The sequence below is a fragment of the Osmia lignaria genome, unplaced genomic scaffold (genome assembly GCF_051020975.1).
Source record: "Osmia lignaria lignaria isolate PbOS001 unplaced genomic scaffold, iyOsmLign1 scaffold0003, whole genome shotgun sequence".
Classification (NCBI taxonomy): domain Eukaryota; kingdom Metazoa; phylum Arthropoda; class Insecta; order Hymenoptera; family Megachilidae; genus Osmia; species Osmia lignaria.
Genome location: NW_027478160.1, coordinates 6,128,761 through 6,417,118, shown reverse-complemented (window position 1 = coordinate 6,417,118; position 288,358 = coordinate 6,128,761).

Here is a 288,358-nt window from a genome sequence, read left to right as displayed (position 1 = left end):
TATTTCGAGATATTTCTTCTTCTTGTTGTTCTTCTTCTGCACAGCTAAACTGGAAGTGGCATTTCCAGCTCGCAATAGTACAGAGTTATCTCAAAGAAAGGGGCCACGGTGTTTCTGTATCTCTATTATGTTGGTGCGGCTTCGGAACTTTTAAATATCTTGATATATCTCGAGAACTACGCATCCGATCAAAAAATATCATAGAACATAAAAAGTAGGAAACTTAATTCTCTACAAAAAAGGTCTCTTAACATTTTGCCATAGCTCTCTTCGTTTCCGAGATATTTGCAGATTTATCTCAAGGGAAGGGGCCTGACGGACACATTTCGAGATATTTCTTCTTCTTGTTGTTCTTCTTCTGCACAGCTAAGCTGGAAGTGGCATTTGCAGCTCGCATTAGTGCAGAGTTATCTCAAAGAAAGGGGCCACGGTGTTTCTGTATCTCTATTATGTTGGTGCGGCTTCTTAACTTTTAAATATCTTGATATATCTCGAGAACTACGCATCCGATCAAAAAATATCATAGAACATAAAAAGTAGGAAACTTAATTCTCTACAAAAAAGGTCTCTTAACATTTTGCCATAGCTCTCTTCGTTTCCGAGATATTTGCAGATTTATCTCAAGGGAAGGGGCCTGACGGACACATTTCGAGATATTTCTTCTTCTTGTTGTTCTTCTTCTGCACAGCTAAGCTGGAAGTGGCATTTGCAGCTCGCATTAGTGCAGAGTTATCTCAAAGAAAGGGGCCACGGTGTTTCTGTATCTCTATTATGTTGGTGCGGCTTCTTAACTTTTAAATATCTTGATATATCTCGAGAACTACGCATCTGATCAAAAAATATCATAGAACATAAAAAGTAGGAAACTTAATTCTCTACAAAAAAGGTCTCTTAACATTTTGCCATAGCTCGCTTCGTTTCCGAGATACTTGCCGATTTATCTCAAGGGAAGGGGCCTAACGGACTTATTTCGAGATATTTCTTCTTCTTGTTGTTCTTCTTCTGCACAGCTAAACTGGAAGTGGCATTTCCAGGTCGCAATAGTGCAGAGTTATCTAAAAGAAAGGAGCCACGGTGTTTCAGTATCTCTATTATGTTGGTGCGGCTTCGGAACTTTTAAATATCTTGATATATCTCGAGAACTACGCGTCTGATCAAAAAATATCATAGAACATAAAAAGTAGGAAACTCAATTCTCTACAAAAAAGGTCTCTTAACATTTTGCAATAGCTCGCTTCTTTTCCGAGATATTTGCAGATTTATCTCAAGGGAAGGGGCGTGACGGACATATTTCGAGATATTTCTTCTTCTTGTTGTTCTTCTTCTGCACAGCTAAACTGGAAGTGGCATTTCCAGCTCGCAATAGTGCAGAGTTATCTCAAAGAGAGGGGCCACGGTGTTTCTGTATCTCTATTATGTTGGTGCTGCTTCGGAACTTTTAAATATCTCGATATATCTCGAAAACGACGCTTCTGATCAAAAAATATCATAGAACATAAATTGTAGGAAACATAATTCTCTACAAAAAACGTCTCTTAACATTTTGCCATAGCTCGCTTCGTTTCCGAGATATTTGCAGATTTATCTCAAGGGAAGGGGCCTAACGGACATATTTCGAGATATTTCTTCTTCTTGTTGTTCTTCTTCTGCACAGCTAAACTGGAAGTGGCATTTCCAGCTCGCAATAGTACAGAGTTATCTCAAAGCAAGGGGCCACGGTGTTTCTGTATCTCTATTATGTTGGTGCGGCTTCTTAACTTTTAAATATCTTGATATATCTCGAGAACTACGCATCTGATCAAAAAATATCATAGAACATAAAAAGTAGGAAACTCAATTCTCTACAAAAAAGGTCTCCTAACATTTTGCAATAGCTCGCTTCGTTTCCGAGATATTTGCAGATTTATCGCAAGGGAAGGGGCCTGACGGACATATTTCGAGATATTTCTTCTTCTTGTTGTTCTTCTTCTGCACAGCTAAGCTGGAAGTGGCATTTGCAGCTCGCAATTGTGCAGAGTTATCTCAAAGAGAGGGGCCACGGTGTTTCTGTATCTCTATTATGTTGGTGCGGCTTCGGAACTTTTAAATATCTTGATATATCTCGAGAACTACGCATCTGATCAAAAAATATCATAGAACATAAAAAGTAGGAAACTTAATTCGCTACAAAAAAGGTCTCTTAACATTTTGCCATAGCTCGCTTCGTTTCCGAGATATTTGCAGATTTATCTCAAGGGAAGGGGCCTAACGGACATATTTCGAGATATTTCTTCTTCTTGTTGTTCTTCTTCTGCACAGCTAAACTGGAAGTGGCATTTCCAGCTCGCAATAGTACAGAGTTATCTCAAAGAAAGGGGCCACGGTGTTTCTGTATCTCTATTATGTTGGTGCGGCTTCGGAACTTTTAAATATCTTGATATATCTCGAGAACTACGCATCCGATCAAAAAATATCATAGAACATAGAAAGTAGGAAACTTAATTCTCTACAAAAAAGGTCTCTTAACATTTTGCCATAGCTCTCTTCGTTTCCGAGATATTCGCAGATTTATCTCAAGGGAAGGGGCCTGACGGACACATTTCGAGATATTTCTTCTTCTTGTTGTTCTTCTTCTGCACAGCTAAGCTGGAAGTGGCATTTGCAGCTCGCATTAGTGCAGAGTTATCTCAAAGAAAGGGGCCACGGTGTTTCTGTATCTCTATTATGTTGGTGCGGCTTCGGAACTTTTAAATATCTTGATATATCTCGAGAACTACGCGTCTGATCAAAAAATATCATAGAACATAAAAAGTAGGAAACATAATTCCATACAAAAAAGGTCTCTTAACATTTTGCCATAGCTCGCTTCGTTTCCGAGATATTTGCAGATTTATCTCAAGGGAAGGGGCCTGACGGACATATTTCGAGATATTTCTTCTTCTTGTTGTTCTTCTTCTGCACAGCTAAGCTGGAAGTGGCATTTGCAGCTCGCAATAGTGCAGAGTTATCTCAAAGAAAGGGGCCACGGTGTTTCTGTATCTCTATTATGTTGGTGCGGCTTCGGAACTTTTAAATATCTTGATATATCTCGAGAATTACGAATCTGATCAGAAAATATCATAGAAGATAAAAAGTAGGAAACTTAATTCTCTACAAAAAAGGTCTCTTAACATTTTGCCATAGCTCGCTTCGTTTCCGAGATATTTGCAGATTTATCTCAAGGGAAGGGGCCTGACGGACATATTTCGAGATATTTCTTCTTCTTGTTGTTCTTCTTCTGCACAGCTAAGCTGGAAGTGGCATTTGCAGCTCGCAATAGTGCAGAGTTATCTCAAAGAAAGGGGCCACGGTGTTTCTGTATCTCTATTATGTTGGTGCGGCTTCGGAACTTTTAAATATCTTGATATATCTCGAGAACTACGCATCTGATCAAAAAATATCATAGAACGTAAATTGTAGGAAACATTATTCTCTACAAAAAAGGTCTCTTAACATTTTGCCATAGCTCGCTTCGTTTCCGAGATATTTGCAGATTCATCTCAAGGGAAGGGGTCTGACGGACATATTTCGAGATATTTCTTCTTCTTGTTGTTCTTCTTCTGCACAGCTAAACTGGAAGTGGCATTTCCAGCTCGCAATAGTACAGAGTTATCTCAAAGAAAGGGGCCACGGTGTTTCTGTATCTCTATTATGTTGGTGCGGCTTCGGAACTTTTAAATATCTTGATATATCTCGAGAACTACGCATCCGATCAAAAAATATCATAGAACATAGAAAGTAGGAAACTTAATTCTCTACAAAAAAGGTCTCTTAACATTTTGCCATAGCTCTCTTCGTTTCCGAGATATTCGCAGATTTATCTCAAGGGAAGGGGTCTGACGGACATATTTCGAGATATTTCTTCTTCTTGTTGTTCTTCTTCTGCACAGCTAAGCTCGAAGTGGCATTTGCAGCTCGCAATAGTGCAGAGTTATCTCAAAGAAAGGGGCAACGGTGTTTCTGTACCTCTATTATGTTGGTGCAGCTTCGGAACTTTTAAATATCTTGATATATCTCGAGAACTACGCATCTGATCAAAAAATATCATCGAACATAAAAAGTAGGAAACTTAATTCTCTACAAAAAAGGTCTCTTAACATTTTGCCATAGCTCGCTTCGTTTCCGAGATATTTGCAGATTTATCTCAAGGGAAGGGTCCTGATGGACATATTTCGAGATATTTCTTCTTCTTGTTGTTCTTCTTCTGCACAGCTAAACTGGAAGTGGCATTTGCAGCTCGCAATCGTGCAGAGTTATCTCAAAGAAAGGGGCCACGGTGTTTCTGTATCTCTATTATGTTGGTGCGGCTTCGGAACTTTTAAATATCTTGATATATCTCGAGAACTACGCCTCTGATCGAAAAATATCATAGAACATAAATTGTAGGAAACATAATTCTCTACAAAAAAGGTCTCTTAACATTTTGCCATAGCTCGTTTCGTTTCCGAGATATTTGCAGATATATCTCAAGGGAAGGGGCCTGACGGACATATTTCGAGATATTTCCTCTTCTTGTTGTTCTTCTTCTGCACAGCTAAACTGGAAGTGGCATTTCCAGCTCGCAATAGCGCAGAGTTATCTCAAAGAAAGGGGCCACCGTGTTTCTGTATCTCTATTATGTTGGTGCGGCTTCGGAACTTTTAAATATCTTGATATATCTCGAGAACTACGCATCTGATCAAAAAATATCATAGAACATAAAAAGTAGAAAACTTAATTCTCTACAAAAAAGGTCTCTCAACATTTTGCCATAGCTCGCTTCGTTTCCGAGATATATGCAGATTTATCTCAAGGGAAGGGGCCTGACGGACATATTTCGAGATATTTCTTCTTCTTGTTGTTCTTCTTCTGCACAGCTAAACTGGAAGTGGCATTTCCAGCTCGCAATAGTGCAGTGTTATCTGAAAGAAAGGGGCCACGGTGTTTCTGTATCTCTATTATGTTGGTGCGGCTTCGGAACTTTTAAATATCTTGATATATCTCGAAAACTACGCTTCTGATCAAAAAATATCATAGAACATAAATTGTAGGAAACATAATTCTCTACCAAAAAGGTCTCTTAACATTTTGCCATAGCTCGCTTCGCTTCCGAGATATATGCAGATTTATCTCAAGGGAAGGGGCCTGACGGACATATTTCGAGATATTTCTTCTTCTTGTTGTTCTTCTTCTGCACAGCTAAGCTGGAAGTGGCATTTGCAGCTCGCAATAGTGCAGAGTTATCTCAAAGAAAGGGGCCACGGTGTTTCTGTATCTCTATTATGTTGGTGCGGCTTCGGAACTTTTAAATATCTTGATATATCTCGAGAACTACGCATCTGATCAAATAATATCATACAACATAAAAAGTAGGAAACTTAATTCTCCACAAATAAGGTCTCTTAACATTTTGCCAGAGCTCGCTTCGTTTCCGAGATATTTGCAGATTTATCTCAAGGGAAGGGTCCTGATGGACATATTTCGAGATATTTCTTCTTCTTGTTGTTCTTCTTCTGCACAGCTAAACTGGAAGTGGCATTTCCAGCTCGCAATCGTGCAGAGTTATCTCAAAGAAAGGGGCCACGGTGTTTCTGTATCTCTATTATGTTGGTGCGGCTTCGGAACTTTTAAATATCTTGATATGTCTCGAGAACTACGCATCTGATCAAAAAATATCATAGAACATGAAAAGTAGGAAACTTAATTCTCTACAAAAAAGGTCTCTTAACATTTTGCCATAGCTCGCTTCGTTTCCGAGATATTTGCAGATTCAACTCAAAGGAACTGGCCTGACGGACATATTCCGAGATATTTCTTCTTCTTGTTGTTCTTCCTCTGCACAGCTAAGCTGGAAGTGGCATTTGCAGCTCGCAATAGTGCAGAGTTATCTCAAAGAAAGGGGCCACGGTGTTTCTGTATCTCTATTATGTTGGTGCGGCTTCGGAACTTTTAAATATCTTGATATATCTCGAGAACTACGCATCTGATCAAAAACTATCATAGAACATAAAAAGTAGGAAACTTAATTCTCTACAAAAAAGGTCTCTTAACATCTTGCCATAGCTCGCTTCGTTTCCGATATATTTGCAGATTTATCTCAAGGGAAGGGACCTGACGGACATATTTCGAGATATTTCTTCTTCTTGTTGTTCTTCTTCTGCACAGCTAAGCTGGAAGTGGCATTTGCAGCTCGCAATAGTGCGGAGTTATCTCAAAGAAAGGGGCCACGGTGTTTCTGTATCTCTATTATGTTGGTGCGGCTTCGGAACTTTTAAATATCTCGATATATCTCGAGAACTACGCATCTGATCAAAAAATATCATAGAACATAAAAAGTAGGAAACTTAATTCTCTACAAATAAGGTCTCTTAACATTTTGCCATAGCTCGCTTCGTTTCCGAGATATTTGCAGATTTATCTCAAGGGAAGGGGCCTGACGGACATATTTCGAGATATTTCTTCTTCTTGTTGTTCTTCTTCTGCACAGCTAAGCTGGAAGTGGCATTTGCAGCTCGCAATAGTGCAGAGTTATCTCAAAGAAAGGGGCCACGTGTTTCCGTATCTCTATTATGTTGGTGCGGCTTCGGAACTTTTAAATATCTCGATATATCTCGAAAACTACGCTTCTGATCAAAAAATACCATAGAACATAGCTTGTAGGAAACATAATTCTCTACAAAAAAGGTCTCTTAACATTTTGCCATAGCTCGCTTCGTTTCCGAGATAGTTGCAGATTTATCTCAAGGGAAGGGGCCTGACGGACATATTTCGAGATATTTCTTCTTCTTGTTGTTCTTCTTCTGCACAGCTAAGCTGGAAGTGGCATTTGCAGCTCGCAATAGTGCAGAGTTATCTCAAAGAAAGGGGCCACGGTGTTTCTGTATCTCTATTATGTTGGTGCGGCTTCGGAACTTTTGAATATCTCGATATATCTCGAGAACTACGCACCTGATCAAAAAATATCATAGAACATAAAAAGTAGGAAACTTAATTGTCTACAAATAAGGTCTCTTAACATTTTGCCATAGCTCGCTTCGTTTCCGAGATATTTGCAGATATATCTCAAGGGAAGGGGCCTGACGGACATATTTCGAGATATTTCTTCTTCTTGTTGTTCTTCTTCTGCACAGCTAAGCTGGAAGTGGCATTTACAGCTCGCAATAGTGCAGAGTTATCTCAAAGAAAGGGGCAACGGTGTTTCTGTATCTCTATTATGTTGGTGCGGCTTCGGAACTTTTAAATATCTTGATATATCTCGAGAACTACGCATCTGATCAAAAAATATCATAGAACATAAATAGTAGGAAACTTAATTTGCTACAAAAAAGATCTCTTACTATTTTGCCATAGCTCGCATTGTTTCCGAGATATTTGCAGATTTAGCTCAAGGGAAGGGGCCTGACGGACATATTTCGAGATATTTCTTCTTCTTGTTGTTCTTCTTCTGCACAGCTAAGCTGGAAGTGGCATTTACAGCTCGCAATAGTGCAGAGTTATCTCAAAGAAAGGGGCCACGGTGTTTCTGTATCTCTATTATGTTGGTGCGGCTTCGGAACTTTTAAATATCTCGATATATCTCGAGAACTACGCATCTGATCAAAAAATATCATAGAACATAAAAAGTAGGAACCTTAATTCTCTACAAATAAGGTCTCTTAACATTTTGCCATAGCTCGCTTCGTTTCCGAGATATTTGCAGATTTATCTCAAGGGAAGGGGCCTGACGGACATATTTCGAGATATTTCTTCTTCTTGTTGTTCTTCTTCTGCACAGCTAAGCTGGAAGTGGCATTTGCAGCTCGCAATAGTGCAGAGTTATCGCAAAGAAAGGGGCCACGGTGTTTCTGTATCTCTATTATGTTTGTGCGGCTTCGGAACTTTTAAATATCTTGATATATCTCGAGAACTACGCATCTGATCAAAAAATATCATAGAACATAAAAAGTAGGAAACCTAATTTTCTACAAAAAAGGTCTCTTAACATTTTGCCGTAGCTCGCTTCGTTTCCGAGATATTTGCAGATTTATCTCAAGGGAAGGGGCCTGACGGACATATTTCGAAATATTTCTTATTCTTGTTGTTCTTCTTCTGCACAGCTAAGCTGGAAGTGGCATTTGCAGCTCGCAATAGTGCAGAGTTATCGCAAAGAAAGGGGCCACGGTGTTTCTGTATCTCTATTATGTTGGTGCGGCTTCGGAACTTTTAAATATCTTGATATATCTCGAGAACTACGCATCTGATCAAAAAATATCATAGAACATAAAAAGTAGGAAACTTAATTCTCTACAAAAAAGGTCTCTTAACATTTTGCCATAGCTCGCTTCGTTTCCGAGATATTTGCAGATTTATCTCAAGGGAAGGGGCCTGACGGACATATTTCGAGATATTTCTTCTTCTTGTTGTTCTTCTTCTGCACAGCTAAGCTGGAAGTGGCATTTGCAGCTCGCAATAGTGCAGAGTTATCTCAAAGAAAGGGGCCACGGTGTTTCTGTATCTCTATTATGGTGGTGCGGCTTCGGAACTTTTAAATATCTTGATATATCTCGAGAACTACGCATCTGATCAAAAAATATCATAGAACATAAAAAGTAGGAAACTTAATTCTCTACAAAAAAGGTCTCTTAACATTTTGCCATAGCTCGCTTCGTTTCCGAGATATTTGCAGATTTATCTCAAGGGAAGGGGCCTGACGGACATATTTCGAGATATTTCTTCTTCTTGTTGTTCTTCTTCTGCACAGCTAAGCTGGAAGTGGCATTTACAGCTCGCAATAGTGCAGAGTTATCTCAAAGAAAGGGGCAACGGTGTTTCTGTATCTCTATTATGTTGGTGCGGCTTCGGAACTTTTAAATATCTTGATATATCTCGAGAACTACGCATCTGATCAAAAAATATCATAGAACATAAATAGTAGGAAACTTAATTTGCTACAAAAAAGATCTCTTACTATTTTGCCATAGCTCGCATTGTTTCCGAGATATTTGCAGATTTAGCTCAAGGGAAGGGGCCTGACGGACATATTTCGAGATATTTCTTCTTCTTGTTGTTCTTCTTCTGCACAGCTAAGCTGGAAGTGGCATTTACAGCTCGCAATAGTGCAGAGTTATCTCAAAGAAAGGGGCCACGGTGTTTCTGTATCTCTATTATGTTGGTGCGGCTTCGGAACTTTTAAATATCTCGATATATCTCGAGAACTACGCATCTGATCAAAAAATATCATAGAACATAAAAAGTAGGAAACTTAATTCTCTACAAATAAGGTCTCTTAACATTTTGCCATAGCTCGCTTCGTTTCCGAGATATTTGCAGATTTATCTCAAGGGAAGGGGCCTGACGGACATATTTCGAGATATTTCTTCTTCTTGTTGTTCTTCTTCTGCACAGCTAAGCTGGAAGTGGCATTTGCAGCTCGCAATAGTGCAGAGTTATCGCAAAGAAAGGGGCCACGGTGTTTCTGTATCTCTATTATGTTTGTGCGGCTTCGGAACTTTTAAATATCTTGATATATCTCGAGAACTACGCATCTGATCAAAAAATATCATAGAACATAAAAAGTAGGAAACCTAATTTTCTACAAAAAAGGTCTCTTAACATTTTGCCGTAGCTCGCTTCGTTTCCGAGATATTTGCAGATTTATCTCAAGGGAAGGGGCCTGACGGACATATTTCGAAATATTTCTTATTCTTGTTGTTCTTCTTCTGCACAGCTAAGCTGGAAGTGGCATTTGCAGCTCGCAATAGTGCAGAGTTATCGCAAAGAAAGGGGCCACGGTGTTTCTGTATCTCTATTATGTTGGTGCGGCTTCGGAACTTTTAAATATCTTGATATATCTCGAGAACTACGCATCTGATCAAAAAATATCATAGAACATAAAAAGTAGGAAACTTAATTCTCTACAAAAAAGGTCTCTTAACATTTTGCCATAGCTCGCTTCGTTTCCGAGATATTTGCAGATTTATCTCAAGGGAAGGGGCCTGACGGACATATTTCGAGATATTTCTTCTTCTTGTTGTTCTTCTTCTGCACAGCTAAGCTGGAAGTGGCATTTGCAGCTCGCAATAGTGCAGAGTTATCTCAAAGAAAGGGGCCACGGTGTTTCTGTATCTCTATTATGGTGGTGCGGCTTCGGAACTTTTAAATATCTTGATATATCTCGAGAACTACGCATCTGATCAAAAAATATCATAGAACATAAAAAGTAGGAAACTTAATTCTCTACAAAAAAGGTCTCTTAACATTTTGCCATAGCTCGCTTCGTTTCCGAGATATTTGCAGATTTATCTCAAGGGAAGGGGCCTGACGGACATATTTCGAGATATTTCTTCTTCTTGTTGTTCTTCTTCTGCACAGCTAAGCTGGAAGTGGCATTTACAGCTCGCAATAGTGCAGAGTTATCTCAAAGAAAGGGGCAACGGTGTTTCTGTATCTCTATTATGTTGGTGCGGCTTCGGAACTTTTAAATATCTTGATATATCTCGAGAACTACGCATCTGATCAAAAAATATCATAGAACATAAATAGTAGGAAACTTAATTTGCTACAAAAAAGATCTCTTACTATTTTGCCATAGCTCGCATTGTTTCCGAGATATTTGCAGATTTAGCTCAAGGGAAGGGGCCTGACGGACATATTTCGAGATATTTCTTCTTCTTGTTGTTCTTCTTCTGCACAGCTAAGCTGGAAGTGGCATTTACAGCTCGCAATAGTGCAGAGTTATCTCAAAGAAAGGGGCCACGGTGTTTCTGTATCTCTATTATGTTGGTGCGGCTTCGGAACTTTTAAATATCTCGATATATCTCGAGAACTACGCATCTGATCAAAAAATATCATAGAACATAAAAAGTAGGAAACTTAATTCTCTACAAAAAAGGTCTCTTAACATTTTGCCATAGCTCGCTTCGTTTCCGAGATATTTGCAGATTTATCTCAAGGGAAGGGGCCTGACGGACATATTTCGAGATATTTCTTCTTCTTGTTGTTCTTCTTCTGCACAGCTAAGCTGGAAGTGGCATTTGCAGCTCGCAATAGTGCAGAGTTATCTCAAAGAAAGGGGCCACGGTGTTTCTGTATCTCTATTATGGTGGTGCGGCTTCGGAACTTTTAAATATCTTGATATATCTCGAGAACTACGCATCTGATCAAAAAATATCATAGAACATAAAAAGTAGGAAACTTAATTCTCTACAAAAAAGGTCTCTTAACATTTTGCCATAGCTCGCTTCGTTTCCGAGATATTTGCAGATTTATCTCAAGGGAAGGGGCCTGACGGACATATTTCGAGATATTTCTTCTTCTTGTTGTTCTTCTTGTGCACAGCTAAGCTGGAAGAGGCATTTGCGGCTCGCACTAGTGCACAGTTATCTCAAAGAAAGGGGCCACGGTGTTTCTGTATCTCTATTATGTTGGTGCGTCTTCGGAACTATTAAATATCTCGATATATCTCGAAAACTACGCTTCTGATCAAAAAATATCATAGAACATAAATTGTAGGAAACATAATTCTCTACAAAAAAGGTCTCTTAACATTTTGCGATAGCTCGCTTCGTTTCCGAGATATTTGCAGATTTATCTCAAGGGAAGGGGCCTGACGGACATATTTCGAGATATTTCTTCTTCTTGTTGTTCTTCTTCTGCACAGCTAAGCTGGATGTGGCATTTGCGGCTCGCACTAGTGCAGAGTTATCTCAAAGAAAGGGGCCACGGTGTTTCTGTATCTCTATTATGTTGGTGCGGCTTCGGAACTTTTAAATATCTTGATATATCTCGAAAACTACGCTTCTGATCAAAAAATATCATAGAACATAACTTGTAGGAAACATAATTCTCTACAAAAAAGGTCTCTTAACATTTTGCCATAGCTCGCTTCGTTTCCGAGATAGTTGCAGATTTATCTCAAGGGAAGGGGCCTGACGGACATATTTCGAGATATTTCTTCTTCTTGTTGTTCTTCTTCTGCACAGCTAAGCTGGAAGTGGCATTTGCAGCTCGCAATAGTGCAGAGTTATCTCAAAGAAAGGGGCCACGGTGTTTCTGTATCTCTATTATGTTGGTGCGGCTTCGGAACTTTTGAATATCTCGATATATCTCGAGAACTACGCACCTGATCAAAAAATATCATAGAACATAAAAAGTAGGAAACTTAATTGTCTACAAATAAGGTCTCTTAACATTTTGCCATAGCTCGCTTCGTTTCCGAGATATTTGCAGATATATCTCAAGGGAAGGGGCCTGACGGACATATTTCGAGATATTTCTTCTTCTTGTTGTTCTTCTTCTGCACAGCTAAGCTGGAAGTGGCATTTGCAGCTCGCAATAGTGCAGAGTTATCGCAAAGAAAGGGGCCACGGTGTTTCTGTACCTCTATTATCTTGGTGCAGCTTCGGAGCTTTTAAATATCTTGATATATCTCGAGAACTACGCATCTGATCAAAAAATATCATAGAACATAAAAAGTAGGAAACCTAATTTTCTACAAAAAAGGTCTCTTAACATTTTGCCGTAGCTCGCTTCGTTTCCGAGATATTTGCAGATTTATCTCAAGGGAAGGGGCCTGACGGACATATTTCGAAATATTTCTTATTCTTGTTGTTCTTCTTCTGCACAGCTAAGCTGGAAGTGGCATTTGCAGCTCGCAATAGTGCAGAGTTATCTCAAAGAAAGGGGCCACGGTGTTTCTGTACCTCTATTATGTTGGTGCAGCTTCGGAGCTTTTAAATATCTTGATATATCTCGAGAACTACGCATCTGATCAAAAAATATCATAGACCATAAAAAGTAGGAAACTTAATTCTCTACAAAAAACGTCTCTTAACATTTTGCCATAGCTCGCTTCGTTTCCGAGATATTTGCAGATTTATCTCAAGGGAAGGGGCCTGACGGACATATTTCGTGATATTTCTTCTTCTTGTTGTTCTTCTTCTGCACAGCTAAGCTGGAAGTGGCATTTACAGCTCGCAATAGTGCAGAGTTATCTCAAAGAAAGGGGCCACGGTGTTTCTGTATCTCTATTATGTTGGTGCGGCTTCGGAACTTTTAAATATCTTGATATATCTCGAGAACTACGCATCTGATCAAAAAATATCATAGAACATAAATAGTAGGAAACTTAATTTCCTACAAAAAAGATCTCTTACTATTTTGCCATAGCTCGCATTGTTTCCGAGATATTTGCAGATTTAGCTCAAGGGAAGGGGCCTGACGGACATATTTCGAGATATTTCTTCTTCTTGTTGTTCTTCTTCTGCACAGCTAAGCTGGAAGTGGCATTTGCAGCTCGCAATAGTGCAGAGTTATCTCAAAGAAAGGGGCCACGTGTTTCTGTATCTCTATTATGTTGGTGCGGCTTCGGAACTTTTAAATATCTCGATATATCTCGAAAACTACGCTTCTGATCAAAAAATACCATAGAACATAGCTTGTAGGAAACATAATTCTCTACAAAAAAGGTCTCTTAACATTTTGCCATAGCTCGCTTCGTTTCCGAGATAGTTGCAGATTTATCTCAAGGGAAGGGGCCTGACGGACATATTTCGAGATATTTCTTCTTCTTGTTGTTCTTCTTCTGCACAGCTAAGCTGGAAGTGGCATTTGCAGCTCGCAATAGTGCAGAGTTATCTCAAAGAAAGGGGCCACGGTGTTTCTGTATCTTTATTATGTTGGTGCGGCTTCGGAACTTTTAAATATCTCGATATATCTCGAGAACTACGCATCTGATCAAAAAATATCATAGAACATAAAAAGTAGGAAACTTAATTCTCTACAAATAAGGTCTCTTAACATTTTGCCATAGCTCGCGTCGTTTCCGAGATATTTGCAGATTTATCTCAAGGGAAGGGGCCTGACGGACATATTTCGAGATATTTCTTCTTCTTGTTGTTCTTCTTCTGCACAGCTAAGCTGGAAGTGGCATTTGCAGCTCGCAATAGTGCAGAGTTATCGCAAAGAAAGGGGCCACGGTGTTTCTGTATCTCTATTATGTTTGTGCGGCTTCGGAACTTTTAAATATCTTGATATATCTCGAGAACTACGCATCTGATCAAAAAATATCATAGAACATAAAAAGTAGGAAACCTAATTTTCTACAAAAAAGGTCTCTTAACATTTTGCCGTAGCTCGCTTCGTTTCCGAGATATTTGCAGATTTATCTCAAGGGAAGGGGCCTGACGGACATATTTCGAGATATTTCTTCTTCTTGTTGTTCTTCTTCTGCACAGCTAAGCTGGAAGTGGCATTTGCAGCTCGCAATAGTGCAGAGTTATCTCAAAGAAAGGGGCCACGGTGTTTCTGTATCTCTATTATGTTGGTGCGGCTTCGGAACTTTTAAATATCTCGATATATCTCGAGAACTACGCATCTGATCAAAAAATATCATAGAACATAAAAAGTAGGAAACTTAATTCTCTAGAAATAAGGTCTCTTAACATTTTGCCATAGCTCGCTTAGTTTCCGAGATATTTGCAGATTTATCTCAAGGGAAGGGGCCTGACGGACATATTTCGAGATATTTCTTCTTCTTGTTGTTCTTCTTCTGCACAGCTAAGCTGGAAGTGGCATTTGCAGCTCGCAATAGTGCAGAGTTATCGCAAAGAAAGGGGCCACGGTGTTTCTGTATCTCTATTATGTTTGTGCGGCTTCGGAACTTTTAAATATCTTGATATATCTCGAGAACTACGCATCTGATCAAAAAATATCATAGAACATAAAAAGTAGGAAACCTAATTTTCTACAAAAAAGGTCTCTTAACATTTTGCCGTAGCTCGCTTCGTTTCCGAGATATTTGCAGATTTATCTCAAGGGAAGGGGCCTGACGGACATATTTCGAAATATTTCTTATTCTTGTTGTTCTTCTTCTGCACAGCTAAGCTGGAAGTGGCATTTGCAGCTCGCAATAGTGCAGAGTTATCTCAAAGAAAGGGGCCACGGTGTTTCTGTACCTCTATTATGTTGGTGCAGCTTCGGAGCTTTTAAATATCTTGATATATCTCGAGAACTACGCATCTGATCAAAAAATATCATAGAACATAAAAAGTAGGAAACTTAATTCTCTACAAAAAAGGTCTCTTAACATTTTGCCATAGCTCGCTTCGTTTCCGAGATATTTGCAGATTTATCTCAAGGGAAGGGGCCTGACGGACATATTTCGTGATATTTCTTCTTCTTGTTGTTCTTCTTCTGCACAGCTAAGCTGGAAGTGGCATTTACAGCTCGCAATAGTGCAGAGTTATCTCAAAGAAAGGGGCCACGGTGTTTCTGTATCTCTATTATGTTGGTGCGGCTTCGGAACTTTTAAATATCTTGATATATCTCGAGAACTACGCATCTGATCAAAAAATATCATAGAACGTAAAAAGTAGGAAACCTAATTTTCTACAAAAAAGGTCTCTTAACATTTTGCCGTAGCTCGCTTCGTTTCCGAGATATTTGCAGATTTATCTCAAGGGATGGGGCCTGACGGACATATTTCGAAATATTTCTTATTCTTGTTGTTCTTCTTCTGCACAGCTAAGCTGGAAGTGGCATTTGCAGCTCGCAATAGTGCAGAGTTATCCCAAAGAAAGGGGCCACGGTGTTTCTGTATCTCTATTATGTTGGTGCGGCTTCGCAACTTTTAAATATCTCGATATATCTCGAAAACTACGCTTCTGATCAAAAAATATCATAGAACATAAATTGTAGGAAACATAATTCTCTACAAAAAATGTCTCTTAACATTTTGCCATAGCTCGCTTCGTTTCCGAGATATTTGCAGATTTATCTCAAGGGAAGGGTCCTGATGGACATATTTCAAGATATTTCTTCTTCTTGTTGTTCTTCTTCTGCACAGCTAAACTGGAAGTGGCATTTCCAGCTCGCAATCGTGCAGAGTTATCTCCAAGAAAGGGGCCACGGTGTTTCTGTATCTCTATTATGTTGGTGCGGCTTCGGAACTTTTAAATATCTTGATATATCTCGAGAACTGCGCATCTGATCAAAAAATATCATAGAACATAAAAAGTAGGAAACTTAATTCTCTACAAAAAAGGTCTCTTAACATTTTGCCATAGCTCGCTTCGTTTCCGAGATATTTGCAGATTTATCTCAAGGGAAGGGGCCTTACGGACATATTTAGAGATATTTCTTCTTCTTGTTGTTCTTCTTCTGCACAGCTAAGCTGGAAGTGGCATTTGCAGCTCGCAATAGTGCAGAGTTATCTCAAAGAAAGGGGCCACGGTGTTTCTGTACCTCTATTATGTTGGTGCAGCTTCGAAGCTTTTAAATATCTTGATATATCTCGAGAACTACGCATCTGATCAAAAAATATCATAGAACATAAAAAGTAGGAAACTTAATTCTCTACAAATAAGGTCTCTTAACATTTTGCCATAGCTCGCTTCGTTTCCGAGATATTTGCAGATTTATCTCAAGGGAAGGGGCCTGACGGACATATTTCGAAATATTTCTTCTTCTTGTTGTTCTTCTTCTGCACAGCTAAGCTGGAAGTGGCATTTGCAGCTCGCAATAGTGCAGAGTTATCTCAAAGAAAGGGGCCACGGTGTTTCTGTACCTCTATTATGTTCGTGCAGCTTCGAAGCTTTTAAATATCTTGATATATCTCGAGAACTACGCATCTGATCAAAAAATATCATAGAACATAAATTGTAGGAAACATAATTCTCTACAAAAAAGGTCTCTTAACATTTTGCCATAGCTCGCTTCGTTTCCGAGATATTTGCAGATTTATCTCAAGGGAAGGGTCCTGACGGACATATTTCGAGATATTTCTTCTTCTTGTTGTTCTTCTTCTGCACAGCTAAGCTGGAAGTGGCATTTACAGCTCGCAATAGTGGAAAGTTATCTCAAAGAAAGGGGCCACGGTGTTTCTGTATCTCTATTATGTTGGTGCGGCTTCGGAACTTTTAAATATCTTGATATATCTCGAGAACTGCGCATCTGATCAAAAAATATCATAGAACATAAAAAGTAGGAAACTTAATTCTCTACAAAAAAGGTCTCTTAACATTTTGCCATAGCTCTCTTCGTTTCCGAGATATTTGCAGATTTATCTCAAGGGAAGGGGCCTGACGGACATATTTCGAGATATTTCTTCTTCTTGTTGTTCTTCTTCTGCACAGCTGAGCTGGAAGTGGCAGTTGCAGCTCGCAATAGTGCAGAGTTATCTCAAAGAAAGTGGCCACGGTGTTTCTGTATCTCTATTATGTTGCTGCGGCTTCGGAACTTTTAAATATCTTGATATATCTCGAGAACTGCGCATCTGATCAAAAAATATCATAGAACATAAAATGTAGGAAACTTAATTCTCTACAAAAAAGGTCTCTAAACATTTTGCCATAGCTCGCTTCGTTTCCGAGATATTTGCAGATTTATCTCAAGGGAAGGGGCCTGACGGACATATTTCGAGATATTTCTTCTTCTTGTTGTTCTTCCTCTGCACAGCTAAGCTGGAAGTGGCATTTGCAGCTCGCAATAGTGCAGAGTTATCTCAAAGAAAGGGGCCACGGTGTTTCTGTATCTCTATTATGTTGGCGCGGCTTCGGAACTTTTAAATATCTTGATATATCTCGAGAACTACGCATCTGATCAAATAATATCATAGAACATAAAAAGTAGGAAACTTAATTCTCTACAAAAAAGGTCTCTTAACATTTTGCCATAGCTCGCTTCGTTTCCGAGATATTTGCAGATTTATCTCAAGGGAAGGGGCCTGACGGACATATTTCGAGATATTTCTTCTTCTTGTTGTTCTTCTTCTGCACAGCTAAGCTGGAAGTGGCATTTGCAGCTCACAATAGTGCAGAGTTATCTCAAAGAAAGGGGCCACGGTGTTTCTGTATCTCTATTATGTTGGTGCGGCTTCGGAACTTTTAAATATCTTGATATATCTCGAGAACTACGCATCTGATCAAAAAATATCATAGAACATAAATTGTAGGAAACATAATTCTCTACAAAAAAGGTCTCTTAACGTTTTGCCGTAGCTCGCTTCGTTTCCGAGATATTTGCAGATTTATCTCAAGGGAAGGGTCCTGACGGACATATTTCGAGATATTTCTTCTTCTTGTTGTTCTTCTTCTGCACAGCTAAACTGGAAGTGGCATTTCCAGCTCGCAATAGTGCAGAGTTATCCCAAAGAAAGGGGCCACGGTGTTTCTGTATCTCTATTATGTTGGTGCGGCTTCGCAACTTTTAAATATCTCGATATATCTCGAAAACTACGCTTCTGATCAAAAAATATCATAGAACATAAATTGTAGGAAACATAATTCTCTACAAATAAGGTCTCTTAACATTTTGCCATAGCTCGCTTCGTTTCCGAGATATTTGCAGATTTATCTCAAGGGAAGGGGCCTGACGGACATATTTAGAGATATTTCTTCTTCTTGTTGTTCTTCTTCTGCACAGCTAAGCTGGAAGTGGCATTTGCAGCTCGCAATAGTGCAGAGTTATCTCAAAGAAAGGGGCCACGGTGTTTCTGTACCTCTATTATGTTGGTGCAGCTTCGAAGCTTTTAAATATCTTGATATATCTCGAGAACTACGCATCTGATCAAAAAATATCATAGAACATAAAAAGTAGGAAACTTAATTCTCTACAAATAAGGTCTCTTAACGTTTTGCCATAGCTCGCTTCGTTTCCGAGATATTTGCAGATTTATCTCAAGGGAAGGGGCCTGACGGACATATTTCGAAATATTTCTTCTTCTTGTTGTTCTTCTTCTGCACAGCTAAGCTGGAAGTGGCATTTGCAGCTCGCAATAGTGCAGAGTTATCTCAAAGAAACGGGCCACGGTGTTTCTGTACCTCTATTATGTTCGTGCAGCTTCGAAGCTTTTAAATATCTTGATATATCTCGAGAACTACGCATCTGATCAAAAAATATCATAGAACATAAATTGTAGGAAACATAATTCTCTACAAAAAAGGTCTCTTAACGTTTTGCCATAGCTCGCTTCGTTTCCGAGATATTTGCAGATTTATCTCAAGGGAAGGGTCCTGATGGACATATTTCGAGATATTTCTTCTTCTTGTTGTTCTTCTTCTGCACAGCTAAACTGGAAGTGGCATTTCCAGCTCGCAATCGTGCAGAGTTATCTCCAAGAAAGGGGCCACGGTGTTTCTGTATCTCTATTATGTTGGTGCGGCTTCGGAACTTTTAAATATCTTGATATATCTCGAGAACTGCGCATCTGATCAAAAAATATCATAGAACATAAAAAGTAGGAAACTTAATTCTCTACAAAAAAGGTCTCTCAACATTTTGCCATAGCTCGCTTCGTTTCCGAGATATTTGCAGATTTATCTCAAGGGAAGGGGCCTTACGGACATATTTAGAGATATTTCTTCTTCTTGTTGTTCTTCTTCTGCACAGCTAAGCTGGAAGTGGCATTTGCAGCTCGCAATAGTGCAGAGTTATCTCAAAGAAAGGGGCCACGGTGTTTCTGTACCTCTATTATGTTGGTGCAGCTTCGAAGCTTTTAAATATCTTGATATATCTCGAGAACTACGCATCTGATCAAAAAATATCATAGAACATAAAAAGTAGGAAACTTAATTCTCTACAAATAAGGTCTCTTAACATTTTGCCATAGCTCGCTTCGTTTCCGAGATATTTGCAGATTTATCTCAAGGGAAGGGGCCTGACGGACATATTTCGAAATATTTCTTCTTCTTGTTGTTCTTCTTCTGCACAGCTAAGCTGGAAGTGGCATTTGCAGCTCGCAATAGTGCAGAGTTATCTCAAAGAAAGGGGCCACGGTGTTTCTGTACCTCTATTATGTTCGTGCAGCGTCGAAGCTTTTAAATATCTTGATATATCTCGAGAACTACGCATCTGATCAAAAAATATCATAGAACATAAATTGTAGGAAACATAATTCTCTACAAAAAAGGTCTCTTAACATTTTGCCATAGCTCGCTTCGTTTCCGAGATATTTGCAGATTTATCTCAAGGGAAGGGTCCTGACGGACATATTTCGAGATATTTCTTCTTCTTGTTGTTCTTCTTCTGCACAGCTAAGCTGGAAGTGGCATTTACAGCTCGCAATAGTGGAAAGTTATCTCAAAGAAAGGGGCCACGGTGTTTCTGTATCTCTATTATGTTGGTGCGGCTTCGGAACTTTTAAATATCTTGATATATCTCGAGAACTGCGCATCTGATCAAAAAATATCATAGAACATAAAAAGTAGGAAACTTAATTCTCTACAAAAAAGGTCTCTTAACATTTTGCCATAGCTCTCTTCGTTTCCGAGATATTTGCAGATTTATCTCAAGGGAAGGGGCCTGACGGACATATTTCGAGATATTTCTTCTTCTTGTTGTTCTTCATCTGCACAGCTGAGCTGGAAGTGGCATTTGCAGCTCGCAATAGTGCAGAGTTATCTCAAAGAAAGTGGCCACGGTGTTTCTGTATCTCTATTATGTTGCTGCGGCTTCGGAACTTTTAAATATCTTGATATATCTCGAGAACTGCGCATCTGATCAAAAAATATCATAGAACATAAAAAGTAGGAAACTTAATTCTCTACAAAAAAGGTTTCTAAACATTTTGCCATAGCTCGCTTCGTTTCCGAGATATTTGCAGATTTATCTCAAGGGAAGGGGCCTGACGGACATATTTCGAGATATTTCTTCTTCTTGTTGTTCTTCCTCTGCACAGCTAAGCTGGAAGTGGCATTTGCAGCTCGCAATAGTGCAGAGTTATCTCAAAGAAAGGGGCCACGGTGTTTCTGTATCTCTATTATGTTGGCGCGGCTTCGGAACTTTTAAATATCTTGATATATCTCGAGAACTACGCATCTGATCAAATAATATCATAGAACATAAAAAGTAGGAAACTTAATTCTCTACAAAAAAGGTCTCTTAACATTTTGCCATAGCTCGCTTCGTTTCCGAGATATTTGCAGATTTATCTCAAGGGAAGGGGCCTGACGGACATATTTCGAGATATTTCTTCTTCTTGTTGTTCTTCTTCTGCACAGCTAAGCTGGAAGTGGCATTTGCAGCTCACAATAGTGCAGAGTTATCTCAAAGAAAGGGGCCACGGTGTTTCTGTATCTCTATTATGTTGGTGCGGCTTCGGAACTTTTAAATATCTTGATATATCTCGAGAACTACGCATCTGATCAAAAAATATCATAGAACATAAATTGTAGGAAACATAATTCTCTACAAAAAAGGTCTCTTAACCTTTTGCCATAGCTCGCTTCGTTTCCGAGATATTTGCAGATTTATCTCAAGGGAAGGGTCCTGATGGACATATTTCGAGATATTTCTTCTTCTTGTTCTTCTTCTGCACAGCTAAACTGGAAGTGGCATTTCCAGCTCGCAATCGTGCAGAGTTATCTCAAAGAAAGGGGCCACGGTGTTTCTGTATCTCTATTATGTTGGTGCAGCTTCGAAGCTTTTAAATATCTTGATATATCTCGAGAACTACGCATCTGATCAAAAAATATCATAGAACATAAAAAGTAGGAAACTTAATTCTCTACAAATAAGGTCTCTTAACATTTTGCCATAGCTCGCTTCGTTTCCGAGATATTTGCAGATTTATCTCAAGGGAAGGGGCCTGACGGACATATTTAGAGATATTTCTTCTTCTTGTTGTTCTTCTTCTGCACAGCTAAGCTGGAAGTGGCATTTGCAGCTCGCAATAGTGCAGAGTTATCTCAAAGAAAGGGGCCACGGTGTTTCTGTACCTCGATTATGTTGGTGCAGCTTCGAAGCTTTTAAATATCTTGATATATCTCGAGAACTACGCATCTGATCAAAAAATATGATAGAACATAAAAAGTAGGAAACTTAATTCTCTACAAATAAGGTCTCTTAACGTTTTGCCATAGCTCGCTTCGTTTCCGAGATATTTGCAGATTTATCTCAAGGGAAGGGGCCTGACGGACATATTTCGAAATATTTCTTCTTCTTGTTGTTCTTCTTCTGCACAGCTAAGCTGGAAGTGGCATTTGCAGCTCGCAATAGTGCAGAGTTATCTCAAAGAAACGGGCCACGGTGTTTCTGTACCTCTATTATGTTGGTGCAGCTTCGAAGCTTTTAAATATCTTGATATATCTCGAGAACTACGCATCTGATCAAAAAATATCATAGAACATAAAAAGTAGGAAACTTAATTCTCTACAAATAAGGTCTCTTAACATTTTGCCATAGCTCGCTTCGTTTCCGAGATATTTGCAGATTTATCTCAAGGGAAGGGGCCTGACGGACATATTTAGAGATATTTCTTCTTCTTGTTGTTCTTCTTCTGCACAGCTAAGCTGGAAGTGGCATTTGCAGCTCGCAATAGTGCAGAGTTATCTCAAAGAAAGGGGCCACGGTGTTTCTGTACCTCTATTATGTTGGTGCAGCTTCGAAGCTTTTAAATATCTTGATATATCTCGAGAACTACGCATCTGATCAAAAAATATCATAGAACATAAAAAGTAGGAAACTTAATTCTCTACAAATAAGGTCTCTTAACGTTTTGCCATAGCTCGCTTCGTTTCCGAGATATTTGCAGATTTATCTCAAGGGAAGGGGCCTGACGGACATATTTCGAAATATTTCTTCTTCTTGTTGTTCTTCTTCTGCACAGCTAAGCTGGAAGTGGCATTTGCAGCTCGCAATAGTGCAGAGTTATCTCAAAGAAACGGGCCACGGTGTTTCTGTACCTCTATTATGTTCGTGCAGCTTCGAAGCTTTTAAATATCTTGATATATCTCGAGAACTACGCATCTGATCAAAAAATATCATAGAACATAAATTGTAGGAAACATAATCCTCTACAAAAAAGGTCTCTTAACGTTTTGCCATAGCTCGCTTCGTTTCCGAGATATTTGCAGATTTATCTCAAGGGAAGGGTCCTGACGGACATATTTCGAGATATTTCTTCTTCTTGTTGTTCTTCTTCTGCACAGCTAAACTGGAAGTGGCATTTGCAGCTCGCAATAGTGCAGAGTTATCTCAAAGAAAGGGGCCACGGTGTTTCTGTACCTCTATTATGTTCGTGCAGCTTCGAAGCTTTTAAATATCTTGATATATCTCGAGAACTACGCATCTGATCAAAAAATATCATAGAACATAAATTGTAGGAAACATAATTCTCTACAAAAAAGGTCTCTTAACGTCTTGCCATAGCTCGCTTCGTTTCCGAGATATTTGCAGATTTATCTCAAGGGAAGGGGCCTGACGGACATATTTCGAGATATTTCTTCTTCTTGTTGTTCTTCCTCTGCACAGCTAAGCTGGAAGTGGCATTTGCAGCTCGCAACAGTGCAGAGTTATCTCAAAGAGAGGGGCCACGGTGTTTCTGTATCTCTATTATGTTAGTGCGGCTTCGGAACTTTTAAATATCTTGATATATCTCGAGAACTACGCATCTGATCAAAAAATATCATACAACATAAAAAGTAGGAAACTTAATTCTCTACAAAAAAGGTCTCTTAACATTTTGCCATAGCTCGCTTCGTTTCCGAGATATTTGCAGATTTATCTCAAGGGAAGGGGCCTGACGGACATATTTCGAGATATTTCTTCTTCTTGTTGTTCTTCCTCTGCACAGCTAAGCTGGAAGTGGCATTTGCAGCTCGCAATAGTGCAGAGTTATCTCAAAGAAAGGGGCCACGGTGTTTCTCTATCTCTATTATGTTGGTGCGGCTTCGGAACTTTTAAATATCTTGATATATCTCGAGAACTACGCATCTGATCAAAAAATATCATGGAACATAAATTGTAGGAAACATAATTCTCTACAAAAAAGGTCTCTTAACGTTTTGCCGTAGCTCGCTTCGTTTCCGAGATATTTGCAGATTTATCTCAAGGGAAGGGTCCTGACGGACATATTTCGAGATATTTCTTCTTCTTGTTGTTCTTCTTCTGCACAGCTAAGCTGGAAGTGGCATTTGCAGCTCACAATAGTGCAGAGTTATCTCAAAGAAAGGGGCCACGGTGTTTCTGTATCTCTATTATGTTGGTGCGGCTTCGGAACTTTTAAATATCTTGATATATCTCGAGAACTACGCATCTGATCAAAAAATATCATAGAACATAAATTGTAGGAAACATAATTCTCTACAAAAAAGGTCTCTTAACGTTTTGCCGTAGCTCGCTTCGTTTCCGAGATATTTGCAGATTTATCTCAAGGGAAGGGTCCTGACGGACATATTTCGAGATATTTCTTCTTCTTGTTGTTCTTCTTCTGCACAGCTAAACTGGAAGTGGCATTTCCAGCTCGCAATAGTGCAGAGTTATCCCAAAGAAAGGGGCCACGGTGTTTCTGTATCTCTGTTATGTTGGTGCGGCTTCGCAACTTTTAAATATCTCGATATATCTCGAAAACTACGCGTCTGATCAAAAAATATCATAGAACATAAATTGTAGGAAACATAATTCTCTACAAAAAAGGTATCTTAACATTTTGCCATAGCTCGCTTCGTTTCCGAGATATTTGCAGATTTATCTCAAGGGAAGGGTCCTGATGGACATATTTCGAGATATTTCTTCTTCTTGTTGTTCTTCTTCTGCACAGCTAAACTGGAAGTGGCATTTCCAGCTCGCAATCGTGCAGAGTTATCTCAAAGAAAGGGGCCACGGTGTTTCTGTATCTCTATTATGTTGGTGCAGCTTCGAAGCTTTTAAATATCTTGATATATCTCGAGAACTACGCATCTGATCAAAAAATATCATAGAACATAAAAAGTAGGAAACTTAATTCTCTACAAATAAGGTCTCTTAACATTTTGCCATAGCTCGCTTCGTTTCCGAGATATTTGCAGATTTATCTCAAGGGAAGGGGCCTGACGGACATATTTAGAGATATTTCTTCTTCTTGTTGTTCTTCTTCTGCACAGCTAAGCTGGAAGTGGCATTTGCAGCTCGCAATAGTGCAGAGTTATCTCAAAGAAAGGGGCCACGGTGTTTCTGTACCTCTATTATGTTGGTGCAGCTTCGAAGCTTTTAAATATCTTGATATATCTCGAGAACTACGCATCTGATCAAAAAATATCATAGAACATAAAAAGTAGGAAACTTAATTCTCTACAAATAAGGTCCCTTAACGTTTTGCCATAGCTCGCTTCGTTTCCGAGATATTTGCAGATTTATCTCAAGGGAAGGGGCCTGACGGACATATTTCGAAATATTTCTTCTTCTTGTTGTTCTTCTTCTGCACAGCTAAGCTGGAAGTGGCATTTGCAGCTCGCAATAGTGCAGAGTTATCTCAAAGAAACGGGCCACGGTGTTTCTGTACCTCTATTATGTTCGTGCAGCTTCGAAGCTTTTAAATATCTTGATATATCTCGAGAACTACGCATCTGATCAAAAAATATCATAGAACATAAATTGTAGGAAACATAATCCTCTACAAAAAAGGTCTCTTAACGTTTTGCCATAGCTCGCTTCGTTTCCGAGATATTTGCAGATTTATCTCAAGGGAAGGGTCCTGACGGACATATTTCGAGATATTTCTTCTTCTTGTTGTTCTTCTTCTGCACAGCTAAACTGGAAGTGGCATTTGCAGCTCGCAATAGCGCAGAGTTATCTCAAAGAAAGGGGCCACGGTGTTTCTGTACCTCTATTATGTTCGTGCAGCTTCGAAGCTTTTAAATATCTTGATATATCTCGAGAACTACGCATCTGATCAAAAAATATCATAGAACATAAATTGTAGGAAACATAATTCTCTACAAAAAAGGTCTCTTAACGTTTTGCCATAGCTCGCTTCGTTTCCGAGATATTTGCAGATTTATCTCAAGGGAAGGGGCCTGACGGACATATTTCGAGATATTTCTTCTTCTTGTTGTTCTTCCTCTGCACAGCTAAGCTGGAAGTGGCATTTGCAGCTCGCAATAGTGCAGAGTTATCTCAAAGAGAGGGGCCACGGTGTTTCTGTATCTCTATTATGTTAGTGCGGCTTCGGAACTTTTAAATATCTTGATATATCTCGAGAACTACGCATCTGATCAAAAAATATCATACAACATAAAAAGTAGGAAACTTAATTCTCTACAAAAAAGGTCTCTTAACATTTTGCCATAGCTCGCTTGGTTTCCGAGATATTTGCAGATTTATCTCAAGGGAAGGGGCCTGACGGACATATTTCGAGATATTTCTTCTTCTTGTTGTTCTTCCTCTGCACAGCTAAGCTGGAAGTGGCATTTGCAGCTCGCAATAGTGCAGAGTTATCTCAAAGAAAGGGGCCACGGTGTTTCTGTATCTCTATTATGTTGGTGCGGCTTCGGAACTTTTAAATATCTTGATATATCTCGAGAACTGCGCATCTGATCAAAAAATATCATAGAACATAAAAAGTAGGAAACTTAATTCTCTACAAAAAAGGTCTCTTAACATTTTGCCATAGCTCGCTTCGTTTCCGAGATATTTGCAGATTTATCTCAAGGGAAGGGGCCTAACGGACATATTTCGAGATGTTTCTTCTTCTTGTTGTTCTTCTTCTGCACAGCTAAGCTGGAAGTGGCATTTGCAGCTCGCAATAGTGCAGAGTTATCTCAAAGAAAGGGGCCACGGTGTTTCTGTATCTCTATTATGTTGGTGCGGCTTCGGAACTTTTAAATATCTTGATATATCTCGAGAACTGCGCATCTGATCAAAAAATATCATAGAACATAAAAAGTAGGAAACTTAATTCTCTACAAAAAAGGTCTCTTAACATTTTGCCATAGCTCTCTTCGTTTCCGAGATATTTGCAGATTTATCTCAAGGGAAGGGTCCTGACGGACATATTTCGAGATATTTCTTCTTCTTGTTGTTCTTCTTCTGCACAGCTAAACTGGAAGTGGCATTTCTAGCTCGCAATAGTGCAGAGTTATCCCAAAGAAAGGGGCCACGGTGTTTTTGTATCTCTATTATGTTGGTGCGGCTTCGCAACTTTTAAATATCTCGATATATCTCGAAATCTACGCTTCTGATCAAAAAATATCATAGAACATAAATTGTAGGAAACATAATTCTCTACAAAAAAGGTCTCTTAACATTTTGCCATAGCTCGCTTCGTTTCCGAGATATTTGCAGATTTATCTCAAGGGAAGGGGCCTGACGGACATATTTCGAGATATTTCTTCTTCTTGTTGTTCTTCCTCTGCACAGCTAAGCTGGAAGTGGCATTTGCAGCTCGCAATAGTGCAGAGTTATCTCAAAGAAAGGGGCCACGGTGTTTCTGTATCTCTATTATGTTGGTGCGGCTTCGGAACTTTTAAATATCTTGATATATCTCGAGAACTGCGCATCTGATCAAAAAATATCATAGAACATAAAAAGTAGGAAACTTAATTCTCTACAAAAAAGGTCTCTTAACATTTTGCCATAGCTCGCTTCGTTTCCGAGATATTTGCAGATTTATCTCAAGGGAAGGGGCCTAACGGACATATTTCGAGATGTTTCTTCTTCTTGTTGTTCTTCTTCTGCACAGCTAAGCTGGAAGTGGCATTTGCAGCTCGCAATAGTGCAGAGTTATCTCAAAGAAAGGGGCCACGGTGTTTCTGTATCTCTATTATGTTGGTGCGGCTTCGGAACTTTTAAATATCTTGATATATCTCGAGAACTGCGCATCTGATCAAAAAATATCATAGAACATAAAAAGTAGGAAACTTAATTCTCTACAAAAAAGGTCTCTTAACATTTTGCCATAGCTCTCTTCGTTTCCGAGATATTTGCAGATTTATCTCAAGGGAAGGGTCCTGACGGACATATTTCGAGATATTTCTTCTTCTTGTTGTTCTTCTTCTGCACAGCTAAACTGGAAGTGGCATTTCTAGCTCGCAATAGTGCAGAGTTATCCCAAAGAAAGGGGCCACGGTGTTTTTGTATCTCTATTATGTTGGTGCGGCTTCGCAACTTTTAAATATCTCGATATATCTCGAAATCTACGCTTCTGATCAAAAAATATCATAGAACATAAATTGTAGGAAACATAATTCTCTACAAAAAAGGTCTCTTAACATTTTGCCATAGCTCGCTTCGTTTCCGAGATATTTGCAGATTTATCTCAAGGGAAGGGTCCTGATGGACATATTTCGCGATATTTCTTCTTCTTGTTGTTCTTCTTCTGCACAGCTAAGCTGGAAGTGGCATTTGCAGCTCGCAATAGTGCAGAGTTATCTCAAAGAAAGGGGCCACGGTGTTTCTGTATCTCTATTATGTTGGTGCAGCTTCGAAGCTTTTAAATATCTTGATATATCTCGAGAACTACGCATCTGATCAAAAAATATCATAGAACATAAAAAGTAGGAAACTTAATTCTCTACAAATAAGGTCTCTTAACATTTTGCCATAGCTCGCTTCGTTTCCGAGATATTTGCAGATTTATCTCAAGGGAAGGGGCCTGACGGACATATTTAGAGATATTTCTTCTTCTTGTTGTTCTTCTTCTGCACAGCTAAGCTGGAAGTGGCATTTGCAGCTCGCAATAGTGCAGAGTTATCTCAAAGAAAGGGGCCACGGTGTTTCTGTACCTCTATTATGTTGGTGCAGCTTCGAAGCTTTTAAATATCTTGATATATCTCGAGAACTACGCATCTGATCAAAAAATATCATAGAACATAAAAAGTAGGAAACTTAATTCTCTACAAATAAGGTCCCTTAACGTTTTGCCATAGCTCGCTTCGTTTCCGAGATATTTGCAGATTTATCTCAAGGGAAGGGGCCTGACGGACATATTTCGAAATATTTCTTCTTCTTGTTGTTCTTCTTCTGCACAGCTAAGCTGGAAGTGGCATTTGCAGCTCGCAATAGTGCAGAGTTATCTCAAAGAAACGGGCCACCGTGTTTCTGTACCTCTATTATGTTCGTGCAGCTTCGAAGCTTTTAAATATCTTGATATATCTCGAGAACTACGCATCTGATCAAAAAATATCATAGAACATAAATTGTAGGAAACATTATCCTCTACAAAAAAGGTCTCTTAACGTTTTGCCATAGCTCGCTTCGTTTCCGAGATATTTGCAGATTTATCTCAAGGGAAGGGTCCTGACGGACATATTTCGAGATATTTCTTCTTCTTGTTGTTCTTCTTCTGCACAGCTAAACTGGAAGTGGCATTTGCAGCTCGCAATAGTGCAGAGTTATCTCAAAGAAAGGGGCCACGGTGTTTCTGTACCTCTATTATGTTCGTGCAGCTTCGAAGCTTTTAAATATCTTGATATATCTCGAGAACTACGCATCTGATCAAAAAATATCATAGAACATAAATTGTAGGAAACATAATTCTCTACAAAAAAGGTCTCTTAACATTTTGCCATAGCTCGCTTCGTTTCCGAGATATTTGCAGATTTATCTCAAGGGAAGGGTCCTGATGGACATATTTCGCGATATTTCTTCTTCTTGTTGTTCTTCTTCTGCACAGCTAAGCTGGAAGTGGCATTTGCAGCTCGCAATAGTGCAGAGTTATCTCAAAGAAAGGGGCCACGGTGTTTCTGTATCTCTATTATGTTGGTGCAGCTTCGAAGCTTTTAAATATCTTGATATATCTCGAGAACTACGCATCTGATCAAAAAATATCATAGAACATAAAAAGTAGGAAACTTAATTCTCTACAAATAAGGTCTCTTAACATTTTGCCATAGCTCGCTTCGTTTCCGAGATATTTGCAGATTTATCTCAAGGGAAGGGGCCTGACGGACATATTTAGAGATATTTCTTCTTCTTGTTGTTCTTCTTCTGCACAGCTAAGCTGGAAGTGGCATTTGCAGCTCGCAATAGTGCAGAGTTATCTCAAAGAAAGGGGCCACGGTGTTTCTGTACCTCTATTATGTTGGTGCAGCTTCGAAGCTTTTAAATATCTTGATATATCTCGAGAACTACGCATCTGATCAAAAAATATCATAGAACATAAAAAGTAGGAAACTTAATTGTCTACAAAAAAGGTCTCTTAACATTTTGCCATAGCTCTCTTCGTTTCCGAGATATTTGCAGATTTATCTCAAGGGAAGGGTCCTGACGGACATATTTCGAGATATTTCTTCTTCTTGTTGTTCTTCTTCTGCACAGCTAAACTGGAAGTGGCATTTCTAGCTCGCAATAGTGCAGAGTTATCCCAAAGAAAGGGGCCACGGTGTTTCTGTATCTCTATTATGTTGGTGCGGCTTCGCAACTTTTAAATATCTCGATATATCTCGAAATCTACGCTTCTGATCAAAAAATATCATAGAACATAAATTGTAGGAAACATAATTCTCTACAAAAAAGGTCTCTTAACATTTTGCCATAGCTCGCTTCGTTTCCGAGATATTTGCAGATTTATCTCAAGGGAAGGGTCCTGATGGACATATTTCGCGATATTTCTTCTTCTTGTTGTTCTTCTTCTGCACAGCTAAGCTGGAAGTGGCATTTGCAGCTCGCAATAGTGCAGAGTTATCTCAAAGAAAGGGGCCACGGTGTTTCTGTATCTCTATTATGTTGGTGCAGCTTCGAAGCTTTTAAATATCTTGATATATCTCGAGAACTACGCATCTGATCAAAAAATATCATAGAACATAAAAAGTAGGAAACTTAATTCTCTACAAATAAGGTCTCTTAACATTTTGCCATAGCTCGCTTCGTTTCCGAGATATTTGCAGATTTATCTCAAGGGAAGGGGCCTGACGGACATATTTAGAGATATTTCTTCTTCTTGTTGTTCTTCTTCTGCACAGCTAAGCTGGAAGTGGCATTTGCAGCTCGCAATAGTGCAGAGTTATCTCAAAGAAAGGGGCCACGGTGTTTCTGTACCTCTATTATGTTGGTGCAGCTTCGAAGCTTTTAAATATCTTGATATATCTCGAGAACTACGCATCTGATCAAAAAATATCATAGAACATAAAAAGTAGGAAACTTAATTCTCTACAAATAAGGTCCCTTAACGTTTTGCCATAGCTCGCTTCGTTTCCGAGATATTTGCAGATTTATCTCAAGGGAAGGGGCCTGACGGACATATTTCGAAATATTTCTTCTTCTTGTTGTTCTTCTTCTGCACAGCTAAGCTGGAAGTGGCATTTGCAGCTCGCAATAGTGCAGAGTTATCTCAAAGAAACGGGCCACCGTGTTTCTGTACCTCTATTATGTTCGTGCAGCTTCGAAGCTTTTAAATATCTTGATATATCTCGAGAACTACGCATCTGATCAAAAAATATCATAGAACATAAATTGTAGGAAACATTATCCTCTACAAAAAAGGTCTCTTAACGTTTTGCCATAGCTCGCTTCGTTTCCGAGATATTTGCAGATTTATCTCAAGGGAAGGGTCCTGACGGACATATTTCGAGATATTTCTTCTTCTTGTTGTTCTTCTTCTGCACAGCTAAACTGGAAGTGGCATTTGCAGCTCGCAATAGTGCAGAGTTATCTCAAAGAAAGGGGCCACGGTGTTTCTGTACCTCTATTATGTTCGTGCAGCTTCGAAGCTTTTAAATATCTTGATATATCTCGAGAACTACGCATCTGATCAAAAAATATCATAGAACATAAATTGTAGGAAACATAATTCTCTACAAAAAAGGTCTCTTAACATTTTGCCATAGCTCGCTTCGTTTCCGAGATATTTGCAGATTTATCTCAAGGGAAGGGTCCTGATGGACATATTTCGCGATATTTCTTCTTCTTGTTGTTCTTCTTCTGCACAGCTAAGCTGGAAGTGGCATTTGCAGCTCGCAATAGTGCAGAGTTATCTCAAAGAAAGGGGCCACGGTGTTTCTGTATCTCTATTATGTTGGTGCAGCTTCGAAGCTTTTAAATATCTTGATATATCTCGAGAACTACGCATCTGATCAAAAAATATCATAGAACATAAAAAGTAGGAAACTTAATTCTCTACAAATAAGGTCTCTTAACATTTTGCCATAGCTCGCTTCGTTTCCGAGATATTTGCAGATTTATCTCAAGGGAAGGGGCCTGACGGACATATTTAGAGATATTTCTTCTTCTTGTTGTTCTTCTTCTGCACAGCTAAGCTGGAAGTGGCATTTGCAGCTCGCAATAGTGCAGAGTTATCTCAAAGAAAGGGGCCACGGTGTTTCTGTACCTCTATTATGTTGGTGCAGCTTCGAAGCTTTTAAATATCTTGATATATCTCGAGAACTACGCATCTGATCAAAAAATATCATAGAACATAAAAAGTAGGAAACTTAATTCTCTACAAATAAGGTCCCTTAACGTTTTGCCATAGCTCGCTTCGTTTCCGAGATATTTGCAGATTTATCTCAGGGGAAGGGGCCTGACGGACATATTTCGAAATATTTCTTCTTCTTGTTGTTCTTCTTCTGCACAGCTAAGCTGGAAGTGGCATTTGCAGCTCGCAATAGTGCAGAGTTATCTCAATGAAACGGGCCACGGTGTTTCTGTACCTCTATTATGTTCGTGCAGCTTCGAAGCTTTTAAATATCTTGATATATCTCGAGAACTACGCATCTGATCAAAAAATATCATAGAACATAAATTGTAGGAAACATTATCCTCTACAAAAAAGGTCTCTTAACGTTTTGCCATAGCTCGCTTCGTTTCCGAGATATTTGCAGATTTATCTCAAGGGAAGGGTCCTGACGGACATATTTCGAGATATTTCTTCTTCTTGTTGTTCTTCTTCTGCACAGCTAAACTGGAAGTGGCATTTGCAGCTCGCAATAGTGCAGAGTTATCTCAAAGAAAGGGGCCACGGTGTTTCTGTACCTCTATTATGTTCGTGCAGCTTCGAAGCTTTTAAATATCTTGATATATCTCGAGAACTACGCATCTGATCAAAAAATATCATAGAACATAAATTGTAGGAAACATAATTCTCTACAAAAAAGGTCTCTGAACGTTTTGCCATAGCTCGCTTCGTTTCCGAGATATTTGCAGATTTATCTCAAGGGAAGGGGCCTGACGGACATATTTCGAGATATTTCTTCTTCTTGTTGTTCTTCCTCTGCACAGCTAAGCTGGAAGTGGCATTTGCAGCTCGCAATAGTGCAGAGTTATCTCAAAGAGAGGGGCTACGGTGTTTCTGTATCTCTATTATGTTAGTGCGGCTTCGGAACTTTTAAATATCTTGATATATCTCGAGAACTACGCATCTGATCAAAAAATATCATACAACATAAAAAGTAGGAAACTTAATTCTCTACAAAAAAGGTCTCTTAACATTTTGCCATAGCTCGCTTCGTTTCCGAGATATTTGCAGATTTATCTCAAGGGAAGGGGCCTGACGGACATATTTCGAGATATTTCTTCTTCTTGTTGTTCTTCCTCTGCACAGCTAAGCTGGAAGTGGCATTTGCAGCTCGCAATAGTGCAGAGTTATCTCAAAGAAAGGGGCCACGGTGTTTCTGTATCTCTATTATGTTGGTGCGCCTTCGGAACTTTTAAATATCTTGATATATCTCGAGAACTGCGCATCTGATCAAAAAATATCATAGAACATAAAAAGTAGGAAACTTAATTCTCTACAAAAAAGGTCTCTTAACATTTTGCCATAGCTCGCTTCGTTTCCGAGATATTTGCAGATTTATCTCAAGGGAAGGGGCCTAACGGACATATTTCGAGATATTTCTTCTTCTTGTTGTTCTTCTTCTGCACAGCTAAGCTGGAAGTGGCATTTGCAGCTCGCAATAGTGCAGAGTTATCTCAAAGAAAGGGGCCACGGTGTTTCTGTATCTCTATTATGTTGGTGCGGCTTCGGAACTTTTAAATATCTTGATATATCTCGAGAACTGCGCATCTGATCAAAAAATATCATAGAACATAAAAAGTAGGAAACTTAATTCTCTACAAAAAAGGTCTCTTAACATTTTGCCATAGCTCTCTTCGTTTCCGAGATATTTGCAGATTTATCTCAAGGGAAGGGTCCTGACGGACATATTTCGAGATATTTCTTCTTCTTGTTGTTCTTCCTCTGCACAGCTAAACTGGAAGTGGCATTTCTAGCTCGCAATAGTGCAGAGTTATCCCAAAGAAAGGGGCCACGGTGTTTCTGTATCTCTATTATGTTGGTGCGGCTTCGCAACTTTTAAATATCTCGATATATGTCGAAATCTACGCTTCTGATCAAAAAATATCATAGAACATAAATTGTAGGAAACATAATTCTCTACAAAAAAGGTCTCTTAACATTTTGCCATAGCTCGCTTCGTTTCCGAGATATTTGCAGATTTATCTCAAGGGAAGGGTCCTGATGGACATATTTCGCGATATTTCTTCTTCTTGTTGTTCTTCTTCTGCACAGCTAAGCTGGAAGTGGCATTTGCAGCTCGCAATAGTGCAGAGTTATCTCAAAGAAAGGGGCCACGGTGTTTCTCTATCTCTATTATGTTGGTGCGGCTTCGGAACTTTTAAATATCTTGATATATCTCGAGAACTACGCATCTGATCAAAAAATATCATAGAACATAAATTGTAGGAAACATAATCCTCTACAAAAAAGGTCTCTTAACGTTTTGCGATAGCTCGCTTCGTTTCCGAGATATTTGCAGATATATCTCAAGGGAAGGGTCCTGACGGACATATTTCGAGATATTTCTTCTTCTTGTTGTTCTTCTTCTGCACAGCTAAGCTGGAAGTGGCATTTGCAGCTCGCAATAGTGCAGAGTTATCTCAAAGAAAGGGGCCACGGTGTTTCTGTACCTCTATTATGTTGGTGCAGCTTCGAAGCTTTTAAATATCTTGATATATCTCGAGAACTACGCATCTGATCAAAAAATATCATAGAACATAAAAAGTAGGAAACTTAATTCTCTACAAAAAAGGTCTCTTAACATTTTGCCATAGCTCTCTTCGTTTCCGAGATATTTGCAGATTTATCTCAAGGGAAGGGTCCTGACGGACATATTTCGAGATATTTCTTCTTCTTGTTGTTCTTCTTCTGCACAGCTAAACTGGAAGTGGCATTTCTAGCTCGCAATAGTGCAGAGTTATCCCAAAGAAAGGGGCCACGGTGTTTCTGTATCTCTATTATGTTGGTGCGGCTTCGCAACTTTTAAATATCTCGATATATCTCGAAATCTACGCTTCTGATCAAAAAATATCATAGAACATAAATTGTAGGAAACATAATTCTCTACAAAAAAGGTCTCTTAACATTTTGCCATAGCTCGCTTCGTTTCCGAGATATTTGCAGATTTATCTCAAGGGAAGGGTCCTGATGGACATATTTCGCGATATTTCTTCTTCTTGTTGTTCTTCTTCTGCACAGCTAAGCTGGAAGTGGCATTTGCAGCTCGCAATAGTGCAGAGTTATCTCAAAGAAAGGGGCCACGGTGTTTCTGTATCTCTATTATGTTGGTGCAGCTTCGAAGCTTTTAAATATCTTGATATATCTCGAGAACTACGCATCTGATCAAAAAATATCATAGAACATAAAAAGTAGCAAACTTAATTCTCTACAAATAAGGTATCTTAACATTTTGCCATAGCTCGCTTCGTTTCCGAGATATTTGCAGATTTATCTCAAGGGAAGGGGCCTGACGGACATATTTAGAGATATTTCTTCTTCTTGTTGTTCTTCTTCTGCACAGCTAAGCTGGAAGTGGCATTTGCAGCTCGCAATAGTGCAGAGTTATCTCAAAGAAAGGGGCCACGGTGTTTCTGTACCTCTATTATGTTGGTGCAGCTTCGAAGCTTTTAAATATCTTGATATATCTCGAGAACTACGCATCTGATCAAAAAATATCATAGAACATAAAAAGTAGGAAACTTAATTCTCTACAAATAAGGTCCCTTAACGTTTTGCCATAGCTCGCTTCGTTTCCGAGATATTTGCAGATTTATCTCAAGGGAAGGGGCCTGACGGACATATTTCGAAATATTTCTTCTTCTTGTTGTTCTTCTTCTGCACAGCTAAGCTGGAAGTGGCATTTGCAGCTCGCAATAGTGCAGAGTTATCTCAAAGAAACGGGCCACCGTGTTTCTGTACCTCTATTATGTTCGTGCAGCTTCGAAGCTTTTAAATATCTTGATATATCTCGAGAACTACGCATCTGATCAAAAAATATCATAGAACATAAATTGTAGGAAACATTATCCTCTACAAAAAAGGTCTCTTAACGTTTTGCCATAGCTCGCTTCGTTTCCGAGATATTTGCAGATTTATCTCAAGGGAAGGGTCCTGACGGACATATTTCGAGATATTTCTTCTTCTTGTTGTTCTTCTTCTGCACAGCTAAACTGGAAGTGGCATTTGCAGCTCGCAATAGTGCAGAGTTATCTCAAAGAAAGGGGCCACGGTGTTTCTGTACCTCTATTATGTTCGTGCAGCTTCGAAGCTTTTAAATATCTTGATATATCTCGAGAACTACGCATCTGATCAAAAAATATCATAGAACATAAATTGTAGGAAACATAATTCTCTACAAAAAAGGTCTCTTAACATTTTGCCATAGCTCGCTTCGTTTCCGAGATATTTGCAGATTTATCTCAAGGGAAGGGTCCTGATGGACATATTTCGCGATATTTCTTCTTCTTGTTGTTCTTCTTCTGCACAGCTAAGCTGGAAGTGGCATTTGCAGCTCGCAATAGTGCAGAGTTATCTCAAAGAAAGGGGCCGCGGTGTTTCTGTATCTCTATTATGTTGGTGCAGCTTCGAAGCTTTTAAATATCTTGATATATCTCGAGAACTACGCATCTGATCAAAAAATATCATAGAACATAAAAAGTAGGAAACTTAATTCTCTACAAATAAGGTCTCTTAACATTTTGCCATAGCTCGCTTCGTTTCCGAGATATTTGCAGATTTATCTCAAGGGAAGGGGCCTGACGGACATATTTAGAGATATTTCTTCTTCTTGTTGTTCTTCTTCTGCACAGCTAAGCTGGAAGTGGCATTTGCAGCTCGCAATAGTGCAGAGTTATCTCAAAGAAAGGGGCCACGGTGTTTCTGTACCTCTATTATGTTGGTGCAGCTTCGAAGCTTTTAAATATCTTGATATATCTCGAGAACTACGCATCTGATCAAAAAATATCATAGAACATAAAAAGTAGGAAACTTAATTCTCTACAAATAAGGTCCCTTAACGTTTTGCCATAGCTCGCTTCGTTTCCGAGATATTTGCAGATTTATCTCAGGGGAAGGGGCCTGACGGACATATTTCGAAATATTTCTTCTTCTTGTTGTTCTTCTTCTGCACAGCTAAGCTGGAAGTGGCATTTGCAGCTCGCAATAGTGCAGAGTTATCTCAAAGAAACGGGCCACGGTGTTTCTGTACCTCTATTATGTTCGTGCAGCTTCGAAGCTTTTAAATATCTTGATATATCTCGGGAACTACGCATCTGATCAAAAAATATCATAGAACATACATTGTAGGAAACATTATCCTCTACAAAAAAGGTCTCTTAACGTTTTGCCATAGCTCGCTTCGTTTCCGAGATATTTGCAGATTTATCTCAAGGGAAGGGTCCTGACGGACATATTTCGAGATATTTCTTCTTCTTGTTGTTCTTCTTCTGCACAGCTAAACTGGAAGTGGCATTTGCAGCTCGCAATAGTGCAGAGTTATCTCAAAGAAAGGGGCCACGGTGTTTCTGTACCTCTATTATGTTCGTGCAGCTTCGAAGCTTTTAAATATCTTGATATATCTCGAGAACTACGCATCTGATCAAAAAATATCATAGAACATAAATTGTAGGAAACATAATTCTCTACAAAAAAGGTCTCTGAACGTTTTGCCATAGCTCGCTTCGTTTCCGAGATATTTGCAGATTTATCTCAAGGGAAGGGGCCTGACGGACATATTTCGAGATATTTCTTCTTCTTGTTGTTCTTCCTCTGCACAGCTAAGCTGGAAGTGGCATTTGCAGCTCGCAATAGTGCAGAGTTATCTCAAAGAGAGGGGCCACGGTGTTTCTGTATCTCTATTATGTTAGTGCGGCTTCGGAACTTTTAAATATCTTGATATATCTCGAGAACTACGCATCTGATCAAAAAATATCATACAACATAAAAAGTAGGAAACTTAATTCTCTACAAAAAAGGTCTCTTAACATTTTGCCATAGCTCGCTTCGTTTCCGAGATATTTGCAGATTTATCTCAAGGGAAGGGGCCTGACGGACATATTTCGAGATATTTCTTCTTCTTGTTGTTCTTCCTCTGCACAGCTAAGCTGGAAGTGGCATTTGCAGCTCGCAATAGTGCAGAGTTATCTCAAAGAAAGGGGCCACGGTGTTTCTGTATCTCTATTATGTTGGTGCGCCTTCGGAACTTTTAAATATCTTGATATATCTCGAGAACTGCGCATCTGATCAAAAAATATCATAGAACATAAAAAGTAGGAAACTTAATTCTCTACAAAAAAGGTCTCTTAACATTTTGCCATAGCTCGCTTCGTTTCCGAGATATTTGCAGATTTATCTCAAGGGAAGGGGCCTAACGGACATATTTCGAGATATTTCTTCTTCTTGTTGTTCTTCTTCTGCACAGCTAAGCTGGAAGTGGCATTTGCAGCTCGCAATAGTGCAGAGTTATCTCAAAGAAAGGGGCCACGGTGTTTCTGTATCTCTATTATGTTGGTGCGGCTTCGGAACTTTTAAATATCTTGATATATCTCGAGAACTGCGCATCTGATCAAAAAATATCATAGAACATAAAAAGTAGGAAACTTAATTCTCTACAAAAAAGGTCTCTTAACATTTTGCCATAGCTCTCTTCGTTTCCGAGATATTTGCAGATTTATCTCAAGGGAAGGGTCCTGACGGACATATTTCGAGATATTTCTTCTTCTTGTTGTTCTTCCTCTGCACAGCTAAACTGGAAGTGGCATTTCTAGCTCGCAATAGTGCAGAGTTATCCCAAAGAAAGGGGCCACGGTGTTTCTCTATCTCTATTATGTTGGTGCGGCTTCGGAACTTTTAAATATCTTGATATATCTCGAGAACTACGCATCTGATCAAAAAATATCATAGAACATAAATTGTAGGAAACATAATCCTCTACAAAAAAGGTCTCTTAACGTTTTGCGATAGCTCGCTTCGTTTCCGAGATATTTGCAGATATATCTCAAGGGAAGGGTCCTGACGGACATATTTCGAGATATTTCTTCTTCTTGTTGTTCTTCTTCTGCACAGCTAAACTGGAAGTGGCATTTGCAGCTCGCAATAGTGCAGAGTTATCTCAAAGAAAGGGGCCACGGTGTTTCTGTACCTCTATTATGTTCGTGCAGCTTCGAAGCTTTTAAATATCTTGATATATCTCGAGAACTACGCATCTGATCAAAAAATATCATAGAACATAAATTGTAGGAAACATAATTCTCTACAAAAAAGGTCTCTGAACGTTTTGCCATAGCTCGCTTCGTTTCCGAGATATTTGCAGATTTATCTCAAGGGAAGGGGCCTGACGGACATATTTCGAGATATTTCTTCTTCTTGTTGATCTTCCTCTGCACAGCTAAGCTGGAAGTGGCATTTGCAAATCGCAATAGTGCAGAGTTATCTCAAAGAAAGGGGCCACGGTGTTTCTGTATCTCTATTATGTTGGTGCGGCTTCGGAACTTTTAAATATCTTGATATATCTCGAGAACTGCGCATCTGATCAAAAAATATCATAGAACATAAAAAGTAGGAAACTTAATTCTCTACAAAAAAGGTCTCTTAACATTTTGCCATAGCTCGCTTCGTTTCCGAGATATTTGCAGATTTATCTCAAGGGAAGGGGTCTAACGGACATATTTCGAGATATTTCTTCTTCTTGTTGTTCTTCTTCTGCACAGCTAAGCTGGAAGTGGCATTTGCAGCTCGCAATAGTGCAGAGTTATCTCAAAGAAAGGGGCCACGGTGTTTCTGTATCTCTATTATGTTGGTGCGGCTTCGGAACTTTTAAATATCTTGATATATCTCGAGAACTGCGCATCTGATCAAAAAATATCATAGAACATAAAAAGTAGGAAACTTAATTCTCTACAAAAAAGGTCTCTTAACATTTTGCCATAGCTCTCTTCGTTTCCGAGATATTTGCAAATTTATCTCAAGGGAAGGGTCCTGACGGACATATTTCGAGATATTTCTTCTTCTTGTTGTTCTTCTTCTGCACAGCTAAACTGGAAGTGGCATTTCTAGCTCGCAATAGTGCAGAGTTATCCCAAAGAAAGGGGCCACGGTGTTTCTGTATCTCTATTATGTTGGTGCGGCTTCGCAACTTTTAAATATCTCGATATATCTCGAAATCTACGCTTCTGATCAAAAAATATCATAGAACATAAATTGTAGGAAACATAATTCTCTACAAAAAAGGTCTCTTAACATTTTGCCATAGCTCGCTTCGTTTCCGAGATATTTGCAGATTTATCTCAAGGGAAGGGGCCTGACGGACATATTTCGAGATATTTCTTCTTCTTGTTGTTCTTCCTCTGCACAGCTAAGCTGGAAGTGGCATTTGCGGCTCGCACTAGTGCAGAGTTATCTCAAAGAAAGGGGCCACGGTGTTTCTGTATCCCTATTATGTTGGTGCGGCTTCGGAACTTTTAAATATCTCGATATATCTCGAAAACTACGCTTCTGATCAAAAAATATCATAGAACATAAATTGTAGGAAACATAATTCTCTACAAAAAACGTCTCTTAACATTTTGCCATAGCTCGCTTCGTTTCCGAGATATTTGCAGATTCAGCTCAAAGGAACTGGCCTGACGGACATATTTCGAGATATTTCTTCTTCTTGTTGTTCTTCTTCTGCACAGCTAAGCTGGAAGTGGCATTTACAGCTCGCAATAGTGCAGAGTTATCACAAAGAAAGGGGCCACGGTGTTTCTGTATCTCTATTATGTTGGTGCGGCTTCGGAACTTTTAAATATCTTGATATATCTCGAGAACTACGCATCTGATCAAAAAATATCATAGAACATAAAAAGTAGGAAACCTAATTTTCTACAAAAAAGGTCTCTTAACATTTTGCCATAGCTCGCTTCGTTTCCGAGATATTTGCAGATTTATCTCAAGGGAAGGTGCCCGACGGACATATTTCGAGATATTTCTTCTTCTTGTTGTTCTTCTTCTGCACAGCTAAGCTGCAAGTGGCATTTGCGGCTCGCACTAGTGCAGAGTTATGTCAAAGAAAGGGGCCACGGTGTTTCTGTATCCCTATTATGTTGGTGCGGCTTCGGAACTTTTAAATATCTCGATATATCTCGAAAACTACGCTTCTGATCAAAAAATATCATAGAACATAAATTGTAGGAAACATAATTCTCTACAAAAAACGTCTCTTAACATTTTGCCATAGCTCGCTTCGTTTCCGAGATATTTGCAGATTCAGCTCAAAGGAACTGGCCTGACGGACATATTTCGAGATATTTCTTCTTCTTGTTGTTCTTCTTCTGCACAGCTAAACTGGAAGTGGCATTTCCAGCTCGCAATCGTGCAGAGTTATCTCAAAGAAAGGGGCCACGGTGTTTCTGTATCTCTATTATGTTGGTGCGGCTTCGGAACTTTTAAATATCTTGATATATCTCGAGAACTACGCCTCTGATCGAAAAATATCATAGAACATAAAAAGTAGGAAACTTAATTCTCTACAAAATACGTCTCTTAACATTTTGCCATAGCTCGCTTCGTTTCCGAGATATTTGCAGATTCAGCTCAAAGGAACGGGCCTGACGGACATATTTCGAGATACTTCTTCTTCTTGTTGTTCTTCCTCTGCACAGCTAAGCTGGAAGTGGCATTTGCAGCGCGCAATAGTGCAGAGTTATCTCAAAGAAAGGGGCCACGGTGTTTCTGTATCTCTATTATGTTGGTGCGGCTTCGGAACTTTTAAATATCTTGATATATCTCGAGAACTACGCATCTGATCAAAAAATATCATAGAACATAAAAAGTAGGAAGCTTAATTCTCTACAAAAAAGGTCTCTTAACATTTTGCCATAGCTCGCTTCGTTTCCGAGATATTTGCAGATTTATCTCAAGGGAAGGGGCCTGACGGACATATTTCGAGATATTTCTTCTTCGTGTTGTTCTTCTTCTGCACAGCTGAGCTGGAAGTGGCATTTGCAGGTCGCAATAGTGCAGAGTTATCTCAAAGAAAGGGGCCACGGTGTTTCTGTATCTCTATTATGTTGGTGCGGCTTCGGAGCTTTTAAATATCTTGATATATCTCGAGAACTACGCTTCTGATCAAAAAATATCATAGAACATAAATTGTAGGAAACATAATTCTCTACAAAAAACGTCTCTTAACATTTTGCCATAGCTCGCTTCGTTTCCGAGATATTTGCAGATTCAGCTCAAAGGAACGGGCCTGACGGACATATTTCGAGATACTTCATCTTCTTGTTGTTCTTCCTCTGCACAGCTAAGCTGGAAGTGGCATTTGTGGCTCGCACTAGTGCAGAGTTATCTCAAAGAAAGGGGCCACGGTGTTTCTGTATCCCTATTATGTTGGTGCGGCTTCGGAACTTTTAAATATCTCGATATACCTCGAAAACTACGCTTCTGATCAAAAAATATCATAGAACATAAATTGTAGGAAACATAATTCTCTACAAAAAACGTCTCTCAACATTTTGCCATAGCTCGCTTCGTTTCCGAGATATTTGCAGATTCAGCTCAAAGGAACTGGCCTGACGGACATATTTCGAGATATTTCTTCTTCTTGTTGTTCTTCTTCTGCACAGCTAAGCTGGAAGTGGCATTTACAGCTCGCAATAGTGCAGAGTTATCTCAAAGAAAGGGGCCACGGTGTTTCTGTATCTCTATTATGTTGGTGCGGCTTCGGAACTTTTAAATATCTTGATATATCTCGAGAACTACTCATCTGATCAAAAAATATCATAGAACATAAAAAGTAGGAAACCTAATTTTCTACAAAAAAGGTCTCTTAACATTTTGCCATAGCTCGCTTCGTTTCCGAGATATTTGCAGATTTATCTCAAGGGAAGGCGCCTGACGGACATATTTCGAGATATTTCTTCTTCTTGTTGTTCTTCTACTGCACAGCTAAGCTGGAAGTGGCATTTGCGGCACGCACTAGTGCAGAGTTATCTCAAAGAAAGGGGCCACGGTGTTTCTGTATCCCTATTATGTTGGTGCGGCTTCGGAACTTTTAAATATCTCGATATATCTCGAAAACTACGCTTCTGATCAAAAAATATCATAGAACATAAATTGTAGGAAACATAATTCTCTACAAAAAACGTCTCTTAACATTTTGCCATAGCTCGCTTCGTTTCCGAGATATTTGCAGATTCAGCTCAAAGGAACTGGCCTGACGGACATATTTCGAGATATTTCTTCTTCTTGTTGTTCTTCTTCTGCACAGCTAAACTGGAAGTGGCATTTCCAGCTCGCAATCGTGCAGAGTTATCTCAAAGAAAGGGGCCACGGTGTTTCTGTATCTCTATTATGTTGGTGCGGCTTCGGAACTTTTAAATATCTTGATATATCTCGAGAACTACGCCTCTGATCAAAAAATATCATAGAACATAAAAAGTAGGAAACATAATTCTGTACAAAAAAGGTCTCTTAACATTTTGCCATAGCTCGCTTCGTTTCGGAGATATTTGCATATTTATCTCAAGGGAAGGGGCCTGACGGACATATTTCGAGATATTTCTTCTTCTTGTTGTTCTTCTTCTGTACAACTAAGCTGGAAGTGGCATTTGCGGCTCGCACTAGTGCAGAGTTATCTCAAAGAAAGGGGCCACGGTGTTTCTGTATCCCTATTATGTTGGTGCGGCTTCGGAACTTTTAAATATCTCGATATATCTCGAAAACTACGCTTCTGATCAAAAAATATCATAGAACATAAATTGTAGGAAACATAATTCTCTACAAAAAACGTCTCTTAACATTTTGCCATAGCTCGCTTCGTTTCCGAGATATTTGCAGATTCAGCTCAAAGGAACTGGCCTGACGGACATATTTCGAGATATTTCTTCTTCTTGTTGTTCTTCTTCTGCACAGCTAAGCTGGAAGTGGCATTTACAGCTCGCAATAGTGCAGAGTTATCTCAAAGAAAGGGGCCACGGTGTTTCTGTATCTCTATTATGTTGGTGCGGCTTCGGAACTTTTAAATATCTTGATATATCTCGAGAACTACTCATCTGATCAAAAAATATGATAGAACATAAAAAGTAGGAAACCTAATTTTCTACAAAAAAGGTCTCTTAACATTTTGCCATAGCTCGCTTCGTTTCCGAGATATTTGCAGATTTATCTCAAGGGAAGGGGCCTGACGGACATATTTCGAGATATTTCTTCTTCTTGTTGTTCTTCTTCTGCACAGCTGAGCTGGAAGTGGCATTTGCAGGTCGCAATAGTGCAGAGTTATCTCAAAGAAAGGGGCCACGGTGTTTCTGTATCTCTATTATGTTGGTGCGGCTTCGGAACTTTTAAATATCTCGATATATCTCGAAAACTACGCTTCTGATCAAAAAATATCATAGAACATAAATTGTAGGAAACATAATTCTCTACAAAAAACGTCTCTTAACATTTTGCCATAGCTCGCTTCGTTTCCGAGATATTTGCAGATTCAGCTCAAAGGAACTGGCCTGACGGACATATTTCGAGATATTTCTTCTTCTTGTTGTTCTTCCTCTGCACAGCTAAGCTGGAAGTGGCATTTGCAGCTCGCAATAGTGCAGAGTTATCTCAAAGAAAGGGGCCACGGTGTTTCTGTATCTCTATTATGTTGGTGCGGCTTCGGAACTTTTAAATATCTTGATATATCTCGAGAACTACGCATCTGATCAAAAAATATCATAGAACATAAATTGTAGGAAACATAATTCTCTACAAAAAAGGTATCTTAACATTTTGCCATAGCTCGCTTCGTTTCCGAGATATTTGCAGATATATCTCAAGGGAAGGGGCCTGCCGGACATATTTCGAGATACTTCTTCTTCTTGTTGTTCTTCTTCTGCACAGCTAAGCTGGAAGTGGCATTTACAGCTCGCAATAGTGCAGAGTTATCTCAAAGAAAGGGGCCACGGTGTTTCTGTATCTCTATTATGTTGGTGCTGCTTCGGAACTTTTAAATATCTTGATATATCTCGAGAACTACGCATCTGATCAAAAAATATCGTAGAACATGAAAAGTAGGAAACTTAATTCTCTACAAAAAAGGTCTCTTAACATTTTGCCATAGCTCGCCTCGTTTCCGAGATATTTGCAGATTTATCTCAAGGGAAGGGTCCTGATGGACATATTTCGAGATATTTCTTCTTCTTGTTGTTCTTCGTCTGCACAGCTAAACTGGAAGTGGCATTTCCAGCTCGCAATCGTGCAGAGTTATCTCAAAGAAAGGGGCCACGGTGTTTCTGTATCTCTATTATGTTGGTGCGGCTTCGGAACTTTTAAATATCTTGATATATCTCGAGAACTACGCCTCTGATCGAAAAATATCATAGAACATAAAAAGTAGGAAACTTAATTCTCTACAAAAAAGGTCTCTTAACATTTTGCCATAGCTCGCTTCGTTTCCGAGATATTTGCAGATTTATCTCAAGGGAAGGGGCCTGACGGACATATTTCGAGATATTTCTTCTTCTTGTTGTTCTTCTTCTGTACAGCTAAGCTGGAAGTGGCATTTGCCGCTCGCACTAGTGCAGAGTTATCTCAAAGAAAGGGGCCACGGTGTTTCTGTATCTCTATTATGTTGGTGCGGCTTCGGAACCTTTAAATATCTTAATATATCTCGAGAACTACGCATCTGATCAAAAAATATCATAGAACATAAAATGTAGGAAACTTAATTCTCTACAAAAAAGGTCTCTTAACATTTTGCCATAGCTCACTTCGTTTCCGAGATATTTGCAGATTTATCTCAAGGGAAGGGGCCTAACGGACATATTTCGAGATATTTCTTCTTCTTGTTGTTCTTCTTCTGCACAGCTAAGCTGGAAGCGGCATTTGCGGCTCGCACTAGTGCAGAGTTATCTCAAAGAAAGGGGCCACGGTGTTTCTGTATCTCTGTTATGTTGGTGCGGTTTCGGAACTTTTAAATATCTTGATATATCTCGAGAACTACGCATCTGATCAAAAAATATCATAGAACATAAATTGTAGGAAACATCATTCTCTACAAAAAAGGTCTCTTAACATTTTGCCATAGCTCGCTTCGTTTCCGAGATATTTGCAGATATATCTCAAGGGCAGGGGCCTGACGGACATATTTCGAGATATTTCTTCTTCTTGTTGTTCTTCTTCTGCACAGCTAAGCTGGAGGTGGCATTTACAGCTCGCAATAGTGCAGAGTTATCTCAAAGAAAGGGGCCACGGTGTTTCTGTATCTCTATTATGTTGGTGCGGCTTCGGAACTTTTAAATATCTTAATATATCTCGAGAACTACGCATCTGATCAAAAAATATCATAGAACATAAAAAGTAGGAAACATAATTCTGTACAAAAAAGGTCTCTTAACATTTTGCCATAGCTCGCTTCGTTTCCGAGATATTTGCATATTTATCTCAAGGGAAGGGGCCTGTCGGACATATTTCGAGATATTTCTTCTTCTTGTTGTTCTTCTTCTGTACAGCTAAGCTGGAAGTGGCATTTGCGGCTCGCACTAGTGCAGAGTTATCTCAAAGAAAGGGGCCACGGTGTTTCTGTATCTCTATTATGTTGGTGCGGCTTCGGAACTTTTAAATATCTTGATATATCTCGAGAACTACGCATCTGATCAAAAAATATCATAGAACATAAAAAGTAGGAAACCTAATTTTCTACAAAAAAGGTCTCGTAACATTTTGCCATAGCTCGCTTCGTTTCCGAGATATTTGCAGATTTATCTCAAGGGAAGGCGCCTGACGGACATATTTCGAGATATTTCTTCTTCTTGTTGTTCTTCTTCTGCACAGCTAAGCTGGAAGTGGCATTTACAGCTCGCAATAGTGCAGAGTTATCTCAAAGAAAGGGGCCACGGTGTTTCTGTATCTCTATTATGTTGGTGCGGCTTCGGAACTTTTAAATATCTTGATATATCTCGAGAACTACGCATCTGATCAAAAAATATCATAGAACATAAAAAGTAGGAAACCTAATTTTCTACAAAAAAGGTCTCTTAACATTTTGCCATAGCTCGCTTCGTTTCCGAGATATTTGCAGATTTATCTCAAGGGAAGGGGCCTGACGGACATATTTCGAGATATTTCTTCTTCTTGTTGTTCTTCTTCTGTACAGCTAAGCTGGAAGTGGCATTTGCCGCTCGCACTAGTGCAGAGTTATCTCAAAGAAAGGGGCCACGGTGTTTCTGTATCTCTATTATGTTGGTGCGGCTTCGGAACCTTTAAATATCTTAATATATCTCGAGAACTACGCATCTGATCAAAAAATATCATAGAACATAAAATGTAGGAAACTTAATTCTCTACAAAAAAGGTCTCTTAACATTTTGCCATAGCTCACTTCGTTTCCGAGATATTTGCAGATTTATCTCAAGGGAAGGGGCCTAACGGACATATTTCGAGATATTTCTTCTTCTTGTTGTTCTTCTTCTGCACAGCTAAGCTGGAAGCGGCATTTGCGGCTCGCACTAGTGCAGAGTTATCTCAAAGAAAGGGGCCACGGTGTTTCTGTATCTCTGTTATGTTGGTGCGGTTTCGGAACTTTTAAATATCTTGATATATCTCGAGAACTACGCATCTGATCAAAAAATATCATAGAACATAAATTGTAGGAAACATCATTCTCTACAAAAAAGGTCTCTTAACATTTTGCCATAGCTCGCTTCGTTTCCGAGATATTTGCAGATATATCTCAAGGGCAGGGGCCTGACGGACATATTTCGAGATATTTCTTCTTCTTGTTGTTCTTCTTCTGCACAGCTAAGCTGGAGGTGGCATTTACAGCTCGCAATAGTGCAGAGTTATCTCAAAGAAAGGGGCCACGGTGTTTCTGTATCTCTATTATGTTGGTGCGGCTTCGGAACTTTTAAATATCTTAATATATCTCGAGAACTACGCATCTGATCAAAAAATATCATAGAACATAAAAAGTAGGAAACATAATTCTGTACAAAAAAGGTCTCTTAACATTTTGCCATAGCTCGCTTCGTTTCCGAGATATTTGCATATTTATCTCAAGGGAAGGGGCCTGTCGGACATATTTCGAGATATTTCTTCTTCTTGTTGTTCTTCTTCTGTACAGCTAAGCTGGAAGTGGCATTTGCGGCTCGCACTAGTGCAGAGTTATCTCAAAGAAAGGGGCCACGGTGTTTCTGTATCTCTATTATGTTGGTGCGGCTTCGGAACTTTTAAATATCTTGATATATCTCGAGAACTACGCATCTGATCAAAAAATATCATAGAACATAAAAAGTAGGAAACCTAATTTTCTACAAAAAAGGTCTCGTAACATTTTGCCATAGCTCGCTTCGTTTCCGAGATATTTGCAGATTTATCTCAAGGGAAGGCGCCTGACGGACATATTTCGAGATATTTCTTCTTCTTGTTGTTCTTCTTCTGCACAGCTAAGCTGGAAGTGGCATTTACAGCTCGCAATAGTGCAGAGTTATCTCAAAGAAAGGGGCCACGGTGTTTCTGTATCTCTATTATGTTGGTGCGGCTTCGGAACTTTTAAATATCTTGATATATCTCGAGAACTACGCATCTGATCAAAAAATATCATAGAACATAAAAAGTAGGAAACCTAATTTTCTACAAAAAAGGTCTCTTAACATTTTGCCATAGCTCGCTTCGTTTCCGAGATATTTGCAGATTTATCTCAAGGGAAGGCGCCTGACGGACATATTTCGAGATATTTCTTCTTCTTGTTGTTCTTGTTCTGCACAGCTAAGCTGGAAGTGGCATTTGCGGCTCGCACTAGTGCAGAGTTATCTCAAAGAAAGGGGCCACGGTGTTTCTGTATCTCTATTATGTTGGTGCGGCTTCGGAACTTTTAAATATCTTGATATATCTCGAGAACTACGCATCTGATCAAAAAATATCATAGAACATAAAAAGTAGGAAACCTAATTTTCTACAAAAAAGGTCTCTTAACATTTTGCCATAGCTCGCTTCGTTTCCGAGATATTTGCAGATTTATCTCAAGGGAAGGGGCCTGACGGACATATTTCGAGATATTTCTTCTTCTTGTTGTTCTTCTTCTGCACAGCTAAGCTGGAAGTGGCATTTGCGGCTCGCACTAGTGCAGAGTTATCTCAAAGAAAGGGGCCACGGTGTTTCTGTATCTCTGTTATGTTGGTGCGGTTTCGGAACTTTTAAATATCTTGATATATCTCGAGAACTACGCATCTGGTCAAAAAATATCATAGAACATAAATTGTAGGAAACATAATTCTCTACAAAAAAGGTCTCTTAACATTTTGCCATAGCTCGCTTCGTTTCCGACATATTTGCAGATATATCTCAAGGGCAGGGGCCTGACGGACATATTTCGAGATATTTCTTCTTCTTGTTGTTCTTCTTCTGCACAGCTAAGCTGGAGGTGGCATTTACAGCTCGCAATAGTGCAGAGTTATCTCAAAGAAAGGGGCCACGGTGTTTCTGTATCTCTATTATGTTGGTGCGGCTTCGGAACTTTTAAATATCTTAATATATCTCGAGAACTACGCATCTGATCAAAAAATATCATAGAACATAAAAAGTAGGAAACATAATTCTGTACAAAAAAGGTCTCTTAACATTTTGCCATAGCTCGCTTCGTTTCCGAGATATTTGCATATTTATCTCAAGGGAAGGGGCCTGACGGACATATTTCGAGATATTTCTTCTTCTTGTTGTTCTTCTTCTGTACAGCTAAGCTGGAAGTGGCATTTGCGGCTCGCACTAGTGCAGAGTTATCTCAAAGAAAGGGGCCACGGTGTTTCTGTATCTCTATTATGTTGGTGCGGCTTCGGAACTTTTAAATATCTTGATATATCTCGAGAACTACGCATCTGATCAAAAAATATCATAGAACATAAAAAGTAGGAAACTTAATTCTCTACAAAAAAGGTCTCTTAACATTTTGCCATAGCTCGCCTCGTTTCCGAGATATTTGCAGATTTATCTCAAGGGAAGGGTCCTGATGGACATATTTCGAGATATTTCTTCTTCTTGTTGTTCTTCTTCTGCACAGCTAAACTGGAAGTGGCATTTCCAGCTCGCAATCGTGCAGAGTTATCTCAAAGAAAGGGGCCACGGTGTTTCTGTATCTCTATTATGTTGGTGCGGCTTCGGAACTTTTAAATATCTTGATATATCTCGAGAACTACGCATCTGATCAAAAAATATCATAGAACATAAAAAGTAGGAAACCTAATTTTCTACAAAAAAGGTCTCTTAACATTTTGCCATAGCTCGCTTCGTTTCCGAGATATTTGCAGATTTATCTCAAGGGAAGGCGCCTGACGGACATATTTCGAGATATTTCTTCTTCTTGTTGTTCTTGTTCTGCACAGCTAAGCTGGAAGTGGCATTTGCGGCTCGCACTAGTGCAGAGTTATCTCAAAGAAAGGGGCCACGGTGTTTCTGTATCTCTATTATGTTGGTGCGGCTTCGGAACTTTTAAATATCTTGATATATCTCGAGAACTACGCATCTGATCAAAAAATATCATAGAACATAAAAAGTAGGAAACCTAATTTTCTACAAAAAAGGTCTCTTAACATTTTGCCATAGCTCGCTTCGTTTCCGAGATATTTGCAGATTTATCTCAAGGGAAGGCGCCTGACGGACATATTTCGAAATATTTCTTCTTCTTGTTGTTCTTCTTCTGCACAGCTAAGCTGGAAGTGGCATTTGCGGCTCGCACTAGTGCAGAGTTATCTCAAAGAAAGGGGCCACGGTGTTTCTGTATCCCTATTATGTTGGTGCGGCTTCGGAACTTTTAAATATCTCGATATATCTCGAAAACTACGCTTCTGATCAAAAAATATCATAGAACATAAATTGTAGGAAACATAATTCTCTACAAAAAACGTCTCTTAACATTTTGCCATAGCTCGCTTCGTTTCCGAGATATTTGCAGATTCAGCTCAAAGGAACTGGCCTGACGGACATATTTCGAGATATTTCTTCTTCTTGTTGTTCTTCTTCTGCACAGCTAAGCTGGAAGTGGCATTTACAGCTCGCAATAGTGCAGAGTTATCTCAAAGAAAGGGGCCACGGTGTTTCTGTATCTCTATTATGTTGGTGCGGCTTCGGAACTTTTAAATATCTTGATATATCTCGAGAACTACGCATCTGATCAAAAAATATCATAGAACATAAAAAGTAGGAAACCTAATTTTCTACAAAAAAGGTCTCTTAACATTTTGCCATAGCTCGCTTCGTTTCCGAGATATTTGCAGATTTATCTCAAGGGAAGGGGCCTGACGGACATATTTCGAGATATTTCTTCTTCTTGTTGTTCTTCTTCTGCACAGCTAAGCTGGAAGTGGCATTTGCGGCTCGCACTAGTGCAGAGTTATCTCAAAGAAAGGGGCCACGGTGTTTCTGTATCTCTGTTATGTTGGTGCGGTTTCGGAACTTTTAAATATCTTGATATATCTCGAGAACTACGCATCTGGTCAAAAAATATCATAGAACATAAATTGTAGGAAACATAATTCTCTACAAAAAAGGTCTCTTAACATTTTGCCATAGCTCGCTTCGTTTCCGAGATATTTGCAGATATATCTCAAGGGCAGGGGCCTGACGGACATATTTCGAGATATTTCTTCTTCTTGTTGTTCTTCTTCTGCACAGCTAAGCTGGAGGTGGCATTTACAGCTCGCAATAGTGCAGAGTTATCTCAAAGAAAGGGGCCACGGTGTTTCTGTATCTCTATTATGTTGGTGCGGCTTCGGAACTTTTAAATATCTTAATATATCTCGAGAACTACGCATCTGATCAAAAAATATCATAGAACATAAAAAGTAGGAAACATAATTCTGTACAAAAAAGGTCTCTTAACATTTTGCCATAGCTCGCTTCGTTTCCGAGATATTTGCATATTTATCTCAAGGGAAGGGGCCTGACGGACATATTTCGAGATATTTCTTCTTCTTGTTGTTCTTCTTCTGTACAGCTAAGCTGGAAGTGGCATTTGCGGCTCGCACTAGTGCAGAGTTATCTCAAAGAAAGGGGCCACGGTGTTTCTGTATCTCTATTATGTTGGTGCGGCTTCGGAACTTTTAAATATCTTGATATATCTCGAGAACTACGCATCTGATCAAAAAATATCATAGAACATAAAAAGTAGGAAACTTAATTCTCTACAAAAAAGGTCTCTTAACATTTTGCCATAGCTCGCCTCGTTTCCGAGATATTTGCAGATTTATCTCAAGGGAAGGGTCCTGATGGACATATTTCGAGATATTTCTTCTTCTTGTTGTTCTTCTTCTGCACAGCTAAACTGGAAGTGGCATTTCCAGCTCGCAATCGTGCAGAGTTATCTCAAAGAAAGGGGCCACGGTGTTTCTGTATCTCTATTATGTTGGTGCGGCTTCGGAACTTTTAAATATCTTGATATATCTCGAGAACTACGCCTCTGATCGAAAAATATCATAGAACATAAAAAGTAGGAAACTTAATTCTCTACAAAAAAGGTCTCTTAACATTTTGCCATAGCTCGCTTCGTTTCCGAGATATTTGCAGATTTATCTCAAGGGAAGGGGCCTGACGGACATATTTCGAGATATTTCTTCTTCTTGTTGTTCTTCTTCTGCACAGCTAAGCTGGAAGTGGCATTTGCGGCTCGCACTAGTGCAGAGTTATCTCAAAGAAAGGAGCCACGGTGTTTCTGTATCTCTATTATGTTGGTGCGGCTTCGGAACTTTTAAATATCTCGATATATCTCGAAAACTACGCTTCTGATCAAAAAATATCATAGAACATAAATTGTAGGAAACATAATTCACTACAAAAAACGTCTCTTAACATTTTGCCATCGCTCGCTTCGTTTCCGAGATATTTGCAGATTCAGCTCAAAGGAACGGGCCTGACGGACATATTTCGAGATACTTCTTCTTCCTGTTGTTCTTCCTCTGCACAGCTAAGCTGGAAGTGGCATTTGCAGCTCGCAATAGTGCAGAGTTATCTCAAAGAAAGGGGCCACGGTGTTTCTGTATCTCTATTACGTTGGTGCGGCTTCGGAACCTTTAAATATCTTAATATATCTCGAGAACTACGCATCTGATCAAAAAATATCATAGAACATAAAATGTAGGAAACTTAATTCTCTACAAAAAAGGTCTCTTAACATTTTGCCATAGCTCACTTCGTTTCCGAGATATTTGCAGATTTATCTCAAGGGAAGGGGCCTAACGGACATATTTCGAGATATTTCTTCTTCTTGTTGTTCTTCTTCTGCACAGCTAAGCTGGAAGCGGCATTTGCGGCTCGCACTAGTGCAGAGTTATCTCAAAGAAAGGGGCCACGGTGTTTCTGTATCTCTGTTATGTTGGTGCGGTTTCGGAACTTTTAAATATCTTGATATATCTCGAGAACTACGCATCTGATCAAAAAATATCAAAGAACATAAATTGTAGGAAACATAATTCTCTACAAAAAAGGTCTCTTAACATTTTGCCATAGCTCGCTTCGTTTCCGAGATATTTGCAGATATATCTCAAGGGCAGGGGCCTGACGGACATATTTCGAGATATTTCTTCTTCTTGTTGTTCTTCTTCTGCACAGCTAAGCTGGAGGTGGCATTTACAGCTCGCAATAGTGCAGAGTTATCTCAAAGAAAGGGGCCACGGTGTTTCTGTATCTCTATTATGTTGGTGCGGCTTCGGAACTTTTAAATATCTTGATATATCTCGAGAACTACGCATCTGATCAAAAAATATCGTAGAACATGAAAAGTAGGAAACTTAATTCTCTACAAAAAAGGTCTCTTAACATTTTGCCATAGCTCTCTTCCTTTCCGAGATATTTGCAGATTTATCTCAAGGGAAGGGGCCTGACGGACATATTTCGAGATATTTCTTCTTCTTGTTGTTCTTCTTCTGCACAGCTAAGCTGGAAGTGGCATTTGCAGCTCGCAATAGTGCAGAGTTATCTCAAAGAAAGGGGCCACGGTGTTTCTGTATCTCTATTATGTTGGTGCGGCTTCGGAACTTTTAAATATCTTGATATATCTCGAGAACTACGCATCTGATCAAAAAATATCATAGAACATAAAAAGTAGGAAACCTAATTTTCTACAAAAAAGGTCTCTTAACATTTTGCCATAGCTCGCTTCGTTTCCGAGATATTTGCAGATTTATCTCAAGGGAAGGCGCCTGACGGACATATTTCGAGATATTTCTTCTTCTTGTTGTTCTTCTTCTGCACAGCTAAGCTGGAAGTGGCATTTGCAGCTCGCAATAGTGCAGAGTTATCTCAAAGAAAGGGGCCACGGTGTTTCTGTATCTCTATTATGTTGGTGCGGCTTCGGAACTTTTAAATATCTTGATATATCTCGAGAACTACGCATCTGATCAAAAAATATCATAGAACATAAAAAGTAGGAAACATAATTCTCTACAAAAAAGGTCTCTTAACATTTTGCCATAGCTCGCTTCGTTTCCGAGATATTTGCAGATATATCTCAAGGGCAGGGGCCTGACGGACATATTTCGAGATATTTCTTCTTCTTGTTGTTCTTCTTCTGCACAGCTAAGCTGGAGGTGGCATTTACAGCTCGCAATAGTGCAGAGTTATCTCAAAGAAAGGGGCCACGGTGTTTCTGTATCTCTATTATGTTGGTGCGGCTTCGGAACTTTTAAATATCTTGATATATCTCGAGAACTACGCATCTGATCAAAAAATATCGTAGAACATGAAAAGTAGGAAACTTAATTCTCTACAAAAAAGGTCTCTTAACATTTTGCCATAGCTCTCTTCCTTTCCGAGATATTTGCAGATTTATCTCAAGGGAAGGGGCCTGACGGACATATTTCGAGATATTTCTTCTTCTTGTTGTTCTTCTTCTGCACAGCTAAGCTGGAAGTGGCATTTGCAGCTCGCAATAGTGCAGAGTTATCTCAAAGAAAGGGGCCACGGTGTTTCTGTATCTCTATTATGTTGGTGCGGCTTCGGAACTTTTAAATATCTTGATATATCTCGAGAACTACGCATCTGATCAAAAAATATCATAGAACATAAAAAGTAGGAAACCTAATTTTCTACAAAAAAGGTCTCTTAACATTTTGCCATAGCTCGCTTCGTTTCCGAGATATTTGCAGATTTATCTCAAGGGAAGGCGCCTGACGGACATATTTCGAGATATTTCTTCTTCTTGTTGTTCTTCTTCTGCACAGCTAAGCTGGAAGTGGCATTTGCAGCTCGCAATAGTGCAGAGTTATCTCAAAGAAAGGGGCCACGGTGTTTCTGTATCTCTATTATGTTGGTGCGGCTTCGGAACTTTTAAATATCTTGATATATCTCGAGAACTACGCATCTGATCAAAAAATATCATAGAACATAAAAAGTAGGAAACCTAATTTTCTACAAAAAAGGTCTCTTAACATTTTGCCATAGCTCGCTTCGTTTCCGAGATATTTGCAGATTTATCTCAAGAGAAGGCGCCTGACGGACATATTTCGAGATATTTCTTCTTCTTGTTGTTCTTCTTCTGCACAGCTAAGCTGGAAGTCTCATTTACAGCTCGCAATAGTGCAGAGTTATCTCAAAGAAAGGGGCCACGGTGTTTCTGTATCTCTATTATGTTGGTGCGGCTTCGGAACTTTTAAATATCTTGATATATCTCGAAAACTACGCATCTGATCAAAAAATATCATAGAACATAAAAAGTAGGAAACTTAATTCTCTACAAAAAAGGTCTCTTAACGTTTTGCCATAGCTCGCTTCGTTCCCGAGATATTTGCAGATTTATCTCAAGGGAAGGGGCCTGACGGACATATTTCGAGATATTTCTTCTTCTTGTTGTTCTTCTTCTGCACAGCTAAGCTGGAAGTGGCATTTGCGGCTCGCACTAGTGCAGAGTTATCTCAAAGAAAGGGGCCACGGTGTTTCTGTATCTCTATTATGTTGGTGCGGCTTCGGAACTTTTAAATATCTCGATATATCTCGAGAACTACGCGTCTGATCGAAAAATATCATAGAACATAAAAAGTAGGAAACTTAATTCTCTACAAAAGAGGTCTCTTAACATTTTGCCATAGCTCGCTTCGTTTCCGAGATATTTGCAGATTCAGCTCAAAGGAACGGGCCTGACGGACATATTTCGAGATACTTCTTCTTCTTGTTGTTCTTCCTCTGCACAGCTAAGCTGGAAGTGGCATTTGCAGCTCGCAATAGTGCAGAGTTATCTCAAAGGAAGGGGCCACGGTGTTTCTGTATCTCTATTATGTTGGTGCGGCTTCGGAACTTTTAAATATCTTGATATATCTCGAAAACTACGCATCTGATCAAAAAATATCATAGAACATAAAAAGTAGGAAACTTAATTCTCTACAAAAAAGGTCTCTTAACATTTTGCCATAGCTCGCTTCGTTTCCGAGATATTTGCAGATATATCTCAAGGGAAGGGGCCTGACGGACATATTTCGAGATATTTCTTCTTCTTGTTGTTCTTCTTCTGCACAGCTGAGCTGGAAGTGGCATTTGCGGCTCGCACTAGTGCGGAGTTATCTCAAAGAAAGGGGCCACGGTGTTTCTGTATCTCTATTATGTTGGTGCGGCTTCGGAACTTTTAAATATCTCGATATATCTCGAAAACTACGCTTCTGATCAAAAAATATCATAGAACATAAATTGTAGGAAACATAATTCTCTACAAAAAACGTCTCTTAAGATTCTGCCATAGCTCGCTTCGTTTCCGAGATATTTGCAGATTTATCTCAAGGGAAGGGGCCTGACGGACATATTTCGAGATATTTCTTCTTCTTGTTGTTCTTCTTCTGCACAGCTAAGCTGGAAGTGGCATTTGCGGCTCGCACTAGTGCAGAGTTATCTCAAAGAAAGGGGCCACGGTGTTTCTGTATCCCTATTATGTTGGTGCGGCTTCGGAACTTTCAAATATTTCGATATATCTCGAGAACTACGCTTCTGATCAAAAAATATCATAGAACATAAATTGTAGGAAACATAATTATCTACAAAAAAGGTCTCTTAACATTTTGCCATAGCTCGCTTCGTTTCCGAGATATTTGCAGGTATATCTCAAGGGAAGGGGCCTGACGGACATATTTCGAGATATTTCTTCTTCTTGTTGTTCTTCTTCTGCACAGCTAAGCTGGAAGTGGCATTTACAGCTCGGAATAGTGCAGAGTTATCTCAAAGAAAGGGGCCACGGTGTTTCTGTATCTCTATTATGTTGGTGCGGCTTCGGAACTTTTAAATATCTTGATATATCTCGAGAACTACGCATCTGATCAAAAAATATCATAGAACATAAAAAGTAGGAAACTTAATTCTCTACAAAAAAGGTCTCTTAACATTTTGCCATAGCTCGCTTCGTTTCCGAGATATTTGCAGATTTATCTCAAGGAAAGGGGCCTGACGGACATATTTCGAGATATTTCTTCTTCTTGTTGTTCTTCTTCTGCACAGCTAAGCTGGAAGTGGCATTTGCGGCTCGCACTAGTGCAGACTTATCTCAAAGAAAGGGGCCACGGTGTTTCTGTATCTCTATTATGTTGGTGCGGCTTCGGAACTTTTAAATATCTTGATATATCTCGAGAACTACGCATCTGATCAAAAAATATCATAGAACATAAAAAGTAGGAAACCTAATTTTCTACAAAAAAGGTCTCTTAACATTTTGCCATAGCTCGCTTCGTTTCCGAGATATTTGCAGATTTATCTCAAGGGAAGGCGCCTGACGGACATATTTCGAGATATTTCTTCTTCTTGTTGTTCTTCTTCTGCACAGCTAAGCTGGAAGTGGCATTTGCAGCTCGCAATAGTGCAGAGTTATCTCAAAGAAAGGGGCCACGGTGTTTCTGTATCTCTATTATGTTGGTGCGGCTTCGGAACTTTTAAATATCTTGATATATCTCGAGAACTACGCATCTGATCAAAAAATATCATAGAACATAAAAAGTAGGAAACCTAATTTTCTACAAAAAAGGTCTCTTAACATTTTGCCATAGCTCGCTTCGTTTCCGAGATATTTGCAGATTTATCTCAAGAGAAGGCGCCTGACGGACATATTTCGAGATATTTCTTCTTCTTGTTGTTCTTCTTCTGCACAGCTAAGCTGGAAGTCTCATTTACAGCTCGCAATAGTGCAGAGTTATCTCAAAGAAAGGGGCCACGGTGTTTCTGTATCTCTATTATGTTGGTGCGGCTTCGGAACTTTTAAATATCTTGATATATCTCGAAAACTACGCATCTGATCAAAAAATATCATAGAACATAAAAAGTAGGAAACTTAATTCTCTACAAAAAAGGTCTCTTAACGTTTTGCCATAGCTCGCTTCGTTCCCGAGATATTTGCAGATTTATCTCAAGGGAAGGGGCCTGACGGACATATTTCGAGATATTTCTTCTTCTTGTTGTTCTTCTTCTGCACAGCTAAGCTGGAAGTGGCATTTGCGGCTCGCACTAGTGCAGAGTTATCTCAAAGAAAGGGGCCACGGTGTTTCTGTATCTCTATTATGTTGGTGCGGCTTCGGAACTTTTAAATATCTCGATATATCTCGAGAACTACGCGTCTGATCGAAAAATATCATAGAACATAAAAAGTAGGAAACTTAATTCTCTACAAAAGAGGTCTCTTAACATTTTGCCATAGCTCGCTTCGTTTCCGAGATATTTGCAGATTCAGCTCAAAGGAACGGGCCTGACGGACATATTTCGAGATACTTCTTCTTCTTGTTGTTCTTCCTCTGCACAGCTAAGCTGGAAGTGGCATTTGCAGCTCGCAATAGTGCAGAGTTATCTCAAAGGAAGGGGCCACGGTGTTTCTGTATCTCTATTATGTTGGTGCGGCTTCGGAACTTTTAAATATCTTGATATATCTCGAAAACTACGCATCTGATCAAAAAATATCATAGAACATAAAAAGTAGGAAACTTAATTCTCTACAAAAAAGGTCTCTTAACATTTTGCCATAGCTCGCTTCGTTTCCGAGATATTTGCAGATATATCTCAAGGGAAGGGGCCTGACGGACATATTTCGAGATATTTCTTCTTCTTGTTGTTCTTCTTCTGCACAGCTGAGCTGGAAGTGGCATTTGCGGCTCGCACTAGTGCAGAGTTATCTCAAAGAAAGGGGCCACGGTGTTTCTGTATCTCTATTATGTTGGTGCGGCTTCGGAACTTTTAAATATCTCGATATATCTCGAAAACTACGCTTCTGATCAAAAAATATCATAGAACATAAATTGTAGGAAACATAATTCTCTACAAAAAACGTCTCTTAAGATTCTGCCATAGCTCGCTTCGTTTCCGAGATATTTGCAGATTTATCTCAAGGGAAGGGGCCTGACGGACATATTTCGAGATATTTCTTCTTCTTGTTGTTCTTCTTCTGCACAGCTAAGCTGGAAGTGGCATTTGCGGCTCGCACTAGTGCAGAGTTATCTCAAAGAAAGGGGCCACGGTGTTTCTGTATCCCTATTATGTTGGTGCGGCTTCGGAACTTTCAAATATTTCGATATATCTCGAGAACTACGCTTCTGATCAAAAAATATCATAGAACATAAATTGTAGGAAACATAATTATCTACAAAAAAGGTCTCTTAACATTTTGCCATAGCTCGCTTCGTTTCCGAGATATTTGCAGGTATATCTCAAGGGAAGGGGCCTGACGGACATATTTCGAGATATTTCTTCTTCTTGTTGTTCTTCTTCTGCACAGCTAAGCTGGAAGTGGCATTTACAGCTCGGAATAGTGCAGAGTTATCTCAAAGAAAGGGGCCACGGTGTTTCTGTATCTCTATTATGTTGGTGCGGCTTCGGAACTTTTAAATATCTTGATATATCTCGAGAACTACGCATCTGATCAAAAAATATCATAGAACATAAAAAGTAGGAAACTTAATTCTCTACAAAAAAGGTCTCTTAACATTTTGCCATAGCTCGCTTCGTTTCCGAGATATTTGCAGATTTATCTCAAGGAAAGGGGCCTGACGGACATATTTCGAGATATTTCTTCTTCTTGTTGTTCTTCTTCTGCACAGCTAAGCTGGAAGTGGCATTTGCGGCTCGCACTAGTGCAGACTTATCTCAAAGAAAGGGGCCACGGTGTTTCTGTATCTCTATTATGTTGGTGCGGCTTCGGAACTTTTAAATATCTTGATATATCTCGAGAACTACGTATCTGATCAAAAAATATCATAGAACATGAAAAGTAGGAAACTTAATTCTCTACGAAAGAGGTCTCTTAACATTTTGCCATAGCTCGCTTCGTTTCCGAGATATTTGCAGATATATCTCAAGGGAAGGGGCCTGACGGACATATTTCGAGATATTTCTTCTTCTTGTTGTTCTTCTTCTGCACAGCTAAGGTGGAAGTGGCATTTGCGGCTCGCACTAGTGCACAGTTATCTCAAAGAAAGGGGCCACGGTGTTTCTGTATCTCTATTATGTTGGTGCGTCTTCGGAACTTTTAAATATCTCGATATATCTCGAAAACTACGCTTCTGATCAAAAAATATCATAGAACATAAATTGTAGGAAACATAATTCTCTACAAAAAACGTCTCTTAACATTTTGCCATAGCTCGCTTCGTTTCCGAGATATTTGCAGATTCAGCTCAAAGGAACTGGCCTGACGGACATATTTCGAGATATTTCTTCTTCTTGTTGTTCTTCCTCTGCACAGCTAAGCTGGAAGTGGCATTTGCAGCTCGCAATAGTGCAGAGTTATCTGAAAGAAAGGGGCCACGGTGTTTCTGTATCTCTATTATGTTGGTGCGGCTTCGGAACTTTTAAATATCTTGATATATCTCGAGAACTACGCCTCTGATCGAAAAATATCATAGAACATAAAAAGTAGGAAACTTAATTCTCTACAAAAAAGGTCTCTTAACATTTTGCCATAGCTCGCTTCGTTTCCGAGATATTTGCAGATTTATCTCAAGGGAAGGGGCCTGACGGACATATTTCGAGATATTTCTTCTTCTTGTTGTTCTTCTTCTGCACAGCTAAGCTGGAAGTGGCATTTGCAGCGCGCAATAGTGCAGAGTTATCTCAAAGAAAGGGGCCACGGTGTTTCTGTATCTCTATTATGTTGGTGCGGCTTCGGAACTTTTAAATATCTTGATATATCTCGAGAACTACGCATCTGATCAAAAAATATCATAGAACATGAAAAGTAGGAAACTTAATTCTCTACAAGAAAGGTCTCTAAAGATTTTGCCATAGCTCGCTTCGTTTCCGAGATATTTGCAGATTTATCTCAAGGGAAGGGGCCTGACGGACATATTTCGAGATATTTCTTCTTCTTGTTGTTCTTCTTCTGCACAGCTAAGCTGGAAGTGGCATTTGCAGCTCGCAATAGTGCAGAGTTATCTCAAAGAGAGGGGCCACGGTGTTTCTGTATCTCTATTATGTTGGTGCGGCTTCGGAACTTTTAAATATCTTGATATATCTCGAGAACTACGCATCTGATCAAAAAATATCATAGAACATAAAAAGTAGGAAACTTAATTCTCTACAAAAAAGGTCTCTTAAGATTTTGCCATAGCTCGCTTCGTTTCCGAGATATTTGCAGATTTATCTCAAGGGAAGGGGCCTGTCGGACATATTTCGAGATATTTCTTCTTCTTGTTGTTCTTCTTCTGCACAGCTAAGCTGGAAGTGGCATTTGCGGCTCGCACTAGTGCAGAGTTATCTCAAAGAAAGGGGCCACGGTGTTTCTGTATCTCTATTATGTTGTTGCGGCTTCGGAACTTTTAAATATCTCGATATATCTCGAAAACTACGCTTCTGATCAAAAAATATCATAGAACATAAATTGTAGGAAACATAATTCTCTACAAAAAAGGTCTCTTAACATTTTGCCATAGCTCGCTTCGTTTCCGAGATATTTGCAGATATATCTCAAGGGAAGGGGCCTGACGGACATATTTCGAGATATTTCTTCTTCTTGTTGTTCTTCTTCTGCACAGCTAAGCTGGAAGTGGCATTTGCGGCTCGCACTAGTGCAGAGTTATCTCAAAGAAAGGGGCCACGGTGTTTCTGTATCCCTATTATGTTGGTGCGGCTTCGGAACTTTTAAATATCTCGATATATCTCGAGAACTACGCTTCTGATCAAAAAATATCATAAAACATAAATTGTAGGAAACATAATTCTCTACAAAAAAGGTCTCTTAACATTTTGCCATAGCTCGCTTCGTTTCCGAGATATTTGCAGATATATCTCAAGGGAAGGGGCCTGACGGACATATTTCGAGATATTTCTTCTTCTTGTTGTCCTTCTTCTGCACAGCTAAGCTGGAAGTGGCATTTACTGCTCGGAATAGTGCAGAGTTATCTCAAAGAGAGGGGCCACGGTGTTTCTGTATCTCTATTATGTTGGTGCGGCTTCGGAACTTTTAAATATCTTGATATATCTCGAGAACTACGCATCTGATCAAAAAATATCATAGAACATGAAAAGTAGGAAACTTAATTCTCTACAAAAAAGGTCTCTTAACATTTTGCCATAGCACTCTTCGTTTCCGAGATATTTGCAGATTTATCTCAAGGGAAGGGGCCTGACGGACATATTTCGAGATATTTCTTCTTCTTGTTGTTCTTCTTCTGCACAGCTAAGCTGGAAGTGGCATTTGCGGCTCGCACTAGTGCAGAGTTATCTCAAAGAAAGGGGCCACGGTGTTTCTGTATCCCTATTATGTTGGTGCGGCTTCGGAACCTTTAAATATCTCGATATATCTCGAGAACTACGCTTCTGATCAAAAAATATCATAGAACATAAATTGTAGGAAACATAATTCTCTACAAAAAACGTCTCTTAAGATTCTGCCATAGCTCGCTTCGTTTCCGAGATATTTGCAGATTTATCTCAAGGGAAGGGGCCTGACGGACATATTTCGAGATATTTCTTCTTCTTGTTGTTCTTCTTCTGCACAGCTAAGCTGGAAGTGGCATTTGCGGCTCGCACTAGTGCAGAGTTATCTCAAAGAAAGGGGCCACGGTGTTTCTGTATCCCTATTATGTTGGTGCGGCTTCGGAACTTTCAAATATTTCGATATATCTCGAGAACTACGCTTCTGATCAAAAAATATCATAGAACATAAATTGTAGGAAACATAATTATCTACAAAAAAGGTCTCTTAACATTTTGCCATAGCTCGCTTCGTTTCCGAGATATTTGCAGGTATATCTCAAGGGAAGGGGCCTGACGGACATATTTCGAGATATTTCTTCTTCTTGTTGTTCTTCTTCTGCACAGCTAAGCTGGAAGTGGCATTTACAGCTCGGAATAGTGCAGAGTTATCTCAAAGAAAGGGGCCACGGTGTTTCTGTATCTCTATTATGTTGGTGCGGCTTCGGAACTTTTAAATATCTTGATATATCTCGAGAACTACGCATCTGATCAAAAAATATCATAGAACATGAAAAGTAGGAAACTTAATTCTCTACAAAAAAGGTCTCTTAACATTTTGCCATAGCACTCTTCGTTTCCGAGATATTTGCAGATTTATCTCAAGGGAAGGGGCCTGACGGACATATTTCGAGATATTTCTTCTTCTTGTTGTTCTTCTTCTGCACAGCTAAGCTGGAAGTGGCATTTGCGGCTCGCACTAGTGCAGAGTTATCTCAAAGAAAGGGGCCACGGTGTTTCTGTATCCCTATTATGTTGGTGCGGCTTCGGAACCTTTAAATATCTCGATATATCTCGAGAACTACGCTTCTGATCAAAAAATATCATAGAACATAAATTGTAGGAAACATAATTCTCTACAAAAAACGTCTCTTAAGATTCTGCCATAGCTCGCTTCGTTTCCGAGATATTTGCAGATTTATCTCAAGGGAAGGGGCCTGACGGACATATTTCGAGATATTTCTTCTTCTTGTTGTTCTTCTTCTGCACAGCTAAGCTGGAAGTGGCATTTGCGGCTCGCACTAGTGCAGACTTATCTCAAAGAAAGGGGCCACGGTGTTTCTGTATCTCTATTATGTTGGTGCGGCTTCGGAACTTTTAAATATCTTGATATATCTCGAGAACTACGCATCTGATCAAAAAATATCATAGAACATGAAAAGTAGGAAACTTAATTCTCTACGAAAGAGGTCTCTTAACATTTTGCCATAGCTCGCTTCGTTTCCGAGATATTTGCAGATATATCTCAAGGGAAGGGGCCTGACGGACTTATTTCGAGATATTTCTTCTTCTTGTTGTTCTTCTTCTGCACAGCTAAGGTGGAAGTGGCATTTGCGGCTCGCACTAGTGCACAGTTATCTCAAAGAAAGGGGCCACGGTGTTTCTGTATCTCTATTATGTTGGTGCGTCTTCGGAACTTTTAAATATCTCGATATATCTCGAAAACTACGCTTCTGATCAAAAAATATCATAGAACATAAATTGTAGGAAACATAATTCTCTACAAAAAACGTCTCTTAACATTTTGCCATAGCTCGCTTCGTTTCCGAGATATTTGCAGATTCAGCTCAAAGGAACTGGCCTGACGGACATATTTCGAGATATTTCTTCTTCTTGTTGTTCTTCCTCTGCACAGCTAAGCTGGAAGTGGCATTTGCAGCTCGCAATAGTGCAGAGTTATCTGAAAGAAAGGGGCCACGGTGTTTCTGTATCTCTATTATGTTGGTGCGGCTTCGGAACTTTTAAATATCTTGATATATCTCGAGAACTACGCCTCTGATCGAAAAATATCATAGAACATAAAAAGTAGGAAACTTAATTCTCTACAAAAAAGGTCTCTTAACATTTTGCCATAGCTCGCTTCGTTTCCGAGATATTTGCAGATTTATCTCAAGGGAAGGGGCCTGACGGACATATTTCGAGATATTTCTTCTTCTTGTTGTTCTTCTTCTGCACAGCTAAGCTGGAAGTGGCATTTGCAGCGCGCAATAGTGCAGAGTTATCTCAAAGAAAGGGGCCACGGTGTTTCTGTATCTCTATTATGTTGGTGCGGCTTCGGAACTTTTAAATATCTTGATATATCTCGAGAACTACGCATCTGATCAAAAAATATCATAGAACATGAAAAGTAGGAAACTTAATTCTCTACAAAAAAGGTCTCTTAACATTTTGCCATAGCTCGCTTCGTTTCCGAGATATTTGCAGATTTATCTCAAGGGAAGGGGCCTGACGGACATATTTAGAGATATTTCTTCTTCTTGTTGTTCTTCTTCTGCACAGCTAAGCTGGAAGTGGCATTTGCAGCTCGCAATAGTGCAGAGTTATCTCAAAGAGAGGGGCCACGCTGTTTCTGTATCTCTATTATGTTGGTGCGGCTTCGGAACTTTTAAATATCTTGATATATCTCGAGAACTACGCATCTGATCAAAAAATATCATAGAACATAAAAAGTAGGAAACTTAATTCTCTACAAAAAAGGTCTCTTAACATTTTGCCATAGCTCGCTTCGTTTCCGAGATATTTGCAGATTTATCTCAAGGGAAGGGGCCTGTCGGACATATTTCGAGATATTTCTTCTTCTTGTTGTTCTTCTTCTGCACAGCTAAGCTGGAAGTGGCATTTGCGGCTCGCACTAGTGCAGAGTTATCTCAAAGAAAGGGGCCACGGTGTTTCTGTATCTCTATTATGTTGTTGCGGCTTCGGAACTTTTAAATATCTCGATATATCTCGAAAACTACGCTTCTGATCAAAAAATATCATAGAACATAAATTGTAGGAAACATAATTCTCTACAAAAAAGGTCTCTTAACATTTTGCCATAGCTCGCTTCGTTTCCGAGATATTTGCAGATATATCTCAAGGGAAGGGGCCTGACGGACATATTTCGAGATATTTCTTCTTCTTGTTGTTCTTCTTCTGCACAGCTAAGCTGGAAGTGGCATTTGCGGCTCGCACTAGTGCAGAGTTATCTCAAAGAAAGGGGCCACGGTGTTTCTGTATCCCTATTATGTTGGTGCGGCTTCGGAACTTTTAAATATCTCGATATATCTCGAAAACTACGCTTCTGATCAGAAAATATCATAGAACATAAATTGTAGGAAACTTAATTCTCTACAAAAAAGGTCTCTTAACATTTTGCCATAGCTCTCTTCGTTTCCGAGATATTTGCAGATTTATCTCAAGGGAAGGGGCCTGACGGACATATTTCGAGATATTTCTTCTTCTTGTTGTTCTTCTTCTGCACAGCTAAGCTGGAAGTGGCATTTGCAGCTCGCAATAGTGCAGAGTTATCTCAAAGAAAGGGGCCACTGTGTTTCTGTATCTCTATTATGTTGGTGCGGCTTCGGAACTTTTAAATATCTTGATATATCTCGAGCACTACGCATCTGATCAAAAAATATCATAGAACATAAAAAGTAGGAAACTTAATTCTCTACAAAAAAGGTCTCTTAACATTTTGCCATAGCTCGCTTCGTTTCCGAGATATTTGCAGATTTATCTCAAGGGAAGGGGCCTGACGGACATATTTCGAGATATTTCTTCTTCTTGTTGTTCTTCTTCTGCACAGCTAAGCTGGAAGTGGCATTTGCGGCTCGCACTAGTGCAGAGTTATCTCAAAGAAAGGGGCCACGGTGTTTCTGTATCTCTATTATGTTGGTGCGGCTTCGGAACTTTTAAATATCTCGATATATCTCGAAAACTACGCTTCTGATCAAAAAATATCATAGAACATAAATTGTAGGAAACATAATTCTCTACAAAAAAGGTCTCTTAACATTTTGCCATAGCTCGCTTCGTTTCCGAGATATTTGCAGATTTATCTCAAGGGAAGGGGCCTGACGGACATATTTCGAGATATTTCTTCTTCTTGTTGTTCTTCTTCTGCACAGCTAAGCTGGAAGTGGCATTTGCGGCTCGCACTAGTGCAGAGTTATCTCAAAGAAAGGGGCCACGGTGTTTCTGTATCCCTATTATGTTGGTGCGGCTTCGGAACCTTTAAATATCTCGATATATCTCGAGAACTACGCTTCTGATCAAAAAATATCATAGAACATAAATTGTAGGAAACATAATTCTCTACAAAAAACGTCTCTTAACATTCTGCCATAGCTCGCTTCGTTTCCGAGATATTTGCAGATTTATCTCAAGGGAAGGGGCCTGACGGACATATTTCGAGATATTTCTTCTTCTTGTTGTTCTTCTTCTGCACAGCTAAGCTGGAAGTGGCATTTGCGGCTCGCACTAGTGCAGAGTTATCTCAAAGAAAGGGGCCACGGTGTTTCTGTATCCCTATTATGTTGGTGCGGCTTCGGAACTTTCAAATATCTCGATATATCTCGAGAACTACGCTTCTGATCAAAAAATATCATAGAACATAAATTGTAGGAAACATAATTATCTACAAAAAAGGTCTCTTAACATTTTGCCATAGCTCGCTTCGTTTCCGAGATATTTGCAGATATATCTCAAGGGAAGGGGCCTGACGGACATATTTCGAGATATTTCTTCTTCTTGTTGTTCTTCTTCTGCACAGCTAAGCTAGAAGTGGCATTTACAGCTCGGAATAGTGCAGAGTTATCTCAAAGAAAGGGGCCACGGTGTTTCTGTATCTCTATTATGTTGGTGCGGCTTCGGAACTTTTAAATATCTTGATATATCTCGAGAACTACGCATCTGATTAAAAAATATCATAGAACATAAAAAGTAGGAAACTTAATTCTCTACAAAAAAGGTCTCTTAACATTTTGCCATAGCTCGCTTCGTTTCCGAGATATTTTCAGATTTATCTCAAGGAAAGGGGCCTGACGGACATATTTCGAGATATTTCTTCTTCTTGTTGTTCTTCTTCTGCACAGCTAAGCTGGAAGTGGCATTTGCGGCTCGCACTAGTGCAGACTTATCTCAAAGAAAGGGGCCACGGTGTTTCTGTATCTCTATTATGTTGGTGCGGCTTCGGAACTTTTAAATATCTTGATATATCTCGAGAACTACGCATCTGATCAAAAAATATCATAGAACATGAAAAGTAGGAAACTTAATTCTCTACGAAAGAGGTCTCTTAACATTTTGCCATAGCTCGCTTCGTTTCCGAGATATTTGCAGATATATCTCAAGGGAAGGGGCCTGACGGACATATTTCGAGATATTTCTTCTTCTTGTTGTTCTTCTTCTGCACAGCTAAGGTGGAAGTGGCATTTGCGGCTCGCACTAGTGCACAGTTATCTCAAAGAAAGGGGCCACGGTGTTTCTGTATCTCTATTATGTTGGTGCGTCTTCGGAACTTTTAAATATCTCGATATATCTCGAAAACTACGCTTCTGATCAAAAAATATCATAGAACATAAATTGTAGGAAACATAATTCTCTACAAAAAACGTCTCTTAACATTTTGCCATAGCTCGCTTCGTTTCCGAGATATTTGCAGATTCAGCTCAAAGGAACTGGCCTGACGGACATATTTCGAGATATTTCTTCTTCTTGTTGTTCTTCCTCTGCACAGCTAAGCTGGAAGTGGCATTTGCAGCTCGCAATAGTGCAGAGTTATCTGAAAGAAAGGGGCCACGGTGTTTCTGTATCTCTATTATGTTGGTGCGGCTTCGGAACTTTTAAATATCTCGATATATCTCGAAAACTACGCTTCTGATCAAAAAATATCATAGAACGTAAATTGTAGGAAACATTATTCTCTACAAAAAAGGTCTCTTAACATTTTGCCATAGCTCGCTTCGTTTCCGAGATATTTGCAGATTTATCTCAAGGGAAGGGGCCTGACGGACATATTTCGAGATATTTCTTCTTCTTGTTGTTCTTCTTCTGCACAGCTAAGCTGGAAGTGGCATTTGCAGCGCGCAATAGTGCAGAGTTATCTCAAAGAAAGGGGCCACGGTGTTTCTGTATCTCTATTATGTTGGTGCGGCTTCGGAACTTTTAAATATCTTGATATATCTCGAGAACTACGCATCTGATCAAAAAATATCGTACTACATAAAAAGTAGGAAACTTAATTCTCTACAAGAAAGGTCTCTAAAGATTTTGCCATAGCTCGCTTCGTTTCCGAGATATTTGCAGATTTATCTCAAGGGAAGGGGCCTGACGGACATATTTAGAGATATTTCTTCTTCTTGTTGTTCTTCTTCTGCACAGCTAAGCTGGAAGTGGCATTTGCAGCTCGCAATAGTGCAGAGTTATCTCAAAGAGAGGGGCCACGGTGTTTCTGTATCTCTATTATGTTGGTGCGGCTTCGGAACTTTTAAATATCTTGATATATCTCGAGAACTACGCATCTGATCAAAAAATATCATAGAACATAAAAAGTAGGAAACTTAATTCTCTACAAAAAAGGTCTCTTAACATTTTGCCATAGCTCGCTTCGTTTCCGAGATATTTGCAGATTTATCTCAAGGGAAGGGGCCTGTCGGACATATTTCGAGATATTTCTTCTTCTTGTTGTTCTTCTTCTGCACAGCTAAGCTGGAAGTGGCATTTGCGGCTCGCACTAGTGCAGAGTTATCTCAAAGAAAGGGGCCACGGTGTTTCTGTATCTCTATTATGTTGTTGCGGCTTCGGAACTTTTAAATATCTCGATATATCTCGAAAACTACGCTTCTGATCAAAAAATATCATAGAACATAAATTGTAGGAAACATAATTCTCTACAAAAAAGGTCTCTTAACATTTTGCCATAGCTCGCTTCGTTTCCGAGATATTTGCAGATATATCTCAAGGGAAGGGGCCTGACGGACATATTTCGAGATATTTCTTCTTCTTGTTGTTCTTCTTCTGCACAGCTAAGCTGGAAGTGGCATTTGCGGCTCGCACTAGTGCAGAGTTATCTCAAAGAAAGGGGCCACGGTGTTTCTGTATCCCTATTATGTTGGTGCGGCTTCGGAACTTTTAAATATCTCGATATATCTCGAAAACTACGCTTCTGATCAAAAAATATCATAGAACATAAATTGTAGGAAACTTAATTCTCTACAAAAAAGGTCTCTTAACATTTTGCCATAGCTCTCTTCGTTTCCGAGATATTTGCAGATTTATCTCAAGGGAAGGGGCCTGACGGACATATTTCGAGATATTTCTTCTTCTTGTTGTTCTTCTTCTGCACAGCTAAGCTGGAAGTGGCATTTGCAGCTCGCAATAGTGCAGAGTTATCTCAAAGAAAGGGGCCACTGTGTTTCTGTATCTCTATTATGTTGGTGCGGCTTCGGAACTTTTAAATATCTTGATATATCTCGAGAACTACGCATCTGATCAAAAAATATCATAGAACATAAAAAGTAGGAAACTTAATTCTCTACAAAAAAGGTCTCTTAACATTTTGCCATAGCTCGCTTCGTTTCCGAGATATTTGCAGATTTATCTCAAGGGAAGGGGCCTGACGGACATATTTCGAGATATTTCTTCTTCTTGTTGTTCTTCTTCTGCACAGCTAAGCTGGAAGTGGCATTTGCGGCTTGCACTAGTGCAGAGTTATCTCAAAGAAAGGGGCCACGGTGTTTCTGTATCCCTATTATGTTGGTGCGGCTTCGGAACTTTTAAATATCTCGATATATCTCGAAAACTACGCTTCTGATCAAAAAATATCATAGAACATAAATTGTAGGAAACATAATTCTCTATAAAAAACGTCTCTTAACATTTTGCCATAGCTCGCTTCCTTTCCGAGATATTTGCAGATATATCTCAAGGGAAGGGGCCTGACGGACATATTTCGAGATATTTCTTCTTCTTGTTGTTCTTCTTCTGCACAGCTAAACTGGAAGTGGCATTTCCAGCTCGCAATCGTGCAGAGTTATCTCAAAGAAAGGGGCCACGGTGTTTCTGTATCTCTATTATGTTGGTGCGGCTTCGGAACTTTTAAATATCTCGATATATCTCGAAAACTACGCTTCTGATCAAAAAATATCATAGAACATAAATTGTAGGAAACATAATTCTCTACGAAAAAGGTCTCTTAACGTTTTGCCATAGCTCGCTTCGTTTCCGAGATATTTGCAGATATATCTCAAGGGAAGGGGCCTGACGGACATATTTCGAGATATTTCTTCTTCTTGTTGTTCTTCTTCTGCACAGCTAAGCTGGAAGTGGCATTTACAGCTCGCAACAGTGCAGAGTTATCTCAAAGAAAGGGGCCACGGTGTTTCTGTATCTCTATTATGTTGGTGCGGCTTCGGAACTTTTAAATATCTTGATATATCTCGAGAACTACGCATCTGATCAAAAAATATCATAGAACATAAAAAGTAGGAAACTTAATTCTCTACAAAAAAGGTCTCCTAACATTTTGCCATAGCTCGCTTCGTTTCCGTGATATTTGCAGATTTATCTCAAGGGAAGGGGCCTAACGGACATATTTCGAGATATTTCTTCTTCTTGTTGTGCTTCTTCTGCACAGCTAAACTGGAAGTGGCATTTCCAGCTCGCAATAGTGCAGAGTTATCTCAAAGAGAGGGGCCACGGTGTTTCTGTATCTCTATTATGTTGGTGCGGCTTCGGAACTTTTAAATATCTTGATATATCTCGAGAACTACGCATCTGATCAAAAAATATCATAGAAGATAAAAAGTAGGAAACTTAATTCTCTACAAAAAAGGTCTCTTAACATTTTGCCATAGCTCGCTTCGTTTCCGAGATATTTGCAGATTTATCTCAAGGGAAGGGGCCTGACGGACATATTTCGAGATATTTCTTCTTCTTGTTGTTCTTCTTCTGCACAGCTAAGCTGGAAGTGGCATTTGCGGCTCGCACTAGTGCAGAGTTATCTCAAAGAAAGGGGCCACGGTGTTTCTGTATCCCTATTATGTTGGTGCGGCTTCGGAACTTTTAAATATCTCGATATATCTCGAAAACTACGCTTCGGATCAAAAAATATCATAGAACATAAATTGTAGGAAACATAATTCTCTACAAAAAACGTCTCTTAACATTTTGCCATAGCTCGCTTCGTTTCCGAGATATTTGCAGATTCAGCTCAAAGGAACTGGCCTGACGGACATATTTCGAGATATTTCTTCTTCTTGTTGTTCTTCCTCTGCACAGCTAAGCTGGAAGTGGCATTTGCAGCTCGCAATAGTGCAGAGTTATCTCAAAGAAAGGGGCCACGGTGTTTCTGTATCTCTATTATGTTGGTGCGGCTTCGGAACTTTTAAATATCTTGATATATCTCGAGAACTACGCATCTGATCAAAAAATATCATAGAACATAAAAAGTAGGAAACATAATTCTCTACAAAAAAGGTCTCTTAACATTTTGCCATAGCTCGCTTCGTTTCCGAGATATTTGCAGATTTATCTCAAGGGAAGGGGCCTGACGGACATATTTCGAGATATTTCTTGTTCTTGTTGTTCTTCTTCTGCACAGCTAAGCTGGAAGTGGCATTTGCAGCTCGCAATAGTGCAGAGTTATCTCAAAGAAAGGGGCCACGGTGTTTCAGTATCTCTATTATGTTGGTGCGGCTTCGGAACTTTTAAATATCTTGATATATTTCGAGAACTACGCATCTGATCAAAAAATATCATAGAACATAAAAAGTAGGAAACTTAATTCTCTACAAAAAAGGTCTCTTAACATTTTGCCATAGCTCGCTTCGTTTCCGAGATATTTGCAGATTTATCTCAAGGGAAGGGGCCTGTCGGACATATTTCGAGATATTTCTTCTTCTTGTTGTTCTTCTTCTGCACAGCTAAGCTGGAAGTGGCATTTGCGGCTCGCACTAGTGCAGAGTTATCTCAAAGAAAGGGGCCACGGTGTTTCTGTATCTCTATTATGTTGTTGCGGCTTCGGAACTTTTAAATATCTCGATATATCTCGAAAACTACGCTTCTGATCAAAAAATATCATAGAACATAAATTGTAGGAAACATAATTCTCTACAAAAAAGGTCTCTTAACATTTTGCCATAGCTCGCTTCGTTTCCGAGATATTTGCAGATATATCTCAAGGGAAGGGGCCTGACGGACATATTTCGAGATATTTCTTCTTCTTGTTGTTCTTCTTCTGCACAGCTAAGCTGGAAGTGGCATTTGCGGCTCGCACTAGTGCAGAGTTATCTCAAAGAAAGGGGCCACGGTGTTTCTGTATCCCTATTATGTTGGTGCGGCTTCGGAACTTTTAAATATCTCGATATATCTCGAAAACTACGCTTCTGATCAAAAAATATCATAGAACATAAATTGTAGGAAACTTAATTCTCTACAAAAAAGGTCTCTTAACATTTTGCCATAGCTCTCTTCGTTTCCGAGATATTTGCAGATTTATCTCAAGGGAAGGGGCCTGACGGACATATTTCGAGATATTTCTTCTTCTTGTTGTTCTTCTTCTGCACAGCTAAACTGGAAGTGGCATTTCCAGCTCGCAATCGTGCAGAGTTATCTCAAAGAAAGGGGCCACGGTGTTTCTGTATCTCTATTATGTTGGTGCGGCTTCGGAACTTTTAAATATCTCGATATATCTCGAAAACTACGCTTCTGATCAAAAAATATCATAGAACATAAAAAGTAGGAAACTTAATTCTCTACAAAAAAGGTCTCTTAACATTTTGCCATAGCTCGCTTCGTTTCCGAGATATTTGCAGATTTATCTCAAGGGAAGGGGCCTGACGGACATATTTCGAGATATTTCTTCTTCTTGTTGTTCTTCTTCTGCACAGCTAAGCTGGAAGTGGCATTTGCGGCTCGCACTAGTGCAGAGTTATCTCAAAGAAAGGGGCCACGGTGTTTCTGTATCTCTATTATGTTGGTGCGGCTTCGGAACTTTTAAATATCTCGATATATCTCGAAAACTACGCTTCTGATCAAAAAATATCGTAGAACATAAATTGTAGGAAACTTAATTCTCTACAAAAAAGGTCTCTTAACATTTTGCCATAGCTCGCTTCGTTTCCGAGATATTTGCAGATTTATCTCAAGGGAAGGGGCCTGACGGACATATTTCGAGATATTTCTTCTTCTTGTTGTTCTTCTTCTGCACAGCTAAGCTGGAAGTGGCATTTGCGGCTCGCACTAGTGCAGAGTTATCTCAAAGAAAGGGGCCACGGTGTTTCTGTATCTCTATTATGTTGGTGCGGCTTCGGAACTTTTAAATATCTTGATATATCTCGAAAACTACGCTTCTGATCAAAAAATATCATAGAACATAAATTGTAGGAAACATAATTCTCTATAAAAAACGTCTCTTAACATTTTGCCATAGCTCGCTTCGTTTCCGAGATATTTGCAGATATATCTCAAGGGAAGGGGCCTGACGGACATATTTCGAGATATTTCTTCTTCTTGTTGTTCTTCTTCTGCACAGCTAAACTGGAAGTGGCATTTCCAGCTCGCAATCGTGCAGAGTTATCTCAAAGAAAGGGGCCACGGTGTTTCTGTATCTCTATTATGTTGGTGCGGCTTCGGAACTTTTAAATATCTCGATATATCTCGAAAACTACGCTTCTGATCAAAAAATATCATAGAACATAAATTGTAGGAAACATAATTCTCTATAAACAACGTCTCTTAACATTTTGCCATAGCTCGCTTCGTTTCCGAGATATTTGCAGATTCAGCTCAAAGGAACTGGCCTGACGGACATATTTCGAGATATTTCTTCTTCTTGTTGTTCTTCCTCTGCACAGCTAAGCTGGAAGTGGCATTTGCAGCTCGCAATAGTGCAGAGTTATCTCAAAGAAAGGGGCCACGGTGTTTCTGTATCTCTATTATGTTGGTGCGGGTTCGGAACTTTTAAATATCTTGATATATCTCGAGAACTACGCATCTGATTAAAAAATATCATAGAACATAAAAAGTAGGAAACTTAATTCTCTACAAAAAAGGTCTCTTAACATTTTGCCATAGCTCGCTTCGTTTCCGAGATATTTGCAGATATATCTCAAGGGAAGGGGCCTGACGGACATATTTCGAGATATTTCTTCTTCTTGTTGTTCTTCTTCTGCACAGCTAAGCTGGAAGTGGCATTTGCGGCTCGCACTAGTGCAGAGTTATCTCAAAGAAAGGGGCCACGGTGTTTCTGTATCCCTATTATGTTGGTGCGGCTTCGGAACTTTTAAATATCTCGATATATCTCGAAAACTACGCTTCTGATCAAAAAATATCATAGAACATAAATTGTAGGAAACATAATTCTCTACGAAAAAGGTCTCTTAACGTTTTGCCATAGCTCGCTTCGTTTCCGAGATATTTGCAGATATATCTCAAGGGAAGGGGCCTGACGGACATATTTCGAGATATTTCTTCTTCTTGTTGTTCTTCTTCTGCACAGCTAAGCTGGAAGTGGCATTTACAGCTCGCAACAGTGCAGAGTTATCTCAAAGAAAGGGGCCACGGTGTTTCTGTATCTCTATTATGTTGGTGCGGCTTCGGAACTTTTAAATATCTTGATATATCTCGAGAACTACGCATCTGATCAAAAAATATCATAGAACATAAAAAGTAGGAAACTTAATTCTCTACAAAAAAGGTCTCCTAACATTTTGCCATAGCTCGCTTCGTTTCCGAGATATTTGCAGATTTATCTCAAGGGAAGGGGCCTGACGGACATATTTCGAGATATTTCTTCTTCTTGTTGTTCTTCTTCTGCACAGCTAAGCTGGAAGTGGCATTTGCGGCTCGCACTAGTGCAGAGTTATCTCAAAGAAAGGGGCCACGGTGTTTCTGTATCCCTATTATGTTGGTGCGGCTTCGGAACTTTTAAATATCTCGATATATCTCGAAAACTACGCTTCGGATCAAAAAATATCATAGAACATAAATTGTAGGAAACATAATTCTCTACAAAAAACGTCTCTTAACATTTTGCCATAGCTCGCTTCGTTTCCGAGATATTTGCAGATTCAGCTCAAAGGAACTGGCCTGACGGACATATTTCGAGATATTTCTTCTTCTTGTTGTTCTTCCTCTGCACAGCTAAGCTGGAAGTGGCATTTGCAGCTCGCAATAGTGCAGAGTTATCTCAAAGAAAGGGGCCACGGTGTTTCTGTATCTCTATTATGTTGGTGCGGCTTCGGAACTTTTAAATATCTTGATATATCTCGAGAACTACGCATCTGATCAAAAAATATCATAGAACATAAAAAGTAGGAAACATAATTCTCTACAAAAAAGGTCTCTTAACATTTTGCCATAGCTCGCTTCGTTTCCGAGATATTTGCAGATTTATCTCAAGGGAAGGGGCCTGACGGACATATTTCGAGATATTTCTTGTTCTTGTTGTTCTTCTTCTGCACAGCTAAGCTGGAAGTGGCATTTGCAGCTCGCAATAGTGCAGAGTTATCTCAAAGAAAGGGGCCACGGTGTTTCAGTATCTCTATTATGTTGGTGCGGCTTCGGAACTTTTAAATATCTTGATATATTTCGAGAACTACGCATCTGATCAAAAAATATCATAGAACATAAAAAGTAGGAAACTTAATTCTCTACAAAAAAGGTCTCTTAACATTTTGCCATAGCTCGCTTCGTTTCCGAGATATTTGCAGATTTATCTCAAGGGAAGGGGCCTGACGGACATATTTCGAGATATTTCTTCTTCTTGTTGTTCTTCTTCTGCACAGCTAAGCTGGAAGTGGCATTTGCGGCTCGCACTAGTGCAGAGTTATCTCAAAGAAAGGGGCCACGGTGTTTCTGTATCTCTATTATGTTGGTGCGGCTTCGGAACTTTTAAATATCTTGATATATCTCGAAAACTACGCTTCTGATCAAAAAATATCATAGAACATAAATTGTAGGAAACATAATTCTCTATAAAAAACGTCTCTTAACATTTTGCCATAGCTCGCTTCGTTTCCGAGATATTTGCAGATATATCTCAAGGGAAGGGGCCTGACGGACATATTTCGACATATTTCTTCTTCTTGTTGTTCTTCTTCTGCACAGCTAAACTGGAAGTGGCATTTCCAGCTCGCAATCGTGCAGAGTTATCTCAAAGAAAGGGGCCACGGTGTTTCTGTATCTCTATTATGTTGGTGCGGCTTCGGAAATTTTAAATATCTCGATATATCTCGAAAACTACGCTTCTGATCAAAAAATATCATAGAAGATAAAAAGTAGGAAACTTAATTCTCTACAAAAAAGGTCTCTTAACATTTTGCCATAGCTCGCTTCGTTTCCGAGATATTTGCAGATTTATCTCAAGGGAAGGGGCCTGACGGACATATTTCGAGATATTTCTTCTTCTTGTTGTTCTTCTTCTGCACAGCTAAACTGGAAGTGGCATTTCCAGCTCGCAATCGTGCAGAGTTATCTCAAAGAAAGGGGCCACGGTGTTTCTGTATCTCTATTATGTTGGTGCGGCTTCGGAACTTTTAAATATCTCGATATATCTCGAAAACTACGCTTCTGATCAAAAAATATCATAGAACATAAAAAGTAGGAAACTTAATTCTCTACAAAAAAGGTCTCTTAACATTTTGCCATAGCTCGCTTCGTTTCCGAGATATTTGCAGATTTATCTCAAGGGAAGGGGCCTGACGGACATATTTCGAGATATTTCTTCTTCTTGTTGTTCTTCTTCTGCACAGCTAAGCTGGAAGTGGCATTTGCGGCTCGCACTAGTGCAGAGTTATCTCAAAGAAAGGGGCCACGGTGTTTCTGTATCTCTATTATGTTGGTGCGGCTTCGGAACTTTTAAATATCTCGATATATCTCGAAAACTACGCTTCTGATCAAAAAATATCGTAGAACATAAATTGTAGGAAACTTAATTCTCTACAAAAAAGGTCTCTTAACATTTTGCCATAGCTCGCTTCGTTTCCGAGATATTTGCAGATTTATCTCAAGGGAAGGGGCCTGACGGACATATTTCGAGATATTTCTTCTTCTTGTTGTTCTTCTTCTGCACAGCTAAGCTGGAAGTGGCATTTGCGGCTCGCACTAGTGCAGAGTTATCTCAAAGAAAGGGGCCACGGTGTTTCTGTATCTCTATTATGTTGGTGCGGCTTCGGAACTTTTAAATATCTTGATATATCTCGAAAACTACGCTTCTGATCAAAAAATATCATAGAACATAAATTGTAGGAAACATAATTCTCTATAAAAAACGTCTCTTAACATTTTGCCATAGCTCGCTTCGTTTCCGAGATATTTGCAGATATATCTCAAGGGAAGGGGCCTGACGGACATATTTCGAGATATTTCTTCTTCTTGTTGTTCTTCTTCTGCACAGCTAAACTGGAAGTGGCATTTCCAGCTCGCAATCGTGCAGAGTTATCTCAAAGAAAGGGGCCACGGTGTTTCTGTATCTCTATTATGTTGGTGCGGCTTCGGAACTTTTAAATATCTCGATATATCTCGAAAACTACGCTTCTGATCAAAAAATATCATAGAACATAAATTGTAGGAAACATAATTCTCTATAAACAACGTCTCTTAACATTTTGCCATAGCTCGCTTCGTTTCCGAGATATTTGCAGATTCAGCTCAAAGGAACTGGCCTGACGGACATATTTCGAGATATTTCTTCTTCTTGTTGTTCTTCCTCTGCACAGCTAAGCTGGAAGTGGCATTTGCAGCTCGCAATAGTGCAGAGTTATCTCAAAGAAAGGGGCCACGGTGTTTCTGTATCTCTATTATGTTGGTGCGGGTTCGGAACTTTTAAATATCTTGATATATCTCGAGAACTACGCATCTGATTAAAAAATATCATAGAACATAAAAAGTAGGAAACTTAATTCTCTACAAAAAAGGTCTCTTAACATTTTGCCATAGCTCGCTTCGTTTCCGAGATATTTGCAGATATATCTCAAGGGAAGGGGCCTGACGGACATATTTCGAGATATTTCTTCTTCTTGTTGTTCTTCTTCTGCACAGCTAAGCTGGAAGTGGCATTTGCGGCTCGCACTAGTGCAGAGTTATCTCAAAGAAAGGGGCCACGGTGTTTCTGTATCCCTATTATGTTGGTGCGGCTTAGGAACTTTTAAATATCTCGATATATCTCGAAAACTACGCTTCTGATCAAAAAATATCATAGAACATAAATTGTAGGAAACATAATTCTCTATAAACAACGTCTCTTAACATTTTGCCATAGCTCGCTTCGTTTCCGAGATATTTGCAGATTCAGCTCAAAGGAACTGGCCTGACGGACATATTTCGAGATATTTCTTCTTCTTGTTATTCTTCTTCTGCACAGCTAAGCTGGAAGTGGCATTTACAGCTCGCAACAGTGCAGAGTTATCTCAAAGAAAGGGGCCACGGTGTTTCTGTATCTCTATTATGTTGGTGCGGCTTCGGAACTTTTAAATATCTTGATATATCTCGAGAACTACGCATCTGATCAAAAAATATCATAGAACATAAAAAGTAGGAAACTTAATTCTCTACAAAAAAGGTCTCTTAACATTTTGCCATAGCTCGCTTCGTTTCCGAGATATTTGCAGATATATCTCAAGGGAAGGGGCCTAACGGACATATTTCGAGATATTTCTTCTTCTTGTTGTTCTTCTTCTGCACAGCTAAACTGGAAGTGGCATTTCCAGCTCGCAATAGTGCAGAGTTATCTCAAAGAGAGGGGCCACGGTGTTTCTGTATCTCTATTATGTTGGTGCGGCTTCGGAACTTTTAAATATCTTGATATATCTCGAGAACTACGCATCTGATCAAAAAATATCATAGAAGATAAAAAGTAGGAAACATAATTCTCTACAAAAAAGGTCTCTTAACATTTTGCCATAGCTCGCTTCGTTTCCGAGATATTTGCAGATATATCTCAAGGGAAGGGGCCTGACGGACATATTTCGAGATATTTCGTCTTCTTGTTGTTCTTCTTCTGCACAGCTAAGCTGGAAGTGGCATTTGCGGCTCGCACTAGTGCAGAGTTATCTCAAAGAAAGGGGCCACGGTGTTTCTGTATCCCTATTATGTTGGTGCGGCTTCGGAACTTTTAAATATCTCGATATATCTCGAAAACTACGCTTCTGATCAAAAAATATCATAGAACATAAAAAGTAGGAAACTTAATTCACTACAAAAAAGGTCTCTTAACATTTTGCCATAGCTCGCTTCGTTTCCGAGATATTTGCAGATTTATCTCAAGGGAAGGGGCCTGACGGACATATTTCGAGATATTTCTTCTTCTTGTTGTTCTTCTTCTGCACAGCTGAGCTGGAAGTGGCATTTGCAGGTCGCAATAGTGCAGAGTTATCTCAAAGAAAGGGGTCACGGTGTTTCTGTATCTCTATTATGTTGGTGCGGCTTCGGAACTTTTAAATATCTCGATATATCTCGAAAACTACGCTTCTGATCAAAAAATGTCATAGAACGTAAATTGTAGGAAACATTATTCTCTACAAAAAAGGTCTCTTAACATTTTGCCATAGCTCGGTTCGTTTCCGAGATATTTGCAGATTCATCTCAAGGGAAGGGGTCTGACGGACATATTTCGAGATATTCCTTCTTCTTGTTGTTCTTCTTCTGCACAGCTAAGCTGGAAGTGGCATTTACAGCTCGCAATAGTGCAGAGTTATCTCAAAGAAAGGGGCCACGGTGTTTCTGTATCTCTATTATGTTGGTGCGGCTTCGGAACTTTTAAATATCTTGATATATCTCGAGAACTACGCATCTGATCAAAAAATATCATAGAACAGGAAAAGTAGGAAACTTAATTCTCTACAAAAAAGGTCTCTTAACATTTTGCCATAGCTCGCTTCGTTTCCGAGATATTTGCAGATTTATCTGAAGGGAAGGGGCCTAACGGACATATTTCGAGATATTTCTTCTTCTTGTTGTTCTTCTTCTGCACAGCTAAACTGGAAGTGGCATTTCCAGCTCGCAATAGTGCAGAGTTATCTCAAAGAAAGGGGCCACGGTGTTTCTGTATCCCTATTATGTTGGTGCGGCTTCGGAACTTTTAAATATCTTGATATATCTCGAGAACTACGCATCTGATCAAAAAATATCATAGAACATAAAAAGTAGGAAACTTAATTCTCTACAAAAAAGGTCTCTTAACATTTTGCCATAGCTCGCTTCGTTTCCGAGATATTTGCAGATTTATCTCAAGGGAAGGGGCCTGACGGACATATTTCGAGATATTTCTTCTTCTTGTTGTTCTTCTTCTGCACAGCTAAGCTGGAAGTGGCATTTGCGGCTCGCACTAGTGCAGAGTTATCTCAAAGAAAGGGGCCACGGTGTTTCTGTATCTCAATTATGTTGGTGCGGCTTCGGAACTTTTAAATATCTCGATATATCTCGAAAACTACGCTTCTGATCAAAAAATATCATAGAACATAAATTGTAGGAAACATAATTCTCTACAAAAAAGGTCTCTTAACATTTTGCCATAGCTCGCTTCGTTTCCGAGATATTTGCAGATATATCTCAAGGGAAGGGGCCTGACGGACATATTTCGAGATATTTCGTCTTCTTGTTGTTCTTCTTCTGCACAGCTAAGCTGGAAGTGGCATTTGCGGCTCGCACTAGTGCAGAGTTATCTCAAAGAAAGGGGCCACGGTGTTTCTGTATCCCTATTATGTTGGTGCGGCTTCGGAACTTTTAAATATCTCGATATATCTCGAAAACTACGCTTCTGATCAAAAAATATCATAGAACATAAATTGTAGGAAACATAATTCTCTATAAAAAACGTCTCTTAACATTTTGCCATAGCTCGCTTCGTTTCCGAGATATTTGCAGATATATCTCAAGGGAAGGGGCCTGACGGACATATTTCGAGATATTTCGTCTTCTTGTTGTTCTTCTTCTGCACAGCTAAGCTGGAAGTGGCATTTGCGGCTCGCACTAGTGCAGAGTTATCTCAAAGAAAGGGGCCACGGTGTTTCTGTATCCCTATTATGTTGGTGCGGCTTCGGAACTTTTAAATATCTCGATATATCTCGAAAACTACGCTTCTGATCAAAAAATATCATAGAACATAAAAAGTAGGAAACTTAATTCACTACAAAAAAGGTCTCTTAACATTTTGCCATAGCTCGCTTCGTTTCCGAGATATTTGCAGATTTATCTCAAGGGAAGGGGCCTGACGGACATATTTCGAGATATTTCTTCTTCTTGTTGTTCTTCTTCTGCACAGCTGAGCTGGAAGTGGCATTTGCAGGTCGCAATAGTGCAGAGTTATCTCAAAGAAAGGGGTCACGGTGTTTCTGTATCTCTATTATGTTGGTGCGGCTTCGGAACTTTTAAATATCTCGATATATCTCGAAAACTACGCTTCTGATCAAAAAATGTCATAGAACGTAAATTGTAGGAAACATTATTCTCTACAAAAAAGGTCTCTTAACATTTTGCCATAGCTCGGTTCGTTTCCGAGATATTTGCAGATTCATCTCAAGGGAAGGGGTCTGACGGACATATTTCGAGATATTTCTTCTTCTTGTTGTTCTTCTTCTGCACAGCTAAGCTGGAAGTGGCATTTACAGCTCGCAATAGTGCAGAGTTATCTCAAAGAAAGGGGCCACGGTGTTTCTGTATCTCTATTATGTTGGTGCGGCTTCGGAACTTTTAAATATCTTGATATATCTCGAGAACTACGCATCTGATCAAAAAATATCATAGAACAGGAAAAGTAGGAAACTTAATTCTCTACAAAAAAGGTCTCTTAACATTTTGCCATAGCTCGCTTCGTTTCCGAGATATTTGCAGATTTATCTGAAGGGAAGGGGCCTAACGGACATATTTCGAGATATTTCTTCTTCTTGTTGTTCTTCTTCTGCACAGCTAAACTGGAAGTGGCATTTCCAGCTCGCAATAGTGCAGAGTTATCTCAAAGAAAGGGGCCACGGTGTTTCTGTATCCCTATTATGTTGGTGCGGCTTCGGAACTTTTAAATATCTTGATATATCTCGAGAACTACGCATCTGATCAAAAAATATCATAGAACATAAAAAGTAGGAAACTTAATTCTCTACAAAAAAGGTCTCTTAACATTTTGCCATAGCTCGCTTCGTTTCCGAGATATTTGCAGATTTATCTCAAGGGAAGGGGCCTGACGGACATATTTCGAGATATTTCTTCTTCTTGTTGTTCTTCTTCTGCACAGCTAAGCTGGAAGTGGCATTTGCGGCTCGCACTAGTGCAGAGTTATCTCAAAGAAAGGGGCCACGGTGTTTCTGTATCTCAATTATGTTGGTGCGGCTTCGGAACTTTTAAATATCTCGATATATCTCGAAAACTACGCTTCTGATCAAAAAATATCATAGAACATAAATTGTAGGAAACATAATTCTCTACAAAAAAGGTCTCTTAACATTTTGCCATAGCTCGCTTCGTTTCCGAGATATTTGCAGATATATCTCAAGGGAAGGGGCCTGACGGACATATTTCGAGATATTTCGTCTTCTTGTTGTTCTTCTTCTGCACAGCTAAGCTGGAAGTGGCATTTGCGGCTCGCACTAGTGCAGAGTTATCTCAAAGAAAGGGGCCACGGTGTTTCTGTATCCCTATTATGTTGGTGCGGCTTCGGAACTTTTAAATATCTCGATATATCTCGAAAACTACGCTTCTGATCAAAAAATATCATAGAACATAAATTGTAGGAAACATAATTCTCTATAAAAAACGTCTCTTAACATTTTGCCATAGCTCGCTTCGTTTCCGAGATATTTGCAGATTCAGCTCAAAGGAACTGGCCTGACGGACATATTTCGAGATATTTCTTCTTCTTGTTGTTCTTCCTCTGCACAGCTAAGCTGGAAGTGGCATTTGCAGCTCGCAATAGTGCAGAGTTATCTCAAAGAAAGGGGCCACGGTGTTTCTGTATCTCTATTATGTTGGTGCGGCTTCGGAACTTTTAAATATCTCGATATATCTCGAAAACTACGCTTCTGATCAAAAAATATCATACAACATAAATTGTAGGAAACATAATTCTCTACAAAAAAGGTCTCTTAAGATTTTGCCATAGCTCGCTTCGTTTCCGAGATATTTGCAGATATATCTCAAGGGAAGGGGCCTGACGGACATATTTCGAGATATTTCTTCTTCTTGTTGTTCTTCTTCTGCACAGCTAAACTGGAAGTGGCATTTCCAGCTCGCAATAGTGCAGAGTTATCTCAAAGAAAGGGGCCACGGTGTTTCTGTATCTCTATAATGTTGGTGCGGCTTCGGAACTTTTAAATATCTTGATATATCTCGAGAACTACGCATCTGATCAAAAAATATCATAGAACATAAAAAGTAGGAAACTTAATTCACTACAAAAAAGGTCTCTTAACATTTTGCCATAGCTCGCTTCGTTTCCGAGATATTTGCAGATTTATCTCAAGGGAAGGGGCCTGACGGACATATTTCGAGATATTTCTTCTTCTGCACAGCTGAGCTGGAAGTGGCATTTGCAGGTCGCAATAGTGCAGAGTTATGTCAAAGAAATGGTTCACGGTGTTTCTGTATCTCTATTATGTTGGTGCGGCTTCGGAACTTTTAAATATCTCGATATATCTCGAAAACTACGCTTCTGATCAAAAAATATCATAGAACGTAAATTGTAGGAAACATTATTCTCTACAAAAAAGGTCTCTTAACATTTTGCCATAGCTCGGTTCGTTTCCGAGATATTTGCAGATATATCTCAAGGGAAGGGGCCTGACGGACATATTTCGAGATATTTCTTCTTCTTGTTGTTCTTCTTCTGCACAGCTAAGCTGGAAGTGGCATTTGCGGCTCGCACTAGTGCACAGTTATCTCAAAGAAAGGGGCCACGGTGTTTCTGTATCTCTATTATGTTGGTGCGTCTTCGGAACTATTAAATATCTCGATATATCTCGAAAACTACGCTTCTGATCAAAAAATATCATAGAACATAAATTGTAGGAAACATAATTCTCTACAAAAAAGGTCGCTTAACATTTTGCGATAGCTCGCTTCGTTTCCGAGATATTTGCAGATTTATCTCAAGGGAAGGGGCCTGACGGACATATTTCGAGATATTTCTTCTTCTTGTTGTTCTTCTTCTGCACAGCTAAGCTGGAAGTGGCATTTGCGGCTAACACTAGTGCAGAGTTATCTCAAAGAAAGGGGCCACGGTGTTTCTGTATCCCTATTATGTTGGTGCGGCTTCGGAACTTTTAAATATCTTGATATATCTCGAGAACTACGCATCTGATCAAAAAATATCATAGAACATAAAAAGTAGGAAACTTAATTCTCTACAAAAAAGGTCTCTTAACATTTTGCCATAGCTCGCTTCGTTTCCGAGATATTTGCAGATTTATCTCAAGGGAAGGGGCCTGACGGACATATTTCGAGATATTTCTTCTTCTTGTTGTTCTTCTTCTGCACAGCTAAGCTGGAAGTGGCATTTGCGGCTCGCACTAGTGCAGAGTTATCTCAAAGAAAGGGGCCACGGTGTTTCTGTATCTCTATTATGTTGGTGCGGCTTCGGAACTTTTAAATATCTTGATATATCTGGAGAACTACGCATCTGATCAAAAAATATCATACCACATAAAAAGTAGGAAACTTAATTCTCTACAAGAAAGGTCTCTAAACATTTTGCCATAGCTCGCTTCGTTTCCGAGATATTTGCAGATATATCTCAAGGGAAGGGGCCTGACGGACATATTTCGAGATATTTCTTCTTCATGTTGTTCTTCTTCTGCACAGCTAAGCTGGAAGTGGCATTTGCAGCTCGCAATAGTGCAGAGTTATCTCAAAGAGAGGGGCCACGGTGTTTCTGTATCTCTATTATGTTGGTGCGGCATCGGAACTTTTAAATATCTTGATATATCTCGAGAACTACGCATCTGATAAAAAAATATCATAGAAGATAAAAAGTAGGAAACTTAATTCTCTACAAAAAAGGTCTCTTAACATTTCGCCATAGCTCGCTTCGTTTCCGAGATATTTGCAGATATATCTCAAGGGAAGGGGCCTGACGGACATATTTCGAGATATTTCTTCTTCTTGTTGTTCTTCTTGTGCACAGCTAAGCTGGAAGAGGCATTTGCGGCTCGCACTAGTGCACAGTTATCTCAAAGAAAGGGGCCACGGTGTTTCTGTATCTCTATTATGTTGGTGCGTCTTCGGAACTATTAAATATCTCGATATATCTCGAAAACTACGCTTCTGATCAAAAAATATCATAGAACATAAATTGTAGGAAACATAATTCTCTACAAAAAAGGTCTCTTAACATTTTGCGATAGCTCGCTTCGTTTCCGAGATATTTGCAGATTTATCTCAAGGGAAGGGGCCTGACGGACATATTTCGAGATATTTCTTCTTCTTGTTGTTCTTCTTCTGCACAGCTAAGCTGGATGTGGCATTTGCGGCTCGCACTAGTGCAGAGTTATCTCAAAGAAAGGGGCCACGGTGTTTCTGTATCTCTATTATGTTGGTGCGGCTTCGGAACTTTTAAATATCTTGATATATCTCGAGAACTACGCGTCTGATCAAAAAATATCATACAACATAAAAAGTAGGAAACATAATTCTCTACAAAAACGGTCTCTTAACATTTTGCCATAGCTCGCTTCGTTTCCGAGATATTTGCAGATATATCTCAAGGGAAGGGGCCTGACGGACATATTTCGAGATATTTCTTCTTCTTGTTGTTCTTCTTCTGCACAGCTAAGCTGGAAGTGGCATTTGCGGCTCGCACTAGTGCAGAGTTATCTCAAAGAAAGGGGCCACGGTGTTTCTGTATCCCTATTATGTTGGTGCGGCTTCGGAACTTTTAAATATCTCGATATATCTCGAAAACTACGCTTCTGATCAAAAAATATCATAGAACATAAATTGTAGGAAACATAATTCTCTATAAAAAACGTCTCTTAACATTTTGCCATAGCTCGCTTCGTTTCCGAGATATTTGCAGATTCAGCTCAAAGGAACTGGCCTGACGGACATATTTCGAGATATTTCTTCTTCTTGTTGTTCTTCCTCTGCACAGCTAAGCTGGAAGTGGCATTTGCAGCTCGCAATAGTGCAGAGTTATCTCAAAGAAAGGGGCCACGGTGTTTCTGTATCTCTATTATGTTGGTGCGGGTTCGGAACTTTTAAATATCTTGATATATCTCGAGAACTACGCATCTGATCAAAAAATATCATAGAACATAAATTGTAGCAAACATAATTCTCTACAAAAAAGGTCTCTTAACATTTTGCCATAGCTCGCTTCGTTTCCGAGATATTTGCAGATATATCTCAAGGGAAGGGGCCTGACGGACATATTTCGAGATATTTCTTCTTCTTGTTGTTCTTCTTCTGCACAGCTAAGCTGGAAGTGGCATTTGCGGCTCGCACTAGTGCAGAGTTATCTCAAAGAAAGGGGCCACGGTGTTTCTGTATCTCTATTATGTTGGTGCGGCTTCGGAACTTTTAAATATCTCGATACATCTCGAAAACTACGCTTCTAATCAAAAAATATCATAGAACCTAAATTGTAGGAAACATAATTCTCTACAAAAAAGGTCTCTTAACATTTTGCCATAGCTCGCTTCGTTTCCGAGATATTTGCAGATATATCTCAAGGGAAGGGGCCTGACGGACATATTTCGAGATATTTCTTCTTCTTGTTATTCTTCTTCTGCACAGCTAAGCTGGAAGTGGCATTTACAGCTCGCAATAGTGCAGAGTTATCTCAAAGAAAGGGGCCACGGCGTTTCTGTATCTCTATTATGTTGGTGCGGCTTCGGAACTTTTAAATATCTTGATATATCTCGAGAACTACGCATCTGATCAAAAAATATCATAGAACATAAAAAGTAGGAAACTTAATTCTCTACAAAAAAGGTCTCTTAACATTTTGCCATAGCTCGCTTCGTTTCCGAGATATTTGCAGATTTATCTCAAGGGAAGGGGCCTGACGGACATATTTCGAGATGTTTCTTCTTCTTGTTGTTCTTCTTCTGCACAGCTAAGCTGGAAGTGGCATTTGCGGCTCGCACTAGTGCAGAGTTATCTCAAAGAAAGGGGCCACGGTGTTTCTGTATCTCTATTATGTTGGTGCGGCTTCGGAACTTTTAAATATCTCGATATATCTCGAAAACTACGCTTCTGATCAAAAAATATCATAGAACATAAATTGTAGGAAACATAATTCTCTACAAAAAAGGTCTCTTAACATTTTGCCATAGCTCGCTTCGTTTCCGAGATATTTGCAGATATATCTCAAGGGAAGGGGCCTGACGGACATATTTCGAGATATTTCGTCTTCTTGTTGTTCTTCTTCTGCACAGCTAAGCTGGAAGTGGCATTTGCGGCTCGCACTAGTGCAGAGTTATCTCAAAGAAAGGGGCCACGGTGTTTCTGTATCCCTATTATGTTGGTGCGGCTTCGGAACTTTTAAATATCTCGATATATCTCGAAAACTACGCTTCTGATCAAAAAATATCATAGAACATAAATTGTAGGAAACATAATTCTCTACAAAAAAGGTCTCTTAACATTTTGCGATAGCTCGCTTCGTTTCCGAGATATTTGCAGATTTATCTCAAGGGAAGGGGCCTGACGGACATATTTCGAGATATTTCTTCTTCTTGTTGTTCTTCTTCTGCACAGCTAAGCTGGATGTGGCATTTGCGGCTCGCACTAGTGCAGAGTTATCTCAAAGAAAGGGGCCACGGTGTTTCTGTATCTCTATTATGTTGGTGCGGCTTCGGAACTTTTAAATATCTTGATATATCTCGAGAACTACGCGTCTGATCAAAAAATATCATACAACATAAAAAGTAGGAAACATAATTCTCTACAAAAACGGTCTCTTAACATTTTGCCATAGCTCGCTTCGTTTCCGAGATATTTGCAGATATATCTCAAGGGAAGGGGCCTGACGGACATATTTCGAGATATTTCTTCTTCTTGTTGTTCTTCTTCTGCACAGCTAAGCTGGAAGTGGCATTTGCGGCTCGCACTGGTGCACAGTTATCTCAAAGAAAGGGGCCACGGTGTTTCTGTATCTCTATTATGTTGGTGCGTCTTCGGAACTTTTAAATATCTCGATATATCTCGAAAACTACGCTTCTGATCAAACAATATGATAGAACATAAATTGTAGGAAACATAATTCTCTACAAAAAACGTCTCTTAACATTTTGCCATAGCTCGCTTCGTTTCCGAGATATTTGCAGATATATCTCAAGGGAAGGGGTCTGACGGACATATTTCGAGATATTTCTTCTTCTTGTTGTTCTTCTTCTGCACAGCTAAGCTCGAAGCGGCATTTGCAGCTCGCAATAGTGCAGAGTTATCTCAAAGAAAGAGGCCACGGTGTTTCTGTACCTCTATTATGTTGGTGCAGCTTCGGAACTTTTAAATATCTTGATATATCTCGAGAACTACGCATCTGATCAAAAAATATCATCGAACATAAAAAGTAGGAAACTTAATTCTCTACAAAAAAGGTCTCTTAACATTTTGCCATAGCTCGCTTCGTTTCCGAGATATTTGCAGATTTATCTCAAGGGAAGTGGCCTGACGGACATATTTCGAGATATTTCTTCTTCTTGTTGTTCTTGTTCTGCACAGCTAAGCTGGAAGTGGCATTTGCAGCTCGCAATAGTGCAGAGTTATCCCAAAGAAAGGGGCCACGGTGTTTCTGTATCTCTATTATGTTGGTGCGGCTTCGGAACTTTTAAATATCTTGATATATCTCGAGAACTACGCATCTGATCAAAAAATATCATACCACATAAAAAGTAGGAAACTTAATTCTCTACAAGAAAGGTCTCTAAACATTTTGCCATAGCTCGCTTCGTTTCCGAGATATTTGCAGATTTATCTCAAGGGAAGGGGCCTGACGGACATATTTCGAGATATTTCTTCTTCTTGTTGTTCTTCTTCTGCACAGCTAAGCTGGAAGTGGCATTTGCAGCTCGCAATAGTGCAGAGTTATCTCAAAGAGAGGGGCCACGGTGTTTCTGTATCTCTATTATGTTGGTGCGGCTTCGGAACTTTTAAATATCTTGATATATCTCGAGAACTACGCATCTGATAAAAAAATATCATAGAAGATAAAAAGTAGGAAACTTAATTCTCTACAAAAAAGGTCTCTTAACATTTCGCCATAGCTCGCTTCGTTTCCGAGATATTTGCAGATTTATCTCAAGGGAAGGGGCCTGACGGACATATTTCGAGATATTTCTTCTTCTTGTTGTTCTTCTTCTGCACAGCTAAGCTGGAAGTGGCATTTGCGGCTCGCACTAGTGCAGAGTTATCTCAAAGAAAGGGGCCACGGTGTTTCTGTATCTCTATTATGTTGGTGCGGCTTCGGAACTTTTAAATATCTTGATATATCTCGAGAACTACGCGTCTGATCAAAAAATATCATAGAACATAAAAAGTAGGAAACATAATTCTCTACAAAAACGGTCTCTTAATATTTTGCCATCGCTCGCTTCGTTTCCGAGATATTTGCAGATATATCTCAAGGGAAGGGGCCTGACGGACATATTTCGAGATATTTCTTCTTCTTGTTGTTCTTCTTCTGCACAGCTAAGCTGGAAGTGGCATTTGCGGCTCGCACTGGTGCACAGTTATCTCAAAGAAAGGGGCCACGGTGTTTCTGTATCTCTATTATGTTGGTGCGTCTTCGGAACTTTTAAATATCTCGATATATCTCGAGAGCTACGCGTCTGATCAAAAAATATCATAGAACATAAAAAGTAGGAAACATAATTCTCTACAAAAAAGGTCTCTTAAAATTTTGCCATAGCTCGCTTCGTTTCCGAGATATTTGCAGATTCAGCTCAAAGGAACTGGCCTGACGGACATATTTCGAGATATTTCTTCTTCTTGTTGTTCTTCCTCTGCACAGCTAAGCTGGAAGTGGCATTTGCAGCTCGCAATAGTGCAGAGTTATCTCAAAGTAAGGGGCCACGGTGTTTCTGTATCTCTATTATGTTGGTGCGGCTTCGGAACTTTTAAATATCTCGATATATCTCGAAAACTACGCTTCTGATCAAAAAATATCATAGAACATAAATTGTAGGAAACATAATTGTCTACAAAAAAGGTCTCTTAACATTTTGCCATAGCTCGCTTCGTTTCCGAGATATTTGCAGATTTATCTCAAGGGAAGGGGCCTAACGGACATATTTCGAGATATTTCTTCTTCTTGTTGTTCTTCTTCTGCACAGCTAAACTGGAAGTGGCATTTCCAGCTCGCAATAGTGCAGAGTTATCTCAAAGAGAGGGGCCACGGTGTTTCTGTATCGCTATTATGTTGGTGCGGCTTCGGAACTTTTAAATATCTTGATATATCTCGAGAGCTACGCGTCTGATCAAAAAATATCATAGAACATAAAAAGTAGGAAACATAATTCTCTACAAAAAAGGTCTCTTAACATTTTGCCATAGCTCGCTTCGTTTCCGAGATATTTGCAGATTTATCTCAAGGGAAGTGGCCTGACGGACATATTTCGAGATATTTGTTCTTCTTGTTGTTCTTCTTCTGCACAGCTAAGCTGGAAGTGGCATTTGCGGCTCGCACTAGTGTAGAGTTATCTCAAAGAAAGGGGCCACGGTGTTTCTGTATCTCTATTATGTTGGTGCGGCTTCGGAACTTTTAAATATCTCGATATATCTCGAAAACTACGCTTCTGATCAAAAAATATCATAGAACATAAATTGTAGGAAACATAATTCTCTACAAAAAAGGACTCTTAACATTTTGCCATAGCTCGCTTCGTTTCCGAGATATTTGCAGATTTATCTCAAGGGAAGGGGCCTGACGGACATATTTCGAGATATTTCTTCTTCTTGTTGTTCTTCTTCTGCACAGCTAAAATGGAAGTGGCATTTCCAGCTCGCAATAGTGCGGAGTTATCTCAAAGAGAGGGGCCACGGTGTTTCTGTATCTCTATTATGTTGGTGCGGCTTCGGAACTTTTAAATATCTTGATATATCTCGAGAACTACGCATCTGATCAAAAAATATCATAGAACATAAAAAGTAGGAAACTTAATTCTCTACAAAAAAGGTCTCTCAACATTTTGCCATAGCTCGCTTCGTTTCCGAGATATTTGCAGATTTATCTCAAGGGAAGGGGCCTGACGGACATATTTCGAGATATTTCTTCTTCTTGTTGTTCTTCTTCTGCACAGCTAAGCTGGAAGTGGCATTTGCGGCTCGCACTAGTGCAGAGTTATCTCAAAGAAAGGGGCCACGGTGTTTCTGTATCTCTATTATGTTGGTGCGGCTTTGGAACTTTTAAATATCTCGATATATCTCGAAAACTACGCTTCTGATCAAAAAATATCATAGAACATAAATTGTAGGAAACATAATTCTCTACAAAAAACGTCTCTTAACATTTTGCCATAGCTCGCTTCGTTTCCGAGATATTTGTAGATTCAGCTCAAAGGAACTGGCCTGACGGACATATTTCGAGATATTTCTTCTTCTTGTTGTTCTTCCTCTGCACAGCTAAGCTGGAAGTGGCATTTACAGCTCGCAATAGTGCAGAGTTATCTCAAAGAAAGGGGCCACGGTGTTTCTGTATCTCTATTATGTTGGTGCGGCTTCGGAACTTTTAAATATCTCGATATATCTCGAAAACTACGCTTCTGATCAAAAAATATCATAGAACATAAATTGTAGGAAACATAATTCTCTACAAAAAAGGTCTCTTAACATTTTGCGATAGCTCGCTTCGTTTCCGAGATATTTGCAGATTTATCTCAAGGGAAGGGGCCTGACGGACATATTTCGAGATATTTCTTCTTCTTGTTGTTCTTCTTCTGCACAGCTAAGCTGGAAGTGGCATTTGCGGCTAACACTAGTGCAGAGTTATCTCAAAGAAAGGGGCCACGGTGTTTCTGTATCCCTATTATGTTGGTGCGGCTTCGGAACTTTTAAATATCTTGATATATCTCGAGAACTACGCATCTGATCAAAAAATATCATAGAACATAAAAAGTAGGAAACTTAATTCTCTACAAAAAAGGTCTCTTAACATTTTGCCATAGCTCGCTTCGTTTCCGAGATATTTGCAGATTTATCTCAAGGGAAGGGGCCTGACGGACATATTTCGAGATATTTCTTCTTCTTGTTGTTCTTCTTCTGCACAGCTAAGCTGGAAGTGGCATTTGCGGCTCGCACTAGTGCAGAGTTATCTCAAAGAAAGGGGCCACGGTGTTTCTGTATCTCTATTATGTTGGTGCGGCTTCGGAACTTTTAAATATCTTGATATATCTCGAGAACTACGCATCTGATCAAAAAATATCATCGAACATAAAAAGTAGGAAACTTAATTCTCTACAAAAAAGGTCTCTTAACATTTTGCCATAGCTCGCTTCGTTTCCGAGATATTTGCAGATTTATCTCAAGGGATGTGGCCTGACGGACATATTTCGAGATATTTCTTCTTCTTGTTGTTCTTGTTCTGCACAGCTAAGCTGGAAGTGGCATTTGCAGCTCGCAATAGTGCAGAGTTATCCCAAAGAAAGGGGCCACGGTGTTTCTGTATCTCTATTATGTTGGTGCGGCTTCGGAACTTTTAAATATCTTGATATATCTCGAGAACTACGCATCTGATCAAAAAATATCATACCACATAAAAAGTAGGAAACTTAATTCTCTACAAGAAAGGTCTCTAAACATTTTGCCATAGCTCGCTTCGTTTCCGAGATATTTGCAGATTTATCTCAAGGGAAGGGGCCTGACGGACATATTTCGAGATATTTCTTCTTCTTGTTGTTCTTCTTCTGCACAGCTAAGCTGGAAGTGGCATTTGCAGCTCGCAATAGTGCAGAGTTATCTCAAAGAGAGGGGCCACGGTGTTTCTGTATCTCTATTATGTTGGTGCGGCTTCGGAACTTTTAAATATCTTGATATATCTCGAGAACTACGCATCTGATAAAAAAATATCATAGAAGATAAAAAGTAGGAAACTTAATTCTCTACAAAAAAGGTCTCTTAACATTTCGCCATAGCTCGCTTCGTTTCCGAGATATTTGCAGATTTATCTCAAGGGAAGGGGCCTGACGGACATATTTCGAGATATTTCTTCTTCTTGTTGTTCTTCTTCTGCACAGCTAAGCTGGAAGTGGCATTTGCGGCTCGCACTAGTGCAGAGTTATCTCAAAGAAAGGGGCCACGGTGTTTCTGTATCTCTATTATGTTGGTGCGGCTTCGGAACTTTTAAATACCTTGATATATCTCGAGAACTACGCGTCTGATCAAAAAATATCATAGAACATAAAAAGTAGGAAACATAATTCTCTACAAAAACGGTCTCTTAACATTTTGCCATCGCTCGCTTCGTTTCCGAGATATTTGCAGATATATCTCAAGGGAAGGGGCCTGACGGACATATTTCGAGATATTTCTTCTTCTTGTTGTTCTTCTTCTGCACAGCTAAGCTGGAAGTGGCATTTGCGGCTCGCACTGGTGCACAGTTATCTCAAAGAAAGGGGCCACGGTGTTTCTGTATCTCTATTATGTTGGTGCGTCTTCGGAACTTTTAAATATCTCGATATATCTCGAAAACTACGCTTCTGATCAAACAATATGATAGAACATAAATTGTAGGAAACATAATTCTCTACAAAAAACGTCTCTTAACATTTTGCCATAGCTCGCTTGGTTTCCGAGATATTTGCAGATTCAGCTCAAAGGAACTGGCCTGACGGACATATTTCGAGATATTTCTTCTTCTTGTTGTTCTTCCTCTGCACAGCTAAGCTGGAAGTGGCATTTGCAGCTCGCAATAGTGCAGAGTTATCTCAAAGAAAGGGGCCACGGTGTTTCTGTATCTCTATTATGTTGGTGCGTCTTCGGAACTTTTAAATATCTCGATATATCTCGAAAACTACGCTTCTGATCAAACAATATGATAGAACATAAATTGTAGGAAACATAATTCTCTACAAAAAACGTCTCTTAACATTTTGCCATAGCTCGCTTGGTTTCCGAGATATTTGCAGATTCAGCTCAAAGGAACTGGCCTGACGGACATATTTCGAGATATTTCTTCTTCTTGTTGTTCATCCTCTGCACAGCTAAGCTGGAAGTGGCATTTGCAGCTCGCAATAGTGCAGAGTTATCTTAAAGAAAGGGGCCACGGTGTTTCTGTATCTCTATTATGTTGGTGCGGCTTCGGAACTTTTAAATATCTTGATATATCTCGAGAACTACGCATCTGATCAAAAAATGTCATAGAACATAAAAAGTAGGAAACTTAATTCTCTAGAAAAAAGGTCTCTTAACATTTTGCCATAGCTCGCTTCGTTTCCGAGATATTTGCAGATTTATCTCAAGGGAAGGGGCCTGACGGACATATTTCGAGATATTTCTTCTTCTTGTTGTTCTTCTTCTGCACAGCTAAGCTGGAAGTGGCATTTGCGGCTAACACTAGTGCAGAGTTATCTCAAAGAAAGGGGCCACGGTGTTTCTGTATCCCTATTATGTTGGTGCGGCTTCGGAACTTTTAAATATCTTGATATATCTCGAGAACTACGCATCTGATCAAAAAATATCATAGAACATAAAAAGTAGGAAACTTAATTCTCTACAAAAAAGGTCTCTTAACATTTTGCCATAGCTCGCTTCGTTTCCGAGATATTTGCAGATTTATCTCAAGGGAAGGGGCCTGACGGACATATTTCGAGATATTTCTTCTTCTTGTTGTTCTTCTTCTGCACAGCTAAGCTGGAAGTGGCATTTGCGGCTCGCACTAGTGCAGAGTTATCTCAAAGAAAGGGGCCACGGTGTTTCTGTATCTCTATTATGTTGGTGCGGCTTCGGAACTTTTAAATATCTTGATATATCTCGAGAACTACGCATCTGATCAAAAAATATCATCGAACATAAAAAGTAGGAAACTTAATTCTCTACAAAAAAGGTCTCTTAACATTTTGCCATAGCTCGCTTCGTTTCCGAGATATTTGCAGATTTATCTCAAGGGATGTGGCCTGACGGACATATTTCGAGATATTTCTTCTTCTTGTTGTTCTTGTTCTGCACAGCTAAGCTGGAAGTGGCATTTGCAGCTCGCAATAGTGCAGAGTTATCCCAAAGAAAGGGGCCACGGTGTTTCTGTATCTCTATTATGTTGGTGCGGCTTCGGAACTTTTAAATATCTTGATATATCTCGAGAACTACGCATCTGATCAAAAAATATCATACCACATAAAAAGTAGGAAACTTAATTCTCTACAAGAAAGGTCTCTAAACATTTTGCCATAGCTCGCTTCGTTTCCGAGATATTTGCAGATTTATCTCAAGGGAAGGGGCCTGACGGACATATTTCGAGATATTTCTTCTTCTTGTTGTTCTTCTTCTGCACAGCTAAGCTGGAAGTGGCATTTGCAGCTCGCAATAGTGCAGAGTTATCTCAAAGAGAGGGGCCACGGTGTTTCTGTATCTCTATTATGTTGGTGCGGCTTCGGAACTTTTAAATATCTTGATATATCTCGAGAACTACGCATCTGATAAAAAAATATCATAGAAGATAAAAAGTAGGAAACTTAATTCTCTACAAAAAAGGTCTCTTAACATTTCGCCATAGCTCGCTTCGTTTCCGAGATATTTGCAGATTTATCTCAAGGGAAGGGGCCTGACGGACATATTTCGAGATATTTCTTCTTCTTGTTGTTCTTCTTCTGCACAGCTAAGCTGGAAGTGGCATTTGCGGCTCGCACTAGTGCAGAGTTATCTCAAAGAAAGGGGCCACGGTGTTTCTGTATCTCTATTATGTTGGTGCGGCTTCGGAACTTTTAAATATCTTGATATATCTCGAGAACTACGCGTCTGATCAAAAAATATCATAGAACATAAAAAGTAGGAAACATAATTCTCTACAAAAACGGTCTCTTAACATTTTGCCATCGCTCGCTTCGTTTCCGAGATATTTGCAGATATATCTCAAGGGAAGGGGCCTGACGGACATATTTCGAGATATTTCTTCTTCTTGTTGTTCTTCTTCTGCACAGCTAAGCTGGAAGTGGCATTTGCGGCTCGCACTGGTGCACAGTTATCTCAAAGAAAGGGGCCACGGTGTTTCTGTATCTCTATTATGTTGGTGCGTCTTCGGAACTTTTAAATATCTCGATATATCTCGAAAACTACGCTTCTGATCAAACAATATGATAGAACATAAATTGTAGGAAACATAATTCTCTACAAAAAACGTCTCTTAACATTTTGCCATAGCTCGCTTGGTTTCCGAGATATTTGCAGATTCAGCTCAAAGGAACTGGCCTGACGGACATATTTCGAGATATTTCTTCTTCTTGTTGTTCTTCCTCTGCACAGCTAAGCTGGAAGTGGCATTTGCAGCTCGCAATAGTGCAGAGTTATCTCAAAGAAAGGGGCCACGGTGTTTCTGTATCTCTATTATGTTGGTGCGTCTTCGGAACTTTTAAATATCTCGATATATCTCGAAAACTACGCTTCTGATCAAACAATATGATAGAACATAAATTGTAGGAAACATAATTCTCTACAAAAAACGTCTCTTAACATTTTGCCATAGCTCGCTTGGTTTCCGAGATATTTGCAGATTCAGCTCAAAGGAACTGGCCTGACGGACATATTTCGAGATATTTCTTCTTCTTGTTGTTCATCCTCTGCACAGCTAAGCTGGAAGTGGCATTTGCAGCTCGCAATAGTGCAGAGTTATCTTAAAGAAAGGGGCCACGGTGTTTCTGTATCTCTATTATGTTGGTGCGGCTTCGGAACTTTTAAATATCTTGATATATCTCGAGAACTACGCATCTGATCAAAAAATGTCATAGAACATAAAAAGTAGGAAACTTAATTCTCTAGAAAAAAGGTCTCTTAACATTTTGCCATAGCTCGCTTCGTTTCCGAGATATTTGCAGATTTATCTCAAGGGAAGGGGCCTGACGGACATATTTCGAGATATTTCTTCTTCTTGTTGTTCTTCTTCTGCACAGCTAAGCTGGAAGTGGCATTTGCGGCTAACACTAGTGCAGAGTTATCTCAAAGAAAGGGGCCACGGTGTTTCTGTATCCCTATTATGTTGGTGCGGCTTCGGAACTTTTAAATATCTTGATATATCTCGAGAACTACGCATCTGATCAAAAAATATCATAGAACATAAAAAGTAGGAAACTTAATTCTCTACAAAAAAGGTCTCTTAACATTTTGCCATAGCTCGCTTCGTTTCCGAGATATTTGCAGATATATCTCAAGGGAAGGGGCCTGACGGACATATTTCGAGATATTTCTTCTTCTTGTTGTTCTTCTTCTGCACAGCTAAGCTGGAAGTGGCATTTGCGGCTCGCACTAGTGCAGAGTTATCTCAAAGAAAGGGGCCACGGTGTTTCTGTATCTCTATTATGTTGGTGCGGCTTCGGAACTTTTAAATATCTTGATATATCTCGAGAACTACGCATCTGATCAAAAAATATCATCGAACATAAAAAGTAGGAAACTTAATTCTCTACAAAAAAGGTCTCTTAACATTTTGCCATAGCTCGCTTCGTTTCCGAGATATTTGCAGATTTATCTCAAGGGATGTGGCCTGACGGACATATTTCGAGATATTTCTTCTTCTTGTTGTTCTTGTTCTGCACAGCTAAGCTGGAAGTGGCATTTGCAGCTCGCAATAGTGCAGAGTTATCCCAAAGAAAGGGGCCACGGTGTTTCTGTATCTCTATTATGTTGGTGCGGCTTCGGAACTTTTAAATATCTTGATATATCTCGAGAACTACGCATCTGATCAAAAAATATCATACCACATAAAAAGTAGGAAACTTAATTCTCTACAAGAAAGGTCTCTAAACATTTTGCCATAGCTCGCTTCGTTTCCGAGATATTTGCAGATTTATCTCAAGGGAAGGGGCCTGACGGACATATTTCGAGATATTTCTTCTTCTTGTTGTTCTTCTTCTGCACAGCTAAGCTGGAAGTGGCATTTGCAGCTCGCAATAGTGCAGAGTTATCTCAAAGAGAGGGGCCACGGTGTTTCTGTATCTCTATTATGTTGGTGCGGCTTCGGAACTTTTAAATATCTTGATATATCTCGAGAACTACGCATCTGATAAAAAAATCTCATAGAAGATAAAAAGTAGGAAACTTAATTCTCTACAAAAAAGGTCTCTTAACATTTCGCCATAGCTCGCTTCGTTTCCGAGATATTTGCAGATTTATCTCAAGGGAAGGGGCCTGACGGACATATTTCGAGATATTTCTTCTTCTTGTTGTTCTTCTTCTGCACAGCTAAGCTGGAAGTGGCATTTGCGGCTCGCACTAGTGCAGAGTTATCTCAAAGAAAGGGGCCACGGTGTTTCTGTATCTCTATTATGTTGGTGCGGCTTCGGAACTTTTAAATATCTTGATATATCTCGAGAACTACGCGTCTGATCAAAAAATATCATAGAACATAAAAAGTAGGAAACATAATTCTCTACAAAAACGGTCTCTTAACATTTTGCCATCGCTCGCTTCGTTTCCGAGATATTTGCAGATATATCTCAAGGGAAGGGGCCTGACGGACATATTTCGAGATATTTCTTCTTCTTGTTGTTCTTCTTCTGCACAGCTAAGCTGGAAGTGGCATTTGCGGCTCGCACTGGTGCACAGTTATCTCAAAGAAAGGGGCCACGGTGTTTCTGTATCTCTATTATGTTGGTGCGTCTTCGGAACTTTTAAATATCTCGATATATCTCGAAAACTACGCTTCTGATCAAACAATATGATAGAACATAAATTGTAGGAAACATAATTCTCTACAAAAAACGTCTCTTAACATTTTGCCATAGCTCGCTTGGTTTCCGAGATATTTGCAGATTCAGCTCAAAGGAACTGGCCTGACGGACATATTTCGAGATATTTCTTCTTCTTGTTGTTCTTCCTCTGCACAGCTAAGCTGGAAGTGGCATTTGCAGCTCGCAATAGTGCAGAGTTATCTCAAAGAAAGGGGCCACGGTGTTTCTGTATCTCTATTATGTTGGTGCGTCTTCGGAACTTTTAAATATCTCGATATATCTCGAAAACTACGCTTCTGATCAAACAATATGATAGAACATAAATTGTAGGAAATATAATTCTCTACAAAAAACGTCTCTTAACATTTTGCCATAGCTCGCTTGGTTTCCGAGATATTTGCAGATTCAGCTCAAAGGAACTGGCCTGACGGACATATTTCGAGATATTTCTTCTTCTTGTTGTTCATCCTCTGCACAGCTAAGCTGGAAGTGGCATTTGCAGCTCGCAATAGTGCAGAGTTATCTTAAAGAAAGGGGCCACGGTGTTTCTGTATCTCTATTATGTTGGTGCGGCTTCGGAACTTTTAAATATCTTGATATATCTCGAGAACTACGCATCTGATCAAAAAATGTCATAGAACATAAAAAGTAGGAAACTTAATTCTCTAGAAAAAAGGTCTCTTAACATTTTGCCATAGCTCGCTTCGTTTCCGAGATATTTGCAGATTTATCTCAAGGGAAGGGGCCTGACGGACATATTTCGAGATATTTCTTCTTCTTGTTGTTCTTCTTCTGCACAGCTAAGCTGGAAGTGGCATTTGCAGCTCGCACCAGTGCAGAGTTATCTCACCGAAATGGGCCACGGTGTTTCTGTATCTCTATTATGTTGGTGCGGTTTCGGAACTTTTAAATATCTCGATATATCTCGAAAACTACGCTTCTGATCAAAAAATATCATAGAACATAAATTGTAGGAAACATAATTCTCTACAAAAAAGGTCTCTTAACATTTTGCGATAGCTCGCTTCGTTTCCGAGATATTTGCAGATTTATCTCAAGGGAAGGGGCCTGACGGACATATTTCGAGATATTTCTTGTTCTTGTTGTTCTTCTTCTGCACAGCTAAGCTGGATGTGGCATTTGCGGCTCGCACTAGTGCAGAGTTATCTCAAAGAAAGGGGCCACGGTGTTTCTGTATCTCTATTATGTTGGTGCGGCTTCGGAACTTTTAAATATCTTGATATATCTCGAGAACTACGCGTCTGATCAAAAAATATCATACAACATAAAAAGTAGGAAACATAATTCTCTACAAAAACGGTCTCTTAACATTTTGCCATAGCTCGCTTCGTTTCCGAGATATTTGCAGATATATCTCAAGGGAAGGGGCCTGACGGACATATTTCGAGATATTTCTTCTTCTTGTTGTTCTTCTTCTGCACAGCTAAGCTGGAAGTGGCATTTGCGGCTCGCACTAGTGCACAGTTATCTCAAAGAAAGGGGCCACGGTGTTTCTGTATCTCTATTATGTTGGTGCGTCTTCGGAACTATTAAATATCTCGATATATCTCGAAAACTACGCTTCTGATCAAAAAATATCATAGAACATAAATTGTAGGAAACATAATTCTCTACAAAAAACGTCTCTTAACATTTTGCCATAGCTCGCTTCGTTTCCGAGATATTTGTAGATTCAGCTCAAAGGAACTGGCCTGACGGACATATTTCGAGATATTTCTTCTTCTTGTTGTTCTTCCTCTGCACAGCTAAGCTGGAAGTGGCATTTGCAGCTCGCAATAGTGCAGAGTTATCTCAAAGAAAGGGGCCACGGTGTTTCTGTATCTCTATTATGTTGGTGCGGCTTCGGAACTTTTAAATATCTTGATATATCTCGAGAACTACGCATCTGATCAAAAAATATCATAGAACATAAAAAGTAGGAAACTTAATTCTCTACAAAAAAGGTCTCTTAACATTTTGCCATAGCTCGCTTCGTTTCCGAGATATTTGCAGATTTATCTCAAGGGAAGGGGCCTGACGGACATATTTCGAGATATTTCTTCTTCTTGTTGTTCTTCTTCTGCACAGCTAAGCTGGAAGTGGCATTTGCAGCTCGCACTAGTGCAGAGTTATCTCACCGAAATGGGCCACGGTGTTTCTGTATCTCTATTATGTTGGTGCGGCTTCGGAACTTTTAAATATCTCGATATATCTCGAAAACTACGCTTCTGATCAAAAAATATCATAGAACATAAATTGTAGGAAACATAATTCTCTACAAAAAAGGTCTCTTAACATTTTGCGATAGCTCGCTTCGTTTCCGAGATATTTGCAGATTTATCTCAAGGGAAGGGGCCTGACGGACATATTTCGAGATATTTCTTCTTCTTGTTGTTCTTCTTCTGCACAGCTAAGCTGGAAGTGGCATTTGCGGCTAACACTAGTGCAGAGTTATCTCAAAGAAAGGGGCCACGGTGTTTCTGTATCCCTATTATGTTGGTGCGGCTTCGGAACTTTTAAATATCTTGATATATCTCGAGAACTACGCATCTGATCAAAAAATATCATAGAACATAAAAAGTAGGAAACTTAATTCTCTACAAAAAAGGACTCTTAACATTTTGCCATAGCTCGCTTCGTTTCCGAGATATTTGCAGATTTATCTCAAGGGAAGGGGCCTGACGGACATATTTCGAGATATTTCTTCTTCTTGTTGTTCTTCTTCTGCACAGCTAAGCTGGAAGTGGCATTTGCGGCTCGCACTAGTGCAGAGTTATCTCAAAGAAAGGGGCCACGGTGTTTCTGTATCTCTATTATGTTGGTGCGGCTTCGGAACTTTTAAATATCTTGATATATCTCGAGAACTACGCATCTGATCAAAAAATATCATCGAACATAAAAAGTAGGAAACTTAATTCTCTACAAAAAAGGTCTCTTAACATTTTGCCATAGCTCGCTTCGTTTCCGAGATATTTGCAGATTTATCTCAAGGGATGTGGCCTGACGGACATATTTCGAGATATTTCTTCTTCTTGTTGTTCTTGTTCTGCACAGCTAAGCTGGAAGTGGCATTTGCAGCTCGCAATAGTGCAGAGTTATCCCAAAGAAAGGGGCCACGGTGTTTCTGTATCTCTATTATGTTGGTGCGGCTTCGGAACTTTTAAATATCTTGATATATCTCGAGAACTACGCATCTGATCAAAAAATATCATACCACATAAAAAGTAGGAAACTTAATTCTCTACAAGAAAGGTCTCTAAACATTTTGCCATAGCTCGCTTCGTTTCCGAGATATTTGCAGATTTATCTCAAGGGAAGGGGCCTGACGGACATATTTCGAGATATTTCTTCTTCTTGTTGTTCTTCTTCTGCACAGCTAAGCTGGAAGTGGCATTTGCAGCTCGCAATAGTGCAGAGTTATCTCAAAGAGAGGGGCCACGGTGTTTCTGTATCTCTATTATGTTGGTGCGGCTTCGGAACCTTTAAATATCTTGATATATCTCGAGAACTACGCATCTGATCAAAAAATATCATATAACATAAAAAGTAGGAAACTTAATTCTCTACAAAAAAGGTCTCTTAACATTTTGCCATAGCTCGCTTCGTTTCCGAGATATTTGCAGATTTATCTCAAGGGAAGGGGCCTGACGGACATATTTCGAGATATTTCTTCTTCTTGTTGTTCTTCTTCTGCACAGCTAAGCTGGAAGTGGCATTTGCAGCTCGCACTAGTGCAGAGTTATCTCACCGAAATGGGCCACGGTGTTTCTGTATCTCTATTATGTTGGTGCGGCTTCGGAACTTTTAAATATCTCGATATATCTCGAAAACTACGCTTCTGATCAAAAAATATCATAGAACATGAATTGTAGGAAACATAATTCTCTACAAAAAAGGTCTCTTAACATTTTGCGATAGCTCGCTTCGTTTCCGAGATATTTGCAGATTTATCTCAAGGGAAGGGGCCTGACGGACATATTTCGAGATATTTCTTCTTCTTGTTGTTCTTCTTCTGCACAGCTAAGCTGGAAGTGGCATTTGCGGCTAACACTAGTGCAGAGTTATCTCAAAGAAAGGGGCCACGGTGTTTCTGTATCCCTATTATGTTGGTGCGGCTTCGGAACTTTTAAATATCTTGATATATCTCGAGAACTACGCATCTGATCAAAAAATATCATAGAACATAAAAAGTAGGAAACTTAATTCTCTACAAAAAAGGTCTCTTAACATTTTGCCATAGCTCGCTTCGTTTCCGAGATATTTGCAGATTTATCTCAAGGGAAGGGGCCTGACGGACATATTTCGAGATATTTCTTCTTCTTGTTGTTCTTCTTCTGCACAGCTAAGCTGGAAGTGGCATTTGCAGCTCGCAATAGTGCAGAGTTATCTCAAAGAGAGGGGCCACGGTGTTTCTGTATCTCTATTATGTTGGTGCGGCTTCGGAACTTTTAAATATCTTGATATATCTCGAGAACTACGCATCTGATAAAAAAATATCATAGAAGATAAAAAGTAGGAAACTTAATTCTCTACAAAAAAGGTCTCTTAACATTTCGCCATAGCTCGCTTCGTTTCCGAGATATTTGCAGATATATCTCAAGGGAAGGGGCCTGACGGACATATTTCGAGATATTTCTTCTTCTTGTTGTTCTTCTTCTGCACAGCTAAGCTGGAAGTGGCATTTGCGGCTCGCACTAGTGCAGAGTTATCTCAAAGAAAGGGGCCACGGTGTTTCTGTATCTCTATTATGTTGGTGCGGCTTCGGAACTTTTAAATATCTTGATATATCTCGAGAACTACGCATCTGATCAAAAAATATCATCGAACATAAAAAGTAGGAAACTTAATTCTCTACAAAAAAGGTCTCTTAACATTTTGCCATAGCTCGCTTCGTTTCCGAGATATTTGCAGATTTATCTCAAGGGAAGTGGCCTGACGGACATATTTCGAGATATTTCTTCTTCTTGTTGTTCTTGTTCTGCACAGCTAAGCTGGAAGTGGCATTTGCAGCTCGCACTAGTGCAGAGTTATCTCAAAGAAAGGGGCCACGGTGTTTCTGTATCTCTATTATGTTGGTGCGGCTTCGGAACTTTTAAATATCTCGATATATCTCGAAAACTACGCATCTGATCAAAAAATATCATAGAACATAAAAAGTAGGAAACCTAATTCTCTACAAAAAAGGTCTCTTAACATTTTGCCATAGCTCTCTTCGTTTCCGAGATATTTGCAGATTTATCTCAAGGGAAGGGGCCTGACGGACATATTTCGAGATATTTCTTCTTCTTGTTGTTCTTCTTCTGCACAGCTAAGCTGGAAGTGGCATTTGCGGCTCACATTAGTGCAGAGTTATCTCAAAGAAAGGGGCCACGGTGTTTCTGTATCCCTATTATGTTGGTGCGGCTTCGGAACTTTTAAATATCTTGATATATCTCGAGAACTACGCATCTGATCAAAAAATATCATAGAACATAAAAAGTAGGAAACTTAATTCTCTACAAAAAAGGTCTCTTAACATTTTGCCATAGCTCGCTTCGTTTCCGAGATATTTGCAGATTTATCTCAAGGGAAGGGGCCTGACGGACATATTTCGAGATATTTCTTCTTCTTGTTGTTCTTCTTCTGCACAGCTAAGCTGGAAGTGGCATTTGCGGCTCGCACTAGTGCAGAGTTATCTCAAAGAAAGGGGCCACGGTGTTTCTGTATCTCTATTATGTTGGTGCGGCTTCGGAACTTTTAAATATCTTGATATATCTCGAGAACTACGCGTCTGATCAAAAAATATCATAGAACATAAAAAGTAGGAAACATAATTCTCTACAAAAACGGTCTCTTAACATTTTGCCATCGCTCGCTTCGTTTCCGAGATATTTGCAGATATATCTCAAGGGAAGGGGCCTGACGGACATATTTCGAGATATTTCTTCTTCTTGTTGTTCTTCTTCTGCACAGCTAAGCTGGAAGTGGCATTTGCGGCTCGCACTGGTGCACAGTTATCTCAAAGAAAGGGGCCACGGTGTTTCTGTATCTCTATTATGTTGGTGCGTCTTCGGAACTTTTAAATATCTCGATATATCTCGAAAACTACGCTTCTGATCAAACAATATGATAGAACATAAATTGTAGGAAACATAATTCTCTACAAAAAACGTCTCTTAACATTTTGCCATAGCTCGCTTCGTTTCCGAGATATTTGCAGATATATCTCAAGGGAAGGGGCCTGACGGACATATTTCGAGATATTTCTTCTTCTTGTTGTTCTTGTTCTGCACAGCTAAGCTGGAAGTGGCATGTGCGGCTCGCACTGGTGCACAGTTATCTCAAAGAAAGGGGCCACGGTGTTTCTGTATCTCTATTATGTTGGTGCGTCTTCGGAACTTTTAAATATCTCGATATATCTCGAAAACTACGCTTCTGATCAAAAAATATGATAGAACATAAATTGTAAGAAACATAATTCTCTACAAAAAACGTCTCTTAACATTTTGCCATAGCTCGCTTCGTTTCCGAGATATTTGCAGATTCAGCTCAAAGGAACTGGCCTGACGGACATATTTCGAGATATTTCTTCTTCTTGTTGTTCTTCCTCTGCACAGCTAAGCTGGAAGTGGCATTTGCAGCTCGCAATAGTGCAGAGTTATCTTAAAGAAAGGGGCCACGGTGTTTCTGTATCTCTATTATGTTGGTGCGGCTTCGGAACTTTTAAATATCTTGATATATCTCGAGAACTACGCATCTGATCAAAAAATGTCATAGAACATAAAAAGTAGGAAACTTAATTCTCTAGAAAAAAGGTCTCTCAACATTTTGCCATAGCTCGCTTCGTTTCCGAGATATTTGCATATTTATCTCAAGGGAAGGGGCCTGACGGACATATTTCGAGATATTTCTTCTTCTTGTTGTTCTTCTTCTGCACAGCTAAGCTGGAAGTGGCATTTGCGGCTCGCACTAGTGCAGAGTTATCTCAAAGAAAGGGGCCACGGTGTTTCTGTATCTCTATTATGTTGGTGCGGCTTCGGAACTTTTAAATATCTCGATATATCTCGAAAACTACGCTTCTGATCAAAAAATATCATAGAACATAAATTGTAGGAAACATAATTCTCTACAAAAAAGGTCTCTTAACATTTTGCGATAGCTCGCTTCGTTTCCGAGATATTTGCAGATTTATCTCAAGGGAAGGGGCCTGACGGACATATTTCGAGATATTTCTTCTTCTTGTTGTTCTTCTTCTGCACAGCTAAGCTGGAAGTGGCATTTGCGGCTAACACTAGTGCAGAGTTATCTCAAAGAAAGGGGCCACGGTGTTTCTGTATCCCTATTATGTTGGTGCGGCTTCGGAACTTTTAAATATCTTGATATATCTCGAGAACTACGCATCTGATCAAAAAATATCATAGAACATAAAAAGTAGGAAACTTAATTCTCTACAAAAAAGGACTCTTAACATTTTGCCATAGCTCGCTTCGTTTCCGAGATATTTGCAGATTTATCTCAAGGGAAGGGGCCTGACGGACATATTTCGAGATATTTCTTCTTCTTGTTGTTCTTCTTCTGCACAGCTAAGCTGGAAGTGGCATTTGCGGCTCGCACTAGTGCAGAGTTATCTCAAAGAAAGGGGCCACGGTGTTTCTGTATCTCTATTATGTTGGTGCGGCTTCGGAACTTTTAAATATCTTGATATATCTCGAGAACTACGCATCTGATCAAAAAATATCATCGAACATAAAAAGTAGGAAACTTAATTCTCTACAAAAAAGGTCTCTTAACATTTTGCCATAGCTCGCTTCGTTTCCGAGATATTTGCAGATTTATCTCAAGGGATGTGGCCTGACGGACATATTTCGAGATATTTCTTCTTCTTGTTGTTCTTGTTCTGCACAGCTAAGCTGGAAGTGGCATTTGCAGCTCGCAATAGTGCAGAGTTATCCCAAAGAAAGGAGCCACGGTGTTTCTGTATCTCTATTATGTTGGTGCGGCTTCGGAACTTTTAAATATCTTGATATATCTCGAGAACTACGCATCTGATCAAAAAATATCATACCACATAAAAAGTAGGAAACTTAATTCTCTACAAGAAAGGTCTCTAAACATTTTGCCATAGCTCGCTTCGTTTCCGAGATATTTGCAGATTTATCTCAAGGGAAGGGGCCTGACGGACATATTTCGAGATATTTCTTCTTCTTGTTGTTCTTCTTCTGCACAGCTAAGCTGGAAGTGGCATTTGCAGCTCGCAATAGTGCAGAGTTATCTCAAAGAGAGGGGCCACGGTGTTTCTGTATCTCTATTATGTTGGTGCGGCTTCGGAACCTTTAAATATCTTGATATATCTCGAGAACTACGCATCTGATCAAAAAATATCATAGAACATAAAAAGTAGGAAACTTAATTCTCTACAAAAAAGGTCTCTTAACATTTTGCCATAGCTCGCTTCGTTTCCGAGATATTTGCAGATTTATCTCAAGGGAAGGGGCCTGACGGACATATTTCGAGATATTTCTTCTTCTTGTTGTTCTTCTTCTGCACAGCTAAGCTGGAAGTGGCATTTGCAGCTCGCACTAGTGCAGAGTTATCTCACCGAAATGGGCCACGGTGTTTCTGTATCTCTATTATGTTGGTGCGGCTTCGGAACTTTTAAATATCTCGATATATCTCGAAAACTACGCTTCTGATCAAAAAATATCATAGAACATAAATTGTAGGAAACATAATTCTCTACAAAAAAGGTCTCTTAACATTTTGCGATAGCTCGCTTCGTTTCCGAGATATTTGCAGATTTATCTCAAGGGAAGGGGCCTGACGGACATATTTCGAGATATTTCTTCTTCTTGTTGTTCTTCTTCTGCACAGCTAAGCTGGAAGTGGCATTTGCGGCTAACACTAGTGCAGAGTTATCTCAAAGAAAGGGGCCACGGTGTTTCTGTATCCCTATTATGTTGGTGCGGCTTCGGAACTTTTAAATATCTTGATATATCTCGAGAACTACGCATCTGATCAAAAAATATCATAGAACATAAAAAGTAGGAAACTTAATTCTCTACAAAAAAGGTCTCTTAACATTTTGCCATAGCTCGCTTCGTTTCCGAGATATTTGCAGATTTATCTCAAGGGAAGGGGCCTGACGGACATATTTCGAGATATTTCTTCTTCTTGTTGTTCTTCTTCTGCACAGCTAAGCTGGAAGTGGCATTTGCAGCTCGCAATAGTGCAGAGTTATCTCAAAGAGAGGGGCCACGGTGTTTCTGTATCTCTATTATGTTGGTGCGGCTTCGGAACTTTTAAATATCTTGATATATCTCGAGAACTACGCATCTGATAAAAAAATATCATAGAAGATAAAAAGTAGGAAACTTAATTCTCTACAAAAAAGGTCTCTTAACATTTCGCCATAGCTCGCTTCGTTTCCGAGATATTTGCAGATATATCTCAAGGGAAGGGGCCTGACGGACATATTTCGAGATATTTCTTCTTCTTGTTGTTCTTCTTCTGCACAGCTAAGCTGGAAGTGGCATTTGCGGCTCGCACTAGTGCAGAGTTATCTCAAAGAAAGGGGCCACGGTGTTTCTGTATCTCTATTATGTTGGTGCGGCTTCGGAACTTTTAAATATCTTGATATATCTCGAGAACTACGCATCTGATCAAAAAATATCATCGAACATAAAAAGTAGGAAACTTAATTCTCTACAAAAAAGGTCTCTTAACATTTTGCCATAGCTCGCTTCGTTTCCGAGATATTTGCAGATTTATCTCAAGGGAAGTGGCCTGACGGACATATTTCGAGATATTTCTTCTTCTTGTTGTTCTTGTTCTGCACAGCTAAGCTGGAAGTGGCATTTGCAGCTCGCAATAGTGCAGAGTTATCCCAAAGAAAGGGGCCACGGTGTTTCTGTATCTCTATTATGTTGGTGCCGCTTCGGAACTTTTAAATATCTTGATATATCTCGAGAACTACGCATCTGATCAAAAAATATCATACCACATAAAAAGTAGGAAACTTAATTCTCTACAAGAAAGGTCTCTAAACATTTTGCCATAGCTCGCTTCGTTTCCGAGATATTTGCAGATTTATCTCAAGGGAAGGGGCCTGACGGACATATTTCGAGATATTTCTTCTTCTTGTTGTTCTTCTTCTGCACAGCTAAGCTGGAAGTGGCATTTGCAGCTCGCACTAGTGCAGAGTTATCTCAAAGAAAGGGGCCACGGTGTTTCTGTATCTCTATTATGTTGGTGCGGCTTCGGAACTTTTAAATATCTCGATATATCTCGAAAACTACGCATCTGATCAAAAAATATCATAGAACATAAAAAGTAGGAAACCTAATTCTCTACAAAAAAGGTCTCTTAACATTTTGCCATAGCTCTCTTCGTTTCCGAGATATTTGCAGATTTATCTCAAGGGAAGGGGCCTGACGGACATATTTCGAGATATTTCTTCTTCTTGTTGTTCTTCTTCTGCACAGCTAAGCTGGAAGTGGCATTTGCGGCTCACATTAGTGCAGAGTTATCTCAAAGAAAGGGGCCACGGTGTTTCTGTATCCCTATTATGTTGGTGCGGCTTCGGAACTTTTAAATATCTTGATATATCTCGAGAACTACGCATCTGATCAAAAAATATCATAGAACATAAAAAGTAGGAAACTTAATTCTCTACAAAAAAGGTCTCTTAACATTTTGCCATAGCTCGCTTCGTTTCCGAGATATTTGCAGATTTATCTCAAGGGAAGGGGCCTGACGGACATATTTCGAGATATTTCTTCTTCTTGTTGTTCTTCTTCTGCACAGCTAAGCTGGAAGTGGCATTTGCGGCTCGCACTAGTGCAGAGTTATCTCAAAGAAAGGGGCCACGGTGTTTCTGTATCTCTATTATGTTGGTGCGGCTTCGGAACTTTTAAATATCTTGATATATCTCGAGAACTACGCGTCTGATCAAAAAATATCATAGAACATAAAAAGTAGGAAACATAATTCTCTACAAAAACGGTCTCTTAACATTTTGCCATCGCTCGCTTCGTTTCCGAGATATTTGCAGATATATCTCAAGGGAAGGGGCCTGACGGACATATTTCGAGATATTTCTTCTTCTTGTTGTTCTTCTTCTGCACAGCTAAGCTGGAAGTGGCATTTGCGGCTCGCACTGGTGCACAGTTATCTCAAAGAAAGGGGCCACGGTGTTTCTGTATCTCTATTATGTTGGTGCGTCTTCGGAACTTTTAAATATCTCGATATATCTCGAAAACTACGCTTCTGATCAAACAATATGATAGAACATAAATTGTAGGAAACATAATTCTCTACAAAAAACGTCTCTTAACATTTTGCCATAGCTCGCTTCGTTTCCGACATATTTGCAGATATATCTCAAGGGAAGGGGCCTGACGGACATATTTCGAGATATTTCTTCTTCTTGTTGTTCTTGTTCTGCACAGCTAAGCTGGAAGTGGCATTTGCGGCTCGCACTGGTGCACAGTTATCTCAAAGAAAGGGGCCACGGTGTTTCTGTATCTCTATTATGTTGGTGCGTCTTCGGAACTTTTAAATATCTCGATATATCTCGAAAACTACGCTTCTGATCAAAAAATATGATAGAACATAAATTGTAAGAAACATAATTCTCTACAAAAAACGTCTCTTAACATTTTGCCATAGCTCGCTTCGTTTCCGAGATATTTGCAGATTCAGCTCAAAGGAACTGGCCTGACGGACATATTTCGAGATATTTCTTCTTCTTGTTGTTCTTCCTCTGCACAGCTAAGCTGGAAGTGGCATTTGCAGCTCGCAATAGTGCAGAGTTATCTTAAAGAAAGGGGCCACGGTGTTTCTGTATCTCTATTATGTTGGTGCGGCTTCGGAACTTTTAAATATCTTGATATATCTCGAGAACTACGCATCTGATCAAAAAATGTCATAGAACATAAAAAGTAGGAAACTTAATTCTCTAGAAAAAAGGTCTCTCAACATTTTGCCATAGCTCGCTTCGTTTCCGAGATATTTGCATATTTATCTCAAGGGAAGGGGCCTGACGGACATATTTCGAGATATTTCTTCTTCTTGTTGTTCTTCTTCTGCACAGCTAAGCTGGAAGTGGCATTTGCGGCTCGCACTAGTGCAGAGTTATCTCAAAGAAAGGGGCCACGGTGTTTCTGTATCTCTATTATGTTGGTGCGGCTTCGGAACTTTTAAATATCTCGATATATCTCGAAAACTACGCTTCTGATCAAAAAATATCATAGAACATAAATTGTAGGAAACATAATTCTCTACAAAAAAGGTCTCTTAACATTTTGCCATAGCTCGCTTCGTTTCCGAGATATTTGCAGATTTATCTCAAGGGAAGGGGCCTGACGGACATATTTCGAGATATTTCTTCTTCTTGTTGTTCTTCTTCTGCACAGCTAAGCTGGAAGTGGCATTTGCAGCTCGCACTAGTGCAGAGTTATCTCAAAGAAAGGGGCCACGGTGTTTCTGTATCTCTATTATGTTGGTGCGGCTTCGGAACTTTTAAATATCTTGATATATCTCGAGAACTACGCATCTGATCAAAAAATATCATACCACATAAAAAGTAGGAAACTTAATTCTCTACAAGAAAGGTCTCTAAACATTTTGCCATAGCTCGCTTCGTTTCCGAGATATTTGCAGATTTATCTCAAGGGAAGGGGCCTGACGGACATATTTCGAGATATTTCTTCTTCTTGCTGTTCTTCTTCTGCACAGCTAAGCTGGAAGTGGCATTTGCAGCTCGCAATAGTGCAGAGTTATCTCAAAGAGAGGGGCCACGGTGTTTCTGTATCTCTATTATGTTGGTGCGGCTTCGGAACTTTTAAATATCTTGATATATCTCGAGAACTACGCATCTGATAAAAAAATATCATAGAAGATAAAAAGTAGGAAACTTAATTCTCTACAAAAAAGGTCTCTTAACATTTCGCCATAGCTCGCTTCGTTTCCGAGATATTTGCAGATATATCTCAAGGGAAGGGGCCTGACGGACATATTTCGAGATATTTCTTCTTCTTGTTGTTCTTCTTCTGCACAGCTAAGCTGGAAGTGGCATTTGCGGCTCGCACTAGTGCACAGTTATCTCAAAGAAAGGGGCCACGGTGTTTCTGTATCTCTATTATGTTGGTGCGTCTTCGGAACTATTAAATATCTCGATATATCTCGAAAACTACGCTTCTGATCAAAAAATATCATAGAACATAAATTGTAGGAAACATAATTCTCTACAAAAAACGTCTCTTAACATTTTGCCATAGCTCGCTTCGTTTCCGAGATATTTGCAGATTCAGCTCAAAGGAACTGGCCTGACGGACATATTTCGAGATATTTCTTCTTCTTGTTGTTCTTCCTCTGCACAGCTAAGCTGGAAGTGGCATTTGCAGCTCGCAATAGTGCAGAGTTATCTCAAAGAAAGGGGCCACGGTGTTTCTGTATCTCTATTATGTTGGTGCGGCTTCGGAACTTTTAAATATCTTGATATATCTCGAGAACTACGCATCTGATCAAAAAATATCATAGAACATAAATAGTAGGAAACTTAATTCTCTACAAAAAAGGTCTCTTAACATTTTGCCATAGCTCGCTTCGTTTCCGAGATATTTGCAGATTTATCTCAAGGGAAGGGGCCTGACGGACATATTTCGAGATATTTCTTCTTCTTGTTGTTCCTCTTCTGCACAGCTAAGCTGGAAGTGGCATTTGCAGCTCGCACTAGTGCAGAGTTATCTCACCGAAATGGGCCACGGTGTTTCTGTATCTCTATTATGTTGGTGCGGCTTCGGAACTTTTAAATATCTCGATATATCTCGAAAACTACGCTTCTGATCAAAAAATATCATAGAACAGAAATTGTAGGAAACATAATTCTCTACAAAAAAGGTCTCTTAACATTTTGCCATAGCTCGCTTCGTTTCCGAGATTTTTGCAGATTTATCTCAAGGGAAGGGGCCTGACGGACATATTTCGAGATATTTCTTCTTCTTGTTGTTCTTCTTCTGCACAGCTAAGCTGGAAGTGGCATTTGCAGCTCGCACTAGTGCAGAGTTATCTCAAAGAAAGGGGCCACGGTGTTTCTGTATCTCTATTATGTTGGTGCGGCTTCGGAACTTTTAAATATCTCGATATATCTCGAAAACTACGCTTCTGATCAAAAAATATCATAGAACATAAATTGTAGGAAACATAATTCTCTACAAAAAAGGTCTCTTAACATTTTGCGATAGCTCGCTTCGTTTCCGAGATATTTGCAGATTTATCTCAAGGGAAGGGGCCTGACGGACATATTTCGAGATATTTCTTCTTCTTGTTGTTCTTCTTCTGCACAGCTAAGCTGGAAGTGGCATTTGCGGCTCACACTAGTGCAGAGTTATCTCAAAGAAAGGGGCCACGGTGTTTCTGTATCCCTATTATGTTGGTGCGGCTTCGGAACTTTTAAATATCTTGATATATCTCGAGAACTACGCATCTGATCAAAAAATATCATAGATCATAAAAAGTAGGAAACTTAATTCTCTACAAAAAAGGTCTCTTAACATTTTGCCATAGCTCGCTTCGTTTCCGAGATATTTGCAGATATATCTCAAGGGAAGGGGCCTGACGGACATATTTCGAGATATTTCTTCTTCTTGTTGTTCTTCTTCTGCACAGCTAAGCTGGAAGTGGCATTTGCGGCTCGCACTAGTGCAGAGTTATCTCAAAGAAAGAGGCCACGGTGTTTCTGTACCTCTATTATGTTGGTGCGGCTTCGGAACTTTTAAATATCTTGATATATCTCGAGAACTACGCATCTGATCAAAAAATATCATAGAACATAAAAAGTAGGAAACTTAATTCTCTACAAAAAAGGTCTCTTAACATTTTGCCATAGCTCGCTTCGTTTCCGAGATATTTGCAGATTCATCTCAAGGGAAGGGGTCTGACGGACATATTTCGAGATATTTCTTCTTCTTGTTGTTCTTCTTCTGCACAGCTAAGCTGGAAGTGGCATTTGCGGCTCGCACTAGTGCAGAGTTATCTCAAAGAAAGGGGCCACGGTGTTTCTGTATCTCTATTGTGTTGGTGCGGCTTCGGAACTTTTAAATATCTTGATATATCTCGAGAACTACGCGTCTCATCAAAAAATATCATAGAACATAAAAAGTAGGAAACATAATTCTCTACAAAAACGGTCTCTTAACATTTTGCCATAGCTCGCTTCGTTTCCGAGATATTTGCAGATATATCTCAAGGGAAGGGGCCTGACGGACATATTTCGAGATACTTCTTCTTCTTGTTGTTCTTCTTCTGCACAGCTAAGCTGGAAGTGGCATTTGCGGCTCGCACTGGTGCACAGTTATCTCAAAGAAAGGGGCCACGGTGTTTCTGTATCTCTATTATGTTGGTGCGTCTTCGGAACTTTTACATATCTCGATATATCTCGAAAACTACGCTTCTGATCAAAAAATATGATAGAACATAAATTGTAGGAAACATAATTCTCTACAAAAAACGTCTCTTAACATTTTGCCAGAGCTCGCTTCGTTTCCGAGATATTTGCAGATTCAGCTCAAAGGAACTGGCCTGACGGACATATTTCGAGATATTCCTTCTTCTTGTTGTTCTTCCTCTGCACAGCTAAGCTGGAAGTGGCATTTGCAGCTCGCAGTAGTGCAGAGTTATCTCAAAGAAAGGGGCCACGGTGTTTCTGTATCTCTATTATGTTGGTGCGGCTTCGGAACTTTTAAATATCTTGATATATCTCGAGAACTACGCATCTGATCAAAAAATATCATAGAACATAAATTGTAGGAAACATAATTCTCTACAAAAAACGTCTCTTAACATTTTGCCATAGCTCGCTTCGTTTCCGAGATATTTGCAGATTCAACTCAAAGGAACTGGCCTGACGGACATATTTCGAGATATTTCTTCTTCTTGTTGTTCTTCCACTGCACAGCTAAGCTGGAAGTGGCATTTGCAGCTCGCAATAGTGCAGAGTTATCTCAAAGAAAGGGGCCACGGTGTTTCTGTATCTCTATTATGTTGGTGCGGCTTCGGAACTTTTGAATATCTTGATATATCTCGAGAACTACGCATCTGATCAAAAAATATCATAGAACATAAAAAGTAGGAAACTTAATTCTCTACAAAAAAGGTCTCTTAACATTTTGCCATAGCTCGCTTCTTTTCCGAGATATTTGCAGATTTATCTCAAGGGAAGGGGCCTGACGGACATATTTCGAGATATTTCTTCTTCTTGTTGTTCTTCTTCTGCACAGCTAAGCTGAAAGTGGCATTTGCAGCTCGCAATAGTGCAGAGTTATCTCAAAGAAAGGGGCCACGGTGTTTCTGTATCTCTATTATGTTGGTGCGGCTTCGGAACTTTTAAATATCTTGATATATCTCGAGAACTACGCATCTGATCAGAAAATATCATAGAAGACGAAAAGTAGGAAAGTTAATTCTCTACAAAAAAGGTCTCTTAACATTTTGCCATAGCTCGCTTCGTTTCCGAGATATTTGCAGATTTATCTCAAGGTAAGGGGCCTGACGGACATATTTCGAGATATTTCTTCTTCTTGTTGTTCTTCTTCTGCACAGCTAAGCTGGAAGTGGCATTTGCAGCTCGCAATAGTGCATAGTTATCTGAAAGAAAGGGGCCACGGTGTTTCTGTATCTCTATTATGTTGGTGCGGCTTCGGAACTTTTAAATATCTTGATATATCTCGAGAACTACGCATCTGATCAAAAAATATCATAGAACATAAAAAGTAGGAAACTCAATTCTCTACAAAAAAGGTCTCTTAACATTTTGCAATACCTCGCTTCGTTTCCGAGATATTTGCATATTTATCTCAAGGGAAGGGGCCTGACGGACATATTTCGAGATATTTCTTCTTCTTGTTGTTCTTGTTCTGCACAGCTAAGCTGGAAGTGGCATTTGCGGCTCGCACTAGTGCAGAGTTATCTCAAAGAACGGGGCCACGGTGTTTCTGTATCCCTATTATGTTGGTGCGGCTTCGGAACTTTTAAATATCTTGATATATCTCGAGAACTACGCTTCTGATCAAAAAATATCATAGAACATAAATTGTAGGAAACATAATTCTCTACAAAAAACGTCTCTTAACATTTTGCCATAGCTCGCTTCGTTTCCGAGATATTTGCAGATTCAGCTCAAAGGAACTGGCGTGACGGACATATTTCGAGATATTCCTTCTTCTTGTTGTTCTTCCTCTGCACAGCTAAGCTGGAAGTGGCATTTGCAGCTCGCAATAGTGCAGAGTTATCTCAAAGAAAGGGGCCACGGTGTTTCTGTATCTCTATTATGTTGGTGCGGCTTCGGAACTTTTGAATATCTTGATATATCTCGAGAACTACGCATCTGATCAAAAAATATCATAGAACATAAAAAGTAGGAAACTTAATTCTCTACAAAAAAGGTCTCTTAACATTTTGCCATAGCTCGCTTCGTTTCCGAGATATTTGCAGATTTATCTCATGGTAAGGGGCCTGACGGACATATTTCGAGATATATCTTCTTCTTGTTGTTCTTCTTCTGCACAGCTAAGCTGGAAGTGGCATTTGCGGCTCGCACTAGTGCAGAGTTATCTCAACGAAAGGGGCCACGGTGTTTCTGTATCTCTATTATGTTGGTGCGGCTTCGGAACTTTTAAATATCTCGATATATCTCGAAAACTACGCTTCTGATCGAAAAATATCATAGAACATAAATTGTAGGAAACATAATTCTCTACAAAAAAGGTCTCTTAACATTTTGCCATAGCTCGCTTCGTTTCCGAGATATTTGCAGATTTATCTCAAGGGAAGGGGCCTGACGGACATATTTCGAGATATTTCTTCTTCTTGTTGTTCTTCTGCACAGCTAAGCTGGAACTGGCATTTGCGGCTCGCACTAGTGCAGAGTTATCTCAAAGAAAGGGGCCACGGTGTTTCTGTATCTCTATTATGTTGGTGCGGCTTCGGAACTTTTAAATATCTCGATATATCTCGAAAACTACGCATCTGATCAAAAAATATCATAGAACATAAAAAGTAGGAAACCTAATTCTCTACAAAAAAGGTCTCTTAACATTTTGCCATAGCTCTCTTCGTTTCCGAGATATTTGCAGATTTATCTCAAGGGAAGGTGCCTGACGGACATATTTCGAGATATTTCTTCTTCTTGTTGTTCTTGTTCTGCACAGCTAAGCTGGAAGTGGCATTTGCGGCTCGCACTAGTGCAGAGTTATCTCAAAGAACGGGGCCACGGTGTTTCTGTATCCCTATTATGTTGGTGCGGCTTCGGAACTTTTAAATATCTTGATAAATCTCGAGAACTACGCTTCTGATCAAAAAATATCATAGAACATAAATTGTAGGAAACATAATTCTCTACAAAAAACGTCTCTTAACATTTTGCCATAGCTCGCTTCGTTTCCGAGATATTTGCAGATTCAGCTCAAAGGAACTGGCCTGACGGACATATTTCGAGATATTTCTTCTTCTTGTTGTTCTTCCACTGCACAGCTAAGCTGGAAGTGGCATTTGCAGCTCGCAATAGTGCAGAGTTATCTCAAAGAAAGGGGCCACGGTGTTTCTGTATCTCTATTATGTTGGTGCGGCTTCGGAACTTTTGAATATCTTGATATATCTCGAGAACTACGCATCTGATCAAAAAATATCATAGAACATAAAAAGTAGGAAACTTAATTCTCTACAAAAAAGGTCTCTTAACATTTTGCCATAGCTCGCTTCTTTTCCGAGATATTTGCAGATTTATCTCAAGGGAAGGGGCCTGACGGACATATTTCGAGATATTTCTTCTTCTTGTTGTTCTTCTTCTGCACAGCTAAGCTGGAAGTGGCATTTGCGGCTCGCACTAGTGCAGAGTTATCTCAACGAAAGGGGCCACGGTGTTTCTGTATCTCTATTATGTTGGTGCGGCTTCGGAACTTTTAAATATCTCGATATATCTCGAAAACTACGCTTCTGATCAAAAAATATCATAGAACATAAATTGTAGGAAACATAATTCTCTACAAAAAAGGTCTCTTAACATTTTGCCATAGCTCGCTTCGTTTCCGAGATATTTGCAGATTTATCTCAAGGGAAGGGGCCTGACGGACATATTTCGAGATATTTCTTCTTCTTGTTGTTCTTCTTCTGCACAGCTAAGCTGAAAGTGGCATTTGCAGCTCGCAATAGTGCAGAGTTATCTCAAAGAAAGGGGCCACGGTGTTTCTGTATCTCTATTATGTTGGTGCGGCTTCGGAACTTTTAAATATCTTGATATATCTCGAGAACTACGCATCTGATCAGAAAATATCATAGAAGATAAAAAGTAGGAAAGTTAATTCTCTACAAAAAAGGTCTCCTAACATTTTGCCATAGCTCGCTTCGTTTCCGAGATATTTGCAGATTTATCTCAAGGTAAGGGGCCTGACGGACATATTTCGAGATATTTCTTCTTCTTGTTGTTCTTCTTCTGCACAGCTAAGCTGGAAGTGGCATTTGCGGCTCGCACTAGTGCAGAGTTATCTCAACGAAAGGGGCCACGGTGTTTCTGTATCTCTATTATGTTGGTGCGGCTTCGGAACTTTTAAATATCTCGATATATCTCGAAAACTACGCTTCTGATCGAAAAATATCATAGAACATAAATTGTAGGAAACATAATTCTCTACAAAAAAGGTTTCTTAACATTTTGCCATAGCTCGCTTCGTTTCCGAGATATTTGCAGATATATCTCAAGGGAAGGGGCCTGACGGACATATTTCGAGATATTTCTTCTTCTTGTTGTTCTTCTTCTGCACAGCTTAACTGGAAGTGGCATTTACAGCTCGCAATAGTGCAGAGTTATCTCAAAGAAAGGAGCCACGGTGTTTCTGTATCTCTATTATGTTGGTGCGGCTTCGGAACTTTTAAATATCTTGATATATCTCGAGAACTACGCATCTGCTCAAAAAATATCATAGAACATAAAAAGTAGGAAACCTAATTCTCTACAAAAAAGGTCTCTTAACATTTTGCCATAGCTCTCTTTGTTTCCGAGATATTGGCAGATTTATCTCAAGGGAAGGGGCCTGACGGACATATTTCGAGATATTTCTTCTTCTTGTTGTTCTTCTTCTGCACAGCTAAGCTGGAAGTGGCATTTGCAGCTCGCAATAGTGCATAGTTATCTGAAAGAAAGGGGCCACGGTGTTTCTGTATCTCTATTATGTTGGTGCGGCTTCGGAACTTTTAAATATCTTGATATATCTCGAGAACTACGCATCTGATCAAAAAATATCATAGAACATAAAAAGTAGGAAACTCAATTCTCTACAAAAAAGGTCTCTTAACATTTTGCAATAGCTCGCTTCGTTTCCGAGATATTTGCAGATTTATCTCAAGGGAAGGTGCCTGACGGACATATTTCGAGATATTTCTTCTTCTTGTTGTTCTTGTTCTGCACAGCTAAGCTGGAAGTGGCATTTGCGGCTCGCACTAGTGCAGAGTTATCTCAAAGAAAGGGGCCACGGTGTTTCTGTATCTCTATTATGTTGGTGCGGTTTCGGAACTTTTAAATATCTCGATATATCTCGAAAACTACGCTTCTGATCAAAAAATATCATAGAACATAAATTGTAGGAAACATAATTCTCTACAAAAAACGTCTCTGAACATTTTGCCATAGCTCGCTTCGTTTCCGAAATATTTGCAGATTCAGCTCAAAGGAACTGGCCTGACGGACATATTTCGAGATATTCCTTCTTCTTGTTGTTCTTCCTCTGCACAGCTAAGCTGGAAGTGGCATTTGCAGCTCGCAATAGTGCAGAGTTATCTCAAAGAGAGGGGCCACGGTGTTTCTGTATCTCTATTATGTTGGTGCGGCTTCGGAACTTTTAAATATCTTGATATATCTCGAGAACTACGCATCTGATCAAAAAATATCATAGAACATAAATTGTAGGAAACATAATTGTCTACAAAAAACGTCTCTTAACGTTTTGCCATAGCTCGCTTCGTTTCCGAGATACTTGCAGATTCAGCTCAAAGGAACTGGCCTGACGGACATATTTCGAGATATTTCTTCTTCTTGTTGTTCTTCCTCTGCACAGCTAAGCTGGAAGTGGCATTTACAGCTCGCAATAGTGCAGAGTTATCTCAAAGAAAGGGGCCACGGTGTTTCTGTATCTCTATTATGTTGGTGCGGCTTCGGAACTTTTAAATATCTTGATATATCTCGAGAACTACGCATCTGATCAAAAAATATCATAGAACATAAATTGTAGGAAACATAATTCTCTACAAAAACGGTCTCTTAACATTTAGCCATAGCTCGCTTCGTTTCCGAGATACTTGCCGATTTATCTCAAGGGCAGGGGCCTGACGGACATATTTCGAGATATTTCTTCTTCTTGTTGTTCTTCTTCTGCACAGCTAAGCTGGAAGTGGCATTTGCAGCTCGCAATTGTGCAGAGTTATCTCAAAGAGAGGGGCCACGGTGTTTCTGTATCTCTATTATGTTGGTGCGGCTTCGGAACTTTTAAATATCTTGATATATCTCGAGAACTACGAATCTGGTCAGAAAATATCATAGAAGATAAAAAGTAGGAAACTTAATTCTCTACAAAAAAGGTCTCTTAACATTTTGCCATAGCTCGCTTCGTTTCCGAGATATTTGCAGATTTATCTCAAGGTAAGGGGCCTGACGGACATATTTCGAGATATTTCTTCTTCTTGTTGTTCTTCTTCTGCACAGCTAAGCTGGAAGTGGCATTTGCAGCTCGCAATAGTGCATAGTTATCTGAAAGAAAGGGGCCACGGTGTTTCTGTATCTCTATTATGTTGGTGCGGCTTCGGAACTTTTAAATATCTCGATATATCTCGAAAACTACGCTTCTGATCAAAAAATATCATAGAACATAAATTGTAGGAAGCATAATTCTCTACAAAAAAGGTCTCTTAACATTTTGCCATAGCTCGCTTTGTTTCCGAGATATTTGCAGATATATCTCAAGGGAAGGGGCCTGACGGACATATTTCGAGATATTTCTTCTTCTTGTTGTTCTTCTTCTGCACAGCTAAGCTGGAAGTGGCATTTACAGCTCGCAATAGTGCAGAGTTATCTCAAAGAAAGGGGCCACGGTGTTTCTGTATCTCTATTATGTTGGTGCGGCTTCGGAACTTTTAAATATCTTGATATATCTCGAGAACTACGCATCTGATCAAAAAATATCATAGAAGATAAAAAGTAGGAAACTTAATTCTCTACAAAAAAGGTTTCTTAACATTTTCCCATAGCTGGCGTCGTTTCCGAGATATTTGCAGATTTATCTCAAGGGAAGGGGCCTGACGGACATATTCCGAGATATTTCTTCTTCTTGTTGTTCCTCTTCTGCACAGCTAAGCTGGAAGTGGCAATTGCAGCTCGCAATAGTGCAGAGTTATCTCAAAGAAAGAGGCCACGGTGTTTCTGCACCTCTATTATGTTGGTGCAGCTTCGGAACTTTTAAATATCTTGATATATCTCGAGAACTACGCATCTGATCAAAAAATATCATAGAACATAAAAAGTAGGAAACTTAATTGTCTACAAATAAGCTCTCTTAACATTTTGGCATAGCTCGCTTCGTTTCCGAGATATTTGCAGATTTATCTCAAGGGAAGGGGCCTGACGGACATATTTCGAGATATTCCTTCTTCTTGTTGTTCTTCTTCTGCACAGCTAAGCTGGAAGTGGCATTTGCAGCTCGCAATAGTGCAGAGTTATCTCAAAGAAAGGGGCCACGGTGTTTCTGTATCTCTATTATGTTGGTGCGGCTTCGGAACTTTTAAATATCTTGATATATCTCGAGAACTACGCATCTGATCAAAAAATATCGTAGAACATAAAAAGTAGGAAACTTAATTCTCTACAAATAAGGTCTCTTAACATTTTGCCATAGCTCGCTTCGTTTCCGAGATATTTGCAGATTTATCTCAAGGGAAGGGGCCTAACGGACATATTTCGTGATATTTCTTCTTCTTGTTGTTCTTCTTCTGCACAGCTAAGCTGGAAGTGGCATTTGCAGCTCGCAATAGTGCAGAGTTATCTCAAAGAAAGGGGCCACGGTGTTTCTGTATCTCTATTATGTTGGTGCGGCTTCGGAACTTTTAAATATCTTGATATATCTCGAGAACTACGCATCTGATCAAAAAATATCATAGAACATAAATTGTAGGGAACATAATTCTCTACAAAAAAGGTCTCTTAACATTTTGCCATAGCTCGCTTCGTTTCCGAGATATTTGCAGATTTATCTCAAGGGAAGGGTCCTGATGGACATGTTTCGAGATATTTCTTCTTCTTGTTGTTCTTCTTCTGCACAGCTAAACTGGAAGTGGCATTTCCAGCTCGCAATCGTGCAGAGTTATCTCAAAGAAAGGGGCCACGGTGTTTCTGTATCTCTATTATGTTGGTGCGGCTTCGGAACTTTTAAATATCTTGATATATCTCGAGAACTACGCCTCTGATCGAAAAATATCATAGAACATAAAAAGTAGGAAACTTAATTCTCTACAAAAAAGGTCTCTTAACATTTTGCCATAGCTCGCTTGGTTTCCGAGGTATTTGCAGATTTATCTCAAGGGAAGGGGCCTGACGGACATATTTCGAGATATTTCTTCTTCTTGTTGTTCTTCTTCTGCACAGCTAAGCTGGAAGTGGCATTTGCAGCTCGCAATAGTGCAGAGTGATCGCAAAGAAAGGGGCCACGGTGTTTCTGTATCTCTATTATGTTGGTGCGGCTTCGGAACTTTTAAATATCTTGATATATCTCGAGAACTACGCATCTGATCAAAAAATATCCTAGAACATAAAAAGTAGGAAACCTAATTTTCTACAAAAAAGGTCTCTTAACATTTTGCCGTAGCTCGCTTCGTTTCCGAGATATTTGCAGATTTATCTCAAGGGAAGGGGCCTGACGGACATATTTCGAGATATTTCTTCTTCTTGTTGTTCTTCTTCTGCACAGCTAAGCTGGAAGTGGCATTTGCAGCTCGCAATAGTGCAGAGTTATCTCAAAGAAAGGGGCCACGGTGTTTCTGTATCTCTATTATGTTGGTGCGGCTTCGGAACTTTTAAATATCTTGATATATCTCGAGAACTACGCATCTGATCAAAAAATATCGTAGAACATAAAAAGTAGGAAACTTAATTCTCTACAAATAAGGTCTCTTAACATTTTGCCATAGCTCGCTTCGTTTCCGAGATATTTGCAGATTTATCTCAAGGGAAGGGGCCTGACGGACATATTTCGTGATATTTCTTCTTCTTGTTGTTCTTCTTCTGCACAGCTAAGCTGGAAGTGGCATTTGCAGCTCGCAATAGTGCAGAGTTATCTCAAAGAAAGGGGCCACGGTGTTTCTGTATCTCTATTATGTTGGTGCGGCTTCGGAACTTTTAAATATCTTGATATATCTCGAGAACTACGCATCTGATCAAAAAATATCATAGAACATAAAAAGTAGGAATCCTAATTTTCTACAAAAAAGGTCTCTCAACATTTTGCCGTAGCTCGCTTCGTTTCCGAGATATTTGCAGATTTATCTCAAGGGAAGGGGCCTGACGGACATATTTCCAGATATTTCTTCTTCTTGTTGTTCTTCTTCTGCACAGCTAAGCTGGAAGTGGCATTTGCAGCTCGCAATAGTGCAGAGTTATCTCAAAGAAAGGGGCCACGGTGTTTCTGTATCTCTATTATGTTGGTGCGGCTTCGGAACTTTTAAATATCTTGATATATCTCGAGAACTACGCATCTGATCAAAAAATATCATAGAACATAAAAAGTAGGAAACTTAATTCTCTACAAAAAAGGTCTCTTAACGTTTTGCAATAGCTCGCTTCGTTTCCGAGATATTTGCAGATTTATCTCAAGGGAAGGGTCCTGACGGACATATTTCGAGATATTTCTTCTTCTTGTTGTTCTTCTTCTGCACAGCTAAACTGGAAGTGGCATTTCCAGCTCGCAATAGTGCAGAGTTATCCCAAAGAAAGGGGCCACGATGTTTCTGTATCTCTATTATGTTGGTGCGGCTTCGGAACTTTTAAATATCTCGATATATCTCGAAAACTACGCTTCTGATCAAAAAATATCAGAGAACGTAAATTGTAGGAAACATAATTCTCTACAAAAAAGGTCTCTTAAGATTTTGCCATAGCTCGCTTCGTTTCCGAGATATTTGCAGATATATCTCAAGGGAAGGGGCCTGACGGACATATTTCGAGATATTTCTTCTTCTTGTTGTTCTTCTTCTGCACAGCTAAGCTGGAAGTGGCATTTGCAGCTCGCAATAGTGCAGAGTTACCTCAAAGAAAGGGGCCACGGTGTTTCTGTATCTCTATTATGTTGGTGCCGCTTCGGAACTTTTAAATATCTGGATATATCTCGAGAACTACGCATCTGATCAAAAAATATCATACAACATAAAAAGTAGGAAACTTAATTCTCTACAAAAAAGGTCTCTTAACATTTTGCCATAGCTCGCTTCGTTTCCGAGATATTTGCAGATTTATCCCAAGGGAAGGGGCCTGACGGACATATTTCGAGATATTTCTTCTTCTTGTTGTTCTTCTTCTGCACAGCTAAGCTGGAAGTGGCATTTGCAGCTCGCAGTAGTGCAGAGTTATCTCAAAGAAAGGGGCCACGGTGTTTCTGTATCTCTATTATGTTGGTGCGGCTTCGGAACTTTTAAATATCTTGATATATCTCGAGAACTACGCATGTGATCAAAAAATATCATAGAACGTAAAAAGTAGGAAACTTAATTCTCTACAAAAAAGGTCTCTTAACATTTTGCCATAGCTCGCTTCGTTTCCGAGATATTTGCAGATTTATCTCAAGGGAAGGGGCCTGACGGACATATTTCGAGATATTTCTTCTTCTTGTTGTTCTTCTTCTGCACAGCTAAGCTGGAAGTGCCATTTGCAGCGCGCAATAGTGCAGAGTTATCTCAAAGAAAGGGGCCACGGTGTTTCTGTATCTCTATTATGTTGGTGCGGCTTCGGAACTTTTAAATATCTTGATATATCTCGAGAACTACGCATCTGTTCAAAAAATATCATAGAACATAAAAAGTAGGAATCCTAATTTTCTACAAAAAAGGTCTCTTAACATTTTGCCGTAGCTCACTTCGTTTCCGAGATATTTGCAGATTTATCTCAAGGGAAGGGGCCTGACGGACATATTTCCAGATATTTCTTCTTCTTGTTGTTCTTCTTCTGCACAGCTAAGCTGGAAGTGGCATTTGCAGCTCGCAATAGTGCAGAGTTATCTCACAGAAAGGGGCCACGGTGTTTCTGTATCTCTATTATGTTGGTGCGGCTTCGGAACTTTTAAATATCTCGATATATCTCGAAAACTACGCTTCTGATCAAAAAATATCAGAGAACGTAAATTGTAGGAAACATAATTCTCTACAAAAAAGGTCTCTTAAGATTTTGCCATAGCTCGCTTCGTTTCCGAGATATTTGCAGATTTATCTCAAGGGAAGGGGCCTGACGGACATATTTCGAGATATTTCTTCTTCTTGTTGTTCTTCTTCTGCACAGCTAAGCTGGAAGTGGCATTTGCAGCTCGCAATAGTGCAGAGTTATCTCAAAGAAAGGGGCCACGGTGTTTCTGTATCTCTATTATGTTGGTGCGGCTTCGGAACTTTTAAATATCTTGATATATCTCGAGAACTACGCATCTGATCAAAAAATATCGTAGAACATAAAAAGTAGGAAACTTAATTCTCTACAAATAAGGTCTCTTAACATTTTGCCATAGCTCGCTTGGTTTCCGAGATATTTGCAGATTTATCTCAAGGGAAGGGGCCTGAGGGACATATTTCGAGATATTTCTTCTTCTTGTTGTTCTTCTTCTGCACAGCTAAGCTGGAAGTGCCATTTGCAGCGCGCAATAGTGCAGAGTTATCTCAAAGAAAGGGGCCACGGTGTTTCTGTATCTCTATTATGTTGGTGCGGCTTCGGAACTTTTAAATATCTTGATATATCTCGAGAACTACGCATCTGTTCAAAAAATATCATAGAACATAAAAAGTAGGAATCCTAATTTTCTACAAAAAAGGTCTCTTAACATTTTGCCGTAGCTCGCTTCGTTTCCGAGATATTTGCAAATTTATCTCAAGGGAAGGGGCCTGACGGACATATTTCGAGATATTTCTTCTTCTTGTTGTTCTTCTTCTGCACAGCTAAGCTGGAAGTGCCATTTGCAGCGCGCAATAGTGCAGAGTTATCTCAAAGAAAGGGGCCACGGTGTTTCTGTATCTCTATTATGTTGGTGCGGCTTCGGAACTTTTAAATATCATGATATATCTCGAGAACTACGCATCTGTTCAAAAAATATCATAGAACATAAAAAGTAGGAATCCTAATTTTCTACAAAAAAGGTCTCTTAACATTTTGCCGTAGCTCGCTTCGTTTCCGAGATATTTGCAGATTTATCTCAAGGGAAGGGTCCTGACGGACATATTTCGAGATATTTCTTCTTCTTGTTGTCCTTCTTCTGCACAGCTAAATTGGAAGTGGCATTTCCAGCTCGCAATAGTGCAGAGTTATCCCAAAGAAAGGGGCCACGATGTTTCTGTATCTCTATTATGTTGGTGCGGCTTCGGAACTTTTAAATATCTCGATATATCTCGAAAACTACGCATCTGATCAAAAAATATCATAGAACATAGAAAGTAGGAAACTTAATTCTCTACAAAAAAGGTCTCTTAACATTTTCCCATAGCTGGCATCGTTTCCGAGATATTTGCAGATTTAGCTCAAGGGAAGGGGCCTGACGACATATTCCGAGATATTTCTTCTTCTTGTTGTTCCTCTTCTGCACAGCTAAGCTGGAAGTGGCATTTGCAGGTCGCAATAGTGCAGAGTTATCTCAAAGAAAGGGGCCACGGTGTTTCTGTATCTCTATTATGTTGGTGCGGCTTCGGAACTTTTAAATATCTCGATATATCTCGAAAACTACGCTTCTGATCAAAAAATATCAGAGAACGTAAATTGTAGGAAACATAATTCTCTACAAAAAAGGTCTCTTAACATTTTGCCATAGCTCGCTTCGTTTCCGAGATATTTGCAGATTTATCTCAAGGGAAGGGGCCTGACGGACATATTTCGAGATATTTCTTGTTCTTGTTGTTCTTCTTCTGCACAGCTAAGCTGGAAGTGGCATTTGCAGCTCGCAATAGTGCAGAGTTATCTCAAAGAAAGGGGCCACGGTGTTTCTGTATCTCTATTATGTTGGTGCGGCTTGGGAACTTTTAAATATCTTGATATATCTCGAGAACTACGCATCTGATCAAAAAATATCGTAGAACATAAAAAGTAGGAAACTTAATTCTCTACAAATAAGGTCTCTTAACATTTTGCCATAGCTCGCTTGGTTTCCGAGATATTTGCAGATTTATCTCAAGGGAAGGGGCCTGACGGACATATTTCGAGATATTTCTTCTTCTTGTTGTTCTTCTCCTGCACAGCTAAGCTGGAAGTGGCATTTGCAGCTCGCAGTAGTGCAGAGTTATCTCAAAGAAAGGGGCCATGGTGTTTCTGTATCTCTATTATGTTGGTGCGGCTTCGGAACTTTTAAATATCTTGATATATCTCGAGAACTACGCATCTGATCAAAAAATATCGTAGAACATAAAAAGTAGGAAACTTAATTCTCTACAAATAAGGTCTCTTAACATTTTGCCATAGCTCGCTTGGTTTCCGAGATATTTGCAGATTTATCTCAAGGGTAAGGGCCTGACGGACATATTTCCAGATATTTCTTCTTCTTGTTGTTCTTCTTCTGCACAGCTAAGCTGGAAGTGGCATTTGCAGCTCGCAATAGAGCAGAGTTATCTCAAAGAAAGGGGCCACGGTGTTTCTGTATCTCTATTATGTTGGTGCGGCTTGGGAACTTTTAAATATCTTGATATATCTCGAGAACTACGCATCTGATCAAAAAATATCGTAGAACATAAAAAGTAGGAAACTTAATTCTCTACAAATAAGGTCTCTTAACATTTTGCCATAGCTCACTTGGTTTCCGAGCTATTTGCAGATTTATCTCAAGGGAAGGGGCCTGAGGGACATATTTCGAGATATTTCTTCTTCTTGTTGTTCTTCTTCTGCACAGCTAAGCTGGAAGTGGCATTTGCAGCTCGCAATAGTGCAGAGTTACCTCAAAGAAAGGGGCCACGGTGTTTCTGTATCTCTATTATGTTGGTGCCGCTTCGGAACTTTTAAATATCTGGATATATCTCGAGAACTACGCATCTGATCAAAAAATATCATAGAACATAAAAAGTAGGAAACTTAATTCTCTACAAAAAAGGTCTCTTAACATTTTGCCATAGCTCGCTTCGTTTCCGAGATATTTGCAGATTTATCTCAAGGGAAGGGGCCTGACGGACATATTTCGAGATATTTCTTCTTCTTGTTGTTCTTCTCCTGCACAGCTAAGCTGGAAGTGGCATTTGCAGCTCGCAGTAGTGCAGAGTTATCTCAAAGAAAGGGGCCATGGTGTTTCTGTATCTCTATTATGTTGGTGCGGCTTCGGAACTTTTAAATATCTTGATATATCTCGAGAACTACGCATCTGATCAAAAAATATCGTAGAACATGAAAAGTAGGAAACTTAATTCTCTACAAATAAGGTCTCTTAACATTTTGCCATAGCTCGCTTGGTTTCCGAGATATTTGCAGATTTATCTCAAGGGTAAGGGCCTGACGGACATATTTCCAGATATTTCTTCTTCTTGTTGTTCTTCTTCTGCACAGCTAAGCTGGAAGTGGCATTTGCAGCTCGCAATAGTGCAGAGTTATCTCAAAGAAAGGGGCCACGGTGTTTCTGTATCTCTATTATGTTGGTGCGGCTTCGGAACTTTTAAATATCTGGATATATCTCGAGAACTACGCATCTGATCAAAAAATATCATAGAACATAAAAAGTAGGAAACTTAATTCTCTACAAAAAAGGTCTCTTAACATTTTGCCATAGCTCGCTTCGTTTCCGAGATATTTGCAGATTTATCTCAAGGGAAGGGGCCTGACGGACATATTTCGAGATATTTCTTCTTCTTGTTGTTCTTCTCCTGCACAGCTAAGCTGGAAGTGGCATTTGCAGCTCGCAGTAGTGCAGAGTTATCTCAAAGAAAGGGGCCATGGTGTTTCTGTATCTCTATTATGTTGGTGCGGCTTCGGAACTTTTAAATATCTTGATATATCTCGAGAACTACGCATCTGATCAAAAAATATCGTAGAACATAAAAAGTAGGAAACTTAATTCTCTACAAATAAGGTCTCTTAACATTTTGCCATAGCTCGCTTGGTTTCCGAGATATTTGCAGATTTATCTCAAGGGTAAGGGCCTGACGGACATATTTCCAGATATTTCTTCTTCTTGTTGTTCTTCTTCTGCACAGCTAAGCTGGAAGTGGCATTTGCAGCTCGCAATAGTGCAGAGTTATCTCAAAGAAAGGGGCCACGGTGTTTCTGTATCTCTATTATGTTGGTGCGGCTTCGGAACTTTTAAATATCTTGATATATCTCGAGAACTACGCATCTGATCAAAAAATATCATAGAACATAAAAAGTAGGAAACTTAATTCTCTACAAAAAAGGTCTCTTAACATTTTGCCATAGCTCGCTTCGTTTCCGAGATATTTACAGATTTATCTCAAGGGAAGGGGCCTGACGGACATATTTCGAGATATTTCTTCTTCTTGTTGTTCTTCTTCTGCACAGCTAAGCTGGAAGTGGCATTTGCTGCTCGCAATAGTGCAGAGTTATCGCAAAGAAAGGGGCCACGGTGTTTCTGTATCTCTATTATGTTGGTGCGGCTTCGGAACTTTTAAATATCTTGATATATCTCGAGAACTACGCATCTGACCAAAAAATATCATAGAACATAAAAAGTAGGAAACCTAATTTTCTACAAAAAAGGTCTCTTAACATTTTGCCGTAGCTCGCTTGGTTTCCGAGATATTTGCAGATTTATCTCAAGGGTAAGGGCCTGACGGACATATTTCCAGATATTTCTTCTTCTTGTTGTTCTTCTTCTGCACAGCTAAGCTGGAAGTGGCATTTGCAGCTCGCAATAGTGCAGAGTTATCTCAAAGAAAGGGGCCACGGTGTTTCTGTATCTCTATTATGTTGGTGCGGCTTCGGAACTTTTAAATATCTTGATATATCTCGAGAACTACGCATCTGATCAAAAAATATCATAGAACATAAAAAGTAGGAAACCTAATTTTCTACAAAAAAGGTCGCTTAACATTTTGCCGTAGCTCGCTTCGTTTCCGAGATATTTGCAGATTTATCTCAAGGGAAGGGGCCTGACGGACATATTTCGAAATATTTCTTATTCTTGTTGTTCTTCTTCTGCACAGCTAAGCTGGAAGTGGCATTTGCAGCTCGCAATAGTGCAGAGTTATCTCAAAGAAAGGGGCCACGGTGTTTCTGTACCTCTATTATGTTGGTGCAGCTTCGGAGCTTTTAAATATCTTGATATATCTCGAGAACTACGCATCTGATCAAAAAATATCATAGAACATAAAAAGTAGGAAACTTAATTCTCTACAAAAAAGGTCTCTTAACCTTTTGCAATAGCTCGCTTCGTTTCCGAGATATTTGCAGATTTATCTCAAGGGAAGGGTCCTGACGGACATATTTCGAGATATTTCTTCCTCTTGTTGTTCTTCTTCTGCACAGCTAAACTGGAAGTGGCATTTCCAGCTCGCAATCGTGCAGAGTTATCTCAAAGAGAGGGGCCACGGTGTTTCTGTATCTCTATTATGTTGGTGCGGCTTCGGAACTTTTAAATATCTTGATATATCTCGAGAACTACGCCTCTGATCGAAAAATATCATAGAACATAAAAAGTAGGAAACTTAATTCTCTACAAAAAAGGTCTCTTAACATTTTGCCATAGCTCGCTTCGTTTCCGAGATATTTACAGATTTATCTCAAGGGAAGGGGCCTGACGGACATATTTCGAGATATTTCTTCTTCTTGTTGTTCTTCTTCTGCACAGCTAAGCTGGAAGTGGCATTTGCTGCTCGCAATAGTGCAGAGTTATCGCAAAGAAAGGGGCCACGGTGTTTCTGTATCTCTATTATGTTGGTGCGGCTTCGGAACTTTTAAATATCTTGATATATCTCGAGAACTACGCATCTGAGCAAAAAATATCATAGAACATAAAAAGTAGGAAACCTAATTTTCTACAAAAAAGGTCTCTTAACATTTTGCCGTAGCTCGCTTCGTTTCCGAGATATTTGCAAATTTATCTCAAGGGAAGGGGCCTGACGGACATATTTCGAAATATTTCTTATTCTTGTTGTTCTTCTTCTGCACAGCTAAGCTGGAAGTGGCATTTGCAGCTCGCAATAGTGCAGAGTTATCTCAAAGAAAGGGGCCACGGTGTTTCTGTACCTCTATTATGTTGGTGCAGCTTCGGAGCTTTTAAATATCTTGATATATCTCGAGAATTACGCATCTGATCAAAAAATATCATAGAACATAAAAACTAGGAAACTTAATTCTCTACAAAAAAGGTCTCTTAACATTTTGCCATAGCTCGCTTCGTTTCCGAGATATTTGCAGATTTATCTCAAGGGAAGGGGCCTGACGGACATATTTCGAGATATTTCTTCTTCTTGTTGTTCTTCTTCTGCACAGCTAAGCTGGAAGTGGCATTTGCAGCTCGCAATAGTGCAGAGTTATCTCAAAGAAAGGGGCCACGGTGTTTCTGTATCTCTATTATGTTGGTGCGGCTTCGGAACTTTTAAATATCTTGCTATATCTCGAGAACTACGCATCGGATCAAAAAATATCATAGAACATAAAAAGTAGGAAACTTAATTCTCTACAAAAAAGGTCTCTTAACATTTTGCCATAGCTCGCTTCGTTTCCGAGATATTTGCAGATTTATCTCAAGGGAAGGGGCCTGACGGACATATTTCGAGATATTTCTTCTTCTTGTTGTTCTTCTTCTGCACAGCTAAGCTGGAAGTGGCATTTGCAGCTCGCAATAGTGCAGAGTTATCTCAAAGAAAGGGGCCACGGTGTTTCTGTATCTCTATTATGTTGGTGCGGCTTCGGAACTTTTAAATATCTTGATATATCTCGAGAACTACGCATCTGATCAAAAAATATCATAGAACATGAAAAGTAGGAAACTTAATTCTCTACAAAAAAGGTCTCTTAACATTTTGCCATAGCTCTCTTCGTTTCCGAGATATTTGCAGATTTATCTCAAGGGAAGGGGCCTGACGGACATATTTCGAGATATTTCTTCTTCTTGTTGTTCTTCTTCTGCACAGCTAAGCTGGAAGTGGCATTTGCAGCTCGCAATAGTGCAGAGTTATCTCAAAGAAAGGGGCCACGGTGTTTCTGTATCTCTATTATGTTGGTGCGGCTTCGGAACTTTTAAATATCTTGATATATCTCGAGAACTACGCATCTGATCAAAAAATATCATAGAACATAAAAAGTAGGAAACTTAATTCTCTACAAAAAAGGTCTCTTAACATTTTGCCATAGCTCGCTTCGTTTCCGAGATATTTGCAGATTTATCTCAAGGGAAGGGGCCTAACGGACATATTTCGAGATATTTCTTCTTGTTGTTCTTCTTCTGCACAGCTAAACTGGAAGTGGCATTTCCAGCTCGCAATAGTGCAGAGTCATCTCAAAGAAAGGGGCCACGGTGTTTCTGTATCTCTATTATGTTGGTGCGGCTTCGGAACTTTTAAATATCTTGATATTTCTCGAGAACTACGCATCTGTTCAAAAAATATCATAGAACATAAAAAGTAGGAATCCTAATTTTCTACAAAAAAGGTCTCTTAACATTTTGCGGTAGCTCGCTTCGTTTCCGAGATATTTGCAGATTTATCTCAAGGGAAGGGGCCTGACGGACATATTTCGAGATATTTCTTCTTTTTGTTGTTCTTCTTCTGCACAGCTAAGCTGGAAGTGGCATTTGCAGCTCGCAATAGTGCAGAGTTATCTCAAAGAAAGGGGCCACGGTGTTTCTGTATCTCTACTATGTTGGTGCGGCTTCGGAACTTTTAAATATCTTGATATATCTCGAGAACTACGCATCCGATCAAAAAATATCATAGAACATAGAAAGTAGGAAACTTAATTCTCTACAAAAAAGATCTCTTAACATTTTGCCATAGCTCGCTTCGTTTCCGAGATATTTGCAGATTTATCTCGAGGGAAGGGGCCTGACGGACATATTTCGAGATATTTCTTCTTCTTGTTGTTCTTCTTCTGCACAGCTAAGCTGGAAGCAGCATTTGCGGCTCGCACTAGTGCAGAGTTATACCAAAGAAAGGGGCCACGGTGTTTCTGTATCTCTATTATGTTGGTGCGGCTTCGGATCTTTTAAATATCTCGATATATCTCGAAAACTACGCATCTGATCAAAAAATATCATAGAACATAAATTGTAGGAAACATAATTCTCTACAAAAAAGGTCTCTTAACATTTTGCCATAGGTCGCTTCGTTTCCGAGATATTTGCAGATTTATATCAAGGGAAGGGGCCTGACGGACATATTTCGAGATATTTCTTCTTCTTGTTGTTCTTCTTCTGCACAGCTAAGCTGGAAGTGGCATTTGCACCTCGCAATAGTGCAGAGTTATCTCAAAGAAAGGGGCCACGGTGTTTCTGTATCTCTATTATGTTGGTGCGGCTTCGGAACTTTTAAATATCTCGATATATCTCGAAAACTACGCTTCTGATCAAAAAATATCAGAGAACGTAAATTGTAGGAAACATAATTCTCTACAAAAAAGGTCTCTTAACATTTTGCCTACCTCGCTTCGTTTCCGAGATATTTGCAGATTTATCTCAAGGGAAGGGGCCTGACGGACATATTTCGAGATATTTCTTCTTCTTGTTGTTCTTCTTCTTCACAGCTAAGCTGGAAGTGGCATTTGCAGCTCGCAATATTGCAGAGTTATCTCAAAGAAAGGGGCCACGGTGTTTCTGTATCTCTATTATGTTGGTGCGGCTTCGGAACTTTTAAATATCTTGATATATCTCGAGAACTACGCATCTGACCAAAAAATACCATAGAACATAAAAAGTAGGAAACTTAATTCTCTACAAATAAGGTCTCTTAACATTTTGCCATAGCTCGCTTCGTTTCCGAGATATTTGCAGATTTATCTCAAGGGAAGGGGCCTGACGGACATATTTCGAGATATTTCTTCTTCTTGTTGTTCTTCTTCTGCACAGCTAAGCTGGAAGTGGCATTTGCGGCTCGCACTAGTGCAGAGTTAGCTCAAAGAAAGGAGCCACGGTGTTTCTGTATCTCTATTATGTTGGTGCGGCTTCGGAACTTTTAAATATCTTGATATATCTCGAGAACTACGCATCTGATCAAAAAATATCATAGAACATAAAAAGTAGGAAACCTAATTCTCTACAAAAAAGGTCTCTTAACATTTTGCCATAGCTCGCTTCGTTTCCGAGATATTTGCAGATTTATCTCAAGGGAAGGGGCCTGACGGACATATTCCGAGATATTTCTTCTTCTTGTTGTTCCTCTTCTGCACAGCTAAGCTGGAAGTGGCATTTGCAGGTCGCAATAGTGCAGAGTTATCTCAAAGAAAGGGGCCACGGTGTTTCTGTATCTCTATTATGTTGGTGCGGCTTCGGAACTTTTAAATATCTCGATATATCTCGAAAACTACGCTTCTGATCAAAAAATATCAGAGAACGTAAATTGTAGGAAACATAATTCTCTACAAAAAAGGTCTCTTAACATTTTGCCATAGCTCGCTTCGTTTCCGAGATATTTGCAGATTTATCTCAAGGGAAGGTGCCTGACGGACATATTTCGAGATATTTCTTCTTCTTGTTGTTCTTCTTCTGCACAGCTAAGCTGGAAGTGTCATTTGCGGCTCGCACTAGTGCAGAGTTATCTCAAAGAAAGGGGCCACGGTGTTTCTGTATCTCTATTATGTTGGTGCGGCTTCGGAACCTTTAAATATCTCGATATATCTCGAAAACTACGCTTCTGATCAAAAAATATCATAGAACATAAATTGTAGGAAACATAATTCTCTACAAAAAAGGTCTCTTAACATTTTACCATAGCTCGCTTCGTTTCCGAGATATTTGCAGATATATCTCAAGGGCAGGGGCCTGACGGACATATTTCGAGATATTTCTTCTTCTTGTTGTTCTTCTTCTGCACAGCTAAGCTGGAAGTGGCATTTACAGCTCGCAATAGTGCAGAGTTATCTCAAAGTAAGGGGCCACGGTGTTTCTGTATCTCTATTATGTTGGTGCGGCTTCGGAACTTTTAAATATCTTGATATATCTCGAGAACTACGCATCTGATCAAAAAATACCATAGAACATAAAAAGTAGGAAACTTAATTCTCTACAAAAAAGGTCTCTTAACATTTTCTCATAGCTGGCATCGTTTCCGAGATATTTGCAGATTTATCTCAAGGGAAGGGGCCTGACGGACATATTCCGAGATATTTCTTCTTCTTGTTGTTCCTCTTCTGCACAGCTAAGCTGGAAGTGGCATTTGCAGGTCGCAATAGTGCAGAGTTATCTCAAAGAAAGGGGCCACGGTGTTTCTGTATCTCTATTATGTTGGTGCGGCTTCGGAACTTTTAAATATCTCGATATATCTCGAAAACTACGCTTCTGATCAAAAAATATCAGAGAACGTAAATTGTAGGAAACATAATTCTCTACAAAAAAGGTCTCTTAACATTTTGCCATAGCTCGCTTCGTTTCCGAGATATTTGCAGATTTATCTCAAGGGAAGGTGCCTGACGGACATATTTCGAGATATTTCTTCTTCTTGTTGTTCTTCTTCTGCACAGCTAAGCTGGAAGTGGCATTTGCAGCTCGCAATAGTGCAGAGTTATCTCAAAGAAAGGGGCCACGGTGTTTCTGTATCTCTATTATGTTGGTGCGGCTTCGGAACTTTTAAATATCTCGATATATCTCGAAAACTACGCTTCTGATCAAAAAATATCAGAGAACGTAAATTGTAGGAAACATAATTCTCTACAAAAAAGGTCTCTTAACATTTTGCCATAGCTCGCTTCGTTTCCGAGATATTTGCAGATTTATCTCAAGGGAAGGGGCCTGACGGACATATTTCGAGATATTTCTTCTTCTTGTTGTTCTTCTTCTTCACAGCTAAGCTGGAAGTGGCATTTGCAGCTCGCAATAGTGCAGAGTTATCTCAAAGAAAGGGGCCACGGTGTTTCTGTATCTCTATTATGTTGGTGCGGCTTCGGAACTTTTAAATATCTTGATATATCTCGAGAACTACGCATCTGATCAAAAAATACCATAGAACATAAAAAGTAGGAAACTTAATTCTCTACAAATAAGGTCTCTTAACATTTTGCCATAGCTCGCATCGTTTCCGAGATATTTGCAGATTTATCTCAAGGGACGGGGCCTGACGGACATATTTCGAGATATTTCTTCTTCTTGTTGTTCTTCTTCTGCACAGCTAAGCTGGAAGTGGCATTTGCAGCTCGCAATAGTGCAGAGTTATCTCAAAGAAAGGGGCCACGGTGTTTCTGTATCTCTATTATGTTGGTGCGGCTTCGGAACTTTTAAATATCTTGATATATCTCGAGAACTACGCATCTGTTCAAAAAATATCATAGAACATAAAAAGTAGGAATCCTAATTTCCTACAAAAAAGGTCTCTTAACATTTTGCGGCAGCTCGCTTCGTTTCCGAGATATTTGCAGATTTATCTCAAGGGAAGGGGCCTGACGGACATATTTCGAGATATTTCTTCTTTTTGTTGTTCTTCTTCTGCACAGCTAAGCTGGAAGTGGCATTTGCAGCTCGCAATAGTGCAGAGTTATCTCAAAGAAAGCGGCCACGGTGTTTCTGTATCTCTATTATGTTGGTGCGGCTTCGGAACTTTTAAATATCTTGATATATCTCGAGAACTACGCATCTGTTCAAAAAATATCATAGAACATAAAAAGTAGGAATCCTAATTTCCTACAAAAAAGGTCTCTTAACATTTTGCGGCAGCTCGCTTCGTTTCCGAGATATTTGCAGATTTATCTCAAGGGAAGGGGCCTGACGGACATATTTCGAGATATTTCTTCCTTTTGTTGTTCTTCTTCTGCACAGCTAAGCTGGAAGTGGCATTTGCAGCTCGCAATAGTGCAGAGTTATCTCAAAGAAAGGGGCCACGGTGTTTCTGTATCTCTATTATGTTGGTGCGGCTTCGGAACTTTTAAATATCTTGATATATCTCGAGAACTACGCATCCGATCAAAAAATATCATAGAACATAGAAAGTAGGAAACTTAATTCTCTACAAAAAAGGTCTCTTAACATTTTGCCATAGCTCGCTTCGTTTCCGAGATATTTGCAGATTTATCTCGAGGGAAGGGGCCTGACGGACATATTTCGAGATATTTCTTCTTCTTGTTGTTCTTCTTCTGCACAGCTAAGCTGGAAGCGGCATTTGCGGCTCGCATTAGTGCAGAGTTATATCAAAGAAAGGGGCCACGGTGTTTCTGTATCTCTATTATGTTGGTGCGGCTTCGGATCTTTTAAATATCTCGATATATCTCGAAAACTACGCATCTGATCAAAAAATATCATAGAACATAAATTGTAGGAAACATAATTCTCTACAAAAAAGGTCTCTTAACATTTTGCCATAGCTCGCTTCGTTTCCGAGATATTTGCAGATATATCTCAAGGGAAGGGGCCTGACGGACATATTTCGAGATATTTCTTCTTCTTGTTGTTCTTCTTCTGCACAGCTAAGCTGGAAGTGGCATTTGCAGCTCGCAATAGTGCAGAGTTATCTCAAAGAAAGGGGCCACGGTGTTTCTGTATCTCTATTATGTTGGTGCGGCTTCGGAACTTTTAAATATCTTGATATATCTCGAGAACTACGCGTCTGATCAAAAAATATCATAGAACATAAAAAGTGGGAAACTTAATTCTCTACAAAAAGGGTCTCTTAACATTTTGCCATAGCTCGCTTCGTTTCCGAGATATTTGCAGATTTATCTCAAGGGAAGGGGCCTGACGGACATATTTCGAGATATTTCTTCTTCTTGTTGTTCTTCTTCTGCACAGCTAAGCTGGAAGTGGCATTTGCGGCTCGCACTAGTGCACAGTTATCTCAAAGAAAGGGGCCACGGTGTTTCTGTATCTCTATTATGTTGGTGCGGCTTCGGAACTTTTAAATATCTCGATATATCTCGAAAACTACGCTTCTGATCAAAAAATATCATAGAACATAAATTGTAGGAAACATAATTCTCGACAAAAAAGGTCTCTTAACATTTTGCCATAGCTCGCTTCGTTTCCGAGATATTTGCAGATTTATCTCAAGGGAAGGGGCCTGACGGACATATTTCGAGATATTTCTTCTTCTTGTTGTTCTTCTTCTGCACAGCTAAGCTGGAAGTGGCATTTGCAGCTCGCAATAGTGCAGAGTTATCTCAAAGAAAGGGGCCACGGTGTTTCTGTATCTGTATTATGTTGGTGCGGCTTCGGAACTTTTAAATATCTTGATATATCTCGAGAACTACGCATCTGATCAAAAAATATCATAGAACATGAAAAGTAGGAAACTTAATTCTCTACAAAAAAGGTCTCTTAACATTTTGCCATAGCTCTCTTCGTTTCCGAGATATTTGCAGATTTATCTCGAGGGAAGGGGTCTGACGGACATATTTCGAGATATTTCTTCTTCTTGTTGTTCTTCTTCTGCACAGCTAAGCTGGAAGTGGCATTTGCAGCTCGCAATAGTGCAGAGTTATCTCAAAGAAAGGGGCCACGGTGTTTCTGTATCTCTATTATGTTGGTGCGGCTTCGGAACTTTTAAATATCTTGATATATCTCGAGAACTACGCATCTGATCAAAAAATATCATAGAACATGAAAAGTAGGAAACTTAATTCTCTACAAAAAAGGTCTCTTAACATTTTGCCATAGCTCTCTTCGTTTCCGAGATATTTGCAGATTTATCTCAAGGGAAGGGGCCTGACGGACATATTTCGAGATATTTCTTCTTCTTGTTGTTCTTCTTCTGCACAGCTAAGCTGGAAGTGGCATTTGCAGCTCGCAATAGTGCAGAGTTATCTCAAAGAAAGGGGCCACGGTGTTTCTGTATCTCTATTATGTTGGTGCGGCTTCGGAACTTTTAAATATCTTGATATATCTCGAGAACTACGCATCTGATCAAAAAATATCATAGAACATAAAAAGTAGGAAACTTAATTCTCTACAAAAAAGGTCTCTTAACATTTTGCCATTGCTCGCTTCGTTTCCGAGATATTTGCAGATATATCTCAAGGGAAGGGGCCTGACGGACATATTTCGAGATATTTCTTCTTCTTGTTGTTCTTCTTCTGCACAGCTAAGCAGGAAGTGGCATTTACAGCTCGCAATAGTGCAGAGTTATCTCAAAGAAAGGGGCCACGGTGTTTCTGTATCTCTATTATGTTGGTGCGGCTTCGGAACTTTTAAATATCTTGATATATCTCGAGAACTACGCATCTGATCAAAAAATGTCATAGAACGTAAAAAGTAGGAAACTTAATTCTCTACAAAAAAGGTCTCTTAACATTTTGCCATAGCTCTCTTCGTTTCCGAGATATTTCCAGATTTATCTCAAGGGAAGGGGCCTGACGGACATATTTCGAGATATTTCTTCTTCTTGTTGTTCTTCTTCTGCACAGCTAAGCTGGAAGTGGCATTTGCGGCTCGCACTAGTGCACAGTTATCTCAAAGAAAGGGGCCACGGTGTTTCTGTATCTCTATTATGTTGGTGCGGCTTCGGAACTTTTAAGTATCTCGATATATCTCGAAAACTACGCTTCTGATCAAAAAATATCATAGAACATAAATTGTAGGAAACATAATTCTCTACAAAAAACGTCTCTTAACATTTTGCCATAGCTCGCTTCGTTTCCGAGATATTTGCAGATTCAGCTCAAAGGAACTGGCCTGACGGACATATTTCGAGATATTTCTTCTTCTTGTTGTTCTTCCTCTGCACAGCTAAGCTGGAAGTGGCATTTGCAGCTCGCAATAGTGCAGAGTTATCTCAAAGAAAGGGGCCACGGTGTTTCTGTATCTCTATTATGTTGGTGGGGCTTCGGAACTTTTAAATATCTTGATATATCTCGAAAACTACGCTTCTGATCAAAAAATATCATAGAACATAAATTGTAGGAAACATAATTCTCTACAAAAAAGGTCTCTCAACATTTTGCCATAGCTCGCTTCGTTTCCGAGATATTTGCAGATTTATCTCAAGGGAAGGGGCCTGACGGACATATTTCGAGATATTTCTTCTTCTCGTTGTTCTTCTTCTGCACAGCTAAGCTGTAAGTGGCATTTGCGGCTCGCACTAGTGCAGAGTTATCTCAAAGAAAGGGGCCACGGTGTTTCTGTATCTCTATTATGTTGGTGCGGCTTCGGAACCTTTAAATATCTCGATATATCTCGAAAACTACGCTTCTGATCAAAAAATATCATAGAACATAAATTGTAGGAAACATAATTCTCTACAAAAAAGGTTTCTTAACATTTTGCCATAGCTCGCTTCGTTTCCGAGATATTTGCAGATATATCTCAAGGGCAGGGGCCTGACGGACATATGTCGAGATATTTCTTCTTCTTGTTGTTCTTCTTCTGCACAGCTAAGCTGGAAGTGGCATTTACAGCTCGCAATAGTGCAGAGTTATCTCAAAGAAAGGGGCCACGGTGTTTCTGTATCTCTATTATGTTGGTGCGGCTTCGGAACTTTTAAATATCTTGATATATCTCGAGAACTACGCATCTGATCAAAAAATATCATAGAACATGAAAAGTAGGAAACTTAATTCTCTACAAAAAAGGTCTCTTAACATTTTGCCATAGCTCTCTTCGTTTCCGAGATATTTGCAGATTTATCTCAAGGGAAGGGGCCTGACGGACATATTTCGAGATATTTCTTCTTCTTGTTGTTCTTCTTCTGCACAGCTAAGCTGGAAGTGGCATTTGCAGCTCGCAATAGTGCAGAGTTATCTCAAAGAAAGGGGCCACGGTGTTTCTGTATCTCTATTATGTTGGTGCGGCTTCGGAACTTTTAAATATCTTGATATATCTCGAGAACTACGCATCTGATCAAAAAATATCATAGAACATAAAAAGTAGGAAACTTAATTCTCTACAAAAAAGGTCTCTTAACATTTTGCCATTGCTCGCTTCGTTTCCGAGATATTTGCAGATATATCTCAAGGGAAGGGGCCTGACGGACATATTTCGAGATATTTCTTCTTCTTGTTGTTCTTCTTCTGCACAGCTAAGCAGGAAGTGGCATTTACAGCTCGCAATAGTGCAGAGTTATCTCAAAGAAAGGGGCCACGGTGTTTCTGTATCTCTATTATGTTGGTGCGGCTTCGGAACTTTTAAGTATCTCGATATATCTCGAAAACTACGCTTCTGATCAAAAAATATCATAGAACATAAATTGTAGGAAACATAATTCTCTACAAAAAACGTCTCTTAACATTTTGCCATAGCTCGCTTCGTTTCCGAGATATTTGCAGATTCAGCTCAAAGGAACTGGCCTGACGGACATATTTCGAGATATTTCTTCTTCTTGTTGTTCTTCCTCTGCACAGCTAAGCTGGAAGTGGCATTTGCAGCTCGCAATAGTGCAGAGTTATCTCAAAGAAAGGGGCCACGGTGTTTCTGTATCTCTATTATGTTGGTGGGGCTTCGGAACTTTTAAATATCTTGATATATCTCGAAAACTACGCTTCTGATCAAAAAATATCATAGAACATAAATTGTAGGAAACATAATTCTCTACAAAAAAGGTCTCTCAACATTTTGCCATAGCTCGCTTCGTTTCCGAGATATTTGCAGATTTATCTCAAGGGAAGGGGCCTGACGGACATATTTCGAGATATTTCTTCTTCTTGTTGTTCTTCCTCTGCACAGCTAAGCTGGAAGTGGCATTTGCAGCTCGCAATAGTGCAGAGTTATCTCAAAGAAAGGGGCCACGGTGTTTCTGTATCTCTATTATGTTGGTGGGGCTTCGGAACTTTTAAATATCTTGATATATCTCGAAAACTACGCTTCTGATCAAAAAATATCATAGAACATAAATTGTAGGAAACATAATTCTCTACAAAAAAGGTCTCTCAACATTTTGCCATAGCTCGCTTCGTTTCCGAGATATTTGCAGATTTATCTCAAGGGAAGGGGCCTGACGGACATATTTCGAGATATTTCTTCTTCTCGTTGTTCTTCTTCTGCACAGCTAAGCTGTAAGTGGCATTTACAGCTCGCAATAGTGCAGAGTTATCTCAAAGAAAGGGGCCACGGTGTTTCTGTATCTCTATTATGTTGGTGCGGCTTCGGAACTTTTAAATATCTTGATATATCTCGAGAACTACGCATCTGATCAAAAAATATCATAGAACATGAAAAGTAGGAAACTTAATTCTCTACAAAAAAGGTCTCTTAACATTTTGCCATAGCTCTCTTCGTTTCCGAGATATTTGCAGATTTATCTCAAGGGAAGGGGCCTGACGGACATATTTCGAGATATTTCTTCTTCTTGTTGTTCTTCTTCTGCACAGCTAAGCTGGAAGTGGCATTTGCAGCTCGCAATAGTGCAGAGTTATCTCAAAGAAAGGGGCCACGGTGTTTCTGTATCTCTATTATGTTGGTGCGGCTTCGGAACTTTTAAATATCTTGATATATCTCGAGAACTACGCATCTGATCAAAAAATATCATAGAACATAAAAAGTAGGAAACTTAATTCTCTACAAAAAAGGTCTCTTAACATTTTGCCATAGCTCGCTTCGTTTCCGAGATATTTGCAGATATATCTCAAGGGAAGGGGCCTGACGGACATATTTCGAGATATTTCTTCTTCTTGTTGTTCTTCTTCTGCACAGCTAAACTGGAAGTGGCATTTCCAGCTCGCAATAGTGCAGAGTTATCTCAAAGAAAGGAGCCACGGTGTTTCTGTATCTCTATTATGTTGGTGCGGCTTCGGAACTTTTAAATATCTTGATATATCTCGAGAACTACGCATCTGATCAAAAAATATCATAGAACATAAAATGTAGGAAACTTAATTCTCTACAAAAAAGGTCTCTTAACATTTTGCCATAGCTCGCTTCGTTTCCGAGATATTTGCAGATTTATCTCAAGGGAAGGGGCCTGACGGACATATTTCGAGATATTTCTTCTTCTCGTTGTTCTTCTTCTGCACAGCTAAGCTGTAAGTGGCATTTGCGGCTCGCACTAGTGCAGAGTTATCTCAAAGAAAGGGGCCACGGTGTTTCTGTATCTCTATTATGTTGGTGCGGCTTCGGAACCTTTAAATATCTCGATATATCTCGAAAACTACGCTTCTGATCAAAAAATATCATAGAACATAAATTGTAGGAAACATAATTCTCTACAAAAAAGGTCTCTTAACATTTTGCCATATCTCGCTTCGTTTCCGAGATATTTGCAGATTCAGCTCAAAGGAACTGGCCTGACGGACATATTTCGAGATATTTCTTCTTCTTGTTGTTCTTCCTCTGCACAGCTAAGCTGGAAGTGGCATTTGCAGCTCGCAATAGTGCAGAGTTATCTCAAAGAAAGGGGCCACGGTGTTTCTGTATCTCTATTATGTTGGTGCGGCTTCGGAACTTTTAAATATCTTGATATATCTCGAGAACTACGCATCTGATCAAAAAATATCATACAACATAAAAAGTAGGAAACTTAATTCTCTACAAAAAAGGTCTCTTAACATTTTGCCATAGCTCGCTTCGTTTCCGAGATATTTGCAGATTTATCTTAAGGGAAGGGGCCTGACGGACATATTTCGAGATATTTCTTCTTCTTGTTGTTCTTCTTCTGCACAGCTAAGCTGGAACTGGCATTTGCGGCTCGCACTAGTGCAGAGTTATCTCAAAGAAAGGGGCCACGGTGTTTCTGTATCTCTATTATGTTGGTGCGGCTTCGGAACTTTTAAATATCTCGATATATCTCGAGAACTACGCTTCTGATCAAAAAATATCATAGAACATAAATTGTAGGAAACATAATTCTCTATAAAAAACGTCTCTTAACATTTTGCCATAGCTCGCTTCGTTTCCGAGATATTTGCAGATTCAGCTCAAAGGAACTGGCCTGACGGACATATTTCGAGATATTTCTTCTTCTTGTTGTTCTTCCTCTGCACAGCTAAGCTGGAAGTGGCATTTGCAGCTCGCAATAGTGCAGAGTTATCTCAAAGAAAGGGGCCACGGTGTTTCTGTATCTCTATTATGTTGGTGCGGCTTCGGAACTTTTAAATATCTTGATATATCTCGAGAACTACGCATCTGATCAAAAAATATCATAGAACATAAAAAGTAGGAAACTTAATTCTCTACAAAAAAGGTCTCTGAACATTTTGCCATAGCTCGCTTCGATTCCGAGATATTTGCAGATTTATCTCAAGGGAAGGGGCCTGACGGACATATTTCGAGATATTTCTTCTTCTTGTTGTTCTTCTTCTGCACAGCTAAGCTGGAAGTGGCATTTGCGGCTCGCACTAGTGCAGAGTTATCTCAAAGAAAGGGGCCACGGTGTTTCTGTATCTCTATTATGTTGGTGCGGCTTCGGAACTTTTAAATATCTCGATATATCTCGAAAACTACGCTTCTGATCAAAAAATATCATAGAACATAAATTGTAGGAAACACAATTCTCTATAAAAAACGTCTCTTAACATTTTGCCATAGCTCGCTTCGTTTCCGAGATATTTGCAGATTCAGCTCAAAGCAACTGGCCTGACGGACATATTTCGAGATATTTCTTCTTCTTGTTGTTCTTCCTCTGCACAGCTAAGCTGGAAGTGGCATTTGCAGCTCGCAATAGTGCAGAGTTATCTCAAAGAAAGGGGCCACGGTGTTTCTGTATCTCTATTATGTTGGTGCGGCTTCGGAACTTTTAAATATCTTGATATATCTCGAGAACTACGCATCTGATCAAAAAATATCATAGAACATAAATTGTAGGAAACATAATTCTCTACAAAAAAGGTCTCTTAACATTTTACCATAGCTCGCTTCGTTTCCGAGATATTTGCAGATTTATCTCAAGGGAAGGGGCCTGACGGACATATTTCGAGATATTTCTTCTTCTTGTTGTTCTTCTTTTGCACAGCTAAGCTGGAAGTGGCATTTGCGGCTCGCACTAGTGCAGAGTTATCTCAAAGAAAGGGGCCACGGTGTTTCTGTATCTCTATTATGTTGGTGCGGCTTCGGAACTTTTAAATATCTCGATATATCTCGAAAACTACGCTTCTGATCAAAAAATATCATAGAACATAAATTGTAGGAAACATAATTCTCTACAAAAAAGGTCTCTTAACATTTTGCCATAGCTCGCTTCGTTTCCGAGATATTTGCAGATTCAGCTCAAAGGAATTGGCCTGACGGTCATATTTCGAGATATTTCTTCTTCTTGTTGTTCTTCCTCTGCACAGCTAAGCTGGAAGTGGCATTTGCAGCTCGCAATAGTGCAGAGTTATCTCAAAGAAAGGGGCCACGGTGTTTCTGTATCTCTATTATGTTGGTGCGGCTTCGGAACTTTTAAATATCTCGATATATCTCGAGAACTACGCTTCTGATCAAAAAATATCATAGAACATAAATTGTAGGAAACATAATTCTCTATAAAAAACGTCTCTTAACATTTTGCCATAGCTCGCTTCGTTTCCGAGACATTTGCAGATTCAGCTCAAAGGAACTGGCCTGACGGACATATTTCGAGATATTTCTTCTTCTTGTTGTTCTTCCTCTGCACAGCTAAGCTGGAAGTGGCATTTACAGCTCGCAATCGCGCAGAGTTATCTCAAAGAAAGGGGCCACGGTGTTTCTGTATCTCTATTATGTTGGTGCGGCTTCGGAACTTTTAAATATCTTGATATATCTCGAGAACTACGCATCTGATCAAAAAATATCATAGAACATAAAAAGTAGGAAACCTAATTCTCTACAAAAAAGGTCTCTTAACATTTTGCCATAGCTCGCTTCGTTTCCGAGATATTTGCAGATTTATCTCAAGGGAAGGGGCATGACGGACATATTTCGAGATATTTCTTCTTCTTGTTGTTCTTCTTCTGCACAGCTAAGCTTAAAGTGGCATTTACAGCTCGCAATAGTGCAAAGTTATCTCAAAGAAAGGGGCCACGGTGTTTCTGTATCTCTATTATGTTGGTGCGGCTTCGGAACTTTTAAATATCTCGATATATCTCGAAAACTACGCTTCTGATCAAAAAATATCATAGAACATAAATTGTAGGAAACTTAATTCTCTACAAAAAAGGTCTCTTAACATTTTGCCATAGCTCTCTTCGTTTCCGAGATATTTGCAGATTTATCTCAAGGGAAGGGGCCTGACGGACATATTTCGAGATATTTCTTCTTCTTGTTGTTCTTCTTCTGCACAGCTAAGCTGGAAGTGGCATTTGCAGCTCGCAATAGTGCAGAGTTATCTCAAAGAAAGGGGCCACGGTGTTTCTGTATCTCTATTATGTTGGTGCGGCTTCGGAACTTTTAAATATCTTGATATATCTCGAGAACTACGCATCTGATCAAAAAATATCATAGAACATAAAAAGTAGGAAACTTAATTCTCTACAAAAAAGGTCTCTTAACATTTTGCCATAGCTCGTTTCGTTTCCGAGATATTTGCAGATATACCTCAAGGGAAGGGGCCTGACGGACATATTTCGAGATATTTCTTCTTCTTGTTGTACTTCTTCTGCACAGCTAAGCTGGAAGTGGCATTTACAGCTCGCAATAGTGCAAAGTTATCTCAAAGAAAGGGGCGACGGTGTTTCTGTATCTCTATTATGTTGGTGTGGCTTCGGAACTTTAACATATCTTGATATATCTCGAGAACTACGCATCTGATCAAAAAATATCATAGAACATAATAAGTAGGAAACTTAATTCTCTACAAAAAAGGTCTCTTAACATTTTGCCATAGCTCGCTTCGTTTCCGAGATATTTGCAGATTTATCTCAAGGGAACGGGCCTGACGGACATATTTCGAGACATTTCTTCTTCTTGTGGTTCTTCTTCTGCACAGCTAAGCTGGAAGTGGCATTTGCGGCTCGCACTAGTGCAGCGTTATCTCAAAGAAAGGGGCCACGGTGTTTCTGTATCTCTATTATGTTGGTGCGGCTTCGGAACTTTTAAATATCTTGATATATCTCGAGAACTACGCATCTGATCAAAAAATATCATAGAACATAAAAAGTAGGAAACTTAATTCTCTACAAAAAAGGTCTCTTAACATTTTGCCATAGCTCGCTTCGTTTCCGAGATATTTGCAGATTTATCTCAAGGGAAGGGGCATGACGGACATATTTCGAGATATTTCTTCTTCTTGTTGTTCTTCTTCTGCACAGCTAAGCTGGAAGTGGCATTTGCGGCTCGCACTAGTGCAGAGTTATCTCAAAGAAAGGGGCCACGGTGTTTCTGTATCTCTATCATGTTGGTGCGGCTTCGGAACTTTTAAATATCTCGATATATCTCGAAAACTACGCTTCTGATCAAAAAATATCATAGAACATAAATTGTAGGAAACATAATTCTCTACAAAAAAGGTCTCTTAACATTTTGCCACAGCTCGCTTCGTTTCCGAGATATTTGCAGATTTATCTCAAGGCAAGGGGCCTGACGGACATATCTCGAGATATTTCTTCTTCTTGTTGCTCTTCTTCTGCACAGCTAAGCTGAAAGTGGCATTTACAGCTCGCAATAGTGCAAAGTTATCTCAAAGAAAGGGGCCACGGTGTTTCTGTATCTCTATTATGTTGGTGCGGCTTCGGAACTTTTAAATATCTTGATATATCTCGAGAACTACGCATCTGATCAAAAAATATCATAGAACATAAAAAGTAGGAAACTTAATTCTCTACAAAAAAGGTCTCTGAACATTTTGCCATAGCTCGCTTCGATTCCGAGATATTTGCAGATTTATCTCAAGGGAAGGGGCCTGACGGACATATTTCGAGATATTTCTTCTTCTTGTTGTTCTTCTTCTGCACAGCTAAGCTGGAAGTGGCATTTGCGGCTCGCACTAGTGCAGAGTTATCTCAAAGAAAGGGGCCACGGTGTTTCTGTATCTCTATTATGTTGGTGCGGCTTCGGAACTTTTAAATATCTCGATATATCTCGAGAACTACGCTTCTGATCAAAAAATATCATAGAACATAAATTGTAGGAAACATAATTCTCTATAAAAAACGTCTCTTAACATTTTGCCATAGCTCGCTTCGTTTCCGAGACATTTGCAGATTCAGCTCAAAGGAACTGGCCTGACGGACATATTTCGAGATATTTCTTCTTCTTGTTGTTCTTCCTCTGCACAGCTAAGCTGGAAGTGGCATTTACAGCTCGCAATCGCGCAGAGTTATCTCAAAGAAAGGGGCCACGGTGTTTCTGTATCTCTATTATGTTGGTGCGGCTTCGGAACTTTTAAATATCTTGATATATCTCGAGAACTACGCATCTGATCAAAAAATATCATAGAACATAAAAAGTAGGAAACCTAATTCTCTACAAAAAAGGTCTCTTAACATTTTGCCATAGCTCGCTTCGTTTCCGAGATATTTGCAGATTTATCTCAAGGGAAGGGGCATGACGGACATATTTCGAGATATTTCTTCTTCTTGTTGTCCTTCTTCTGCACAGCTAAGCTTAAAGTGGCATTTACAGCTCGCAATAGTGCAAAGTTATCTCAAAGAAAGGGGCCACGGTGTTTCTGTATCTCTATTATGTTGGTGCGGCTTCGGAACTTTTAAATATCTCGATATATCTCGAAAACTACGCTTCTGATCAAAAAATATCATAGAACATAAATTGTAGGAAACTTAATTCTCTACAAAAAAGGTCTCTTAACATTTTGCCATAGCTCTCTTCGTTTCCGAGATATTTGCAGATTTATCTCAAGGGAAGGGGCCTGACGGACATATTTCGAGATATTTCTTCTTCTTGTTGTTCTTCTTCTGCACAGCTAAGCTGGAAGTGGCATTTGCAGCTCGCAATAGTGCAGAGTTATCTCAAAGAAAGGGGCCACGGTGTTTCTGTATCTCTATTATGTTGGTGCGGCTTCGGAACTTTTAAATATCTTGATATATCTCGAGAACTACGCATCTGATCAAAAAATATCATAGAACATAAAAAGTAGGAAACTTAATTCTCTACAAAAAAGGTCTCTTAACATTTTGCCATAGCTCGTTTCGTTTCCGAGATATTTGCAGATATACCTCAAGGGAAGGGGCCTGACGGACATATTTCGAGATATTTCTTCTTCTTGTTGTACTTCTTCTGCACAGCTAAGCTGGAAGTGGCATTTACAGCTCGCAATAGTGCAAAGTTATCTCAAAGAAAGGGGCGACGGTGTTTCTGTATCTCTATTATGTTGGTGTGGCTTCGGAACTTTAACATATCTTGATATATCTCGAGAACTACGCATCTGATCAAAAAATATCATAGAACATAATAAGTAGGAAACTTAATTCTCTACAAAAAAGGTCTCTTAACATTTTGCCATAGCTCGCTTCGTTTCCGAGATATTTGCAGATTTATCTCAAGGGAACGGGCCTGACGGACATATTTCGAGACATTTCTTCTTCTTGTGGTTCTTCTTCTGCACAGCTAAGCTGGAAGTGGCATTTGCGGCTCGCACTAGTGCAGCGTTATCTCAAAGAAAGGGGCCACGGTGTTTCTGTATCTCTATCATGTTGGTGCGGCTTCGGAACTTTTAAATATCTCGATATATCTCGAAAACTACGCTTCTGATCAAAAAATATCATAGAACATAAATTGTAGGAAACATAATTCTCTACAAAAAAGGTCTCTTAACATTTTGCCATAGCTCGCTTCGTTTCCGAGATATTTGCAGATTTGTCTCAAGGCAAGGGGCCTGACGGACATATCTCGAGATATTTCTTCTTCTTGTTGCTCTTCTTCTGCACAGCTAAGCTGAAAGTGGCATTTACAGCTCGCAATAGTGCAAAGTTATCTCAAAGAAAGGGGCCACGGTGTTTCTGTATCTCTATTATGTTGGTGCGGCTTCGGAACTTTTAAATATCTTGATATATCTCGAGAACTACGCATCTGATCAAAAAATATGATAGAACATAAAAAGTAGGAAACTTAATTCTCTACAAAAAAGGTCTCTTAACATTTTGCCATAGCTCGCTTCGTTTCCGAGATATTTGCAGATTTATCTCAAGGGAAGGGGCATGACGGACATATTTCGAGATATTTCTTCTTCTTGTTGTTCTTCTTCTGCACAGCTAAGCTGGAAGTGGCATTTGCAGCTCGCAATAGTGCAGAGTTATCTCAAAGAAGGGGGCCACGGTGTTTCTGTATCTCTATTATGTTGGTGCGGCTTCGGAACTTTTAAATATCTTGATATATCTCGAGAACTACGCATCTGATCAAAAAATATCATAGAACATAAAAAGTAGGAAACTTAATTCTCTACAGAAAAGGTCTCTTAACATTTTGCCATAGCTCTCTTCGTTTCCGAGATATTTGCAGATTTATCTCAAGGGAAGGGGCCTGACGGACATATTTCGAGATATTTCTTATTCTTGTTGTTCTTCTTCTGCACAGCTAAGCTGGAAGTGGCATTTGCAGCTCGCAATAGTGCAGAGTTATCTCAAAGAAAGGGGCCACGGTGTTTCTGTATCTCTATTATGTTGGTGCGGCTTCGGAACTTTTAAATATCTTGATATATCTCGAGAACTACGCATCTGATCAAAAAATATCATAGAACATAAAAAGTAGGAAACTTAATTCTCTACAAAAACGGTCTCTTAACATTTTGCCATAGCTCGCTTCGTTTCCGAGATATTTGCAGATTTATCTCAAGGGAAGGGGCCTGACGGACATATTTCGAGATATTTCTTCTTCTTGTTGTTCTTCTTCTGCACAGCTAAGCTGGAAGTGGCATTTGCAGCTCGCAATAGTGCAGAGTTATCTCAAAGAAGGGGGCCACGGTGTTTCTGTATCTCTATTATGTTGGTGCGGCTTCGGAACTTTTAAATATCTTGATATATCTCGAGAACTACGCATCTGATCAAAAAATATCATAGAACATAAAAAGTAGGAAACTTAATTCTCTACAAAAACGGTCTCTTAACATTTTGCCATAGCTCGCTTCGTTTCCGAGATATTTGCAGATTTATCTCAAGGGAAGGGGCCTGACGGACATATTTCGAGATATTTCTTCTTCTTGTTGTTCTTCTTCTGCACAGCTAAGCTGGAAGTGGCATTTGCGGCTCGCACTAGTGCACAGTTATCTCAAAGAAAGGGGCCACGGTGTTTCTGTATCTCTATTATGTTGGTGCGGCTTCGGAACTTTTAAATATCTCGATATATCTCGAAAACTACGCTTCTGATCAAAAAATATCATAGAACATAAATAGTAGGAAACTTAATTCTCTACAAAAAAGGTCTCTCAACATTTTGCCATAGCTCTCTTCGTTTCCGAGATATTTGCAGATTTATCTCAAGGGAAGGGGCCTGACGGACATATTTCGAGATATTTCTTATTCTTGTTGTTCTTCTTCTGCACAGCTAAGCTGGAACTGGCATTTGCAGCTCGCAATAGTGCAGAATTATCTCAAAGAAAGGGGCCACGGTGTTTCTGTATCTCTATTATGTTGGTGCGGCTTCGGAACTTTTAAATATCTTGATATATCTCGAGAACTACGCATCTGATCAAAAAATATCATAGAACATAAAAAGTAGGAAACTTAATTCTCTACAAAAACGGTCTCTTAACATTTTGCCATAGCTCGCTTCGTTTCCGAGATATTTGCAGATTTATCTCAAGGCAAGGGGCCTGACGGACATATTTCGAGATATTTCTTCTTCTTGTTGTTCTTCTTCTGCACAGCTAAGCTGGAAGTGGCATTTGCGGCTCGCACTAGTGCAGAGTTATCTCAAAGAAAGGGGCCACGGTGTTTCTGTATCTCTATTATCTTGGTGCGGCTTCGGAACTTTTAAATATCTTGATATATCTCGAGAACTACGCATCTGATCAAAAAATATCATAGAACATAAATAGTAGGAAACTTAATTCTCTACAAAAAAGGTCTCTCAACATTTTGCCATAGCTCTCTTCGTTTCCGAGATATTTGCAGATTTATCTCAAGGGAAGGGGCCTGACGGACATATTTCGAGATATTTCTTATTCTTGTTGTTCTTCTTCTGCACAGCTAAGCTGGAAGTGGCATTTGCAGCTCGCAATAGTGCAGAGTTATCTCAAAGAAAGGGGCCACGGTGTTTCTGTATCTCTATTATGTTGGTGCGGCTTCGGAACTTTTAAATATCTCGATATATCTCGAAAACTACGCATCTGATCAAAAAATATCATAGAACATAAATTGTAGGAAACATATTTCTCTACAAAAAAGTTCTCTTAACATTTTGCCATAGCTCGCTTCGTTTCCGAGATATTTGCAGATATATCTCAAGGGAAGGGGCCTGACGGACATATTTCGAGATATTTCTTCTTCTTGTTGTTCTTCTTCTGCACAGCTAACCTGGAAGTGGCATTTGCAGCTCGCAATAGTGCAGAGTTATCTCAAAGAAAGGGGCCACGGTGTTTCTGTATCTCTATTATGTTGGTGCGGCTTCGGAACTTTTAAATATCTCGATATATCTCGAAAACTACGCTTCTGATCAAAAAATATCATAGAACATAAATTGTAGGAAACATAATTCTCTACAAAAAAGTTCTCTTAACATTTTGCCATAGCTCGCTTCGTTTCCGAGATATTTGCAGATATATCTCAAGGGAAGGGGCCTGACGAACATGTTTCGAGATATTTCTTCTTCTTGTTGTTCTTCTTCTGCACAGCTAAGCTGGAAGTGGCATTTGCAGCTCGCAATAGTGCAGAGTTATCTCAAAGAAGGGGGCCACGGTGTTTCTGTATCTCTATTATGTTGGGGCGGCTTCGGAACTTTTAAATATCTTGATATATCTCGAGAACTACGCATCTGATCAAAAAATATCATAGAACATAAAAAGTAGGAAACTTAATTCTCTACAAAAACGGTCTCTTAACATTTTGCCATAGCTCGCTTCGTTTCCGAGATATTTGCAGATTTATCTCAAGGGAAGGGGCCTGACGGACATATTTCGAGATATTTCTTCTTCTTGTTGTTCTTCTTCTGCACAGCTAAGCTGGAAGTGGCATTTGCGGCTCGCACTAGTGCACAGTTATCTCAAAGAAAGGGGCCACGGTGTTTCTGTATCTCTATTATGTTTGTGCGGCTTCGGAACTTTTAAATATCTCGATATATCTCGAAAACTACGCTTCTGATCAAAAAATATCATAGAACATAAATAGTAGGAAACTTAATTCTCTACAAAAAAGGTCTCTCAACATTTTGCCATAGCTCTCTTCGTTTCCGAGATATTTGCAGATTTATCTCAAGGGAAGGGGCCTGACGGACATATTTCGAGATATTTCTTATTCTTGTTGTTCTTCTTCTGCACAGCTAAGCTGGAAGTGGCATTTGCAGCTCGCAATAGTGCAGAATTATCTCAAAGAAAGGGGCCACGGTGTTTCTGTATCTCTATTATGTTGGTGCGGCTTCGGAACTTTTAAATATCTTGATATATCTCGAGAACTACGCATCTGATCAAAAAATATCATAGCACATAAAAAGTAGGAAACTTAATTCTCTACAAAAACGGTCTCTTAACATTTTGCCATAGCTCGCTTCGTTTCCGAGATATTTGCAGATTTATCTCAAGGCAAGGGGCCTGACGGACATATTTCGAGATATTTCTTCTTCTTGTTGTTCTTCTTCTGCACAGCTAAGCTGGAAGTGGCATTTGCGGCTCGCACTAGTGCAGAGTTATCTCAAAGAAAGGGGCCACGGTGTTTCTGTATCTCTATTATCTTGGTGCGGCTTCGGAACTTTTAAATATCTTGATATATCTCGAGAACTACGCATCTGATCAAAAAATATCATAGAACATAAATAGTAGGAAACTTAATTCTCTACAAAAAAGGTCTCTCAACACTTTGCCATGGCTCTCTTCGTTTCCGAGATATTTGCAGATTTATCTCAAGGGAAGGGGCCTGACGGACATATTTCGAGATATTTCTTATTCTTGTTGTTCTTCTTCTGCACAGCTAACCTGGAAGTGGCATTTGCAGCTCGCAATAGTGCAGAATTATCTCAAAGAAAGGGGCCACGGTGTTTCTGTATCTCTATTATGTTGGTGCGGCTTCGGAACTTTTAAATATCTCGATATATCTCGAAAACTACGCTTCTGATCAAAAAATATCATAGAACAGAAATTGTAGGAAACATAATTCTCTACAAAAAAGCTCTCTTAACATTTTGCCATAGCTCGCTTCGTTTCCGAGATATTTGCAGATATATCTCAAGGGAAGGGGCCTGACGGACATATTTCGAGATATTTCTTCTTCTTGTTGTTCTTCTTCTGCACAGCTAAGCTGGAAGTGGCATTTGCGGCTCGCACTAGTACACAGTTATCTCAAAGAAAGGGGCCACGGTGTTTCTGTATCTCTATTATGTTGGTGCGGCTTCGGAACTTTTAAATATCTCGATATATCTCGAAAACTACCCTTCTGATCAAAAAATATCATAGAACATAAATTGTAGGAAACATAATTCTCTACAAAAAACGTCTCTTAACATTTTGCCATAGCTCGCTTCGTTTCCGAGATATTTGCAGATATATCCCAAGGGAAGGGGCCTGACGGACATATTTCGAGATATTTCTTCTTCTTGTTGTTCTTCTTCTGCACAGCTAAGCTGGAAGTGGCATTTGTAGGTCGCAATAGTGCAGAGTTATCTCAAAGAAAGGGGCCACGGTGTTTCTGTATCTCTATTATGTTGGTGCGCCTTCGGAACTTTTAAATATCTCGATATATCTCGAAAACTACGCTTCTGATCAAAAAATATCATAGAACGTAAATTGTAGGAAACATTATTCTCTACAAAAAAGGTCTCTTAACATTTTGCCATAGCTCGCTTCGTTTCCGAGATATTTGCAGATTTATCTCAAGGGAAGGGGCCTGACGGACATATTTCGAGATATTTCTTCTTCATGTTGTTCTTCTTCTGCACAGCTAAGCTGGAAGTGGCATTTGCAGCGCGCAATAGTGCAGAGTTATCTCAAAGAAAGGGGCCACGGTGTTTCTGTATCTCTGTTATGTTGGTGCGGCTTCGGAACTTTTAAATATCTTGATATATCTCGAGAACTACGCATCTGATCAAAAAATATCATACTACATAAAAAGTAGGAAACTTAATTCTCTACAAGAAAGGTCTCTTAACATTTTGCCATAGCTCGCTTCGTTTCCGAGATATTTGCAGATTTATCTCAAGGGAAGGGGCCTGACGGACATATTTCGAGATATTTCTTCTTCTTGTTGTTCTTCTTCTGCACAGCTAAGCTGGAAGTGGCATTTGCGGCTCGCACTAGTACACAGTTATCTCAAAGAAAGGGGCCACGGTGTGTCTGTATCTCTATTATGTTGGTGCGGCTTCGGAACTTTTAAATATCCTGATATATCTCGAGAACTACGCTTCTGATCAAAAAATATCATAGAACATAAAAAGTAGGAAACTTAATGCTCTACAAAAAAGGTCTCTTAACATTTTGCCATAGCTCGCTTCGTTTCCGAGATATTTGCAGATTTATCTCAAGGGAAGGGGCATGACGGACATATTTCGAGATATTTCTTCTTCTTGTTGTTCTTCTTCTGCACAGCTAAGCTGGAAGTGGCATTTGCGGCTCGCACTAGTGCAGAGTTATCTCAAAGAAAGGGGCCACGGTGTTTCTGTATCTCTATTATGTTGGTGCGGCTTCGGAACTTTTAAATATCTCGATATATCTCGAAAACTACGCTTCTGATCAAAAAATATCATAGAACATAAATTGTAGGAAACATAATTCTCTACAAAAAAGGTCTCTTAACATTTTGCCATAGCTCGCTTCGTTTCCGAGATATTTGCAGATATATCTCAAGGGAAGGGGCCTGACGGACATATTTCGAGATATTTCTTCTTCTTGTTGTTCTTCTTCTGCACAGCTAAGCTGAAAGTGGCATTTACAGCTCGCAATAGTGCAAAGTTATCTCAAAGAAAGGGGCCACGGTGTTTCTGTATCTCTATTATGTTGGGGCGGCTTCGGAACTTTTAAATATCTTGATATATCTCGAGAACTACGCATCTGATCAAAAAATATCATAGAACATAAATTGTAGCAAACTTAATTCTCTACAAAAAAGGTCTCTTAACATTTTGCCATAGCTCTCTTCGTTTCCGAGATATTTGCAGATTTATCTCAAGGGAAGGGGCATGACGGACATATTTCGAGATATTTCTTCTTCTTGTTGTTCTTCTTCTGCACAGCTAAGCTGGAAGTGGCATTTGCGGCTCGCACTAGTGCAGAGTTATCTCAAAGAAAGGGGCCACGGTGTTTCTGTATCTCTATTATGTTGGTGCGGCTTCGGAACTTTTAAATATCTCGATATATCTCGAAAACTACGCTTCTGATCAAAAAATATCATAGAACATAAATTGTAGGAAACATAATTCTCTACAAAAAAGGTCTCTTAACATTTTGCCATAGCTCGCTTCGTTTCCGAGATATTTGCAGATATATCTCAAGGGAAGGGGCCTGACGGACATATTTCGAGATATTTCTTCTTCTTGTTGTTCTTCTTCTGCACAGCTAAGCTGAAAGTGGCATTTACAGCTCGCAATAGTGCAAAGTTATCTCAAAGAAAGGGGCCACGGTGTTTCTGTATCTCTATTATGTTGGTGCGGCTTCGGAACTTTTAAATATCTCGATATATCTCGAAAACTACGCTTCTGATCAAAAAATATCATAGAACATAAATTGTAGGAAACTTAATTCTCTACAAAAAAGGTCTCTTAACATTTTGCCATAGCCCTCTTCGTTTCCGAGATATTTGCAGATTTATCTCAAGGGAAGGGGCATGACGGACATATTTCGAGATATTTCTTCTTCTTGTTGTTCTTCTTCTGCACAGCTAAGCTGGAAGTGGCATTTGCAGCTCGCAATAGTGCAGAGTTATCTCAAAGAAGGGGGCCACGGTGTTTCTGTATCTCTATTATGTTGGTGCGGCTTCGGAACTTTTAAATATCTTGATATATCTCGAGAACTACGCATCTGATCAAAAAATATCATAGAACATAAAAAGTAGGAAACTTAATTCTCTACAAAAAAGGTCTCTTAACATTTTGCCATAGCTCGCTTCGTTTCCGAGATATTTGCAGATTTATCTCAAGGGAAGGGGCATGACGGACATATTTCGAGATATTTCTTCTTCTTGTTGTTCTTCTTCTGCACAGCTAAGCTGGAAGTGGCATTTGCAGCTCGCAATAGTGCAGAGTTATCTCAAAGAAGGGGGCCACGGTGTTTCTGTATTTCTATTATGTTGGTGCGGCTTCGGAACTTTTAAATATCTTGATATATCTCGAGAACTACGCATCTGATCAAAAAATATCATAGAACATAAAAAGTAGGAAACTTAATTCTCTACAAAAACGGTCTCTTAACATTTTGCCATAGCTCGCTTCGTTTCCGAGATATTTGCAGATTTATCTCAAGGGAAGGGGCCTGACGGACATATTTCGAGATATTTCTTCTTCTTGTTGTTCTTCTTCTGCACAGCTAAGCTGGAAGTGGCATTTGCGGCTCGCACTAGTGCACAGTTATCTCAAAGAAAGGGGCCACGGTGTTTCTGTATCTCTATTATGTTGGTGCGGCTTCGGAACTTTTAAATATCTCGATATATCTCGAAAACTACGCTTCTGATCAAAAAATATCATAGAACATAAATAGTAGGAAACTTAATTCTCTACAAAAAAGGTCTCTCAACATTTTGCCATAGCTCTCTTCGTTTCCGAGATATTTGCAGATTTATCTCAAGGGAAGGGGCCTGACGGACATATTTCGAGATATTTCTTATTCTTGTTGTTCTTCTTCTGCACAGCTAAGCTGGAACTGGCATTTGCAGCTCGCAATAGTGCAGAATTATCTCAAAGAAAGGGGCCACGGTGTTTCTGTATCTCTATTATGTTGGTGCGGCTTCGGAACTTTTAAATATCTTGATATATCTCGAGAACTACGCATCTGATCAAAAAATATCATAGAACATAAAAAGTAGGAAACTTAATTCTCTACAAAAACGGTCTCTTAACATTTTGCCATAGCTCGCTTCGTTTCCGAGATATTTGCAGATTTATCTCAAGGCAAGGGGCCTGACGGACATATTTCGAGATATTTCTTCTTCTTGTTGTTCTTCTTCTGCACAGCTAAGCTGGAAGTGGCATTTGCGGCTCGCACTAGTGCAGAGTTATCTCAAAGAAAGGGGCCACGGTGTTTCTGTATCTCTATTATCTTGGTGCGGCTTCGGAACTTTTAAATATCTTGATATATCTCGAGAACTACGCATCTGATCAAAAAATATCATAGAACATAAATAGTAGGAAACTTAATTCTCTACAAAAAAGGTCTCTCAACATTTTGCCATAGCTCTCTTCGTTTCCGAGATATTTGCAGATTTATCTCAAGGGAAGGGGCCTGACGGACATATTTCGAGATATTTCTTATTCTTGTTGTTCTTCTTCTGCACAGCTAAGCTGGAACTGGCATTTGCAGCTCGCAATAGTGCAGAATTATCTCAAAGAAAGGGGCCACGGTGTTTCTGTATCTCTATTATGTTGGTGCGGCTTCGGAACTTTTAAATATCTTGATATATCTCGAGAACTACGCATCTGATCAAAAAATATCATAGAACATAAAAAGTAGGAAACTTAATTCTCTACAAAAACGGTCTCTTAACATTTTGCCATAGCTCGCTTCGTTTCCGAGATATTTGCAGATTTATCTCAAGGCAAGGGGCCTGACGGACATATTTCGAGATATTTCTTCTTCTTGTTGTTCTTCTTCTGCACAGCTAAGCTGGAAGTGGCATTTGCGGCTCGCACTAGTGCAGAGTTATCTCAAAGAAAGGGGCCACGGTGTTTCTGTATCTCTATTATCTTGGTGCGGCTTCGGAACTTTTAAATATCTTGATATATCTCGAGAACTACGCATCTGATCAAAAAATATCATAGAACATAAATAGTAGGAAACTTAATTCTCTACAAAAAAGGTCTCTCAACATTTTGCCATAGCTCTCTTCGTTTCCGAGATATTTGCAGATTTATCTCAAGGGAAGGGGCCTGACGGACATATTTCGAGATATTTCTTATTCTTGTTGTTCTTCTTCTGCACAGCTAAGCTGGAAGTGGCATTTGCAGCTCGCAATAGTGCAGAGTTATCTCAAAGAAAGGGGCCACGGTGTTTCTGTATCTCTATTATGTTGGTGCGGCTTCGGAACTTTTAAATATCTCGATATATCTCGAAAACTACGCATCTGATCAAAAAATATCATAGAACATAAATTGTAGGAAACATATTTCTCTACAAAAAAGTTCTCTTAACATTTTGCCATAGCTCGCTTCGTTTCCGAGATATTTGCAGATATATCTCAAGGGAAGGGGCCTGACGGACATATTTCGAGATATTTCTTCTTCTTGTTGTTCTTCTTCTGCACAGCTAACCTGGAAGTGGCATTTGCAGCTCGCAATAGTGCAGAGTTATCTCAAAGAAAGGGGCCACGGTGTTTCTGTATCTCTATTATGTTGGTGCGGCTTCGGAACTTTTAAATATCTCGATATATCTCGAAAACTACGCTTCTGATCAAAAAATATCATAGAACATAAATTGTAGGAAACATAATTCTCTACAAAAAAGTTCTCTTAACATTTTGCCATAGCTCGCTTCGTTTCCGAGATATTTGCAGATATATCTCAAGGGAAGGGGCCTGACGGACATGTTTCGAGATATTTCTTCTTCTTGTTGTTCTTCTTCTGCACAGCTAAGCTGGAAGTGGCATTTGCAGCTTGCAATAGTGCAGAGTTATCTCAAAGAAGGGGGCCACGGTGTTTCTGTATCTCTATTATGTTGGGGCGGCTTCGGAACTTTTAAATATCTTGATATATCTCGAGAACTACGCATCTGATCAAAAAATATCATAGAACATAAAAAGTAGGAAACTTAATTCTCTACAAAAACGGTCTCTTAACATTTTGCCATAGCTCGCTTCGTTTCCGAGATATTTGCAGATTTATCTCAAGGGAAGGGGCCTGACGGACATATTTCGAGATATTTCTTCTTCTTGTTGTTCTTCTTCTGCACAGCTAAGCTGGAAGTGGCATTTGCGGCTCGCACTAGTGCACAGTTATCTCAAAGAAAGGGGCCACGGTGTTTCTGTATCTCTATTATGTTTGTGCGGCTTCGGAACTTTTAAATATCTCGATATATCTCGAAAACTACGCTTCTGATCAAAAGATATCATAGAACATAAATAGTAGGAAACTTAATTCTCTACAAAAAAGGTCTCTCAACATTTTGCCATAGCTCTCTTCGTTTCCGAGATATTTGCAGATTTATCTCAAGGGAAGGGGCCTGACGGACATATTTCGAGATATTTCTTATTCTTGTTGTTCTTCTTCTGCACAGCTAAGCTGGAAGTGGCATTTGCAGCTCGCAATAGTGCAGAATTATCTCAAAGAAAGGGGCCACGGTGTTTCTGTATCTCTATTATGTTGGTGCGGCTTCGGAACTTTTAAATATCTTGATATATCTCGAGAACTACGCATCTGATCAAAAAATATCATAGCACATAAAAAGTAGGAAACTTAATTCTCTACAAAAACGGTCTCTTAACATTTTGCCATAGCTCGCTTCGTTTCCGAGATATTTGCAGATTTATCTCAAGGCAAGGGGCCTGACGGACATATTTCGAGATATTTCTTCTTCTTGTTGTTCTTCTTCTGCACAGCTAAGCTGGAAGTGGCATTTGCGGCTCGCACTAGTGCAGAGTTATCTCAAAGAAAGGGGCCACGGTGTTTCTGTATCTCTATTATCTTGGTGCGGCTTCGGAACTTTTAAATATCTTGATATATCTCGAGAACTACGCATCTGATCAAAAAATATCATAGAACATAAATAGTAGGAAACTTAATTCTCTACAAAAAAGGTCTCTCAACATTTTGCCATGGCTCTCTTCGTTTCCGAGATATTTGCAGATTTATCTCAAGGGAAGGGGCCTGACGGACATATTTCGAGATATTTCTTATTCTTGTTGTTCTTCTTCTGCACAGCTAACCTGGAAGTGGCATTTGCAGCTCGCAATAGTGCAGAATTATCTCAAAGAAAGGGGCCACGGTGTTTCTGTATCTCTATTATGTTGGTGCGGCTTCGGAACTTTTAAATATCTCGATATATCTCGAAAACTACGCTTCTGATCAAAAAATATCATAGAACATAAATTGTAGGAAACATAATTCTCTACAAAAAAGTTCTCTTAACATTTTGCCATAGCTCGCTTCGTTTCCGAGATATTTGCAGATATATCTCAAGGGAAGGGGCCTGACGGACATATTTCGAGATATTTCTTCTTCTTGTTGTTCTTCTTCTGCACAGCTAAGCTGGAAGTGGCATTTGCGGCTCGCACTAGTACACAGTTATCTCAAAGAAAGGGGCCACGGTGTTTCTGTATCTCTATTATGTTGGTGCGGCTTCGGAACTTTTAAATATCTCGATATATCTCGAAAACTACCCTTCTGATCAAAAAATATCATAGAACATAAATTGTAGGAAACATAATTCTCTACAAAAAACGTCTCTTAACATTTTGCCATAGCTCGCTTCGTTTCCGAGATATTTGCAGATATATCCCAAGGGAAGGGGCCTGACGGACATATTTCGAGATATTTCTTCTTCTTGTTGTTCTTCTTCTGCACAGCTAAGCTGGAAGTGGCATTTGTAGGTCGCAATAGTGCAGAGTTATCTCAAAGAAAGGGGCCACGGTGTTTCTGTATCTCTATTATGTTGGTGCGCCTTCGGAACTTTTAAATATCTCGATATATCTCGAAAACTACGCTTCTGATCAAAAAATATCATAGAACGTAAATTGTAGGAAACATTATTCTCTACAAAAAAGGTCTCTTAACATTTTGCCATAGCTCGCTTCGTTTCCGAGATATTTGCAGATTTATCTCAAGGGAAGGGGCCTGACGGACATATTTCGAGATATTTCTTCTTCATGTTGTTCTTCTTCTGCACAGCTAAGCTGGAAGTGGCATTTGCAGCGCGCAATAGTGCAGAGTTATCTCAAAGAAAGGGGCCACGGTGTTTCTGTATCTCTGTTATGTTGGTGCGGCTTCGGAACTTTTAAATATCTTGATATATCTCGAGAACTACGCATCTGATCAAAAAATATCATACTACATAAAAAGTAGGAAACTTAATTCTCTACAAGAAAGGTCTCTTAACATTTTGCCATAGCTCGCTTCGTTTCCGAGATATTTGCAGATTTATCTCAAGGGAAGGGGCCTGACGGACATATTTCGAGATATTTCTTCTTCTTGTTGTTCTTCTTCTGCACAGCTAAGCTGGAAGTGGCATTTGCGGCTCGCACTAGTACACAGTTATCTCAAAGAAAGGGGCCACGGTGTGTCTGTATCTCTATTATGTTGGTGCGGCTTCGGAACTTTTAAATATCCTGATATATCTCGAGAACTACGCTTCTGATCAAAAAATATCATAGAACATAAAAAGTAGGAAACTTAATGCTCTACAAAAAAGGTCTCTTAACATTTTGCCATAGCTCGCTTCGTTTCCGAGATATTTGCAGATTTATCTCAAGGGAAGGGGCATGACGGACATATTTCGAGATATTTCTTCTTCTTGTTGTTCTTCTTCTGCACAGCTAAGCTGGAAGTGGCATTTGCGGCTCGCACTAGTGCAGAGTTATCTCAAAGAAAGGGGCCACGGTGTTTCTGTATCTCTATTATGTTGGTGCGGCTTCGGAACTTTTAAATATCTCGATATATCTCGAAAACTACGCTTCTGATCAAAAAATATCATAGAACATAAATTGTAGGAAACATAATTCTCTACAAAAAAGGTCTCTTAACATTTTGCCATAGCTCGCTTCGTTTCCGAGATATTTGCAGATATATCTCAAGGGAAGGGGCCTGACGGACATATTTCGAGATATTTCTTCTTCTTGTTGTTCTTCTTCTGCACAGCTAAGCTGAAAGTGGCATTTACAGCTCGCAATAGTGCAAAGTTATCTCAAAGAAAGGGGCCACGGTGTTTCTGTATCTCTATTATGTTGGGGCGGCTTCGGAACTTTTAAATATCTTGATATATCTCGAGAACTACGCATCTGATCAAAAAATATCATAGAACATAAATTGTAGCAAACATAATTCTCTACAAAAAAGGTCTCTTAACATTTTGCCATAGCTCTCTTCGTTTCCGAGATATTTGCAGATTTATCTCAAGGGAAGGGGCATGACGGACATATTTCGAGATATTTCTTCTTCTTGTTGTTCTTCTTCTGCACAGCTAAGCTGGAAGTGGCATTTGCGGCTCGCACTAGTGCAGAGTTATCTCAAAGAAAGGGGCCACGGTGTTTCTGTATCTCTATTATGTTGGTGCGGCTTCGGAACTTTTAAATATCTCGATATATCTCGAAAACTACGCTTCTGATCAAAAAATATCATAGAACATAAATTGTAGGAAACATAATTCCCTACAAAAAAGGTCTCTTAACATTTTGCCATAGCTCGCTTCGTTTCCGAGATATTTGCAGATATATCTCAAGGGAAGGGGCCTGACGGACATATTTCGAGATATTTCTTCTTCTTGTTGTTCTTCTTCTGCACAGCTAAGCTGAAAGTGGCATTTACAGCTCGCAATAGTGCAAAGTTATCTCAAAGAAAGGGGCCACGGTGTTTCTGTATCTCTATTATGTTGGTGCGGCTTCGGAACTTTTAAATATCTCGATATATCTCGAAAACTACGCTTCTGATCAAAAAATATCATAGAACATAAATTGTAGGAAACTTAATTCTCTACAAAAAAGGTCTCTTAACATTTTGCCATAGCTCTCTTCGTTTCCGAGATATTTGCAGATTTATCTCAAGGGAAGGGGCCTGACGGACATATTTCGAGATATTTCTTCTTCTTGTTGTTCTTCTTCTGCACAGCTAAGCTGGAAGTGGCATTTGCAGCTCCCAATAGTGCAGAGTTATCTCAAAGAAAGGGGCCACGGTGTTTCTGTATCTCTATTATGTTGGTGCGGCTTCGGAACTTTTAAATATCTTGATATATCTCGAGAACTACGCATCTGATCAAAAAATATCATAGAACATAAAAAGTAGGAAACTTAATTCTCTACAAAAAAGGTCTCTTAACATTTTGCCATAGCTCGCTTCGTTTCCGTGATATTTGCAGATATATCCCAAGGGAAGGGGCCTGACGGACATATTTCGAGATATTTCTTCTTCTTGTTGTTCTTCTTCTGCACAGCTAAGCTGGAAGTGGCATTTGTAGGTCGCAATAGTGCAGAGTTATCTCAAAGAAAGGGGCCACGGTGTTTCTGTATCTCTATTATGTTGGTGCGGCTTCGGAACTTTTAAATATCTTGATATATCTCGAGAACTACGCTTCTGATCAAAAAATATCATAGAACATAAAAAGTAGGAAACTTAATTCTCTACAAAAAAGGTCTCTTAACATTTTGCCATAGCTCGCTTCGTTTCCGAGATATTTGCAGGTTTATCTCAAGGGAAGGGGCCTAACGGACATATTTCGAGATATTTCTTCTTCTTGTTGTTCTTCTTCTGCACAGCTAAGCTGGAAGTGGCATTTGCGGCTCGCACTAGTACACAGTTATCTCAAAGAAAGGGGCCACGGTGTTTCTGTATCTCTATTATGTTGGTGCGGCTTCGGAACTTTTAAATATCTCGATATATCTCGAAAACTACGCTTCTGATCAAAAAATATCATAGAACATAAATTGTAGGAAACATAATTCCCTACAAAAAACGTCTCTTAACATTTTGCCATAGCTCGCTTCATTTCCGAGATATTTGCAGATATATCTCAAGGGACGGGGCCTGACGGACATATTTCGAGATATTTCTTCTTCTTGTTGTTCTTCTTCTGCACAGCTAAGCTGGAAGTGGCATTTGCGGCTCGCACTAGTGCAGAGTTATCTCAAAGAAAGGGGCCACGGTGTTTCTGTATCTCTATTATGTTGGTGCGGCTTCGGAACTTTTAAATATCTTGATATATCTCGAGAACTACGCATCTGATCAAAAAATATCATAGAACATAAAAAGTAGGAAACTTAATTTTCTACAAAAAAGGTCTCTTAACATTTTGCCATAGCTCGCTTCGTTTCCGAGATATTTGCAGATTTATCTGAAGGGAAGGGGCCTGACGGACATATTTCGAGATATTTCTTCTTCTTGTTGTTCTTCTTCTGCACAGCTAAGCTGGAAGTGGCATTTGCGGCTCGCACTAGTGCAGCGTTATCTCAAAGAAAGGGGCCACGGTGTTTCTGTATCTCTATTATGTTGGTGCGGCTTCGGAACATTTAAATATCTTGATATATCTCGAGAACTACGCATCTGATCAAAAAATATCATAGAACATAAAAAGTAGGAAACTTAATTCTCTACAAAAAAGGTCTCTTAACATTTTGCCATAGCTCGCTTCGTTTCCGAGATATTTGCAGATTTATCTCAAGGGAAGGGGCATGACGGACATATTTCGAGATATTTCTTCTTCTTGTTGTTCTTCTTCTGCACAGCTAAGCTGGAAGTGGCATTTGCAGCTCGCAATAGTGCAGAATTATCTCAAAGAAAGGGGCCACGGTGTTTCTGTATCTCTATTATGTTGGTGCGGCTTCGGAACTTTTAAATATCTTGATATATCTCGAGAACTACGCATCTGATCAAAAAATATCATAGCACATAAAAAGTAGGAAACTTAATTCTCTACAAAAACGGTCTCTTAACATTTTGCCATAGCTCGCTTCGTTTCCGAGATATTTGCAGATTTATCTCAAGGCAAGGGGCCTGACGGACATATTTCGAGATATTTCTTCTTCTTGTTGTTCTTCTTCTGCACAGCTAAGCTGGAAGTGGCATTTGCGGCTCGCACTAGTGCAGAGTTATCTCAAAGAAAGGGGCCACGGTGTTTCTGTATCTCTATTATCTTGGTGCGGCTTCGGAACTTTTAAATATCTTGATATATCTCGAGAACTACGCATCTGATCAAAAAATATCATAGAACATAAAAAGTAGGAAACTTAATTCTCTACAAAAAAGGTCTCTTAACATTTTGCCATAGCTCGCTTCGTTTCCGAGATATTTGCAGATTTATCTCAAGGGATGGGGCATGACGGACATATTTCGAGATATTTCTTCTTCTTGTTGTTCTTCTTCTGCACAGCTAAGCTGGAAGTGGCATTTGCGGCTCGCAATAGTGCAAAGTTATCTCAAAGAAAGGGGCCACGGTGTTTCTGTATCTCTATTATGTTGGTGCGGCTTCGGAACTTTTAAATATCTTGATATATCTCGAGAACTACGCATCTGATCAAAAAATATCATAGAACATAAAAAGTAGGAAACTTAATTCTCTACAAAAAAGGTCTCTTAACATTTTGCCATAGCTCGCTTCGTTTCCGAGATATTTGCAGGTTTATCTCAAGGGAAGGGGCCTAACGGACATATTTCGAGATATTTCTTCTTCTTGTTGTTCTTCTTCTGCACAGCTAAGCTGGAAGTGGCATTTGCGGCTCGCACTAGTACACAGTTATCTCAAAGAAACGGGCCACCGTGTTTCTGTATCTCTATTATGTTGGTGCGGCTTCGGAACTTTTAAATATCGCGATATATCTCGAAAACTACGCTTCTGATCAAAAAATATCATAGAACATAAATTGTAGGAAACATAATTCTCTACAAAAAACGTCTCTTAACATTTTGCCATAGCTCGCTTCGTTTCCGAGATATTTGCAGATATATCCCAAGGGAAGGGGCCTGACGGACATATTTCGAGATATTTCTTCTTCTTGTTGTTCTTCTTCTGCACAGCTAAGCTGGAAGTGGCATTTGCGGCTCGCACTAGTACACAGTTATCTCAAAGAAAGGGGCCACGGTGTTTCTGTATCTCTATTATGTTGGTGCGCCTTCGGAACTTTTAAATATCTCGATATATCTCGAAAACTACGCTTCTGATCAAAAAACATCATAGAACATAAATTGTAGGAAACTTAATTCGCTACAAAAAAGGTCTCTTAACATTTTGCCATAGCTCTCTTCGTTTCCGAGATATTTGCAGATTTATCTCAAGGGAAGGGGCCTGACGGACATATTTCGAGATATTTCTTCTTCTTGTTGTTCATCTTCTGCACAGCTAAGCTGGAAGTGGCATTTGCAGCTCGCAATAGTGCAGAGTTATCTCAAAGAAAGGGGCCACGGTGTTTCTGTATCTCTATTATGTTTGTGCGGCTTCGGAACTTTTAAATATCTTGATATATCTCGAGAACTACGCATCTGATCAAAAAATATCATAGAACATAAAAAGTAGGAAACTTAATTCTCTACAAAAAAGGTCTCTTAACATTTTGCCATAGCTCGCTTCGTTTCCGAGATATTTGCAGGTTTATCTCAAGGGAAGGGGCCTAACGGACATATTTCGAGATATTTCTTCTTCTTGTTGTTCTTCTTCTGCACAGCTAAGCTGGAAGTGGCATTTGCGGCTCGCACTAGTGCAGAGTTATCTCAAAGAAAGGGGCCACGGTGTTTCTGTATCTCTATTATGTTGGTGCGGCTTCGGAACTTTTAAATATCTTGATATATCTCGAGAACTACGCATCTGATCAAAAAATATCATAGAACATAAAAAGTAGGAAACTTAATTCTCTACAAAAAAGGTCTCTTAACATTTTGCCATAGCTCGCTTCTTTTCCGAGATATTTGCAGATTTATCTCAAGGGAAGGGGCATGACGGACATATTTCGAGATATTTCTTCTTCTTGTTGTTCTTCTTCTGCACAGCTAAGCTGGAAGTGGCATTTGCGGCTCGCAATAGTGCAAAGTTATCTCAAAGAAAGGGGCCACGGTGTTTCTGTATCTCTATTATGTTGGTGTGGCTTCGGAACTTTTAAATATCTCGATATATCTCGAAAACTACGCTTCTGATCAAAAAATATCATAGAACATAAATTGTAGGAAACTTAATTCTCTACAAAAAAGGTCTCTTAACATTTTGCCATAGCTCTCTTCGTTTCCGAGATATTTGCAGATTTATCTCAAGGGAAGGGGCCTGACGGACATATTTCGAGATATTTCTTCTTCTTGTTGTTCTTCTTCTGCACAGCTAAGCTGGAAGTGGCATTTGTAGGTCGCAATAGTGCAGAGTTATCTCAAAGAAAGGGGCCACGGTGTTTCTGTATCTCTATTATGTTGGTGCGCCTTCGGAACTTTTAAATATCTCGATATATCTCGAAAACTACGCTTCTGATCAAAAAATATAATAGAACGTAAATTGTAGGAAACATTATTCTCTACAAAAAAGGTCTCTTAACATTTTGCCATAGCTCGCTTCGTTTCCGAGATATTTGCAGATTTATCTCAAGGGAAGGGGCCTGACGGACATATTTCGAGATATTTCTTCTTCTTGTTGTTCTTCTTCTGCACAGCTAAGCTGGAAGTGGCATTTGCAGCTCCCAATAGTGCAGAGTTATCTCAAAGAAAGGGGCCACGGTGTTTCTGTATCTCTATTATGTTGGTGCGGCTTCGGAACTTTTAAATATCTTGATATATCTCGAGAACTACGCATCTGATCAAAAAATATCATAGAACATAAAAAGTAGGAAACTTAATTCTCTACAAAAAAGGTCTCTTAACATTTTGCCATAGCTCGCTTCGTTTCCGAGATATTTGCAGGTTTATCTCAAGGGAAGGGGCCTAACGGACATATTTCGAGATATTTCTTCTTCTTGTTGTTCTTCTTCTGCACAGCTAAGCTGGAAGTGGCATTTGCGGCTCGCAATAGTGCAAAGTTATCTCAAAGAAAGGGGCCACGGTGTTTCTGTATCTCTATTATGTTGGTGTGGCTTCGGAACTTTTAAATATCTCGATATATCTCGAAAACTACGCTTCTGATCAAAAAATATCATAGAACATAAATTGTAGGAAACTTAATTCTCTACAAAAAAGGTCTCTTAACATTTTGCCATAGCTCTCTTCGTTTCCGAGATATTTGCAGATTTATCTCAAGGGAAGGGGCCTGACGGACATATTTCGAGATATTTCTTCTTCTTGTTGTTCTTCTTCTGCACAGCTAAGCTGGAAGTGGCATTTGTAGGTCGCAATAGTGCAGAGTTATCTCAAAGAAAGGGGCCACGGTGTTTCTGTATCTCTATTATGTTGGTGCGCCTTCGGAACTTTTAAATATCTCGATATATCTCGAAAACTACGCTTCTGATCAAAAAATATAATAGAACGTAAATTGTAGGAAACATTATTCTCTACAAAAAAGGTCTCTTAACATTTTGCCATAGCTCGCTTCGTTTCCGAGATATTTGCAGATTTATCTCAAGGGAAGGGGCCTGACGGACATATTTCGAGATATTTCTTCTTCTTGTTGTTCTTCTTCTGCACAGCTAAGCTGGAAGTAGCATTTGCAGCTCCCAATAGTGCAGAGTTATCTCAAAGAAAGGGGCCACGGTGTTTCTGTATCTCTATTATGTTGGTGCGGCTTCGGAACTTTTAAATATCTTGATATATCTCGAGAACTACGCATCTGATCAAAAAATATCATAGAACATAAAAAGTAGGAAACTTAATTCTCTACAAAAAAGGTCTCTTAACATTTTGCCATAGCTCGCTTCGTTTCCGAGATATTTGCAGGTTTATCTCAAGGGAAGGGGCCTAACGGACATATTTCGAGATATTTCTTCTTCTTGTTGTTCTTCTTCTGCACAGCTAAGCTGGAAGTGGCATTTGCGGCTCGCACTAGTACACAGTTATCTCAAAGAAAGGGGCCACGGTGTTTCTGTATCTCTATTATGTTGGTGCGCCTTCGGAACTTTTAAATATCTCGATATATCTCGAAAACTACGCTTCTGATCAAAAAACATCATAGAACGTAAATTGTAGGAAACATAATTCTCTACAAAAAACGTCTCTTAACATTTTGCCATAGCTCGCTTCGTTTCCGAGATATTTGCAGATATATCCCAAGGGAAGGGGCCTGACGGACATATTTCGAGATATTTCTTCTTCTTGTTGTTCTTCTTCTGCACAGCTAAGCTGGAAGTGGCATTTGTAGGTCGCAATAGTGCAGAGTTATCTCAAAGAAAGGGGACACGGTGTTTCTGTATCTCTATTATGTTGGTGCGCCTTCGGAACTTTTAAATATCTCGATATATCTCGAAAACTACGCTTCTGATCAAAAAATATCATAGAACATAAATTGTAGGAAACTTAATTCTGTACAAAAAAGGTCTCTTAACATTTTGCCATAGCTCTCTTCGTTTCCGAGATATTTGCAGATTTATCTCAAGGGAAGGGGCCTGACGGACATATTTCGAGATATTTCTTCTTCTTGTTGTTCTTCTTCTGCACAGCTAAGCTGGAAGTGGCATTTGCAGCTCGCAATAGTGCAGAGTTATCTCAAAGAAAGGGGCCACGGTGTTTCTGTATCTCTATTATGTTTGTGCGGCTTCGGAACTTTTAAATATCTTGATATATCTCGAGAACTACGCATCTGATCAAAAAATATCATAGAACATAAAAAGTAGGAAACTTAATTCTCTACAAAAAAGGTCTCTTAACATTTTGCCATAGCTCGCTTCGTTTCCGAGATATTTGCAGGTTTATCTCAAGGGAAGGGGCCTAACGGACATATTTCGAGATATTTCTTCTTCTTGTTGTTCTTCTTCTGCACAGCTAAGCTGGAAGTGGCATTTGCGGCTCGCACTAGTGCAGAGTTATCTCAAAGAAAGGGGCCACGGTGTTTCTGTATCTCTATTATGTTGGTGCGGCTTCGGAACTTTTAAATATCTTGATATATCTCGAGAACTACGCATCTGATCAAAAAATATCATAGAACATAAAAAGTAGGAAACTTAATTCTCTACAAAAAAGGTCTCTTAACATTTTGCCATAGCTCGCTTCGTTTCCGAGATATTTGCAGATTTATCTCAAGGGAAGGGGCATGACGGACATATTTCGAGATATTTCTTCTTCTTGTTGTTCTTCTTCTGCACAGCTAAGCTGGAAGTGGCATTTACAGCTCGCAATAGTGCAAAGTTATCTCAAAGAAAGGGGCCACGGTGTTTCTGTATCTCTATTATGTTGGTGCGGCTTCGGAGCTTTTAAATATCTCGATATATCTCGAAAACTACGCTTCTGATCAAAAAATATCATAGAACATAAATTGTAGGAAACTTAATTCTCTACAAAAAAGGTCTCTTAACATTTTGCCATAGCTCTCTTCGTTTCCGAGATATTTGCAGATTTATCTCAAGGGAAGGGGCCTGACGGACATATTTCGAGATATTTCTTCTTCTTGTTGTTCTTCTTCTGCACAGCTAAGCTGGAAGTGGCATTTGTAGGTCGCAATAGTGCAGAGTTATCTCCAAGAAAGGGGCCACGGTGTTTCTGTATCTCTATTATGTTGGTGCGCCTTCGGAACTTTTAAATATCTCGATATATCTCGAAAACTACGCTTCTGATCAAAAAATATCATACAACATAAATTGTAGGAAACTTAATTCTCTACAAAAAAGGTCTCTTAACATTTTGCCATAGCTCTCTTCGTTTCCGAGATATTTGCAGATTTATCTCAAGGGAAGGGGCCTGACGGACATATTTCGAGATATTTCTTCTTCTTGTTGTTCTTCTTCTGCACAGCTAAGCTGGAAGTGGCATTTGCAGCTCGCAATAGTGCAGAGTTATCTCAAAGAAAGGGGCCACGGTGTTTCTGTATCTCTATTATGTTTGTGCGGCTTCGGAACTTTTAAATATCTTGATATATCTCGAGAACTACGCATCTGATCAAAAAATATCATAGAACATAAAAAGTAGGAAACTTAATTCTCTACAAAAAAGGTCTCTTAACATTTTGCCATAGCTCGCTTCGTTTCCGAGATATTTGCAGATTTATCTCAAGGGAAGGGGCATGACGGACATATTTCGAGATATTTCTTCTTCTTGTTGTTCTTCTTCTGCACAGCTAAGCTGGAAGTGGCATTTGCGGCTCGCACTAGTGCAGAGTTATCTCAAAGAAAGGGGCCACGGTGTTTCTGTATCTCTATTATGTTGGTGCGGCTTCGGAACTTTTAAATATCTCGATATACCTCGAAAACTACGCTTCTGATCAAAAAATATCATGGAACATAAATTGTAGGAAACATAATTCTCTACAAAAAAGGTCTCTTAACATTTTGCCATAGCTCGCTTCGTTTCCGAGATATTTGCAGATATATCTCAAGGGAAGGGGCCTGACGGACATATTTCGAGATATTTCTTCTTCTTGTTGTTCTTCTTCTGCACAGCTAAGCTGAAAGTGGCATTTACAGCTCGCAATAGTGCAAAGTTATCTCAAAGAAAGGGGCCACGGTGTTTCTGTATCTCTATTATGTTGGTGCGGCTTCGGAGCTTTTAAATATCTCGATATATCTCGAAAACTACGCTTCTGATCAAAAAATATCATAGAACATAAATTGTAGGAAACTTAATTCTCTACAAAAAAGGTCTCTTAACATTTTGCCATAGCTCTCTTCGTTTCCGAGATATTTGCAGATTTATCTCAAGGGAAGGGGCCTGACGGACATATTTCGAGATATTTCTTCTTCTTGTTGTTCTTCTTCTGCACAGCTAAGCTGGAAGTGGCATTTGTAGGTCGCAATAGTGCAGAGTTATCTCCAAGAAAGGGGCCACGGTGTTTCTGTATCTCTATTATGTTGGTGCGCCTTCGGAACTTTTAAATATCTCGATATATCTCGAAAACTACGCTTCTGATCAAAAAATATCATAGAACGTAAATTGTAGGAAACATTGTTCTCTACAAAAAAGGTCTCTTAACATTTTGCCATAGCTCGCTTCGTTTCCGAGATATTTGCAGATTTATCTCAAGGGAAGGGGCCTGACGGACATATTTCGAGATATTTCTTCTTCTTGTTGTTCTTCTTCTGCACAGCTAAGCTGGAAGTGGCATTTGCAGCTCCCAATAGTGCAGAGTTATCTCAAAGAAAGGGGCCACGGTGTTTCTGTATCTCTATTATGTTGGTGCGGCTTCGGAACTTTTAAATATCTTGATATATCTCGAGAACTACGCATCTGATCAAAAAATATCATAGAACATAAAAAGTAGGAAACTTAATTCTCTACAAAAAAGGTCTCTTAACATTTTGCCATAGCTCGCTTCGTTTCCGAGATATTTGCAGGTTTATCTCAAGGGAAGGGGCCTAACGGACATATTTCGAGATATTTCTTCTTCTTGTTGTTCTTCTTCTGCACAGCTAAGCTGGAAGTGGCATTTGCGGCTCGCACTAGTACACAGTTATCTCAAAGAAAGGGGCCACGGTGTTTCTGTATCTCTATTATGTTGGTGCGGCTTCGGAACTTTTAAATATCTCGATATATCTCGAAAACTACGCTTCTGATCAAAAAATATCATAGAAGATAAATTGTAGGAAACATAATTCTCTACAAAAAACGTCTCTTAACATTTTGCCATAGCTCGCTTCGTTTCCGAGATATTTGCAGATTTATCTCAAGGGAAGGGGCCTGACGGACATATTTCGAGATATTTCTTCTTCTTGTTGTTCTTCTTCTGCACAGCTAAGCTGGAAGTGGCATTTGCGGCTCGCACTAGTACACAGTTATCTCAAAGAAAGGGGCCACGGTGTTTCTGTATCTCTATTATGTTGGTGCGGCTTCGGAACTTTTAAATATCTCGATATATCTCGAAAACTACGCTTCTGATCAAAAAATATCATAGAACATAAATTGTAGGAAACATAATTCTCTACAAAAAACGTCTCTTAACATTTTGCCATAGCTCGCTTCGTTTCCGAGATATTTGCAGATATATCTCAAGGGAAGGGTCCTGATGGACATATTTCGAGATATTTCTTCTTCTTGTTGTTCTTCTTCTGCACAGCTAAACTGGAAGTGGCATTTCCAGCTCGCAATCGTGCAGAGTTATCTCAAAGAAAGGGGCCACGGTGTTTCTGTATCTCTATTATGTTGGTGCGGCTTCGGAACTTTTAAATATCTCGATATATCTCGAAAACTACGCTTCTGATCAAAAAATATCATAGAACGTAAATTGTAGGAAACTTAATTCTCTACAAAAAAGGTCTCTTAACATTTTGCCATAGCTCTCTTCGTTTCCGAGATATTTGCAGATTTATCTCAAGGGAAGGGGCCTGACGGACATATTTCGAGATATTTCTTCTTCTTGTTGTTCTTCTTCTGCACAGCTAAGCTGGAAGTGGCATTTGCAGCTCGCAATAGTGCAGAGTTATCTCAAAGAAAGGGGCCACGGTGTTTCTGTATCTCTATTATGTTTGTGCGGCTTCCGAACTTTTAAATATCTTGATATATCTCGAGAACTACGCATCTGATCAAAAAATATCATAGAACATAAAAAGTAGGAAACTTAATTCTCTACAAAAAAGGTCTCTTAACATTTTGCCATAGCTCGCTTCGTTTCCGAGATATTTGCAGATATATCCCAAGGGAAGGGGCCTGACGGACATATTTCGAGATATTTCTTCTTCTTGTTGTTCTTCTTCTGCACAGCTAAGCTGGAAGTGGCATTTGTAGGTCGCAATAGTGCAGAGTTATCTCCAAGAAAGGGGCCACGGTGTTTCTGTATCTCTATTATGTTGGTGCGCCTTCGGAACTTTTAAATATCTCGATATATCTCGAAAACTACGCTTCTGATCAAAAAATATCATAGAACGTAAATTGTAGGAAACATTATTCTCTACAAAAAAGGTCTCTTAACATTTTGCCATAGCTCGCTTCGTTTCCGAGATATTTGCAGATTTATCTCAAGGGAAGGGGCCTGACGGACATATTTCGAGATATTTCTTCTTCTTGTTGTTCTTCTTCTGCACAGCTAAGCTGGAAGTGGCATTTGCAGCTCCCAATAGTGCAGAGTTATCTCAAAGAAAGGGGCCACGGTGTTTCTGTATCTCTATTATGTTGGTGCGGCTTCGGAACTTTTAAATATCTTGATATATCTCGAGAACTACGCATCTGATCAAAAAATATCATACAACATAAAAAGTAGGAAACTTAATTCTCTACAAAAAAGGTCTCTTAACATTTTGCCATAGCTCGCTTCGTTTCCGAGATATTTGCAGGTTTATCTCAAGGGAAGGGGCCTAACGGACATATTTCGAGATATTTCTTCTTCTTGTTGTTCTTCTTCTGCACAGCTAAGCTGGAAGTGGCATTTGCGGCTCGCACTAGTACACAGTTATCTCAAAGAAAGGGGCCACGGTGTTTCTGTATCTCTATTATGTTGGTGCGGCTTCGGAACTTTTAAATATCTCGATATATCTCGAAAAATACGCTTCTGATCAAAAAATATCATAGAACATAAATTGTAGGAAACATAATTCTCTACAAAAAACGTCTCTTAACATTTTGCCATAGCTCGCTTCGTTTCCGAGATATTTGCAGATTTATCTCAAGGGAAGGGGCCTGACGGACATATTTCGAGATATTTCTTCTTCTTGTTGTTCTTCTTCTGCACAGCTAAGCTGGAAGTGGCATTTGCGGCTCGCACTAGTACACAGTTATCTCAAAGAAAGGGGCCACGGTGTTTCTGTATCTCTATTATGTTGGTGCGGCTTCGGAACTTTTAAATATCTCGATATATCTCGAAAACTACGCTTCTGATCAAAAAATATCATAGAACATAAATTGTAGGAAACATAATTCTCTACAAAAAACGTCTCTTAACATTTTGCCATAGCTCGCTTCGTTTCCGAGATATTTGCAGATATATCTCAAGGGAAGGGTCCTGATGGACATATTTCGAGATATTTCTTCTTCTTGTTGTTCTTCTTCTGCACAGCTAAACTGGAAGTGGCATTTCCAGCTCGCAATCGTGCAGAGTTATCTCAAAGAAAGGGGCCACGGTGTTTCTGTATCTCTATTATGTTGGTGCGGTTTCGGAACTTTTAAATATCTCGATATATCTCGAAAACTACGCTTCTGATCAAAAAATATCATAGAACATAAATTGTAGGAAACTTAATTCTCTACAAAAAAGGTCTCTTAACATTTTGCCATAGCTCTCTTCGTTTCCGAGATATTTGCAGATTTATCTCAAGGGAAGGGGCCTGACGGACATATTTCGAGATATTTCTTCTTCTTGTTGTTCTTCTTCTGCACAGCTAAGCTGGAAGTGGCATTTGCAGCTCGCAATAGTGCAGAGTTATCTCAAAGAAAGGGGCCACGGTGTTTCTGTATCTCTATTATGTTTGTGCGGCTTCCGAACTTTTAAATATCTTGATATATCTCGAGAACTACGCATCTGATCAAAAAATATCATAGAACATAAAAAGTAGGAAACTTAATTCTCTACAAAAAAGGTCTCTTAACATTTTGCCATAGCTCGCTTCGTTTCCGAGATATTTGCAGATATATCCCAAGGGAAGGGGCCTGACGGACATATTTCGAGATATTTCTTCTTCTTGTTGTTCTTCTTCTGCACAGCTAAGCTGGAAGTGGCATTTGTAGGTCGCAATAGTGCAGAGTTATCTCAAAGAAAGGGGCCACGGTGTTTCTGTATCTCTATTATGTTGGTGCGCCTTCGGAACTTTTAAATATCTCGATATATCTCGAAAACTACGCTTCTGATCAAAAAATATCATAGAACGTAAATTGTAGGAAACATAATTCTCTACACAAAACGTCTCTTAACATTTTGCCATAGCTCGCTTCGTTTCCGAGATATTTGCAGATATATCCCAAGGGAAGGGGCCTGACGGACATATTTCGAGATATTTCTTCTTCTTGTTGTTCTTCTTCTGCACAGCTAAGCTGGAAGTGGCATTTGTAGGTCGCAATAGTGCAGAGTTATCTCAAAGAAAGGGGCCACGGTGTTTCTGTATCTGTATTATGTTGGTGCGCCTTCGGAACTTTTAAATATCTCGATATATCTCGAAAACTACGCTTCTGATCAAAAAATATCATAGAACATAAATTGTAGGAAACTTAATTCTCTACAAAAAAGGTCTCTTAACATTTTGCCATAGCTCTCTTCGTTTCCGAGATATTTGCAGATTTATCTCAAGGGAAGGGGCCTGACGGACATATTTCGAGATATTTCTTCTTCTTGTTGTTCTTCTTCTGCACAGCTAAGCTGGAAGTGGCATTTGCAGCTCGCAATAGTGCAGAGTTATCTCAAAGAAAGGGGCCACGGTGTTTCTGTATCTCTATTATGTTTGTGCGGCTTCGGAACTTTTAAATATCTTGATATATCTCGAAAACTACGCATCTGATCAAAAAATATCATAGAACATAAAAAGTAGGAAACTTAATTCTCTACAAAAAAGGTCTCTTAACATTTTGCCATAGCTCGCTTCGTTTCCGAGATATTTGCAGGTTTATCTCAAGGGAAGGGGCCTAACGGACATATTTCGAGATATTTCTTCTTCTTGTTGTTCTTCTTCTGCACAGCTAAGCTGGAAGTGGCATTTGCGGCTCGCACTAGTGCAGAGTTATCTCAAAGAAAGGGGCCACGGTGTTTCTGTATCTCTATTATGTTGGTGCGGCTTCGGAACTTTTAAATATCTTGATATATCTCGAGAACTACGCATCTGATCAAAAAATATCATAGAACATAAAAAGTAGGAAACTTAATTCTCTACAAAAAAGGTCTCTTAACATTTTGCCATAGCTCGCTTCGTTTCCGAGATATTTGCAGATTTATCTCAAGGGAAGGGGCCTGACGGACATATTTCGAGATATTTCTTCTTCTTGTTGTTCTTCTTCTTCACAGCTAAGCTGGAAGTGGCATTTGCGGCTCGCACTAGTGCAGCGTTATCTCAAAGAAAGGGGCCACGGTTTCTGTATCTCTATTATGTTGGTGCGGCTTCGGAACTTTTAAATATCTTGATATATCTCGAGAACTACGCATCTGATCAAAAAATATCATAGAACATAAAAAGTAGGAAACTTAATTCTCTACAAAAAAGGTCTCTTAACATTTTGCCATAGCTCGCTTCGTTTCCGAGATATTTGCAGATTTATCTCAAGGGAAGGGGCATGACGGACATATTTCGAGATATTTCTTCTTCTTGTTGTTTTTCTTCTGCACAGCTAAGCTGGAAGTGGCATTTGCGGCTCGCAATAGTGCAAAGTTATCTCAAAGAAAGGGGCCACGGTGTTTCTGTATCTCTATTATGTTGGTGCGGCTTCGGAACTTTTAAATATCTCGATATATCTCGAAAACTACGCTTCTGATCAAAAAATATCATAGAACATAAATTGTAGGAAACTTAATTCTCTACAAAAAAGGTCTCTTAACATTTTGCCATAGCTCTCTTCGTTTCCGAGATATTTGCAGATTTATCTCAAGGGAAGGGGCCTGACGGACATATTTCGAGATAGTTCTTCTTCTTGTTGTTCTTCTTCTGCACAGCTAAGCTGGACGTGGCATTTGCAGCTCCCAATAGTGCAGAGTTATCTCAAAGAAAGGGGCCACGGTGTTTCTGTATCTCTATTATGTTGGTGCGGCTTCGGAACTTTTAAATATCTTGATATATCTCGAGAACTACGCATCTGATCAAAAAATATCATAGAACATAAAAAGTAGGAAACTTAATTCTCTACAAAAAAGGTCTCTTAACATTTTGCCATAGCTCGCTTCGTTTCCGAGATATTTGCAGGTTTATCTCAAGGGAAGGGGCCTAACGGACATATTTCGAGATATTTCTTCTTCTTGTTGTTCTTCTTCTGCACAGCTAAGCTGGAAGTGGCATTTGCGGCTCGCACTAGTACACAGTTATCTCAAAGAAAGGGGCCACGGTGTTTCTGTATCTCTATTATGTTGGTGCGGCTTCGGAACTTTTAAATATCTTGATATATCTCGAGAACTACGCATCTGATCAAAAAATATCATAGAACATAAAAAGTAGGAAACTTAATTCTCTACAGAAAAGGTCTCTTAACATTTTGCCATAGCTCGCTTCGTTTCCGAGATATTTGCAGATTTATCTCAAGGGAAGGGGCATGACGGACATATTTCGAGATATTTCTTCTTCTTGTTGTTCTTCTTCTGCACAGCTAAGCTGGAAGTGGCATTTGCGGCTCGCACTAGTGCAGAGTTATCTCAAAGAAAGGGGCCACGGTGTTTCTGTATCTCTATTATGTTGGTGCGGCTTCGGAACTTTTAAATATCTCGATATACCTCGAAAACTACGCTTCTGATCAAAAAATATCATGGAACATAAATTGTAGGAAACATAATTCTCTACAAAAAAGGTCTCTCAACATTTTGCCATAGCTCGCTTCGTTTCCGAGATATTTGCAGATATATCTCAAGGGAAGGGGCCTGACGAACATATTTCGAGATATTTCTTCTTCTTGTTGTTCTTCTTCTGCACAGCTAAGCTGAAAGTGGCATTTACAGCTCGCAATAGTGCAAAGTTATCTCAAAGAAAGGGGCCACGGTGTTTCTGTATCTCTATTATGTTGGTGCGGCTTCGGAACTTTTAAATATCTCGATATATCTCGAAAACTGCGCTTCTGATCAAAAAATATCATAGAACATAAATTGTAGGAAACTTAATTCTCTACAAAAAAGGTCTCTTAACATTTTGCCATAGCTCTCTTCGTTTCCGAGATATTTGCAGATTTATCTCAAGGGAAGGGGCCTGACGGACATATTTCGAGGTATTTCTTCTTCTTGTTGTTCTTCTTCTGCACAGCTAAGCTGGAAGTGGCATTTGCAGCTCGCAATAGTGCAGAGTTATCTCAAAGAAAGGGGCCACGGTGTTTCTGTATCTCTATTATGTTTGTGCGGCTTCGGAACTTTTAAATATCTTGATATATCTCGAGAACTACGCATCTGATCAAAAAATATCATAGAACATAAAAAGTAGGAAACTTAATTCTCTACAAAAAAGGTATCTTAACATTTTGCCATAGCTCGCTTCGTTTCCGAGATATTTGCAGGTTTATCTCAAGGGAAGGGGCCTAACGGACATATTTCGAGATATTTCTTCTTCTTGTTGTTCTTCTTCTGCACAGCTAAGCTGGAAGTGGCATTTGCGGCTCGCACTAGTGCAGAGTTATCTCAAAGAAAGGGGCCACGGTGTTTCTGTATCTCTATTATGTTGGTGCGGCTTCGGAACTTTTAAATATCTTGATATATCTCGAGAACTACGCATCTGATCAAAAAATATCATAGAACATAAAAAGTAGGAAACTTAATTCTCTACAAAAAAGGTCTCTTAACATTTTGCCATAGCTCGCTTCGTTTCCGAGATATTTGCAGATTTATCTCAAGGGAAGGGGCCTGACGGACATATTTCGAGATATTTCTTCTTCTTGTTGTTCTTCTTCTTCACAGCTAAGCTGGAAGTGGCATTTGCGGCTCGCACTAGTGCAGCGTTATCTCAAAGAAAGGGGCCACGGTGTTTCTGTATCTCTATTATGTTGGTGCGGCTTCGGAACTTTTAAATATCTTGATATATCTCGAGAACTACGCATCTGATCAAAAAATATCATAGAACATAAAAAGTAGGAAACTTAATTCTCTACAAAAAAGGTCTCTTAACATTTTGCCATAGCTCGCTTCGTTTCCGAGATATTTGCAGATTTATCTCAAGGGAAGGGGCATGACGGACATATTTCGAGATATTTCTTCTTCTTGTTGTTCTTCTTCTGCACAGCTAAGCTGGAAGTGGCATTTGCGGCTCGCAATAGTGCAAAGTTATCTCAAAGAAAGGGGCCACGGTGTTTCTGTATCTCTATTATGTTGGTGCGGCTTCGGAACTTTTAAATATCTCGATATATCTCGAAAACTACGCTTCTGATCAAAAAATATCATAGAACATAAATTGTAGGAAACTTAATTCTCTACAAAAAAGGTCTCTTAACATTTTGCCATAGCTCTCTTCGTTTCCGAGATATTTGCAGATTTATCTCAAGGGAAGGGGCCTGACGGACATATTTCGAGATATTTCTTCTTCTTGTTGTTCTTCTTCTGCACAGCTAAGCTGGAAGTGGCATTTGCGGCTCGCACTAGTACACAGTTATCTCAAAGAAAGGGGCCACGGTGTTTCTGTATCTCTATTATGTTGGTGCGGCTTCGGAACTTTTAAATATCTCGATATATCTCGAAAACTACGCTTCTGATCAAAAAATATCATAGAACATAAATTGTAGGAAACATAATTCTCTACAAAAAACGTCTCTTAACATTTTGCCATAGCTCGCTTCGTTTCCGAGATATTTGCAGATATATCCCAAGGGAAGGGGCCTGACGGACATATTTCGAGATATTTCTTCTTCTTGTTGTTCTTCTTCTGCACAGCTAAGCTGGAAGTGGCATTTGTAGGTCGCAATAGTGCAGAGTTATCTCAAAGAAAGGGGCCACGGTGTTTCTGTATCTCTATTATGTTGGTGCGCCTTCGGAACTTTTAAATATCTCGATATATCTCGAAAACTACGCTTCTGATCAAAAAATATCATAGAACATAAATTGTAGGAAACTTAATTCTCTACAAAAAAGGTCTCTTAACATTTTGCCATAGCTCTCTTCGTTTCCGAGATATTTGCAGATTTATCTCAAGGGAAGGGGCCTGACGGACATATTTCGAGATATTTCTTCTTCTTGTTGTTCTTCTTCTGCACAGCTAAGCTGGAAGTGGCATTTGCAGCTCGCAATAGTGCAGAGTTATCTCAAAGAAAGGGGCCACGGTGTTTCTGTATCTCTATTATGTTTGTGCGGCTTCGGAACTTTTAAATATCTTGATATATCTCGAGAACTACGCATCTGATCAAAAAATATCATAGAACATAAAAAGTAGGAAACTTAATTCTCTACAAAAAAGGTCTCTTAACATTTTGCCATAGCTCGCTTCGTTTCCGAGATATTTGCAGGTTTATCTCAAGGGAAGGGGCCTAACGGACATATTTCGAGATATTTCTTCTTCTTGTTGTTCTTCTTCTGCACAGCTAAGCTGGAAGTGGCATTTGCGGCTCGCACTAGTGCAGAGTTATCTCAAAGAAAGGGGCCACGGTGTTTCTGTATCTCTATTATGTTGGTGCGGCTTCGGAACTTTTAAATATCTTGATATATCTCGAGAACTACGCATCTGATCAAAAAATATCATAGAACATAAAAAGTAGGAAACTTAATTCTCTACAAAAAAGGTCTCTTAACATTTTGCCATAGCTCGCTTCGTTTCCGAGATATTTGCAGATTTATCTCAAGGGAAGGGGCATGACGGACATATTTCGAGATATTTCTTCTTCTTGTTGTTCTTCTTCTGCACAGCTAAGCTGGAAGTGGCATTTGCGGCTCGCACTAGTGCAGAGTTATCTCAAAGAAAGGGGCCACGCTGTTTCTGTATCTCTATTATGTTGGTGCGGCTTCGGAACTTTTAAATATCTCGATATACCTCGAAAACTACGCTTCTGATCAAAAAATATCATGGAACATAAATTGTAGGAAACATAATTCTCTACAAAAAAGGTCTCTTAACATTTTGCCATAGCTCGCTTCGTTTCCGAGATATTTGCAGATATATCTCAAGGGAAGGGGCCTGACGAACATATTTCGAGATATTTCTTCTTCTTGTTGTTCTTCTTCTGCACAGCTAAGCTGAAAGTGGCATTTACAGCTCGCAATAGTGCAAAGTTATCTCAAAGAAAGGGGCCACGGTGTTTCTGTATCTCTATTATGTTGGTGCGGCTTCGGAACTTTTAAATATCTCGATATATCTCGAAAACTACGCTTCTGATCAAAAAATATCATAGAACATAAATTGTAGGAAACTTAATTCTCTACAAAAAAGGTCTCTTAACATTTTGCCATAGCTCTCTTCGTTTCCGAGATATTTGCAGATTTATCTCAAGGGAAGGGGCCTGACGGACATATTTCGAGATATTTCTTCTTCTTGTTGTTCTTCTTCTGCACAGCTAAGCTGGAAGTGGCATTTGTAGGTCGCAATAGTGCAGAGTTATCTCAAAGAAAGGGGCCACGGTGTTTCTGTATCTCTATTATGTTGGTGCGCCTTCGGAACTTTTAAATATCTCGATATATCTCGAAAACTACGCTTCTGATCAAAAAATATCATAGAACGTAAATTGTAGGAAACATTATTCTCTACAAAAAAGGTCTCTTAACATTTTGCCATAGCTCGCTTCGTTTCCGAGATATTTGCAGATTTATCTCAAGGGAAGGGGCCTGACGGACATATTTCGAGATATTTCTTCTTCTTGTTGTTCTTCTTCTGCACAGCTAAGCTGGAAGTGGCATTTGCGGCTCGCACTAGTGCAGAGTTATCTCAAAGAAAGGGGCCACGGTGTTTCTGTATCTCTATTATGTTGGTGCGGCTTCGGAACTTTTAAATATCTCGATATATCTCGAAAACTACGCTTCTGATCAAAAAATATCGTAGAACATAAATTGTAGGAAACATAATTCTCTACAAAAAAGGTCTCTTAACATTTTGCCATACCTCGCTTCGTTTCCGAGATATTTGCAGATTTATCTCAAGGGAAGGGGCCTGACGGACATATTTCGAGATATTTCTTCTTCTTGTTGTTCTTCTTCTGCACAGCTAAGCTGGAAGTGGCATTTGCGGCTCGCACTAGTGCAGAGTTATCTCAAAGAAAGGGGCCACGGTGTTTCTGTATCTCTATTATGTTGGTGCGGCTTCGGAACTTTTAAATATCTCGATATATCTCGAAAACTACGCTTCTGATCGAAAAATATCATAGAACATAAATTGTAGGAAACATAATTCTCTACAAAAAAGGTCTCTTAGCATTTTGCCATAGCTCGCTTCGTTTCCGAGATATTTGCAGATTTATCTGAAGGGAAAGGGCCTGACGGACATATTTCGAGATATTTCTTCTTCTTGTTGTTCTTCTTCTGCACAGCTAAGCTGGAAGTGGCATTTGCAGCTCGCAATAGTGCAGAGTTATCTCAAAGAAAGGGGCCACTGTGTTTCTGTATCTCTATTATGTTGGTGCGGCTTCGGAACTTTTAAATATCTTGATATATCTCGAGAACTGCGCATCTGATCAAAAAATATCATAGAACATAAAAAGTAGGAAACTTAATTCTCTACAAAAAAGGTCTCTTAACATTTTGCCATAGCTCGCTTCGTTTCCGAGGTATTTGCAGATTTATCTGAAGGGAAGGGGCCTAACGGACATATTTCGAGATATTTCTGCTTCTTGTTGTTCTTCCTCTGCACAGCTAAGCTGGAAGTGGCATTTACAGCTCGCACTAGTGCAGAGTTATCTCAAAGAAAGGGGCCACGGTGTTTCTGTATCTCTATTATGTTGGTGCGCCTTCGGAACTTTTAAATATCTCGATATATCTCGAAAACTACGCTTCTGATCAAAAAATATCATAGAACGTAAATTGTAGGAAACATTATTCTCTACAAAAAAGGTCTCTTAACATTTTGCCATAGCTCGCTTCGTTTCCGAGATATTTGCAGATTTATCTCAAGGGAAGGGGCCTGACGGACATATTTCGAGATATTTCTTCTTCTTGTTGTTCTTCTTCTGCACAGCTAAGCTGGAAGTGGCATTTGCGGCTCGCACTAGTGCAGAGTTATCTCAAAGAAAGGGGCCACGGTGTTTCTGTATCTCTATTATGTTGGTGCGGCTTCGGAACTTTTAAATATCTCGATATATCTCGAAAACTACGCTTCTGATCAAAAAATATCGTAGAACATAAATTGTAGGAAACATAATTCTCTACAAAAAAGGTCTCTTAACATTTTGCCATACCTCGCTTCGTTTCCGAGATATTTGCAGATTTATCTCAAGGGAAGGGGCCTGACGGACATATTTCGAGATATTTCTTCTTCTTGTTGTTCTTCTTCTGCACAGCTAAGCTGGAAGTGGCATTTGCGGCTCGCACTAGTGCAGAGTTATCTCAAAGAAAGGGGCCACGGTGTTTCTGTATCTCTATTATGTTGGTGCGGCTTCGGAACTTTTAAATATCTCGATATATCTCGAAAACTACGCTTCTGATCGAAAAATATCATAGAACATAAATTGTAGGAAACATAATTCTCTACAAAAAAGGTCTCTTAGCATTTTGCCATAGCTCGCTTCGTTTCCGAGATATTTGCAGATTTATCTGAAGGGAAAGGGCCTGACGGACATATTTCGAGATATTTCTTCTTCTTGTTGTTCTTCTTCTGCACAGCTAAGCTGGAAGTGGCATTTGCAGCTCGCAATAGTGCAGAGTTATCTCAAAGAAAGGGGCCACTGTGTTTCTGTATCTCTATTATGTTGGTGCGGCTTCGGAACTTTTAAATATCTTGATATATCTCGAGAACTGCGCATCTGATCAAAAAATATCATAGAACATAAAAAGTAGGAAACTTAATTCTCTACAAAAAAGGTCTCTTAACATTTTGCCATAGCTCGCTTCGTTTCCGAGATATTTGCAGATTTATCTCAAGGGAAGGGGCATGACGGACATATTTCGAGATATTTCTTCTTCTTGTTGTTCTTCTTCTGCACAGCTAAGCTGGAAGTGGCATTTGCGGCTCGCACTAGTGCAGAGTTATCTCAAAGAAAGGGGCCACGCTGTTTCTGTATCTCTATTATGTTGGTGCGGCTTCGGAACTTTTAAATATCTCGATATACCTCGAAAACTACGCTTCTGATCAAAAAATATCATGGAACATAAATTGTAGGAAACATAATTCTCTACAAAAAAGGTCTCTTAACATTTTGCCATAGCTCGCTTCGTTTCCGAGATATTTGCAGATATATCTCAAGGGAAGGGGCCTGACGAACATATTTCGAGATATTTCTTCTTCTTGTTGTTCTTCTTCTGCACAGCTAAGCTGAAAGTGGCATTTACAGCTCGCAATAGTGCAAAGTTATCTCAAAGAAAGGGGCCACGGTGTTTCTGTATCTCTATTATGTTGGTGCGGCTTCGGAACTTTTAAATATCTCGATATATCTCGAAAACTACGCTTCTGATCAAAAAATATCATAGAACATAAATTGTAGGAAACTTAATTCTCTACAAAAAAGGTCTCTTAACATTTTGCCATAGCTCTCTTCGTTTCCGAGATATTTGCAGATTTATCTCAAGGGAAGGGGCCTGACGGACATATTTCGAGATATTTCTTCTTCTTGTTGTTCTTCTTCTGCACAGCTAAGCTGGAAGTGGCATTTGTAGGTCGCAATAGTGCAGAGTTATCTCAAAGAAAGGGGCCACGGTGTTTCTGTATCTCTATTATGTTGGTGCGCCTTCGGAACTTTTAAATATCTCGATATATCTCGAAAACTACGCTTCTGATCAAAAAATATCATAGAACGTAAATTGTAGGAAACATTATTCTCTACAAAAAAGGTCTCTTAACATTTTGCCATAGCTCGCTTCGTTTCCGAGATATTTGCAGATTTATCTCAAGGGAAGGGGCCTGACGGACATATTTCGAGATATTTCTTCTTCTTGTTGTTCTTCTTCTGCACAGCTAAGCTGGAAGTGGCATTTGCGGCTCGCACTAGTGCAGAGTTATCTCAAAGAAAGGGGCCACGGTGTTTCTGTATCTCTATTATGTTGGTGCGGCTTCGGAACTTTTAAATATCTCGATATATCTCGAAAACTACGCTTCTGATCAAAAAATATCGTAGAACATAAATTGTAGGAAACATAATTCTCTACAAAAAAGGTCTCTTAACATTTTGCCATACCTCGCTTCGTTTCCGAGATATTTGCAGATTTATCTCAAGGGAAGGGGCCTGACGGACATATTTCGAGATATTTCTTCTTCTTGTTGTTCTTCTTCTGCACAGCTAAGCTGGAAGTGGCATTTGCGGCTCGCACTAGTGCAGAGTTATCTCAAAGAAAGGGGCCACGGTGTTTCTGTATCTCTATTATGTTGGTGCGGCTTCGGAACTTTTAAATATCTCGATATATCTCGAAAACTACGCTTCTGATCGAAAAATATCATAGAACATAAATTGTAGGAAACATAATTCTCTACAAAAAAGGTCTCTTAGCATTTTGCCATAGCTCGCTTCGTTTCCGAGATATTTGCAGATTTATCTGAAGGGAAAGGGCCTGACGGACATATTTCGAGATATTTCTTCTTCTTGTTGTTCTTCTTCTGCACAGCTAAGCTGGAAGTGGCATTTGCAGCTCGCAATAGTGCAGAGTTATCTCAAAGAAAGGGGCCACTGTGTTTCTGTATCTCTATTATGTTGGTGCGGCTTCGGAACTTTTAAATATCTTGATATATCTCGAGAACTGCGCATCTGATCAAAAAATATCATAGAACATAAAAAGTAGGAAACTTAATTCTCTACAAAAAAGGTCTCTTAACATTTTGCCATAGCTCGCTTCGTTTCCGAGGTATTTGCAGATTTATCTGAAGGGAAGGGGCCTAACGGACATATTTCGAGATATTTCTGCTTCTTGTTGTTCTTCCTCTGCACAGCTAAGCTGGAAGTGGCATTTACAGCTCGCACTAGTGCAGAGTTATCTCAAAGAAAGGGGCCACGGTGTTTCTGTATCTCTATTATGTTGGTGCGCCTTCGGAACTTTTAAATATCTCGATATATCTCGAAAACTACGCTTCTGATCAAAAAATATCATAGAACGTAAATTGTAGGAAACATTATTCTCTACAAAAAAGGTCTCTTAACATTTTGCCATAGCTCGCTTCGTTTCCGAGATATTTGCAGATTTATCTCAAGGGAAGGGGCCTGACGGACATATTTCGAGATATTTCTTCTTCTTGTTGTTCTTCTTCTGCACAGCTAAGCTGGAAGTGGCATTTGCGGCTCGCACTAGTGCAGAGTTATCTCAAAGAAAGGGGCCACGGTGTTTCTGTATCTCTATTATGTTGGTGCGGCTTCGGAACTTTTAAATATCTCGATATATCTCGAAAACTACGCTTCTGATCAAAAAATATCGTAGAACATAAATTGTAGGAAACATAATTCTCTACAAAAAAGGTCTCTTAACATTTTGCCATACCTCGCTTCGTTTCCGAGATATTTGCAGATTTATCTCAAGGGAAGGGGCCTGACGGACATATTTCGAGATATTTCTTCTTCTTGTTGTTCTTCTTCTGCACAGCTAAGCTGGAAGTGGCATTTGCGGCTCGCACTAGTGCAGAGTTATCTCAAAGAAAGGGGCCACGGTGTTTCTGTATCTCTATTATGTTGGTGCGGCTTCGGAACTTTTAAATATCTCGATATATCTCGAAAACTACGCTTCTGATCGAAAAATATCATAGAACATAAATTGTAGGAAACATAATTCTCTACAAAAAAGGTCTCTTAGCATTTTGCCATAGCTCGCTTCGTTTCCGAGATATTTGCAGATTTATCTGAAGGGAAAGGGCCTGACGGACATATTTCGAGATATTTCTTCTTCTTGTTGTTCTTCTTCTGCACAGCTAAGCTGGAAGTGGCATTTGCAGCTCGCAATAGTGCAGAGTTATCTCAAAGAAAGGGGCCACTGTGTTTCTGTATCTCTATTATGTTGGTGCGGCTTCGGAACTTTTAAATATCTTGATATATCTCGAGAACTGCGCATCTGATCAAAAAATATCATAGAACATAAAAAGTAGGAAACTTAATTCTCTACAAAAAAGGTCTCTTAACATTTTGCCATAGCTCGCTTCGTTTCCGAGGTATTTGCAGATTTATCTGAAGGGAAGGGGCCTAACGGACATATTTCGAGATATTTCTGCTTCTTGTTGTTCTTCCTCTGCACAGCTAAGCTGGAAGTGGCATTTACAGCTCGCACTAGTGCAGAGTTATCTCAAAGAAAGGGGCCACGGTGTTTCTGTATCTCTATTATGTTGGTGCGGCTTCGGAACTTTTAAATATCTTGATATATCTCGAGAACTACGCATCTGATCAAAAAATATCATAGAACATAAAAAGTAGGAAACTTAATTCTCTACAAAAAAGGTCTCTTAACATTTTGCCATAGCTCGCTTCGTTTCCGAGATATTTGCAGATTTATCTCAAGGGAAGGGGCCTGACGGACATATTTCGAGATATTTCTTCTTCTTGTTGTTCTTCTTCTGCACAGCTAAGCTGGAAGTGGCATTTGCGGCTCGCACTAGTGCAGAGTTATCTCAAAGAAAGGGGCCACGGTGTTTCTGTATCTCTATTATGTTGGTGCGGCTTCGGAACTTTTAAATATCTCGATATATCTCGAAAACTACGCTTCTGATCAAAAAATATCATAGAACATAAATTGTAGGAAACATAATTCTCTACAAAAAAGGTCTCTTAGCATTTTGCCATAGCTCGCTTCGTTTCCGAGATATTTGCAGATTTATCTGAAGGGAAAGGGCCTGACGGACATATTTCGAGATATTTCTTCTTCTTGTTGTTCTTCTTCTGCACAGCTAAGCTGGAAGTGGCATTTGCAGCTCGCAATAGTGCAGAGTTATCTCAAAGAAAGGGGCCACTGTGTTTCTGTATCTCTATTATGTTGGTGCGGCTTCGGAACTTTTAAATATCTTGATATATCTCGAGAACTGCGCATCTGATCAAAAAATATCATAGAACATAAAAAGTAGGAAACTTAATTCTCTACAAAAAAGGTCTCTTAACATTTTGCCATAGCTCGCTTCGTTTCCGAGATATTTGCAGATTTATCTCAAGGGAAGGGGCCTGACGGACATATTTCGAGATATTTCTTCTTCTTGTTGTTCTTCTTCTGCACAGCTAAGCTGGAAGTGGCATTTGCGGCTCGCACTAGTGCAGAGTTATCTCAAAGAAAGGGGCCACGGTGTTTCTGTATCTCTATTATGTTGGTGCGGCTTCGGAACTTTTAAATATCTCGATATATCTCGAAAACTACGCTTCTGATCAAAAAATATCATAGAACATAAATTGTAGGAAACATAATTCTCTACAAAAAAGGTCTCTTAACATTTTGCCATAGCTCGCTTCGTTTCCGAGATATTTGCAGATATATCTCAAGGGAAGGGGCCTGACGAACATATTTCGAGATATTTCTTCTTCTTGTTGTTCTTCTTCTGCACAGCTAAGCTGAAAGTGGCATTTACAGCTCGCAATAGTGCAAAGTTATCTCAAAGAAAGGGGCCACGGTGTTTCTGTATCTCTATTATGTTGGTGCTGCTTAGGAACTTTTAAATATCTCGATATATCTCGAAAACTACGCTTCTGATCAAAAAATATCATAGAACATAAATTGTAGGAAACTTAATTCTCTACAAAAAAGGTCTCTTAACATTTTGCCATAGCTCGCTTCGTTTCCGAGATATTTGCAGATATATCTCAAGGGAAGGGGCCTGACGGACATATTTCGAGATATTTCTTCTTCTTGTTGTTCTTCTTCTGCACAGCTAAGCTGGAAGTGGCATTTACAGCTCGCAATAGTGCAAAGTTATTTCAAAGAAAGGGGCCACGGTGTTTCTGTATCTCTATTATGTTGGTGCGGCTTCGGAACTTTTAAATATCTTGATATATCTCGAGAACTACGCATCTGATCAAAAAATATCATAGAACATAAAAAGTAGGAAACTTAATTCTCTACAAAAAAGGTCTCTTAACATTTTGCCATAGCTCGCTTCGTTTCCGAGATATTTGCAGATTTATCTCAAGGGAAGGGGCCTGACGGACATATTTCGAGATATTTCTTCTTCTTGTTGTTCTTCTTCTGCACAGCTAAGCTGGAAGTGGCATTTGCGGCTCGCACTAGTGCAGAGTTATCTCAAAGAAAGGGGCCACGGTGTTTCTGTATCTCTATTATGTTGGTGCGGCTTCGGAACTTTTAAATATCTTGATATATCTCGAGAACTGCGCATCTGATCAAAAAATATCATAGAACATAAAAAGTAGGAAACTTAATTCTCTACAAAAAAGGTCTCTTAACATTTTGCCATAGCTCTCTTCGTTTCCGAGATATTTGCAGATTTATCTCAAGGGAAGGGGCCTGACGGACATATTTCGAGATATTTCTTCTTCTTGTTGTTCTTCTTCCGCACAGCTAAGCTGGAAGTGGCATTTGCAGCTCGCAATAGTGCAGAGTTATCTCAAAGAAAGGGGCCACGGTGTTTCTGTATCTCTATTATGTTGGTGCGGCTTCGGAACTTTTAAATATCTTGATATATCTCGAGAACTACGCATCTGATCAAAAAATATCATAGAACATAAAAAGTAGGAACCTTAATTCTCTACAAAAAAGGTCTCTTAACATTTTGCCATAGCTCGCTTCGTTTCCGAGATATTTGCAGGTTTATCTCAAGGGAAGGGGCCTAACGGACATATTTCGAGATATTTCTTCTTCTTGTTGTTCTTCTTCTGCACAGCTAAGCTGGAAGTGGCATTTGCGGCTCGCACTAGTGCAGAGTTATCTCAAAGAAAGGGGCCACGGTGTTTCTGTATCTCTATTATGTTGGTGCGGCTTCGGAACTTTTAAATATCTTGATATATCTCGAGAACTACGCATCTGATCAAAAAATATCATAGAACATAAAAAGTAGGAAACTTAATTCTCTACAAAAAAGGTCTCTTAACATTTTGCCATAGCTCGCTTCGTTTCCGAGATATTTGCAGACATATCTCAAGGAAAGGGGCCTGACGGACATATTTCGAGATATTTCTTCTTCTTGTTGTTCTTCTTCTGCACAGCTAAGCTGGAAGTGGCATTTACAGCTCGCAATAGTGCAAAGTTATCTCAAAGAAAGGGGCCACGGTGTTTCTGTATCTCTATTATGTTGGTGCGGCTTCGGAACTTTTAAATATCTTGATATATCTCGAGAACTGCGCATCTGATCAAAAAATATCATAGAACATAAAAAGTAGGAAACTTAATTCTCTACAAAAAAGGTCTCTTAACATTTTGCCATAGCTCTCTTCGTTTCCGAGATATTTGCAGATTTATCTCAAGGGAAGGGGCCTGACGGACATATTTCGAGATATTTCTTCTTCTTGTTGTTCTTCTTCTGCACAGCTAAGCTGGAAGTGGCATTTGCAGCTCGCAATAGTGCAGAGTTATCTCAAAGAAAGGGGCCACGGTGTTTCTGTATCTCTATTATGTTGGTGCGGCTTCGGAACTTTCAAATATCTTGATATATCTCGAGAACTACGCATCTGATCAAAAAATATCATAGAACATAAAAAGTAGGAACCTTAATTCTCTACAAAAAAGGTCTCTTAACATTTTGCCATAGCTCGCTTCGTTTCCGAGATATTTGCAGGTTTATCTCAAGGGAAGGGGCCTAACGGACATATTTCGAGATATTTCTTCTTCTTGTTGTTCTTCTTCTGCACAGCTAAGCTGGAAGTGGCATTTGCGGCTCGCACTAGTGCAGAGTTATCTCAAAGAAAGGGGCCACGGTGTTTCTGTATCTCTATTATGTTGGTGCGGCTTCGGAACTTTTAAATATCTTGATATATCTCGAGAACTACGCATCTGATCAAAAAATATCGTAGAACATAAAAAGTAGGAAACTTAATTCTCTACAAAAAAGGTCTCTTAACATTTTGCCATAGCTCGCTTCGTTTCCGAGATATTTGCAGACATATCTCAAGGAAAGGGGCCTGACGGACATATTTCGAGATATTTCTTCTTCTTGTTGTTCTTCTTCTGCACAGCTAAGCTGGAAGTGGCATTTACAGCTCGCAATAGTGCAAAGTTATCTCAAAGAAAGGGGCCACGGTGTTTCTGTATCTCTATTATGTTGGTGCGGCTTCGGAACTTTTAAATATCTTGATATATCTCGAGAACTGCGCATCTGATCAAAAAATATCATAGAACATAAAAAGTAGGAAACTTAATTCTCTACAAAAAAGGTCTCTTAACATTTTGCCATAGCTCTCTTCGTTTCCGAGATATTTGCAGATTTATCTCAAGGGAAGGGGCCTGACGGACATATTTCGAGATATTTCTTCTTCTTGTTGTTCTTCTTCTGCACAGCTAAGCTGGAAGTGGCATTTGCAGCTCGCAATAGTGCAGAGTTATCTCAAAGAAAGGGGCCACGGTGTTTCTGTATCTCTATTATGTTGGTGCGGCTTCGGAACTTTTAAATATCTTGATATATCTCGAGAACTACGCATCTGATCAAAAAATATCATAGAACATAAAAAGTAGGAACCTTAATTCTCTACAAAAAAGGTCTCTTAACATTTTGCCATAGCTCGCTTCGTTTCCGAGATATTTGCAGGTTTATCTCAAGGGAAGGGGCCTAACGGACATATTTCGAGATATTTCTTCTTCTTGTTGTTCTTCTTCTGCACAGCTAAGCTGGAAGTGGCATTTGCGGCTCGCACTAGTGCAGAGTTATCTCAAAGAAAGGGGCCGCGGTGTTTCTGTATCTCTATTATGTTGGTGCGGCTTCGGAACTTTTAAATATCTTGATATATCTCGAGAACTACGCATCTGATCAAAAAATATCATAGAACATAAAAAGTAGGAAACTTAATTCTCTACAAAAAAGGTCTCTTAACATTTTGCCATAGCTCGCTTCGTTTCCGAGATATTTGCAGATATATCTCAAGGAAAGGGGCCTGACGGACATATTTCGAGATATTTCTTCTTCTTGTTGTTCTTCTTCTGCACAGCTAAGCTGGAAGTGGCATTTGCAGCTCGCAATAGTGCAAAGTTATCTCAAAGAAAGGGGCCACGGTGTTTCTGTATCTCTATTATGTTGGTGCGGCTTCGGAACTTTTAAATATCTTGATATATCTCGAGAACTGCGCATCTGATCAAAAAATATCATAGAACATAAAAAGTAGGAAACTTAATTCTCTACAAAAAAGGTCTCTTAACATTTTGCCATAGCTCTCTTCGTTTCCGAGATATTTGCAGATTTATCTCAAGGGAAGGGGCCTGACGGACATATTTCGAGATATTTCTTCTTCTTGTTGTTCTTCTTCTGCACAGCTAAGCTGGAAGTGGCATTTGCAGCTCGCAATAGTGCAGAGTTATCTCAAAGAAAGGGGCCACGGTGTTTCTGTATCTCTATTATGTTGGTGCGGCTTCGGAACTTTTAAATATCTTGATATATCTCGAGAACTACGCATCTGATCAAAAAATATCATAGAACATAAATTGTAGGAAACATAATTCTCTACAAAAAAGGTCTCTTAACATTTTGCCATAGCTCGCTTGGTTTCCGAGATATTTGCAGATATATCTCAAGGGAAGGGGCCTGACGGACATATTTCGAGATATTGCTTCTTCTTGTTGTTCTTCTTCTGCACAGCTAACCTGGAAGTGGCATTTGCAGCTCGCAATAGTGCAGAGTTATCTCAAAGAAAGGGGCCACGGTGTTTCTGTATCTCTATTATGTTGGTGCGGCTTCGGAACTTTTAAATATCTTGATATATCTCGAGAACTGCGCATCTGATCAAAAAATATCATAGAACATAAAAAGTAGGAAACTTAATTCTCTACAGAAAAGGTCTCTTAACATTTTGCCATAGCTCGCTTCGTTTCCGAGATATTTGCAGATTTATCTCAAGGGAAGGGGCCTGACGGACATATTTCGAGATATTTCTTCTTCTTGTTGTTCTTCTTCTGCACAGCTAAGCTGGAAGTGGCATTTGCAGCTCGCAATAGTGCAGAGATATCTCAAAGAAAGGGGCCACGGTGTTTCTGCATCTCTATTATGTTGGTGCGGCTTCGGAACTTTTAAATATCTTGATATATCTCGAGAACTACGCGTCTGATCAAAAAATATCATAGAACATAAAAAGTAGGAAACATAATTCTCTACAAAAAAGGTCTCTTAACATTTTGCCATAGCTCGCTTCGTTTCCGAGATATTTGCAGGTTTATCTCAAGGCAAGGGGCCTGACGGACATATTTCGAGATATTTCTTCTTCTTGTTGTTCTTCTTCTGCACAGCTAAGCTGGAAGTGGCATTTGCGGCTCGCACTAGTGCAGAGTTATCTCAAAGAAAGGGGCCACGGTGTTTCTGTATCTCTATTATGTTGGTGCGGCTTCGGAACTTTTAAATATCTTGATATATCTCGAGAACTACGCATCTGATCAAAAAATATCATAGAACATAAAAAGTAGGAAACTTAATTCTCTACAAAAAAGGTCTCTTAACATTTTGCCATAGCTCGCTTCGTTTCCGAGATATTTGCAGGTTTATCTCAAGGGAAGGGGCCTAACGGACATATTTCGAGATATTTCTTCTTCTTGTTGTTCTTCTTCTGCACAGCTAAGCTGGAAGTGGCATTTGCGGCTCGCACTAGTGCAGAGTTATCTCAAAGAAAGGGGCCACGGTGTTTCTGTATCTCTATTATGTTGGTGCGGCTTCGGAACTTTTAAATATCTCGATATATCTCGAAAACTACGCTTCTGATCAAAAAATATCATAGAACATAAATTGTAGGAAACATAATTCTCTACAAAAAAGGTCGCTTAACATTTTGCCATAGGTCGCTTCGTTTCCGAGATATTTGCAGATTTATCTCAAGGCAAGGGGCCTGACGGACATATTTCGAGATATTTCTTCTTCTTGTTGTTCTTCTTCTGCACAGCTAAGCTGGAAGTGGCATTTGCGGCTCGCACTAGTGCAGAGTTATCTCAAAGAAAGGGGCCACGGTGTTTCTGTATCTCTATTATGTTGGTGCGGCTTCGGAACTTTTAAATATCTTGATATATCTCGAGAACTACGCATCTGATCAAAAAATATCATAGAACATAAAAAGTAGGAAACTTAATTCTCTACAAAAAAGGTCTCTTAACATTTTGCCATAGCTCGCTTCGTTTCCGAGATATTTGCAGGTTTATCTCAAGGGAAGGGGCCTAACGGACATATTTCGAGATATTTCTTCTTCTTGTTGTTCTTCTTCTGCACAGCTAAACAGGAAGTGGCATTTCCAGCTCGCAATAGTGCAGAGTTATCTCAAAGAAAGGAGCCACGGTGTTTCTGTATCTCTATTCTGTTGGTGCGGCTTCGGAACTTTTAAATATCTTGATATATCTCGAGAACTACGCATCTGATCAAAAAATATCATAGAACATAAAAAGTAGGAAACTTAATTCTCTACAAAAAATGTCTCTTAACATTTTGCCATAGCTCGCTTCGTTTCCGAGATATTTGCAGATTTATCTCAAGGGAAGGGGCATGACGGACATATTTCGAGATATTTCTTCTTCTTGTTGTTCTTCTTCTGCACAGCTAAGCTGGAAGTGGCATTTGCGGCTCGCACTAGTGCAGAGTTATCTCAAAGAAAGGGGCCACGGTGTTTCTGTATCTCTATTATGTTGGTGCGGCTTCGGAACTTTTAAATATCTTGATATATCTCGAGAACTACGCATCTGATCAAAAAATATCATAGAACATAAAAAGTAGGAAACTTAATTCTCTACAAAAAAGGTCTCTTAACATTTTGCCATAGCTCGCCACCTTTCCGAGATATTTGCAGATCTATCTCAAGGGAAGGGGCCTGACGGACATATTTCGAGATATTTCTTCTTCTTGTTGTTCTTCTTCTGCACAGCTAAGCTGGAAGTGGCATTTGCGGCTCGCACTAGTGCAGAGTTATCTCAAAGAAAGGGGCCACGGTGTTTCTGTATCTCTATTATGTTGGTGCGGCTTCGGAACTTTTAAATATCTCGATATATCTCGAAAACTACGCTTCTGATCAAAAAATATCATAGAACATAAATTGTAGGAAACGTAATTCTCTACAAAAAAGGTCTCTTAACATTTTGCCATAGCTCGCTTCGTTTCCGAGATATTTGCAGATATATCTCAAGGGAAGGGGCCTGACGGACATATTTCGAGATATTTCTTCTTCTTGTTGTACTTCTTCTGCACAGCTAAACTGGAAGTGGCATTTCCAGCTCGCAATAGTGCAGAGTTATCTCAAAGAAAGGAGCCACGGTGTTTCTGTATCTCTATTCTGTTGGTGCGGCTTCGGAACTTTTAAATATCTTGATATATCTCGAGAACTACGCATCTGATCAAAAAATATCATAGAACATAAAAAGTAGGAAACTTAATTCTCTACAAAAAAGGTCTCTTAACATTTTGCCATAGCTCGCTTCGTTTCCGAGATATTTGCAGATTTATCTCAAGGGAAGGGGCATGACGGACATATTTCGAGATATTTCTTCTTCTTGTTGTTCTTCTTCTGCACAGCTAAGCTGGAAGTGGCATTTGCGGCTCGCACTGGTGCAGCGTTATCTCAAAGAAGGGGGCCACGGTGTTTCTGTATCTCTATTATGTTGGTGCGGCTTCGGAACTTTTAAATATCTTGATATATCTCGAGAACTACGCATCTGATCAAAAAATATCATAGAAGATAAAAAGTAGGAAACTTAATTCTCTACAAAAAAGGTCTCTTAACATTTTGCCATAGCTCGCTTCGTTTCCGAGATATTTGCAGATTTATCTCAAGGCAAGGGGCCTGACGGACATATTTCGAGATATTTCTTCTTCTTGTTGTTCTTCTTCTGCACAGCTAAGCTGGAAGTGGCATTTGCGGCTCGCACTAGTGCAGAGTTATCTCAAAGAAAGGGGCCACGGTGTTTCTGTATCTCTATTATGTTGGTGCGGCTTCGGAACTTTTAAATATCTCGATATATCTCGAAAACTACGCTTCTGATCAAAAAATATCATAGAACATAAATTGTAGGAAACATAATTCTCTACAAAAAAGGTCTCTTAGCATTTTGCCATAGCTCGCTTCGTTTCCGAGATATTTGCAGATTTATTTCAAGGGAAGGGGCCTGACGGACATATTTCGAGATATTTCTTCTTCTTGTTGTTCTTCTTCTGCACAGCTAAGCTGGAAGTGGCATTTGCGGCTCGCACTAGTGCAGCGTTATCTCAAAGAAGGGGGCCACGGTGTTTCTGTATCTCTATTATGTTGGTGCGGCTTCGGAACTTTTAAATATCTCGATATATCTCGAAAACTACGCTTCTGATCAAAAAATATCATAGAACATAAATTGTAGGAAACATAATTCTCTACAAAAAAGGTCTCTTAGCATTTTGCCATAGCTCGCTTCGTTTCCGAGATATTTGCAGATTTATCTGAAGGGAAAGGGCCTGACGGACATATTTCGAGATATTTCTTCTTCTTGTTGTTCTTCTTCTGCACAGCTAAGCTGGAAGTGGCATTTGCAGCTCGCAATAGTGCAGAGTTATCTCAAAGAAAGGGGCCACTGTGTTTCTGTATCTCTATTATGTTGGTGCGGCTTCGGAACTTTTAAATATCTTGATATATCTCGAGAACTGCGCATCTGATCAAAAAATATCATAGAACATAAAAAGTAGGAAACTTAATTCTCTACAAAAAAGGTCTCTTAACATTTTGCCATAGCTCGCTTCGTTTCCGAGATATTTGCAGATTTATCTCAAGGGAAGGGGCCTGACGGACATATTTCGAGATATTTCTTCTTCTTGTTGTTCTTCTTCTGCACAGCTAAGCTGGAAGTGGCATTTGCGGCTCGCACTAGTGCAGAGTTATCTCAAAGAAAGGGGCCACGGTGTTTCTGTATCTCTATTATGTTGGTGCGGCTTCGGAACTTTTAAATATCTCGATATATCTCGAAAACTACGCTTCTGATCAAAAAATATCATAGAACATAAATTGTAGGAAACATAATTCTCTACAAAAAAGGTCTCTTAACATTTTGCCATAGCTCGCTTCGTTTCCGAGATATTTGCAGATATATCTCAAGGGAAGGGGCCTGACGAACATATTTCGAGATATTTCTTCTTCTTGTTGTTCTTCTTCTGCACAGCTAAGCTGAAAGTGGCATTTACAGCTCGCAATAGTGCAAAGTTATCTCAAAGAAAGGGGCCACGGTGTTTCTGTATCTCTATTATGTTGGTGCTGCTTAGGAACTTTTAAATATCTCGATATATCTCGAAAACTACGCTTCTGATCAAAAAATATCATAGAACATAAATTGTAGGAAACTTAATTCTCTACAAAAAAGGTCTCTTAACATTTTGCCATAGCTCGCTTCGTTTCCGAGATATTTGCAGATATATCTCAAGGGAAGGGGCCTGACGGACATATTTCGAGATATTTCTTCTTCTTGTTGTTCTTCTTCTGCACAGCTAAGCTGGAAGTGGCATTTACAGCTCGCAATAGTGCAAAGTTATTTCAAAGAAAGGGGCCACGGTGTTTCTGTATCTCTATTATGTTGGTGCGGCTTCGGAACTTTTAAATATCTTGATATATCTCGAGAACTACGCATCTGATCAAAAAATATCATAGAACATAAAAAGTAGGAAACTTAATTCTCTACAAAAAAGGTCTCTTAACATTTTGCCATAGCTCGCTTCGTTTCCGAGATATTTGCAGATTTATCTCAAGGGAAGGGGCCTGACGGACATATTTCGAGATATTTCTTCTTCTTGTTGTTCTTCTTCTGCACAGCTAAGCTGGAAGTGGCATTTGCGGCTCGCACTAGTGCAGAGTTATCTCAAAGAAAGGGGCCACGGTGTTTCTGTATCTCTATTATGTTGGTGCGGCTTCGGAACTTTTAAATATCTTGATATATCTCGAGAACTGCGCATCTGATCAAAAAATATCATAGAACATAAAAAGTAGGAAACTTAATTCTCTACAAAAAAGGTCTCTTAACATTTTGCCATAGCTCTCTTCGTTTCCGAGATATTTGCAGATTTATCTCAAGGGAAGGGGCCTGACGGACATATTTCGAGATATTTCTTCTTCTTGTTGTTCTTCTTCCGCACAGCTAAGCTGGAAGTGGCATTTGCAGCTCGCAATAGTGCAGAGTTATCTCAAAGAAAGGGGCCACGGTGTTTCTGTATCTCTATTATGTTGGTGCGGCTTCGGAACTTTTAAATATCTTGATATATCTCGAGAACTACGCATCTGATCAAAAAATATCATAGAACATAAAAAGTAGGAACCTTAATTCTCTACAAAAAAGGTCTCTTAACATTTTGCCATAGCTCGCTTCGTTTCCGAGATATTTGCAGGTTTATCTCAAGGGAAAGGGCCTAACGGACATATTTCGAGATATTTCTTCTTCTTGTTGTTCTTCTTCTGCACAGCTAAGCTGGAAGTGGCATTTGCGGCTCGCACTAGTGCAGAGTTATCTCAAAGAAAGGGGCCACGGTGTTTCTGTATCTCTATTATGTTGGTGCGGCTTCGGAACTTTTAAATATCTTGATATATCTCGAGAACTACGCATCTGATCAAAAAATATCATAGAACATAAAAAGTAGGAAACTTAATTCTCTACAAAAAAGGTCTCTTAACATTTTGCCATAGCTCGCTTCGTTTCCGAGATATTTGCAGACATATCTCAAGGAAAGGGGCCTGACGGACATATTTCGAGATATTTCTTCTTCTTGTTGTTCTTCTTCTGCACAGCTAAGCTGGAAGTGGCATTTACAGCTCGCAATAGTGCAAAGTTATCTCAAAGAAAGGGGCCACGGTGTTTCTGTATCTCTATTATGTTGGTGCGGCTTCGGAACTTTTAAATATCTTGATATATCTCGAGAACTGCGCATCTGATCAAAAAATATCATAGAACATAAAAAGTAGGAAACTTAATTCTCTACAAAAAAGGTCTCTTAACATTTTGCCATAGCTCTCTTCGTTTCCGAGATATTTGCAGATTTATCTCAAGGGAAGGGGCCTGACGGACATATTTCGAGATATTTCTTCTTCTTGTTGTTCTTCTTCTGCACAGCTAAGCTGGAAGTGGCATTTGCAGCTCGCAATAGTGCAGAGTTATCTCAAAGAAAGGGGCCACGGTGTTTCTGTATCTCTATTATGTTGGTGCGGCTTCGGAACTTTCAAATATCTTGATATATCTCGAGAACTACGCATCTGATCAAAAAATATCATAGAACATAAAAAGTAGGAACCTTAATTCTCTACAAAAAAGGTCTCTTAACATTTTGCCATAGCTCGCTTCGTTTCCGAGATATTTGCAGGTTTATCTCAAGGGAAGGGGCCTAACGGACATATTTCGAGATATTTCTTCTTCTTGTTGTTCTTCTTCTGCACAGCTAAGCTGGAAGTGGCATTTGCGGCTCGCACTAGTGCAGAGTTATCTCAAAGAAAGGGGCCACGGTGTTTCTGTATCTCTATTATGTTGGTGCGGCTTCGGAACTTTTAAATATCTTGATATATCTCGAGAACTACGCATCTGATCAAAAAATATCGTAGAACATAAAAAGTAGGAAACTTAATTCTCTACAAAAAAGGTCTCTTAACATTTTGCCATAGCTCGCTTCGTTTCCGAGATATTTGCAGACATATCTCAAGGAAAGGGGCCTGACGGACATATTTCGAGATATTTCTTCTTCTTGTTGTTCTTCTTCTGCACAGCTAAGCTGGAAGTGGCATTTACAGCTCGCAATAGTGCAAAGTTATCTCAAAGAAAGGGGCCACGGTGTTTCTGTATCTCTATTATGTTGGTGCGGCTTCGGAACTTTTAAATATCTTGATATATCTCGAGAACTGCGCATCTGATCAAAAAATATCATAGAACATAAAAAGTAGGAAACTTAATTCTCTACAAAAAAGGTCTCTTAACATTTTGCCATAGCTCTCTTCGTTTCCGAGATATTTGCAGATTTATCTCAAGGGAAGGGGCCTGACGGACATATTTCGAGATATTTCTTCTTCTTGTTGTTCTTCTTCTGCACAGCTAAGCTGGAAGTGGCATTTGCAGCTCGCAATAGTGCAGAGTTATCTCAAAGAAAGGGGCCACGGTGTTTCTGTATCTCTATTATGTTGGTGCGGCTTCGGAACTTTTAAATATCTTGATATATCTCGAGAACTACGCATCTGATCAAAAAATATCATAGAACATAAAAAGTAGGAACCTTAATTCTCTACAAAAAAGGTCTCTTAACATTTTGCCATAGCTCGCTTCGTTTCCGAGATATTTGCAGGTTTATCTCAAGGGAAGGGGCCTAACGGACATATTTCGAGATATTTCTTCTTCTTGTTGTTCTTCTTCTGCACAGCTAAGCTGGAAGTGGCATTTGCGGCTCGCACTAGTGCAGAGTTATCTCAAAGAAAGGGGCCGCGGTGTTTCTGTATCTCTATTATGTTGGTGCGGCTTCGGAACTTTTAAATATCTTGATATATCTCGAGAACTACGCATCTGATCAAAAAATATCATAGAACATAAAAAGTAGGAAACTTAATTCTCTACAAAAAAGGTCTCTTAACATTTTGCCATAGCTCGCTTCGTTTCCGAGATATTTGCAGATATATCTCAAGGAAAGGGGCCTGACGGACATATTTCGAGATATTTCTTCTTCTTGTTGTTCTTCTTCTGCACAGCTAAGCTGGAAGTGGCATTTGCAGCTCGCAATAGTGCAAAGTTATCTCAAAGAAAGGGGCCACGGTGTTTCTGTATCTCTATTATGTTGGTGCGGCTTCGGAACTTTTAAATATCTTGATATATCTCGAGAACTGCGCATCTGATCAAAAAATATCATAGAACATAAAAAGTAGGAAACTTAATTCTCTACAAAAAAGGTCTCTTAACATTTTGCCATAGCTCTCTTCGTTTCCGAGATATTTGCAGATTTATCTCAAGGGAAGGGGCCTGACGGACATATTTCGAGATATTTCTTCTTCTTGTTGTTCTTCTTCTGCACAGCTAAGCTGGAAGTGGCATTTGCAGCTCGCAATAGTGCAGAGTTATCTCAAAGAAAGGGGCCACGGTGTTTCTGTATCTCTATTATGTTGGTGCGGCTTCGGAACTTTTAAATATCTTGATATATCTCGAGAACTACGCATCTGATCAAAAAATATCATAGAACATAAATTGTAGGAAACATAATTCTCTACAAAAAAGGTCTCTTAACATTTTGCCATAGCTCGCTTGGTTTCCGAGATATTTGCAGATATATCTCAAGGGAAGGGGCCTGACGGACATATTTCGAGATATTGCTTCTTCTTGTTGTTCTTCTTCTGCACAGCTAACCTGGAAGTGGCATTTGCAGCTCGCAATAGTGCAGAGTTATCTCAAAGAAAGGGGCCACGGTGTTTCTGTATCTCTATTATGTTGGTGCGGCTTCGGAACTTTTAAATATCTTGATATATCTCGAGAACTGCGCATCTGATCAAAAAATATCATAGAACATAAAAAGTAGGAAACTTAATTCTCTACAGAAAAGGTCTCTTAACATTTTGCCATAGCTCGCTTCGTTTCCGAGATATTTGCAGATTTATCTCAAGGGAAGGGGCCTGACGGACATATTTCGAGATATTTCTTCTTCTTGTTGTTCTTCTTCTGCACAGCTAAGCTGGAAGTGGCATTTGCAGCTCGCAATAGTGCAGAGATATCTCAAAGAAAGGGGCCACGGTGTTTCTGCATCTCTATTATGTTGGTGCGGCTTCGGAACTTTTAAATATCTTGATATATCTCGAGAACTACGCGTCTGATCAAAAAATATCATAGAACATAAAAAGTAGGAAACATAATTCTCTACAAAAAAGGTCTCTTAACATTTTGCCATAGCTCGCTTCGTTTCCGAGATATTTGCAGGTTTATCTCAAGGCAAGGGGCCTGACGGACATATTTCGAGATATTTCTTCTTCTTGTTGTTCTTCTTCTGCACAGCTAAGCTGGAAGTGGCATTTGCGGCTCGCACTAGTGCAGAGTTATCTCAAAGAAAGGGGCCACGGTGTTTCTGTATCTCTATTATGTTGGTGCGGCTTCGGAACTTTTAAATATCTTGATATATCTCGAGAACTACGCATCTGATCAAAAAATATCATAGAACATAAAAAGTAGGAAACTTAATTCTCTACAAAAAAGGTCTCTTAACATTTTGCCATAGCTCGCTTCGTTTCCGAGATATTTGCAGGTTTATCTCAAGGGAAGGGGCCTAACGGACATATTTCGAGATATTTCTTCTTCTTGTTGTTCTTCTTCTGCACAGCTAAGCTGGAAGTGGCATTTGCGGCTCGCACTAGTGCAGAGTTATCTCAAAGAAAGGGGCCACGGTGTTTCTGTATCTCTATTATGTTGGTGCGGCTTCGGAACTTTTAAATATCTCGATATATCTCGAAAACTACGCTTCTGATCAAAAAATATCATAGAACATAAATTGTAGGAAACATAATTCTCTACAAAAAAGGTCGCTTAACATTTTGCCATAGGTCGCTTCGTTTCCGAGATATTTGCAGATTTATCTCAAGGCAAGGGGCCTGACGGACATATTTCGAGATATTTCTTCTTCTTGTTGTTCTTCTTCTGCACAGCTAAGCTGGAAGTGGCATTTGCGGCTCGCACTAGTGCAGAGTTATCTCAAAGAAAGGGGCCACGGTGTTTCTGTATCTCTATTATGTTGGTGCGGCTTCGGAACTTTTAAATATCTTGATATATCTCGAGAACTACGCATCTGATCAAAAAATATCATAGAACATAAAAAGTAGGAAACTTAATTCTCTACAAAAAAGGTCTCTTAACATTTTGCCATAGCTCGCTTCGTTTCCGAGATATTTGCAGGTTTATCTCAAGGGAAGGGGCCTAACGGACATATTTCGAGATATTTCTTCTTCTTGTTGTTCTTCTTCTGCACAGCTAAACAGGAAGTGGCATTTCCAGCTCGCAATAGTGCAGAGTTATCTCAAAGAAAGGAGCCACGGTGTTTCTGTATCTCTATTCTGTTGGTGCGGCTTCGGAACTTTTAAATATCTTGATATATCTCGAGAACTACGCATCTGATCAAAAAATATCATAGAACATAAAAAGTAGGAAACTTAATTCTCTACAAAAAATGTCTCTTAACATTTTGCCATAGCTCGCTTCGTTTCCGAGATATTTGCAGATTTATCTCAAGGGAAGGGGCATGACGGACATATTTCGAGATATTTCTTCTTCTTGTTGTTCTTCTTCTGCACAGCTAAGCTGGAAGTGGCATTTGCGGCTCGCACTAGTGCAGAGTTATCTCAAAGAAAGGGGCCACGGTGTTTCTGTATCTCTATTATGTTGGTGCGGCTTCGGAACTTTTAAATATCTTGATATATCTCGAGAACTACGCATCTGATCAAAAAATATCATAGAACATAAAAAGTAGGAAACTTAATTCTCTACAAAAAAGGTCTCTTAACATTTTGCCATAGCTCGCCACCTTTCCGAGATATTTGCAGATCTATCTCAAGGGAAGGGGCCTGACGGACATATTTCGAGATATTTCTTCTTCTTGTTGTTCTTCTTCTGCACAGCTAAGCTGGAAGTGGCATTTGCGGCTCGCACTAGTGCAGAGTTATCTCAAAGAAAGGGGCCACGGTGTTTCTGTATCTCTATTATGTTGGTGCGGCTTCGGAACTTTTAAATATCTCGATATATCTCGAAAACTACGCTTCTGATCAAAAAATATCATAGAACATAAATTGTAGGAAACGTAATTCTCTACAAAAAAGGTCTCTTAACATTTTGCCATAGCTCGCTTCGTTTCCGAGATATTTGCAGATATATCTCAAGGGAAGGGGCCTGACGGACATATTTCGAGATATTTCTTCTTCTTGTTGTACTTCTTCTGCACAGCTAAACTGGAAGTGGCATTTCCAGCTCGCAATAGTGCAGAGTTATCTCAAAGAAAGGAGCCACGGTGTTTCTGTATCTCTATTCTGTTGGTGCGGCTTCGGAACTTTTAAATATCTTGATATATCTCGAGAACTACGCATCTGATCAAAAAATATCATAGAACATAAAAAGTAGGAAACTTAATTCTCTACAAAAAAGGTCTCTTAACATTTTGCCATAGCTCGCTTCGTTTCCGAGATATTTGCAGATTTATCTCAAGGGAAGGGGCATGACGGACATATTTCGAGATATTTCTTCTTCTTGTTGTTCTTCTTCTGCACAGCTAAGCTGGAAGTGGCATTTGCGGCTCGCACTGGTGCAGCGTTATCTCAAAGAAGGGGGCCACGGTGTTTCTGTATCTCTATTATGTTGGTGCGGCTTCGGAACTTTTAAATATCTTGATATATCTCGAGAACTACGCATCTGATCAAAAAATATCATAGAACATAAAAAGTAGGAAACTTAATTCTCTACAAAAAAGGTCTCTTAACATTTTGCCATAGCTCGCTTCGTTTCCGAGATATTTGCAGATTTATCTCAAGGCAAGGGGCCTGACGGACATATTTCGAGATATTTCTTCTTCTTGTTGTTCTTCTTCTGCACAGCTAAGCTGGAAGTGGCATTTGCGGCTCGCACTAGTGCAGAGTTATCTCAAAGAAAGGGGCCACGGTGTTTCTGTATCTCTATTATGTTGGTGCGGCTTCGGAACTTTTAAATATCTCGATATATCTCGAAAACTACGCTTCTGATCAAAAAATATCATAGAACATAAATTGTAGGAAACATAATTCTCTACAAAAAAGGTCTCTTAGCATTTTGCCATAGCTCGCTTCGTTTCCGAGATATTTGCAGATTTATTTCAAGGGAAGGGGCCTGACGGACATATTTCGAGATATTTCTTCTTCTTGTTGTTCTTCTTCTGCACAGCTAAGCTGGAAGTGGCATTTGCGGCTCGCACTAGTGCAGCGTTATCTCAAAGAAGGGGGCCACGGTGTTTCTGTATCTCTATTATGTTGGTGCGGCTTCGGAACTTTTAAATAACCTGATATATCTCGAGAACTACGCTTCTGATCAAAAAATATCATAGAACATAAAAAGTAGGAAACTTAATTCTCTACAAAAAAGGTCTCTTAACATTTTGCCATAGCTCGCTTCGTTTCCGAGATATTTGCAGATTTATCTCAAGGGAAGGGGCCTGACGGACATATTTCGAGATACTTCTTCTTCTTGTTGTCCTTCCTCTGCACAGCTAAGCTGGAAGTGGCATTTGCGGCTCGCACTAGTGCAGAGTTATCTCAAAGAAAGGGGCCACGGTGTTTCTGTATCTCTATTATGTTGGTGCGGCTTCGGAACTTTTAAATATCTTGATATATCTCGAGAACTACGCATCTGATCAAAAAATATCATAGAACATAAAAAGTAGGAAACTTAATTCTCTACAAAAAAGGTCTCTTAACATTTTGCCATAGCTCGCTTCGTTTCCGAGATATTTGCAGGTTTATCTCAAGGGAAGGGGCCTAACGGACATATTTCGAGATATTTCTTCTTCTTGTTGTTCTTCTTCTGCACAGCTAAACAGGAAGTGGCATTTCCAGCTCGCAATAGTGCAGAGTTATCTCAAAGAAAGGAGCCACGGTGTTTCTGTATCTCTATTCTGTTGGTGCGGCTTCGGAACTTTTAAATATCTTGATATATCTCGAGAACTACGCATCTGATCAAAAAATATCATAGAACATAAAAAGTAGGAAACTTAATTCTCTACAAAAAAGGTCTCTTAACATTTTGCCATAGCTCGCTTCGTTTCCGAGATATTTGCAGATTTATCTCAAGGGAAGGGGCATGACGGACATATTTCGAGATATTTCTTCTTCTTGTTGTTCTTCTTCTGCACAGCTAAGCTGGAAGTGGCATTTGCGGCTCGCACTAGTGCAGAGTTATCTCAAAGAAAGGGGCCACGGTGTTTCTGTATCTCTATTATGTTGGTGCGGCTTCGGAACTTTTAAATATCTCGATATATCTCGAAAACTACGCTTCTGATCAAAAAATATCATAGAGCATAAATTGTAGGAAACATAATTCTCTACAAAAAAGGTCTCTTAACATTTTGCCATAGCTCGCTTCGTTTCCGAGATATTTGCAGATATATCTCAAGGGAAGGGGCCTGACGGACATATTTTGAGATATTTCTTCTTCGTGTTGTTCTTCTTCTGCACAGCTAAGCTGAAAGTGGCATTTACAGCTCGCAATAGTGCAAAGTTATCTCAAAGAAAGGGGCCACGGTGTTTCTGTATCTCTATTATGTTGGTGCGGCTTCGGAACTTTTAAATATCTCGATATATCTCGAAAACTACGCTTCTGATCAAAAAATATCATAGAACATAAATTGTAGGAAACTTAATTCTCTACAAAAAAGGTCTCTTAACATTTTGCCATAGCTCTCTTCGTTTCCGAGATATTTGCAGATTTATCTCAAGGGAAGGGGCCTGACGGACATATTTCGAGATATTTCTTCTTCTTGTTGTTCTTCTTCTGCACAGCTAAGCTGGAAGTGGCATTTGCAGCTCGCAATAGTGCAGAGTTATCTCAAAGAAAGGGGCCACGGTGTTTCTGTATCTCTATTATGTTGGTGCGGCTTCGGAACTTCTAAATATCTTGATATATCTCGAGAACTACGCATCTGATCAAAAAATATCATAGAACATAAAAAGTAGGAAACTTAATTCTCTACAAAAAAGGTCTCTTAACATTTTGCCATAGCTCGCCACCTTTCCGAGATATTTGCAGATCTATCTCAAGGGAAGGGGCCTGACGGACATATTTCGAGATATTTCTTCTTCTTGTTGTTCTACTTCTGCACAGCTAAGCTGGAAGTGGCATTTGCGGCTCGCAATAGTGCAGAGTTATCTCAAAGAAAGGGGCCACGGTGTTTCTGTATCTCTATTATGTTGGTGCGGCTTCGGAACTTTTAAATATCTTGATATATCTCGAGAACTGCGCATCTGATCAAAAAATATCATAAAACATAAAAAGTAGGAAACTTAATTCTCTACAAAAAAGGTCTCTTAGCATTTTGCCATAGCTCGCTTCGTTTCCGAGATATTTGCAGATTTATCTGAAGGGAAGGGGCCTAACGGACATATTTCGAGATATTTCTTCTTCTTGTTGTTCTTCTTCTGCACAGCTAAACTGGAAGTGGCATTTCCAGCTCGCAATAGTGCAGAGTTATCTCAAAGAAAGGAGCCACGGTGTTTCTGTATCTCTATTATGTTGGTGCGGCTTCGGAACTTTTAAATATCTTGATATATCTCGAGAACTACGCATCTGATCAAAAAATATCGTAGAACATAAAAAGTAGGAAACTTAATTCTCTACAAATAAAGTCGCTTAACATTTTGCCATAGCTCGCTTCGTTTCCGAGATATTTGCAGATTTATCTCAAGGGAAGGGGCCTGACGGACATATTTCGAGATATTTCTTCTTCTTGTTGTTCTTCTTCTGCACAGTAAGCTGGAAGTGGCATTTGCAGCTCGCAATAGTGCATAGTTATCTCAAAGAAAGGGGCCACGGTGTTTCTGTATCTCTATTATGTTGGTGCGGCTTCGGAACTTTTAAATATCTTGATATATCTCGAGAACTGCGCATCTGATCAAAAAATATCATAGAACATAAAAAGTAGGAAACTTAACTCTCTACAAAAAAGGTCTCTTAACATTTTGCCATAGCTCGCTTCGTTTCCGAGATATTTGCAGATTTATCTCAAGGGAAGGGGCCTGACGGCCATATTTCGAGATATTTCTTCTTCTTGTTGTTCTTCTTCTGCACAGCTAAACTGGAAGTGGCATTTCCAGCTCGCAATAGTGCAGAGTTATCTCAAAGAAAGGGGCCACGGTGTTTCTGTATCTCTATTATGTTGGTGCGGCTTCGGAACTTTTAAATATCTTGATATATCTCGAGAACTACGCATCTGATCAAAAAATATCATAGAACATAAAAAGTAGGAAACTTAATTCTCTACAAAAAAGGTCTCTTAACATTTTCTATAGCTCTCTTCGTTTCCGAGATATTTGCAGATTTATCTCAAGGGAAGGGGCCTGACGGACATATTTCGAGATATTTCTTGTTCTTGTTGTTCTTCTTCTGCACAGCTAAGCTGGAAGTGGCATTTGCGGCTCGCACTAGTGCAGAGTTATCTCAAAGAAAGGGGCCACGGTGTTTCTGTATCTCTATTATGTTGGTGCGGCTTCGGAACTTTTAAATATCTTGATATATCTCGAGAACTGCGCATCTGATCAAAAAATATCATAGAACATAAAAAGTAGGATACTTAATTCTCTACAAAAAAGGTCTCTTAACATTTTGCCATAGCTCTCTTCGTTTCCGAGATATTTGCAGATTTATCTCAAGGGAAGGGGCCTGACGGACATATTTCGAGATATTTCTTCTTCTTGTTGTTCTTCTTCTGCACAGCTAAGCTGGAAGTGGCATTTGCAGCTCGCAATAGTGCAGAGTTATCTCAAAGAAAGGGGCCACGGTGTTTCTGTATCTCTATTATGTTGGTGCGGCTTCGGAACTTTTAAATATCTTGATATATCTCGAGAACTACGCATCTGATCAAAAAATATCATAGAACATAAAAAGTAGGAAACTTAATTCTCTACAAAAAAGGTCTCTAAACATTTTGCCATAGCTCGCTCCGTTTCCGAGATATTTGCAGGTTTATCTCAAGGGAAGGGGCCTAACGGACATATTTCGAGATATTTCTTCTTCTTGTTGTTCTTCTTCTGCACAGCTAAGCTGGAAGTGGCATTTGCGCCTCGCACTAGTGCAGAGTTATCTCAAAGAAAGGGGCCACGGTGTTTCTGTATCTCTATTATGTTGGTGCGGCTTCGGAACTTTTAAATATCTCGATATATCTCGAAAACTACGCTTCTGATCAAAAAATATCATAGAACATAAATTGTAGGAAACATAATTCTCTACAAAAAAGGTCTCTTAACATTTTGCCATAGCTCGCTTCGTTTCCGAGATATTTGCAGATATATCTCAAGGGAAGGGGCCTGACGGACATATTTCGAGATATTTCTTCTTCTTGTTGTTCTTCTTCTGCACAGCTAACCTGGAAGTGGCATTTGCAGCTCGCAATAGTGCAGAGTTATCTCAAAGAAAGGGGCCACGGTGTTTCTGTATCTCCATTATGTTGGTGCGGCTTCGGAACTTTTAAATATCTTGATATATCTCGAGAACTACGCATCTGATCAAAAAATATCATAGAACATAAAAAGTGGGAAACTTAATTCTCTACAAAAAAGGTCTCTTAACATTTTGCCATAGCTCGCTTCGTTTCCGAGATATTTGCAGATTTATCTCAAGGGAAGGGGCCTGACGGACATATTTCGAGATATTTCTTCTTCTTGTTGTTCTTCTTCTGCACAGCTAAGCTGGAAGTGGCATTTGCAGCTCGCAATAGTGCAGAGTTATCTCAAAGAAGGGGGCCACGGTGTTTCTGTATCTCTATTATGTTGGTGCGGCTTCGGAACTTTTAAATATCTTGATATATCTCGAGAACTACGCATCTGATCAAAAAATATCATAGAACATAAAAAGTAGGAAACTTAATTCTCTACAAAAAAGGTCTCTTAACATTTTGCCATAGCTCGCTTCGTTTCCGAGATATTTGCAGGTTTATCTCAAGGGAAGGGGCCTAACGGACATATTTCGAGATATTTCTTCTTCTTGTTGTTCTTCTTCTGCACAGCTAAACTGGAAGTGGCATTTCCAGCTCGCAATAGTGCAGAGTTATCTCAAAGAAAGGAGCCACGGTGTTTCTGTATCTCTATTCTGTTGGTGCGGCTTCGGAACTTTTAAATATCTTGATATATCTCGAGAACTACGCATCTGATCAAAAAATATCATAGAAAATAAAAAGTAGGAAACTTAATTCTCTACAAAAAAGGTCTCTTAACATTTTGCCATAGCTCGCTTCGTTTCCGAGATATTTGCAGATTTATCTCAAGGGAAGGGGCCTGACGGACATATTTCGAGATATTTCTTCTTCTTGTTGTTCTTCTTCTGCACAGCTAAGCTGGAAGTGGCATTTGCAGCTCGCAATAGTGCAGAGTTATCTCAAAGAAGGGGGCCACGGTGTTTCTGTATCTCTATTATGTTGGTGCGGCTTCGGAACTTTTAAATATCTTGATATATCTCGAGAACTACGCATCTGATCAAAAAATATCATAGAACATAAAAAGTAGGAAACTTAATTCTCTACAAAAAAGGTCTCTTAACATTTTGCCATAGCTCGCTTCGTTTCCGAGATATTTGCAGGTTTATCTCAAGGGAAGGGGCCTAACGGACATATTTCGAGATATTTCTTCTTCTTGTTGTTCTTCTTCTGCACAGCTAAACTGGAAGTGGCATTTCCAGCTCGCAATAGTGCAGAGTTATCTCAAAGAAAGGAGCCACGGTGTTTCTGTATCTCTATTCTGTTGGTGCGGCTTCGGAACTTTTAAATATCTTGATATATCTCGAGAACTACGCATCTGATCAAAAAATATCATAGAAGATAAAAAGTAGGAAACTTAATTCTCTACAAAAAAGGTCTCTTAACATTTTGCCATAGCTCGCTTCGTTTCCGAGATATTTGCAGATGTATCTCAAGGGAAGGGGCATGACTGACATATTTCGAGATATTTCTTCTTCTTGTTGTTCTTCTTCTGCACAGCTAAGCTGGAAGTGGCATTTGCGGCTCGCACTAGTGCAGAGTTATCTCAAAGAAAGGGGCCACGGTGTTTCTGTATCTCTATTATGTTGGTGCGGCTTCGGAACTTTTAAATATCTCGATATATCTCGAAAACTACGCTTCTGATCAAAAAATATCATAGAACATAAATTGTAGGAAACATAATTCTCTACAAAAAAGGTCTCTTAACATTTTGCCATAGCTCGCTTCGTTTCCGAGATATTTGCAGATTTATCTCAAGGGAAGGGGCCTGACGGCCATATTTCGAGATATTTCTTCTTCTTGTTGTTCTTCTTCTGCACAGCTAAACTGGAAGTGGCATTTCCAGCTCGCAATAGTGCAGAGTTATCTCAAAGAAAGGGGCCACGGTGTTTCTGTATCTCTATTATGTTGGTGCGGCTTCGGAACTTTTAAATATCTTGATATATCTCGAGAACTACGCATCTGATCAAAAAATATCATAGAACATAAAAAGTAGGAAACTTAATTCTCTACAAAAAAGGTCTCTTAACATTTTGCCATAGCTCGCTTCGTTTCCGAGATATTTGCAGGTTTATCTCAAGGGAAGGGGCCTAACGGACATATTTCGAGATATTTCTTCTTCTTGTTGTTCTTCTTCTGCACAGCTAAACTGGAAGTGGCATTTCCAGCTCGCAATAGTGCAGAGTTATCTCAAAGAAAGGAGCCACGGTGTTTCTGTATCTCTATTCTGTTGGTGCGGCTTCGGAACTTTTAAATATCTTGATATATCTCGAGAACTACGCATCTGATCAAAAAATATCATAGAAAATAAAAAGTAGGAAACTTAATTCTCTACAAAAAAGGTCTCTTAACATTTTGCCATAGCTCGCTTCGTTTCCGAGATATTTGCAGATTTATCTCAAGGGAAGGGGCCTGACGGACATATTTCGAGATATTTCTTCTTCTTGTTGTTCTTCTTCTGCACAGCTAAGCTGGAAGTGGCATTTGCAGCTCGCAATAGTGCAGAGTTATCTCAAAGAAGGGGGCCACGGTGTTTCTGTATCTCTATTATGTTGGTGCGGCTTCGGAACTTTTAAATATCTTGATATATCTCGAGAACTACGCATCTGATCAAAAAATATCATAGAACATAAAAAGTAGGAAACTTAATTCTCTACAAAAAAGGTCTCTTAACATTTTGCCATAGCTCGCTTCGTTTCCGAGATATTTGCAGGTTTATCTCAAGGGAAGGGGCCTAACGGACATATTTCGAGATATTTCTTCTTCTTGTTGTTCTTCTTCTGCACAGCTAAACTGGAAGTGGCATTTCCAGCTCGCAATAGTGCAGAGTTATCTCAAAGAAAGGAGCCACGGTGTTTCTGTATCTCTATTCTGTTGGTGCGGCTTCGGAACTTTTAAATATCTTGATATATCTCGAGAACTACGCATCTGATCAAAAAATATCATAGAAGATAAAAAGTAGGAAACTTAATTCTCTACAAAAAAGGTCTCTTAACATTTTGCCATAGCTCGCTTCGTTTCCGAGATATTTGCAGATGTATCTCAAGGGAAGGGGCATGACTGACATATTTCGAGATATTTCTTCTTCTTGTTGTTCTTCTTCTGCACAGCTAAGCTGGAAGTGGCATTTGCGGCTCGCACTAGTGCAGAGTTATCTCAAAGAAAGGGGCCACGGTGTTTCTGTATCTCTATTATGTTGGTGCGGCTTCGGAACTTTTAAATATCTCGATATATCTCGAAAACTACGCTTCTGATCAAAAAATATCATAGAACATAAATTGTAGGAAACATAATTCTCTACAAAAAAGGTCTCTTAACATTTTGCCATAGCTCGCTTCGTTTCCGAGATATTTGCAGATTTATCTCAAGGGAAGGGGCCTGACGGCCATATTTCGAGATATTTCTTCTTCTTGTTGTTCTTCTTCTGCACAGCTAAACTGGAAGTGGCATTTCCAGCTCGCAATAGTGCAGAGTTATCTCAAAGAAAGGGGCCACGGTGTTTCTGTATCTCTATTATGTTGGTGCGGCTTCGGAACTTTTAAATATCTTGATATATCTCGAGAACTACGCATCTGATCAAAAAATATCATAGAACATAAAAAGTAGGAAACTTAATTCTCTACAAAAAAGGTCTCTTAACATTTTCTATAGCTCTCTTCGTTTCCGAGATATTTGCAGATTTATCTCAAGGGAAGGGGCCTGACGGACATATTTCGAGATATTTCTTGTTCTTGTTGTTCTTCTTCTGCACAGCTAAGCTGGAAGTGGCATTTGCGGCTCGCACTAGTGCAGAGTTATCTCAAAGAAAGGGGCCACGGTGTTTCTGTATCTCTATTATGTTGGTGCGGCTTCGGAACTTTTAAATATCTTGATATATCTCGAGAACTGCGCATCTGATCAAAAAATATCATAGAACATAAAAAGTAGGATACTTAATTCTCTACAAAAAAGGTCTCTTAACATTTTGCCATAGCTCTCTTCGTTTCCGAGATATTTGCAGATTTATCTCAAGGGAAGGGGCCTGACGGACATATTTCGAGATATTTCTTCTTCTTGTTGTTCTTCTTCTGCACAGCTAAGCTGGAAGTGGCATTTGCAGCTCGCAATAGTGCAGAGTTATCTCAAAGAAAGGGGCCACGGTGTTTCTGTATCTCTATTATGTTGGTGCGGCTTCGGAACTTTTAAATATCTTGATATATCTCGAGAACTACGCATCTGATCAAAAAATATCATAGAACATAAAAAGTAGGAAACTTAATTCTCTACAAAAAAGGTCTCTAAACATTTTGCCATAGCTCGCTCCGTTTCCGAGATATTTGCAGGTTTATCTCAAGGGAAGGGGCCTAACGGACATATTTCGAGATATTTCTTCTTCTTGTTGTTCTTCTTCTGCACAGCTAAGCTGGAAGTGGCATTTGCGGCTCGCACTAGTGCAGAGTTATCTCAAAGAAAGGGGCCACGGTGTTTCTGTATCTCTATTATGTTGGTGCGGCTTCGGAACTTTTAAATATCTCGATATATCTCGAAAACTACGCTTCTGATCAAAAAATATCATAGAACATAAATTGTAGGAAACATAATTCTCTACAAAAAAGGTCTCTTAACATTTTGCCATAGCTCGCTTCGTTTCCGAGATATTTGCAGATATATCTCAAGGGAAGGGGCCTGACGGACATATTTCGAGATATTTCTTCTTCTTGTTGTTCTTCTTCTGCACAGCTAACCTGGAAGTGGCATTTGCAGCTCGCAATAGTGCAGAGTTATCTCAAAGAAAGGGGCCACGGTGTTTCTGTATCTCCATTATGTTGGTGCGGCTTCGGAACTTTTAAATATCTTGATATATCTCGAGAACTACGCATCTGATCAAAAAATATCATAGAACATAAAAAGTGGGAAACTTAATTCTCTACAAAAAAGGTCTCTTAACATTTTGCCATAGCTCGCTTCGTTTCCGAGATATTTGCAGATTTATCTCAAGGGAAGGGGCCTGACGGACATATTTCGAGATATTTCTTCTTCTTGTTGTTCTTCTTCTGCACAGCTAAGCTGGAAGTGGCATTTGCAGCTCGCAATAGTGCAGAGTTATCTCAAAGAAGGGGGCCACGGTGTTTCTGTATCTCTATTATGTTGGTGCGGCTTCGGAACTTTTAAATATCTTGATATATCTCGAGAACTACGCATCTGATCAAAAAATATCATAGAACATAAAAAGTAGGAAACTTAATTCTCTACAAAAAAGGTCTCTTAACATTTTGCCATAGCTCGCTTCGTTTCCGAGATATTTGCAGGTTTATCTCAAGGGAAGGGGCCTAACGGACATATTTCGAGATATTTCTTCTTCTTGTTGTTCTTCTTCTGCACAGCTAAACTGGAAGTGGCATTTCCAGCTCGCAATAGTGCAGAGTTATCTCAAAGAAAGGAGCCACGGTGTTTCTGTATCTCTATTCTGTTGGTGCGGCTTCGGAACTTTTAAATATCTTGATATATCTCGAGAACTACGCATCTGATCAAAAAATATCATAGAACATAAAAAGTAGGAAACTTAATTCTCTACAGAAAAGGTCTCTTAACATTTTGCCATAGCTCGCTTCGTTTCCGAGATATTTGCAGATGTATCTCAAGGGAAGGGGCATGACTGACATATTTCGAGATATTTCTTCTTCTTGTTGTTCTTCTTCTGCACAGCTAAGCTGGAAGTGGCATTTGCGGCTCGCACTAGTGCAGAGTTATCTCAAAGAAAGGGGCCACGGTGTTTCTGTATCTCTATTATGTTGGTGCGGCTTCGGAACTTTTAAATATCTCGATATATCTCGAAAACTACGCTTCTGATCAAAAAATATCATAGAACATAAATTGTAGGAAACATAATTCTCTACAAAAAAGGTCTCTTAACATTTTGCCATAGCTCGCTTCGTTTCCGAGATATTTGCAGATATATCTCAAGGGAAGGGGCCTGACGGACATATTTCGAGATATTTCTTCTTCTTGTTGTTCTTCTTCTGCACAGCTAAGCTGAAAGTGGCATTTACAGCTCGCAATAGTGCAAAGTTATCTCAAAGAAAGGGGCCACGGTGTTTCTGTATCTCTATTATGTTGGTGCGGCTTCGGAACTTTTAAATATCTCGATATATCTCGAAAACTACGCTTCTGATCAAAAAATATCATACAACATAAATTGTAGGAAACTTAATTCTCTACAAAAAAGGTCTCTTAACATTTTGCCATAGCTCGCTTCGTTTCCGAGATATTTGCAGATTTATCTCAAGGGAAGGGGCCTGACGGACATATTTCGAGATATTTCTTCTTCTTGTTGTTCTTCTTCTGCACAGCTAAGCTGGAAGTGGCATTTGCGGCTCGCACTAGTGCAGAGTTATCTCAAAGAAAGGGGCCACGGTGTTTCTGTATCTCTATTATGTTGGTGCGGCTTCGGAACTTTTAAATATCTCGATATATCTCGAAAACTACGCTTCTGATCAAAAAATATCATAGAACATAAATTGTAGGAAACATAATTCTCTACAAAAAAGGTCTCTTAACATTTTGCCATAGCTCGCTTCGTTTCCGAGATATTTGCAGATATATCTCAAGGGAAGGGGCCTGACGGACATATTTCGAGATATTTCTTCTTCTTGTTGTTCTTCTTCTGCACAGCTAAGCTTAAAGTGGCATTTACAGCTCGCAATAGTGCAAAGTTATCTCAAAGAAAGGGGCCACGGTGTTTCTGTATCTCTATTATGTTGGTGCGGCTTCGGAACTTTTAAATATCTCGATATATCTCGAAAACTAGGCTTCTGATCAAAAAATATCATACAACATAAATTGTAGGAAACTTAATTCTCTACAAAAAAGGTCTCTTAACATTTTGCCATAGCTCTCTTCGTTTCCGAGATATTTGCAGATTTATCTCAAGGGAAGGGGCCTGACGGACATATTTCGAGATATTTCTTCTTCTTGTTGTTCTTCTTCTGCACAGCTAAGCTGGAAGTGGCATTTGCAGCTCGCAATAGTGCAGAGTTATCTCAAAGAAAGGGGCCACGGTGTTTCTGTATCTCTATTATGTTGGTGCGGCTTCGGAACTTTTAAATATCTTCATATATCTCGAGAACTACGCATCTGATCAAAAAATATCATAGAACATAAAAAGTAGGAAACTTAATTCTCTACAAAAAAGGTCTCTTAACATTTTGCCATAGCTCGCTTCGTTTCCGAGATATTTGCAGATATATCTCAAGGGAAGGGGCCTGACGGACATATTTCGAGATATTTCTTCTTCTTGTTGTACTTCTTCTGCACAGCTAAGCTGGAAGTGGCATTTACAGCTCGCAATAGTGCAAAGTTATCTCAAAGAAAGGGGCCACGGTGTTTCTGTATCTCTATTATGTTGGTGCGGCTTCGGAACTTTTAAATATCTTGATATATCTCGAGAACTACGCGTCTGATCAAAAAATATCATAGAACATAAAAAGTAGGAAACATAATTCTCTACAAAAAAGGTCTGTTAACATTTTGCCATAGCTCGCTTCGTTTCCGAGATATTTGCAGATTTATCTCAAGGGAAGGGGCCTAACGGACATATTTCGAGATATTTCTTCTTCTTGTTGTTCTTCTTCTGCACAGCTAAACTGGAAGTGGCATTTCCAGCTCGCAATAGTGCAGAGTTATCTCAAAGAAAGGGGCCACGGTGTTTCTGTATCTCTATTATGTTGGTGCGGCTTCGGAACTTTTAAATATCTTGATGTATCTCGAGAACTACGCATCTGATCAAAAAATATCATAGAACATAAAAAGTAGGAAACTTAATTCTCTACAAAAAAGGTCTCTTAACATTTTGCCATAGCTCGCTTCGTTTCCGAGATATTTGCAGATTTATCTCAAGGGAAGGGGCCTGACGGACTTATTTCGGGATATTTCTTCTTCTTGTTGTTCTTCTTCTGCACAGCTAAGCTGGAAGTGGCATTTGCGGCTCGCACTAGTGCAGCGTTATCTCAAAGAAAGGGGCCACGGTGTTTCTGTATCTCTATTATGTTGGTGCGGCTTCGGAACTTTTAAATATCTTGATATATCTCGAGAACTACGCATCTGATCAAAAAATATGATAGAACATAAAAAGTAGGAAACTTAATTCTCTACAAAAAAGGTCTCTTAACATTTTGCCATGGCTCGCTTCGTTTCCGAGATATTTGCAGATTTATCTCAAGGGAAGGGGCATGACGGACATATTTCGAGATATTTCTTCTTCTTGTTGTTCTTCTTCTGCACAGCTAAGCTGAAAGTGGCATTTACAGCTCGCAATAGTGCAAAGTTATCTCGAAGAAAGGGGCCACGGTGTTTCTGTATCTCTATTATGTTGGTGCGGCTTCGGAACTTTTAAATATCTCGATATATCTCGAAAACTACGCTTCTGATCAAAAAATATCATACAACATAAATTGTAGGAAACTTAATTCTCTACAAAAAAGGTCTCTTAACATTTTGCCATAGCTCGCTTCGTTTCCGAGATATTTGCAGGTTTATCTCAAGGGAAGGGGCCTAACGGACATATTTCGAGATATTTCTTCTTCTTGTTGTTCTTCTTCTGCACAGCTAAACTGGAAGTGGCATTTCCAGCTCGCAATAGTGCAGAGTTATCTCAAAGAAAGGAGCCACGGTGTTTCTGTATCTCTATTCTGTTGGTGCGGCTTCGGAACTTTTAAATATCTTGATATATCTCGAGAACTACGCATCTGATCAAAAAATATCATAGAACATAAAAAGTAGGAAACTTAATTCTCTACAAAAAAGGTCTCTTAACATTTTGCCATAGCTCGCTTCGTTTCCGAGATATTTGCAGATGTATCTCAAGGGAAGGGGCATGACTGACATATTTCGAGATATTTCTTCTTCTTGTTGTTCTTCTTCTGCACAGCTAAGCTGGAAGTGGCATTTGCGGCTCGCACTAGTGCAGAGTTATCTCAAAGAAAGGGGCCACGGTGTTTCTGTATCTCTATTATGTTGGTGCGGCTTCGGAACTTTTAAATATCTCGATATATCTCGAAAACTACGCTTCTGATCAAAAAATATCATACAACATAAATTGTAGGAAACTTAATTCTCTACAAAAAAGGTCTCTTAACATTTTGCCATAGCTAGCTTCGTTTCCGAGATATTTGCAGATTTATCTCAAGGGAAGGGGCCTGACGGACATATTTCGAGATATTTCTTCTTCTTGTTGTTCTTCTTCTGCACAGCTAAGCTGGAAGTGGCATTTGCGGCTCGCACTAGTGCAGAGTTATCTCAAAGAAAGGGGCCACGGTGTTTCTGTATCTCTATTATGTTGGTGCGGCTTCGGAACTTTTAAATATCTCGATATATCTCGAAAACTACGCTTCTGATCAAAAAATATCATAGAACATAAATTGTAGGAAACATAATTCTCTACAAAAAAGGTCTCTTAACATTTTGCCATAGCTCGCTTCGTTTCCGAGATATTTGCAGATATATCTCAAGGGAAGGGGCCTGACGGACATATTTCGAGATATTTCTTCTTCTTGTTGTACTTCTTCTGCACAGCTAAGCTGGAAGTGGCATTTGCGGCTCGCACTAGTGCATCGTTATCTCAAAGAAAGGGGCCACGGTGTTTCTGTATCTCTATTATGTTGGTGCGGCTTCGGAACTTTTAAATATCTTGATATATCTCGAGAACTACGCATCTGATCAAAAAATATCATAGAACATAAAAAGTAGGAAACTTAATTCTCTACAAAAAAGGTCTCTTAACATTTTGCCATAGCTCGCTTCGTTTCCGAGATATTTGCAGATTTATCTCAAGGGAAGGGGCATGACGGACATATTTCGAGATATTTCTTCTTCTTGTTGTTCTTCTTCTGCACAGCTAAGCTGGAAGTGGCATTTGCGGCTCGCACTACTGCAGCGTTATCTCAAAGAAAGGGGCCACGGTGTTTCTGTATCTCTATTATGTTGGTGCGGCTTCGGAACTTTTAAATATCTTGATATATCTCGAGAACTACGCATCTGATCAAAAAATATCATAGAACATAAAAAGTAGGAAACTTAATTCTCTACAAAAAAGGTCTCTTAACATTTTGCCATAGCTCGCTTCGTTTCCGACATATTTGCAGATTTATCTCAAGGGAAGGGGCATGACGGACATATTTCGAGATATTTCTTCTTCTTGTTGTTCTTCTTCTGCACAGCTAAACTGGAAGTGGCATTTCCAGCTCGCAATAGTGCAGAGTTATCTCAAAGAAAGGAGCCACGGTGTTTCTGTATCTCTATTCTGTTGGTGCGGCTTCGGAACTTTTAAATATCTTGATATATCTCGAGAACTACGCATCTGATCAAAAAATATCATAGAACATAAAAAGTAGGAAACTTAATTCTCTACAAAAAAGGTCTCTTAACATTTTGCCATAGCTCGCTTCGTTTCCGAGATATTTGCAGATTTATCTCAAGGGAAGGGGCATGACGGACATATTTCGAGATATTTCTTCTTCTTGTTGTTCTTCTTCTGCACAGCTAAGCTGGAAGTGGCATTTGCGGCTCGCACTAGTGCAGAGTTATCTCAAAGAAAGGGGCCACGGTGTTTCTGTATCTCTATTATGTTGGTGCGGCTTCGGAACTTTTAAATATCTCGATATATCTCGAAAACTACGCTTCTGATCAAAAAATGTCATAGAACATAAATTGCAGGAAACATAATTCTCTACAAAAAAGGTCTCTTAAAATTTTGCCATAGCTCGCTTCGTTTCCGAGATATTTGCAGATTTATCTCAAGGGAAGGGGCATGACGGACATATTTCGAGATATTTCTTCTTCTTGTTGTTCTTCTTCTGCACAGCTAAGCTGGAAGTGGCATTTGCGGCTCGCACTAGTGCAGAGTTATCTCAAAGAAAGGGGCCACGGTGTTTCTGTATCTCTATTATGTTGGTGCGGCTTCGGAACTTTTAAATATCTCGATATATCTCGAAAACTACGATTCTGATCAAAAAATATCATAGAACATAAATTGTAGGAAACATAATTCTCTACAAAAAAGGTCTCTTAACATTTTGCCATAGCTCGCTTCGTTTCCGAGATATTTGCAGATATATCTCAAGGGAAGGGGCCTGACGGACATATTTCGAGATATTTCTTCTTCTTGTTGTTCTTCTTCTGCACAGCTAAGCTTAAAGTGGCATTTACAGCTCGCAATAGTGCAAAGTTATCTCAAAGAAAGGGGCCACGGTGTTTCTGTATCTCTATTATGTTGGTGCGGCTTCGGAACTTTTAAATATCTCGATATATCTCGAAAACTAGGCTTCTGATCAAAAAATATCATAGAACATAAATTGTAGGAAACTTAATTCTCTACAAAAAAGGTCTCTTAACATTTTGCCATAGCTCTCTTCGTTTCCGAGATATTTGCAGATTTATCTCAAGGGAAGGGGCCTGACGGACATATTTCGAGATATTTCTTCTTCTTGTTGTTCTTCTCCTGCACAGCTAAGCTGGAGGTGGCATTTGCAGCTCGCAATAGTGCAGAGTTATCTCAAAGAAAGGGGCCACGGTGTTTCTGTATCTCTATTATGTTGGTGCGGCTTCGGAACTTTTAAATATCTTGATATATCTCGAGAACTACGCATCTGATCAAAAAATATCATAGAACATAAAAAGTAGGAAACTTAATTCTCTACAAAAAAGGTCTCTTAACATTTTGCCATAGCTCGCTTCGTTTCCGAGATATTTGCAGATATATCTCAAGGGAAGGGGCCTGACGGACATATTTCGAGATATTTCTTCTTCTTGTTGTACTTCTTCTGCACAGCTAAGCTGGAAGTGGCATTTACAGCTCGCAATAGTGCAAAGTTATCTCAAAGAAAGGGGCGACGGTGTTTCTGTATCTCTATTATGTTGGTGCGGCTTCGGAACTTTTAAATATCTTGATATATCTCGAGAACTACGCGTCTGATCAAAAAATATCATAGAACATAAAAAGTAGGAAACATAATTCTCTACAAAAAAGGTCTCTTAACATTTTGCCATAGCTCGCTTCGTTTCCGAGATATTTGCAGATTTATCTCAAGGGAAGGGGCATGACGGACATATTTCGAGATATTTCTTCTTCTTGTTGTTCTTCTTCTGCACAGCTAAGCTGGAAGTGGCATTTGCAGCTCGCAATAGTGCAGAGTTATCTCAAAGAAGGGGGCCACGGTGTTTCTGTATCTCTATTATGTTGGTGCGGCTTCGGAACTTTTAAATATCTTGATATATCTCGAGAACTACGCATCTGATCAAAAAATATCATAGAACATAAAAAGTAGGAAACTTAATTCTCTACAGAAAAGGTCTCTTAACATTTTGCCATAGCTCTCTTCGTTTCCGAGATATTTGCAGATTTATCTCAAGGGAAGGGGCCTGACGGACATATTTCGAGATATTTCTTATTCTTGTTGTTCTTCTTCTGCACAGCTAAGCTGGAAGTGGCATTTGCAGCTCGCAATAGTGCAGAGTTATCTCAAAGAAAGGGGCCACGTTGTTTCTGTATCTCTATTATGTTGGTGCGGCTTCGGAACTTTTAAATATCTTGATATATCTCGAGAACTACGCATCTGATCAAAAAATATCATAGAACATAAAAAGTAGGAAACTTAATTCTCTACAAAAACGGTCTCTTAACATTTTGCCATAGCTCGCTTCGTTTCCGAGATATTTGCAGATTTATCTCAAGGGAAGGGGCCTGACGGACATATTTCGAGATATTTCTTCTTCTTGTTGTTCTTCTTCTGCACAGCTAAGCTGGAAGTGGCATTTGCGGCTCGCACTAGTGCACAGTTATCTCAAAGAAAGGGGCCACGGTGTTTCTGTATCTCTATTATGTTGGTGCGTCTTCGGAACTTTTAAATATCTCGATATATCTCGAAAACTACGCTTCTGATCAAAAAATATCATAGAACATAAATAGTAGGAAACTTAATTCTCTACAAAAAAGGTCTCTCAACATTTTGCCATAGCTCTCTTCGTTTCCGAGATATTTGCAGATTTATCTCAAGGGAAGGGGCCTGACGGACATATTTCGAGATATTTCTTATTCTTGTTGTTCTTCTTCTGCACAGCTAAGCTGGAAGTGGCATTTGCAGCTCGCAATAGTGCAGAATTATCTCAAAGAAAGGGGCCACGGTGTTTCTGTATCTCTATTATGTTGGTGCGGCTTCGGAACTTTTAAATATCTTGATATATCTCGAGAACTACGCATCTGATCAAAAAATATCATAGAACATAAAAAGTAGGAAACTTAATTCTCTACAAAAACGGTCTCTTAACATTTTGCCATAGCTCGCTTCGTTTCCGAGATATTTGCAGATTTATCTCAAGGCAAGGGGCCTGACGGACATATTTCGAGATATTTCTTCTTCTTGTTGTTCTTCTTCTGCACAGCTAAGCTGGAAGTGGCATTTGCGGCTCGCACTAGTGCAGAGTTATCTCAAAGAAAGGGGCCACGGTGTTTCTGTATCTCTATTATCTTGGTGCGGCTTCGGAACTTTTAAATATCTTGATATATCTCGAGAACTACGCATCTGATCAAAAAATATCATAGAACATAAATAGTAGGAAACTTAATTCTCTACAAAAAAGGTCTCTCAACATTTTGCCATAGCTCTCTTCGTTTCCGAGATATTTGCAGATTTATCTCAAGGGAAGGGGCCTGACGGACATATTTCGAGATATTTCTTATTCTTGTTGTTCTTCTTCTGCACAGCTAAGCTCGAAGTGGCATTTGCAGCTCGCAATAGTGCAGAGTTATCTCAAAGAAAGGGGCCACGGTGTTTCTGTATCTCTATTATGTTGGTGCGGCTTCGGAACTTTTAAATATCTCGATATATCTCGAAAACTACGCATCTGATCAAAAAATATCATAGAACATAAATTGTAGGAAACATAATTCTCTACAAAAAAGTTCTCTTAACATTTTGCCATAGCTCGCTTCGTTTCCGAGATATTTGCAGATATATCTCAAGGGAAGGGGCCTGACGGACATATTTCGAGATATTTCTTCTTCTTGTTGTTCTTCTTCTGCACAGCTAACCTGGAAGTGGCATTTGCAGCTCGCAATAGTGCAGAGTTATCTCAAAGAAAGGGGCCACGGTGTTTCTGTATCTCTATTATGTTGGTGCGGCTTCGGAACTTTTAAATATCTTGATATATCTCGAGAACTACGCATCTGATCAAAAAATATCATAGAACATAAAAAGTAGGAAACTTAATTCTCTACAGAAAAGGTCTCTTAAGATTTTGCCATAGCTCGCTTCGTTTCCGAGATATTTGCAGATTTATCTCAAGGCAAGGGGCCTGACGGACATATCTCGAGATATTTCTTCTTCTTGTTGCTCTTCTTCTGCACAGCTAAGCTGGAAGTGGCATTTGCAGCTCGCAATAGTGCAGAGTTATCTCAAAGAAAGGGGCCACGGTGTTTCTGTATCTCTATTATGTTGGTGCGGCTTCGGAACTTTTAAATATCTTGATATATCTCGAGAACTACGCATCTGATCAAAAAATATTATAGAACATAAAAAGTAGGAAACTTAATTCTCTACAAAAAAGGTCTCTTAACATTTTGCCATAGCTCGCTTCGTTTCCGAGATATTTGCAGATTTATCTCAAGGGAAGGGGCCTGACGGACTTATTTCGGGATATTTCTTCTTCTTGTTGTTCTTCTTCTGCACAGCTAAGCTGGAAGTGGCATTTGCGGCTCGCACTAGTGCAGCGTTATCTCAAAGAAAGGGGCCACGGTGTTTCTGTATCTCTATTATGTTGGTGCGGCTTCGGAACTTTTAAATATCTTGATATATCTCGAGAACTACGCATCTGATCAAAAAATATGATAGAACATAAAAAGTAGGAAACTTAATTCTCTACAAAAAAGGTCTCTTAACATTTTGCCATAGCTCGCTTCGTTTCCGAGATATTTGCAGATTTATCTCAAGGGAAGGGGCATGACGGACATATTTCGAGATATTTCTTCTTCTTGTTGTTCTTCTTCTGCACAGCTAAGCTGGAAGTGGCATTTGCAGCTCGCAATAGTGCAGAGTTATCTCAAAGAAGGGGGCCACGGTGTTTCTGTATCTCTATTATGTTGGTGCGGCTTCGGAACTTTTAAATATCTTGATATATCTCGAGAACTACGCATCTGATCAAAAAATATCATAGAACATAAAAAGTAGGAAACTTAATTCTCTACAGAAAAGGTCTCTTAACATTTTGCCATAGCTCTCTTCGTTTCCGAGATATTTGCAGATTTATCTCAAGGGAAGGGGCCTGACGGACATATTTCGAGATATTTCTTATTCTTGTTGTTCTTCTTCTGCACAGCTAAGCTGGAAGTGGCATTTGCAGCTCGCAATAGTGCAGAGTTATCTCAAAGAAAGGGGCCACGGTGTTTCTGTATCTCTATTATGTTGGTGCGGCTTCGGAACTTTTAAATATCTTGATATATCTCGAGAACTACGCATCTGATCAAAAAATATCATAGAACATAAAAAGTAGGAAACTTAATTCTCTACAAAAACGGTCTCTTAACATTTTGCCATAGCTCGCTTCGTTTCCGAGATATTTGCAGATTTATCTCAAGGGAAGGGGCCTGACGGACATATTTCGAGATATTTCTTCTTCTTGTTGTTCTTCTTCTGCACAGCTAAGCTGGAAGTGGCATTTGCGGCTCGCACTAGTGCAGAGTTATCTCAAAGAAAGGGGCCACGGTGTTTCTGTATCTCTATTATCTTGGTGCGGCTTCGGAACTTTTAAATATCTTGATATATCTCGAGAACTACGCATCTGATCAAAAAATATCATAGAACATAAATAGTAGGAAACTTAATTCTCTACAAAAAAGGTCTCTCAACATTTTGCCATAGCTCTCTTCGTTTCCGAGATATTTGCAGATTTATCTCAAGGGAAGGGGCCTGACGGACATATTTCGAGATATTTCTTATTCTTGTTGTTCTTCTTCTGCACAGCTAAGCTGGAAGTGGCATTTGCAGCTCGCAATAGTGCAGAGTTATCTCAAAGAAAGGGGCCACGGTGTTTCTGTATCTCTATTATGTTGGTGCGGCTTCGGAACTTTTAAATATCTCGATATATCTCGAAAACTACGCATCTGATCAAAAAATATCATAGAACATAAATTGTAGGAAACATAATTCTCTACAAAAAAGTTCTCTTAACATTTTGCCATAGCTCGCTTCGTTTCCGAGATATTTGCAGATATATCTCAAGGGAAGGGGCCTGACGGACATATTTCGAGATATTTCTTCTTCTTGTTGTTCTTCTTCTGCACAGCTAACCTGGAAGTGGCATTTGCAGCTCGCAATAGTGCAGAGTTATCTCAAAGAAAGGGGCCACGGTGTTTCTGTATCTCTATTATGTTGGTGCGGCTTCGGAACTTTTAAATATCTTGATATATCTCGAGAACTACGCATCTGATCAAAAAATATCATAGAACATAAAAAGTAGGAAACTTAATTCTCTACAGAAAAGGTCTCTTAACATTTTGCCATAGCTCTCTTCGTTTCCGAGATATTTGCAGATTTATCTCAAGGGAAGGGGCCTGACGGACATATTTCGAGATATTTCTTATTCTTGTTGTTCTTCTTCTGCACAGCTAAGCTGGAAGTGGCATTTGCAGCTCGCAATAGTGCAGAGTTATCTCAAAGAAAGGGGCCACGGTGTTTCTGTATCTCTATTATGTTGGTGCGGCTTCGGAACTTTTAAATATCTTGATATATCTCGTGAACTACGCATCTGATCAAAAAATATCATAGAACATAAAAAGTAGGAAACTTAATTCTCTACAAAAACGGTCTCTTAACATTTTGCCATAGCTCGCTTCGTTTCCGAGATATTTGCAGATTTATCTCAAGGGAAGGGGCCTGACGGACATATTTCGAGATATTTCTTCTTCTTGTTGTTCTTCTTCTGCACAGCTAAGCTGGAAGTGGCATTTGCGGCTCGCACTAGTGCACAGTTATCTCAAAGAAAGGGGCCACGGTGTTTCTGTATCTCTATTATGTTGGTGCGGCTTCGGAACTTTTAAATATCTCGATATATCTCGAAAACTACGCTTCTGATCAAAAAATATCATAGAACATAAATAGTAGGAAACTTAATTCTCTACAAAAAAGGTCTCTCAACATTTTGCCATAGCTCTCTTCGTTTCCGAGATATTTGCAGATTTATCTCAAGGGAAGGGGCCTGACGGACATATTTCGAGATATTTCTTATTCTTGTTGTTCTTCTTCTGCACAGCTAAGCTGGAAGTGGCATTTGCAGCTCGCAATAGTGCAGAATTATCTCAAAGAAAGGGGCCCCGGTGTTTCTGTATCTCTATTATGTTGGTGCGGCTTCGGAACTTTTAAATATCTTGATATATCTCGAGAACTACGCATCTGATCAAAAAATATCATAGAACATAAAAAGTAGGAAACTTAATTCTCTACAAAAACGGTCTCTTAACATTTTGCCATAGCTCGCTTCGTTTCCGAGATATTTGCAGATTTATCTCAAGGCAACGGGCCTGACGGACATATTTCGAGATATTTCTTCTTCTTGTTGTTCTTCTTCTGCACAGCTAAGCTGGAAGTGGCATTTGCGGCTCGCACTAGTGCAGAGTTATCTCAAAGAAAGGGGCCACGGTGTTTCTGTATCTCTATTATCTTGGTGCGGCTTCGGAACTTTTAAATATCTTGATATATCTCGAGAACTACGCATCTGATCAAAAAATATCATAGAACATAAATAGTAGGAAACTTAATTCTCTACAAAAAAGGTCTCTCAACATTTTGCCATAGCTCTCTTCGTTTCCGAGATATTTGCAGATTTATCTCAAGGGAAGGGGCCTGACGGACATATTTCGAGATATTTCTTATTCTTGTTGTTCTTCTTCTGCACAGCTAAGCTGGAAGTGGCATTTGCAGCTCGCAATAGTGCAGAGTTATCTCAAAGAAAGGGGCCACGGTGTTTCTGTATCTCTATTATGTTGGTGCGGCTTCGGAACTTTTAAATATCTCGATATATCTCGAAAACTACGCATCTGATCAAAAAATATCATAGAACATAAATTGTAGGAAACATAATTCTCTACAAAAAAGTTCTCTTAACATTTTGCCATAGCTCACTTCGTTTCCGAGATATTTGCAGATATATCTCAAGGGAAGGGGCCTGACGGACATATTTCGAGATATTTCTTCTTCTTGTTGTTCTTCTTCTGCACAGCTAACCTGGAAGTGGCATTTGCAGCTCGCAATAGTGCAGAGTTATCTCAAAGAAGGGGGCCACGGTGTTTCTGTATCTCTATTATGTTGGGGCGGCTTCGGAACTTTTAAATATCTTGATATATCTCGAGAACTACGCATCTGATCAAAAAATATTATAGAACATAAAAAGTAGGAAACTTAATTCTCTACAAAAAAGGTCTCTTAACATTTTGCCATAGCTCGCTTCGTTTCCGAGATATTTGCAGATTTATCTCAAGGGAAGGGGCCTGACGGACATATTTCGAGATATTTCTTCTTCTTGTTGTTCTTCTTCTGCACAGCTAAGCTGGAAGTCGCATTTGCGGCTCGCACTAGTGCAGCGTTATCTCAAAGAAAGGGGCCACGGTGTTTCTGTATCTCTATTATGTTGGTGCGGCTTCGGAACTTTTAAATATCTTGATATATCTCGAGAACTACGCATCTGATCAAAAAATATCATAGAACATAAAAAGTAGGAAACTTAATTCTCTACAAAAAAGGTCTCTTAACATTTTGCCATAGCTCGCTTCGTTTCCGAGATATTTGCAGATTTATCTCAAGGGAAGGGGCATGACGGACATATTTCGAGATATTTCTTCTTCTTGTTGTTCTTCTTCTGCACAGCTAAGCTGGAAGTGGCATTTGCGGCTCGCACTAGTGCAGAGTTATCTCAAAGAAAGGGGCCACGGTGTTTCTGTATCTCTATTATGTTGGTGCGGCTTCGGAACTTTTAAATATCCCGATATATCTCGAAAACTACGCATCTGATCAAAAAATATCATAGAACATAAATTGTAGGAAACATAATTCTCTACAAAAAAGTTCTCTTAACATTTTGCCATAGCTCACTTCGTTTCCGAGATATTTGCAGATATATCTCAAGGGAAGGGGCCTGACGGACATATTTCGAGATATTTCTTCTTCTTGTTGTTCTTCTTCTGCACAGCTAAGCTGGAAGTCGCATTTGCGGCTCGCACTAGTGCAGCGTTATCTCAAAGAAAGGGGCCACGGTGTTTCTGTATCTCTATTATGTTGGTGCGGCTTCGGAACTTTTAAATATCTTGATATATCTCGAGAACTACGCATCTGATCAAAAAATATCATAGAACATAAAAAGTAGGAAACTTAATTCTCTACAAAAAAAGGTCTCTTAACATTTTGCCATAGCTCGCTTCGTTTCCGAGATATTTGCAGATTTATCTCAAGGGAAGGGGCATGACGGACATATTTCGAGATATTTCTTCTTCTTGTTGTTCTTCTTCTGCACAGCTAAGCTGGAAGTGGCATTTGCGGCTCGCACTAGTGCAGAGTTATCTCAAAGAAAGGGGCCACGGTGTTTCTGTATCTCTATTATGTTGGTGCGGCTTCGGAACTTTTAAATATCCCGATATATCTCGAAAACTACGCTTCTGATCAAAAAATATCATAGAACATAAATTGTAGGAAACTTAATTCTCTACAAAAAAGGTCTCTTAACATTTTGCCATAGCTCTCTTCGTTTCCGAGATATTTGCAGATTTATCTCAAGGGAAGGGGCCTGACGGACATATTTCGAGATATTTCTTCTTCTTGTTGTTCTTCTTCTGCACAGCTAAGCTGGAAGTGGCATTTGCAGCTCCCAATAGTGCAGAGTTATCTCAAAGAAAGGGGCCACGGTGTTTCTGTATCTCTATTATGTTGGTGCGGCTTCGGAACTTTTAAATATCTTGATATATCTCGAGAACTACGCATCTGATCAAAAAATATCATAGAACATAAAAAGTAGGAAACTTAATTCTCTACAAAAAAGGTCGCTTAACATTTTGCCATAGCTCGCTTCGTTTCCGAGATATTTGCAGGTTTATCTCAAGGGAAGGGGCCTAACGGACATATTTCGAGATATTTCTTCTTCTTGTTGTTCTTCTTCTGCACAGCTAAGCTGGAAGTGGCATTTGCAGCTCCCAATAGTGCAGAGTTATCTCAAAGAAAGGGGCCACGGTGTTTCTGTATCTCTATTATGTTGGTGCGGCTTCGGAACTTTTAAATATCTTGATATATCTCGAGAACTACGCATCTGATCAAAAAATATCATAGAACATAAAAAGTAGGAAACTTAATTCTCTACAAAAAAGGTCTCTTAACATTTTGCCATAGCTCGCTTCGTTTCCGAGATATTTGCAGGTTTATCTCAAGGGAAGGGGCCTAACGGACATATTTCGAGATATTTCTTCTTCTTGTTGTTCTTCTTCTGCACAGCTAAGCTGGAAGTGGCATTTGCGGCTCGCACTTGTACACAGTTATCTCAAAGAAAGGGGCCACGGTGTTTCTGTGTCTCTATTATGTTGGTGCGGCTTCGGAACTTTTAAATATCTCGATATATCTCGAAAACTACGCTTCTGATCAAAAAATATCATAGAACATAAATTGTAGGAAACATAATTCTCTACAAAAAACGTCTCTTAACATTTTGCCATAGCTCGCTTCGTTTCCGAGATATTTGCAGGTTTATCTCAAGGGAAGGGGCCTAACGGACATATTTCGAGATATTTCTTCTTCTTGTTGTTCTTCTTCTGCACAGCTAAGCTGGAAGTGGCATTCGCGGCTCGCACTAGTGCAGAGTTATCTCAAAGAAAGGGGCCACGGTGTTTCTGTATCTCTATTATGTTGGTGCGGCTTCGGAACTTTTAAATATCTCGATATATCTCGAAAACTACGCTTCTGATCAAAAAATATCATAGAACATAAATTGTAGGAAACATAATTCTCTACAAAAAAGGTCTCTTAACATTTTGCCATAGCTCGCTTCGTTTCCGAGATATTTGCAGATATATCTCAAGGGACGGGGCCTGACGGACATATTTCGAGATATTTCTTCTTCTTGTTGTTCTTCTTCTGCACATCTAAGCTGAAAGTGGCATTTACAGCTCGCAATAGTGCAAAGTTATCTCAAAGAAAGGGGCCACGGTGTTTCTGTATCTCTATTATGTTGGTGCGGCTTCGGAACTTTTAAATATCTCGATATATCTCGAAAACTACGCTTCTGATCAAAAAATATCATAGAACATAAATTGTAGGAAACTTAATTCTCTACAAAAAAGGTCTCTTAACATTTTGCCATAGCTCTCTTCGTTTCCGAGATATTTGCAGATTTATCTCAAGGGAAGGGGCCTGACGGACATATTTCGAGATATTTCTTCTTCTTGTTGTTCTTCTTCTGCACAGCTAAGCTGGAAGTGGCATTTGCAGCTCCCAATAGTGCAGAGTTATCTCAAAGAAAGGGGCCACGGTGTTTCTGTATCTCTATCATGTTGGTGCGGCTGCGGAACTTTTAAATATCTTGATATATCTCGAGAACTACGCATCTGATCAAAAAATATCATAGAACATAAAAAGTAGGAAACTTAATTCTCTACAAAAAAGGTCTCTTAACATTTTGCCATAGCTCGCTTCGTTTCCGAGATATTTGCATGTTTATCTCAAGGGAAGGGGCCTAACGGACATATTTCGAGATATTTCTTCTTCTTGTTGTTCTTCTTCTGCACAGCTAAGCTGGAAGTGGCATTTGCGGCTCGCACTTGTACACAGTTATCTCAAAGAAAGGGGCCACGGTGTTTCTGTGTCTCTATTATGTTGGTGCGGCTTCGGAACTTTTAAATATCTCGATATATCTCGAAAACTACGCTTCTGATCAAAAAATATCATAGAACATAAATTGTAGGAAACATAATTCTCTACAAAAAACGTCTCTCAACATTTTGCCATAGCTCGCTTCGTTTCCGAGATATTTGCAGATATATCCCAAGGGAAGGGGCCTGACGGACATATTTCGAGATATTTCTTCTTCTTGTTGTTCTTCTTCTGCACAGCTAAGCTGGAAGTGGCATTTGTAGGTCGCAATAGTGCAGAGTTATCTCAAAGAAAGGGGCCACGGTGTTTCTGTATCTCTATTATGTTGGTGCGCCTTCGGAACTTTTAAATATCTCGATATATCTCGAAAACTACGCTTCTGATCAAAAAATATCATAGAACGTAAATTGTAGGAAACATTATTCTCTACAAAAAACGTCTCTTAACATTTTGCCATAGCTCGCTTCGTTTCCAAGATATTTGCAGATATATCCCAAGGGAAGGGGCCTGACGGACATATTTCGAGATATTTCTTCTTCTTATTGTTCTTCTTCTGCACAGCTAAGCTGGAAGTGGCATTTGTAGGTCGCAATAGTGCAGAGTTATCTCAAAGAAAGGGGCCACGGTGTTTCTGTATCTCTATTATGTTGGTGCGCCTTCGGAACTTTTAAATATCTCGATATATCTCGAAAACTACGCTTCTGATCAAAAAATATCATAGAACATAAATTGTAGGAAACTTAATTCTCTACAAAAAAGATCTCTTAACATTTTGCCATAGCTCTCTTCGTTTCCGAGATATTTGCAGATTTATCTCAAGGGAAGGGGCCTGACGGACATATTTCGAGATATTTCTTCTTCTTGTTGTTCTTCTTCTGCACAGCTAAGCTGGAAGTGGCATTTGCAGCTCGCAATAGTGCAGAGTTATCTCAAAGAAAGGGGCCACGGTGTTTCTGTATCTCTATTATGTTTGTGCGGCTTCGGAACTTTTAAATATCTTGATATATCTCGAGAACTACGCATCTGATCAAAAAATATCATAGAACATAAAAAGTAGGAAACTTAATTCTCTACAAAAAAGGTCTCTTAACATTTTGCCATAGCTCGCTTCGTTTCCGAGATATTTGCAGGTTTATCTCAAGGGAAGGGGCCTAACGGACATATTTCGAGATATTTCTTCTTCTTGTTGTTCTTCTTCTGCACAGCTAAGCTGGAAGTGGCATTTGCGGCTCGCACTAGTGCAGAGTTATCTCAAAGAAAGGGGCCACGGTGTTTCTGTATCTCTATTATGTTGGTGCGGCTTCGGAACTTTTAAATATCTTGATATATCTCGAGAACTACGCATCTGATCAAAAAATATCATAGAACATAAAAAGTAGGAAACTTAATTCTCTACAAAAAAGGTCTCTTAACATTTTGCCATAGCTCGCTTCGTTTCCGAGATATTTGCAGATTTATCTCAAGGGAAGGGGCCTGACGGACATATTTCGAGATATTTCTTCTTCTTGTTGTTCTTCTTCTGCACAGCTAAGCTGGAAGTGGCATTTGCGGCTCGCACTAGTGCAGCGTTATCTCAAAGAAAGGGGCCACGGTGTTTCTGTATCTCTATTATGTTGGTGCGGCTTCGGAACTTTTAAATATCTTGATATATCTCGAGAACTACGCATCTGATCAAAAAATATCATAGAACATAAAAAGTAGGAAACTTAATTCTCTACAAAAAAGGTCTCTTAACATTTTGCCATAGCTCGCTTCGTTTCCGAGATATTTGCAGGTTTATCTCAAGGGAAGGGGCCTAACGGACATATTTCGAGATATTTCTTCTTCTTGTTGTTCTTCTGCACAGCTAAGCTGGAAGTGGCATTTGCGGCTCGCACTAGTACACAGTTATCTCAAAGAAAGGGGCCACGGTGTTTCTGTATCTCTATTATGTTGGTGCGGCTTCGGAACTTTTAAATATCGCGATATATCTCGAAAACTACGCTTCTGATCAAAAAATATCATAGAACATAAATTGTAGGAAACATAATTCTCTACAAAAAACGTCTCTTAACATTTTGCCATAGCTCGCTTCGTTTCCGAGATATTTGCAGATATATCCCAAGGGAAGGGGCCTGACGGACATATTTCGAGATATTTCTTCTTCTTGTTGTTCTTCTTCTGCACAGCTAAGCTGGAAGTGGCATTTGTAGGTCGCAATAGTGCAGAGTCATCTCAAAGAAAGGGGCCACGGTGTTTCTGTATCTCTATTATGTTGGTGCGCCTTCGGAACTTTTAAATATCTCGATATATCTCGAAAACTACGCTTCGGATCAAAAAACATCATAGAACGTAAATTGTAGGAAACATAATTCTCTACAAAAAACGTCTCTTAACATTTTGCCATAGCTCGCTTCGTTTCCGAGATATTTGCAGATTTATCTCAAGGGAAGGGGCATGACGGACATATTTCGAGATATTTCTTCTTCTTGTTGTTCTTCTTCTGCACAGCTAAGCTGGAAGTGGCATTTGCGGCTCGCACTAGTGCAGAGTTATCTCAAAGAAAGGGGCCACGGTGTTTCTGTATCTCTATTATGTTGGTGCGGCTTCGGAACTTTTAAATATCTCGATATACCTCGAAAACTACGCTTCTGATCAAAAAATATCATGGAACATAAATTGTAGGAAACATAATTCTCTACAAAAAAGGTCTCTCAACATTTTGCCATAGCTCGCTTCGTTTCCGAGATATTTGCAGATATATCTCAAGGGAAGGGGCCTGACGGACATATTTCGAGATATTTCTTCTTCTTGTTGTTCTTCTTCTGCACAGCTAAGCTGGAAGTGGCATTTGCAGCTCCCAATAGTGCAGAGTTATCTCAAAGAAAGGGGCCACGGTGTTTCTGTATCTCTATTATGTTGGTGCGGCTTCGGAACTTTTAAATATCTTGATATATCTCGAGAACTACGCATCTGATCAAAAAATATCATAGAACATAAAAAGTAGGAAACTTAATTCTCTACAAAAAAGGTCTCTTAACATTTTGCCATAGCTCGCTTCGTTTCCGAGATATTTGCAGGTTTATCTCAAGGGAAGGGGCCTAACGGACATATTTCGAGATATTTCTTCTTCTTGTTGTTCTTCTTCTGCACAGCTAAGCTGGAAGTGGCATTTGCGGCTCGCACTAGTACACAGTTATCTCAAAGAAAGGGGCCACGGTGTTTCTGTATCTCTATTATGTTGGTGCGGCTTCGGAACTTTTAAATATCTCGATATATCTCGAAAACTACGCTTCTGATCAAAAAATATCATAGAACATAAATTGTAGGAAACATAATTCTCTACAAAAAACGTCTCTTAACATTTTGCCATAGCTCGCTTCGTTTCCGAGATATTTGCAGATATATCTCAAGGGAAGGGTCCTGATGGACATATTTCGAGATATTTCTTCTTCTTGTTGTTCTTCTTCTGCACAGCTAAACTGGAAGTGGCATTTCCAGCTCGCAATCGTGCAGAGTTATCTCAAAGAAAGGGGCCACGGTGTTTCTGTATCTCTATTATGTTGGTGCGCCTTCGGAACTTTTAAATATCTCGATATATCTCGAAAACTACGCTTCTGATCAAAAAATATCATAGAACGTAAATTGTAGGAAACATTATTCTCTACAAAAAAAGTCTCTTAACATTTTGCCATAGCTCGCTTCGTTTCCGAGATATTTGCAGATTTATCTCAAGGGAAGGGGCCTGACGGACATATTTCGAGATATTTCTTCTTCATGTTGTTCTTCTTATGCACAGCTAAGCTGGAAGTGGCATTTGCGGCTCGCACTAGTACACAGTTATCTCAAAGAAAGGGGCCACGGTGTTTCTGTATCTCTATTATGTTGGTGCGGCTTCGGAACTTTTAAATATCTCGATATATCTCGAAAACTACGCTTCTGATCAAAAAATATCATAGAACATAAATTGTAGGAAAGATAATTCTCTACAAAAAACGTCTCTCAACATTTTGCCATAGCTCGCTTCGTTTCCGAGATATGTGCAGATTTATCTCAAGGGAAGGGGCCTGACGGACATATTTCGAGATATTTCTTCTTCTTGTTGTTCTTCTTCTGCACAGCTAAGCTGGAAGTGGCATTTGCGGCTCGCACTAGTACACAGTTATCTCAAAGAAAGGGGCCACGGTGTTTCTGTATCTCTATTATGTTGGTGCGCCTTCGGAACTTTTAAATATCTCGATATATCTCGAAAACTACGCTTCTGATCAAAAAATATCATAGAACGTAAATTGTAGGAAACATTATTCTCTACAAAAAAGGTCTCTTAACATTTTGCCATAGCTCGCTTCGTTTCCGAGATATTTGCAGATTTATCTCAAGGGAAGGGGCCTGACAGACATATTTCGAGATATTTCTTCTTCATGTTGTTCTTCTTATGCACAGCTAACCTGGAAGTGGCATTTGCAGCGCGCAACAGTGCAGAGTTATCTCAAAGAAAGGGGCCACGGTGTTTCTGTATCTCTGTTATGTTGGTGCGGCTTCGGAACTTTTAAATATCTTGATATATCTCGAGAACTACGCATCTTATCAAAAAGTATCATACTACATAAAAAGTAGGAAACTTAATTCTCTACAAGAAAGGTCTCTTAACATTTTGCCATAGCTCGCTTCGTTTCCGAGATATTTGCAGATTTATCTCAAGGGAAGGGGCCTGACGGACATATTTCGAGATATTTCTTCTTCTTGTTGTTCTTCTTCTGCACAGCTAAGCTGGAAGTGGCATTTGCGGCTCGCACTAGTGCAGAGTTATCTCAAAGAAAGGGGCCACGGTGTTTCTGTATCTCTATTATGTTGGTGCGGCTTCGGAACTTTTAAATATCTTGATATATCTCGAGAACTACGCATCTGATCAAAAAATATCATAGAACATAAAAAGTAGGAAACTTAATTCTCTACAAAAAAGGTCTCTTAACATTTTGCCATAGCTCGCTTCGTTTCCGAGATATTTGCAGATTTATCTCAAGGGAAGGGGCCTAACGGACATATTTCGAGATATTTCTTCTTCTTGTTGTTCTTCTTCTGCACAGCTAAGCTGGAAGTGGCATTTGCGGCTCGCACTAGTACACAGTTATCTCAAAGAAAGGGGCCACGGTGTTTCTGTATCTCTATTATGTTGGTGCGGCTTCGGAACTTTTAAATATCTTGATATATCTCGAGAACTACGCATCTGATCAAAAAATATCATAGAGCATAAAAAGTAGGAAACTTAATTCTCTACAAAAAAGGTCTCTAAACATTTTGCCATAGCTCGCTGCGTTTCCGAGATATTTGCAGGTTTTTCTCAAGGGAAGGGGCCTAACGGACATATTTCGAGATATTTCTTCTTCTTGTTGTTCTTCTTCTGCACAGCTAAGCTGGAAGTGGCATTTGCGGCTCGCACTAGTGCAGAGTTATCTCAAAGAAAGGGGCCACGGTGTTTCTGTATCTCTATTATGTTGGTGCGGCTTCGGAACTTTTAAATATCTTGATATATCTCGAGAACTACGCATCTGATCAAAAAATATCATAGAACATAAAAAGTAGGAAACTTAATTCTCTACAAAAAAGGTCTCTTAACATTTTGCCATAGCTCGCTTCGTTTCCGAGATATTTGCAGATTTATCTCAAGGGAAGGGGCATGACGGACATATTTCGAGATATTTCTTCTTCTTGTTGTTCTTCTTCTGCACAGCTAAGCTGGAAGTGGCATTTGCGGCTCGCACTAGTGCAGAGTTATCTCAAAGAAAGGGGCCACGGTGTTTCTGTATCTCTATTATGTTGGTGCGGCTTCGGAACTTTTAAATATCTCGATATACCTCGAAAACTACGCTTCTGATGAAAAATATCATGCAACATAAATTGTAGGAAACATAATTCTCTACAAAAAAGGTCTCTTAACATTTTGCCATAGCTCGCTTCGTTTCCGAGATATTTGCAGATATATCTCAAGGGAAGGGGCCTGACGGACATATTTCGAGATATTTCTTCTTCTTGTTGTTCTTCTTCTGCACAGCTAAGCTGGAAGTGGCATTTGCAGCTCCCAATAGTGCAGAGTTATCTCAAAGAAAGGGGCCACGGTGTTTCTGTATCTCTATTATGTTGGTGCGGCTTCGGAACTTTTAAATATCTTGATATATCTCGAGAACTACGCATCTGATCAAAAAATATCATAGAACATAAAAAGTAGGAAACTTAATTCTCTACAAAAAAGGTCTCTTAACATTTTGCCATAGCTCGCTTGGTTTCCGAGATATTTGCAGGTTTATCTCAAGGGAAGGGGCCTAACGGACATATTTCGAGATATTTCTTCTTCTTATTGTTCTTCTTCTGCACAGCTAAGCTGGAAGTGGCATTTGCGGCTCGCACTAGTACACAGTTATCTCAAAGAAAGGGGCCACGGTGTTTCTGTATCTCTATTATGTTGGTGCGGCTTCGGAACTTTTAAATATCTCGATATATCTCGAAAACTACGCTTCTGATCAAAAAATATCATAGAACATAAATTGTAGGAAAGATAATTCTCTACAAAAAACGTCTCTCAACATTTTGCCATAGCTCGCTTCGTTTCCGAGATATTTGCAGATTTATTTCAAGGGAAGGGGCCTGACGGACATATTTCGAGATATTTCTTCTTCTTGTTGTTCTTCTTCTGCACAGCTAAGCTGGAAGTGGCATTTGCGGCTCGCACTAGTACACAGTTATCTCAAAGAAAGGGGCCACGGTGTTTCTGTATCTCTATTATGTTGGTGCGGCTTCGGAACTTTTAAATATCTCGATATATCTCGAAAACTACGCTTCTGATCAAAAAATATCATAGAACATAAATTGTAGGAAACATAATTCTCTACAAAAAACGTCTCTTAACATTTTGCCATAGCTCGCTTCGTTTCCGAGATATTTGCAGATATATCCCAAGGGAAGGGGCCTGACGGACATATTTCGAGATATTTCTTCTTCTTGTTGTTCTTCTTCTGCACAGCTAAGCTGGAAGTGGCATTTGTAGGTCGCAATAGTGCAGAGTTATCTCAAAGAAAGGGGCCACGGTGTTTCTGTATCTCTATTATGTTGGTGCGCCTTCGGAACTTTTAAATATCTCGATATATCTCGAAAACTACGCTTCTGATCAAAAAATATCATAGAACATAAATTGTAGGAAACTTAATTCTCTACAAAAAAGGTCTCTTAACATTTTGCCATAGCTCTCTTCGTTTCCGAGATATTTGCAGATTTATCTCAAGGGAAGGGGCCTGACGGACATATTTCGAGATATTTCTTCTTCTTGTTGTTCTTCTTCTGCACAGCTAAGCTGGAAGTGGCATTTGCAGCTCGCAATAGTGCAGAGTTATCTCAAAGAAAGGGGCCACGGTGTTTCTGTATCTCTATTATGTTTGTGCGGCTTCGGAACTTTTAAATATCTTGATATATCTCGAGAACTACGCATCTGATCAAAAAATATCATAGAACATAAAAAGTAGGAAACTTGATTCTCTACAAAAAAGGTCTCTTAACATTTTGCCATAGCTCGCTTCGTTTCCGAGATATTTGCAGATTTATCTCAAGGGAAGGGGCCTGACGGACATATTTCGAGATATTTCTTCTTCTTGTTGTTCTTCTTCTGCACAGCTAAGCTGGAAGTGGCATTTGCGGCTCGCACTAGTGCAGAGTTATCTCAAAGAAAGGGGCCACGGTGTTTCTGTATCTCTATTATGTTGGTGCGGCTTCGGAACTTTTAAATATCTCGATATACCTCGAAAACTACGCTTCTGATCAAAAAATATCATGGAACATAAATTGTAGGAAACATAATTCTCTACAAAAAAGGTCTCTTAACATTTTGCCATAGCTCGCTTCGTTTCCGAGATATTTGCAGATATATCTCAAGGGAAGGGGCCTGACGAACATATTTCGAGATATTTCTTCTTCTTGTTGTTCTTCTTCTGCACAGCTAAGCTGGAAGTGGCATTTGCGGCTCGCAATAGTGCAAAGTTATCTCAAAGAAAGGGGCCACGGTGTTTCTGTATCTCTATTATGTTGGTGCGGCTTCGGAACTTTTAAATATCTCGATATATCTCGAAAACTACGCTTCTGATCAAAAAACATCATAGAATGCAAATTGTAGGAAACATTATTCTCTACAAAAAAGGTCTCTTAACATTTTGCCATAGCTCGCTTCGTTTCCGAGATATTTGCAGATTTATCTCAAGGGAAGGGGCCTGACGGACATATTTCGAGATATTTCTTCTTCTTGTTGTTCTTCTTCTGCACAGCTAAGCTGGAAGTGGCATTTGCGGCTCGCAATAGTGCAAAGTTATCTCAAAGAAAGGGCCCACGGTGTTTCTGTATCTCTATTATGTTGGTGCGGCTTCGGAACTTTTCAATATCTCGATATATCTCGAGAACTACGCATCTGATCAAAAAATATCATAGAACATAAAAAGTAGGAAACTTAATTCTCTACAAAAAAGGTCTCTTAACATTTTGCCATAGCTCGCTTCGTTTCCGAGATATTTGCAGATTTATCTCAAGGGAAGGGGCATGACGGACATATTTCGAGATATTTCTTCTTCTTGTTGTTCTTCTTCTGCACAGCTAAGCTGGAAGTGGCATTTGCGGCCCGCAATAGTGCAAAGTTATCTCAAAGAAAGGGGCCACGGTGTTTCTGTATCTCTATTATGTTGGTGCGGCTTCGGAACTTTTAAATATCTCGATATATCTCGAAAACTACGCTTCTGATCAAAAAATATCATAGAACATAAATTGTAGGAACCTTAATTCTCTACAAAAAAGGTCTCTTAACATTTTGCCATAGCTCTCTTCGTTTCCGAGATATTTGCAGATTTATCTCAAGGGAAGGGGCCTGACGGACATATTTCGAGATATTTCTTCTTCTTGTTGTTCTTCTTCTGCACAGCTAAGCTGGAAGTGGCATTTGCGGCTCGCACTAGTGCAGAGTTATCTCAAAGAAAGGGGCCACGGTGTTTCTGTATCTCTATTATGTTGGTGCGGCTTCGGAACTTTTAAATATCTCGATATACCTCGAAAACTACGCTTCTGATCAAAAAATATCATGGAACATAAATTGTAGGAAACATAATTCTCTACAAAAAAGGTCTCTTAACATTTTGCCATAGCTCGCTTCGTTTCCGAGATATTTGCAGATATATCTCAAGGGAAGGGGCCTGACGAACATATTTCGAGATATTTCTTCTTCTTGTTGTTCTTCTTCTGCACAGCTAAGCTGGAAGTGGCATTTGCGGCTCGCAATAGTGCAAAGTTATCTCAAAGAAAGGGGCCACGGTGTTTCTGTATCTCTATTATGTTGGTGCGGCTTCGGAACTTTTAAATATCTCGATATATCTCGAAAACTACGCTTCTGATCAAAAAACATCATAGAATGTAAATTGTAGGAAACATTATTCTCTACAAAAAAGGTCTCTTAACATTTTGCCATAGCTCGCTTCGTTTCCGAGATATTTGCAGATTTATCTCAAGGGAAGGGGCCTGACGGACATATTTCGAGATATTTCTTCTTCTTGTTGTTCTTCTTCTGCACAGCTAAGCTGGAAGTGGCATTTGCAGCTCCCAATAGTGCAGAGTTATCTCAAAGAAAGGGGCCACGGTGTTTCTGTATCTCTATTATGCTGGTGCGGCTTCGGAACTTTTAAATATCTTGATATATCTCGAGAACTACGCATCTGATCAAAAAATATCATAGAACATAAAAAGTAGGAAACTTAATTCTCTACAAAAAAGGTCTCTTAACATTTTGCCATAGCTCGCTTCGTTTCCGAGATATTTGCAGGTTTATCTCAAGGGAAGGGGCCTAACGGACATATTTCGAGATATTTCTTCTTCTTGTTGTTCTTCTTCTGCACAGCTAAGCTGGAAGTGGCATTTGCGGCTCGCACTAGTACACAGTTATCTCAAAGAAAGGGGCCACGGTGTTTCTGTATCTCTATTATGTTGGTGCGGCTTCGGAACTTTTAAATATCTCGATATATTTCGAAAACTACGCTTCTGATCAAAAAATATCATAGAACATAAATTGTAGGAAACATAATTCTCTACAAAAAACGTCTCTTAACATTTTGCCATAGCTCGCTTCGTTTCCGAGATATTTGCAGATATATCCCAAGGGAAGGGGCCTGACGGACATATTTCGAGATATTTCTTCTTCTTGTTGTTCTTCTTCTGCACAGCTAAGCTGGAAGTGGCATTTGTAGGTCGCAATAGTGCAGAGTTATCTCAAAGAAAGGGGCCGCGGTGTTTCTGTATCTCTATTATGTTGGTGCGCCTTCGGAACTTTTAAATATCTCGATATATCTCGAAAACTACGCTTCTGATCAAAAAATATCATAGAACATAAATTGTAGGAAACTTAATTCTCTACAAAAAAGGTCTCTTAACATTTTGCCATAGCTCTCTTCGTTTCCGAGATATTTGCAGATTTATCTCAAGGGAAGGGGCCTGACGGACATATTTCGAGATATTTCTTCTTCTTGTTGTTCTTCTTCTGCACAGCTAAGCTGGAAGTGGCATTTGCAGCTCGCAATAGTGCAGAGTTATCTCAAAGAAAGGGGCCACGGTGTTTCTGTATCTCTATTATGTTTGTGCGGCTTCGGAACTTTTAAATATCTTGATATATCTCGAGAACTACGCATCTGATCAAAAAATATCATAGAACATAAAAAGTAGGAAACTTAATTCTCTACAAAAAAGGTCTCTTAACATTTTGCCATAGCTCGCTTCGTTTCCGAGATATTTGCAGGTTTATCTCAAGGGAAGGGGCCTAACGGACATATTTCGAGATATTTCTTCTTCTTGTTGTTCTTCTTCTGCACAGCTAAGCTGGAAGTGGCATTTGCGGCTCGCACTAGTGCAGAGTTATCTCAAAGAAAGGGGCCACGGTGTTTCTGTATCTCTATTATGTTGGTGCGGCTTCGGAACTTTTAAATATCTCGATATATCTCGAAAACTACGCTTCTGATCAAAAAATATCGTAGAACATAAATTGTAGGAAACATAATTCTCTACAAAAAAGGTCTCTTAACATTTTGCCATACCTCGCTTCGTTTCCGAGATATTTGCAGATTTATCTCAAGGGAAGGGGCCTGACGGACATATTTCGAGATATTTCTTCTTCTTGTTGTTCTTCTTCTGCACAGCTAAGCTGGAAGTGGCATTTGCAGCTCCCAATAGTGCAGAGTTATCTCAAAGAAAGGGGCCACGGTGTTTCTGTATCTCTATTATGTTGGTGCGGCTTCGGAACTTTTAAATATCTTGATATATCTCGAGAACTACGCTTCTGATCAAAAAATATCATAGAACATAAATTGTAGGAAACATAATTCTCTACAAAAAACGTCTCTTAACATTTTGCCATAGCTCGCTTCGTTTCCGAGATATTTGCAGATTTATCTCAAGGGAAGGGGCCTGACGGACATATTTCGAGATATTTCTTCTTCTTGTTGTTCTTCTTCTGCACAGCTAAGCTGGAAGTGGCATTTGCGGCTCGCACTAGTACACAGTTATCTCAAAGAAAGGGGCCACGGTGTTTCTGTATCTCTATTATGTTGGTGCGGCTTCGGAACTTTTAAATATCTCGATATATCTCGAAAACTACGCTTCTGATCAAAAAATATCGTAGAACATAAATTGTAGGAAACATAATTCTCTACAAAAAAGGTCTCTTAACATTTTGCCATACCTCGCTTCGTTTCCGAGATATTTGCAGATTTATCTCAAGGGAAGGGGCCTGACGGACATATTTCGAGATATTTCTTCTTCTTGTTGTTCTTCTTCTGCACAGCTAAGCTGGAAGTGGCATTTGCAGCTCCCAATAGTGCAGAGTTATCTCAAAGAAAGGGGCCACGGTGTTTCTGTATCTCTATTATGTTGGTGCGGCTTCGGAACTTTTAAATATCTTGATATATCTCGAGAACTACGCTTCTGATCAAAAAATATCATAGAACATAAATTGTAGGAAACATAATTCTCTACAAAAAACGTCTCTTAACATTTTGCCATAGCTCGCTTCGTTTCCGAGATATTTGCAGATTTATCTCAAGGGAAGGGGCCTGACGGACATATTTCGAGATATTTCTTCTTCTTGTTGTTCTTCTTCTGCACAGCTAAGCTGGAAGTGGCATTTGCGGCTCGCACTAGTACACAGTTATCTCAAAGAAAGGGGCCACGGTGTTTCTGTATCTCTATTATGTTGGTGCGGCTTCGGAACTTTTAAATATCTCGATATATCTCGAAAACTACGCTTCTGATCAAAAAATATCGTAGAACATAAATTGTAGGAAACATAATTCTCTACAAAAAAGGTCTCTTAACATTTTGCCATACCTCGCTTCGTTTCCGAGATATTTGCAGATTTATCTCAAGGGAAGGGGCCTGACGGACATATTTCGAGATATTTCTTCTTCTTGTTGTTCTTCTTCTGCACAGCTAAGCTGGAAGTGGCATTTGCAGCTCCCAATAGTGCAGAGTTATCTCAAAGAAAGGGGCCACGGTGTTTCTGTATCTCTATTATGTTGGTGCGGCTTCGGAACTTTTAAATATCTTGATATATCTCGAGAACTACGCTTCTGATCAAAAAATATCATAGAACATAAATTGTAGGAAACATAATTCTCTACAAAAAACGTCTCTTAACATTTTGCCATAGCTCGCTTCGTTTCCGAGATATTTGCAGATTTATCTCAAGGGAAGGGGCCTGACGGACATATTTCGAGATATTTCTTCTTCTTGTTGTTCTTCTTCTGCACAGCTAAGCTGGAAGTGGCATTTGCAGCTCGCAATAGTGCAGAGTTATCTCAAAGAAAGGGGCCACGGTGTTTCTGTATCTCTATTATGTTTGTGCGGCTTCCGAACTTTTAAATATCTTGATATATCTCGAGAACTACGCATCTGATCAAAAAATATCATAGAACATAAAAAGTAGGAAACTTAATTCTCTACAAAAAAGGTCTGTTAACATTTTGCCATAGCTCGCTTCGTTTCCGAGATATTTGCAGATTTATCTCAAGGGAAGGGGCCTGACGGACATATTTCGAGATATTTCTTCTTCATGTTGTTCTTCTTATGCACAGCTAACCTGGAAGTGGCATTTGCAGCGCGCAATAGTGCAGAGTTATCTCAAAGAAAGGGGCCACGGTGTTTCTGTATCTCTGTTATGTTGGTGCGGCTTCGGAACTTTTAAATATCTTGATATATCTCGAGAACTACGCATCTTATCAAAAAGTATCATACTACATAAAAAGTAGGAAACTTAATTCTCTACAAGAAAGGTCTCTTAACATTTTGCCATAGCTCGCTTCGTTTCCGAGATATTTGCAGATTTATCTCAAGGGAAGGGGCCTGACGGACATATTTCGAGATATTTCTTCTTCTTGTTGTTCTTCTTCTGCACAGCTAAGCTGAAAGTGGCATTTACAGCTCGCAATAGTGCAAAGTTATCTCAAAGAAAGGGGCCACGGTGTTTCTGTATCTCTATTATGTTGGTGCGGCTTCGGAACTTTTAAATATCTCGATATATCTCGAAAACTACGCTTCTGATCAAAAAATATCATAGAACATAAATTGTAGGAAACTTAATTCTCTACAAAAAAGGTATCTTAACATTTTGCCATAGCTCTCTTCGTTTCCGAGATATTTGCAGATTTATCTCAAGGGAAGGGGCCTGACGGACATATTTCGAGATATTTCTTCTTCTTGTTGTTCTTCTTCTGCACAGCTAAGCTGGAAGTGGCATTTGCAGCTCGCAATAGTGCAGAGTTATCTCAAAGAAAGGGGCCACGGTGTTTCTGTATCTCTATTATGTTTGTGCGGCTTCGGAACTTTTAAATATCTTGATATATCTCGAGAACTACGCATCTGATCAAAAAATATCATAGAACATAAAAAGTAGCAAACTTAATTCTCTACAAAAAAGGTCTCTTAACATTTTGCCATAGCTCGCTTCGTTTCCGAGATATTTGCAGATTTATCTCAAGGGACGGGGCCTGACGGACATATTTCGAGATATTTCTTCTTCTTGTTGTTCTTCTTCTGCACAGCTAAGCTGGAAGTGGCATTTGCAGCTCGCAATAGTGCAGAGTGATCTCAAAGAAAGGGGCCACGGTGTTTCTGTATCTCTATTATGTTTGTGCGGCTTCGGAACTTTTAAATATCTTGATATATCTCGAGAACTACGCATCTGATCAAAAAATATCATAGAACATAAAAAGTAGGAAACTTAATTCTCTACAAAAAAGGTCTCTTAACATTTTGCCATAGCTCGCTTCGTTTCCGAGATATTTGCAGGTTTATCTCAAGGGAAGGGGCCTAACGGACATATTTCGAGATATTTCTTCTTCTTGTTGTTCTTCTTCTGCACAGCTAAGCTGGAAGTGGCATTTGTAGGTCGCAATAGTGCAGAGTTATCTCAAAGAAAGGGGCCACGGTGTTTCTGTATCTCTATTATGTTGGTGCGCCTTCGGAACTTTTAAATATCTCGATATATCTCGAAAACTACGCTTCTGATCAAAAAATATCATAGAACGTAAATTGTAGGAAACATTATTCTCTACAAAAAAGGTCTCTTAACATTTTGCCATAGCTCGCTTCGTTTCCGAGATATTTGCAGATTTATCTCAAGGGAAGGGGCCTGACGGACATATTTCGAGATATTTCTTCTTCATGTTGTTCTTCTTCTGCACAGCTAAGCTGGAAGTGGCATTTGCAGCGCGCAATAGTGCAGAGTTATCTCAAAGAAAGGGGCCACGGTGTTTCTGTATCTCTGTTATGTTGGTGCGGCTTCGGAACTTTTAAATATCTTGATATATCTCGAGAACTACGCATCTGATCAAAAAATATCATAAAACATAAATTGTAGGAAACTTAATTCTCTACAAAAAAGGTCTCTTAACATTTTGCCATAGCTCGCTTCGTTTCCGAGATATTTGCAGATATATCCCAAGGGAAGGGGCCTGACGGACATATTTCGAGATATTTCTTCTTCTTGTTGTTCTTCTTCTGCACAGCTAAGCTGGAAGTGGCATTTGTAGGTCGCACTAGTGCAGAGTTATCTCAATGAAAGGGGCCACGGTGTTTCTGTATCTCTATTATGTTGGTGCGGCTTCGGAACTTTTAAATATCTTGATATATCTCGAGAACTACGCATCTGATCAAAAAATATCATAGAACATAAAAAGTAGGAAACTTAATTCTCTACAAAAAAGGTCTCTCAACATTTTGCCATAGCTGGCTTGGTTTCCGAGATATTTGCAGATTTATCTCAAGGGAAGGGGCCTGACGGACATATTTCGAGATATTTCTTCTTCTTGTTGTTCTTCTTCTGCACAGCTAAGCTGGAAGTGGCATTTGCGGCTCGCACTAGTGCAGAGTTATCTCAAAGAAAGGGGCCACGGTGTTTCTGTATCTCTATTATGTTGGTGCGGCTTCGGAACTTTTAAATATCTTGATATATCTCGAGAACTACGCATCTGATCAAAAAATATCATAGAACATAAAAAGTAGGAAACTTAATTCTCTACAAAAAAGGTCTCTTAACATTTTGCCATAGCTCGCTTCGTTTCCGAGATATTTGACGATTTATCTCAAGGGAAGGGGCCTGACGGACATATTTCGAGATATTTCTTCTTCTTGTTGTTCTTCTTCTGCACAGCTAAGCTGGAAGCGGCATTTGCGGCTCGCACTAGTGCAGCGTTATCTCAAAGAAAGGGGCCACGGTGTTTCTGTATCTCTATTATGTTGGTGCGGCTTCGGAACTTTTAAATATCTTGATATATCTCGAGAACTACGCATCTGATCAAAAAATATCATAGAACATAAAAAGTAGGAAACTTAATTCTCTACAAAAAAGGTCTCTTAACATTTTGCCATAGCTCGCTTGGTTTCCGAGATATTTGCAGATTTATCTCAAGGGAAGGGGCATGACGGACATATTTCGAGATATTTCTTCTTCTTGTTGTTCTTCTTCTGCACAGCTAAGCTGGAAGTGGCATTTGCGGCTCGCACTAGTGCAGAGTTATCTCAAAGAAAGGGGCCACGGTGTTTCTGTATCTCTATTATGTTGGTGCGGCTTCGGAACTTTTAAATATCTCGATATATCTCGAAAACTACGCTTCTGATCAAAAAATATCATAGAACATAAATTGTAGGAAACATAATTCTCTACAAAAAAGGTCTCTTAACATTTTGCCATAGCTCGCTTCGTTTCCGAGATATTTGCAGATATATCTCAAGGGCAGGGGCCTGACGGACATATTTCGAGATATTTGTTCTTCTTGTTGTTCTTCTTCTGCACAGCTAAGCTGAAAGTGGCATTTACAGCTCGCAATAGTGCAAAGTTATCTCAAAGAAAGGGGCCACGGTGTTTCTGTATCTCTATTATGTTGGTGCGGCTTCGGAACTTTTAAATATCTCGATATATCTCGAAAACTACGCTTCTGATCAAAAAATATCATAGAACATAAAAAGTAGGAAACTTAATTCTCTACAAGAAAGGTCTCTTAACATTTTGCCATAGCTCGCTTCGTTTCCGAGATATTTGCAGATTTATCTCAAGGGAAGGGGCCTGACGGACATATTTCGAGATATTTCTTCTTCTTGTTGTTCTTCTTCTGCACAGCTAAGCTGGAAGTGGCATTTGCGGCTCGCACTAGTACACAGTTATCTCAAAGAAAGGGGCCACGGTGTTTCTGTATCTCTATTATGTTGGTGCGGCTTCGGAACTTTTAAATATCTCGATATATCTCGAAAACTACGCTTCTGATCAAAAAATATCATAGAACATAAATTGTAGGAAACATAATTCTCTACAAAAAACGTCTCTTAACATTTTGCCATAGCTCGCTTCGTTTCCGAGATATTTGCAGATATATCTCAAGGGAAGGGCCCTGATGGACATATTTCGAGATATTTCTACTTCTTGTTGTTCTTCTTCTGCACAGCTAAACTGGAAGTGGCATTTCCAGCTCGCAATCGTGCAGAGTTATCTCAAAGAAAGGGGCCACGGTGTTTCTGTATCTCTATTATGTTGGTGCGGCTTCGGAACTTTTAAATATCTTGATATATCTCGAGAACTACGCCTCTGATCGAAAAATATCATAGAACATAAAAAGTAGGAAACTTAATTCTCTACAAAAAAGGTCTCTTAACATTTTGCCATAGCTCGCTTCGTTTCCGAGATATTTGCAGATTTATCTCAAGGGAAGGGGCCTGACGGACATATTTCGAGATATTTCTTCTTCTTGTTGTTCTTCTTCTGCACAGCTAAGCTGGAAGTGGCATTTGCAGCGCGCAATAGTGCAGAGTTATCTCAAGGAAAGGGGCCACGGTGTTTCTGTATCTCTGTTAATGTTGGTGCGGCTTCGGAACTTTTAAATATCTTGATATATCTCGAGAACTACGCATCTGATCAAAAAATATCATACTACATAAAAAGTAGGAAACTTAATTCTCTACAAGAAAGGTCTCTAAACATTTTGCCATGGCTCGCTTCGTTTCCGAGATATTTGCAGATTTATCTCAAGGGAAGGGGCCTGACGGACATATTTCGAGATATTTCTTCTTCTTGTTGTTCTTCTTCTGCACAGCTAAGCTGGAAGTGGCATTTGCAGCTCGCAATAGTGCAGAGTTATCTCAAAGAGAGGGGCCACGGTGTTTCTGTATCTCTATTATGTTGGTGCGGCTTCGGAACTTTTAAATATCTTGATATATCTCGAGAACTACGCATCTGATCAAAAAATATCATACTACATAAAAAGTAGGAAACTTAATTCTCTACAAGAGAGGTCTCTAAACATTTTGCCATAGCTCGCTTCGTTTCCGAGATATTTGCAGATTTATCTCAAGGGAAGGGGCCTGACGGACATATTTCGAGATATTTCTTCTTCTTGTTGTTCTTCTTCTGCACAGCTAAGCTGGAAGTGGCATTTGCAGCTCGCAATAGTGCAGAGTTATCTCAAAGAGAGGGGCCACGGTGTTTCTGTATCTCTATTATGTTGGTGCGGCTTCGGAACTTTTAGATATCTTGATATATCTCGAGAACTACGCATCTGATCAAAAACTATCATAGAAGATAAGAAGTAGGAAACTTAATTCTTTACAAAAAAGGTCTCTTAACATTTCGCCATAGCTCGCTTCGTTTCCGAGATATTTGCAGATTTATCTCAAGGGAAGGGGCCTGTCGGACATATTTCGAGATATTTCTTCTTCTTGTTGTTCTTCTTCTGCACAGCTAAACTGGAAGTGGCATTTACAGCTCGCAGTAGTGCAGAGTTATCTCAAAGAAAGGGGCCACGGTGTTTCTGTATCTCTATTATGTTGGTGCGGCTTCGGAACTTTTAAATATCTCGATATATCTCGAAAACTACGCTTCTGATCAAAAAATATCATAGAACATAAATTGTAGGAAACATAATTCTCTACAAAAAACGTCTCTTAACATTTTGCCATAGCTCGCTTCGTTTCCGAGATATTTGCAGATATATCCCAAGGGAAGGGGCCTGACGGACATATTTCGAGATATTTCTTCTTCTTGTTGTTCTTCTTCTGCACAGCTAAGCTGGAAGTGGCATTTGCAGGTCGCAATAGTGCAGAGTTATCTCAAAGAAAGGGGCCACGGTGTTTCTGTATCTCTATTATGTTGGTGCGGCTTCGGAACTTTTAAATATCTTGATATATCTCGAGAACTACGCCTCTGATCGAAAAATATCATAGAACATAAAAAGTAGGAAACTTAATTCTCTACAAAAAAGGTCTCTTAACATTTTGCAATAACTCGCTTCGTTTCCGAGATATTTGCAGATTTATCTCAAGGGAAGGGGCCTGACGGACATATTTCGAGATATTTCTTCTTCATGTTGTTCTTCTTCTGCACAGCTAAGCTGGAAGTGGCATTTGCAGCGCGCAATAGTGCAGAGTTATCTCAAAGAAAGGGGCCACGGCGTTTCTGTATCTCTGTTATGTTGGTGCGGCTTCGGAACTTTTAAATATCTTGATATATCTCGAGAACTACGCATCTGATCAAAAAATATCATACTACATAAAAAGTAGGAAACTTAATTCTCTACAAGAAAGGTCTCTTAACATTTTGCCATAGCTCGCTTCGTTTCCGAGATATTTGCAGATTTATCTCAAGGGAAGGGGCCTGACGGACATATTTCGAGATATTTCTTCTTCTTGTTGTTCTTCTTCTGCACAGCTAAGCTGGAAGTGGCATTTGCGGCTCGCACTAGTACACAGTTATCTCAAAGAAAGGGACCACGGTGTTTCTGTATCTCTATTATGTTGGTGCGGCTTCGGAACTTTTAAATATCTCGATATATCTCGAAAACTACGCTTCTGATCAAAAAATATCATAGAAGATAAATTGTAGGAAACATAATTCTCTACGAAAAACGTCTCTTAACATTTTGCCATAGCTCGCTTCGTTTCCGAGATATTTGCAGATATATCCCAAGGTAAGGGGCCTGTCGGACATATTTCGAGATATTTCTTCTTCTTGTTGTTCTTCTTCTGCACAGCTAAACTGGAAGTGGCATTTACAGCTCGCAGTAGTGCAGAGTTATCTCAAAGAAAGGGGCCACGGTGTTTCTGTATCTCTATTATGTTGGTGCGGCTTCGGAACTTTTAAATATCTCGATATATCTCGAAAACTACGCTTCTGATCAAAAAATATCATAGAACGTAAATTGTAGGAAACATAATTCTCTACAAAAAACGTCTCTTAACATTTTGCCATAGCTCGCTTCGTTTCCGAGATATTTGCAGATATATCCCAAGGGAAGGGGCCTGACGGACATATTTCGAGATATTTCTTCTTCTTGTTGTTCTTCTTCTGCACAGCTAAGCTGGAAGTGGCATTTGCAGGTCGCAATAGTGCAGAGTTATCTCAAAGAAAGGGGCCACGGTGTTTCTGTATCTCTATTATGTTGGTGCGGCTTCGGAACTTTTAAATATCTCGATATATCTCGAAAACTACGCTTCTGATCAAAAAATATCATAGAACGTAAATTGTAGGAAACATTATTCTCTACAAAAAAGGTCTCTTAACATTTTGCCATAGCTCGCTTCGTTTCCGAGATATTTGCAGATTTATCTCAAGGGAAGGGTCCTGATGGACATATTTCGAGATATTTCTTCTTCTTGTTGTTCTTCTTCTGCACAGCTAAACTGGAAGTGGCATTTCCAGCTCGCAATCGTGCAGAGTTATCTCAAAGAAAGGGGCCACGGTGTTTCTGTATCTCTATTATGTTGGTGCGGCTTCGGAACTTTTAAATATCTTGATATATCTCGAGAACTACGCCTCTGATCGAAAAATATCATAGAACATAAAAAGTAGGAAACTTAATTCTCTACAAAAAAGGTCTCTTAACATTTTGCAATAGCTCGCTTCGTTTCCGAGATATTTGCAGATTTATCTCAAGGGAAGGGGCCTGACGGACATATTTCGAGATATTTCTTCTTCATGTTGTTCTTCTTCTGCACAGCTAAGCTGGAAGTGGCATTTGCAGCGCGCAATAGTGCAGAGTTATCTCAAAGAAAGGGGCCACGGCGTTTCTGTATCTCTGTTATGTTGGTGCGGCTTCGGAACTTTTAAATATCTTGATATATCTCGAGAACTACGCATCTGATCAAAAAATATCATACTACATAAAAAGTAGGAAACTTAATTCTCTACAAGAAAGGTCTCTTAACATTTTGCCATAGCTCGCTTCGTTTCCGAGATATTTGCAGATTTATCTCAAGGGAAGGGGCCTGACGGACATATTTCGAGATATTTCTTCTTCTTGTTGTTCTTCTTCTGCACAGCTAAGCTGGAAGTGGCATTTGCGGCTCGCACTAGTACACAGTTATCTCAAAGAAAGGGACCGCGGTGTTTCTGTATCTCTATTATGTTGGTGCGGCTTCGGAACTTTTAAATATCTCGATATATCTCGAAAACTACGCTTCTGATCAAAAAATATCATAGAAGATAAATTGTAGGAAACATAATTCTCTACGAAAAACGTCTCTTAACATTTTGCCATAGCTCGCTTCGTTTCCGAGATATTTGCAGATATATCCCAAGGGAAGGGGCCTGTCGGACATATTTCGAGATATTTCTTCTTCTTGTTGTTCTTCTTCTGCACAGCTAAACTGGAAGTGGCATTTACAGCTCGCAGTAGTGCAGAGTTATCTCAAAGAAAGGGGCCACGGTGTTTCTGTATCTCTATTATGTTGGTGCGGCTTCGGAACTTTTAAATATCTCGATATATCTCGAAAACTACGCTTCTGATCAAAAAATATCATAGAACGTAAATTGTAGGAAACATAATTCTCTACAAAAAACGTCTCTTAACATTTTGCCATAGCTCGCTTCGTTTCCGAGATATTTGCAGATATATCCCAAGGGAAGGGGCCTGACGGACATATTTCGAGATATTTCTTCTTCTTGTTGTTCTTCTTCTGCACAGCTAAGCTGGAAGTGGCATTTGCAGGTCGCAATAGTGCAGAGTTATCTCAAAGAAAGGGGCCACGGTGTTTCTGTATCTCTATTATGTTGGTGCGGCTTCGGAACTTTTAAATATCTCGATATATCTCGAAAACTACGCTTCTGATCAAAAAATATCATAGAACGTAAATTGTAGGAAACATTATTCTCTACAAAAAAGGTCTCTTAACATTTTGCCATAGCTCGCTTCGTTTCCGAGATATTTGCAGATTTATCTCAAGGGAAGGGTCCTGATGGACATATTTCGAGATATTTCTTCTTCTTGTTGTTCTTCTTCTGCACAGCTAAACTGGAAGTGGCATTTCCAGCTCGCAATCGTGCAGAGTTATCTCAAAGAAAGGGGCCACGGTGTTTCTGTATCTCTATTATGTTGGTGCGGCTTCGGAACTTTTAAATATCTTGATATATCTCGAGAACTACGCCTCTGATCGAAAAATATCATAGAACATAAAAAGTAGGAAACTTAATTCTCTACAAAAAAGGTCTCTTAACATTTTGCCATAGCTCGCTTCGTTTCCGAGATATTTGCAGATTTATCTCAAGGGAAGGGGCCTGACGGACATATTTCGAGATATTTCTTCTTCTTGTTGTTCTTCTTCTGCACAGCTAAGCTGGAAGTGGCATTTGCAGCGCGCAATAGTGCAGAGTTATCTCAAAGAAAGGGGCCACGGTGTTTCTGTATCTCTGTTAATGTTGGTGCGGCTTCGGAACTTTTAAATATCTTGATATATCTCGAGAACTACGCATCTGATCAAAAAATATCATACTACATAAAAAGTAGGAAACTTAATTCTCTACAAGAAAGGTCTCTAAACATTTTGCCATGGCTCGCTTCGTTTCCGAGATATTTGCAGATTTATCTCAAGGGAAGGGGCCTGACGGACATATTTCGAGATATTTCTTCTTCTTGTTGTTCTTCTTCTGCACAGCTAAGCTGGAAGTGGCATTTGCAGCTCGCAATAGTGCAGAGTTATCTCAAAGAGAGGGGCCACGGTGTTTCTGTATCTCTATTATGTTGGTGCGGCTTCGGAACTTTTAGATATCTTGATATATCTCGAGAACTACGCATCTGATCAAAAAATATCATAGAAGATAAAAAGTAGGAAACTTAATTCTCTACAAAAAAGGTCTCTTAACATTTCGCCATAGCTCGCTTCGTTTCCGAGATATTTGCAGATTTATCTCAATGGAAGGGGCCTGTCGGACATATTTCGAGATATTTCTTCTTCTTGTTGTTCTTCTTCTGCACAGCTAAGCTGGAAGTGGCATTTGCGGCTCGCACTAGTGCAGAGTTATCTCAAAGAAAGGGGCCACGGTGTTTCTGTATCTCTATTATGTTGGTGCGGCTTCGGAACTTTTAAATATCTCGATATATCTCGAAAACTACGCTTCTGATCAAAAAATATCATAGAACATAAATTGTAGGAAACATAATTCTCTACAAAAAAGGTCTCTTAACATTTTGCCATAGCTCGCTTCATTTCCGAGATATTTGCAGATACATCTCAAGGGAAGGGGCCTGACGGACATATTTCGAGATATTTCTTCTTCTTGTTGTTCTTCTTCTGCACAGCTAAACTGGAAGTGGCATTTACAGCTCGCAATAGTGCAGAGTTATCTCAAAGAAAGGGGCCACGGTGTTTCTGTGTCTCTATTATGTTGGTGCGGCTTCGGAACTTTTAAATATCTTGGTATATCTCGAGAACTACGCCTCTGATCGAAAAATATCATAGAACATAAAAAGTAGGAAACTTAATACTCTACAAAAAAGGTCTCTTAACATTTTGCCATAGCTCGCTTCGTTTCCGAGATATTTGCAGATACATCTCAAGGGAAGGGGCCTGACGGACATATTTCGAGATATTTCTTCTTCTTGTTGTTCTTCTTCTGCACAGCTAAACTGGAAGTGGCATTTACAGCTCGCAATAGTGCAGAGTTATCTCAAAGAAAGGGGCCACGGTGTTTCTGTATCTCTATTATGTTGGTGCGGCTTCGGAACTTTTAAATATCTTGATATATCTCGAGAACTACGCATCTGATCAAAAAATATCATAGAACATAAAAAGTGGGAAACTTAATTCTCTACAAAAAAGGTCTCTTAACATTTTGCCATAGCTCGCTTCGTTTGCGAGATATTTGCAGATTTATCTCAAGGGAAGGGGCCTGACGGACATATTTCGAGACATTTCTTCTCCTTGTTGTTCTTCTTCTGCACAGCTAAACTGGAAGTGGCATTTACAGCTCGCAGTAGTGCAGAGTTATCTCAAAGAGAGGGGCCACGGTGTTTCTGTATCTCTATTATGTTGGTGCGGCTTCGGAACTTTTAGATATCTTGATATATCTCGAGAACTACGCATCTGATCAAAAAATATCATAGAAGATAAAAAGTAGGAAACTTAATTCTCTACCAAAAAGGTCTCTTAACATTTCGCCATAGCTCGCTTCGTTTCCGAGATATTTGCAGATTTATCTCAATGGAAGGGGCCTGTCGGACATATTTCGAGATATTTCTTCTTCTTGTTGTTCTTCTTCTGCACAGCTAAGCTGGAAGTGGCATTTGCGGCTCGCACTAGTGCAGAGTTATCTCAAAGAAAGGGGCCACGGTGTTTCTGTATCTCTATTATGTTGGTGCGGCTTCGGAACTTTTAAATATCTCGATATATCTCGAAAACTACGCTTCTGATCAAAAAATATCATAGAACATAAATTGTAGGAAACATAATTCTCTACAAAAAAGGTCTCTTAACATTTTGCCATAGCTCGCTTCATTTCCGAGATATTTGCAGATACATCTCAAGGGAAGGGGCCTGACGGACATATTTCGAGATATTTCTTCTTCTTGTTGTTCTTCTTCTGCACAGCTAAACTGGAAGTGGCATTTACAGCTCGCAATAGTGCAGAGTTATCTCAAAGAAAGGGGCCACGGTGTTTCTGTGTCTCTATTATGTTGGTGCGGCTTCGGAACTTTTAAATATCTTGGTATATCTCGAGAACTACGCCTCTGATCGAAAAATATCATAGAACATAAAAAGTAGGAAACTTAATTCTCTACAAAAAAGGTCTCTTAACATTTTGCCATAGCTCGCTTCGTTTCCGAGATATTTGCAGATACATCTCAAGGGAAGGGGCCTGACGGACATATTTCGAGATATTTCTTCTTCTTGTTGTTCTTCTTCTGCACAGCTAAACTGGAAGTGGCATTTACAGCTCGCAGTAGTGCAGAGTTATCTCAAAGAGAGGGGCCACGGTGTTTCTGTATCTCTATTATGTTGGTGCGGCTTCGGAACTTTTAGATATCTTGATATATCTCGAAAACTACGCTTCTGATCAAAAAATATCATAGAACATAAATTGTAGGAAACATAATTTTCTACAAAAAAGGTCTCTTAACATTTTGCCATAGCTCGCTTCGTTTGCGAGATATTTGCAGATTTATCTCAAGGGAAGGGGCCTGACGGACATATTTCGAGATATTTCTTCTTCTTGTTGTTCTTCTTCTGCACAGCTAAACTGGAAGTGGCATTTACAGCTCGCAATAGTGCAGAGTTATCTCAAAGAAAGGGGCCACGATGTTTCTGTATCTCTATTATGTTGGTGCGGCTTCGGAACTTTTAAATATCTTGATATATCTCGAGAACTACGCCTCTGATCGAAAAATATCATAGAACATAAAAAGTAGGAAACTTAATTCTCTACAAAAAAGGTCTCTTAACATTTTGCCATAGCTCGCTTCGTTTCCGAGATATTTGCAGATACATCTCAAGGGAAGGGGCCTGACGGACATATTTCGAGATATTTCTTCTTCTTGTTGTTCTTCTTCTGCACAGCTAAACTGGAAGTGGCATTTACAGCTCGCAATAGTGCAGAGTTATCTCAAAGAGAGGGGCCACGGTGTTTCTGTATCTCTATTATGTTGGTGCGGCTTCGGAACTTTTAGATATCTTGATATATCTCGAGAACTACGCATCTGATCAAAAAATATCATAGAAGATAAAAAGTAGGAAACTTAATTCTCTACAAAAAAGGTCTCTTAACATTTCGCCATAGCTCGCTTCGTTTCCGAGATATTTGCAGATTTATCTCAAGGGAAGGGGCCTGTCGGACATATTTCGAGCTATTTCTTCTTCTTGTTGTTCTTCTTCTGCACAGCTAAGCTGGAAGTGGCATTTGCGGCTCGCACTAGTGCAGAGTTATCTCAAAGAAAGGGGCCACGGTGTTTCTGTATCTCTATTATGTTGGTGCGGCTTCGGAACTTTTAAATATCTCGATATATCTCGAAAACTACGCTTCTGATCAAAAAATATCATAGAACATAAATTGTAGGAAACATAATTCTCTACAAAAAAGGTCTCTTAACATTTTGCCATAGCTCGCTTCATTTCCGAGATATTTGCAGATACATCTCAAGGGAAGGGGCCTGACGGACATATTTCGAGATATTTCTTCTTCTTGTTGTTCTTCGTCTGCACAGCTAAACTGGAAGTGGCATTTACAGCTCGCAATAGTGCAGAGTTATCTCAAAGAAAGGGGCCACGGTGTTTCTGTATCTCTATTATGTTGGTGCGGCTTCGGAACTTTTAAATATCTTGATATATCTCGAGAACTACGCATCTGATCAAAAAATATCATAGAACATAAAAAGTGGGAAACTTAATTCTCTACAAAAAAGGTCTCTTAACATTTTGCCATAGCTCGCTTCGTTTCCGAGATATTTGCAGATTTATCTGAAGGGAAGGGGCCTAACGGACATATTTCGAGATATTTCTTCTTCTTGTTGTTCTTCTTCTGCACAGCTAAACTGGAGGTGGCATTTCCAGCTCGCAATAGTGCAGAGTTATCTCAAAGAGAGGGGCCACGGTGTTTCTGTATCTCTATTATGTTGGTGCGGCTTCGGAACTTTTAAATATCTTGATATATCTCGAGAACTACGCATCTGATCAAAAAATATCATAGAAGATAAAAAGTAGGAAACTTAATTCTCTACAAAAAAGGTCTCTTAACATTTTGCCATAGCTCGCTTCGTTTCCGAGATATTTGCAGATTTATCTCAAGGGAAGGGGCCTGACGGACATATTTCGAGATATTTCTTCTTCTTGTTGTTCTTCTTCTGCACAGCTAAACTGGAAGTGGCATTTACAGCTCGCAATAGTGCAGAGTTATCTCAAAGAAAGGGGCCACGGTGTTTCTGTATCTCTATTATGTTGGTGCGGCTTCGGAACTTTTAAATATCTTGATATATCTCGAGAACTACGCCTCTGCTCGAAAAATATCATAGAACATAAAAAGTAGGAAACTTAATTCTCTACAAAAAAGGTCTCTTAACATTTTGCCATAGCTCGCTTCGTTTCCGAGATATTTGCAGATACATCTCAAGGGAAGGGGCCTGACGGACATATTTCGAGATATTTCTTCTTCTTGTTGTTCTCCTTCTGCACAGCTAAACTGGAAGTGGCATTCACAGCTCGCACTAGTGCAGAGTTATCTCAAAGAAAGGGGCCACGGTGTTTCTGTATCCCTATTATGTTGGTGCGGCTTCGGAACTTTTAAATATCTCGATATATCTCGAAAACTACGCTTCTGATCAAAAAATATCATAGAACCTAAATTGTAGGAAACGTAATTCTCTACAAAAAAGGTCTCTTAACATTTTGCCATAGGTCACTTCGTTTCCGAGATATTTGCAGATTTATCTCAAGGGAAGGGGCATGACGGACATATTTCGAGATATTTCTTCTTCTTGTTGTTCTTCTTCTGCACAGCTAAGCTGGAAGTGGCATTTGCGGCTCGCACTAGTGCAGAGTTATCTCAAAGAAAGGGGCCACGGTGTTTCTGTATCTCTATTATGTTGGTGCGGCTTCGGAACTTTTAAATATCTCGATATATCTCGAAAACTACGCTTCTGATCAAAAAATATCATAGAACATAAATTGTAGGAAACATAATTCTCTACAAAAAAGGTCTCTTAACATTTTGCCATAGCTCGCTTCATTTCCGAGATATTTGCAGATACATCTCAAGGGAAGGGGCCTGACGGACATATTTCGAGATATTTCTTCTTCTTGTTGTTCTTCGTCTGCACAGCTAAACTGGAAGTGGCATTTACAGCTCGCAATAGTGCAGAGTTATCTCAAAGAAAGGGGCCACGGTGTTTCTGTATCTCTATTATGTTGGTGCGGCTTCGGAACTTTTAAATATCTTGATATATCTCGAGAACTACGCATCTGATCAAAAAATATCATAGAACATAAAAAGTGGGAAACTTAATTCTCTACAAAAAAGGTCTCTTAACATTTTGCCATAGCTCGCTTCGTTTCCGAGATATTTGCAGATTTATCTGAAGGGAAGGGGCCTAACGGACATATTTCGAGATATTTCTTCTTCTTGTTGTTCTTCTTCTGCACAGCTAAACTGGAGGTGGCATTTCCAGCTCGCAATAGTGCAGAGTTATCTCAAAGAGAGGGGCCACGGTGTTTCTGTATCTCTATTATGTTGGTGCGGCTTCGGAACTTTTAAATATCTTGATATATCTCGAGAACTACGCATCTGATCAAAAAATATCATAGAAGATAAAAAGTAGGAAACTTAATTCTCTACAAAAAAGGTCTCTTAACATTTTGCCATAGCTCGCTTCGTTTCCGAGATATTTGCAGATTTATCTCAAGGGAAGGGGCCTGACGGACATATTTCGAGATATTTCTTCTTCTTGTTGTTCTTCTTCTGCACAGCTAAACTGGAAGTGGCATTTACAGCTCGCAATAGTGCAGAGTTATCTCAAAGAAAGGGGCCACGGTGTTTCTGTATCTCTATTATGTTGGTGCGGCTTCGGAACTTTTAAATATCTTGATATATCTCGAGAACTACGCCTCTGCTCGAAAAATATCATAGAACATAAAAAGTAGGAAACTTAATTCTCTACAAAAAAGGTCTCTTAACATTTTGCCATAGCTCGCTTCGTTTCCGAGATATTTGCAGATACATCTCAAGGGAAGGGGCCTGACGGACATATTTCGAGATATTTCTTCTTCTTGTTGTTCTCCTTCTGCACAGCTAAACTGGAAGTGGCATTCACAGCTCGCACTAGTGCAGAGTTATCTCAAAGAAAGGGGCCACGGTGTTTCTGTATCCCTATTATGTTGGTGCGGCTTCGGAACTTTTAAATATCTCGATATATCTCGAAAACTACGCTTCTGATCAAAAAATATCATAGAACCTAAATTGTAGGAAACGTAATTCTCTACAAAAAAGGTCTCTTAACATTTTGCCATAGGTCACTTCGTTTCCGAGATATTTGCAGATTTATCTCAAGGGAAGGGGCCTGACGGACATATTTCGAGATATTTCTTCTTCTTGTTGTTCTTCTTCTGCACAGCTAAGCTGGAAGTGGCATTTGCAGCTCGCAATAGTGCAGAGTTATCTCAAAGAAAGGGGCCGCGGTGTTTCTGTATCTCTATTATGTTGGTGCGGCTTCGGAACTTTTAAATATCTTGATATATCTCGAGAACTACGCATCTGATCAAAAAATATCATAGAACATAAAAAGTAGGAAACTTAATTCTCTACAAAAAAGGTCTCTTAACATTTTGCCATAGCTTGCTTCGTTTCCGAGATATTTGCACATTTATCTCAAGGGAAGGGCCTAACGGACATATTTCGAGATATTTCTTCTTCTTGTTGTTCTTCTTCTGCACAGCTAAACTGGAAGTGGCATTTCCAGCTCGCAATAGTGCAGAGTTATCTCAAAGAGAGGGGCCACGGTGTTTCTGTATCTCTATTATGTTGGTGCGGCTTCGGAACTTTTAAATATCTTGATATATCTCGAGAACTACGCATCTGATCAAAAAATATCATAGAAGATAAAAAGTAGGAAACCTAATTCTCTACAAAAAAGGTCTCTTAACATTTTGCCATAGCTCGCTTCGTTTCCGAGATATTTGCAGATTTATCTCAAGGGAAGGGGCCTGACGGACATATTTCGAGATATTTCTTCTTCTTGTTGTTCTTCTTCTGCACAGCTAAGCTGGAAGTGGCATTTGCGGCTCGCACTAGTGCAGAGTTATCTCAAAGAAAGGGGCCACGGTGTTTCTGTATCTCTATTATGTTGGTGCGGCTTCGGAACTTTTAAATATCTCGATATATCTCGAAAACTACGCTTCTGATCAAAAAATATCATAGAACATAAAAAGTAGGAAACTTGATTCTCTACAAAAAAGGTCTCTCAACATTTTGCCATTGCTCGCTTCGTTTCCGAGATATTTGCAGGTTTATCTCAAGGGAAGGGGCCTAACGGACATATTTCGAGATATTTCTTCTTCTTGTTGTTCTTCTTCTGCACAGCTAAGCTGGAAGTGGCATTTCAGCTCGCAATAGTGCAGAGTTATCTCAAAGAGAGGGGCCTCGGTGGTTCTGTATCTCTATTATGTTGGTGCGGCTTCGGAACTTTTAAATATCTCGATATATCTCGAAAACTACGCTTCTGATCAAAAAATATCATAGAACATAAATTGTAGCAAACATAATTCTCTACAAAAAACGTCTCTTAACATTTTGCCATAGCTCGCTTCGTTTCCGAGATATTTGCAGATTCAGCTCAAAGGAACTGGCCTGACGGACATATTTCGAGATATTTCTTCTTCTTGTTGTTCTTCTTCTGCACAGCTAAGCTGGAAGTGGCATTTGCAGCTCGCAATAGTGCAGAGTTATCTCAAAGAAAGGGGCCACGGTGTTTCTGTATCTCTATTATGTTTGTGCGGCTTCGGAACTTTTAAATATCTTGATATATCTCGAGAACTACGCATCTGATCAAAAAATATCATAGAACATAAAAAGTAGGAAACTTAATTCTCTACAAAAAAGGTCTCTTAACATTTTGCCATAGCTCGCTTCGTTTCCGAGATATTTGCAGGTTTATCTCAAGGGAAGGGGCCTAACGGACATATTTCGAGATATTTCTTCTTCTTGTTGTTCTTCTTCTGCACAGCTAAGCTGGAAGTGGCATTAGCGGCTCGCACTAGTGCAGAGTTATCTCAAAGAAAGGGGCCACGGTGTTTCTGTATCTCTATTATGTTGGTGCGGCTTCGGAACTTTTAAATATTTTGATATATCTCGAGAACTACGCATCTGATCAAAAAATATCATAGAACATAAAAAGTAGGAAACTTAATTCTCTACAAAAAAGGTCTCTTAACATTTTGCCATAGCTCGCTTCGTTTCCGAGATATTTGCAGATTTATCTCAAGGGAAGGGGCATGACGGACATATTTCGAGATATTTCTTCTTCTTGTTGTTCTTCTTCTGCACAGCTAAGCTGGAAGTGGCATTTGCGGCTCGCACTAGTGCAGAGTTATCTCAAAGAAAGGGGCCACGGTGTTTCTGTATCTCTATTATGTTGGTGCGGCTTCGGAACTTTTAAATATCTCGATATATCTCGAAAACTACGCTTCTGATCAAAAAATATCATAGAACATAAATTGTAGGAAACATAATTCTCTACAAAAAAGGTCTCTTAACATTTTGCCATAGCTCGCTTCGTTTCCGAGATATTTGCAGATATATCTCAAAGGAACTGGCCTGACGGACATATTTCGAGATATTTCTTCTTCTTGTTGTTCTTCTTCTGCACAGCTAAGCTGGAAGTGGCATTTGCAGCTCGCAATAGTGCAGAGTTATCTCAAAGAAAGGGGCCACGGTGTTTCTGTATCTCTATTATGTTTGTGCGGCTTCGGAACTTTTAAATATCTTGATATATCTCGAGAACTACGCATCTGATCAAAAAATATCATAGAACATAAAAAGTAGGAAACTCAATTCTCTACAAAAAAGGTCTCTTAACATTTTGCCATAGCTCGCTTCGTTTCCGAGATATTTGCAGGTTTATCTCAAGGGAAGGGGCCTAACGGACATATTTCGAGATATTTCTTCTTCTTGTTGTTCTTCTTCTGCACAGCTAAGCTGGAAGTGGCATTTGCGGCTCGCACTAGTGCAGAGTTATCTCAAAGAAAGGGGCCACGGTGTTTCTGTATCTCTATTATGTTGGTGCGGCTTCGGAACTTTTAGATATCTTGATATATCTCGAGAACTACGCATCTGATCAAAAAATATCATAGAAGATAAAAAGTAGGAAACTTAATTCTCTACAAAAAAGGTCTCTTAACATTTCGCCATAGCTCGCTTCGTTTCCGAGATATTTGCAGATTTATCTCAAGGGAAGGGGCCTGTCGGACATATTTCGAGATATTTCTTCTTCTTGTTGTTCTTCTTCTGCACAGCTAAGCTGGAAGTGGTATTTGCGGCTCGCACTAGTGCAGAGTTATCTCAAAGAAAGGGGCCACGGTGTTTCTGTATCTCTATTATGTTGGTGCGGCTTCGGAACTTTTAAATATCTTGATATATCTCGAGAACTACGCCTCTGATCGAAAAATATGATAGAACATAAAAAGTAGGAAACTTAATTCTCTACAAAAAAGGTCTCTTAACATTTTCCCATAGCTCGCTTCGTTTCCGAGATATTTGCAGATTTATCTTAGGGGAAGGGGCCTGACGGACATATTTCGAGATATTTCTTCTTCTTGTTGTTCTTCTTCTGCACAGCTAAGCTGGAAGTGGCATTTGCAGCGCGCAATAGTGCAGAGTTATCTCAAAGAAAGGGGCCACGGTGTTTCTGTATCTCTGTTATGTTGGTGCGGCTTCGGAACTTTTAAATATCTTGATATATCTCGAGAACTACGCATCTGATCAAAAAATATCATACTACATAAAAAGTAGGAAACTTAATTCTCTACAAGAGAGGTCTCTAAACATTTTGCCATAGCTCGCTTCGTTTCCGAGATATTTGCAGATTTATCTCAAGGGAAGGGGCCTGACGGACATATTTCGAGATATTTCTTCTTCTTGTTGTTCTTCTTCTGCACAGCTAAGCTGGAAGTGGCATTTGCAGCTCGCAATAGTGCAGAGTTATCTCAAAGGGAGGGGCCACGGTGTGTCTGTATCTCTATTATGTTGGTGCGGCTTCGGAACTTTTAGATATCTTGATATATCTCGAGAACTACGCATCTGATCAAAAAATATCATAGAAGATAAAAAGTAGGAAACTTAATTCTCTACAAAAAAGGTCTCTTAACATTTCGCCATAGCTCGCTTCGTTTCCGAGATATTTGCAGATTTATCTCAAGGGAAGGGGCCTGTCGGACATATTTCGAGATATTTCTTCTTCTTGTTGTTCTTCTTCTGCACAGCTAAGCTGGAAGTGGCATTTGTGGCTCGCAGTAGTGCAGAGTTATCTCAAAGAAAGGGGCCACGATGTTTCTGTATCTCTATTATGTTGGTGCGGCTTCGGAACTTTTAAATATCTCGATATATCTCGAAAACTACGCTTCTGATCAAAAAATATCATAGAACATAAATTATAGGAAACATAATTCTCTACAAAAAAGGTCTCTTAACATTTTGCCATAGCTCGCTTCATTTCCGAGATATTTGCAGATACATCTCAAGGGAAGGGGCCTGACGGACATATTTCGAGATATTTCTTCTTCTTGTTGTTCTTCTTCTGCACAGCTAAACTGGAAGTGGCATTTACAGCTCGCAATAGTGCAGAGTTATCTCAAAGAAAGGGGCCACGGTGTTTCTGTATCTCTATTATGTTGGTGCGGCTTCGGAACTTTTAAATATCTTGATATATCTCGAGAACTACGCCTCTGATCGAAAAATATCATAGAACATAAAAAGTAGGAAACTTAATTCTCTACAAAAAAGGTCTCTTAACATTTTGCCATAGCTCGCTTCGTTTCCGAGATATTTGCAGATACATCTCAAGGGAAGGGGCCTGACGGACATATTTCGAGATATTTCTTCTTCTTGTTGTTCTTCTTCTGCACAGCTAAACTGGAAGTGGCATTTACAGCTCGCAATAGTGCAGAGTTATCTCAAAGAAAGGGGCCACGGTGTTTCTGTATCTCTATTATGTTGGTGCGGCTTCGGAACTTTTAAATATCTTGATATATCTCGAGAACTACGCATCTGATCAAAAAATATCATAGAACATAAAAAGTGGGAAACTTAATTCTCTACAAAAAAGGTCTCTTAACATTTTGCCATAGCTCGCTTCGTTTCCGAGATATTTGCAGGTTTATCTCAAGGGAAGGGGCCTAACGGACATATTTCGAGATATTTCTTCTTCTTGTTGTTCTTCTTCTGCACAGCTAAGCTGGAAGTGGCATTTGCGGCTCGCACTAGTGCAGAGTTATCTCAAAGAAAGGGGCCACGGTGTTTCTGTATCTCTATTATGTTGGTGCGGCTTCGGAACTTTTAGATATCTTGATATATCTCGAGAACTACGCATCTGATCAAAAAATATCATAGAAGATAAAAAGTAGGAAACTTAATTCTCTACAAAAAAGGTCTCTTAACATTTCGCCATAGCTCGCTTCGTTTCCGAGATATTTGCAGATTTATCTCAAGGGAAGGGGCCTGTCGGACATATTTCGAGATATTTCTTCTTCTTGTTGTTCTTCTTCTGCACAGCTAAGCTGGAAGTGGTATTTGCGGCTCGCACTAGTGCAGAGTTATCTCAAAGAAAGGGGCCACGGTGTTTCTGTATCACTATTATGTTGGTGCGGCTTCGGAACTTTTAAATATCTTGATATATCTCGAGAACTACGCCTCTGATCGAAAAATATGATAGAACATAAAAAGTAGGAAACTTAATTCTCTACAAAAAAGGTCTCTTAACATTTTCCCATAGCTCGCTTCGTTTCCGAGATATTTGCAGATTTATCTTAGGGGAAGGGGCCTGACGGACATATTTCGAGATATTTCTTCTTCTTGTTGTTCTTCTTCTGCACAGCTAAGCTGGAAGTGGCATTTGCAGCGCGCAATAGTGCAGAGTTATCTCAAAGAAAGGGGCCACGGTGTTTCTGTATCTCTGTTATGTTGGTGCGGCTTCGGAACTTTTAAATATCTTGATATATCTCGAGAACTACGCATCTGATCAAAAAATATCATACTACATAAAAAGTAGGAAACTTAATTCTCTACAAGAGAGGTCTCTAAACATTTTGCCATAGCTCGCTTCGTTTCCGAGATATTTGCAGATTTATCTCAAGGGAAGGGGCCTGACGGACATATTTCGAGATATTTCTTCTTCTTGTTGTTCTTCTTCTGCACAGCTAAGCTGGAAGTGGCATTTGCAGCTCGCAATAGTGCAGAGTTATCTCAAAGGGAGGGGCCACGGTGTGTCTGTATCTCTATTATGTTGGTGCGGCTTCGGAACTTTTAGATATCTTGATATATCTCGAGAACTACGCATCTGATCAAAAAATATCATAGAAGATAAAAAGTAGGAAACTTAATTCTCTACAAAAAAGGTCTCTTAACATTTCGCCATAGCTCGCTTCGTTTCCGAGATATTTGCAGATTTATCTCAAGGGAAGGGGCCTGTCGGACATATTTCGAGATATTTCTTCTTCTTGTTGTTCTTCTTCTGCACAGCTAAGCTGGAAGTGGCATTTGTGGCTCGCAGTAGTGCAGAGTTATCTCAAAGAAAGGGGCCACGATGTTTCTGTATCTCTATTATGTTGGTGCGGCTTCGGAACTTTTAAATATCTCGATATATCTCGAAAACTACGCTTCTGATCAAAAAATATCAGAGAACATAAATTATAGGAAACATAATTCTCTACAAAAAAGGTCTCTTAACATTTTGCCATAGCTCGCTTCATTTCCGAGATATTTGCAGATACATCTCAAGGGAAGGGGCCTGACGGACATATTTCGAGATATTTCTTCTTCTTGTTGTTCTTCTTCTGCACAGCTAAACTGGAAGTGGCATTTACAGCTCGCAATAGTGCAGAGTTATCTCAAAGAAAGGGGCCACGGTGTTTCTGTATCTCTATTATGTTGGTGCGGCTTCGGAACTTTTAAATATCTTGATATATCTCGAGAACTACGCCTCTGATCGAAAAATATCATAGAACATAAAAAGTAGGAAACTTAATTCTCTACAAAAAAGGTCTCTTAACATTTTGCCATAGCTCGCTTCGTTTCCGAGATATTTGCAGATACATCTCAAGGGAAGGGGCCTGACGGACATATTTCGAGATATTTCTTCTTCTTGTTGTTCTTCTTCTGCACAGCTAAACTGGAAGTGGCATTTACAGCTCGCAATAGTGCAGAGTTATCTCAAAGAAAGGGGCCACGGTGTTTCTGTATCTCTATTATGTTGGTGCGGCTTCGGAACTTTTAAATATCTTGATATATCTCGAGAACTACGCATCTGATCAAAAAATATCATAGAACATAAAAAGTGGGAAACTTAATTCTCTACAAAAAAGGTCTCTTAACATTTTGCCATAGCTCGCTTCGTTTCCGAGATATTTGCAGATTTATCTCAAGGGAAGGGGCCTGACGGACATATTTCGAGATATTTCTTCTTCTCGTTGTTCTTCTTCTGCACAGCTAAACTGGAAGTGGCATTTACAGCTCGCAATAGTGCAGAGTTATCTCAAAGAAAGGGGCCACGGTGTTTCTGTATCTCTATTATGTTGGTGCGGCTTCGGAACTTTTAAATATCTTGATATATCTCGAGAACTACGCATCTGATCAAAAAATATCATAGAACATAAAAAGTGGGAAACTTAATTCTCTACAAAAAAGGTCTCTTAACATTTTGCCATAGCTCGCTTCGTTTCCGAGATATTTGCAGATTTATCTCAAGGGAAGGGGCCTGACGGACATATTTCGAGATATTTCTTCTTCTCGTTGTTCTTCTTCTGCACAGCTAAACTGGAAGGGGCATTTACAGCTCGCAATAGTGCAGAGTTATCTCAAAGAAAGGGGCCACGGTGTTTCTGTATCTCTATTATGTTGGTGCGGCTTCGGAACTTTTAAATATCTTGATATATCTCGAGAACTACGCATCTGATCAAAAAATATCATAGAAGATAAAAAGTAGGAAACTTAATTCTCTACAAAAAAGGTCTCTTAACATTTTGCCATAGCTCGCTTCGTTTCCGAGATATTTGCAGATTTATCTCAAGGGAAGGGGCCTGACGGACATATTTCGAGATATTTCTTCTTCTTGTTGTTCTTCTTCTGCACAGCTAAACTGGAAGTGGCATTTACAGCTCGCAATAGTGCAGAGTTATCTCAAAGAAAGGGGCCACGGTGTTTCTGTATCTCTATTATGTTGGTGCGGCTTCGGAACTTTTAAATATCTTGATATATCTCGAGAACTACGCCTCTGCTCGAAAAATATCATAGAACATAAAAAGTAGGAAACTTAATTCTCTACAAAAAAGGTCTCTTAACATTTTGCCATAGCTCGCTTCGTTTCCGAGATATTTGCAGATACATCTCAAGGGAAGGGGCCTGACGGACATATTTCGAGATATTTCTTCTTCTTGTTGTTCTCCTTCTGCACAGCTAAACTGGAAGTGGCATTCACAGCTCGCACTAGTGCAGAGTTATCTCAAAGAAAGGGGCCACGGTGTTTCTGTATCCCTATTATGTTGGTGCGGCTTCGGAACTTTTAAATATCTCGATATATCTCGAAAACTACGCTTCTGATCAAAAAATATCATAGAACCTAAATTGTAGGAAACGTAATTCTCTACAAAAAAGGTCCCTCAACATTTTGCCATAGGTCACTTCGTTTCCGAGATATTTGCAGATTTATCTCAAGGGAAGGGGCCTGACGGACATATTTCGAGATATTTCTTCTTCTTGTTGTTCTTCTTCTGCACAGCTAAGCTGGAAGTGGCATTTGCAGCTCGCAATAGTGCAGAGTTATCTCAAAGATAGGGGCCGCGGTGTTTCTGTATCTCTATTATGTTGGTGCGGCTTCGGAACTTTTAAATATCTTGATATATCTCGAGAACTACGCATCTGATCAAAAAATATCATAGAACATAAAAAGTAGGAAACTCAATTCTCTACAAAAAAGGTCTCTTAACATTTTGCCATAGCTCGCTTCGTTTCCGAGATATTTGCAGGTTTATCTCAAGGGAAGGGGCCTAACGGACATATTTCGAGATATTTCTTCTTCTTGTTGTTCTTCTTCTGCACAGCTAAGCTGGAAGTGGCATTTGCGGCTCGCACTAGTGCAGAGTTATCTCAAAGAAAGGGGCCACGGTGTTTCTGTATCTCTATTATGTTGGTGCGGCTTCGGAACTTTTAAATATTTTGATATATCTCGAGAACTACGCCTCTGATCAAAAAATATCATAGAACATAAAAAGTAGGAAACTTAATTCTCTACAAAAAAGGTCTCCTAACATTTTGCCATAGCTCGCTTCGTTTCCGAGATATTTGCAGATTTATCTCAAGGGAAGGGGCATGACGGACATATTTCGAGATATTTCTTCTTCTTGTTGTTCTTCTTCTGCACAGCTAAGCTGGAAGTGGCATTTGCGGCTCGCACTAGTGCAGAGTTATCTCAAAGAAAGGGGCCACGGTGTTTCTGTATCTCTATTATGTTGGTGCGGCTTCGGAACTTTTAAATATCTTGATATATCTCGAGAACTACGCATCTGATCAAAAAATATCATAGAACATAAAAAGTGGGAAACTTAATTCTCTACAAAAAAGGTCTCTTAACATTTTGCCATAGCTCGCTTCGTTTCCGAGATATTTGCAGATTTATCTCAAGGGAAGGGGCCTGACGGACATATTTCGAGATATTTCTTCTTCTCGTTGTTCTTCTTCTGCACAGCTAAACTGGAAGTGGCATTTACAGCTCGCAATAGTGCAGAGTTATCTCAAAGAAAGGGGCCACGGTGTTTCTGTATCTCTATTATGTTGGTGCGGCTTCGGAACTTTTAAATATCTTGATATATCTCGAGAACTACGCATCTGATCAAAAAATATCATAGAACATAAAAAGTGGGAAACTTAATTCTCTACAAAAAAGGTCTCTTAACATTTCGCCATAGCTCGCTTCGTTTCCGAGATATTTGCAGATTTATCTCAAGGGAAGGGGCCTGACGGACATATTTCGAGATATTTCTTCTTCTCGTTGTTCTTCTTCTGCACAGCTAAACTGGAAGGGGCATTTACAGCTCGCAATAGTGCAGAGTTATCTCAAAGAAAGGGGCCACGGTGTTTCTGTATCTCTATTATGTTGGTGCGGCTTCGGAACTTTTAAATATCTTGATATATCTCGAGAACTACGCATCTGATCAAAAAATATCATAGAAGATAAAAAGTAGGAAACGTAATTCTCTACAAAAAAGGTCTCTTAACATTTTGCCATAGCTCGCTTCGTTTCCGAGATATTTGCAGATTTATCTCAAGGGAAGGGGCCTGACGGACATATTTCGAGATATTTCTTCTTCTTGTTGTTCTTCTTCTGCACAGCTAAGCTGGAAGTGGCATTTGCAGCTCGCAATAGTGCAGAGTTATCTCAAAGGGAGGGGCCACGGTGTGTCTGTATCTCTATTATGTTGGTGCGGCTTCGGAACTTTTAGATATCTTGATATATCTCGAGAACTACGCATCTGATCAAAAAATATCATAGAAGATAAAAAGTAGGAAACTTAATTCTCTACAAAAAAGGTCTCTTAACATTTCGCCATAGCTCGCTTCGTTTCCGAGATATTTGCAGATTTATCTCAAGGGAAGGGGCCTGTCGGACATATTTCGAGATATTTCTTCTTCTTGTTGTTCTTCTTCTGCACAGCTAAGCTGGAAGTGGCATTTGTGGCTCGCAGTAGTGCAGAGTTATCTCAAAGAAAGGGGCCACGATGTTTCTGTATCTCTATTATGTTGGTGCGGCTTCGGAACTTTTAAATATCTCGATATATCTCGAAAACTACGCTTCTGATCAAAAAATATCAGAGAACATAAATTATAGGAAACATAATTCTCTACAAAAAAGGTCTCTTAACATTTTGCCATAGCTCGCTTCATTTCCGAGATATTTGCAGATACATCTCAAGGGAAGGGGCCTGACGGACATATTTCGAGATATTTCTTCTTCTTGTTGTTCTTCTTCTGCACAGCTAAACTGGAAGTGGCATTTACAGCTCGCAATAGTGCAGAGTTATCTCAAAGAAAGGGGCCACGGTGTTTCTGTATCTCTATTATGTTGGTGCGGCTTCGGAACTTTTAAATATCTTGATATATCTCGAGAACTACGCCTCTGATCGAAAAATATCATAGAACATAAAAAGTAGGAAACTTAATTCTCTACAAAAAAGGTCTCTTAACATTTTGCCATAGCTCGCTTCGTTTCCGAGATATTTGCAGATACATCTCAAGGGAAGGGGCCTGACGGACATATTTCGAGATATTTCTTCTTCTTGTTGTTCTTCTTCTGCACAGCTAAACTGGAAGTGGCATTTACAGCTCGCAATAGTGCAGAGTTATCTCAAAGAAAGGGGCCACGGTGTTTCTGTATCTCTATTATGTTGGTGCGGCTTCGGAACTTTTAAATATCTTGATATATCTCGAGAACTACGCATCTGATCAAAAAATATCATAGAACATAAAAAGTGGGAAACTTAATTCTCTACAAAAAAGGTCTCTTAACATTTTGCCATAGCTCGCTTCGTTTCCGAGATATTTGCAGATTTATCTCAAGGGAAGGGGCCTGACGGACATATTTCGAGATATTTCTTCTTCTCGTTGTTCTTCTTCTGCACAGCTAAACTGGAAGTGGCATTTACAGCTCGCAATAGTGCAGAGTTATCTCAAAGAAAGGGGCCACGGTGTTTCTGTATCTCTATTATGTTGGTGCGGCTTCGGAACTTTTAAATATCTTGATATATCTCGAGAACTACGCATCTGATCAAAAAATATCATAGAACATAAAAAGTGGGAAACTTAATTCTCTACAAAAAAGGTCTCTTAACATTTTGCCATAGCTCGCTTCGTTTCCGAGATATTTGCAGATTTATCTCAAGGGAAGGGGCCTGACGGACATATTTCGAGATATTTCTTCTTCTCGTTGTTCTTCTTCTGCACAGCTAAACTGGAAGGGGCATTTACAGCTCGCAATAGTGCAGAGTTATCTCAAAGAAAGGGGCCACGGTGTTTCTGTATCTCTATTATGTTGGTGCGGCTTCGGAACTTTTAAATATCTTGATATATCTCGAGAACTACGCATCTGATCAAAAAATATCATAGAAGATAAAAAGTAGGAAACTTAATTCTCTACAAAAAAGGTCTCTTAACATTTTGCCATAGCTCGCTTCGTTTCCGAGATATTTGCAGATTTATCTCAAGGGAAGGGGCCTGACGGACATATTTCGAGATATTTCTTCTTCTTGTTGTTCTTCTTCTGCACAGCTAAACTGGAAGTGGCATTTACAGCTCGCAATAGTGCAGAGTTATCTCAAAGAAAGGGGCCACGGTGTTTCTGTATCTCTATTATGTTGGTGCGGCTTCGGAACTTTTAAATATCTTGATATATCTCGAGAACTACGCCTCTGCTCGAAAAATATCATAGAACATAAAAAGTAGGAAACTTAATTCTCTACAAAAAAGGTCTCTTAACATTTTGCCATAGCTCGCTTCGTTTCCGAGATATTTGCAGATACATCTCAAGGGAAGGGGCCTGACGGACATATTTCGAGATATTTCTTCTTCTTGTTGTTCTCCTTCTGCACAGCTAAACTGGAAGTGGCATTCACAGCTCGCACTAGTGCAGAGTTATCTCAAAGAAAGGGGCCACGGTGTTTCTGTATCCCTATTATGTTGGTGCGGCTTCGGAACTTTTAAATATCTCGATATATCTCGAAAACTACGCTTCTGATCAAAAAATATCATAGAACCTAAATTGTAGGAAACGTAATTCTCTACAAAAAAGGTCCCTCAACATTTTGCCATAGGTCACTTCGTTTCCGAGATATTTGCAGATTTATCTCAAGGGAAGGGGCCTGACGGACATATTTCGAGATATTTCTTCTTCTTGTTGTTCTTCTTCTGCACAGCTAAGCTGGAAGTGGCATTTGCAGCTCGCAATAGTGCAGAGTTATCTCAAAGATAGGGGCCGCGGTGTTTCTGTATCTCTATTATGTTGGTGCGGCTTCGGAACTTTTAAATATCTTGATATATCTCGAGAACTACGCATCTGATCAAAAAATATCATAGAACATAAAAAGTAGGAAACTCAATTCTCTACAAAAAAGGTCTCTTAACATTTTGCCATAGCTCGCTTCGTTTCCGAGATATTTGCAGGTTTATCTCAAGGGAAGGGGCCTAACGGACATATTTCGAGATATTTCTTCTTCTTGTTGTTCTTCTTCTGCACAGCTAAGCTGGAAGTGGCATTTGCGGCTCGCACTAGTGCAGAGTTATCTCAAAGAAAGGGGCCACGGTGTTTCTGTATCTCTATTATGTTGGTGCGGCTTCGGAACTTTTAAATATTTTGATATATCTCGAGAACTACGCCTCTGATCAAAAAATATCATAGAACATAAAAAGTAGGAAACTTAATTCTCTACAAAAAAGGTCTCCTAACATTTTGCCATAGCTCGCTTCGTTTCCGAGATATTTGCAGATTTATCTCAAGGGAAGGGGCATGACGGACATATTTCGAGATATTTCTTCTTCTTGTTGTTCTTCTTCTGCACAGCTAAGCTGGAAGTGGCATTTGCGGCTCGCACTAGTGCAGAGTTATCTCAAAGAAAGGGGCCACGGTGTTTCTGTATCTCTATTATGTTGGTGCGGCTTCGGAACTTTTAAATATCTTGATATATCTCGAGAACTACGCATCTGATCAAAAAATATCATAGAACATAAAAAGTGGGAAACTTAATTCTCTACAAAAAAGGTCTCTTAACATTTTGCCATAGCTCGCTTCGTTTCCGAGATATTTGCAGATTTATCTCAAGGGAAGGGGCCTGACGGACATATTTCGAGATATTTCTTCTTCTCGTTGTTCTTCTTCTGCACAGCTAAACTGGAAGTGGCATTTACAGCTCGCAATAGTGCAGAGTTATCTCAAAGAAAGGGGCCACGGTGTTTCTGTATCTCTATTATGTTGGTGCGGCTTCGGAACTTTTAAATATCTTGATATATCTCGAGAACTACGCATCTGATCAAAAAATATCATAGAACATAAAAAGTGGGAAACTTAATTCTCTACAAAAAAGGTCTCTTAACATTTCGCCATAGCTCGCTTCGTTTCCGAGATATTTGCAGATTTATCTCAAGGGAAGGGGCCTGACGGACATATTTCGAGATATTTCTTCTTCTCGTTGTTCTTCTTCTGCACAGCTAAACTGGAAGGGGCATTTACAGCTCGCAATAGTGCAGAGTTATCTCAAAGAAAGGGGCCACGGTGTTTCTGTATCTCTATTATGTTGGTGCGGCTTCGGAACTTTTAAATATCTTGATATATCTCGAGAACTACGCATCTGATCAAAAAATATCATAGAAGATAAAAAGTAGGAAACGTAATTCTCTACAAAAAAGGTCTCTTAACATTTTGCCATAGCTCGCTTCGTTTCCGAGATATTTGCAGATTTATCTCAAGGGAAGGGGCCTGACGGACATATTTCGAGATATTTCTTCTTCTTGTTGTTCTTCTTCTGCACAGCTAAACTGGAAGTGGCATTTACAGCTCGCAATAGTGCAGAGTTATCTCAAAGAAAGGGGCCACGGTGTTTCTGTATCTCTATTATGTTGGTGCGGCTTCGGAACTTTTAAATATCTTGATATATCTCGAGAACTACGCCTCTGCTCGAAAAATATCATAGAACATAAAAAGTAGGAAACTTAATTCTCTACAAAAAAGGTCTCTTAACATTTTGCCATAGCTCGCTTCGTTTCCGTGATATTTGCAGATACATCTCAAGGGAAGGGGCCTGACGGACATATTTCGAGATATTTCTTCTTCTTGTTGTTCTCCTTCTGCACAGCTAAACTGGAAGTGGCATTCACAGCTCGCACTAGTGCAGAGTTATCTCAAAGAAAGGGGCCACGGTGTTTCTGTATCCCTATTATGTTGGTGCGGCTTCGGAACTTTTAAATATCTCGATATATCTCGAAAACTACGCTTCTGATCAAAAAATATCATAGAACCTAAATTGTAGGAAACGTAATTCTCTACAAAAAAGGTCTCTCAACATTTTGCCATAGGTCACTTCGTTTCCGAGATATTTGCAGATTTATCTCAAGGGAAGGGGCCTGACGGACATATTTCGAGATATTTCTTCTTCTTGTTGTTCTTCTTCTGCACAGCTAAGCTGGAAGTGGCATTTGCAGCTCGCAATAGTGCAGAGTTATCTCAAAGAAAGGGGCCGCGGTGTTTCTGTATCTCTATTATGTTGGTGCGGCTTCGGAACTTTTAAATATCTTGATATATCTCGAGAACTACGCATCTGATCAAAAAATATCATAGAACATAAAAAGTAGGAAACTCAATTCTCTACAAAAAAGGTCTCTTAACATTTTGCCATAGCTCGCTTCGTTTCCGAGATATTTGCAGGTTTATCTCAAGGGAAGGGGCCTAACGGACATATTTCGAGATATTTCTTCTTCTTGTTGTTCTTCTTCTGCACAGCTAAGCTGGAAGTGGCATTTGCGGCTCGCACTAGTGCAGAGTTATCTCAAAGAAAGGGGCCACGGTGTTTCTGTATCTCTATTATGTTGGTGCGGCTTCGGAACTTTTAAATATTTTGATATATCTCGAGAACTACGCATCTGATCAAAAAATATCATAGAACATAAAAAGTAGGAAACTTAATTCTCTACAAAAAAGGTCTCCTAACATTTTGCCATAGCTCGCTTCGTTTCCGAGATATTTGCAGATTTATCTCAAGGGAAGGGGCATGACGGACATATTTCGAGATATTTCTTCTTCTTGTTGTTCTTCTTCTGCACAGCTAAGCTGGAAGTGGCATTTGCGGCTCGCACTAGTGCAGAGTTATCTCAAAGAAAGGGGCCACGGTGTTTCTGTATCTCTATTATGTTGGTGCGGCTTCGGAACTTTTAAATATCTCGATATATCTCGAAAACTACGCTTCTGATCAAAAAATATCATAGAACATAAATTGTAGGAAACATAATTCTCTACAAAAAAGGTCTCTTAACATTTTGCCATAGCTCGCTTCGTTTCCGAGATATTTGCAGATATATCTCAAGGGAAGGGGCCTGACGGACATATTTCGAGATATTTCTTCTTCTTGTTGTTCTTCTTCTGCACAGCTAAGCTGAAAGAGGCATTTACTGCTCGCAATAGTGCAAAGTTATCTCAAAGAACGGGGCCACGGTGTTTCTGTATCTCTATTATGTTGGTGCGGCTTCGGAACTTTTAAATATCTCGATATATCTCGAAAACTACGCTTCTGATCAAAAAATATCATAGAACATAAATTGTAGGAAACTTAATTCTCTACAAAAAAGGTCTCTTAACATTTTGCCATAGCTCTCTTCGTTTCCGAGATATTTGCAGATTTATCTCAAGGGAAGGGGCCTGACGGACATATTTCGAGATATTTCTTCTTCTTGTTGTTCTTCTTCTGCACAGCTAAGCTGGAAGTGGCATTTGCAGCTCGCAATAGTGCAGAGTTATCTCAAAGAAAGGGGCCACGGTGTTTCTGTATCTCTATTTTGTTTGTGCGGCTTCGGAACTTTTAAATATCTTGATATATCTCGAGAACTACGCATCTGATCAAAAAATATCATAGAACATAAAAAGTAGGAAACTTAATTCTCTACAAAAAAGGTCTCTTAACATTTTGCCATAGCTCTCTTCGTTTCCGAGATATTTGCAGATTTATCTCAAGGGAAGGGGCCTGACGGACATATTTCGAGATATTTCTTCTTCTTGTTGTTCTTCTTCTGCACAGCTAAGCTGGAAGTGGCATTTGCAGCTCCCAATAGTGCAGAGTTATCTCAAAGAAAGGGGCCACGGTGTTTCTGTATCTCTATTATGTTGGTGCGGCTTCGGAACTTTTAAATATCTTGAGATATCTCGAGAACTACGCATCTGATCAAAAAATATCATAGAACATAAAAAGTAGGAAACTTAATTCTCTACAAAAAAGGTCTCTTAACATTTTGCCATAGCTCGCTTCGTTTCCGAGATATTTGCAGATTTATCTCAAGGGAAGGGGCATGACGGACATATTTCGAGATATTTCTTCTTCTTGTTGTTCTTCTTCTGCACAGCTAAGCTGCAAGTGGCATTTGCGGCTCGCACTAGTGCAGAGTTATCTCAAAGAAAGGGGCCACGGTGTTTCTGTATCTCTATTATGTTGGTGCGGCTTCGGAACTTTTAAATATCTTGATATATCTCGAGAACTACGCCTCTGATCGAAAAATATCATAGAACATAAAAAGTAGGAAACTTAATTCTCTACAAAAGAGGTCTCTTAACATTTTGCCATAGCTCGCTTCGTTTCCGAGATATTTGCAGATTTATCTCAAGGGAAGGGGCCTGACGGACATATTTCGAGATATTTCTTCTTCTTGTTGTTCTTCTTCTGCACAGCTAAGCTGGAAGTGGCATTTGCGGCTCGCACTAGTACACAGTTATCTCAAAGAAAGGGGCCACGGTGTTTCTGTATCTCTATTATGTTGGTGCGGCTTCGGAACTTTTAAATATCTCGATATATCTCGAAAACTACGCTTCTGATCAAAAAATATCATAGAACATAAATTGTAGGAAACATAATTCTCTACAAAAAACGTCTCTTAACATTTTGCCATAGCTCGCTTCGTTTCCGAGATATTTGCAGATATATCTCAAGGGAAGGGCCCTGATGGACATATTTCGCGATATTTCTTCTTCTTGTTGTTCTTCTTCTGCACAGCTAAACTGGAAGTGGCATTTCCAGCTCGCAATCGTGCAGAGTTATCTCAAAGAAAGGGGCCACGGTGTTTCTGTATCTCTATTATGTTGGTGCGGCTTCGGAACTTTTAGATATCTTGATATATCTCGAGAACTACGCATCTGATCAAAAAATATCATAGAAGATAAAAAGTAGGAAACTTAATTCTCTACAAAAAAGGTCTCTTAACATTTCGCCATAGCTCGCTTCGTTTCCGAGATATTTGCAGATTTATCTCAAGGGAAGGGGCCTGTCGGACATATTTCGAGATATTTCTTCTTCTTGTTGTTCTTCTTCTGCACAGCTAAGCTGGAAGTGGCATTTGCGGCTCGCACTAGTGCAGAGTTATCTCAAAGAAAGGGGCCACGGTGTTTCTGTATCTCTATTATGTTGGTGCGGCTTCGGAACTTTTAAATATCTTGATATATCTCGAGAACTACGCCTCTGATCGAAAAATATGATAGAACATAAAAAGTAGGAAACTTAATTCTCTACAAAAAAGGTCTCTTAACATTTTGCCATAGCTCGCTTCGTTTCCGAGATATTTGCAGATTTATCTTAGGGGAAGGGGCCTGACGGACATATTTCGAGATATTTCTTCTTCTTGTTGTTCTTCTTCTGCACAGCTAAGCTGGAAGTGGCATTTGCAGCGCGCAATAGTGCAGAGTTATCTCAAAGAAAGGGGCCACGGTGTTTCTGTATCTCTGTTATGTTGGTGCGGCTTCGGAACTTTTAAATATCTTGATATATCTCGAGAACTACGCATCTGATCAAAAAATATCATACTACATAAAAAGTAGGAAACTTAATTCTCTACAAGAGAGGTCTCTAAACATTTTGCCATAGCTCGCTTCGTTTCCGAGATATTTGCAGATTTATCTCAAGGGAAGGGGCCTGACGGACATATTTCGAGATATTTCTTCTTCTTGTTGTTCTTCTTCTGCACAGTTAAGCTGGAAGTGGCATTTGCAGCTCGCAATAGTGCAGAGTTATCTCAAAGGGAGGGGCCACGGTGTGTCTGTATCTCTATTATGTTGGTGCGGCTTCGGAACTTTTAGATATCTTGATATATCTCGAGAACTACGCATCTGATCAAAAAATATCATAGAAGATAAAAAGTAGGAAACTTAATTCTCTACAAAAAAGGTCTCTTAACATTTTGCCATAGCTTGCTTCGTTTCCGAGATATTTGCACATTTATCTCAAGGGAAGGGGCCTGACGGACATATTTCGAGATATTTCTTCTTCTTGTTGTTCTTCTTCTGCACAGCTAAGCTGGAAGTGGCATTTGCAGCTCGCAACAGTGCAGAGTTATCTCAAAGAGAGGGGCCACGGTGTTTCTGTATCTCTATTATGTTGGTGCGGCTTCGGAACTTTTAAATATCTTGATATATCTCGAGAACTACGCCTCTGATCGAAAAATATGATAGAACATAAAAAGTAGGAAACATAATTCTCTACAAAAAAGGTCTCTTAACATTTTGCCATAGCTCGCTTCGTTTCCGAGATATTTGCAGATTTATCTTAGGGGAAGGGGCCTGACGGACATATTTCGAGATATTTCTTCTTCTTGTTGTTCTTCTTCTGCACAGCTAAGCTGGAAGTGGCATTTGCAGCGCGCAATAGTGCAGAGTTATCTCCAAGAAAGGGGCCACGGTGTTTCTGTATCTCTGTTATGTTGGTGCGGCTTCGGAACTTTTAAATATCTTGATATATCTCGAGAACTACGCATCTGATCAAAAAATATCATACTACATAAAAAGTAGGAAACTTAATTCTCTACAAGAGAGGTCTCCAAACGTTTTGCCATAGCTCGCTTCGTTTCCGAGATATTTGCAGATTTATCTCAAGGGAAGGGGCCTGACGGACATATTTCGAGATATTTCTTCTTCTTGTTGTTCTTCTTCTGCACAGTTAAGCTGGAAGTGGCATTTGCAGCTCGCAATAGTGCAGAGTTATCTCAAAGGGAGGGGCCACGGTGTGTCTGTATCTCTATTATGTTGGTGCGGCTTCGGAACTTTTAGATATCTTGATATATCTCGAGAACTACGCATCTGATCAAAAAATATCATAGAAGATAAAAAGTAGGAAACTTAATTCTCTACAAAAAAGGTCTCTTAACATTTTGCCATAGCTCGCTTCGTTTCCGAGATATTTGCAGATTTATCTTAGGGGAAGGGGCCTGACGGACATATTTCGAGATATTTCTTCTTCTTGTTGTTCTTCTTCTGCACAGCTAAGCTGGAAGTGGCATTTGCAGCGCGCAATAGTGCAGAGTTATCTCAAAGAAAGGGGCCACGGTGTTTCTGTATCTCTGTTATGTTGGTGCGGCTTCGGAACTTTTAAATATCTTGATATATCTCGAGAACTACGCATCTGATCAAAAAATATCATACTACATAAAAAGTAGGAAACTTAATTCTCTACAAGAGAGGTCTCTAAACATTTTGCCATAGCTCGCTTCGTTTCCGAGATATTTGCAGATTTATCTCAAGGGAAGGGGCCTGACGGACATATTTCGAGATATTTCTTCTTCTTGTTGTTCTTCTTCTGCACAGTTAAGCTGGAAGTGGCATTTGCAGCTCGCAATAGTGCAGAGTTATCTCAAAGGGAGGGGCCACGGTGTGTCTGTATCTCTATTATGTTGGTGCGGCTTCGGAACTTTTAGATATCTTGATATATCTCGAGAACTACGCATCTGATCAAAAAATATCATAGAAGATAAAAAGTAGGAAACTTAATTCTCTACAAAAAAGGTCTCTTAACATTTTGCCATAGCTTGCTTCGTTTCCGAGATATTTGCACATTTATCTCAAGGGAAGGGGCCTGACGGACATATTTCGAGATATTTCTTCTTCTTGTTGTTCTTCTTCTGCACAGCTAAGCTGGAAGTGGCATTTGCAGCTCGCAACAGTGCAGAGTTATCTCAAAGAGAGGGGCCACGGTGTTTCTGTATCTCTATTATGTTGGTGCGGCTTCGGAACTTTTAAATATCTTGATATATCTCGAGAACTACGCCTCTGATCGAAAAATATGATAGAACATAAAAAGTAGGAAACATAATTCTCTACAAAAAAGGTCTCTTAACATTTTGCCATAGCTCGCTTCGTTTCCGAGATATTTGCAGATTTATCTTAGGGGAAGGGGCCTGACGGACATATTTCGAGATATTTCTTCTTCTTGTTGTTCTTCTTCTGCACAGCTAAGCTGGAAGTGGCATTTGCAGCGCGCAATAGTGCAGAGTTATCTCCAAGAAAGGGGCCACGGTGTTTCTGTATCTCTGTTATGTTGGTGCGGCTTCGGAACTTTTAAATATCTTGATATATCTCGAGAACTACGCATCTGATCAAAAAATATCATACTACATAAAAAGTAGGAAACTTAATTCTCTACAAGAGAGGTCTCCAAACGTTTTGCCATAGCTCGCTTCGTTTCCGAGATATTTGCAGATTTATCTCAAGGGAAGGGGCCTGACGGACATATTTCGAGATATTTCTTCTTCTTGTTGTTCTTCTTCTGCACAGTTAAGCTGGAAGTGGCATTTGCAGCTCGCAATAGTGCAGAGTTATCTCAAAGGGAGGGGCCACGGTGTGTCTGTATCTCTATTATGTTGGTGCGGCTTCGGAACTTTTAGATATCTTGATATATCTCGAGAACTACGCATCTGATCAAAAAATATCATAGAAGATAAAAAGTAGGAAACTTAATTCTCTACAAAAAAGGTCTCTTAACATTTCGCCATAGCTCGCTTCGTTTCCGAGATATTTGCAGATTTATCTCAAGGGAAGGGGCCTGTCGGACATATTTCGAGATATTTCTTCTTCTTGTTGTTCTTCTTCTGCACAGCTAAACTGGAAGTGGCATTTACAGCTCGCAATAGTGCAGAGTTATCTCAAAGAAAGGGGCCACGGTGTTTCTGTATCTCTATTATGTTGGTGCGGCTTCGGAACTTTTAAATATCTTGATATATCTCGGGAACTACGCATCTGATCAAAAAATATCATAGAACATAAAAAGTGGGAAACTTAATTCTCTACAAAAAAGGTCTCTTAACATTTTGCCATAGCTCGCTTCGTTTCCGAGATATTTGCAGATTTATCTCAAGGGAAGGGGCCTGACGGACATATTTCGAGATATTTCTTCTTCTCGTTGTTCTTCTTCTGCACAGCTAAGCTGGAAGTGGCATTTGCGGCTCGCACTAGTGCAGAGTTATCTCAAAGAAAGGGGCCACGGTGTTTCTGTATCTCTATTATGTTGGTGCGGCTTCGGAACTTTTAAATATCTCGATATATCTCGAAAACTACGCTTCTGATCAAAAAATATCATAGAACATAAATTGTAGGAAACATAATTCTCTACAAAAAAGGTCTCTTAACATTTTGCCATAGCTCGCTTCGTTTCCGAGATATTTGCAGATACATCTCAAGGGAAGGGGCCTGACGGACATATTTCGAGATATTTCTTCTTCTTGTTGTTCTTCTTCTGCACAGCTAAACTGGAAGTGGCATTTACAGCTCGCAATAGTGCAGAGTTATCTCAAAGAAAGGGGCCACGGTGTTTCTGTATCTCTATTATGTTGGTGCGGCTTCGGAACTTTTAAATATCTTGATATATCTCGGGAACTACGCATCTGATCAAAAAATATCATAGAACATAAAAAGTGGGAAACTTAATTCTCTACAAAAAAGGTCTCTTAACATTTTGCCATAGCTCGCTTCGTTTCCGAGATATTTGCAGATTTATCTCAAGGGAAGGGGCCTGACGGACATATTTCGAGATATTTCTTCTTCTCGTTGTTCTTCTTCTGCACAGCTAAACTGGAAGTGGCATTTACAGCTCGCAATAGTGCAGAGTTATCTCAAAGAAAGGGGCCACGGTGTTTCTGTATCTCTATTATGTTGGTGCGGCTTCGGAACTTTTAAATATCTTGATATATCTCGAGAACTACGCCTCTGATCGAAAAATATCATAGAACATAAAAAGTAGGAAACTTAATTCTCTACAAAAAAGGTCTCTTAACATTTTGCCATAGCTCGCTTCGTTTCCGAGATATTTGCAGATACATCTCAAGGGAAGGGGCCTGACGGACATATCTCGAGATATTTCTTCTTCTTGTTGTTCTTCTTCTGCACAGCTAAACTGGAAGTGGCATTTACAGCTCGCAATAGTGCAGAGTTATCTCAAAGAAAGGGGCCACGGTGTTTCTGTATCTCTATTATGTTGGTGCGGCTTCGGAACTTTTAAATATCTTGATATGTCTCGAGAACTACGCATCTGATCAAAAAATATCATAGAACATAAAAAGTGGGAAACTTAATTCTCTACAAAAAAGGTCTCTTAACATTTTGCCATAGCTCGCTTCGTTTCCGAGATATTTGCAGATACATCTCAAGGGAAGGGGCCTGACGGACATATTTCGAGATATTTCTTCTTCTTGTTGTTCTTCTTCTGCACAGCTAAACTGGAAGTGGCATTTACAGCTCGCAATAGTGCAGAGTTATCTCAAAGAAAGGGGCCACGGTGTTTCTGTATCTCTATTATGTTGGTGCGGCTTCGGAACTTTTAAATATCTTGATATATCTCGAGAACTACGCCTCTGATCGAAAAATATCATAGAACATAAAAAGTAGGAAACTTAATTCTCTACAAAAAAGGTCTCTTAACATTTTGCCATAGCTCGCTTCGTTTCCGAGATATTTGCAGATTTATCTCAAGGGAAGGGGCCTGACGGACATATTTCGAGATATTTCTTCTTCTTGTTGTTCTTCTTCTGCACAGCTAAACTGGAAGTGGCATTTACAGCTCGCAATAGTGCAGAGTTATCTCAAAGAAAGGGGCCACGGTGTTTCTGTATCTCTATTATGTTGGTGCGGCTTCGGAACTTTTAAATATCTTGATATATCTCGAGAACTACGCATCTGATCAAAAAATATCATAGAACATAAAAAGTGGGAAACTTAATTCTCTACAAAAAAGGTCTCTTAACATTTTGCCATAGCTCGCTTCGTTTCCGAGATATTTGCAGATTTATCTCAAGGGAAGGGGCCTAACGGACATATTTCGAGATATTTCTTCTTCTTGTTGTTCTTCTTCTGCACAGCTAAACTGGAAGTGGCATTTCCAGCTCGCAATAGTGCAGAGTTATCTCAAAGAGAGGGGCCACGGTGTTTCTGTATCTCTATTATGTTGGTGCGGCTTCGGAACTTTTAAATATCTTGATATATCTCGAGAACTACGCATCTGATCAAAAAATATCATAGAAGATAAAAAGTAGGAAACTTAATTCTCTACAAAAAAGGTCTCTTAACATTTTGCCATAGCTCGCTTCGTTTCCGAGATATTTGCAGATTTATCTCAAGGGAAGGGGCCTGACGGACATATTTCGAGATATTTCTTCTTCTTGTTGTTCTGCTTCTGCACAGCTAAACTGGAAGTGGCATTTACAGCTCGCACTAGTGCAGAGTTATCTCAAAGAAAGGGGCCACGGTGTTTCTGTATCCCTATTATGTTGGTGCGGCTTCGGAACTTTTAAATATCTCGATATATCTCGAAAACTACGCTTCTGATCAAAAAATATGATAGAACCTAAATTGTAGGAAACGTAATTCGCTACAAAAAAGGTCTCTTAACATTTTGCCATAGGTCACTTCGTTTCCGAGATATTTGCAGATTTATCTCAAGGGAAGGGGCCTGACGGACATATTTCGAGATATTTCTTCTTCTTGTTGTTCTTCTTCTGCACAGCTAAGCTGGAAGTGGCATTTGCAGCTCGCAATAGTGCAGAGTTATCTCAAAGGAAGGGGCCGCGGTGTTTCTGTATCTCTATTATGTTGGTGCGGCTTCGGAACTTTTAAATATCTTGATATATCTCGAGAACTACGCATCTGATCAAAAAATATCATAGAACATAAAAAGTAGGAAACTTAATTCTCTACAAAAAAGGTCTCTTAACATTTTGCCATAGCTTGCTTCGTTTCCGAGATATTTGCACATTTATCTCAAGGGAAGGGGCCTAACGGACATATTTCGAGATATTTCTTCTTCTTGTTGTTCTTCTTCTGCACAGCTAAACTGGAAGTGGCATTTCCAGCTCGCAATAGTGCAGAGTTATCTCAAAGAGAGGGGCCACGGTGTTTCTGTATCTCTATTATGTTGGTGCGGCTTCGGAACTTTTAAATATCTTGATATATCTCGAGAACTACGCATCTGATCAAAAAATATCATAGAAGATAAAAAGTAGGAAACCTAATTCTCTACAAAAAAGGTCTCTTAACATTTTGCCATAGCTCGCTTCGTTTCCGAGATATTTGCAGATTTATCTCAAGGGAAGGGGCCTGACGGACATATTTCGAGATATTTCTTCTTCTTGTTGTTCTTCTTCTGCACAGCTAAGCTGGAAGTGGCATTTGCGGCTCGCACTAGTGCAGAGTTATCTCAAAGAAAGGGGCCACGGTGTTTCTGTATCTCTATTATGTTGGTGCGGCTTCGGAACTTTTAAATATCTCGATATATCTGGAGAACTACGCATCTGATCAAAAAATATCATAGAAGATAAAAAGTAGGAAACTTAATTCTCTACAAAAAAGGTCTCTTAAGATTTTGCCATAGCTCTCTTCGTTTCCGAGATATTTGCAGATTTATCTCAAGGGAAGGGGCCTGACGGACATATTTCGAGATATTTCTTCTTCTTGTTGTTCTTCTTCTGCACAGCTAAGCTGGAAGTGGCATTTGCAGCTCGCAATAGTGCAGAGTTATCTCAAAGGGAGGGGCCACGGTGTGTCTGTATCTCTATTATGTTGGTGCGGCTTCGGAACTTTTAGATATCTTGATATATCTCGAGAACTACGCATCTGATCAAAAAATATCATAGAAGATAAAAAGTAGGAAACTTAATTCTCTACAAAAAAGGTCTCTTAACATTTCGCCATAGCTCGCTTCGTTTCCGAGATATTTGCAGATTTATCTCAAGGGAAGGGGCCTGTCGGACATATTTCGAGATATTTCTTCTTCTTGTTGTTCTTCTTCTGCACAGCTAAGCTGGAAGTGGCATTTGCGGCTCGCACTAGTGCAGAGTTATCTCAAAGAAAGGGGCCACGGTGTTTCTGTATCTCTATTATGTTGGTGCGGCTTCGGAACTTTTAAATATCTCGATATATCTCGAAAACTACGCTTCTGATCAAAAAATATCATAGACCATAAATTGTAGGAAACATAATTCTCTACAAAAAAGGTCTCTTAACATTTTGCCATAGCTCGCTTCATTTCCGAGATATTTGCAGATACATCTCAAGGGAAGGGGCCTGACGGACATATCTCGAGATATTTCTTCTTCTTGTTGTTCTTCTTCTGCACAGCTAAACTGGAAGTGGCATTTACAGCTCGCAATAGTGCAGAGTTATCTCAAAGAAAGGGGCCACGGTGTTTCTGTATCTCTATTATGTTGGTGCGGCTTCGGAACTTTTAAATATCTTGATATATCTCGAGAACTACGCCTCTGATCGAAAAATATCATAGAACATAAAAAGTAGGAAACTTAATTCTCTACAAAAAAGGTCTCTTAACATTTTGCCATAGCTCGCTTCGTTTCCGAGATATTTGCAGATACATCTCAAGGGAAGGGGCCTGACGGACATATTTCTAGATATTTCTTCTTCTTGTTGTTCTTCTTCTGCACAGCTAAACTGGAAGTGGCATTTACAGCTCGCAATAGTGCAGAGTTATCTCAAAGAAAGGGGCCACGGTGTTTCTGTATCTCTATTATGTTGGTGCGGCTTCGGAACTTTTAAATATCTTGATATATCTCGAGAACTACGCATCTGATCAAAAAATATCATAG